Genomic DNA, 288,358 nt, shown 5'->3' on the forward strand with positions numbered 1-288,358 from the left:
ATTTATTTGGTTATGGTCTGAGAGGGGGGATTGCTGCCTGACAGTGAATGCGTTGATATCGCAGGGGTCCAGGTCAGTGATTGTATAATCCACCACACTAGACCCAAGAGTTGAGGAATATGTGAGTCTCCCTAAGGAGTCCCCTCTGAACCTACCGTTAACTATGTACAGGCCTAAGGCTCGGCAGAGTTGCACTACCTCCCTACCGCTTTTATTTATTTCACAATCGAGGTTGTTTCGGTTTGCGATGGCTGGTGTGACATATAGAGGGGTCTGGCCAAACACATGGTTGTTGCCCTGTGGGTCTATGAAGTCAGGTTCACATCCTGTCCTTGCATTTAGGTCCCCACATAGTAGCACCTTTCCTTGGGCCTGGAAATGGCTGATTTCCATGTGGAGAGTGTCAAATATCTCCTCTTCAAAATATGGCGATTCTATTGGAGGTATGTAGATCGCACATAAGTAAACATCGTTTTTTACTATTCCTATATTTTTATCTAATTTTAGCCATACGTGTGATTTTCCCTGTTTTATCGGTGAGATGTGTTTTGTTCAGTTCTCCTTTATACCACACCAGGATTCCCCCGGAGGTTCTGCCCTTGCGTGTCTTAATGTTCTTTACTGAAGGCACAATAATTTCATGGTACATTGGGGGACAGTGGGTCGGCATGTCCTTTTGGCACCATGTTTCTGTAACACAATTATATCAATGTCTTTTATAGCTTTTAGGAATTCAGGGTCTGTACTCTCATCCCAAAAGTTGAGGAGCGGAGGCCCTGGATATTCCAGCAGCTTATGTGGAAAGAACGCATTTATATAGTTCATTAAAACGAAACAAAATGGACCTATTTTGTGGGATGAGTGTGGAAACACTATTTTCTATAATGCTAAATGATGATTTAGTATAAATTTCATGAGGCATGCACATATATCTATCTAATAGTAGTAATAATACTGATAAGATAACAATAATGATAATGATAAATAACAATATTAATAATTTCTCCGGCTTTCTATCAGGCTGTTCAGCATCGTCATGATCTTTCTCAGTTCTTGGTCTACAGTCTGTGGTCTAGAGGGGGGTCTTGGGTTCTGTTGTTGGTTTTGTAAAGGGGGGTGGGGGGACAGTCTCTCTCTCTGTGTCTCCCAGTCTCTCTCTCTGTGTCTCCCAGTCTCTCTCTCTGTGTCTCCCAGTCTCTCTCTCTGTGTCTCCAGTCTCTCTCTGTCTCCCAGTCTCTCTCTGTCTCCCAGTCAGTTCAGTTCAGTTCAGTTCAAATGCTTTATTGGCATGAAAGTTTACAGAGAACCATATTGCCAAAGCTTACATAGCAAAAAGGTACCGTTTTCCAACATTCTGTAGGTGTCAATCGATTTGACATTTGTTGGGTATATACAATATTACTTTTAAACAATATTAATTTTAAACAGTCTTTCTACTTCATTTGGTACGTTCAATATTAATTTTAAACAGTCTTACTTTTTAAACAGTCCTCAGGTTGTGACATGTTGTTACATATTTAGCCCCCAAGGTATGGTCTGTGTCTCCCAGTCTCTCTCTCTGTGTCTCCCAGTCTCTCTCTCTGTGTCTCCAGTCTCTCTCTCTGTGTCTCCCAGTCTCTCTCTCTCTGTCTCCCAGTCTCTCTCTGTGTCTCCCAGTCTCTCTCTCTCTGTGTCTCCCAGTCCTCTCTCTCTGTGTCTCCCAGTCTCTCTCTCTGTGTCTCCCAGTCTCTCTCTCTGTGTCTCCCAGTCTCTCTCTCTGTGTCTCCCAGTCCTCTCTCTCTGTGTCTCCCAGTCTCTCTCTCTGTGTCTCCCAGTCTCTCTCTCTGTGTCTCCCAGTCTCTCTCTCTGTGTCTCCCAGTCTCTCTCTCTGTGTCTCCCAGTCTCTCTCTCTCTGTCTCCAGTCTCTCTCTCTCTGTCTCCCAGTCTCTCTCTCTCTGTCTCCCCAGTCTCTCTCTCTGTGTCTCCCAGTCTCTCTCTCTGTGTCTCCCAGTCTCTCTCTCTGTGTCTCCCAGTCTCTCTCTCTGTGTCTCCCAGTCTCTCTCTCTGTGTCTCCCAGTCTCTCTCTCTGTGTCTCCCAGTCTCTCTCTCTGTGTCTCCCAGTCTCTCTCTCTGTGTCTCCCAGTCTCTCTCTCTGTGTCTCCCAGTCTCTCTCTCTGTGTCTCCCAGTCTCTCTCTCTGTGTCTCCCAGTCTCTCTCTCTCTGTCTCCCAGTCTCTCTCTCTCTGTCTCCCAGTCCATTCCAATTCCAATTCAAATGCTTTATTGGCATGAAAGTTTACAGAGAACCATATTGCCAAAGCTTACATAGCAAAAAGGTACAGTTTCCAACATCTGTAGGTGTCAATCGATTTGACATTTGTTGGGTACATACAATATTACTTTTAAACAATATTAATTTTAAACAGTCTTTGTACTTCATTTGGTACGTTCAATATTAATTTTAAACAGCCTTAATTTTCTCTCTCTCTCTGACACTCTCTCTCTCTCCGACTCTCTCTCTCTCTGACTCTCTCTCTCTCTCTCTCTCTCTCTCTGTCTCTCTCTCTCTGTCTCCCAGTCTCTCTCTCTCTCTCTGTCTCCCAGTCTCTCTCTCTCTCTCTGTCTCCCAGTCTCTCTCTCTGTGTCTCCCAGTCTCTCTCTCTGTGTCTCCCAGTCTCTCTCTCTCTGTCTCCCAGTCTCTCTCTCTGTGTCTCCCAGTCTCTCTCCTCTGTGTCTCCCAGTCTCTCTCTCTGTGTCTCCCAGTCTCTCTCTCTGTGTCTCCCAGTCTCTCTCTCTGTGTCTCCCAGTCTCTCTCTCTGTGTCTCCCAGTCTCTCTCTCTGTGTCTCCCAGTCTCTCTCTCTGTGTCTCCCAGTCTCATCTCTCTGTGTCTCCCAGTCTCTCTCTCTGTGTCTCCCAGTCTCTCTCTCTGTGTCTCCCAGTCTCTCTCTCTGTGTCTCCCAGTCTCTCTGGGGGGGTCGTGCCCAGTCTCTCTCTCTGTGTCTCCCAGTCTCTCTCTCTGTGTCTCCCAGTCTCTCTCTCTGTGTCTCCCAGTCTCTCTCTCTGTGTCTCCAGTCTCTCTCTCTGTGTCTCCCAGTCTCTCTCTCTGTGTCTCCCAGTCTCTCTCTGTGTGTCTCCCAGTCTCTCTCTGTGTGTCTCCCAGTCTCTCTCTGTGTGTCTCCAGGTCTCTCTCTGTGTGTCTCCCAGTCTCTCTCTGTGTGTCTCCCAGTCTCTCTCTGTGTGTCTCCAGTCTCTCTGTGTCTCCCAGTCTCTCTGTGTCTCCCAGTCTTCTCTGTGTCTCCCAGTCTCTCTGTGTCTCCCAGTCTCTCTGTGTCTCCCAGTCTCTCTGTGTCTCCAGTCTCTCTGTGTCTCCCAGTCTCTCTGTGTCTCCCAGTCTCTCTGTGTCTCCCAGTCTCTCTGTGTCTCCCAGTCTCTCTGTGTCTCCCAGTCTCTCTGTGTCTCCCAGTCTCTCTGTGTCTCCCAGTCTCTCTCTCTCTGTCTCCCAGTCTCTCTCTCTCTGTCTCCCAGTCTCTCTCTCTCTGTCTCCCAGTCTCTCTCTCTCTGTCTCCCAGTCTCTCTCTCTCTGTCTCCCAGTCTCTCTCTCTCTGTCTCCCAGTCTCTCTCTCTCTGTCTCCCAGTCTCTCTCTCTCTGTCTCCCAGTCTCTCTCTCTCTGTCTCCCAGTCTCTCTCTCTCTGTCTCCCAGTCTCTCTCTCTCTGTCTCCCAGTCTCTCTCTCTCTGTCTCCCAGTCTCTCTCTCTCTGTCTCCCAGTCTCTCTCTCTCTGTCTCCCAGTCTCTCTCTCTGTGTGTCTCCCAGTCTCTCTCTGTCTCTCTCTCGGGCCCGGGTCTCTCTCTCTCTCTCTCTCGGGCCCGGGTCTCTCTCTCTCTCTCTCTCGGGCCCCGGGTCTCTCTCTCTCTCTCTCTCTCGGGCCCGGGTCTCTCTCTCTCGGGCCCGGGTCTCTCTCCTCTCGGGCCCGGGTCTCTCTCTCTCGGGCCCGGGTCTCTCTCTCTCGGGCCCGGGTCTCTCTCTCTCGGGCCCGGGTCTCTCTCTCTCGGGCCCGGGTCTCTCTCTCTCGGGCCCGGGTCTCTCTCTCTCTCTCGGGCCCGGGTCTCTCTCTCTCTCTCGGGCCCGGGTCTCTCTCTCTCTCTCTCTCGGGCCCGGGTCTCTCTCTCTCTCTCTCTCGGGCCCGGGTCTCTCTCTCTCTCTCTCTCGGCCCGGGTCTCTCTCTCTCTCTCTCTCGGGCCCGGGTCTCTCTCTCTCTCTCTCTCTCGGGCCCGGGTCTCTCTCTCTCTCGGGCCCGGGTCTCTCTCTCTCTCTCTCTCTCGGGCCCCGGGTCTCTCTCTCTCGGGCCCGGGTCTCTCTCTCTCGGGCCCGGGTCTCTCTCTCTCTCGGGCCCGGGTCTCTCTCTCTCTCGGGCCCGGGTCTCTCTCTCTCGGGCCCGGGTCTCTCTCTCTCGGGCCCGGGTCTCTCTCTCTCGGGCCCGGGTCTCTCTCTCTCGGGCCCGGGTCTCTCTCTCTCGGGCCCGGGTCTCTCTCTCTCGGGCCCGGGTCTCTCTCTCTCGGGCCCGGGTCTCTCTCTCTCTCTCGGGCCCGGGTCTCTCTCTCTCTCTCGGGCCCGGGTCTCTCTCTCTCTCTCGGGCCCGGGGTCCTCTCTCTCTCTCTCGGGCCCGGGTCTCTCTCTCTCTCTCGGGCCCGGGTCTCTCTCTCTCTCTCGGGCCCGGGTCTCTCTCTCTCTCTCGGGCCCGGGTCTCTCTCTCTCTCTCGGGCCCGGGTCTCTCTCTCTCTCTCGGGCCCGGGTCTCCTCTCTCTCTCTGGGCCCGGGTCTCTCTCGGGCCCGGGTCTCTCTCTCTCTCTCGGGCCCGGGTCTCTCTCTCTCTCTCGGGCCCGGCTCTCTCTCTCTCGGGGCCGGGTCTCTCTCTCTCGGGGCCTGGGTCTCTCTCTCTCTCTCTCTCTCTCTCTCTCTCTCTCGGGGCCGGGTCTCTCTCCAATTAATTCCAATTAAAATGCTTTATTGGCATGAAAGTTTACAGAGAACCATATTGCCAAAGCTTACATAGCAAAAAGGTACAGTTTCCAACATTCTGTAGGTGTCAATCGATTTGACATTTGTTGGGTACATACAATATTACTTTTAAACAATATTAATTAATCTCTCTCTCTCTCTCGGGGCCGGGTCTCTCTCTCTCTCTCTCTCTCTCTCTCTCTCTCTCTCTCTCGGGGGCCGGTCTCTCTCTCTCTCTCTCTCGGGGCCGGGTCTCTCTCTCTCTCTCTCTCGGGGTCGGGTCTCTCTCTCTCTCTCGGGGCCGGGTCTCTCTCTCTCTCTCTCTCTCTCTCGGGGCGGGTCTCTCTCTCTCTCTCTCTCTCTCGGGCCGGGTCTCTCTCTCTCTCTCTCGGGGCCGGTCTCTCTCTCTCTCTCTCTCTCTCTCTCTCTCTCTCTCGGGGCCGGGTCTCTCTCTCTCTCTCTCTCTCTCGGGGCCGGGTCTCTCTCTCTCTCTCTCTCTCTCTCGGGGCCGGGTCTCTCTCTCTCTCTCTCTCTCGGGGCCGGGTCTCTCTCTCTCTCGGGGCCGTGTCTCTCTCTCTCTCGGGCTGGGTCTCTCTCTCTCTCTCTCTCTCGGGGCTGGGTCTCTCTCTCTCGGGGCCGGGTCTCTCTCTCTCTCTGTCTCTCGGGGCCGGGTCTCTCACTCAATCTGCCTCTCTCCTCAGGATGGCGGACCCGAGCGGTGGCGAGCGCCGCACCTTCTCGGCCCCCTGGGCACAGCGCCAGCCTGCTCCTGGGGCTGTCGGGGCTGCGGGCCCGGCACCAGCTGCTGGACGTGGGGCTGCTGGTGAACGCGGTGGTTTTCCGGGTGCACCGGGCCGTGCTGGCTGCCTGCAGCGACTATTTCCGGTGAGTCCCCTCTCCATGCGCAGTTACTGTCTCCGTGTTCACCGGCGGCGCCAGCGGAGACGTCCCCGGAGCGGCTAACCTCTGGCCCGACCACCGCCCAGAGCGGCTCACTGAGCCCGACCGGTTTGATCTTGGAATGCACTGCCCCATCTTCTTAGGCACTCCCTCGGAGCCGAGGATGATTTGCTTCCACATTAAAAATGAGTTCTCAGGTGACTGATGAGTCCAATGCGGGACCTACAGTCTCTGTCACAGGTGGGGCAGACGGTGGTTGCAGGGGTGGGTGGGGTGCTTGGGGTGACGTGCGCTCCTTGCACTGCTTGCGCTTCGCTTCCGCTTGCTCCCGACAGAGACTCGGTGTTCGGTGCCTTCCCGGATGCTTCTCCTCCACTTTGCTGCGGGTCTTGGGCCAGGGATTCCCAGGTGTTGGTGGGGATGTTGCACTTTTCAAGGAGGCTTTGAGGGTGTCCTTGAAGCGTTTCTTCTGCCACCTGGGGGGTCTCTTGCCGTGCCGGAGCTCCGAGTAGTGCGCTTGTTTTGGGAGTCTCGTATCGGGCATGCGGACAATGTGACCTGTCCATCGGAGCTGATCGAGCGTGGTCAAAGCTTCGATGCTGGGGATATGGGCTGAGCAAGAACACTGACGTTGGTGCGCCTATCCTGCCAATGGATTTGCAGGATCTTGCGGAGACAGCGTTGGTGGTACCTCTCCAGTGATTTGAGGTGCCTGCTGTACATGGCCCATGTCTCTGAAGCATACAACAGGGCAGGTATCACTGCTGCTCTGTAGACATGAGCTTAGTGCCGGGTTTGAGGTCCTGGTCTTCAAACACACTCTTCCTCAGGCGACCAAAGGCTGCACTGGCACACTGAAGGCGGTGTTGTCCGATAGGGTGGTGGAAACATTCATTGGTAGCCTTCAAAAGAGGATTGGATAAATACTTGAAACACTTTTCCTCATGTCACTCTGGTTCTTTTGCCTGTCACCTTAAATCTGTGTCCTCTGGTTACCAACCTTTCTGCCATTGGAAACAGTTTCTCTCTATTTACTCTACCTAAACCCCTTTGATTTTAAGCACCTCTATCAAATCTCCTCTTGGCCTTCTCTGCTCCAAGAAGAACAACCCCAGCTTCTCTAATATAAAAACAGAAAATGCTGGAAATACTCAGCAGGTCAGGCAGCATCTGTGGCAAGAGAAACAGAGTTAACGTTTCGGGTTGATGACCTTTTGTCAGAACTGGGCAACACAATGTTCTCCTTAGAATCATAGAAACCCCAGCTTCTCTAATATACAGGAAACTCTCGTTAAAACGGCACCTAAATATCCGGAATTCTCTATTAACTGGCAAAATTCTCACTCCGAAAACACTCAATAACCGGAAATGTTGCAAGTCCAAGTCTCCCACGGTGGCGTTAGTCAGTGGGGTCGTTCTCCAAACTGCCACTACACGGCTTCTTGGTGCTGTCGGAAGTCCGAACACCTCAATAACAGGAGTCTGACTCTTTGTTTGTTAAAAATAGCTTCGGTAGATAACCCTCTCCATCATCCGGAGTTTTTAATCCACCGGCAGCATCCCGGTCCCGTCGGTGCCGGATACCAGGGAGTTTCCTGTAAAAACAGAAAATGCTGGAAATACTCAGCAGGTCAGGCAGCATCTGTGGCGAGAGAAAGAGTTAATGTTTCAGGTTGATGACCTTTCGTCAGAACTGGAAAAAGTTTGATGTCACAGGTTTTTAAGCAAGTGTAGGGGCTGGGAAAGGGGGGGGTGAGGAGAGGAAAGAACAAAGGGCAAGGTCTGTGATAGGGTGGAAGGCCGGAGAGGTTAAATGATAAAAGGTAAGATAGTACAAAGCACTGGGACAGGTAAAGAAACAAAAGATAGGTCTAGAAAAGGTGTAATGGGAATGGCAGAATCATCAACAGCTGCCATCTGGAAAAAATAGAGGCAGAGGGTATGGTCTGAAATTGTTGAACTTTATGTTGAGTTCAGAAGGCCGTAAAATGCCTAATTGAAAGATGAGGTGCTGTTCCTTGAGCTTGCACTGAGCTTCATTGGAACAGTGTAAGAGGCCGAGGACAGAGTGGGAGTGGAGCAGAGAATTAAAGTGACAGGCGACCGGAAGCTTGGGGTCACGCTTAGTGACTGAAAGGCAGTGTTCGCAAAGCGGTCACCCAATCTGCGTTTGGTCTCCCCAATGTAGAGGAGACCGCATCGTGAGCAGCGAGTAGTGTACAGGAAACTTTCGATTGACCGCACCTAAATAACCGGAAATGTCAGTTAACCGGCAAAATTCAGGAGTAGGTTCAGGCAACTTTTATTACTTGCCTTCCTCCATGTGTTGCTGTGCAAGGGTGTGGCTGCAGCTGTTGCTAAGCTACAGAGATGCTTACAACTTGTGGCCATTGTTTGAACCTGTTGCTAAGCAACAGGGTTTGTTGCTTTATACAGAGCTCTCGGCTCCATTTCTTTTACTATAGCGTTCGGTTATCTGGAATTTTTGATGAACCGGCATCACGTCGGTCCTGTCCGTGCGGATAAAAGAAAGTTTCCTGTACTAAATTGCTAGAAGTACAAGTAAATCGCTGTTTCACCTGGAAGGAGTGTTTGGGGCCCTGGACGGTGGGAAGGGAGGAGGTAAAAGGGCAGGTGTTGCATCTCCTGCGCTTGCACGGGAAGGTGCCGTGGGATGGGAGGGGGTGTTGGGGGTGATTGTATCCATGTAACTAATCCCTTATCCCTGGATACCATTCAGTAAATTTCTTCTGCACCCTCTCTAAAGCCTTCACGTCCTTCCTAAAGTGCGGTGCCCAGAATTGGACACAATACTCCAGCTGGGGCCTAACCAGCGTTTATAAAGGTTTAGCACAACTTCCTGGTTTTTGAACTCTCTGCCTCTATTTATAAAACCCAGGATTCCATATGCTTTATTAACTGCTTTAATCTGTCCTGCCACTTACAAAGATTTGTATACAAGCACCACCAGGTGTCTCAATGGCATTATCATCATTGAATTCCCCCACCATCAACATCCTGGCGGGTCACCATTGACCAGAAACTTAACTGGACCAGCCTCATAAATACTGTGACAACAAGAGCAGGTCAGAGGCTGGGTATTCTGCAGTGAGTGACTCACCTCCTGACTCCCAAAGCCTTTCCACCATCTACAAGGCACAAGTAAGGAGTGTGATGGAATACTCTCCACTTGCCTGGATGAGTGCAGCTCCAACAACACTCGAGAAGCTTGACACATCGAAGCTGCAGGTCACAAGACAGAAGCAGCCCGCTAATTGGCACCCCATCCACCACCTTAAACATTCACTCCCTCCAACCACCAGCGTACCGTGGCTGCAGTGTGTACCGTCTACAAGATGCACTGCAGCAACTCGCCCAAAGCTCTTCGCCAGCACCTCCCAAACCCGTGACCTCTTCCACCTAGAAGGACAAGGGCAGCAGGCGCAGGGGAACACCACCGCCTCCAAGTTCTCCTCCAAGCCCCACACCATCCTGACTTAGAAATATATCGCCATTCCTCCATCGTCGCAAAATCCTGGAACTCCTAACAGCACTGTGGGAGTACCTTCACATGGACTGCAGCGATTCAAGAAGGTGGCTCACCACCACCTTCTCGAGGACAATTAGGGATGGGCAATAAATGCGTGGCATTGCCAGTGACGCCCACATCCTGTGACTGAATTTAAAAAAAAATCATTTGGTCATTTTAAACATTTCCTTCATTTCACTGTAAATCTGTTCAAATAAAAAGATTCACATTTCTGAGTTTTTTTTGTTTTTCAATCACATTCCTGACTTGAGTCTTGTTGGTGGCGAGGCTTTGAATGGTCAGGTGGTGAGTCACTCATTTCCGAGAATCCAGCCCCTGTCCTCTTGTGGCCACGGTGTTGATATCGCTGGTCCAGTTCAGGTCCTGGTTAGTGGTGACTCAAGATGGTGATGGGGAGGGGCCAACAGCGGGGGAGGAGTGACTGCTTGCTGTCCAAGTTTGAGCGGGAGTGGGGAGGCGTACCCCGCTGTTTCTTTTGTTAACGGTCGCAGAGGCCCAAGGCCGACGGTGCAACGCATGCACACCCAGCACACACTCGCACGTAGTTCACACCCAGCACACACTGCACGACTCTGTACTCTGGAGCAGCGAGTTGCACTGTGGAGCCCGCTTGTCCTCCCCAAAATAGCCCTGCTTCAGAGGCTCAACTTCCGATCAGAGGGGAGGGAGGTCAGACTGTGGGGTGGGGCGGGTGTCTACCTGCGAGGGTGGGGGTATCTGTGACGGGGGCACAGTTTCAGAATAAGGGGTCGCCCTTTTAGAACTGAGATGGAGGACTTTCTTCTCAGAGGGTTGTAAATCTGTGGAATTCTCTGCCCAGAGAGCCGTGGAGGCTGGGTCATTAAATACATTTAAGATGGAGATACAGATTTTTGCAAGATAAGGGAGTGAAGGGTTATGGGGAGCGGGCAGGGAAGTGGCTTTGAGCCCAAAATCAGCCATGATCTTGAATGGCGGAGCGGGCTCGAGGAGCCAAGTGGCCTATTCCTGTTCCTATTTCTTATGTTGTAAGACAGGCCCTCAGCAATCGATTAGACAAGCTTTTGGCTGTTATTTTGGATTATTTTGTTGCCCCGCGCAACAGCAGACACACCACCCGAGCTTTCAACTGGAAATTGGAGATATCCCTGATGACTGACTTCTGTCATTTACACAACCTTTGAAAAGGCTGCCCGTATACAGAAGCACGTATTGTACCCACCTCGTGACTTCCAGCAGGGAATCTCGAAGGGTGGGAGTGAGCGGGGAGTCAGGAGATTGACTCCCACCATAAATTGCTGGATTAATGCTGGCTGCCCAGCAATATCGCCTGGTGTCTGTCCAAAGTGAAGTTATTTTGCTGCATCACTGGGTACAAGACGGAGCAGGTTAAACGTAACTCAGCCAATAAATAGTCCTGTAGATACAGCACTGGGACTGAGGTCAACGCCTGCTTTCTCTGAGTGTTTCACTTCACATTAAGTGTTTGCCATTCTCTCTGGAGTTAAACATTAATCTGCCATGTTGCTGGGACAATGAGTTCCCTCTGACATTTCTTGGGACATGAAATCACAGGCAGCATCAGAAATATCGCGGCTGCGCATCGATCAACCAGGGACCGTGTCTGATCTCCGTCACTGCCCATCGAGCCCGTGTCTGACCTCGCTGACCATCGAGCCCGTGTCTTATCTCACTGCCCATCGAGCCCGTGTCTGACCTCACTGCCCATCGAGCCCGTGTCTGACCTCACTGCCCATCGAGCCCGTGTCTGACCTCACTGCCCATCGAGCCCGTGTCTGATTTCACTGACCATCGAGCCCGTGTCTGACCTCACTGACCATCGGGCCCGTGTCTGACCTCACTGACCATCGGGCCCGTGTCTGACCTCACTGCCCATCGAGCCCGTGTCTGATTTCACTGCCCATCGAGCCCGTGTCTGACCTCACTGCCCATCGGGCCCGTGTCTGACCTCACTGACCATCAGGCCCGTGTCTGATCTCTCTGCCCATCGAGCCCGTGTCTGACCTCATTGACCATCAGGCCCGTGTCTGACCTCACTGACCATCGAGCCCGTGTCTGACCTCGCTGACCGTCGAGCCCGTGTCTGACCTCGCTGACCGTCGAGCCCGTGACTGACCATCGAGCCCGTGTCTGACCTCACTGACGATCGAGCCCGTGTCTGACCTCACTGACCATCAGGCCCGTGTCTGACCTCGCTGACCGTCGAGCCCGTGTCTGACCTTGCTGACCGTCGAGCCCGTGTCTGACCTCACTGACCATCAGGCCCGTGTCTGACCTCGCTGACCGTCGAGCCCGTGTCTGACCTCACTGACCATCAAGCCTGTGTCTGATCTCACCGACCATCGAGCCCGTGTCTGACCTCACTGTTAAGGAGCAGGGGAGAAATCGGTGTGTTTATTTTTATTATGGCGTAGTCTCTTTATTTAATATTTTGACAGGCGATCAACTTTGTGCAGTAAAAGGGATGACCGAGTTCTGAAAAACAAGTGGATTTCTGGTAACAGTTTGTTTGGAAGAGTTAGAGTAAGTTGTGATTTTTTATTGTTTTAGGAAGGGAACAAAGCGGAGAGGAATCGCAGGTCCGGTTCGACAGTGAGAGATTCGAGGGAGGGAATGCTGGAGGTGATTAGTACAGGCAGCGTGTACAGAGTGAGTTTAGTAGTACAGGTAGTATCGCAGCTTGTGCGTAACACCTCTAAATCGGGACCACAGGAGACACTGCTTCAGCTTCTCCTCGCGGCCAGAGATGGGCATTGACCGTCCGTGCTGCCCTGGGGCAGTGAGAAAGTGGGAGAAAAATTCAAAACACAGGAATGATGGGTGGCAGGTAGGGGCATTAAAAAGAATAGAAAGCAAGATCTAACGCCGTGGTGGGAAAACTAGAGACCATTGTCGAGCACAAAATGAATTCTCACTTGGAGAAGCATGGGTTAAAAGGGACAGCCAGCACGGATTTGTTAAAGGCAAATCGTGTCTGACTAACCTGATCGAGTTCTTTGATGAAGTAACAGAGGGTTGATGAGGGTAGTGCAGTAGATGTGTATATGGACTTTCAAAAGATATTTGATAAAGTACCACATAACAGACTTATTTGGGAATAGAAGCACATGGTTTTAAAGGGACGGTGGTAACTTGGATACGTAATTGGCTAAGGGATAGCAGGCAGAGAGTAGCGGTGTTTTTCTGACTGGAGAGAAGTATGCAATGGGGTCCCCAGGGGTTGGTATTAGGACCATTGCTTTTCTTATATATAAATGATGACTTGGGTATGGGGAGTACAATTTTGAAGTTTGCAGATGATACAAAACTTAGCAATGTAGTAAATAGTGAGCAGGATAGTAGCAGACTTCAGGAGGATATGGACAGACTGGTGAAGTGGGCAGGTGCAATTTAATGTGAAGTGATGCACTTTGGGAGGAACAACATGGAGAGGCAGTATAATCTAAATGGTCCTATTTCGAGGGGGTGCAAGAACAGAGGGACCTGGGGGTGCAGGTTCACAAATCCTTGAAGGTGGCAGGGCAAGTTGATAAGGCGGTTAAGAAAGCGTAAGGGATACTTGCCTTTGTAAATAGCGACATTGAATACAAAACCAGGAAGTCATGCTAAACATTTACAAATCACTGGTTCGGCCTCAGCTGGAGTATTGTGTACAATTCTGGGCACCACACTTTAGGAAGTATGTCAAGGCCCTGGAGAGGGTGCAGAGGAGGTTAACCAGAATGATAGCAGGGATTAAGGAGTTCAGTTATGTGGGGAGATTGGAGAAACTGGGGTTGTTTTCTTCAGAGCAGTGAAAGTAAAGGGGGCACCTAATAGAGGTGTTCAAAAGTGAGGGGTTTTGATAGAATAAGTAGGGAGAAACTGTTTCCTCTGGCAAGTGGGTCGTTAACCAGAGGTCATAGATTTAAAATAATTGGCAAAGAACTAGAGGGGAAATGAGAAATTTCTTCACACAGAGGGTTGTAAGATCTGAAAGGGCGGTGGAAGCAGATTCCTCAGGAACTTCCAAAAGGCAATTGGACATGTACTTGAGGACTGATTTGCAGGATTATGGGGAAAAACTGGGGTTGTGGGACTGATTGTAGAGTTCTCTCGCGGGCGGGCGGGCGGGGGCTCTCGGGGGCGGGCTCTCTCGCGGGAGGGCTCTCTCGGGCGGGGGCTCTCTCGGGCGGGCTCTCTCTCGGGCGGGCTCTCTCTCGGGCGGGCTCTCTCACGGAGTCAGCACAGGCACGATGGACCAAATGGCCTCCTTCTGTGCTGTAAGATTCTATTCTATGAGCTTGCATTTCTATATTGTCTTTCACAACCTCAGGACGTCCCAAAGCGTGTTAAAGTGAATTATTGTTGTAATGTAGGAAACGCGGCAGCCGTTATGCACACAGCAGGACCCCACATTGAGCAATGCGATAATGACCAGATCATCTGCTGCGTGTGTTTGGTTGATTTTTGGATGTATTTCTTTCTTCTTAGGGCAATGTTCACTGGGGGAATGCGGGAAGCGGGCCAGGATGTCATTGAGTTGAAGGGGGTGTCTGCCAAGGGCCTGAAACACATCATTGATTTTGCGTACAGTGCCGAGGTGACGCTGGACCTCGACTGTGTCCAGGATGTGCTGGGAGCTGCCGTCTTCCTGCAGATCGTGCCTGTGGTGGAATTGTGTGAGCAGTTTCTGAAGTCAGCCATGAGCGTGGAGACCTGCCTCAACATTGGGCAGATGGCTGCCACCTTCAGCCTCTCCTCTCTGAAAGAGTCGGTGGACATCTTCACCTTTGCTCATTTCCTGCAAATCGCGGAGGAGGAAGATTTCCTGCACCTTCCCCTCGAGCGACTTGTCTTCTTCCTGAAAAGCAACAAGCTTAAGAACTGCAGCGAGGTCGACCTGTTCCGCGCTGCCATCAGATGGTTGCAGCATGACGAGACTCGACGAGCTAGTGCCAGCCTGGTCCTCTGCCACATCCGCTTCCCCCTGATGAAATCCACTGAGCTGGTGGACAGTGTCCAGACGCAGCCCGTGATGGTGGAGGATGCCATGTGTCGTCACTACCTGCTGGAAGCCTTTAACTACCAGATCCTGCCATTCCGACAGCACGAGATGCAGTCTGCCCGCACCACAATCCGCTCAGACACCCTGTCCCTTGTCGCCTTTGGTGGCACTCCGTACACCGACAATGACCGGACAGTCAGCCGCAAAGTCTTTGTTCTTGCAGACGGGAATGTACGTCAGTTCACAGAAAGGACGGAGATGGAGGTTGGGTGCAGTCACGCCTGCGTCGCTGTCTTGGACAACTTTGTGTATGTGGTGGGAGGTCAGCACCTGCAGTACAGGAGCGGCGAAGGAGCAGTCAGCTGGTGTTTCCGTTACGACCCCCACCTCAATCACTGGCTGCGGATTCGGGCCATGCAGGAGGCTCGCATTCAGTTCCAGCTGGACGTGCTGCAGGGGATGCTGTTCGCCACCGGAGGCCGCAATCGGTCTGGGAGCCTCTCCACAGTCGAGTGTTACTCGCCGCGAAGGAATGAATGGACGAACGTGTGTTGCCTGAAACGCCGGACCTGGGGACACGCAGGCACATCCAGCGGGGGCAAGCTATACATCTCTGGAGGTTACGGCATCACCATCGAGGATAAGAAATCTCTTCACTGCTACAGTCCCGAAACCGACCTGTGGGAATTCAAAACTCCGATGAATGAGCCACGGGTCCTTCACTCGATGGTCGGGGCGAGCGGGAGGATTTACGCACTGGGTGGCCGTATGGACCATGTTGACCACTGCTTCGATGTCCTGGCCGTTGAATATTACATCCCTGAGACTGACCAATGGACCAGCGTCAGTCCAATGAGGACCGGTCAGTCCGAGGCTGGCTGCTGTGTGTTACAAAGAAAGATTTATGTGGTGGGAGGTTATAACTGGCACCTGAACAACGTGACCAGTATCGTGCAGGTTTATAACATTGGGACCGATGAGTGGGAGAGGGACCTGCATTACCCTGAATCCTTCGCAGGAATCGCCTGTGCTCCTCTCATTCTCCCACAGCTCTCGACACAGAGATAGCGGTGACACTGCCCACAGGACAGGGCAGAGGAGCAGTGACCCCCCTGCCCCACAGGACAGGGCAGAGGAGCAGTGACCCCCCCCCCTGCCCCACAGGACAGGGCAGAGGAGCAGTGACGACCCTGCCCCGCAGGACAGGGCGGAGGAGCAGTGACCCCCCGCCCCACAGGACAAGGCAGAGGAGCAGTGACCCCCCCCCCCCCCCGCCTCACAGGACAGGGCAGAGGAGCAGTGACCCCCCCTGCCCCACAGGACAGGGCAGAGGAGCAGTGACCTCTCTGCCCCACAGGACAGGACAGGGCAGAGGAGCAGTGACGACCCTGCCCCGCAGGACAGGGCAGAGGAGCAGTGACCCACCCCACCTGCCCCACAGGACAGGGCAGAGGAGCAGTGACCCCCCCCCCCCTGCCCCACAGGACAGGGCAGAGGAGCAGTGACCCCCCCTGCCCCACAGGACAGGGCAGAGGAGCAGTGACCCCCCTGCCCCACAGGACAGGGCAGAGGAGCAATGACCCCCGCCCCAAGGACAGGGCAGAGGACATAAGACGTAGGAGCAGGAGTCGGTCATTTGGCCCCTCGACCCTGCTCCGCCATGCAATAAGATCACGGCTGATCTGATCTTGGCCTCAACTCCACTTTCTTGCCTGCTCCCCATAACCCTCGACTTCCTCACCGTTCAAAAATCTGTCTTATCTCCACCTTAAATATATTCAATTGCCCAGCCTCCACAGCTCTCTGGGGAAGAGAATTCCAAAGATTCACGACCCTCTGAGAGAAGAAATTCCTCCTCATTTCCAATTAAAATGGGTGCCCCCTTATTCTGAAATTATGTCCTATGAGTATAGGCCCAACCTGCTCAACCTTTCCTAATAAGACAACCCCTTCATCTCCAAAATCAACCTCATGAACCTTCTCTAAACTGCCTCCAATGCAAGCATATCCTTCCTTAAATAAGGAGACCAAAACTGTACATAGTACTCCAGGTGTGGTCTCACTAACGCCCTGTACAGTTGTAACAGGACTTCCCTACTTTTATCACAGAAACCCCACAGTGCAGATAGATGCCATTTCGGCCCATCGAGCCTGCACCGACACACATCCCACTCGATCCCCGTAACCCCTACACCAACTCATATCCCACCCTATCCCCGTAACCCCACGTACTTAATCCCCCTAACACTAAGGGTCAATTTATCATAGCCAATCATCCTAACCCGCACATCTTTGGACTGTGGGAGGAAACCGGAGCACCCGGAGGAAACCCACGCAAACACGGGGAGAATGTGCAAACTCCACACAGACAGTCACCCGAGTTATACTCCATTCCATTTGCAATAAAGGCCAACATTCCATTTGCCTTCCTAATTACTTGCTGTACCTGCATGCTAACTTTTTGTGATTCATGTACAAGGACCCCCAGATCCCTCTGTTCCTCAGCATTTTGTAATCTCTCCCCATTTAAAAAAAAAAAAAAAATTTGCTTTTTTATTTTTCCTACCAAGTGGATAACCTCGCATTTTCCCACATTAAACTCCATCTGCCAGATTTGTGCCCGCTCACTTAGCCTATCTATACCCCTTTGGAGATTCTTTGCATTCTCCACACAATTTGCTTTCCCACCTATCTTTGTATCATCAGCAAATTTGGCTACATTACACTCGGTCCCTTCATCCAAGTTATTAATAAAGATTGTAAATAGTTGAGGCCCCAGCACTGATCCCTGCAGCACCCCACTAGTTACAGTTTGCCAACCTGAAAATGACCCATTTATCCCGACTCTGTTTTCTGTTAGTTAGCCAATCCTCTATCCATGCTAATATATTACCCCCAACACCGTGAGCTCTTATCTTGTGTAGTAACCTTTTATGTGGCACCTTATCGAATGCCTTCTGGAAACCCAAATACACGACATCTACTGGTTCCCCTTTATCCACCCTGCTCGTTACATCCTCAAAGAACTCCAGCAAATTTATCAAACATGATTTCCTTTTCATAAAACCATACTGACTCTGCTTGACTATATAATTTTCTAAATGTCCTGCTATCACTTCCTTAATGATGGACCCCAACAGTTTCCCAATGACAGATGTTAGGCTAACCGGTTGATAGTTGCCTGCTTTCTATCTCCCTCCTTTCTTAAATAGGGGCGTTACATTTGCGGTTTTCCAGTCCGCTGGGACCTCTCCAGAATCCAGGGAATTTTGGTACATTACAGCCAATGCATCCACTATCTCTGCAGCCACCTCTTTTAAGACTCTAGAATGCAGGCCATCGGGTCCAGGGGACTTGTCCACCTTTAGTCCCATTAGTTTGCCGAGTACTTTCTCTCTAGTGATAGTGATTGTTTTAAGTTCCCCCCCACCCCAATAGCCTCTTGATTATCCATTATTGGGATGCTTTTAGTGTCTTCTACCGTGAAGACCAATAGAAAATATTTGTTCAAAGTCTCCGCCATTTCCCTGTTTCCCATTATTAATTCCCCAGACTCATCCTCTCAGGGACCAACGTTTACTTTAGCTACTCTCTTCCTTTTTATATACCTGTAGAAGCTCTTACTGTAGAGCAGTGAGCAGTGACCGCCCCCCCCCCCCCCCCGGCATCTCTGCATCCACTCGTCTAACACAGTAAAGAGTCGGGATAAAGAGAGAGTTTTACCTAAAGAGTTTTACTCAGAGTGGTGTGGGAAGAAGGGGTTTCAATTCATGGGGAACTGGCACCAGTACTGGGGAAAGAGGGAGCTGTTCCATGGGGACGGGCTCCACTTAAGCCAGGCTGGGACAAATGTCCTGGCAAATCAAATAACTGGGGCTGTAGATGGGGCTTTAAACTAAAAAGGTGGGGGGAGGGAGCAGGTGAGGGGAAATTTAGTAATCTAAAGAGAAAGGTCCACGAAATAGAGCAGTGCAGTGAACTCGATAAAAATAAGCAGTGTGGGACAGGAAGGGACAGAGTTTAAAAGTAATAGTGCACCAGCTAATAAGGTCAAAGCAGGGAATACTGGTAAAAAGTTAAAATTAAAGGCCCTTTATCTGAATGCACGAAGCACCTGTAACAAGATAGACGAATTAGTGGCACAAATAAAGATAAATGGCTTTGATATAATAGCTATTACAGAGACATGGTTGCAAGGTGACCAAGGTTGGGAATTAAATATTCCAAGGTACTTGATGTTTCAAAAAGACAGGCAGGTTAGAACAGGGGAAAGCCCTGATAATTAAGGATGACTTTAGGACAGTAGCGAGAAAGGATCTTGGCTCAGAAGATCCGGATGTAGAATCAGTATGGGTGGAGATGAGAAATAACATGGGCAGAAAACTCTGGTGTGAGTAGTTTATAGGCCCCCTAACAGTAGCTATGCCGTAGGACAGAGTATTAAGCGAGAAATACTAGGAGCTTGTAACAAAGGTAATGCAATAATCATGGGGGACTTTAATCTTCCTATAGATTGGGTAAATCAAATTGACAAGGGTAGTCTGGAGGACAAGTTCATAGAATGCATTTGAGACAGTTTCCTAGAACAATATGTCATGAAACCAACCAGGGAACAGGCTATTTTAGCTCTAGTTTTGTGTAATGAGACAGGGGTAACTAGCAATCTCATAGTAAAGGATCCTCTAGGGAAGAGTGATCAAAATATGATAGAATTTCACATTATGTTTGAGAGTGACATTCTTAAGTCTGAAATTGGAGTCTTAAACTTATACTTACATAATTGGCTTTATATGAGGGGCGAATTGGCTAAGGTAGATTGGGAAACTATCTACCATCAAACCTTTTAATCTAATCAGTGGAAAACACTTAAAGAAATATTGCAATATTCTCAATGAATATACATTCGGGAAAAGTGATCCAACCATGGCTAAATAAAGAAGTTAAGGATAGCATTAGATTAAAAGAGGCTTATAATGTGTGAAGAATAATAGTAAGCCTGATGATTGGAAGAGCTTTAGAAACTAGCAAAGGATGACCAAAAAATTGATACGGGAGAAAATGGCATATGAGAGTAAATTAGCAAGAAATATAAGAACAGATTGTAAGAGCTTCTACAAGTATGTAAACAGGAAGACGGTAGGAAAAGGAAGTGTTGGTCCCTTAGAGGCTGAGACAGGAGAACTTATATTGGGGAACAAGGAAATGGCAGCAACCTTAAATAAATATGTTGTATCTGTCTTCACAGTAGAAGACACAAAATGTATACCAAAAGTAGTGGGGAACCAAGAGGCTAATGAGAGTGAGGAACTTAAAATAATTAATGTCAGTAAAGAAAAAGTACTTGGGAAACTAATAGGACTGAAAGCCGATATATCCCCTGGACTTGATGGACTACATCCTAGGGTTCTAAAAGAGATGGCTGCAGAGATGGTGGATGCATTGGTTGTGATCTTCCAAAATTTCCTAGATTCTGGAAAGGTCCCAGTGGATTGGAAGGTAGCTAATGTAACCGCTATTCAAGAAATAAGGGAGAGAGAAAACAGGGAATAGGGCCAGTTAGCCTGACATCAGTCATCAGGAAAATGCTGGAATCCATTGTTAAGGAAGTGGTAACAGGGCACTTAGAAAATCATAACATGATTAGGCAGAGTCAACATGGTTTTATGAAAAGGAAATTGTGTTTGAGAAATTTATTAGAGTTTTTTGAGGATGTAACTAGCAGGGTAGATAAAGGGGAACCAGTGGATGTAGTATATTTGGATTTCCAAAAGGCATTCGATAAGGTGCCACATAAAAAGTTGTTACATAAGATACGGGCTCGTGGGATTGGAGGTAATGTATCAGCATGGATAGAGGATTGGTTAATGGACAGAAAGCAGAGAGTTGGGATAAACGGGTCATTTTCAGATTGGCAGGCGCTAACTAGTGAGGTGCCGCAAGGATCAGTGTTGGGGCCTCAGCTATTTACAATCTATATTAATGACCTAGATGAAGGGGCCGAGTGTAATGTATCCAAGTTTGCTGCTGATACAAAGCTAGGTGGGAAAGTAAACTGTGAGGAGAACACAGAGTCTGCAAAGGGATATCGATAGACTAAGTGAGTGGGCAATAAGGTGGCAGATGGAGTATAATGTGGGAAAACGTGAGGTTATTCACTTTGGTAGGAAGAACAGAAAAACAATTTTTTTAAATGGTGAGAAATTATTAAATGTTGGTGTTTAGAGAGATTTAGGTGTGCTCATACAGGAAACACAGAGTTAGCATGCAAGTACAGCAATCGATTAGGAAGGCAAATGGTATATTGGTCTTTATTACTAGGGGGTTAGAGCACAAGAATAAGGAAGTCTTTCTACAATTGTACAGGGCTTTGGTGAGACCACACCTGGAGTACTGTGCACAGTTTTGGTCTCCTTATCTAAAGAAGGATATACTTGCCTTAGAGGCTGTTCAATGAAGGTTCACCAGACTAATCCCTGGGATGAGAGGTTGAGTAGGTTAGGCCTGTACTCTTTGGAATTTAGAAGAATGAGAAGCGATCTCATTGAAACATATAAGATTCTGAGGGTGATTGACAGGATAATCACTGAGAGATTGTTTCCCCTGACTGGAGAGTTTAGAACCAGGGGGCACAGTCTTATGATAAGGGGTCAGCCATTTAAGACTGAGATGAGGAGGAACTTCTTCACTCAGAGGGTTGTGAATCTTTGGAATTCTCTGCCCCAGAGGGCTGTGGATGCATAGAAACATAGAAGATAGGAGCAGGAGTAGGCCATTCGGCCCCTCGAGCCTGCTCCGCCATTCAATGAGATCATGGCTGATCATCCAAATTCAGTACCCTGTCCCTGCCTTCTCCCCATATCCCTTGATCCCTTTAGCCTTCAGAAATATATCTAACTCCTTCTTGAATATATTTAATGAATTGGCCTCAACTGCCTTCTGTGGTGGAGAATTCCACAGGTTCACCACTCTCTGGGTGAAGAAATTCCTCCTCATCTCTGTCCTAAATGGCCTACCCCTTATCCTTAGACTGTGACCCCTGGTTCTGGACTCCCCCGCCATCGGGAACATCCTGCATCTAGTCTGTCTAGTCCTGTTAGAATTCTATAAGTTTCAATGAGATCCCCTCTCATTCTTCTGAACTCCAGTGAGTATAAGCCTAATCGACCCAATCTCTCCTCATACGTCATTCCTGCCATCCCAGGTATCAGTCTGGTGAATCTTCGCTGCACTCCCTCCATGGCAAGAACATCCTTCCTCAGATAAGGCGACCAAAACTGCACACAATACTTAAGATGTGGTCTCACCAAGGCCCTGTACAACTGCAGCAAGACATCCTTGCTCCTGTACTCGAACCCTGTCGCTACGAAGGCCAACATACCATTTGCCTTCTTAACCGCCTGCTGCACCTGCATGCTTACCTTCAGCGACTAGTGCACAAGGACACCCAGGTCTCATTGCACTTCCCCTTCTCCCAATCTATTGTCGTTCAGATAATAATCTGCCTTCCTGTTTTTGCCACCAAAGTGGATAACCTCGCATTTATCCACATTGTACTGCATCTGCCATGCTTCTGCCCAATCACCCAACCTGTCCAAATCATACTGGAGTTTCTCTGCATCCTCCTCACAGCACACACGCCCATCCAGCTTTGTGTTGTCTGCAAACTTGAAGATATTACATCTAGTTCCCTCGTCTAGATCATTTATATATATATTGTGAATAGTTGGGATCCTAGGACCGATCCCTGCGGTACCCCACTAGTCACTGCCTGCCATTCGGAAAAAGACCCGTTTATTCCGACTCTTTGCTTCCTGTCTGCCAACCAGTTCTCTATCCAAGTCAGTACCTTGCCCCCAATCCCATGTGCCTTAACTTTACACGCTAATCTCTTATGCGGGACCTTATCGAAAGCCTTCTGAAAGTCCAAATACATCTCATCTACTGGTTCTCCCTTATCTATTAGAAACATAGAAGATAGGAGCAGGAGTAGGCCATTCGGCTCTTCGAGCCTGCTCCGCCATTCAATGAGATCATGGCTGATCATCCAAATTCAGTACCCTGTCCCTGCCTTCTCCCCATATCTCTTGATCCCTTTAGCCTTAAGAAATATATCCAACTCTTTCTTGAATATATTTAATGAACTGGCCTCCACCGCCCTCTGTGGCAGAGAATTTCACAGGTTCACCACTCTCTGGGTGAAGAAATTCCTCCTCATTTCAGTCCTAAATGGCTTACCCCTTATCCTTAGACTATGACCCCTGGTTCTGGACTCCCCGGCCATCAGAAACATCCTTCCTGCACCTAGTCTGTCCAGGCCTGACAATTTTATAGGTTTCGATGAGATCCCCTCTCAATCTTCTAAACTCCAGCGAGTACAAGCCCAATCGACCCAATCTCTCCTCATACGTCATTCCTGCCATCCCAGGTATCAGCCTGGTGAATCTTTGCTGCACTCCTTCCATGGCAAGAACGTCCTTCCTCAGGTAAGGCGACCAAAACTGCACACAATACTCAAGGTGCGGTCTCACCAAGGCCCTGTACAACTGTAGCAAGACATCCTTGTTCCTGTACTCGAACCCTCTTGCTACGAAGGCCAACATACCATTTGCCTTCTTAACCGCCTGCTGCACCTGCATGCTTACCTTCAGCGACTGGTGCACAAGAACACCCAGGTCTCTCTGCACTTCCCCTTCTCCCAATCTATTGCCATTCAAATAATCTGCCTTCCTGTTTTTGCCACCAAAGTGGATAACCTTGCATTTATCCACATTATAGTGTATTTGCCATGTTTCTGCCCAATCACCCAACCTGTCCAAATCGTACTGGAGTTTCACGACATCCTCCTCACAGCTTACCCTCCCACCCAGCTTTGTGTCGTCTGCAAATTTGGAGATATTACATCCAATTCCCTCGTCCAGATCATTAATATATATATTGTGAACAGCTGGGGTCCTAGGACCGATCCTTGCGGTACCCCACTAGTCACTGCCTGCCACTCGGAAAACGACCCATTTATTCCAACTCTTTGCTTTCTGTCCGCCAACCAGTTCTCTATCCAAGTCAATACCTTGCCCCCAATCCCATGTGTCTTAATTTTGCACGCTAATCTCTTATGTGGGACCTTATCGAAAGCCTTCTGAAAGTCCAAATACACCACATCCACTGGTTCTCCCTTATCTATTTTACTAGTTACATCCTCAAAAAATTCCAGTAGATTAGTCAAGCATGATTTACCTTTTGTAAATCCATGTTGACTGTCCGATCCTGTCACTGCTTTCCAAGTGCTCTGCTATTACATCTTTTACAATAGACTCTAGCATTTTCCCCACTACCGATGTCAGGCTTACTGGTCTATAATTCCCTGCTTTTTCTCCACCACCTTTTTTGAATAGTGGGGTAACATTATCTACCCTCCAATCCATGGGTACTGTTCCAGAGTCTGTTGAGGTCTGGAAAATGACCAGCAATGCATCTACTATTTCTAGGGCCACTTCCTTAAGTACCCTGTGATGTAGATTATCAGGCCCTGGGGATTTATCAGCCTTCAGTCCCATCAATTTTCCTAACACCATTTCCCTACAAATACTGATTTCTTTCAGTTCCACCCTTTCATCAGACCCTATGTTCCCCGGCATCTCTGGGAGGTTATTTATGTCCTCCTTTGTGAGGACAGAACCAAAGTATGAATTTAGTTGGTCTGCCATTTCTTTGTTTCCCATTATAAATTCCCCTGATTCTGACTGCAAGGGACCTATGCTTGACTTCACCAATCTTTTTCTCTTCACATATCTATAAAAGCTTTTACAGTCAGCTTTTATGTTCCCTGCTAGCTTACTCTCATATTCTATTTTCCCTTTCTTAATTAATCCCTTTGTCCTCCTTTGTTGAATCCTAAACTGCTCCCAATCCTCAGGATTATTGGTTTTTCTGGCCAATTTATATGTCGTCTCCTTGGATCTTATGCTATCCCTAATTTCCCTTGTTAGCCACGGTTGAGTCACCTTTTTTGTTTTATTTTTGTGCCAAACTGGGATGAACAAATTCTGTAGCTCATCCATTCGGTCTTTGAATGTTTGCCATTGCCTATCCACCAGTTACATCCTCAAAAAATTCCAGTAGATTAGTCAAGCATGATTTACCTTTTGGAAATCCATGTTGACTTTGTCCGATCCTGTCACTGTTTTCCAAGTGCTCTGCTATTACATCTTTTATAATAGACTCTTAGCATTTTCCCATGCTCAGCCATTGAGCATATTCAAGGTTGAGGTAGATAGATTTTTGGACTTTAGGGGAATCGAGGGATATGAGGATAGGGCAGGAAAGTGGTGTTGAGGTCGAAGATCAGCCATGATCTTATTGAATGGCGTAGCAGGCTCAAGGGGCCGAATGGCCAACTGCTCCTAATCCTTATGTACCCAGGAGCCCACACTGCTTGGCAACTGCAGCCAATCAGGACCCTTGATTGGTTGCAGGGAGGAGAAAGAGGACTGCCCGCTGTACGAGTGACCCTTCACTGCCCGCTCTACCAGTCTGACCCTTCACTGCCCGCTCTACCAGTCTGACCCTTCACTGCTCGCTCTACCAGTCTGACCCTTCCCTGCCCGCTCTACCGGTCTGACCCTTCCCTGCCCGCTCTACCGGTCTGACCCTTCCCTGCCCGCACTACCGGTCTGACCCTTCCCTGCCCGCACTACCGGTCTGACCCTTCCCTGCCCGCTCTACCGGTCTGACCCTTCACTGCCCGCTCTACCGGTCTGACCCTTCACTGCCCGCTCTACCGGTCTGACCCTTCACTGCCCGCTCTACCGGTCTGACCCTTCACTGCCCGCTCTACCGGTCTGACCCTTCACTGCCCGCTCTACCGGTCTGACACTTCACTGCCCGCTCTACCGGTCTGACACTTCACTGCCCGCTCTACCGGTCTGACACTTCACTGCCCGCTCTACCGGTCTGACACTTCACTGCCCGCTGTACCGGCCTGACCCTTCACTGCCCGCTGTACCGGCCTGACCCTTCACTGCCCGCTGTACCAGCCTGACCCTTCACTGCCCGCTGTACCAGCCTGACCCTTCACTGCCCGCTGTACCAGCCTGACCCTTCACTGCCCGCTGTACCAGCCTGACCCTTCACTGCCCGCTGTACCAGCCTGACCCTTCACTGCCCGCTGTACCAGCCTGACCCTTCACTGCCCGCTGTACCAGCCTGACCCTTCACTGCCCGCTGTACCAGCCTGACCCTTCACTGCCCGCTGTACCAGCCTGACCCTTCACTGCCCGCTGTACCAGCCTGACCCTTCACTGCCCGCTGTACCAGCCTGACCCTTCACTGCCCGCTGTACCAGCCTGACCCCTCACTGCCCGCTGTACCAGCCTGACCCCTCACTGCCCGCTGTACCAGCCTGACCCCTCACTGCCCGCTGTACCAGCCTGACCCTTCACTGACGTGTTTTATTTCCCCAATATTTAAGCTCAGCCATACCACCGTGCACCCAATCACCGTCATAAATTCCCATTTTGCTGCTTCTCAAATCACATCAGACCTGGCTAGTCCCGACGGCACTACACACGGCTAGCCCCGACTACACCTGGCTAGTCCCGACAGGGCTACACACAGCTAGCCTCCACTACAAACAAAGAATTAAAAGCAAAGTAAATCAGAATGTTTGCCCTGTGTGCAACCCGCTCCAGGCCGCGCTGTCCTGCGTGCAATCCACTCTAGGCCGCGCTGCCCTGCGTGTAGCCCGAGCCAGGCCACGCTGCCCTGCGTGTAGCCCGAGCCAGGCCGCGCTGCCCTGCGCGTAGCCCGCGCCAGGCCGCGCTGCCCTGCGCCCAGGCCGCGCTGCCCTGCGCGTAGCCCGCGCCAGGCCGCGCCGCCCTGCGCGTAGCCCGCGCCAGGCCGCGCCGCCCTGCGCGTAGCCCGCGCCAGGCCGCGCCGCCCTGCGCGTAGCCCGCGCCAGGCCGCGCCGCCCTGCGCGTAGCCCGCGCCAGGCCGCGCCGCCCTGCGCGTAGCCCGCGCCAGGCCGCGCCGCCCTGCGCGTAGCCCGCGCCAGGCCGCGCCGCCCTGCGCGTAGCCCGCGCCGCCCTGCGCGTAGCCCGCGCCGGGCCGCCCTGCCCTCGACACCGGTCCCTCCCCCCCGACACCGGTTCTCCATCCCCCCAGCCCGCCACCGACACTGGGACACCGATACCGGTGGCACTGGTCACCACTGCCATTGGTCCCCCCACCACCCGCACCGTTCCTCTCACCATTAAAATGATTGCAGTCATGATTCCTGTCTAAAAACCCAAACTCGTTGGCATTACACTGAAAAGATGGACCAATATCTGGGGCAGTTTAAACGCAAGTAATGATTGCCACAAGCTTTTTTCACAACTTAAAGGGGGGATCATTGATGCTGCAGCACCTCATTCTTAGCATTGTTGGGTGTGCAGCTGCCTCAACAACCATAAGAAGGAAGGACAAGGAGAAGGAGCACTTATTTACAAATCCTGATGGCAGATTGCCACCCCAGGGAGAGAGCCCCGGAGGTTTTCTGATAAAGCTTTGGAGGCATTGGTTTTAGCGGTGGAGAGAAGGCGGGCAGTCCTGTACCTGCCAACTGGCAGGAGGCCCTCACCACAAGTCTGCCGGACTATGTGGAGGGAGGTAGCGCAGCACGTCACCGGCAGCACTGTGGTCCCCAGGACCCACACCCAGTGCAGGAGAAAGTTTAATGAGCTCACACGGATGGTCAGGGCGAGTGAAGGCTTCAACAAATGCTACATATCACCATCTGTACCACGAGCTTCACACACTGCTCAATGCACCACACCCCCAGCACTCACCCACCAACAATTTCTACCTAGCAACACTTACAGCCACATCTCACACCTTGCACACAATGACAGCTATTCGACTGTGGCAGTGCAAGGATCTTTAGTTATTAGAATTCATGTGTTGTGTGATTATAGATAAATTTATTAATTGTGTTTGGAATATTTTGTGGTCTCTCATTTCACCTTTGCGCCCAGGAGGGTGCTGTGATATGGCGTGAGACAGGGATTGTATGATGGGGATGTCAAGGGGGCATAGTTTCACAATAAGGGGTCGTCCATTTAAGACGGAGATGAGGAGGAATTTCTTCTCTGAGGGTCGTGAATCTTTGGAATTCTCTTCCCCAGAGAGCTGTGGAGGCGGAGTCATTGAATATATTCAAGGTGGAGATAGACAGACATTTGAACTATAGGGAGTCAAGGGGTATGGGGAGAGAGCGGGAAAGTGATGTTGAGGCCAAGATTGGATCAGCCATGATCTTATTGAATGGTGGAACAGGCTCGAGGGGCCGATTGGCCGACTCCTGTTTCTTATGTGGTGAGCTATGGGGATCTGGGATTTCATTCATGCGAATCGCTAGTCTGATGATCCAGTCACGGACAGCCCGTCCGGAAGGCCGATTATCTCGCTGTCTCCGCTGTAGGTTCCTGGAGGGCAAGGTCCACTGCCAGTACAGCCCCCATGACGTTTAGCAATTGTTGTAGGTTAAAGCTTTTCAGAAATAATGAGGGAGTTTTGTATTTGCCAGAACACTCCCTGATACCAAAGAACCTTGAAATGAATAAAGAAAACTCAGTTGCAGGAAGTAGCACACAGCCACTCAAACTTCAAAAACCCTGTCGGCTCCGAGTGATTGGTGGTGATCCCTTTAAATAACGTTGCTGGAGCCGGCTTCCTGCTGCTGCCCGCCAGCTCAACCTGTCGTTGTTTTCTCCTGCCGGTAAGTTCATTGGCTGTAACGAAGTTGGGAGATCGGGCGTCCAGTGAGCATTGCACACTCACTGACGTCATGATCTCTGTGATGGTGAGCTGCCCGACGATCGTGTTGCACTACCGGCAACACCGATATGATGTGCGGCGCTGGAACCAGCATCAGTTGGCGTTAAAGCTCTTAACGGTGTTTTGGTGCAAACCACACAAATTTCTCCCCCATTTTCCTTTTACTTATTCCTTTTCATAAAACTGATTAATGGGCCAGTGGCTGAGTGTTTGATTCCATGCCTGTTAATCAGAGCTGGGATGAAATTTCAATTTTGATTTTGGTGGAACAGGGAGAGTGTTGTGTTTTATATCTTCTGTCTAAGACTCCATTGCGTGATGTTTCTCTTGGTATCACTCTTGTCTCTTGAGTCAGAAGATCGTCCCACTCCAGAGATTTGAGTGGATAATCCAGGCTTGCACACCAGTGCAGTACTGAGGGAGTGCTGCACTGTTCGAGAGGGAGTGCTGCACTGTTCGAGGGGCAGTACTGAGGGAGTGCTGCACTGTCGGAGGGGCAGAACGGAGGGAGCACTGCACTGTCGGAGGGGCAGTACTGAGGGAGTGCTGCACTGTCGGAGGGGCAGAACGGAGGGAGCGCTGCGCAGTTGGGGCGGTACTGAGGGAGCGCTGCACTGTCGGAGGTGCCGTCTTTCGAATGAGGCGTTAAACTGAGGCCCCGTCTGCCCTCTTGGGTGGATGTAAAAGATCGCATAACAATATTCGAAGAAGAGCAGGGGAGTTCTCCCTGGTGTCCTGGGATCAATATTTATCTCTCGATCAATATCACTAAAACATTATCTGGTTGCTATCACATCGCAGTTTGCTGTGCATATATTGGCTGACTAATTTCCTACAGTACAACAGTGACCACACTTCAAAATAATTTCTTGGCTGTGAAGACCTATCTCCTGTGCAAGTCATCTCCATTTCTCAAATCAGCACCGGAGAAAGGTACTGACCAGGTGCACTGGGGGAGAGTGGGGTGGGTGTGTAGGAGAGAGATATAGGGGAAAGGAGGGGTGGGTATGTAGAAGGGAGGGGGGTGTGAAATGGGATGGAGTGTGGAGGGGGGAGAGTGGTGGGGAATGGGGTGGAGTGTGGAGGGGAACGGGATGGAGTGTGGTGGAGGAGAGTGGTGGGGAATGGGATGGAGTGTGGAGGGGGAGTGTGGTGGGGAATGGGATGGAGTGTGGAGGGGGAGTGTGGTGGGGAATGGGATGGTGTGTGTGGAGGAGGAGAGTGGTGGGGAATGGGATGGAGTGTGGAGGGGAACGGGATGGAGTGGAGGGGAATGGGATGGAGTGGGGAGGGGGAGTGTGGTGGGGAATGGGATGATGTGTGGAGGGGGGGGTGGTGGGGAATGGGATGGAGTGGTGGGGAACGGGATGGAGTGTGTGGAGGAGGAGAGTGGTGGGGAATGGGATGGAGTGTGGGGAGGGGGAGTGTGGTGGGGAATGGGATGATGTGTGGAGGGGGAGTGGTGGGGAATGGGATGGAGTGTGGAGGGGGAGTGTGGTGTGAAATGGGATGGTGTGTTTGGGGAGGGGGGTTGGAATGCAGGGTGTGTGGGGAAGGGGTGGGTTTGGGGGAATGGCATGCAGTGTGGGGAATGTTGGAGGTAGGGGAATGGGTGGGTGTGAGGAGGGGGGGGTTTGGGTGGGGGGGGGGTGTATCCTGATATGTATACCCTCACATTTCTGGTATCATCCTTGTAAATCTTCTCTGCACCTTTTCCGGTGTCTCTATATCCTTTTTATAATATGGCGACCAGAACTGCACGCAGTGCTCCGAGTGTGGTCTAACTGAGGTTCGATACAAGTTTAGCATAACTTCCCTACTTTTCAATGCTGTCCCTCTAGAAATAAACCCTAGTGCTTGGTTTGCTTTTTTTATGGCCTTGCTAACCTGTGTCGCAACTTTGTGATTTGTGTATTTGTACTCCGAGATCCCTTTGCTCCTCTTCCCCACCTAGACTCGCACCCTCCAAGTAATAAGTGACCTCCCTATTCTTCCTACCAAAATGTAATACCTCACATTTACCTGTGTTGAACTTCATTTGCCAATTATATGCCCGTTCTGCAAGTTTATTAATGTCCTCCTGTAATTTGTTGCAGTCCTCCTCAGTATTGACTATCTCCCCAATTTGGTGTCATCCGCAAATTTAGAAATTGTGTTTTTGATTCCCAAGTCTAAATCATTAATGTAAATTGTGAACAGCAGTGGTCCCAGCGCTGATCCTTGTGGAACACCACCACCCACCTTCTGCCACTGTGAATAGCTACCCTTTACTCCCACTCTCTGCTTTCTGTCTTGAAGCCAGCTAGCAATCCATTCTGAAATAACAACAGAAAACGCTGGAAAAACTCAGCAAGCCAGGCAGCATCCGTGGAGAGAGAAACGGAGTTAACGTTTCCGGTCTGGGACCCTTCATCAAAACTGGAAAAAGCTGGAGATGTAACATATTAAGCAGGTGCAGAGACGGGGAGGGGATGAAGGAATATTCTGTGCTTTTGTAAGAGGCAGGAAAGATAAAATGTTGCAAATGGGAATGGCAAAATCATACAGCATGAAAAATGGGGGCAGGGGTTATAGTTTGAAATTGTTGAACTCGATGTTGAGGCCAGAAGGCTTTAAAGTGCCTAATCGTTGTTCCTCGAGCTTACGTTGAGCTACATTGGAACAATGTAATAGGCCGAGGACAGAGAGATCAGAGTGGGAGTGAAGCGGTGAATTAAAGTGACAGGCGAGGGGCGTGGGGTTGGGAATGGGAGGGTTGGGGTGTGTGGGGGGAGGAAGGTTGGGGAATGGGAGGGTTGGGGTGGGGGGTTTGGGGAATGGGAGGGTAGGGGTGGGGGGTTGGGGAATGGGAGGGTAGGGGTGGGGGGCTTGGGGAATGGGCGGGTAGGGGTGGGGGGTTGGGGAATGGGCGGGTAGGGGTGGGGGCTTGGGGAATGGGAGGGTAGGGGTGGGGGGTAGGGGAATGGGAGGGTAGGGGTGGGGGGTTGGGGAATGGGAGGGTAGGGGTGGGGGGTTGGGGAATGGGAGGGTAGGGGTGGGGGGTAGGGGAATGGGCGGGTAGGGGTGGGGGGTTGGGGAATGGGCGGGTAGGGGTGGGGGGTTGGGGAATGGGCGGGTAGGGGTGGGGGGTTGGGGAATGGGAGTGTAGGGGTGGGGGGTTGGGGAATGGGCGGGTAGGGGTGGGGGGTTGGGGAATGGGAGGGTAGGGGTGGGGGGTTGGGGAATGGGAGGGTAGGGGTGGGGGGTTGGGGAATGGGAGTGTAGGGGTGGGGGGTTGGGGAATGGGAGGGTGGGGGGTTGGGGAATGGGCGGGTAGGGGTGGGGGGTTGGGGAATGGGAGGGTAGGGGTGGGGGGTTGGGGAATGGGAGGGTAGGGGTGGGGGGTTGGGGAATGGGCGGGTAGGGGTGGGGGGTTGGGGAATGGGAGGGTAGGGGTGGGGGCTTGGGGAATGGGAGGGTAGGGGTGGGGGGTTGGGGAATGGGAGGGTAGGGGTGGGGGGTTGGGGAATGGGAGGGTAGGGGTGGGGGGTTGGGGAATGGGAGGGTAGGGGTGGGGGGTTGGGGAATGGGCGGGTAGGGGTGGGGGGTTGGGGAATGGGAGGGTAGGGGTGGGGGGTTGGGGAATGGGCGGGTAGGGGTGGGGGGTTGGGGAATGGGCGGGTAGGGGTGGGGGGTTGGGGAATGGGAGGGTAGGGGTGGGGGGTTGGGGAATGGGAGGGTAGGGGTGGGGGGTTTGGGGAATGGGAGGGTAGGGGTGGGGGGTTGGGGAATGGGAGGGTAGGGGTGGGGAATGGGAGGGTAGGGGTGGGGGTTGGGGAATGGGCGGGTAGGGGTGGGGGGTTGGGGAATGGGAGGGTAGGGGTGGGGGGTTTGGGGAATGGGAGGGTAGGGGTGGGGGGTTGGGGAATGGGAGGGTAGGGGTGGGGGGTTGGGGAATGGGAGGGTAGGGGTGGGGGGTTGGGGAATGGGAGGGTAGGGGTGGGGGGCTGGGGAATGGGCGGGTAGGGGTGGGGGGTTGGGGAATGGGAGGGTTGGGGTGGGGGGTTGGGGAATGGGAGGGTAGGGGTGGGGGGTTTGGGGAATGGGAGGGGTGGGGGGTTGGGGAATGGGCGGGTAGGGGTGGGGGGCTGGGGAATGGGCGGGTAGGGGTGGGGGGTTGGGGAATGGGAGGGTTGGGGTGGGGGGTTGGGGAATGGGAGGGTAGGGGTGGGGGGTTTGGGGAATGGGAGGGTAGGGGTGGGGGGTTGGGGAATGGGAGGGTAGGGGTGGGGGGTTGGGGAATGGGAGGGTAGGGGTGGGGGGTTGGGGAATGGGCGGGTAGGGGTGGGGGGTTGGGGAATGGGAGGGTAGGGGTGGGGGGTTTGGGGAATGGGAGGGTAGGGGTGGGGGGTTGGGGAATGGGAGGGTAGGGGTGGGGGGTTGGGGAATGGGAGGGTAGGGGTGGGGGGTTGGGGAATGGGAGGGTAGGGGTGGGGGTTTGGGGAATGGGAGGGTAGGGGTGGGGGGTTTGGGGAATGGGAGGGTAGGGGTGGGGGGTTTGGGGAATGGGAGGGTAGGGGTGGGGGGTTGGGGAATGGGCGGGTGGGGGGTTGGGGAATGGGAGGGTAGGGGTGGGGGGTTGGGGAATGGGAGGGTAGGGGTGGGGGGTTTGGGGAATGGGAGGGTAGGGGTGGGGGGTTGGGGAATGGGCGGGTAGGGGTGGGGGGTTTGGGGAATGGGAGGGTAGGGGTGGGGGGTTGGGGAATGGGAGGGTAGGGGTGGGGGGTTTGGGGAATGGGAGGGTAGGGGTGGGGGGTTTGGGGAATGGGAGGGTAGGGGTGGGGGGTTTGGGGAATGGGAGGGTAGGGGTGGGGGGTTTGGGGAATGGGAGGGTAGGGGTGGGGGGTTTGGGGAATGGGAGGGTAGGGGTGGGGGGTTGGGGAATGGGGGGGTAGGGGTGGGGGGTAGGGGAATGGGGGGGTTGGGGAATGGGAGGGTAGGGGTTGGGGAATGGGGGGGTGGGGAATGGGAGGGTAGGGGTTGGGGAATGGGGGGGTGGGGAATGGGAGGGTTGGGGAATGGGAGGGTAGGGGTTGGGGAATGGTTGGGGGAGGGGTGTGGGTTGGGGAATGGGAGGGGTGTGGTTGGTTTTGGGAATTTGGGGAATGGAGTGTGTTGGAGTGGTTTTGGGAAATGGGAGGATTGGGACCGGGTGGATTTCTGAGGAGTTTGGGGAATGGGGGAATTTCTTTGGGGGGTTGGGGAATGGGGGGGTTGGGATAAGTTTGGGGAATGTGCTTTTTGGGGGGGTTGGGGAGTGGTTTTTTTTGGGAATGTGACTTTTTGTGGGGTTGAAGTGAGTTTGGACAATGTGGTTTTTTGGGAGGGTTGGGAATGGGGTATTAAGGGGGTGGGGGTGCGGTGAATGGTTTTGTTGGGGTTTTGGGAATGGGGTTTTTAGGGGATGTTATAAATCTCATCATTATAAAGAAACTGCTCATGAAATAACGCTGGACGGCCAGCTGGTGGCACCATCCAAGGAGTATAAATACTCGGGCGTGGGCCCAGTTTGCCCAGGGACATTTTGTAAGACAGGAACTAGTGAAGCACAACTAGACCTCCATGTTCTGAAACAAGTTGATTAAAGCCTTGCTTTATACTCAAACCAAGTGCGTAGTGAGTTTTATTACGTCAATTTAATCAACTTGATATCGACTCCACGCTTTGGGTGATTTCGGGAACTGCCAGCTACGACTTGAACCGTAGAAGGGAACTCAGACAAGTAATCGATACATCATGGAGAAACTACTCAGACCCGCCCGTCTCGACCTGGACCTGAATTCACTTACAGCTGCTAAGGTATGGAAACACTGGTATCGTACCTTCAGCAACTTCCTCAGGGTGTGTGGTGAGAATGTTCCTAACAAGTTACTAATGGTTGCTAATTATGTATCCCCTCATGTGTTTGACTATATCGAAGACTGTGTAGACTATGACGCCGCTATGCAAATACTACAGCAGCTATATGTCAAGTCCCCAAATGAAATTTTTGCTCGGCATCTACTGGCCACAACTCGACAACAACCCGGGGAATCACTTGGCGAATTCCCTCAGAAACTTTGCAGGCTCAGCAAGGATTGTAATCTTAAAGCTGTTACAGCTGAGTAGTACCAAGAGGAGTTAATTCGTGATTCCTTTATTAATGGGACTGCGTCTCCCTTGATACGCCAGCGTCTGTTGGAGAATAAAACCCTCAAGTTACAGGCTGCATGTTCTCTGGACTTAGCAAAGAGGAATGCAGATACCTATCTTTCACCACGTGCACGGGCTGCTGCTATCACTTTTAGTGACTCCTTCGATAGGCCTCGGGCGGAAACCCTCACGGATGATGACTCCAACCTGGCTGATGACAACCCTACCTTAGAAGCCTTCACTGATGACGACCCTGCCCTAGCGGCATCTTGGCAATCTGGAAGGAAGTGTTTCTTCTGTGGAGGTGCGTTCCATTATAAGAAATTTTGTCCTGCTCGTAACGCAACCTGCAATTATTGCAGCAAGAAAGGTCACTTTTCTAAGGTATGCCAGTCAAGAGCCTCTGTTAGTAAGAAAGGCCATTCTTCTAAGGCATACCGGTCGAGAGCTCCTGTTAGTTTTGCAGCTACTATCTATAAAACTGCTCCTCCCCCAAGAACCACTACTAAGGTTACAGCTGTCAAGGGTAAAACTGCCCCTCCTCCCATCACAGCTGTTTTTCCCCAAAGTTTGTCCCATGCAGCCATGAAGGTTTCGATAAATGGACACATTTTGAGCGCACTAATCGACTCATGCAGCTCTGACAGCTTTATTAGTGAGTGGGCTGTCAGTAAGTTAAAACTGCGTATTTACCCCTTGGACAGGGAAATTGCAATGGCTCTGACGACACTGACCACCAACTCTTCTGGCTTTTGTCTTGTTGACCTTATTCTCAATGGCCGCACTTATTTCTCCACCCGGCTCGGGGTGCTCAAGAGCCTATGCAGTGATGTGCTCCTGGGACAGGATTTCCAGCAACAACACAAAAGACTCACTTTTGAGTTTGGAGGGTCAAAGCCAGAGCTTACTATTTCCAAAATACCGTTTTGGGCACTTTCGGTGGCTTTGCTCAACGAGCCCTCCTTGTTTGCCAATCTTTCCCCCCGATGTAAGCCCATAGTCACTAAATGAAGATGATTGATCCTTTATCGAGGCAGAAATCTCTTGGCTCAATGATACCGTCAGCTAGAAGACATGTTCATCTTCCTGGCGGGCTCAAGTCGTCGTTAAAAAATCCTCTGAAGCAACACAAGAAACGTCTTTGCATCGATTACTCGCAAACTATTAACCAGTATACCGACCTGGATGCCTACCCACTACCACGCATCGATGACGTGTTCAATAACCTTGCCAACTACAAGGTATTTTCAACTTTTGAATTAAAGAGCGCATATCATCAAGTACCGTTAAAGGACTCTGACAAAAAAATATATGGCCTTTGAGGCCAATGGTCGGCTTTATCAGTTTTGTCGCCTTCCATTTGGGGTCACCAATGGGGTGGCCGTCTTTCAACGGGCAATGGATAGCCTAGTCAAACAGGAGAACTTAACGGACACTTTTCCATATCTAGATGACATCACCATTGCTGGTCATTACCAGAAGGAGCGTGATGCCAATCTCCAGAAATTTTTTGACGTTCTCCGTCGTCGCAACTTAACCTTAAATGAGTCAAAATCTGTGAAATCAGTACCATCAGTCAACATCCTTGGCTACTGGGTGGGCAACGGTGTCATCAAACCGGATCCAGAGTGACTTCGTCCGCTTCAGGAGCTCCCTTTATGCTGGATAACCGGAAACGCACTAAGATCAAGAATAACAAAATACAACACTGGAGGATGGAACTGGCCGCCTTTGGATACACCATACATTATCGACCCGGCAAAGAGAATGTGGCCCCGGATACCCTCATGCGAGCATTCAGCTCTTCTATGTGATGCGCTATCAATTACTCATAAAAGACTGAGAGTTAAGAGAGTAACTAAAGGCTTTTATTAACAAAAGAATGAAGGTCTGCCTCGAGTGGTCGACCGGTCCAGAAATACAAAGGGCTGGGGAGCAGTCACCTTTATACTAGGACTTGTGGGAGGAGTCAGCCGAGGCATGTCCAGGCATGTACACAGTGGAATACAAAGTGGTTTACCACATTCACCCCTTGTTTAAAATTGAGTCCGGCGGGGTGAAGTGTATTAAAAGTTAGTGTATTGGAGTCTCTCCGGAGGTCTTGTCTGCCGCTGTGATCGGCGTGGCGATGGCAGGGGTAGTGGAGCTTCCGGCGTCGAGTCCTGCGTGGGCTGTGGCACAGGCGTGTCGTCCTCGTAGATGTCGAGCGGGTCGCGGGGCCCAGGCCTGCCGTCTGCTGGGGCTGGATATCGGATCGTGGGGGGGGGTGGTAGTGGGTTACTGCGGCCCCCGAGGGTGCAAGGTCTCTTATGGAGACTGTGTCCTCCCGCCCGTCCGGGTATGCAATGTAAGCATACTGGGGGTTGGCGTGGAGGAGGTCGACGCTCTCGACCAGGGGGTCCATTTTATGGGTCCTCACGTGCCTTCTCAGTAGGACCGGCCCTGGGGACGTCAGCCATGGCGGTAGCGATGTCCCCGATGTGGACTTCCTTGGGAAGACAAACATTTTCTCATGAGGGGTGGCGTTAGTGGCAGTGCAGAGCAGTGACCGAATAGAGTGGAGCGCATCGGGGAGCACATCCTGCCAGCGGGAGGTTGGAAGGCCCCTAGACTTTAAGGCTAGCAGGGCGGCCTTCCAAACTGTCGCATTTTCTCTTTCCACCTGTCCGTTCCCCCGGGGGTTGTAACTGGTGGTCCTGCTTTTGGCAATACCCCTAGTTAGCAGGTACTGACGGAGTTCGTCGCTCATAAACGATGAGCCCCGGTCGCTATGGATATAGCTGGGGAAACCGAACAGGGTGAAGAGGTCGTTCAGACATTTAATGACCGTGGCACTGGTCATGTCCGGGCAGGGGATGGCGAACGGGAAACGGGAGTACTCATCAATAATATTGAGGAAGTACACATTGCGGTCGGAGGAGGGGAGAGGCCCATTAAAATCAACGCTAAGGGGCGAGTGGCTTTTATCAGGTGGGCCCTGTCTGGTCTATAAAAGTGCGGTTTGCACTCAGCGCAGACTTGGCAGTTCCTGGTCATGGTCCTGACCTCCTCAATAGAGTAAGGCAGGTTGCGGGCCTTGATGAAGTGGAAGAACCTGGTGACCCCCGGGTGGCAGAGGTCATTGTGGAGGGCCCGCAGTCTATCGATCGCGCTGGCGCAGGTGCCACGCGATAGCGCATCCGGGGGTTCATTGAGCTTCCCGGGCCGGTACAAGATCTCGTAATTGTAGGTGGAAAGTTCGATTCTCCACCTCAAGATCTTGTCATTTTTGATTTTGCCCCTCTGCTTGTTGTTAAACATGAAAGCAACTGAACGCTGGTCAGTGAGCAGGGTAAATCGTTTTCCGGCCAGGTAGTGCCTCCAATGACGCACAGCCTCCACAATCGCCTGGGCCTCCTTCTCAACAGCGGAGTGTCTGGTCTCCGGGCCTTGGAGGGTTCGTGAAAAGAAGGCCACGGGTCTCCCCGCCTGATTGAGGGTAGCGGCCAGGGCAAAGTCGGACGCGTCGCTTTCCACCTGGAAGGGGATGGATTCGTCCACTGCGTGCATGGTGGCTTTGGCAATGTCTTCCTTGATACGGTGGAAGGCTAAGCGGGCCTCTGCCGTCAAGGGAAAAGAGGTGGACTTGATCAGCGGATGGGCCTTGTCCACATAGTAGGGGACCCACTGGGCATAATAGGAGAAAAACCCTCGGCACCTCTTCAGGGCCTTGAGGCAGTGGGAGTTCCATAAGGGGATGCATCCGGTCGGGGTCGGGGCCGATGACTCCATGTTCCACAACACAGCCAAGGATGGCGAGGCGGTTTGTGCAGAATATGCACTTCTCCTTGTTATATGTCAGGTTCAGGAGTTGGGCGGTGCGGAGGAATTTTTCGAGGTTTGCGTCATGGTCCTGCAAGTCACGGCCGCAGATGGTCACATTGTCCAGATATGGGAAAGTGGCCTGCAACGCATTTTGATCTACCATCCGGTCCATCTCCCTTTGGAAGACGGAGACCCCGTTGGTGACGCCAAAGGGAACCCTAAGGAAGTGGTAGAGGCGGCCGTTTGCCTCAAAGGCAGTATACTGGCGGTCCTCAGGGCGGATAGGGAGCTGGTGGTACGCTGATTTCAGGTCAATGGTCGAGAAGACGCGGTACTGCGCAATCTGGTTGACCATATCAGCTATGCGGGGGAGTGGGTAGGCGTCCAGCAGGGTGTAGCGATTTATTGTCTGGCTGTAGTCGATGACCAGGCGCTGCTTCTCGCCGGTCTTAACGACCACAACCTGGGCTCGCCAGGGGCTGGTGCTGCCCTCAATAATCCCTTCCTTCAGGAGCCGCTCCACTTCGGTTTTAGTGAAAACCCTGTCCCCGGCACTGTATCGCCTGCTCTTTGTGGCGATGGGCTTACAGTCGGGGGTGAGGTTAGCAAACAGTGGGGGGGGGGGTGACTCTGAGTGTGGAGAGGTTGCACCTGGTGCGCGGCGGGCAATTTGGGAGCTGCTGGCTGCGGACTGTGAGTGGGGGTAGGGGTCCACCGTACGCCATCGTAACACTTTTAAGGTGGCACTGAAAATCTAACCCCAGCAGGATGGCAGCGCAGAGGTCGGGCAGGACCAGAAGTTTAAAATGATCGTACACGGTCCCGTCTACTACGAGTGTCACTACGCAGTAGCCGCCGATGTCCGCCGACTGGGACTCGGAGGCCATAGAAATCCGCTGGTGCGCAGGCAGGACTGGGAGAGAGCAACGCCGCACCGTGTCGGGGTGGATGAAGCTCTCCGTGCTCCCAGAGTCAAAAAGGCAGATTGTATCGTGGCCATTTACCTTAATGTCCATTGTGGAACTGGCCAGCTGGTGCGGTCTCGCTTGGTCCAGTGTAACGGATGCCAGCGTAGGGGTCGGTGTGTCGCTGCGGGTATCAGATGAGGCGGTGTTGGGGGCCTGCTGCGTTCCGGCTGTCGTCCAAGATGGCGGCGTCCATGATCCCCATGTGGCTGGAGGCGTCCAAAATGGCTGCTGTACCGGTGGTTCGCACATGGCCGGGAAGGCCCAAGATGGCGGCCCGCATGGCCCACACGCGGCCCTGCTGGGGTTCGGGGTGGCTTTGGCCCTGCAGACGTTAGCGTAGTGTCCCTTCTTCCCGCAGCCCGAGCAGATCGCGTTTTTCGCCGGGCAGCGCGCTCTGGGGTGTTTTGCCTGGCCACAGAAGTAGCATTTCTGGCCTTGGGGCACTGCTGTCTGGCCTTGGGACACTGTTGCGGTAGTTGGGGTGTGGCTGGGGTGGCACGGCGCTATGAGGCGGTCCTACCGTGTCCCAGGCTGTCGTTCCCCGCGGCGTCCACGGTGCAGAGGAGTCGGCATCCATGCCCCCGGTAGGCTGCATCCAATGATAGTGCGAGTTCAGAGGCCTTGTTGAGGTCGAGGTCACTCTGCTCCAACAGTCGCTGTCGGGTGTAATTGGATCTGTGGCCCGCTACAAAAGCGTCCCGGATAAGTTCCTCTGTGTACACGGCGGCCTTTACATCCTTACAACCACAGGCCCGGCCAAGCACAGACAGTGCCTGAAGGTATTCCACGGTCGATTCCCCAGGTTGTTGTTTATGACTCCCCAGAAGGTGCCTGGCGTACACTTCGTTCACTGGGCGCGTGTACTGGTCCTTGAGGAGCTTGATAGCGTCCGCATACGAGGTCGCGTCTTGACCGAGTACACTCGGTGGTTCACTTTGGAGGTCAGGACATCCAGTTTGTCCTCGTCCGATTTGATTGCTGCGGAGGCGGTCAGGAATTTTTCGAAACACTTAAGCCAGTGAGTAAACTTGGTGGATGAGTCTGCCTCCTGATGATCTAAGTCCAGGCATGCTGGTGTGAGGATCTTCTCCATTATAAAAATTTTGTTAATAAAATTGATGCGCTATCAATTACTCATAAAAGACTGAGAGTTAAGAGAGTAACTAAAGGCTTTTATTAACAAAAGAATGAAGGTCTGCCTCGAGTGGTCGACCAGTCCAGAAATACAAAGGGCTGGGGAGCAGTCACCTTTATACTAGGACTTGTGGGAGGAGTCAGCCGAGGCATGTCCAGGCATGTACACAGTGGAATACAAACAGTGGTTTACCACACTGTCAACTTCAACTCTTGCAGATCTTCATACTGACTTATGCCATCCTGGCGTTACCTGTATGTTGCACTTTGTGCAATCTAAAAATCTCCCATTTTCTCCGGAAGATGTGAAAAGAACATGCTCCTCCTGTAGAATTTGTGCGGTATTAAAACCGCAATTCTTCCGTCCATCGGATGGCTCGCTCATACACGCTATGCAGTGACCCAGCATTGACTTTAAAGGGCCATTGCCTTCCTCAACGCGAAACACCTACTTACTTACTATGGTGGACGAATATTCACGCTTTCCCTTTGCTTTCCCCTGTCCCAATGTGCTTACTTCCACAGTGATCAAATGCCTTGATCAAGCCTTTTCCCTTTGCTGTACGGCCAATTTCATCCACTCTGATCGGGGTCTCTCCTTCATGTCAAGCGAACTCAAAAGTTATCTTTCCCAATGGGGAATCGCCACAAGTAAAATGACACTGTACCATCCCATCAGTAACGGACAGGTTGAGAGATACAACGCTATCATTTGGAACGCTGTTCGTCTTGCACTAAGGTCACGCAACCTACCAGACCAGCAGTGGGAAACTATGCTCCCTGACGTGTTGCATTCCATCAGGTCTCTTCTTTCTACGTCCACCAATGTCACGCCTGACGAGCGATTCTTCAGGTTCCAGCGTTGCTCCACTCATGGGACATCCCTACTGTCATGGCTGGCAGCTCCCGGCCCCGTGCTGCTCCGAAGATTCATCCGATCTTCTAAAAACGATCCCCTCGTCGACAAGGTGGAACTCACGGACGTTAATCCCATGTACGCGCACGTGCGGTATCCTGATGGCCGGGAGTCCACCGTTTTGCTCCGAGATCTGGCTCCCTGTCCAGCCGGTCCCACGGACCCAACTGATAGAGGGACCCACGGTAATGATGCCAACACTCTGCGCTCCTTTGAGGATGACACCCTACCTGGGACATCAAGAGATCTGCTGGCTACCCCACCGGATCCACTCGGGGAGCCGAGCGCTTTCCGTGGGATGGCCACCCGAAGCTGGGGATTGACCAGCATCCTGGCTATCAAACAAGATGAAGCCAGCTCTACGCCTGTGGGGACCCGCACCCGGAGTCATGATCTCCCCAGTCTCCCTCAGGACGATCAAGGCGACACGGGCCCTGTTGACATACCGGTACGAATCAAGCAGCCCAGGGACCAGGACACAGTCCGGGGAGACGTGCCTTCCAGCCATAAACAAAGATCTAAAAGACTGCGGCTATTTGTGGTCCGCCTAATCCATTAGGAGGAAGTCGTCGGACTTCCAAATCTTTCAGGCAGGAAGAATGTTATAAATCTCATCATCACCAAGAAACTATTCATGAAATAACACTGGACGGCCAGCTGGTGGCGCCGTCCAAGGAGTATAAATACTCGGGCGTGGACCCAGCTTACCAGGGACATTTTGTAAGACAAGGAACTAGTGAAATACAACTAGACCCCCATGTTTTGAAACAAGTTGATTAAAGCCTTGCTTTATGCTCAAACCAAGTGCGTAGTGAGTTTTATTACGTCAGGGAATGGTTTTTTGGGGGGTGGGGGGGGTTCAGGAATGTTTTGGGGAATTTTTGGGGGGGCTGAGGGGGTGGCTGGTTTTTTTTGTGGGGGGGCGGCGGCGGTTGGGGTGGTTTGGGTTTTGGTTTTTTTGGGGTGTTTTGTGGGGCGGTTGGGGTTTTTTGGGGAATGGGATTTTGGGGGTTTGATTTTTTGGTTTTTTTGATTTTTTGGGTTTTTTTCGGGGGGGGTTTGTGTTTTCGGGGACCGCGGAGTTTTCTCCTGTTATGACCATGCGTGGTGACGCTGCGTGCGCGGTGACGTAGGGTGAAGGAGGCGATTCAGGAAAATGGCGGCGTCGAACAACCCGCGGAAATTCAGCGAGAAGATCGCGCTCCACACCCAGAAACAGGCGGAGGAGACGGCGGCCTTCGAGGAGGTGATGAAGGACCTGAGTATCACCCGGGCGGCCAGGGTGAGTCGGGGTTGGGATGCGGCGGTGCCGCTGCCGGTACCGGTACCGGGCCCGGGCCCGGGCCCAGGCCGCGGATGGGCGGAGCGGCGGAGACCCGGCGCAGCGTCCGCGGGTGATGCTCGAAGGGCGGCGGTGGATTGGCGGCCTCTGCCCGCCTGAAGGTGCTGACCCGCCGGGGAGAATTTCAGGAAAACCCGTCACAGGCCCGGGACCTATTCAACTGTGGCGGGCATCACAGCACAGACACCCCCTGAACCCCCCCCCCCCGACCCCACACTGAACCCCCCCCCCCCGACCCCACACTGAACCCCCCCCCCGACCCCACACTGAACCCCCCCCCCCGACCCCACACTGAACCCCCCCCCGACCCCACACTGAACCCCCCCCCGACCCCACACTGAACCCCCCCCGACCCCACACTGAACCCCCCCCGACCCCACACTGAACCCCCCCCGACCCCACACTGAACCCCCCCCCCGACCCCACACTGAACCCCCCCCCGACCCCACACTGAACCCCCCCCGACCCCACACTGAACCCCCCCCCGACCCCACACTGAACCCCCCCCGACCCCACACTGAACCCCCCCCGACCCCACACTGAACCCCCCCCCCGACCCCACACTGAACCCCCCCCGACCCCACACTGAACACCCCCCCCGACCCCACACTGACCCCCCCCCGACCCCACACTGAACCCCCCCCGACCCCACACTGAACCCCCCCCGACCCCACACTGAACCCCCCCCGACCCCACACTGAACCCCCCCGACCCCACACTGAACCCCCCCGACCCCACACTGAACCCCCCCCGACCCCACACTGAACCCCCCCCCGACCCCACACTGAACCCCCCCCCGACCCCACACTGAACCCCCCCCGACCCCACACTGAACCCCCCCCGACCCCACACTGAACCCCCCCCGACCCCACACTGAACCCCCCCGACCCCACACTGAACCCCCCCGACCCCACACTGAACCCCCCCCGACCCCACACTGAACCCCCCCCGACCCCACACTGAACCCCCCCGACCCCACACTGAACCCCCCCGACCCCACACTGAACCCCCCCCGACCCCACACTGAACCCCCCCCGACCCCACACTGAACCCCCCCCGACCCCACACTGAACCCCCCCCGACCCCACACTGAACCCCCCCCGACCCCACACTGAACCCCCCCCGACCCCACACTGAACCCCCCCCGACCCCACACTGAACCCCCCCCGACCCCACACTGAACCCCCCCCGACCCCACACTGAACCCCCCCCGACCCCACACTGAACCCCCCCGACCCCACACTGAACCCCCCCGACCCCACACTGAACCCCCCCGACCCCACACTGAACCCCCCCGACCCCACACTGAACCCCCCCGACCCCACACTGAACCCCCCCGACCCCACACTGAACCCCCCCCGACCCCACACTGAACCCCCCCGACCCCACACTGAACCCCCCCCGACCCCACACTGAACCCCCCCCCGACCCCACACTGAACCCCCCCCGACCCCACACTGAACCCCCCCGACCCCACACTGAACCCCCCCGACCCCACACTGAACCCCCCCCGACGCCACACTGAACCCCCCCCGACCCCACACTGAACCCCCCCCGACCCCACACTGAACCCCCCCCCGACCCCACACTGAAAAGTCCCCCCGACCCCACACTGAAAAGTCCCCCCGACCCCACACTGAAAAGCCCCCCCGACCCCACACTGAACCCCCCCCGACCCCACACTGAAACCCCCCCCGACCCCACACTGAAAACCCCCCCCGACCCCACACTGAAACCCCCCCCCGACCCCACACTGAACCCCCCCGACCCCACACTGAACCCCCCCGACCCCACACTGAAACCCCCCCCCGACCCCACACTGAAAACCCCCCCCGACCCCACACTGAACCCCCCCCGACCCCACACTGGAAAAAAAAAACCCCGACCCCACACTGGAAAACCCCCCCCCCGACCCCACACTGAACCCCCCCGACCCCACACTGAACCCCCCCCGACCCCACACTGAACCCCCCCCGACCCCACACTGAACCCCCCCGACCCCACACTGAACCCCCCCGACCCCACACTGAACCCCCCCGACCCCACACTGAACCCCCCCGACCCCACACTGAACCCCCCGACCCCACACTGAACCCCCCCCCGACCCCACACTGAACCCCCCCGACCCCACACTGAACCCCCCCGACCCCACACTGAACCCCTCCGACCCCACACTGAACCCCCCCGACCCCACACCGAACCCCCCCGACCCCACACCGAACCCCCCCGACCACACACCGAACCCCCCCGACCCCACACCGAACCCCCCCGACCCCACACCGAACCCCCCCGACCCCACACCGAACCCCCCCGACCCCACACCGAACCCCCCCGACCCCACACCGAACCCCCCCGACCCCACACCGAACCCCCCCGACCCCACACCGAACCCCCCCGACCCCACACCGAACCCCCCCGACCCCACACCGAACCCCCCCGACCCCACACCGAACCCCCCCGACCCCACACCGAACCACCCCGACCCCACACCGAACCCCCCCGACCCCACACCGAACCCCCCCGACCCCACACCGAACCCCCCCCCGACCCCACACTGAACCCCCCCCGAAGGGGCAGCACGGTGGCATAGTGGTTAGCACTGTTGCCTCACAGCGCCAGAGACCCGGGTTCAAATCCGGCCTCGGGCGACTGTCTGTGTGGAGTTTGCACATTCTCCCCGTGTTTGCGTGGGTTTTCTCCGGGTGCTCCGGTTTCCTCCCACAGTCCAAAGATGTGTGGGTTAGGTTGATTGGCTATGATAAATTGACCCTTAGTAATAGGTGGGGTTACAGGGATAGGGTGGGATATGTGTTGGAGTTACGGGGATCGGGTGGGATATGTGTCGGTGCAGGCTCGATGGGCCAAAATGGCCTCTATCTGCACTGTGGGGTTTCTGTGATTCTGTGACCCCACACTGAACCCCCCCCGACCCCACACTGAACCCCCCCCGACCCCACACTGAACCCCCCCGACCCCACACTGAACCCCCCCGACCCCACACTGAACCCCCCCCGACCCCACACTGAACCCCCCCCGACCCCACACTGAACCCCCCCCGACCCCACACTGAACCCCCCCCGACCCCACACTGAACCCCCCCCGACCCCACACTGAACCCCCCCCCGACCCCACACTGAACCCCCCCGACCCCACACTGAACCCCCCCCGACCCCACACTGGACCTCCCCCCGACCCCACACTGGACCTCCCCGACCCCACACTGACCCCCCCGACCCCACACTGAACCCCCCCACCTCTTGTCCATCCCTGAGTATAATCGCTCCACCATTGGTGGCCGTGCCTTCAGCTGCCTGGGCCCTAACCTCTGGAATTCCCTCCCTAAACCTCTCCTCCTTTGGGACGCTCCTTAAAACCTCCCTCTTTGACCCACCTGTCCTAACATCCCCTTATGTGGCTCAATGTCAAATCTTTGTCCTGTGAAGCGCCTTGGGACGCTGTACTACGTTAAAGGCACTATATAAATATAAAAGTTGTTCCCCCCACCCGGTGCCAGCGACTCACTTTGTGCTGACAGCTATGTTCTTTTCAATTAAATTCTCAGGATTTTATATTGTAAGGCCATTGTACATTTAGCCGCACAGAGATTGCAATTGATGCATTTAGATTTGTTGGTGTAGTAATTTTCGATTGTTTTCAGTGTACTGAGTGAAACAGGCTGCTTCCTCTCTAGGTGGAGGAATGTAGTGAGATGTGTAAACAGATTCCCGGATCGAGTCATTGAAGGAGTCGGTAGAGTTTGTTGAGAGTGAAAGAGCTTGTGCTTTTTTCCTGCAAACCTGCCACTCAGTGAGTGAACAGCTTCTGTTTGTGTCAGGCATTAGTTGGACTTTTGGCTTGCATTTTGGGAAATTCAGCATTTATCAACAGAATGTTCTCTGTGTGAATGGCCACTTGTATTTCAGCAACAAACTAAAGTGTTCAAACAACAAAATTGATGCTTTTGAGTGTGCAGTGCCTCTGTCCCGACCACCCAGCACAGGTGTTTAACTTGAATGATGAGCAGCGATGGGATGTGGAGAGTGGACAGACAGTGGGTTTGAACCATATCCAATTAAAGGACAAACTGTTTCCATTGGCATGCAGGTTGGTAACCAGAGAATGCAGATTTAAGATAATTGGCAAAAGAACCAGAGGATCAGGAGGAGGCCATTCAGTCCCTTGAGCTTGTTCCGCCATTCAGTTAGATCATGGCTGATCTGTACCTTAGAATCATAGAATGGTTACAGCATGGAAGAAGGCCATTCGGCCCGTCAAGCCTGTGCTGGCTCTCTGCAAGAGCACCTCGGCTAGTCCCACTTCCCCGCCCTTTCCCCGGAGCCCTGCAAATTTCTTTCCTTCAGGTACTTATCCAACTCCCTTTTAAAAGCCGTGATTGAGTTTGCCTCCACCACCCTTTCAGGCAGTGCATTCCAGATCATAACCACTCACTGAGTAAAAAAGTTTTTCCTCATGTCGCCTTTGGTTCTTTTGCCAATCACCTTAAATCTGTGTCCTCTGGTTCTCGACCCTTCTGCCAATGGGAACAGTTTCCCTCTATCTACTCTGTCCAGATTTTGAATACTTCTATCAAATCTCCTCTTAATCCTCTCTGCTGTAAGGAGAACAACCCCAGCTTCTCCAGTCTATCACTAAGTCCAACACTGCCTTCAGTGTGCCAGTGCAACCTTCGGTCGCCTGAGGAAGAGAGTGTTTGAAGACCAGGGCCTCAAATCCGGCACTAAGCTCATGGTCTACAGAGCAATAGTGATTCCCGCCCTCCTGTATGCTTCAGAGACATGGACCATGTATAGCAGGCACCTCAGAAAGCACTGGAGAGGTACCACCAACGCTGCCTCCACAAGATCCTGCAAATCCATTGGCAGGATAGTCACACCAACGTCAGTGTTCTCGCTCAGGCCAACATCCCCAGCATCGAAGCTCTGACCACGCTCGATCAGCTCAGATGGTCAGGCCACATCGTCCGCATGCCCGATACGAGACTCCCAAAACAAGCGCTCTACTCGGAGCTCCGCCACTGCAAGAGAGCCCCAGGTGGGCAGAGGAAACGCTTCAAGGACACCCTCAAAGCCTCCTTGGAAAAAATGTAACATCCCCGACACCTGGGAATCCCTGGCCCAAGACCGCACAAAGTGGAGGAGAAGCATCCGGGAAGGCGGCGAACACCTCGAGTCTCTTCGCCGGGATCAAGCAGAAGCCAACGCAAACAGCGGAAGGAGCGCACGTCAACCCAGGCACCCCACCCACCCCTTCAACCACCGTCTGCCCCACCTGTGACAGAGACTGTAGGTCCCGCATTGGACTCATCAATCACCTGAGAACTCATTTTTAGTGTGGAAGCAAGTCATCCTCGGTTCCGAGGGACTGCCTAAGAAGAAGAACAACCCCAGCTTCTCTCGTCTATCCACGTATCTGAAGTCCTTCTTCCCTGGAATCATTCTCGTAAATCTTTTCTGCACCCTCTCTAAGGCCTTCACATCCTTCCTAAAGTGCGGCGCCCAGAATTGGACACAATACTCCAGTTGAGGCCGAAGCATTGTTTTATACAGGTTGATCATAATTTCCACACTTTTGTACTCTATACCTCTAGTCATGAAGCCCAGGATCCCATCAGCTTTTTTAACTGCTTTCTCAACCTGCCCTGCCACCTTCAACAATTTGTGCACATATACCCCTAGGTCTCTCTGCTCATGCACCCCTTTTAGGGTTGTACCCTTTAATTTATATTTCCTCACCTCATTCTTTTGGCCAAAATGTATCACTTCACACTTTTCTCCGTTAAATTACATCTGCCACATGTCCATCCATTCCACCATCCTGTCTATGTCCTCTTGAAGTCTATCACTATCCTCACTTTCCACTATACTTCCAAGTTATGTGTCATAGTCATAGAGTTATACAGCACAGAAAGAGGCCCTTCGGCCCATCGTGTCCGCGCCGGCCATCAAGCCCTCTCTATTCGAATCCCATTTTCCAGCACTTGGGCCGTAGCCTTGTATGCTATGGCGTTTCACGTGCTCATCCAAATGCTTCTTGAATGTTGTGAGGGTTCCTGCCTCTACCACCCTTTCAGGCAGTGAGTTCCAGATTCCAACCACCCTCTGGGTGAAAAGGTTTTTCCTCAAATCCCCTCTAAACCTCCTGCCCCTTACCTTGAAACTATGCCCCCTGGTTATTGACTCCTCCACTAAAGGGAAAAGTTCTTTTCTATCTACCTTATCTATGCCCCTCATAATTTTGTACACCTCAATCTGTATCTGCAAATTTTGAAATTGTGCCCTGTACATCCACATCCAAGTCATTAATATATATCAAGAAAAGCAGTGATCCTAGACCCGACCCCTGGGGAACGCCACTCTATACTGTAAGGAAAAAATTAATGGCACTTGGAGAGGTTTAAGCTAATTAAGGAGAGCCAACACGGATTTGTAAAAGGCAGACCGTGTTTGACTAATCTAATTGAATTTTTTGAAGAAGTAACAGAGAGGATTAATGAAGGGAATGCAATGGATGTTGTCTACATGGATTTTCCAAAGGCATTTGACAAAGTACCACATAGAAGGCTGGTTAACAAAATTGAGGCTCATGGAATAGGTGGGTCAGTGGCAGCTTGGATAAGGAATTGGCTTAAGGACAGAAAACAGCGAGTTGTGGTAAATGGCTGTTTTTCAGACTGGCGGATGGTAGACAGTGGTGTTCCCCAAGGGCCAGTGCTGGGGCCACTGCTTTTTTGATATATATAAATGACCTGGATATTGGAATACAGAGTAGAATTTCTAAATTTGCCCCAAGCTTGGGGGTGTGGCAAACAGTGATGATACCAATCGACTGCAGCAGGACATAGAAAGGCTAGCAGAATGGGCAGACAAGTGGCAGATGGAACTTAATACAGTTCAGAGAAGTGTGTGGTGATGCATTTTGGCAGAAGGAACAGGGAGAGGCAATATACACTTAATGGCACAGTTTTAAAGAGTGTGCAGGGACAGAGGGACCTGGGAGTTAATGTGCATAGGCCCCTGAAGGTGGCAGGACATGTTGAGAGAGTGGTTAACAAAACATATGGGATCTTGGGCTTCATAAATAGAGGTATTGAGTACAAAAGGTGAGAAGTTATGCTGAAACTTTATAAAGCACTGGTTTGGCCACAACTTGAGTATTGTGCCCAGTTCTGGTCACCACACTTTAGGAAGGATGTGAAGGCCCTTGAGAGGGTGCAGAGGAGATTTACCAGAATGGTTCCGGGGTTGGGGGATCTTAGCTACAAGGACAGGTTGGAGAAGCTGGATTTGTTTTCATTAGAGCAAAGCAGTTTGAGGGGTGATTTGATAGAGGTGTACAAGATTATGACGGGTTTGGATAGGCTAGACGGGGAAAGGCTGTTCCCACTAGTTGATGGTACAAGGACTAGGGGACACAGATTTAAGGTTTTGGGCAGGAGGGACGTGAGGAAAACTTTTTTACTCAGCGAGTGGTGAGGACCTGGAACTCGCTGACGGAAGTGGTGGAAGCGGAGACACTCAATGTTTTCAAGGGGAGACTGGATAGACACTTGAGGGAAATAAACTTGCAGGGCTACGGGGATAGAGCGGGGGAATGGGACTGACTGGATTGCTCTACAGAGAGCCGGCACGGACTCGGTGGGCTGAATGGCCTCCTCCAGTGCCGTTATGACTCTATGACCTTCCTCGAGTCCAAAAAACAACCGTTCACAACTACTCTCCGTTTCCTGTCACTTAGCCAATTTTGTATCCATGCTGTCACTGTCCCTTTTATTCCATGGACTTCAACTTTGCTTATAAGCCTATTGGGAATCAAGCCTATTAGTGGCACTTTGTCGAACACCTTTTGGAAATCCATGTACACCATGTCAACCGCATTGCCCTCATCAACCCTCTCTGTTACCTCATCAAAAAACTCGATCAAGTTGGTTAAACACGATTTACCTTTAACAAATCTGTGCTGGCTTTCCTTAATTAATCCACTCTTGTCCAAGTGACTGTTAATTTTCTCCCTGATTACTGTTTCTAAAAGCTTCCCCACTACCGAGGTTAAACTGATCGACCTGTAGTTGCTGGGTTTATCTTTTCACCCTTTTTTGAACAAGATTGTAACATTTGCAATTCTCCAGTCCTCTGGCACCACCCCTGTTTCCAAGGAGGATTGGACGATTATGGCCAGAACCTCCATGATTCCTTCGGCGTCCTAGGATGCATCCCATCTGGTCCTGGTGACTTATCTATTTTAAGTACAGCCAGCCTTTCTAGTACCTCATCTTTATCAATTCTTATCCCATCCAGTACCTCCTCTACCTCCTCCTTCACTGTCTATGGCAGCATCTTCCTTGGTAAAGACAGATGCAAGGTACTCATTTAGTACCTCAGCCATACCCTCTGCCTCCATGAGTAAGTCTCCTTTTTGGTCCCAAATCGGCCCCACCCCTCCTCTTACTACCCTTTTACTATTTGTGCCTATACAAAGGAAGATAGTTGTGGTCGTTGGAGGTCAATCATCACAGCCCCAGGACATCGCTGCAGGAGTTCCTCAGGGCAGTGTCCTAGGCCCAACCATCTTCAACTGCTTCATCAATGACCTTCCTTCCAACATAAGGTCAGAAATGGGGATGTTCGCTGATGACTGCAGTGTTCAGCGCCTATCACAACTCCTCAGATAATGAAGCAGTCCATGCCCACATGCAACAAGACCTGGATGTCGTTCAGGCTTGGGCTGATAAGTGGCAGGTAACATTCGCGCCACAGAACTGCCAGGCAATGACTATCTCCAACAAGCGAGAGTCCAACCACCTCCCTTTGAAATTCAACAGCATTACCATCGCCGAATCCCCCACCATCAACATCCTGGGGGTCACTATTGACCAGAAACTTAACTGGACCAGCCACATAAATACAGTGGCAACAAGAACAGGTCAGAGGCTGGGTATTCTGCAACGAGTGTCTCACCTCCTGACTCCCCAAAGCCTTTCCACCATCTACAAGGCACAAGTAAGGAGTGTGATGGAATACTCTCCACTTGCCTGGATGAGTGCAGTTCCAACAACACTCAAGAAGCTCGACACCATCCAGGACAAAGCAGCCCACTTGATTGGCACCCCATCCACCACCTTAAACATTCACTCCCTCCACCACCGGCGCACCGTGGCAGCAGTGTGTACCATCTACAAGATGCACTGCAGCAACTTGCCAAGGCTTCTTCGGCAGCACCTCCCAAACCCATGACCTCTTCCACTTAGAAGGACAAGGGCAGCAAGCGCATGGGAACACCACCACCTCCAAGTTACCCACCATCCTGACTTGGAAATATATCGCCGTTCCTTCATCGTCGCTGGGTCAAAATCCTGGAACTCCCTCCCTAACAGCACTGGGAGTACCTTCACCACACGGACTGCAGCGGTTCAAGAAGGCAGCTCACCACCACCTTCTCAAGGGGCAATTAGGGATGAGCAATAAATTCTGGCGTTGCCAGCGACACCCACATCCCATAAACGAATTTAAAAAAACTTTTGGGTTACCTTTTATGTTTGCTGCCATTCTATTCTCCTACCCTCTCTTTGCCCTCTTATTTTGTTTTTCACTTCTCCTCTGAACTTTCTATATTTAGCCTGATTCTCCGATGTATTCTCGACCTGACATCTGCCACACGTGCTCTTTTTCTGTTTCATCTTACTCTCAACCCTCTCGTCACCTAGGGAGCTCTGACTTTAGTTGCCTTACCTTTCCCCCTAGTGGGAATGTAGCTCGACTTTACCCGAACTATTTCGTCTTTAAAGGCAGTCCATTGTTCCACTACAGTTTTCCGTGCCAATCTTTGATTCCAATTTACCCGGGCCAGATCCGTTCTCATCCCACTGAAATTTGCCTTCCTCCAATTAAGTATTTTTACTCTAGATTGCTCCCTGTCCTTTTCCATAGCTAATCTAAACCTTATAAGAACATAAGAAATAAGAGCAGCCATACGGCCTCTTGAGCCTGCTCCGCCATTCAATAAGATCATGGCTGATCATCGACCTCAACTCCACTTTCCCACCCGATCTCCATATCCCTCGATTCCCCTGGAGTCCAAAAATCTAGTGATCTCAGCCTTGAATATACTCAACGACTCGGCATTCACAGCCTTCTGGGGTAGAGAATTCCAAAGATTCACAACCCTCTGAGTGAAGAAATTCCTCCTCATCTCAGTCTTAAATGGCCAACCCCTTATCCTGAGACTATGCCCCCTAGTTCTAGACACTCCAGCCAGGGGGAAACAACCTCTCAGCATCTACCCTGTCGACCCCCCTCAGAATCGTGTATCAATGAGATCACCTCTCATTCTTCTAAACTCCAGAGAGTATCGGCCCATTCTACACAATCTCTCCTCATAGGACAGCCCTCTCATCCCAGGAATCAATCTAGTGAACCTCCGTTGCACCGCCTCCAAGACAAGTATATCCTTCCTTGGATAAGGAGACCAAAACTGTGCACAGTACTCCAGGTGTGGTCTCACCAAGGCCCTGTACAATTGTAGCAAGACTTCCTCACTCTTATACTCCAACCCCCTTGCAATAAAGGCCTACATGCCATTTGCCTTCCTTACTGCTTGCTAGCTTTCTGTGTTTCTTGAACGAGGACACCCTAATCTCCCTGAACACCAACATTTGAAAGTTTCTCACCATTTAAAAAATATTCTGTTTTTCTATTCTTCCTACCAAAGTGAATAACCTCACATTTCCCTACATTATACTCCATCTGCCACCTTACTGCCCACTCACTCAGTCTACCTATATCCCTTTGCAGACTCTGTGTTCTCCTCACAGCTTACTGTCCCACCTAGCTTTGTATCATCAGCAAACTTGGGTACATTACACTCGGTCCCTTCATCTAGGTCATTAATATAGATTGTGAATAGCTGAGGCCCCAACACTGATCCTTGCGGCACCCCACTAGTTAGCGCCTGCCAACCTGAAAAAGATCCGTTTATCCCTACTCTCTGTTTTCTGTCCATTAACCAACCCTCTATCCATGCTGCTATATTACCCCCAACCCCATGATCCCTAATCTTGTGTAATAACCTTTTCTGTGGCACCTTATCGAATGCCTTATGCGTTATGATACTATGATCACTGTTCCCTAAATGTTCACCTACTTACACTTGCTCCACTTGACCTACCTCATTCCCCAGAACCAGATCCAGCAATGCCTCCTTCCTTGTTGGGTCGGAAACATACTGATCAAGAAAGTTCTCCTGAACACACTTCAGAAATTCTTCCCCCTCTCTGCCCTTTACGCTATTCCTATCCCAGTCTATATTAGACTAGTTGATGTCCCCCATTATCACTACTCTATAGTGCTTGCACCTCTCTGTAATTTCTCTGCAAATTTGCTCTTCCATATTTTCCCACTAGTTGGTGGCCTATAGAATACACCTAGTCGTGTAATGGCATCTCTAGCATTTCTTAACTCTAACCAAATAGATTCTGCCCTTGACTCCTCCAGGACATCCTCTCTCTCCAGCACAAAAATATTCTCCTTAACCAATACTGCCACACCACTTCCTATCTTTCCTTCCCTATCTCTCCTGAATACCCTATATCTAGGAATATTTAAAACCCAATTCTGCCCTTTTTTGAGCCAGGTCTCTCTCATCGCCACAACAACATATTCCCATGTGGCTCTTTGCGCCTGCAGCTCACCAATCTTGTTTATTGTGCTTCGTGCATTCACACACATGCACTGTAAACCTATCGTAGACCATCCTGTGTTCTCTCTTAGTCTGACCCCACCTAATACCTCACTATTTCTTACTTTAGTGCGATCCGTCTCTCCCAATCCTTTGTGCCCTTTGTTGCTCCTTTCTAATGCTACATCCTGGTGCCCATCCCCCTGCCAACTTAGTTTAAACCCTCCCCTTAACTCCATTTACCTGCTTTGTTTCCATAACTGTGAATACTCTTGCCCAACAAAAATCTGTCAATCACACTTCTGAAATTTGCAATTGACCCCCAGCCTCAACAGCTTTTTGGGGGAGAGAGTTCCAGATTTCCACTGCCCTTCATGTGAAGAAGTGCTTCCTGACATCACTCCTGAACGGCCTAGATCAAATTTTAAAGTTATGCCCCCTTGTTCTGGACTCCCCCCACCAGGGGAAATCCTTCAATCATCTTAAACACCTCAATTATATCACTCCTTAACCTTCTATAGCAGGAACAGGAGTAGACCATTCAGCCCCTCGAGCCTGTTCCATCATTCAGTGAGATAGAACCTTACAATGATACAGCACTGAAGGAGCCCATTCGGCCCTGTAAATTTTTGCCCTTTAAATATTTCTCCAATTCCCTTTTGAAAGTTACTATTGAATCTGCTCCCACCGCCCTTTCAGGCAGCACATTCCAGATCACAACAACTCGCTGTATAAAAAAAAAAGTTTCCTCATGTCGCCTCTGGTTCTTTTGCCAATTCCCTTAAATCTGTGTCCTCTGGTTACCAACCCTTCTGCCATTGGAAACAATTTCTCCTTATTTACTCCATCAAAACCCTTCATGATTTTGAACACCTCTATCAAATCTTCTCTTAACCTTCTCTGTTCTGAGGAGAACAATCCCAGCTTCTCCAGTCTCTCCACATAACTGAGGTCCCTCATCCCTGGAACCACTCTAGTAAATCTCCTCCGCACCCTCTCCAAGGCCTTGACATCCTTCCTAAAGTGCGGTGCCCAGAATTGAACACAATACTCCAGCTGGGGCCTAACCAGTGTTTTATAAAGATTTAGCATAACTTCCTTGCTTTTGCACTCTATGCCTCTATTAATAAAACCCAGGATCCCAGATGCTTTTTCAACAGCCTTCACAACTTGTCCTGCCACCTTCAGCGATGTGTATACACCCCCCCCCCCCCCCAGCTCTCTGTTCCTGCACCCACTTTAAAATTGTACCATGTAGTTTATATTGCCTCTCCTCATTGTTCCTACCAAAATGTATCACCTCACGCTTCTCTGCATTAAATTTCATCTGCTGCGTGTCCGCCCATTTCACCAGTCTGTCTATGTCCTCCTGAAGTCTGTTACTATCCTTCTCATTGTTTACTACATTTCCGAGTTTCGTGTCATCTGCAAACTTTGAAATTATTATGCCCTGTATACCCAAGTCCAGGACATTAATATATATCAAAAAGAGCAGTGGTCCCAACACTGACCCCTGGGGGACACCACTGTACACTTCCCTCCAGTCTGAAAAACAACTGTTCACCACTACTCTCTGCTTTCTGTCCATTAGCCAATTTTGTATTCATGCTGCCACTGTCCCTTTAATCCCATGGACTTTAATTTTGCAAACAAGTCTATTATGTGGTACTTTGTCAGACGGCTTTTGAAAGTCCATATACACATCATCAACCACACTACCCTCATCAACCTTCTTCGTTACTTCATCAAAGAACTCAATCAAGTTAGTCAAACACGATTTGCCTTTAACAAATCCATTGCTGAATTTCATTTATTAGCCCATCCCTTTCTAAATACCGATTAATTTTGCCCTGGATTATTGTGTCTCAAAATTTTCCTACCACTGACGTTAGGCTGACTGGCCTGTAGTTGCTGGGTTTATCTCTCTCCCCTTTTTTGAACAGGGGTGTAACATTTGCAATCCTCCCGTTCTCCGGCACCACCCCCATATCCGAAGATTGTAGCCAGAGCCTCCGCAATTTCCACCCTTAATTCCCTCAGTAACCTAGGATGCATCCCATCCGGACCAGGTGACTTTTCTATAGAACCATAGAAAGTTACAGCACTGAAGGAGGCCATTTCGGCGCATTGTGTCCGTGCCGGCCAACAAAGAGCTCTCCAGCCTAATCCCACTTCCCAGCTCTTGGTCCGTAGCCCTGCAGGTTAGAGCATCCCAAATGCGCATCCAAGTACTTTTTAAATGTGGTTAGAGTTCTTGCCTCTACCTCCCTTTCAGGTGAGTTCCAAACCCCCACAACCCTCTGGGTAAAGACATTTTTCCTCAAATCCCCTCTAAACCTTCCCCCAATTACTTTAAATCTGTGCCCCCTGGTTTTTGACCCCTCTGCTAAGAGAACTAGGTCCTTTCTATCCACTTTATCTATGCCCCTCAATTTTATACACCTCAATAAGGTCTCCCAACAGACCCAGCCTTTCCAGTCTTTCCTCATAGCTAAGATTCTCTACTCCCAGCAACATCCTTGTAAATCTCCTCTGTACCCTCTCTAGTGCAATCACATCTTTCCTGTAATGTGACCAGAACTGCACGCAGTACTCTAGCTGAGGCCTAACTAGTGTTTTATACAGTTGAAGCATAACCCCCCTGCTCTTGTATTCTATGCCACGGCTAATAAAGGCAAGCATTCCGGATGCCTTCTTAACCACCTTATCTACTTGGTCTGTTACCTTCAGGGATCTGTGGACATGCACTCCAAGGTCCCTTTGATCCTCTACACTACTCAGTGTCCTACCATTTAATGTGTATTCCCTTTCCTTGTTAGACTTCCCCAAATGCATTACCTCACACATCTCCGGATTGAATTCCATTTGCCACTGTTCTGCCCACCTGACCAATTTATTGCTATCTTCCTGCAGTCTACAGCTTCCTTCTTCAGTATCAACCACACAGCCGTTTTTAGTATCATCTGCAAACTTCTTAATCATAACCCCCTATATTCAAGTCTAGATCATTGAGATATACCACAAAAAGCAAGGGACCTAGTACTGAGCCCTGCGGAACCCCACTGGAAACAGCCTTCCAGTCACAAAAACACCCATCAACCATTACCCTCTGCTTCCTGTCTCCGAGCCAGTTTTGAATCCAACTTGACACTTTTGCCCTGGATCCCATGGGCTTTTAACTTCGTGACCAGTCTGCCCTGTGGAACCTTATCAAAAGCCTTGCTAAAGTCCATATACACTACATCAAACACACTACCCTCATCTTCCCTCCTTGTTACCTCCTCTAGCCCTTGATTCCTCTGTCCTTCCAATTTACTTTCTACGTTTTTGGTTTCCAATTCCAGTTTTTCTTCCCTATTGACTCTGTACTTAGGTTCCCACCCCCCTGCCAAGCTAGTTTAAACCCTCCCTAACTGCACTAGCAAACCCTCCCGCAAGGATATCGGTCCCATTCCCGTTGAGGTGCAACCCGTCTGGCTTGTAGAGGTCCCACCTCCCCCAGAAACCGTTCCAATTCCTCAGGAATCTAAAGCCCTCCCTCCTACACCATCTCTCCAGCCACACATTCATCTGCTCTATCTTCCTATTTCTGAACTCACTAGCACGTGGCACTGGTAGTAATCCGGAGATTACTATCTTTGAGGTCCTGCTTTTTAACCTCTTTCCTAGCTCCCTAAACTCTGCCTGCAGGACCTCATCCCTCTTCCTACCTATGTTGTTGATACCGATATGGACCATGACCTCTGGCTGTTCACCCTCCCCCCTCAGAATGCCCTGCAGCCGTTCAGTGACATCCTTAACCCTGGAACCAGGGAGGCAACATACCATCCTGGAGTCCCATCTGCGGCCCTAACTATTGAATCCCCTATCACTATTGCTCTCCCTCTCCTCTTTTCCCCCCCCCCCCCCCCCCAACCCACCCCCCCCTCCCGGCCTGTGTAGCTGAGCCACCTGTGGTGCTGTGGACTTGGCTCTGGCTGCACTCCCCAGAGGAACCATCGCCCTCACCAGTACTCAGCACCGAATACTGGTTGGTGAGCAAGATGGGCTCAGGGGACTCCTGCACTACCTGCCTGGTCCTCCTCTTCTGTCCGACGGTCACCCATTCCCTCTCTGCCTGCACACTCTTAAGCTGCGGGGTGACCACCTCCCGAAACGTGCTATCCACGTAGCTCTCGGCCTCGCGGATGCACAGCAGTGACTGCAACCGCCGCTCAAGCTGCGTAACCCAGTGCTCGAGCTGCTGTAGCTGGCGACACTTCCCGCACATGTGGTCGTCCAGGATTTCCCACATGGCACAGGATGTGCATTCCACGGGTGTGAGCTGCCCCACCAGCTCCCTCCCCTTGTGCCGACGTCACTTTTGAATTCTGACGTCACTCTTTGAAAATTCTGCCGGTGCTGAGTTGGTACCGCCGCCTCGCCGCTCCTCCCAGGTCCGCACTGCTGCCGTTGCTGCTGCTGCTGTGGGACCTACCTGCGCCTCAGGCTCTCTTTATACTGCCGCTGCCGCCTCGCCACTCCTCCCAGGTCCGCGCTGCTGCTGCTGTGGGACCTACCTGCGCCTCAGGTTCTCTTTATACTGCCGCTGCCGCCTCGCCACTCCTCCCAGGTCCGCGCTGCTGCTGCTGTGGGGCCTACCTGCGCCTCAGGCTCTCTTTATACCGTCGCTGCCACCTCGCCACTCCTCCCAGGTCCGCGCTGCTGCTCTGAGGACTGCCAACCTTTTAAGTACTTGCTCTTTATTTTTATCCTATCCAATGTCACTACTGCCTCCTCCTTTACTGCTACATTGGCAGCATCCTCTTTAGTGAAAACAGTTGCAAAATACTCATTTAGTACCTCAGCAATGCCCTCTGCCTCCGCAAGAAGATCTCCTTTTTGGTCCCCAATCAGCCCCACCCTTCCTTTGACTACCCTTTTACTATTTATGTACTTATAAAATAATTTTGGGTTCCCTTTTATGGTAGCTGCTAATCTATTCTCATGCACCTTCTTTGCCCCTCTTATTTCCTTTTTTAGATCTCCCGTGTACTTTATATATTCAGCTTGGTTCTGTACAGTATTAAGAACCTTATATTGGTCATAAGCCTCCTTTTTCTGTCTTATTTTAGCCTCTATATCTTTAGTCATCCAGGGAGCTCTAGCTTTGGATGCCCTTACATTCCCATGAGGGGGAAAGGGTCTACTCTGTACGCGAACCATCTCCTCTTTGAAGACCTCCCATTGTTCAATTGCCGACCAAATTTTAATTCCAATTCACCTGGGCCAGATCCTTTTTCAAATCACTGAAGTTAGCCCTCCTCCAGTTAAGTATTTTTACGCTTGTTCTTTTCCATAACTATTCTAAACGTGATGATATTATGATCACTGTTTCCCAAATGCTCGCCAACTGAAACATGCTCCACCTGCCTCCCTTCTTTCCCCAGCACTGGCTCAGGCACTGCTTTCTCTCTTGTGCACATTTCTGGAATTCCTGCCCCTCTTTGCCCTTTGCACTGTTACTAACCCATTCTATATTAGGATAATTAAAGTCTCCCATTATCACTACTCTGTACTTTCTGTAATTTGCTTGAAAATTTGCTCCTCTATCTCCTTCCCACTATTTGGTGGCCTACAGTATACACCCAGTAGCGTAATAGCCAATTATTTTCTTCCAAAATTCGATAGACTCTGGAACAGTTCCCATGGATTGGAGGGTAGCTAATGTTACCCCACTATTCAAAAAAGGTAGTAGAGAGAAAACGGGGAATTACAGACCGGTAAGCCTGACATCGGTAGTGGGGAAAATGCTAGAGTCCATTATAAAAGATGTAATAGCAGAGCACTTGGAAAACAGTGACAGGATCAGACAAAGTCAACATGGATTTATAAAAGGTAAATCGTGCTTGACTAATCTACTGGAATTTTTTGAGGATGTAACTGGTAGAATAGATAAGGGAGAACCAGTGAATGTGGTGTATTTGGACTTTCAGAAGGCTTTCGATAAGGTCCCGCATAAGAGATTAGCGTGTAAAGTTAAAGCACATTGGATTAGGGGCAAGGTATTGACTTGGATAGAGAACTGGCTGGCAGACAGGAAGCAAAGAGTTGGAATAAACGGCTCTTTTTCCGAGTGGCAGGCAGTGACTAGTGGGGTACCGCAGGGATTGGTGCTAGGACCCCAGCTATTCACAATATATATTAATGATCTAGACGAGGGAACTAGATGTAATATCTCCAAGTTTGCAGACGACACAAAGCTGGGTGGGCGTGTGTGCTGTGAGGAGGATGCAGAGAAACTCCAGTATGATTTGAACAGGTTGGGTGATTGGGCAGATGTATGGCAGACGCAGTATAATGTGGATAAATGCGAGGTTATCCACTTTGGTGGCAAAAACAGGAAGGCAGATTATTATCTGAACAATAGATTGGGAGAAGGGGAAGTGCAACGAGACCTGGGTGTCCTTGTGCACCAGTCGCTGAAGGTAAGCATGCAGGTGCAGCAGGCGGTTAAGAAGGCAAATGGTATGTTGGCCTTCATAGCGAGAGGATTCGAGTACAGGAACAAGGATGTCTTGCTGCAGTTGTACAGGGCCTTGGTGAGACCACACCTTGAGTATTGTGTGCAGTTTTGGTCGCCTTATCTGAGGAAGGATGTTCTTGCCACGGAGGGAGTGCAGCGAAGATTCACCAGACTGATACCTGGGATGGCAGGAATGACGTATGAAGAGAGATTGGGTCGATTGGCCTTATACTCGCTGGAGTTTAGAAGAATGAGAGGGGATCTCATTGAAACTTATAAAATTCTAACAGGACTAGACAGACTAGATGCAGGAAGGATGTTCCCGATGGCGGGGGAGTCCAGAACCAGGGGTCACAGTCTAAGGATAAGGAGTAAGCCATTTAGGACTGAGATGAGGAGGCATTTCTTCACCGAGAGTGGTGAACCTGTGGAATTCTCTACCACAGAAGGCAGTTGAGGCCAATTCATGAAATATATTCAAGAAGGAGTTAGATATATTTCTTAAGGCTAAAGGGATCAAGGGATATGGGGAGAAGGCAGGGACAGGGTACTGAATTTGAATGATCAGCCATGATCTCATTGAATGGTGGAGCAGGCTCGAGGGGCCAAATGGCCTACTCCTGCTCCTATCTTCTATGTTTCTATAGTTCTTATATTGTTCCTTAATTCTAAATAAATAGACTTTGTCCTTGGCACCTCAACTACATCAACCCTCTCCAGTTCTACAATACGGGATATGTGGAACACTCTTTGTTCCAGTCCTACTCAGGTCCCCTCCCTCACCTCTTTTTCCGATACATTGATGACTGTATCGCTGCCGTTTCCTGCTCTCGCCCTGAACTGGACAATTTCATTCACTTTGCCTCCAATTTCCACTCTTCCCTCACCTTCACATGGTCCATCTCTGACTCTTCCCTTCCCTTCCTCGACTTCTCCGTCTCCATCTCTGAGGATAGGTTATCGACCAATATTCACTACAAGCCCACTGACTCCCACAGCTACCTGGACTACACTTCCTCCCACCCCGCCTCCTGTAAGGACTCTATTCCATTCTCCCAGTTTCTCCGTCTCCGCCGTATCTGCTCCGACGATGCCACCTTCCACACCAGTGCTTCCGACATGTCTTCCTTTTTCCGCAACCGAGGATTCCCCTCTACCGTGGTTGACACGGCCCTCGACCGTGTCCGTTCTACCTCCCGCACTTCTGCCCTCACCCCTGCCCCTCCCTCCCGGAACCACGATAGGGTTCCCCTTGTCCTCACCTTTCACCCCACCAGCCTCCACATTCAACGGATCATCCTCCGCCATTTTGGCTACCTCCAAAGTGATCCCACCACCAAACGCATCTTCCCCTCCCCTCCCCTTTCAGCATTCCATAGGGACCGCTCTCTCCGAGACACCCTAGTCCACTCCTCTATCACCCCCAACAGCCCTTCCCCTTCGCCTGGCACCTTCCTGTGCAAGCGCAGGAGATATAACACCTGCCCCTATACCTCCCCCCTTCCCACTGTCCAGAGCCCCAAACACCCCTTCCAGGTGAAACAGCGATTTACTTGTACTTCTCGCAATCTAGTATACTGTATTCGCTGCTCACGATGTGGTCTCCTCTACATTGGGGAGACCAAACGCAGATTGGGTGACCGCTTTGCGGAACACCTCCGTTCAGTCCGTAAGGGTGACCCCGAGCTTCCAGTCGCCTGTCATTTTAATTCACCGCTCCATTCCCACTCGGACCTCACCGTCCTTGGCCTCTTGCATTGTTCCACGGAAGCTCAACGTAAACTCGAGGAACAGCACCTCATCTTCCGATTAGGCAGTCTGCAGCCTTCCGGACTCAATTTCGAGTTCAACAATTTCAGATCATAACCTCGGCCCCTATTACATTTTTACTTATATTTTTTTCCACCCCTTTGCTTTGGGTCTTTCCCCCCCCCCCCCCCCTTTTTTTTTCTCTCTCCCACCTGGCAGCTGTCTCTCATCCTGCCAATACGCTTCACACCTAATCTCAGCCGTCTTTTGTCCTATTAGCATCTCGTCTGGTTTTGAATACCTCTTAATGTCTCTTTTACTTTTTTTGTTCTATCGCAGCCCTGCCTTCGATCTATTTTATTTCCTTTCCAGTTTTGAAAAAGGGTTTCGACCCGAAACGTCGACTCTAATTTCTCTCCGTGGATGTTGCCTGGCCTGCTGAGTTTTTCCAGCATTTTCTGTTGTTATTCCAGTTCTATAATAGTTTCTTTGATCAATACTGCCACCGCGCCCCCCCCTTTTTCTTCCCTATCTTTTCTGAATACCCTGTAGCCAGGAATATTACATTCCCCATCCTCCCCTTTGAGCCAGGTCTATATTATTGCCACTATATCATAGTCCCATGTGGTGATTTATGCTTGCAGTTCACCAACCTTACTTACCATGCTTATTTTCCATTTACATCCATCTTAGACTGGTTCGCAGTAGTCTCCTGTCTGATCTGTCCTATTTCTGAACTATTCTGTACTCTAGTGCTATTTTCCTCTCTAAGTCCTCTGTGTATTGTACCTTGTTTCTCCTCTCCAATGTTTCATCCTGGTGCCCATTCCCCAGCCAAATTAGTTTAAACCCTCCCTCACAGCATTAGTTAACCTTCCCATGAGGTAATTAATCCCAGCTCTTATGAGGTGCAACCCGTCCAGTTTAAACAGGTCCCTCCTACCCCAGAAATCTGAAGCCCTCCCTCCTGCACTATTTCTGCAGCCATGCATTAACCTCTCTTATCTTACTGCTCCTATACTCACTAGCACGTGGCACTGGGAGTAATCCAGAGATTACTACCTTTGAGATCGTGCTTTTAACTTCCTCCCTAGCTCCTGAACCTCTGACGGCAGGACCACATGGACCACGACTTCTGGCTGTTCCCCATCCCGCATGGGTCCTAGCTGTGCCTGTCTTTTTGTGGAATATGTGGAACATTCTTTGTCCTGCTTGGGTCCTCTCCCTCACCTCTTTTTCCGGTACATTGATGACTGTATTGGTGCCGTTTCCTGCTGGCGCCCTGAACTAGAAAATGTCATTCACTTTGCTTCCAATTTCCATTCTTCCCTCGCCTTCACGTGGTCCATTTCCGACTCTTCCCTTCCTCGACTTCTCTGCCTCCATTTCTGGGGTTAGGCTGTCGACAAACATCCACTATAAGCCCACTGACTCCCACAGCTACCTGGACTACACTTCCTCCCACCCCGCTTCCAGTAAGGACTCTATTCCATTCTCCCAGTTTCTCCGTCTCCGCCACATCTGTTATGACGATGCCACCTTCCATATTCGTGCTTCCGTCATGTCTTCCTTTTTCCTCAGCCGAGGATTCCCCTCCACCGTGGTTGACACGGTCCTCGACCGTGTTCGTTCCATTTCCAGCACTTCTGCTTTCACCCCTTCTCCTCCCTCCCGGAACCACGATAGGGTTCCCCTTGTCCTCACCTTTTACCCCATCAGCCTCCACATTCAACGGATCATCCTCCGCCATTTCCACCACCTCCAGCATGATCCCACCACCAAACGCATCTCCCCCTCCCTCCCCCTCCCCTTTCAGCATTCCGAAGGGACCACTCCCTCCACTACTCCCTGGTCCACTCCTCAATCACCATCTCCCTTTCCCACGGCACCTTTCTGTGCAAGCGCAGGAGATGCAACACCTGCCCTTTTACCTCCTCCCTTCCTACTGTCCAGGGCCCCAAACACACCTTCCAGGTGAAACAGCGATTTACTTGTACTACTTGCAATCTAGTATACTGTATTCGCTGCTCACGATGCGGTCTCCTCTACATTGGGGAGACCAAACGCAGATTGGGTGACCGCTCTATGGAACACCTCCGTTCAGTCCGTAAGCGTGATCCTGAGCTTCTGGTCACGGGTCACTTTAATTCTCTGCTCCACTCCTTCTCTGTCCTCGGCCTTTTGCATTGTTCCATGGAAGCTCAGCGTAAGCTCGAGGAACAGCACCTCATCTTTCGATTAGATACTTTGCAGCCTTCTGGACTCAACATCGAGTTCAACAATTTCAGACCATAACCTCGGCCCCTATTTTTTCAGATGGCAGCTGTTGATGATTCTGCCATTCCCATTTACACCTTTTCTAGACCTATCTTTTGTTTCTTTACTTGTCCCATTACCATCTCCTTTCACCTTGCACCATCATCCCTTTTGTCATTTAATCTCTCCTGCCTTCCATCCAGTCACAGACCTTCCCTTTTGTTCTTTCCTCCCATTCCCTGCCTCTGCACTTTCTTAAAATCTGTTACATCTCTAAAACTTTTTCCAGTTCTGACGAAAGGTCATCAACCTGGAACATTAACTCTCTCCACAAATGCTGCCTGAACTGCTGAGTATTTTCTGCTTTTATATACTACATTTCACTGATCTGTGTACATGGACACCTCAATCTCTTTGGACCACCACTGTTCCTAGCTTTTCACCATTTAAATAATACTCGGATCTATCCTTTTTTGGTCCAAAATGGATGACCTCACACCTACCTGCATTGAAATCCATCTGCCACAGTTTTGCGCACTCACTTTATCAATGTCTCTTTGTAATTTTATGCTCTCATCTACACTACTTACTATACCACCAATACTGCAGGGAATACAAGCCTAGTCTATGCAACCTGCCTTCATAATTTAAGCCCTTTAGCCCAGTTATCTTCCCAGGATCCTGTTTTTATGCTGTGCAGTATTCCATGAGTTTTATTCAGTTTTAGTGCGAGCAGCAGCTGTCTGGGCAGTGCCTGCTGGTGTCATTGGTAGGTCCTGTCATATCGTTTCCAGAGAGGTTGCGGAAGGTTCCGTGGCCAGTGTCTCGGCTCCTGTTTGTTTGTAATGAGCCTGTTTTTCTTTGTTCTCAGTTACAGTTGCAGAAATCTCAGTATTTACAGCTGGGACAGGGCCGGGGTCAGTACTATGGAGGCTCCCTTCCCAACGTCAATCAGATTGGGAGCACCGCGATGGACCTCCCTTTCCAGGTAAGTTTATTTTTAGGTTTAACAAGAAAAAACACAAATACCGGAAATAAAACTGGGAAATACACAGCAGCTCCCTCGACATCGGAAAGAGAAAGGACAGAGGGCAGGGATAATGCGTCGCCGAGGCTGGTCCCAATCAGAAGCTCGTTCTGAGCTTACATGTGATTTGAATTCACAGAATGCATCCGCACGGAGCAAATGGTGAGGTAGAGATCAAATCAGAATTTAAAAACTTCTCAATTCAATATGGATGCAACTTCTTATAAAGAGCCCCATACAAAGTCCGCTTTTGTGTCTCACTCACTCGGTGCTAATACATGAAGGGCTAAAGACCACCGTTATCTCTTGATGGCCTCTACAGATCTGTGGCAGATACAATGTCCCTCAGCAAAATGAAAGTTGGGGGTTAGATTTCAGCTCCCAATATCCTGCATTGCCTGCAGCGTTTGTACTCCCCTCTGAGCCAGTGGGTCATGAGCATCAGCAGGTAATAGCTAGTCACTGTGCAGCCATTGCAAGGGGCTGCCCGATGTGAATCTCTGTTCACTTGTCAGTTGCGTACTATCTGGAGGTGGGAGCTTTTAGTCTGCACTAAGATTCACTCTTAGGGAGAAGAGAAGGGATTTTTATTAAGAATTAACAAAACAATTCACAGCAAGTGATTAAAGGGTAAAAAAAGGACTGAGGAACTGGCCCCATCCTGCGCTGGTCACTCGCTGTGTGTGTTGTCACTAACCCCTCTCCGGGTGAGGAACTGGCCCCATCCTGCGCTGGTCACTCGCTGTGTGTGTTGTCACTAACCCCTCTCCGGGTGAGGAACTGGCCCCATCCTGCGCTGGTCACTCGCTGTGTGTGTTGTCACTAACCCCTCTCCGGGTGAGGAACTGGCTCCATCCTGCGCTGGTCACTCGCTGTGTGTGTTGTCACTAACCCCTCTCCGGGTGAGGAACTGGCCCCATCCTGCGCTGGTCACTCGCTGTGTGTGTTGTCACTAACCCCTCTCCGGGTGAGGAACTGGCTCCATCTTGTGCTGGTCACTCGCTGTGTGTGTTGTCACTAACCCCTCTCCGGGTGAGGAACTGGCCCCATCCTGTGCTGGTCACACGATGTGTGTGTTGTCACTAACCCCTCTCCGGGTGAGGAACTGGCCCCATCCTGCGCTGGTCACTCGCTGTCTGTGTTGTCACTAACCCCTCTCCGGGTGAGGAACTGGCCCCATCCTGCGCTGGTCACTCGCTGTGTGTGTTGTCACTAACCCCTCTCCGGGTGAGGAACTGGCCCCATCCTGCGCTGGTCACTCGCTGTGTGTGTGTCACTAACCCCTCTCCGGGTGAGGAACTGGCCCCATCCTGCGCTGGTCACTCGCTGTGTGTGTTGTCACTAACCCCTCTCCGGGTGAGGAACTGGCCCCATCCTGCGCTGGTCACTCGCTGTGTGTGTGTCACTAACCCCTCTCCGGGTGAGGAACTGGCTCCATCCTGCGCTGGTCACTCGCTGTGTGTGTTGTCACTAACCCCTCTCCGGGTGAGGAACTGGCTCCATCCTGCGCTGGTCACTCGCTGTGTGTGTTGTCACTAACCCCTCTCCAGGTGAGGAACTGGCCCCATCCTGCGCTGGTCACTCGCTGTGTGTGTGTGTCACTAACCCCTCTCCGGGTGAGGAACTGGCCCCATCCTGCGCTGGTCACTCGCTGTGTGTGTTGTCACTAACCCCTCTCCGGGTGAGGAACTGGCCCCATCCTGCGCTGGTCACTCGCTGTGTGTGTTGTCACTAACCCCTCTCCGGGTGAGGAACTGGCTCCATCCTGCGCTGGTCACTCGCTGTGTGTGTTGTCACTAACCCCTCGCCGGGTGAGGAACTGGCCCCATCCTGCGCTGGTCACTCGCTGTGTGTGTTGTCACTAACCCCTCTCCGGGTGAGGAACTGGCTCCATCTTGTGCTGGTCACTCGCTGTGTGTGTTGTCACTAACCCCTCTCCGGGTGAGGAACTGGCCCCATCCTGTGCTGGTCACACGATGTGTGTGTTGTCACTAACCCCTCTCCGGGTGAGGAACTGGCCCCATCCTGCGCTGGTCACTCGCTGTCTGTGTTGTCACTAACCCCTCTCCGGGTGAGGAACTGGCCCCATCCTGCGCTGGTCACTCGCTGTGTGTGTTGTCACTAACCCCTCTCCGGGTGAGGAACTGGCCCCATCCTGCGCTGGTCACTCGCTGTGTGTGTGTCACTAACCCCTCTCCGGGTGAGGAACTGGCCCCATCCTGCGCTGGTCACTCGCTGTGTGTGTTGTCACTAACCCCTCTCCGGGTGAGGAACTGGCCCCATCCTGCGCTGGTCACTCGCTGTGTGTGTGTCACTAACCCCTCTCCGGGTGAGGAACTGGCTCCATCCTGCGCTGGTCACTCGCTGTGTGTGTTGTCACTAACCCCTCTCCGGGTGAGGAACTGGCTCCATCCTGCGCTGGTCACTCGCTGTGTGTGTTGTCACTAACCCCTCTCCAGGTGAGGAACTGGCCCCATCCTGCGCTGGTCACTCGCTGTGTGTGTGTGTCACTAACCCCTCTCCGGGTGAGGAACTGGCCCCATCCTGCGCTGGTCACTCGCTGTGTGTGTTGTCACTAACCCCTCTCCGGGTGAGGAACTGGCCCCATCCTGCGCTGGTCACTCGCTGTGTGTGTGTCACTAACCCCTCTCCGGGTGAGGAACTGGCTCCATCCTGCGCTGGTCACTCGCTGTGTGTGTTGTCACTAACCCCTCTCCGGGTGAGGAACTGGCTCCATCCTGCGCTGGTCACTCGCTGTGTGTGTTGTCACTAACCCCTCTCCGGGTGAGGAACTGGCCCCATCCTGTGCTGGTCACACGATGTGTGTGTGTCACTAACCCCTCTCCGGGTGAGGAACTGGCCCCATCCTGCGCTGGTCACTCGCTGTGTGTGTTGTCACTAACCCCTCTCCGGGTGAGGAACTGGCTCCATCCTGCGCTGGTCACTCGCTGTGTGTGTTGTCACTAACCCCTCTCTGGGTGAGGAACTGGCCCCATCCTGCGCTGGTCACTCGCTGTGTGTGTGTCACTAACCCCTCTCCGGGTGAGGAACTGGCCCCATCCTGCGCTGGTCACTCGCTGTGTGTGTGTCACTAACCCCTCTCCGGGTGAGGAACTGGCTCCATCTTGTGCTGGTCACTCGCTGTGTGTGTTGTCACTAACCCCTCTCCGGGTGAGGAACTGGCTCCATCTTGTGCTGGTCACTCGCTGTGTGTGTGTCACTAACCCCTCTCCAGGTGAGGAACTGGCCCCATCCTGCGCTGGTCACTCGCTGTGTGTGTTGTCACTAACACCTTTCCGGGGCAGCGGCAGAATATGAAGAAAGGGAGATAATTATTGTCCTCTTTTTAAAAACAAACGCTCCCCAAATTTTGTGTGTTTTCCACCAACACACCATCACCTTCCTGTGCCACCCTACTGCATTCCTGTAAACTGCACCCAGGTCAGTACAAATGCTGCTCTTGATCAAGTGCAGAGGAAGTGGAGTCGAGAGTCTCTGGATTCTCAGGCACTGATGAAATGGCTCCCGCTGACAGGGCTGGGTCTGGTCTCTGCTCAATGCCTGTCCTGGATTTGTGTTGTTGTGAAGCAGCAGAGCTGGATTACTGATCCACCAAGGAATAGTGCCGCATGTATTGAACTGATTGTTGTTGATGGATTCTGTACTCTGGTCACTGATCAGCTAAATCGGTGACTATTAAAATCACCTGACTACAAACTTCAGTTTTCAAACAGAATTTAAACTCAGAATGACCATCACACAAGTAGGGGAGAGGGCAGAGTGAAGTAGTATTGTGAGGGAGAGAGTGAATCTCCCCGTGTACAGATGCTGAGGTAAGCGAGTTGTTGCTTTGTACACAAGTAAACACTTTTGCCTCTCTTTTTCGACTTGTTTGCTTGGCTGCTCAGCGGCCAGTATCAGTGCAGGGAGTCAGCACCACCCCCAAGAGTTTGGGCTGGCCCATTATCCATGGTTGGAGTGAGAAAAGGGACACTTATTGTAGATTTAATCGGATCTCTTCAGTCACACTGTGGGGGATGCAACAACCCTGCCTCTTTGCCGGAGAGTGACTAGCGATGAGTCCACACACTGGAGTAAAGGCACAGTGTGGGAGGCCAGGAACAAAATGAAACGGCCCCCGCTTGTATCGAATTCCTGTTTGACAGTTGACTTGTAAACAAGTAAGTTGACTACAACAAAAGCGAAATACTGCGGATGCTGGAAATGTGAATTAAAAACAGAAAATGCTGGAAGTGCTCAGCAGGTCAGGCAGCATCTGTGGAGAGAGAAACGGAGTCAACGTTTCAGGTCGATGACCTTGACCACAGTTGAGATCTGGGTTTATATTGTAGATCCTTCAATATTCCTCCTCCAAAGTTATTCTCAATCTCTTTAGTCCCCCCTTCCATGCCAGTCATTGAAGCAGGCAGGGGGCCTCAATCCAATTCCATTCAGTGTCTGAACATTGGCAGTCTGCTCGATTGGCTTGGCCACACGTGCAGAGCATCCTCCTCCGCCTGCTGTTAGCGGGTCTCAGTGGCGCTGCTTCAATCGATTCCAGTGTCCCTGGGTTAAGGAGTGGGGAAAATAGCTAGTATTCCTGTTACTGATCACAATGCAGTGCTTGCTCCATGTGTTAACCTCCCCTGATGGACTTGTTTAAATGTGCACACTACAGGACCCAGCACTGGCTCCAGGTGTGCTGCAGCAATCTACCGGGTTTATAGTAAGCCTCCTGAGCTACACAGGTGGGCCCGCCATCAGGTGAAACCTAACACCAGGGGCAAAGTCTGAGCTAAGTATTGATGTATAAAAGTCGAAACCCTGCACTGTTAGTCCTGCTAACGAGGAGAAAAATAAAAGGCAATTAAGAATTAGTACCAGACGTGCAGATTGCAGCATGTCTGAAGCAGGTGTGCACAATACTGAAGGTCTCACCCTGTTTGTGTTACAGACTCCATTCCAGTCGTCTGCCTTGGACACGAGTAGATCGACCAGGCATCATGGTTTGGTCGACCGGGTCTACAGGGACAGAAACCGGCTGGGCTCGCCACACCGCCGTGCCATTCCTGTTGACAAACACGGGCGTCAGATATCCTTCCTCTGTCAGTATGGTGTGGATGCTGAAATGTGGTCCAGAGCATGAAGTATAGAGGATCTCTCACTGAGACTGCCAGGTAAAGCCTCACAAGCAGGGTTAGAAAAGTCACGTTGCTTTGATGTGTTGGGGTCTACTCCTGGAGATCCTTTTGACAGATGGTGTCCGGCCTCTGGTCCTGGTCTGAGAATCTCAGTCTTCCAGCAGGGAGCATTTTCAAGGGAAGGATTCTCTCTGTTTCCTGACCAACATTCTGCCCTCCAAAAGAAACATTAAGTGGCCGTGCACCTCAATATCAGCATGCACTCATTTCAATGTGTTTCGCTGTATGAAGCACTTGATACGTGATAAGAAGAAGAAGATGCGCTGTATAATTTTAAGGATTATTGGTGAAGTCTTGTATTATAAATGTACGGTATTGACTTATGCACACGAAATTGGTGTCATGACCTAATATAAATCTAATGATTATTGACTTGACAACAACCTGCATTTATGTAGCGCCTTTAACGTAGTAAAATATCCCAAGGTGCTTCACAGGACATTATCAAATAAAACTTGACACCAAGCCACATAAAAGAGGTATTAGGACAGGTGATCAAAAGCTTGGTCAAAGAAGTAGCTTTTAAGGGGCATTTTAAAGGATAGAGAGGCGAAGAGGTTTAGGGAGGGAATTCCAGAGCTTAGGGCCTCGGCAACAGAATGAGGAGAAACAATACAAGCTAAATGATTACAATTTTATAGGGGGTGTTTGTGCACAAGTCTTTGAAGGTAGCAGGACAGGTTAATAAAGCATATGGAATCCTGGGCTTTATAAATAGAGGCATAGAGTACAAAAGCTAGGAAGTTATACTAAACCTTTATAAAGCACTAGTTCGGCCCCAGCTGAAATATTGTGTCCAATTCTGGGCACCGCACTAGAGGAAGGACATGAAGGCTTTGGAGAGGATACAGAGGAGATTTACTAGAACGGTTCCAGGGATGAGGGATTACAGTGATGTGGAGAGACTGGAGAAGCTGGGGTTGTTCTCCTTAGAGCAGAGAAGGCTAAGAGGAGATTTGATAGAGGTGTTCAAAATCATAAAGGGTTAAGATAGAGAAAATAAAGAGAAACTGTTTCCAGTGGCTGAAGGGCCGATAACCAGAGGGCACAGATTTGAGGTGATTGGCAAAAGAACCAGTGGCGACATCAGGAAAACCTGTTTTACACGAGTTGTTAGGATGAACCTGCCTGATAGGGTGTTGGATACAGATTCAGTCGTAGCCCTCAAGGGAATTGAATAAATCATTGAAGGGGGAAAAAATTGCAGGGATGTGGGGAAAGAGCGGGGGAATGGGACTGACTGGACGGCTCTTCGAAGGAGCCGGTGCAGACTCGATGGGCCGAATGGCCTCCTGCACTGTATGATTCTAGAGGTAACAAAGGCATGGATGAGGGTTTCAGCAGCAGAAGAGCTGAGGTAGCGGCGGAGTCGGGCGATGTTACTGAGGTCGAAGTAGGCTGTCTTGGTGATGGAGAGGATATGGGGTCGGCAACTCAGTTCAGAGTCAAATGGTACACAAAGGTTTTAAGTTGGTTCTTACTGCAGTACATATTGCTCCACAGGATAGGAGCTCTGTGTAAAATATTTAATTTTTTGCACAGTTTAACAGTTTGTTGCAGAATCAGTTCTGTTCTCTGAAGTTTCCTTGACTCCGCAGCACGCAGACAGCTGTCCCTATGGTTCGATCTATCTGTCGCCCCCACCTGACACCAGCTGGAGAAGGTGAGGGACACTTTTCCTAAACGAAAGCTTCAATCTCGGTCAGTCTATCTGTCGATAACCGCTCATTGGTTGTAACAGCGAAAGGCTGATGTGATCTGAGTTAAGAATTCAAGACATCATTATGTTTAGACCTTGGTGGCAGGGCTCTGCTCCCGGTGGGGCAAGGGTGGTGGTGGTGGTGGGGGGAGGGGGTGGTCGGGGAGGTGGCGCATGGGGAGGTGGCAGGGCTCTGCTCCCGGTGGGGCAAGGGTGGTGGTGGGGTGGTCGGGGAGGTGGCGCATGGGGAGGTGGCAGTTTGGTGCGGCGGGTGGTTGGGTGGGGTGGGGGCGGTTGGGCGAGGGCAGGAGGGTGGGTGGGGCGCATGGGGAGGGGGCAGTTGGGTGGGAGCAAGGGAGGATGGGGAAAGGGCAGGTAGGGAGGGAACTGGCATGAATCTGCTCCTGAGTTGAAGTATTCTGTAGCCGTTTGATCTTATTTCTGGAGTGTGGGAGCAGTGTGCAAAAGCAGGCGAGGTTCATAAGACAAATGTATGTAAATGATCTGTTGACTTTCCGTGCACATAAATAATGTGGAATGTGTAATTATAATTTCTAACCTTTCTCGCCCACCTTTTTAATATGTTATTCACTTTGGTATGAAGAATAGAAAAACAGAATATTTTTTAAATAGTGAGAAACTATTAAATGTTGGTGTTCAGAGAAATTTAGGTGTGCTCGTACAGGAAACACTGAGTTAATATGCAGGAACAGCAAGCAATTAGGAAGGCAAATGACCTGTTGGCCTTTATTGCAAGGGGGTTGGAGTAAAAGAGTGAGGAAGTCTTGCTACAATTGTACAGGGCTTTGCTGAGACCACACCTGGAGTACTGGGCACAGTTTTGGTCTCCTAATCTAAGGAAGGATATTGCCTTGGAGGCGGTGCAACGAAGGTTCACTAGATTGATTCCTGGGATGTGAGGGCTGTCCTATGATGAGAGATTGTGTAGAATGGGACTATACTCTCTGGAGTTTAGAAGAATGAGAGGTGATCTCATTGAAACATACAAGATTCTGAGGGGGATTGACAGGGTAGGTGCCAAGAGGTTGCTTCCCCTGGCTGGAGAGTCTAGAACAAGGGGGCACAGTCTCAGGGTAAGGGGTCGGCCCTTTAAGACTGAGATGAGGAATTTCTTCACTGAGGGTTGTGAACCTTTGTAATTCTCTGCCCCAAAGGGCTGTGGATGCTGAGTCATTGAGTATATTCAAGGCTGAGAGCGATAGATTTATGGACACAAGGGGAATCAAGGGATAGGGGGATCGGGCGGGAAAGTGGAATTCAGGTAGAAGTTCAGCCATGATCTTATTGAATGGCGGAGCAGGCTCGAGGGGCCGTATGGCCGACTCCTGCTCTTAATTCTTAAGTCTAGTCAGCACTGGGCATTACACTGATCTGCATCCCACTTTCCAAAACAAGTACAAGGACTCCGTTCGCTGTGTGTCCGAAAATGATTGTTAGATGAAGTGGTAGCAGGACATTGTCCTGTAATACGCACACAGGGACTGTCACTGTCCTGTAATACACAGGGACTGTCACTGTCCTGTAATACACAGGGATTGTCACTGTCCTGTAATACACGGGGACTGTCACTGTCCTGTGATACACGGGGACTGTCACTGCCCTGTAATACACAGGGGCTGTCACTGCCCTGTAATACACGGGGACTGTCACTGCCCTGTAATACACGGGGACTGTCACCGCCCTGTAATACACAGGGCCTGTCACTGCCCTGTAATACACAGGGACTGTCACTGCCCTGTAACACACAGGGACTGTCACTGCCCTGTAATACACAGGGACTGTCACTGCCCTGTAATACACAGGGACTGTCACTGCCCTGTAATACACAGGGACTGTCACTGCCCTGTAATACACAGGGACTGTCACTGCCCTGTAATACACAGGGACTGTCACTGCCCTGTAATACACAGGGACTGTCACTGCCCTGTAATACACAGGGACTGTCACTGCCCTGTAATACACAGGGACTGTCACTGCCCTGTAATACACAGGGACTGTCACTGCCCTGTAATACACAGGGACTGTCACTGCCCTGTAATACACAGGGACTGTCACTGCCCTGTAATACACAGGGACTGTCACTGCCCTGTAATACACAGGGACTGTCACTGCCCTGTAATACACAGGGACTGTCACCGCCCTGTAATACACAGGGACTGTCGCCGCCCTGTAATACACAGGGACTGTCGCCGCCCTGTAATACACAGGGACTGTCGCCGCCCTGTAATACACAGGGACTGTCGCCGTCCTGTAATACACAGGGACTGTCGCCGTCCTGTAATACACAGGGACTGTCGCTGCCCTGTAATACACAGGGACTGTCACTGCCCTGTAACACACACGGACTGTCGCCGTCCTGTAATACACAGGGACTGTCGCCGTCCTGTAATACACAGGGACTGTCGCTGTCCTGTAATACACAGGGACTGTCACTGCCCTGTAACACACACGGACTGTTGCCGTCCTGTAATACACAGGGACTGTCGCCGTCCTGTAATACACAGGGACTGTCGCTGTCCTGTAATACACAGGGACTGTCACTGCCCTGTAACACACACGGACTGTTGCCGTCCTGTAATACACAGGGACTGTCGCCGTCCTGTAATACACAGGGACTGTCGCCGTCCTGTAATACACAGGGACTGTCGCTCTGCTGTAATACACAGGGACTGTCGCTGTCCCGTAGTACACGGGGACTGTCGCTGTCCCGTAATACATGGGGACTGTCGCTGCCCTGTAATGCACAGGGACTGTCCTGTAATACACAGGGACTGTCACTGTCCTGTTATACACAGGGACTGTCACTGTCCTGTAATACACACACATGGACTGTCACTGCCCTGTAATACACAGGGACTGTCACTGTCCTGTAATACACAGGGACTGTCACTGTCCTGTTATACACAGGGACTGTCACTGTCCTGTAATACACACACATGGACTGTCACTGCCCTGTAATACACAGGGACTGTCACTGTCCTGTAATACACAGGGACTGTCGCTGTCCTGTAATACACAGGGACTGTCGCTGTCCTGTAATACACAGGGACTGTCGCTGTCCTGTAATACACAGGAACTGTCGCTCTGCTGTAATACACAGGGACTGTCACTGTCCTGTAATACACAGGGACTGTCACTCTGCTGTAATACACAGGGACTGTCACTGTGTATTAATGATCTGGACGAGGGAATTGTATGTAATATCTCCAAATTTGCAGACGACACAAAGCTGGGTGGGAGGGTATGCTGTGAGGAGGATGTCATGAAACTCCAGTACGATTTGGACAGGTTAGGTGATTGGGCAGAAACATGGCAAATGCACTATAATGTGGATAAATGTGAGGTTATCCACTTTGGTGGCAAAAACAGGAAGGCAGATTATTATTTGAATGGCAATAGATTGGGAGAAGGGGAGGTGCAAAGAGACCTGGGTGTTCTTGTGCACCAGTCGCTGAAGGTAAGCATGCAGGTGCAGCAGGCGGTTAAGAAGGCAAATGGAATGTTGGCCTTCGTAGCGAGAGGGTTCGAGTACAGGAACAAGGATGTCTTGCTACAGTTGTACAGGGCCTTGGTGAGACCGCAGCTTGAGTATTGTGTGCAGTTTTGGTCGCCTTATCTGAGGAAGGACGTTCTTGCCATGGAAGGAGTGCAGCGAAGATTCACCAGGCTGATACCTGGGATGGCAGGAATGACGTATGAGGAGAGATTGTGTCGATTGGGCTTATACTCACTGGAGTTTAGAAGATTGAGAGGGGATCTCATCGAAACCTATAAAATTCTGTCAGGCCTGGACAGACTAGATGCTGGAAGGATGTTCCCGATGGTCGGGGAGTCCAGAACCAGGGGTCATAGTCTAAGGATAAGGGGTAGGACATTTAGGACTGAAATGAGGAGGAATTTCTTCACCCAGAGAGTGGTGAACCTGTGGAATTCTCTGCCACAGAGGGTGGTGGAGGCCAGTTCATTAAATATATTCAAGAAAGAGTTGGATTTATTTCTTAAGGCTAAAGGAATCAAGGGATATGGGGAGAAGGCAGGGACAGGGTACTGAATTTGGATGATCAGCCATGATCTCATTGAATGGCGGAGCAGGCTCGAAGGGCCGAATGGCCTACTCCTGCTCCTATCTTCTGTGTTTCTATGTTTCTGTCCTGTAATACACAGGGACTGTCGCTGTCCTGTAATACACAGGGACTGTCGCTGTCCTGTAATACACAGGGACTGTCGCTGTCCTGTAATACACAGGGACTGTCACTGTCCTGTAATACACAGGGACTGTCGCTGTCCTGCAATACACAGGGACTGTCGCTGTCCTGTAATACACAGGGACTGTCACTGTCCTGTAATACACAGGGACTGTCGCTGTCCTGCAATACACAGGGACTGTCGCTGTCCTGTAATACACAGGGACTGTCACTGCCCTGTAATACACAGGGACTGTCACTGTCCTGTAATACACAGGGACTGTCACTGTCCTGTAATACACGGGGACTGTCGCTGTCCTGTAATACACAGGGACTGTCGCTGTCCTGTAATACACGGGGACTGTCGCTGTCCTGTAATACACAGGGACTGTCGCTGCCCTGTAATACACGGGGACTGTCGCTGTCCTGTAATACACAGGGACTGTCGCTGTCCTGTAATACACAGGGACTGTCGCTGTCCTGTAATACACAGGGACTGTCACTGTCCTGTAATACACGGGGACTGTCGCTGTCCTGTAATACACAGGGACTGTCGCTGTCCTGTAATACACAGGGACTGTCGCTGTCCTGTAATACACAGGGACTGTCGCTGCCCTGTAATACACAGGGACTGTCACTGCCCTGTAATACACAGGGACTGTCACTGTCCTGTAATACACGGGGACTGTCGCTGTCCTGTAATACACAGGGACTGTCACTGTCCTGTAATACACAGGGACTGTCGCTGTCCTGTAATACACAGGGACTGTCGCTGTCCTGTAATACACGGGGACTGTCGCTGTCCTGTAATACACAGGGACTGTCACTGTCCTGTAATACACAGGGACTGTCGCTGTCCTGTAATACACAGGGACTGCCGCTGTCCTGTAATACACAGGGACTGTCGCTGTCCTGTAATACACAAGGACTGTCGCTGTCCTGTAATACACAGGGACTGTCGCTGTCCTGTAATACACGGGGACTGTCGCTGTCCTGTAATACACAGGGACTGTCGCTGTCCTGTAATACACAGGGACTGTCGCTGTCCTGTAATACACGGGGACTGTCGCTGTCCTGTAATACACAGGGACTGTCGCTGTCCTGTAATACACAGGGACTGTCGCTGTCCTGTAATACACAGGGACTGTCGCTGTCCTGTAATACACAGGGACTGTCGCTGTCCTATAATACACAGGGACTGTCGCTGTCCTGTAATACACAGGGACTGTCGCTGTCCTGTGATACGTACACTGGGTGTCTCGTCCTGTAATACACAAGGACTGTCGCTGCCCTGTAATACACAAGGACTGTCACTGCCCTGTAATACACAAGGACTGTCGCTGTCCTGTAATACACAAGGACTGTCACTGTCCTGTAATACACAAGGACTGTCGCTGCCCTGTAATACACAGGGACTGTCACTGCCCTGTAATACACAAGGACTGTCGCTGTCCTGTAATACACAAGGACTGTCGCTGTCCTGTAATACACAAGGACTGTCGCTGTCCTGTAATACACAGGGACTGTCGCTGTCCTGTAATACACAGGGACTGTCGCTGTCCTGTAATACACAGGGACTGTCGCTGCCCTGTAATACACAGGGACTGTCACTGTCCTGTAATACACAGGGACTGTCGCTGTCCTGTAATACAGAGGGACTGTCGCTGTCCTGTAATACACAGGGACTGTCGCTGTCCTGTAATACACAGGGACTGTCGCTGTCCTGTAATACACAGGGACTGTCACTGTCCTGTAATACACAGGGACTGTCACTGCCCTGTAATACACAGGGACTGTCGCTGTCCTGTAATACACAGGGACTGTCGCTGTCCTGTAATACACAGGGACTGTCGCTGTCCTGTAATACACAGGGACTGTCGCTGTCCTGTAATACACAGGGACTGTCGCTGTCCTGTAATACACAGGGACTGTCGCTGTCCTGTAATACACAGGGACTGTCGCTGTCCTGTAATACACAGGGACTGTCGCTGTCCTGTAATACACAAGGACTGTCGCTGTCCTGTAATACACAGGGACTGTCGCTGTCCTGTAATACAGAGGGACTGTCGCTGTCCTGTAATACACAGGGACTGTCGCTGTCCTGTAATACACAGGGACTGTCGCTGTCCTGTAATACACAGGGACTGTCGCTGTCCTGTAATACACAGGGACTGTCGCTGTCCTGTAATACACGGGGACTGTCGCTGTCCTGTAATACACGGGGACTGTCGCTGTCCTGTAATACACAGGGACTGTCGCTGTCCTGTGATACGTACACTGGGTGTCTCGTCCTGTAATACATGGATTGTACAGACATCTTTCTGAGTTTTAGGATTAAGCACTTTTAACCTTTTTTTTACTGATCTATTTTATTATCTATCTTGTTTTCTGTCAGTCTGTCACACTTGTGGCATAAAATATAATGGTGCTGATGATTATCACAAGTTTGAGTAAATGATGCATACATTTTGATTTCAGGACCAATTCAGACTCTGCTCTGCACCAGAGTACAATGAATCCCACCGCACAGGATCCATTCAATGGGAGTTCCCAAGATACACAAGAGCAGCAGAAGCGAGGTGAGGACAGTGATCAATTCGATGGGGGGGGTTCCCCCTCCTATCAGAATCATCCCGAGCTGAGACTCACTTGGACTGATCTCACAGGCCTGTCATGCCGAAAATTCATGCATTTAATCTTTCTAACAATTTGTCTCAGATACACACACTGACAGACACACAAACTATGAAGCTCTGCATTCAAAGCCACAGACCCACGAAGGCAGCAGTTCTGAGGGGGAGATGGCTGTGTCTGTATTACAACTACTATTGCTCTGCTCTTTGTGTATTCTTTAAAAGCATAGCAGCAGTCGCAGTGTTGGTACCGTCGTCATTGTTATACCAAGAAGGCAGCCCAAGGAGCACCTGCAGACTGACTCCATTCACAATTGGACTGAAGGAGCTTGCATTGTAGTGGGTGTTGTACATGAGCGGGTATTGATTAGGTGGGCGGGTTATACATGGAGCGGGTATTGATCAGGTGGGTGGGTTATACATGGAGAGGGTATTGATCAGGTGGGCGGGTTATACATGAGCGGGTATTGATCAGGTGGGCGGGTTATACATGGAGCGGGTATTGATCAGGTGGGTGGGTTATACATGAGCGGGTATTGATCAGGTGGGCGGGTTATACATGAGCGGGTATTGATCAGGTGGGCGGGTTATACATGAGCGGGTATTGATCAGGTGGGCGGGTTATACATGGAGAGGGTATTGATCAGGTGGGTGGGTTATACATGAGCGGGTATTGATCAGGTGGGTGGGTTATACATGGAGAGGGTATTGATCAGGTGGGCGGGTTATACATGAGCGGGTATTGATCAGATGGGCGGGTTATACATGGAGAGGGTATTGATCAGGTGGGCGGGTTATACATGAGCGGGTATTGATCAGGTGGGTGGGTTATACATGGAGAGGGTATTGATCAGGTGGGTGGGTTATACATGGAGAGGGTATTGATCAGGTGGGCGGGTTATACATGGAGAGGGTATTGATCAGGTGGGCGGGTTATACATGGAGAGGGTATTGATCAGATGGGTGGGTTATACATGGAGAGGGTATTGATCAGGTGGGCGGGTTATACATGAGCGGGTATTGATCAGGTGGGCGGGTTATACATGAGCGGGTATTGATCAGGTGGGTGGGTTATACATGGAGAGGGTATTGATCAGGTGGGCGGGTTATACATGAGCGGGTATTGATCAGGTGGGCGGGTTATACATGGAGCGGGTATTGATCAGGTGGGTGGGTTATACATGGAGAGGGTATTGATCAGGTGGGCGGGTTATACATGAGCGGGTATTGATCAGGTGGGCGGGTTATACATGAGCGGGTATTGATCAGGTGGGTGGGTTATACATGAGCGGGTATTGATCAGGTGGGCGGGTTATACATGGAGCGGGTATTGATCAGGTGGGTGGGTTATACATGGAGAGGGTATTGATCAGGTGGGCGGGTTATACATGGAGAGGGTATTGATCAGGTGGGTGGGTTATACATGAGCGGGTATTGATCAGGTGGGTGGGTTATACATGGAGAGGGTATTGATCAGGTGGGTGGGTTATACATGAGCAGGTATTGATCAGGTGGGCGGGTTATACATGGAGCGGGTATTGATCAGGTGGGTGGGTTATACATGAGCGGGTATTGATCAGGTGGGTGGGTTATACATGGAGAGGGTATTGATCAGGTGGGCGGGTTATACATGAGCGGGTATTGATCAGGTGGGCGGGTTATACATGGAGCGGGTATTGATCAGGTGGGCGGGTTATACCTGAGCGGGTATTGATCAGGTGGGCGGGTTATACATGGAGAGGGTATTGATCAGGTGGGCGGGTTATACATGGAGAGGGTATTGATCAGGTGGGCGGGTTATACATGGAGCGGGTATTGATCAGGTGGGCGGGTTATACCTGAGCGGGTATTGATCAGGTGGGCGGGTTATACATGGAGAGGGTATTGATCAGGTGGGCGGGTTATACATGGAGAGGGTATTGATCAGGTGGGCGGGTTATACATGGAGAGGGTATTGATCAGGTGGGCGGGTTATACATGGAGCGGGTATTGATCAGGTGGGTGGGTTATACATGGAGCGGGTATTGATCAGGTGGGTGGGTTATACATGGAGAGGGTATTGATCAGGTGGGCGGGTTATACATGGAGAGGGTATTGATCAGGTGGGCGGGTTATACATGGAGAGGGTATTGATCAGGTGGGTGGGTTATACATGGAGAGGGTATTGATCAGGTGGGTGGGTTATACATGAGCGGGTATTGATCAGGTGGGCGGGTTATACATGGAGAGGGTATTGATCAGGTGGGTGGGTTATACATGAGCGGGTATTGATCAGGTGGGCGGGTTATACATGGAGAGGGTATTGATCAGGTGGGTGGGTTATACATGAGCGGGTATTGATCAGGTGGGTGGGTTATACATGGAGAGGGTATTGATCAGGTGGGCGGGTTATACATGGAGAGGGTATTGATCAGGTGGGCGGGTTATACATGAGCGGGTATTGATCAGATGGGCGGGTTATACATGGAGAGGGTATTGATCAGGTGGGCGGGTTATACATGAGCGGGTATTGATCAGGTGGGCGGGTTATACATGAGCGGGTATTGATCAGGTGGGCGGGTTATACATGAGCGGGTATTGATCAGGTGGGCGGGTTATACATGAGCGGGTATTGATCAGGTGGGCGGGTTATACATGGAGAGGGTATTGATCAGGTGGGCGGGTTATACATGGAGCGGGTATTGATCAGGTGGGCGGGTTATACATGAGCGGGTATTGATCAGATGGGCGGGTTATACATGAGCGGGTATTGATCAGGTGGGCGGGTTATACATGGAGAGGGTATTGATCAGGTGGGCGGGTTATACATGAGCGGGTATTGATCAGGTGGGTGGGTTATACATGGAGCGGGTATTGATCAGGTGGGCGGGTTATACATGAGCGGGTATTGATCAGGTGGGCGGGTTATACATGAGCGGGTATTGATCAGGTGGGCGGGTTATACATGAGCGGGTATTGATCAGGTGGGCGGGTTATACATGGAGAGGGTATTGATCAGGTGGGTGGGTTATACATGGAGAGGGTATTGATCAGGTGGGCGGGTTATACATGGAGAGGGTATTGATCAGGTGGGCGGGTTATACATGGAGAGGGTATTGATCAGATGGGCGGGTTATACATGGAGAGGGTATTGATCAGGTGGGCGGGTTATACCTGAGCGGGTATTGATCAGGTGGGTGGGTTATACATGGAGAGGGTATTGATCAGGTGGGTGGGTTATACATGGAGAGGGTAGTGATCAGGTGGGCGGGTTATACCTGAGCGGGTATTGATTAGGTGGGCGGGTTATACCTGAGTGGGTATTGATCAGGTGGGCGGGTTATACATGGAGAGGGTATTGATCAGGTGGGCGGGTTATACATGAGCGGGTATTGATCAGGTGGGTGGGTTATACATGGAGAGGGTATTGATCAGGTGGGTGGGTTATACATGAGCGGGTATTGATCAGGTGGGCGGGTTATACCTGAGCGGGTATTGATCAGGTGGGCGGGTTATACCTGAGCGGGTATTGATCAGGTGGGCGGGTTATACATGAGCGGGTATTGATTAGGTGGGCGGGTTATACATGGAGCGGGTATTGATCAGGTGGGCGGGTTATACCTGAGCGGGTATTGATCAGGTGGGCGGGTTATACATGAGCGGGTATTGATCAGGTGGGCGGGTTATACCTGAGCGGGTATTGATCAGGTGGGCAACTTATACATGGGCAGGTATGCTTATAGATGGCCTTGATGCAGACCTGAATAATTCTGCAGGCTCGTCCCTCTGGGCCTCTGCCCCCTTTTAAAGAAGAGCCTGATGTTTAAGTTGTAGTGAAAGGGAAGAGTAAAAGTTAGAGTGGCTCGGGGTGAATGTGCTGTCTCTGGTCCATGCTGAGCTAGCTAATCCCACCCAGGGTCGCTGCGTTGGGGAGAGGCAAATTCAACCCTAGTCCCTGCTTCCGATCCCTACCCAGTCACCCTTGCTGGAAAGTGCACGTGAGGACAGGGTTGGGCTTGGCTGTGATTCGCCCTCACTGCCTGGACTGATGATATGAAGAATTTGACATGGCAATATTAGTTCCCAATGTGGTAGATCGAGATCCACCATCACATGGGGACTCTGGGCACCTCGGCTTGTGGGGAGTGTCTGGAGATCCACCATCACATGGGGACTCTGGACACCTCGGCTTGTGGGGAGTGTCTGGAGATCCACCATCACATGGGGACTCTGGGCACCTCGGCTTGTGGGGAGTGTCTGGAGATCCACCATCACATGGGGACTCTGGGCACCTCGGCTTGTGGGGAGTGTCTGGAGATCCACCATCACATGGGGACTCTGGACACCTCGGCTTGTGGGGAGTGTCTGGAGATCCACCATCACATGGGGACTCTGGGCATCTCGGCTTGTGGGGAGTGTCAGGAGATCCACCATCACATGGGGACTCTGGGCATCTCGGCTTGTGGGGAGTGTCAGGAGATCCACCATCACATGGGGACTCTGGACACCTCGGCTTGTGGGGAGTGTCTGGAGATCCACCATCACATGGGGACTCTGGACACCTCGGCTTGTGGGGAGTGTCTGGAGATCCACCATCACATGGGGACTCTGGACACCTCGGCTTGTGGGGAGTGTCTGGAGATCCACCATCACATGGGGACTCTGGGCATCTCGGCTTGTGGGGAGTGTCTGGAGATCCACCATCACATGGGGACTCTGGGCATCTCGGCTTGTGGGGAGTGTCAGGAGATCCACCATCACATGGGGACTCTGGGCATCTCGGCTTGTGGGGAGTGTCAGGAGATCCACCATCACATGGGGACTCTGGGCATCTCGGCTTGTGGGGTGTGTCAGGAGATCCACCATCACATGGGGACTCTGGACACCTCGGCTTGTGGGGAGTGTTTGGAGATCCACCATCACATGGGGACTCTGGGCATCTCGGCTTGTGGGGAGTGTCTGGAGATCCACCATCACATGGGGACTCTGGGCATCTCGGCTTGTGGGGAGTGTCAGGAGATCCACCATCACATGGGGACTCTGGACACCTCGGCTTGTGGGGAGTGTCAGGAGATCCACCATCACATGGGGACTCTGGGCACCTCGGCTTGTGGGGAGTGTCTGGAGATCCACCATCACATGGGGACTCTGGACATCTCGGCTTGTGGGGAGTGTCAGGAGATCCACCATCACATGGGGACTCTGGGCACCTCGGCTTGTGGGGAGTGTCTGGAGATCCACCATCACATGGGGACTCTGGGCATCTCGGCTTGTGGGGAGTGTCTGGAGATCCACCATCACATGGGGACTCTGGACACCTCGGCTTGTGGGGAGTGTCTGGAGATCCACCATCACATGGGGACTCTGGACACCTCGGCTTGTGGGGAGTGTCTGGAGATCCACCATCACATGGGGACTCTGGGCATCTCGGCTTGTGGGGAGTGTCTGGAGATCCACCATCACATGGGGACTCTGGACACCTCGGCTTGTGGGGAGTGTCTGGAGATCCACCATCACATGGGGACTCTGGGCACCTCGGCTTGTGGGGAGTGTCTGGAGATCCACCATCACATGGGGACTCTGGACACCTCGGCTTGTGGGGAGTGTCTGGAGATCCACCATCACATGGGGACTCTGGACACCTCGGCTTGTGGGGAGTGTCAGGAGATCCACCATCACATGGGGACTCTGGGCACCTCGGCTTGTGGGGAGTGTCAGGATTTTCAAGGCCTTCCTGTGGAGACAGCTCTAATTTGACGGTGAAAAACAAAATACAGATAGAAAGCAGCTGACACTGACAAAACGGAGATCCTTGGAGCTCTCTGAGGAGCAGAGATATTAAATGGAAGTGACATTAAACAAATACTTTGGGCTAGATTTTCGGGGATCCATCAGGCGGGGTTTCAGGTGTGTTGGGGGGGGGGGGGAAATCCCAAATTTGGGGGTCCCGACACCATCCTGCCCAAGTAAGTTTCAGGAGCGGCGGGTACCCGCCCCGCACTGGGACCTGCTGAAACCAGGCGGGAAGGGATTCGTGCCAATTAACTGCCTGTTAACAGGTAGTTAACAGGCAGTTTTTAGCCTAATCCTTATTTTGAGGGGTTTCGTGTGGGTTTCCCGACGGCTCCAAACCACGCCAGGTTGGAGCGGCGGGCCACCAGGTTGAAGGAGTTGGAGGGGTCGCGATGTCGGCGCTCAGGTGAGTGATTGGTGCATGAGTGCAAAGGTAAGTGTGTTTGGTGTGTCTAAAGTGTGTAAAGTACTTTTACTTACCTGTACTTACCTTAACAGCCTTTCTTCCTGTAGCTGTCGGGAGCCCATCAGTCAGCCGGAACTTAAAGCTGAACGGCTGCGATCTGTCAAAAGTGACAGCCTTCAGCTTTGCGTGCCGGTGACGGTCCTAACTGAGTCTGTGCAGAATGACTCATGTTAGAAATCAGAGTGCCAGTGTTTGACAGCTTCAAACAGCTGTAAAACTCTTGACAGATGAAATTGCAGTCTGTGACGTCACCTGTTGCCGGGTGGCCCTTAATTGGCGGGCTCAACAAGGTCAATCAAGGGAAAATCGAGCGGATTGGCCAGACGTCGAAGTAGGCGGGTCAAAAACCCGAAAGGGGAAGTCCCGCCTTCTTCCCGACAGGATCGCCAAAATCTACCCCTTTGTATCTGTCTTCACGGAAGAAGACACAAAAACATTCCGGAAATAGTGGGGAACCAAGGGTCTAGTGAGAATGATGAACTTAAAGAAATTAGTATTAGTAAAGAAATAGTACTGGAGAAATTAATGGGACTAAAATGGGACAGGCTCCACTTAAACCGGGCTGGGACCAGTGTCCTGGCAAATCGAATAACTAGGGCAGTAGATAGGGCTTTAAACTAATGAAAGGGGAGTGGGAGGATTCAGGAAAGAGTAAATTTTAAAACAGCAAGAGAAATGTCAAGGCTGTAGAGAAGAGTAGCGTTTGGGGTAAAAATAAGCAGAGTGGGTCAGGAAGGGACAGAGAGAGTAACAAAGGTAATAAGGCATCAATGACTAAGGTGACAAAGGGGAAAAATAGAATAAGTCAAAGCCAAAGGCACTATATCTGAATGCACGAAGCATTCGCAGCAAAATAGATGAATTAATAGCGCAGATAGAAATGAATAGGTTTGATCGAATAGTCATTATAGAGACATGGGGGGCGATCTTGCCAGCCCTGGGGAGGCGGGTATGGAGGCGGGACTGCCGGGAAAATGGCAAAATTTGGGGGCGGGTGTCCAACCCGCCTCCGTGCCATCTTGCCAGGAGGCGGGTAGCCGACCCGCGCTAGGTCCCATCTCCTTGGAGGCGGGAAGGAGATTAGTACCACTTATCTGCCTGTTAACAGGTAGTTAACAGGTAGTTAACAGGTAGTTAACAGGCAGATAAGAGGATTATCCCCATTTTACCCACACAAGTGCAGGCTTCCCGAAGGCGCCGAACCCCGCCAGGATCACTGAGGCAAGCAGTGGATCTGCGGGGGTCGGAGGGGTACAAAAGTGCGCTGCGAAGGTAAGTGATGGGTGCAAGTGTGGAGAGGTGAGTATGTGAGGTAAGTGGAAAGTGTTAGAAAAAGTTTACTTACCTTTGTTTCTTCCTTCAGGCTTCAAGAGTTGAGTATGCTGAGAGTCTCGCACCTCCGCGGCAGAGATGACAGATGGCCATTGCATTCTCCAATGCAACAGCCATCTAATTTCTGCAAAAGAAAGAGGTTCGATGAGGTTTTAAAATCAGGAACTCATCTAACTACAGAGAATGTCGGTGTTTGACAGCTTCACAGAGCTGTCAAACGATGACAATTCAGCTGTCAAAACTTTTTGACAGATGAAACGTCTTGCCTGCTCTGTAACCGGCTTTCCCTTAATTGGCCTGCTAAGCCCGCTGGGCGGGTTTAACAAGGTCAATCAAGGGAAAATAGTGTGGGTTGGCCAGAAGTTGATGGAGGCGGGACTGAAACCCGACACGTGGGAGGCGGGACTGAAACCCGACACGTGGGAGTCCCGCCTCCAAAAGCTCCCCATTGGCTAAATCCAGCCCGTGGTTGCAAAGTGACCAAGGTTGGGAAGTAAATATTCCAGGATACTTTGAGAAGAGATAGGCAAACTGGAAAAGGAGGAGGGGTAGCCCTGATAATAAAGGATGGGATAAAGACAGTAGAGAGAAAGGATCTTAGCTTTGGAAATCGAAGAGTAGAATCAGTCTGGGTGAAACTAAGAAACCTTGGCCACTTTGCAACCACGTCTCCGTTATGGCTATTCGATCAAACCTGTTAATTTCTATCTGCGCTATTAATTCATCTATTTTGCTGCAAATGCTTCGCGCATTCAGATATAGTGCCTTTAGCTTTGACTTATTTCTCTTTTTCCCTGATGTCACCTTAGTCACTGATGCCTTATTACCTTTGTTACTCTCTCTGTCCCTTCCTGACCCACTCTGCTTATTTTTACCCAAAACTCTGCTCTGCTCTAGAGCCTTGACATTTCTCTTGCTGCTTTTAAATTTACTCTTTCCTGAAACCTCCCACCCCCCTTCATTAGTTTAAAGCCCCATCTACTGCCCTAATTATTCGATTTGCCAGAACATTGGTCCCAGCCCGTTTTAAGTTGAGCCTGTCCCAATGGAACAGCTCCCTCTTTCCCCAGTATGGGTGCCAGTGCCCCATAAACTGAAACCTCTCTTCCCACACCACTCTTTGAGCCACGCATTTAAATCTCTAACCTGTTTGCCCCTATGCCAATTTGCGCGTGGCTCGCTCAGGTAACAATCCAGAGATTATTACCTTTGAGGTTCTGCTTTTTAATTTGGACCCTAGCTCTTCAAACTCCCTCAGCAGAACCTCATTCCTAGTTCTACCTATGTCGTTGGTCCCTACATGGACCACGACAACTGGATCCCCCCCCCCTCCCTCTCCAAGTTCTTCTCCAGCTGCGAGGAGATGTCTTTAACCCTGGCACCGAGCAGGCAACATAACCTTCGGAACTCTCGGTCGCGGCTGCAGAGAACAGTATCTATCCCCCTGACAATACTGTCCCCTACCACAACTACATTCCCTTTCACTCCTCCCACTTAAATGGCCTCCTGCACCATGGTGCCATGGTCATCCTGCTCATCCATCCTACAGGCTTTTCCCTCATCCACACAGGCAGCAAGAACCTCATACCTGTTGGACAAGGGCAAAGGCTGAGGCTCCTCCAGCACTGCACCTGGGGTCCACTTAGCTGCCTAAGTTGCAGTCACACCCTCCTGTCCCTGACCACTAACCAGACCTGTACCACTGCCTAACCTAAGGGGTCTGACTGCTTCCTGGATCAAAGTGTCCAGGTAACTCTTCCCCATCCCTGATGCCCCACAATGTCTGCACCTCAGACTCCAGCTCAAAAACTCTGAGTTGAAGTTCCTCAAGATGCAGGCACTTACTGTACATGTGGTTGTCTGGGATCACACTGCTCTCCACAAACTCCCACATGCTGCAGTTGCGACACACCACCTGCACTGCCATCCCGATATGACTTTGATTTATTTAATTAAATTTAACAGAGAGTAGGAATAAACGGGCCATTTTCGGATTGACAGGCTGTAACTAGTGGGGTACCGCAAGGATCAGTGCTTGGGCTTCAGCTATTCACAATCTATATCAATGACTTAGATGAGGGGACCAAATGTAGTTTGCTGACGATACAAAGCTGGGTGGGAATGTAAGTTGTGAGGAGGATGCAAAGGGATATAGACAGTTTAAGTGAGTGGGCAAGAAGATGGCAGATGGACTATAATGTGGAGAAATGTGAAGTTATCCACTTTGGTAGGAAAAATAGAAAAGTAGAATATTTTTTTAAATGGTGAGAGATTGGGAAATGTTGGTGTTCAGAGGGACCTGGGTGTCCTTGTACACAAATCACTGAAAGTTAACATGCAGGTACAGCAAGCAATTAGGAAAGCAAATGATATGTTGGCCTTTATGACAAAAGGATTGGAGTATAAGAGTAAAGAAGCCTTACTGCAATTATATTGGCCCTTGGTGAGACCACACCTGGAGTACTGTGTACAGTTTTAGTCTCCTTGCCTAAGGAAGGATAGAGTTGCCTTAGAGAGAGTGCAACGAAGGTTCACCAGACTGGTTCCTGGGATGGGGGGATTGTCCTATGAGGAGAGATTGAGTAGACTAGGCCTATATTGCCTAGAATTTAGAAGAATTAGAGGTGATCTTATTGAAACATAAAATTCTTACAGGGCTTGGCAGGGACAGGGTAGAAGCTGAAAGGCTGTTTCCCCTGGCTGGAGAGTCTAGAACCAGGGGTCACAGTCTCAGGATAAGGGGTCGGCCATTTAGGACTGAGATGAGAAATTTCTTCACTCAGAGGGTGGTGAATCTTTGGAATTCTCTACCCCAGAGGGCTGTGGATGCTCAGTCGCTGAGTATATTCAAGACAGAGATCGATAGATTTTTAGATATTAAGGGAATCGAGGGATATGGGGATAACATGGGAAGGTGGAGTGGAGGTAGAAGATCAGCCATGACCTTATTGAATGGCCTACTCCAGCTCCTAATTCTTATGTTCTTGTGAACAGTTTCTCATGATGGTAGAACTATGGAAAAGCCTTTGGGAGCCAAGTCTTTAGAGTTTTGCCTGAATAATGTGATGAGGGGGAGGATAGCTATGTGCAGCTTCTCAAGGTGCGCTTCAGATGTGATGTTTCTGTGTCCAGCTTGAACCTCTGAACCATCTGCTGCTTCACTACTGCAATGGATTGTACATCAGTCAGTGAGAGCTGCTCACAGCACAGCTGGCAAGAGGAGGAGACCGCGAAACACAAACACCATCACAGTACTTATCCTGTGTTTGTGTTTGTGTCACATTTCTCAGACTGCGGGATTGTCTTACTCTCTGCTGCACGTGACTCTGATGATGGGTTTGTTTTAAATTAGTGTGTACTTTGAGTTCTATCCGTTGTCTGTGGCTGGTGGTGTCTTTAGTCTGTATAAGTAGCTGCCCTCTACGCATTACATAGGGTGGTTTGATAATCTCCAGTAACATCTCTGTTGTTTTTTTGCAGGTTAGCGGTACACAGACCTAGTTTAGATTAAACCGACCTCTGCTATAATATGTCTGCCCTCCCCCAGGACTTGATGTTCTGGGTCTATTTCATATTGAAGGGGATACCCTGCAACATAAAGACAGTGGCATTGATCATGAGCTGTGTTCCATTTTAATTTATTTTGCGCCATTGGAAGATCAAGATGTAGAATCAGTTTAGGTGGAGATAAGAAATAGCATGGGAAAGAAGTCACTGGTGGGAGTCGTCTATGTTTTTTAAGGAGATATTTCAGGAGATATTTCATAACTCAACAGAAATATATTCCAGTGAGAGAGAAAGATTTTAAGAGAAGGGAGCACAATCCTAAAAAAAACTAAGGAAGGAAAAAAAAGTAAAAGGATGGTAGCAAATTGAAAACAAAGGCATACAATGTTGCCAAGATTGGTGGTAGGCCAGAGGATTGGGAAATTTTTAAAAACTAGCAATGAATGACTAAAAAAAAATAGAGAGAGATGAATTATGAGAGTAAACTGGCAAGAAATATTAAAACATATAGTAGGAGCTTTTACAGCTATATAAAAAGGAAGCGAGTAGCTAAAGTAAACGTTGGTCCCTTAGAGGATGAGAATGGGGAATTAATAATGGGGAACAGGGAAATGGCAGAGACTCTGAACAAATATTTTGTATCTGTCTTCACGGTAGAAGACACTAACAACATCCCAATAATGGATAATCAAGGGGCCACAGGGAGGGGGGAACTAAAGACAATCACTATCACTAAGGAAAAAGTACTTGGTAAAATAATGGGACTAAAAGACGACAGGTCCCCTGGACCAGATGGCCTGCATCCCAGGGTCTTAAAAGAAGTGGCTGCAGAGATAGTGGATGCATTAGTTGCAATATACCAAAATTCCCTGGACTCTGGAGAGGTCCCAGCAGATTGAAAAACTACAAATGTAACATCCCTATTTAAGAAAGGAGGGAGACAGAAAGCAGGAAACTATAGACCAGTTAGCCTAACATCTGTCATTGGGAAAATGCTGGAGTCCTTCATTAAGGAAGTGGTAGCAGGGCATTTGGAAAATCATAATGCAGTCAAGCAGAGTCAGCATGGTTTTATGAAAGGGAAATCATGTTTAACAAATTTGCTGGAGTTCTTTGAGGATGTAACGAGCAGGATAGATAAAGGTGGGCCAGTGGATGTGGTGTATTTGGATTTCCAGAAGGCATTCAGTAAGGTACCACATAAAAGGTTACTGCATAAGATAAGAGCCCACGGAGTTGGGGGTAATATATTAACATGGATAGAGAATTGGCTAACTAACAGAAAGCAGAGAGTCGGGATAAATGGGTCATTTTCCAGTTGGCAAATAGTAACTACTGGGGTGCCACAGGGATCGGTGCTGGGGCCTCAACTATTTACAATCTACATTAATGACTTGGATGAAGGGACCAACTGTAATGTAGCCAAGTTTGTGGATGATACAAAGATGGGTGGGAAAGCACGTTGTGCAGAGGACTCAAAGAATCTGCAAAGGGGTATAGACAGGCTAAGTGAGTGGGCAAACATTTGACAGATGGAGAATATTGTGGGAAAGTGCGAGGGCTGTGAAGGCTAATTCAATAAATATTTTCAAGAGAGAATTGGATATATTTCTGAAGGCTAAGGGGATTAAGGGTTACGGAGAAAAGGCGGGGACGGGGTACTGAACTGGTAAGATCAGCTAAGATCTCAGACGAAGATCAGCCATGATCTCATTGAATGGCGGAGCAGGCTCGAAGGGCCGAATGGCCTACTCCTGTTCCTATCTCTATGTTTCTATGTTTCTATGTTATCCACTTTGGCAGGAAAAATAAAAAAGCAAATTATTATTTAAATGGAGAGAGATTACAAAATGCTGCAGTTCAGAGGGACCTGGGGGTCCTTGTGCATGAAACACAAAAAGTTAGCATGCAGGTACAGCAAGTAATCAAAAAGGCAAATGGAATGTTGGCCTTTATTGCAAGGGGGTTGGAGTATAAAAGCAGGGAAGCCCTGCTACAACTGTACAGGGTATTGGTGAGACCACATCTTGAGTACTGCGTACAGTTTTGGTTTCCTTATTTAAGGAAGGATATACTTGCATTGGAGGCAGTTCAGAGACGATTCACTAGGTTAATTCCAAAGATGAAGGGGTTGACGTATGAAGAAAGGTTGAGCAGGTTGGGCCTATACTCATTGGAATTTAGAAGAATGAGAGGTGATCTTATTGAAACATATAAGATACTGACGGGGCTCGACAAGGTAGATGCAGAGAGGATGTTTCCCCTCGTGGGGAAATCTAGAACTCGGGGGCATAGTTTCAGAATAAAGGGTCGCCCTTTTAGAACTGAGATGAGAAATTTCTTCTCTCAGAGGGTCTTCTCTGTCCCAGAGAGCTGTGGAGGCTGGGTCAGTAAATACATTTAAGGTGGAGATAGACAGATTTTTGCAAGATAAGGGAGTGAAGGGTTATGGGGAGCGGGCAGGGAAGTGGCTTTGAGCCCAAGATCAGCCATGATCTTATTGAATGGCAGAGCAGGCTCGAGGGGCCAAGTGGCCTATTCCTGATCCTATTTCTTATGTTCTTATAGGCCCCCTAACAGTAGCTACACTGTAGGACAGAGTATAAATCAAGAAATAATGGGGGCTTGTAAGAAAGGCACTGCAATAATCATGGGTGATTTTAATCTTCATATAGTTTGGACAAGTCAAATTGGCAAAGGTAGCCTTGAGGACGAGTTTGTAGAGTGTATTCAGGACAGTTTCTTAGAACAATATGTTGTGGAACCAACAGGGGAACAGGCTATTTTAGATCTGGTAATGTGTAATGAGACAGGATTAATTAATGATCTCATAGTAAAGGATCCTCTAGGGAAGAGTGATCATAACATGATAGAATTTGACATTCCGCTTGAGGGTGAGAAACTTGGGTCTGAAACTAGTGTCTTAAACTTAAATAAAGGTAATTACAAGGGTATGAAGACAGAGTTGGCTAAAGTGGACTGGGAAATTAGATTAAAAGGTAAGATGGTAGATAAGCAGTGGCAGATATTTAAGGAGATATTTCATAACTCTCAACAAAGATATATTCCAGTGAGAGAGAAAGACTCTATGAGAAGGATGAACCATCCGTGGTTAACTAAGGAAGTTAAGGATGATATCAAATTGAAAGAAAAGGCATACAATGTTGCGAAGATTAGTGGTAGGCCAGAGGATTGGGAATTTTTTTTAATCCAGCAAAGGACGACTAAAAAAATAATAGAGGGAGAAAATAGATCGAGAGTAAACTAGCAAGAAATATAAAAACAGACAGTAAAAGCTTCTACAGGTATATAAAAAGGAAGAGAGTAGCTGAAGTAAACGTTGGTTCCTTAGAAGATGAGACTGGGGAATTAATAATGGGAAACAAGAAAATGGCAGAGACTTTGAACAAATATTTTGTATCTGTCTTCATGGTAGAAGACACTAAAAGCATCCCAATAATAGTATATAATCAAGAGAAAAAGTACTAAGCAAACTAATGGGACTAAAGGTTGACCAGTCCCCTGGACCCAATGGCCTGCATCCTAGGGTCTTAAAGGAAGTGGCTGCAGAGATAGTGGATGCATTGGTTGTAATCTTCCAAAATTCCCTAGATTCTGGAAAGGTCTCAGCGGATTGGAAAACCGCAAATGTAACTCCCCCATTCAAAAAAGGAGACAGAAAGCAGGAAACTATAGGCCAGTTAGCCTAACATCTGTCATTGGGAAAATGTTGGAATCCATTATTAAGGGAGTAGTGGCAGGACTACAGAATGCTGCGGTACAGAAGGACCTGGGTGTCCTTGTACATAAAACACAAAAAGTTAGCATGCAGGTACAGCAAGTAATTAGGAAGGCAAATGGAGTGTTAGCCTTTATTGCAAGGGGGATGGACTATAAAAGGGAAGTCTTGCTAGAACTATACAGGGCTTTGGTGAGACCACACCTGGAGTACTGCGTACAGTTTTGGTCTCCTTATTTAAGGAGGGATATACTTACATTGGAGGCAGTTCAGAGAAGGTTCACAAGGTTGATTCCTGAGATGAAGGGGTTGTCTTATGAGGAAAGGTTGAGTAGTTTGGGCCTATAATCATTGGAGTTTAGAAGAATGAGAGGTGATCTTACTAAACATATAAGATTCTGATGTGAAATAAATACAGAAAATGCTGGAAATACTCAGCAGGTCAGGCTGCATCAGTGGAGAGAGAAACAGCGTTAACATTTCAGGTTGATGACCCTTCGTCAGAACTGGGGTGGAAAGATTCTGATGTGGCTTGACAGGGTAGATGCTGAGAGGATGTTTCCCCTCGTGGGGGAATCTAGAATGAGGGGGTGTAGTTTCAGGATAAGGGGTCGCCCATTTAAAATGGAGATGAGGAGGAATTTCTTCTCTGAGGGTCGTGAATCTTTGGGATTCTCTACCCCGGAGAGCTGTGGAGGCGGAGTCATTGAATATACTCAAGGCGGAGAGACACAGATGTTTGGACTACAGGGGAGTCGAGGGTTATGGGGAACGGGTAGGAAAGAGGAGTTGAGGCCAAGATCAGATCAGCCATGATCTTATTGAATGGCGGAGCAGGCTCGAGGGACCGACTGGCCGACTCCTGCTCCTATTTCTTATGTTCTTATTTTTATGCCTGCGCTTTCAGATTGTTCTGCAGCCTGGACTGTGGATTCACCCTCTACTGCCACTTCAATGCCAGTCTTGAGACAGCCACTGGTGGCACTGAGGCTTCCGAGAGTTGTCCCGGTGGGGGGAGTTAGACCGGAGACTGGGGGGGAGCGTTAGACCGGAGACTGGGGGGGAGAGTTAGACCGGAGACTGGGGGGGGAGAGTTAACTGGAGACTGGGGGGGAGAGTTAGACCAGAGACTGGGGGGGAAGAGTTAGACCGGAGACTGGGGGGGGAGAGTTAGACCGGAGACTTGGGGGGGAAGAGATAGACCGGAGACTGGGGGGGAGAGTTAGACTGGAGACTGGGGGGGGAGAGTTAGACCAGAGACTGGGGGCGGGAAGAGATAGACCGGAGACTGGGGGGAAGAGTTAGACCAGAGACTGGGGGGGAGAGTTAGACCGGAGACTGGGGGGGGGGGGGAGAGTTAGACCAGAGACTGGGGGGGAGAGTTAGACCGGAGACTTGGGGGGAGAGTTAGACTGGAGACTTGGGGGGAGAGTTAGACCGGAGACTGGGGGGGAGAGTTAGACCGGAGACTGGGGGGGGGAAGAGTTAGACCGGAGACTGGGGGGGGAGAGTTAGACCGGAGACTGGGGGGGAGAGTTAGACCGGAGACTGGAGGGGAGAGTTAGACCGGAGACTGGGGGGGAGAGTTAGACCGGAGACTGGGGGGGAGAGTTAGACCGGAGACTGGGGGGGGGAGAAGAGTTAGACCGGAGACTGGGGGGGGAGAGTTAGACCGGAGACTGCGGGGGGAGAGTTAGACCGGAGACTGGGGGGGAGAGTTAGACCAGAGACTGGGAGGGGGGAGAGTTAGACCGGAGACTGGGGGGGAGAGTTATTGTGTTGGTCTTGTCAGGGGTCTAGTGCAGGATGTGGAGGGAACCGAAAGCCAAAGGGAGTGAACTAAATGGTTCACAAAATATATAAAGAAGGAAGAGCTCTAGGTGCGTGGCTGGTAGAATAACAGCATGTTGTGTTCTGTCGGTCCCAGGAGGTTTCTGGATTCAATCCTCTTCTGGTCACAGCACTCTGTTCTCTCAACTCCATTCTGATTTGAAACAAGAGACCTCAATTCCAGCTCCCACCTGCCAGTGCTGACTACTTGCTAGAATGTCGTTCATCGGGCGCTGACCAGCCCTCGCTCCGGCACCGACAGCCCTTCCCCCCCTCTCCCCCGCCCCCCTCTCCCCCGCCCCCCTCTCCCCGCCCCCCTCTCCCCCGCCCCCCCTCCCCCCTCTCCCTCGCCCCCCTCTCCCTCGCCCCCCTCTCCCTCGCCCCCTCTCCCTCGCCCCTCTCCCTCGCCCCCCTCTCCCTCGCCCCCATCTCCCTCGCCCCCCTCTCCCTCTCCCCGCCCCCCCTCTCCCCCCTCTTCCGCTCCACATTCCCCCTCCCCCTGGCCCTGCGCCGACAGCCCTCCCTCCCCCTGCCATCCAGCATCAATATCCCGCGCTCCAGCATGAGCAGCAAACGACAGGCAGGTCCCACAGAACCTCTGGCAGTGTTCAGCAGTCTAAACATGCTAGAGACACCTGGTGGTAGTGAGAACAGTGTAACTCTTCCCCGATTTTTTTGTCTTGTCTAGTCCCTTGAACCTCATGCCCATTTATTGTATGTGTGTGTCTCTCTTTCTCTCGCGCCTCTCAGTGTTACTGTTAACGGTTCCTGGGATGGAGGAGAATACGTCTGAAACCGATAAATCCCTATCCAAACAGCTGTGGGACAACAAAAAGGTACTGTAAGACATTTAATGTTTAATTTGTCTGAGGTTGGGTTTGGAATCGCATGAAATCGGTCCTGGCCGCTTGTCTCAAGTCACTTCTAGGTCCACAGGACATCGTACTTCTATTCAGAGGACATCGTACTTCTATTCAGGTACATCCTGTACCCTCTTCACCTTTAATTACAGTACCTGGCACCACTACTCTCCCCTTTTTAAGCCACTTTTTGTTTCTTTTCCTGTTACTGTTTTTGTCATGCGTCAATCTTTTTAACATTTTTGTGTCAATTTTAAATGAGAAATACTAATTTTCTCCCTCCTCACTGAAAGTGTTGTTTGCTGCACTGGGACCTGCTTCAGGAAGAAAACACTTTCTGTAGTGCCTTTCACAGCCTCAGGATGTCCCAAAACACTTCACAGCAATGTTCCCTCTAATTCTTTTTTCCGTGCGCAGTCCCTTTAAATTTGCTGCGTGTCTGCGGCAGCAGTTTGTAAGCGGCCTGCACGGGACCACCCGATTGGTGCGCGGCCACATGCCTGCGCACCTTGGGGAAAACCTTGCTTCACAGCCATTGAATTAATTTTTGAACTGTAGTCAGTGTTGTAATGTAGGGAAACGCAGCAGCCAATTTGCGCATAGAAAGATCCCTCGAACAGCAATGAGATAAATAATCAATTAAACTGTTTTAGTGATGTTGGTTGAGAGGGAAACTTTGGCCAGGACTCCGGGGGGGGGGGTGGGGGGTTTCTGAAAGATGGCACCTCCGGCAGTGCAGCACTCCCTCGGTACTGCACCAAAGTCTCAGCCTGGATTATGAGCTCAAGTCTCCGAAGGGAAGGTTGAAATCACGACCTTTTGACTGAGAGGGGAGAGTGAGAACACTGAGCCATGGCTGCCTGGCAGCAGTCACCCTCCAGTATCTCACCCTAGTGGCAGTGTATGAGCTTAGAGAGTGGGCTGTTCAATTATGGAAGCATCACAGCCCAGCCTAATCCTATCCTCACCCAACATCCACAGGCATCCTTCCAACAGGGGTCACTGGGTAATGATTAGGAGCAGGTAACTCTCCAACTCAGTAACCCCTCCCACTGCTCTTGGCACATACCGGGGATGGAACCTGCAAATGCCCAGGTTTATATGGTTCAGCGACTTCAGCTTTGACCCATCGGGCAGCCAGTTTCTTGGGATTTTTGTGCGGCTCTAGGAGAGGGTGTTATCGGTGGAGACTGAACATTTTCACTTTAGGCACCCAGTATGAAAATCAACCATTCCCAGGTCAGTTTGATACTCTGCCTGAACTACTAACCGCACGAGCACCCCTTACTGCACTAGGGTGATCACAGCACTTATCCCGAGTTAGTGTTGGGGTAGAGGCAGTTTTCTGCTGTGGGCGAGATTGAGACTGCACTCTCCAGCGGGCAGAGGCTTCCTGTGAGGGTCGTCTTATCTGAGGAAGGATGTTCTTGCCATGGAGGGAGTGCAGCAAAGATTCACCAGGCTGATACCTGGGATGGCAGGAATGACGTATGAGGAGAGATTGGGTCGATTGGGCTTATACTCGCTGGAGTTCAGAAGAATGAGAGGGGATCTCATTGAAACTTATAAAATTCTAACAGGACTAGACAGACTAGATGCAGGAAGGATGTTCCCAATGGCGGGGGGAGTCCAGAACCAGGGGTCACAGTCTAAGGATAAGGGGTAAGCCATTTAGGACAGAGATGAGGAGGAATTTCTTCACCCAGAGAGTGGTGAACCTGTGGAATTCTCTACCACAGAAGGCAGTTGAGGCCAATTCATTAAATATATTCAAGAAGGAGTTAGATATATTTCTTAAGGCTAAAGGGATCAAGGGATATGGGGAGAAAGCAGGGACAGGGTACTGAATTTGGATGATCAGCCATGATCGCATTGATTGACAGAGCAGGCTCGAGGGGCCGAATGGCCTACATCTCCTATCTTCTGTGTTTCTATGTGAGCAGCAGTGAGGAGGCAGCCATAGGCTAATTCAGCCTCTGGCCTTGGCATGTGGGCTGACTGAGAATGGGAACCTACCACATGGTGAGTTAATGGAGAGAGACCCACGTCCTGGAGGTCTAGAGGCAGCCACCGTTTCCAACATCAAGCCACCGTTTCCAAGACTCACTGACCTCATCTCCTCCTCCTCCTACCTCCACCTGGACCATGACCCCACTACCGAACATCAAGCCACCGTTCCCAAGACTGTCACTGATATCATCTCCTCTGGAGATCTTCCCCCCGCGGCCACCAACCTCATAGTTCCCCAATCCCGCACAGCCCGCTTCTACCTCCTTCCCAAGATCCACAAACAGGACAGCCCTGGTAGACCCATCGTTTCAGCCTGTTCTTGCCCCACAGAACTTATCTCTTCCTATCTTGACTTTTTTTTCTCCCCTTGTCCAGTCTCTTTCCACCTACATCCGCGACTCTACCGACGCCCTCCGCCACTTTAACAGTTTCCAGTTTCCTGGCCCCAACCGCCTACTTTTCACTATGAACGTACAATCCCTCTACACCTCCATCCCCCACCAGGATGGCCTGAGGGCACTCCGCTTCTTCCTTGAACAGAGGCCCGACCAGTCCCCATCCACCATCACCCTCCTCCGCCTGGCTGAACTTGTTCTCACATTGAACAACTTCTCCTTTAACTCCACTCATTTCCTCCAAATCAAAGGTGTTGCCATGGGTACCCGCATGGGTCCTAGCTATGCCTGCCTTTTCGTGGGATATGTGGAACACTCTTTGTCCCAGTCCTACTTGGTCCCCTCCCTCACCTTTTTCCGGTACATTGATGACTGTATCGGTGCCGTCTCCTGCTCTCGCCCTGAACTAGAAAATTTCATTCACTTTGCTTCCAATTTCCACCCTTCCCTCACCTTCACATGGTCCATCTCCGACTCTTCCCTTCCCTTCCTCGACTTCCCCGTCTCCATCTCTGGGGATAGGTTATTGACTAACATTCACTACAAGCCCACTGACTCCCACAGCTACCTGGACTACACTTCCTCCCACCCCGCCTCCTGTAAGGACTCTATTCCATTCTCCCAGTTTCTCCATCTCCGCCGCATCTGCTCTGATGATGACACCGTCCATACCAGTGCTTCCAACATGTCTTCCTTTTTCCTCAGCCGAGGATTCCCCTCTACTGTGGTTGACATGGCCCTCTACTGTGGTTGACACGGCCCTCGACCGTGTCCGTTCCATTTCCCGCACTTCTGCTCTCACCCCCGTCCCTCCCTCCTGGTACCATGATAGAGTCCCCCTTGTCCTCACCTTTCACCACACCAGCCTCCACATTCAACGGATCATCCTCCGCCATTTCTGCCACCTCCAGCGTGATCCCACCACCAAACGCATCTTCCCCTCACCTCCCCTTTCAGCATTCCGCAGGGACCGCTCCCTCCGCGATACCCTAGTCCACTCCTCTACCACCCCCAGCACCCCTTCCCCTTTGCCCGGCACCTTGCCGTGCAAGCGCAGGAGATGAAACACATGCCCCTATACCTCCCCCCTTCCCACTGTCCAGGGCCCCAAACACCCCTTCCAGGTGGAACAGCGATTTACTTGTACTTCCTGCAATTTAATGTACTGTATTCGCTGCTCACGATGTGGTCTCCTGTACATCGGGGAGACCAAACGTAGATTGGGTGACCGCTTTGCTGAACACCTGTGTTCAGTCCGTAAGGGTGACCCCGAGCTCCCGGTGGCCTGTCACTTTAATTCACCGCTCCATTCCCACTCAGACCTCACCGTCCTCGGCCTCTTGCATTGTTCCACGGAAGCTCAGCGTCATTCTGCCAGCGCAATTCACACTCCATCTAGAGCCATCCTTTGTTCCTTAACCTGTCCCATTACCACCTCCTTGCCTTGAATATCTCTCAATGTCTCTCAATCTCTCCTGCTTTCTATCCTATCACTGACCTTCCCCTTTGTTCTTTCATCCGCTCCCCCTTTTCCCAGCCCCTATCTTGCTTTTAAATCTATTCTACTTCCTGCTTTTTTCCAGTTCTGATGAAGGGTCTTCGACCTGAAACGTTAACTCTGTTTCTCTCTCCATGGATGCTGCCTGGCCTGCTGAGTTTTTCCAGCGTTTTCTGTTATTTCTAGAGGCAGCTGTTGGATCACTACTGACCTCTGCTGTTGGCCTACATTTGCTCCGCCGTTTTTGTGCTAACTTAGATATGATTGCCAGCACTTTATGGAGCCACCTTAGGATTATAAAGTAGTACAAAGTATTTACTGCACAGAAACAGGCCATTCAAGCCAACAGGTCTATGCCGGTGTTTATGCTCCACACGAGCCTCCTCCCGCCTCTCTTCATTCACCCCATCAACATATCCTTCTATTCCTTTCTCCCTCATGTGTTTATCCAGCTTCCCCTTAAATGCATCTCTGCTATTCACCTCAACCGCTCCCTGTGGCAGCCAGTTCCACATTCTAACCACTCTCTGGGTAAAGAAGTTTCTCCTGAATTCCTTATTGGATTTATTAGTGACTCTTATATTTATGGCCCCTAGTTCTGGTTTTGCCTGCAAGTGGAAACATTTTCTCTACATCTACCCTATTTGAACCCTTTCATAATCTTGACGACCTCTATCAGGTCACCACTCCCTCTTTTTTATAGAGAAGAAAGTCCCAGCTTGTTAAATCGTTCCTTTTTTTTATTCATTCCTGGGATGTGGGCGTCGCTGGCAAGGCCGACATTTATTGCCCATCCCTAGTTCCCCTTGAGAAGGTGGTGGTGAGCCGCCGCTGCAGTCCGTGTGGTTAGGGAGGGAGTTCCAGGATTTTGACCCAGTGACGATGAAGGAACGGCGATATACTTCCAAGTCAGGATGGTGTGTGACTTGGAGGTGGTGGTGTTCCCATGTGCCTGCTGCCCTTGTCCTTCTAGGTGGTAGAAGTCGCGGGTTTGGGAGGTGCTGCCAAAGAAGCCTTGGTGACAGTGCATTTTGTGGATGGTACGCTGGTGATGGAGGGCGTGAATGTTTAAGGTGGTCAATGGGGTGCCAATCAAGTGGGCTGCTTTGTCCTGGATGGTGTCGAGCTTCTTGAGTGTTGTTGGAGCTGCACTCATCCAGGCAAGTGGAGAGTATTCCATCACACTCCTTACTTGTGCCTTGTAGATGGTGGAAAGGTTTTAGGGAGTCAGGAGGTGAGACACTCACTGCAGATTACCTAGCCTTTGACCTGCTCTTGTTGCCACAGTTTTTATGTGGCTGGTCGAGTTAAATTTCTGGTCAATGGTGACCGCAGGATGATGTTGGTGGGGGATTCGGCGATGGTAATGCCATTGAATGTCAAGGGGCTGTGGTTCGACTCTGTTTGTTGGAGATGGTCATTGCCTGGCACTTGTTCCCTGCCGCTTATCAGCCCAAGCCTGAATGTTGTCCAGGTCTTGTTGCATGCGGGCATGGACTGCATCATTATCTGAGGAGTTGTGAATGGCGCTGAACACTGTGCAGTCATCAGCAAACATCCCCATTGCTGACCTTATGTTGGAGGGAAGGTCATTGATGAAGCAGCTGAAGATGGTTGGGCCTAGGACACTGCTCTGAGGAACTCCTGGGGCTGAGATGGTTGACCTCCAACCACCACAACCATCTTCCTTTGTGCTAGGTATGACTCCAGCCAGTGGACAGTTTTCCCCTTGATTCCCATTGACTTCAGTTTTACTAGAGCTCCTTGATGCCACACTCGGTCAAATGCTGCCTTGATGTCAAGGGCAGTCACTCTCACCTCACCTCTGGAATTCAACTCCTTTATCCATGTTTGGACCAAGGCTGTAATGAGGTCGGGAGCCGAGTGGTCCTGACAGAACCCAAATTGGGCATCAGTGAGCAGGTTATTGGTGAGTAAGTGCCGCTTGATAGCACTGTCGACGACACCTTCCATCACCTTGCTGATGATTGAGAGTAGACTGATGGGTCGGTATTTGGCCGGATTAGATTTATCCTGCTTTTTGTGGACAGGACATACCTGGGCAGTTTTCCACATTGTCGGATAGATGCCAGTGTTGTAGCTGTACTGGAACAGCTTGGCTAGAGGCGCGGCTAGTTCTGGAGCACAAGTCTTCAGCACGATAGCCGGGATGTTGACTGGGCCCATAGCCTTTGCTGTATCCAGTGCACTCAGCCGTTTCTTGATATCACGTGGAGTGAATCGAATTGGCTGAAGACTGGCTTCTGTGATGGTGGGGACCTTAGGAGGAGGTTGATATGGATCATCCACTCGGCACTTCTGGCTGAAGGTGGTTGCAAACGCTTCAGCCTTGTCTTTTGAACTTGTGCTGGACTCCACCATCCTTGAGGATGGGGATATTCATGGAGCCTCCTCCTCCTGTTAGTTATTTAATGGTCCACCACCATTCACGACTGGATGTGGCAGGACTGCAGGGCTTTGATCTGATCCGTTGATTGTGGGATCGCTTAGCCCTGTCTATAGCATGCTGCTTCCACTTTTTAGCATACATGTGTTGTAGCTTCCCCAGGTTGGCAACTAATTTTTAGGTATGCCTGGTGCTGCTCCTGGCATGCTCTTCTACACTCCTTATTGAATCAGGGTTGGCCCCCTGGCTTGATGGTAATGGTAGAGTGAGGGATATGCCAGGTCATGAGGTTACAGATTGTGGTGGAATACAATTCTGCTGCTGCTAATGGCCTACAGCGCCTCATGGATGCCCAGTTTTGAGCTGCTAGATCTGTTCTGAATCTGTCCCATTTAGCATGGTGGTAGTGCCACACAACACAACGGAGTGTGTCCTCAGTGTGAAGACGGGACTTCATCTCCACAAGGACTGTGTGGTGGTCACTGCTACCAATGCTGTCATGGACAGATGCATCCGCGAAAGGTAGGTTGGTGAGGACGAGGTCAAGTAGGTTTTTCGCTCGTGTTGGTTCTCACCACCTGTCGCAGGTCCAGACTGGCAGCTATGTCCTTCAGGACTCGGCCAGTTCAGTCAGTAGTGGTGCTACCGAGCCACTCTTGGTGATGGACATTGAAGTCCCCCACCCAGAGTACATCCCACCCTTGCTACTCTCAGTGCTTCTTCCAAATGGTGTTCAACATGGAGGAATACTGATTCATCAGCTGAGGGAGGGCGGTAGGTAATCAGCAAGAGGTTTCCTTGCCCATGCTTGACCTGAAGTCATGAGACTTCTTAGGGTCCGGAGTCAATGTTGAGGATTCCCAGTGCCACACCTTCCTGACTGTATACCACTGTGCCGCCACCCCTGGTGGGACAGGACATACCCAGGGATGGTGATAGAGGAGTTTGGGACATTGGCTGAAAGGTATGATTCTGTGAGTATGACTACGTCAGGCTGTTGCTTGACTGGTCTGGGACAGCACTCCCAATTTTGGCACAAGTCCCCAGATGTTGGTGAGGAGGACTTTGCAGGGTGGACTGGGCTGGGGCTGCCGTTGTCGTGTCCGTAGCCGGTGCCGAGGTCGATGCTGGGTTGTCCGTCCGGTTTTATTCTTATTGTTTCTTGTAGCGGTTTGTTATAACTGAGTGGCTCGCTAGGTCATTTCAGAGGGCAGTTAAGAGTCAACCACATTGCTGTGGGTCTGGAGTCACATATAGGCCAGACCAGGTAAGGGCGGTAGATTTCCTTCCCTAAAGGACATTAGTGAACCAGATGGGTTTTTACGACAATCCGATAGTTTCCATCAATCACCATTACTGATACTAGCTTTTTATTCCAGACTTATTTCATTAACTGAATTTAAATTCACCAGCTGCCGTGGTGGGATTTGAACCCATGTCTCTGGCTCATTAGTCCAGGCCTCTGGATTACTAGTCCAGTAACATACCACTGTGCTACTGTTCCCGACGGTCGCCACTTGGGCAAGGCCTACTGTCCTGATAAGTATATCCTCTCTGTTCTGGTATTCTAGTAAATCTTTTTTGCATCTTCTCCAGTTCCTCTATATCCTTTTTATAATATGGAGACCAGAATTGTTCACAGTGCTCCAAGTGTGGTCTCACCAAGGTTAATAAAACTTCTCTGCTTTTCAATTCTGTCCCTCTAGAAATGAACCCCAGTGCTTTGTTTGCTTTATTTATGGCATTATTAACCTGCGTTGCTACTTTTAGTGATTTGTGTATCTGTGCCCCAGATCCATTTGTTCCTGTGCCCTAGATCCATTTGTTCCTCTACCCCATTCAGACTCTTATTTTCCAAAGATTATGTTACCTCCTTTGTCTAAAATGTACTACCTCACACTTGTCTATATTAAAGTTCATTTGCCAATTACACACCCATTCTGCAAGTTTGTTAATGTCTTCCAGTATTTTGTCACATTCTTCCTCTGTATTAACTACACCGCCCAATATGGTGCCATCGCAAATTTTGAAATTGTACTTCCGATTCCCGAGTTCAAATCATTTATGTAAATTGTGAACAACAGTGGTCCCAGCCTTGATCCTTGTGGAACTCCGCTTCCCACCATTTGTCAGTCTGAGTAACTACCCTTAACCCCCCACTCAGTTTTCTGTTTTGTAGCCAGCTTGCTATACATTCTGCTACTTGTCCCATGACAAACATGTTCTGACTTTATTCACGAGTCTACTATGCGGTACCTTATCAAAGGCCTTTTGGAAACCCAAATATATTACGTTTACTGCATTACCCTTATCTACATTTTCTGTTCCTACATTACAACGGTGGTTGCACTTCAAACAGTACTTCATTGGCTGCAAAGCGCTTTGGGACATCCAGTGGTCATGAAAGGCACTATATAAGTGCAAGTCTGTCTTTCTTTCTAGTGATCACTTTGTTCCTTTGTAAAGGACGAACTTTAAAAAATAGTTACGACATTATTTTCTCTCCCCTCCCCTCCTGGCTCTTGCTGGAATGCAATCCCATGGGGCTGGATGTCATCTGATCCCTTGCGCAAGTGGCTCAACTTTGTGTGTCACCCTAGATGTTGAGTGTTGAGTGTTGGCAGGCTATTTGATTAATTGTGGGGGGCATCATATACAAACCCATTCTGTCGGCTCTCAACTTCCGCACACGCGCGCTCTCCAGAAGGGATTGATGACCAGTGACCTTGGTCCGGGGCAGTGGAGCTGATGACGCCCCACAACTGCTGTCTCACTGAGACCAGCGCAGGGACGGAACCTGTCTCCTTCCTGTCTGTGGTCCTCAGTATCCCACTGAGAACTGCCTGCACCCATTGGAGTTTAAAGATTTAAAAGATGTTTTTGTTCAGGCAATGTGGAAGCAGAGGAGGTGCTGGATGGGCCCCATAAGGATAAAGTGACAGATTCAGGTTCCATTCCAATGGAACTAACCGCTCCAAAGGATATAAAGTCACCAAATAAAACGCAATAAATTTGTTGACTAACGAACTCTCCATCCAATCCACACCGAGAGTAACGAACTCCCCATCCAGTCTGTGTATACTGAGAATAATCCAGACTGTGTCTAATTTCCCAGCAGTTTTCTTCATTCAGTGGGGGATCAGTGCGGATAATCTTTGAAAGGTATTGGAAAGAAAACCACGAGGGACACTCCGAATACAGGGAGTTTCAATACCGGGGGGTGAGCATTGATGGGGTGAATGGCTTTGCTCACGTCAGTTTTTTCTATAGTGACGTAATAAAACTCACTACGCACTTGGTTTGAGTATAAAGCAAGGCTTTAATCAACTTGTTTCAGAACATGGAGGTCTAGTTGTACTTCACTAGTTCCTTGTCTTACAAAATGTCCCTGGAAAGCTGGGCCCAAGCCCGAGTATTTATACTCCTTGGATGGCGCCACCAGCTGGCCGTCCAGTGTTATTTCATGAGCAGTTCTTTATAATGATGAGATTTATAACAACATCAAGCATGCACATTTAAATTCACTTCTCATCGTAACCATTTCTCTTCACAGTCTGTGTCATCACGACCTAAATCATGCGAAGTCCCAGGAATCAAGTGAGTAGACTTTCTGGATTATGTTGGCGATGTGTTAGAGAGAGGCGGTTCAGTGCCTGGACAGGCTGTGTGTACACATGTGCGGGGAGGGAGGGGGAGGGAGGAGGAGGAGTGGGAGGGGGCGGAGGAGGGAGGGGGTGGTGCGGGAGAGGAGGGGGGTGCGGGAGAGGAGGGGGGTGCGGGGAGAGGAGGGGGAGGGGGTGCGGGGAGAAGGGAGGGGGGAGGGGGTGCGGGAGGAGGGAGGGAGGGGGAGGGGGAGGGGGTGCGGGGAGAGGAGGGGGAGGGGGTGCGGGGGGAGGAGGGGGTGCGGGGGGAGGAGGGAGGGGGGTGCGGGGGAGGAGGAGGGAGGGGGGTGCGGGGGAGGAGGGAGGGAGGGGGGTGCGGGGGAGGAGGAGGGAGGGGGGTGCGGGGAGAGGAGGGAGGGGGGTGCGGGGAGAGGAGGGGGCGGGGGGAGAGGAGGGAAGGGGGGGTGAGGGGGAGGGGGGTGCGGGGAGGGAGGGGGTACGGGGAGGGGGGTGCGGGGAGAGGAGGGGGAGGAGGGTGCGGGTGAGAGGAGGGGGAGGGGGTGCGGGGAGAGGAGGGGAGGGGGAGCGGGGGGAATGGTAGGGGGTGCGGGGAGAGGAGGGAGGGGGGAGGGGGGGGTTCGGAAGGAGGAGGGAGGGGGTGCGGGGGAGGAGGGGGTGTGGGGGGAGGGGGTGCGGGGGAGGAGGGGGTGCGGAGGGGGAGGGGGTGCGGGGAGAGGGGTGTGGGGAGGGGAGGGAGGGGGTGGGGTGGGTGGGGGGTGGGGAGGAGAGGAGGGGGCTGGGGGAGGAGAGGAGGGGTGGGGGGGGAGAGGAGGGGGTGAGGGGATGGGAGAGGAGGGGGGATGGGGGGAGGAGGAGGGGGTGCGGGGGATGGGGGAGAGGAGGGAGGGAGGGGGGCACGGGGCGGGGTGGGGGGTGTGTTTGGGAGAGGCGGGTCAGCTGATCTCCAGGTCCCAGCCAGCTATTTATGTGAAAGAGTGATGGAGTTGGGAGGTGGGGTTTTGCGAACTGGCTCTTTCTGTATAATTCAACTCCAAATTTAAATTTTTTTTACAGTATTTTCCCATCTGCAGACCAGGAAAGTACCACATCGCTGATCCCCGCCGCCCATAAACACTGGCGGATCCCTGCCGGACCTGACAAATATCCACTTCCCACCGCCCCTCCCCACCCCACTAGATCCAGAGGAGTCGACATTCCCGACCCTGGGCAGTGCAAACAGCACTGGGAACCTGGCAGCAAACATGAACCATCTGGGCCTCAGCACCAGCAGCCAGGGTACGTGAGGGGGCATTAACACAGAGCTAGGGTACATGGGGGCGGTATGAGTACAGTTATGTGCAGAATCCTGCCTCGGCGAATAAGTTGCGCGACAGGTTTTCTGGCAGAGCACCAGAGGAAGTTTTGCAGGGATGTGACCTGCTTTGCGCCCCCTCACTCACTGAGGAGCCGCTGAAGGATGGCCAGCGACTTCTCTCTGAGCACGTGGTTGGTACATGAGCAGACTCTTCACTCTGAGCAGTGCATCTGGACATGGGAAGATGCTTCTGTTTGAGCAGGGGGTGGGGACATGGGCAGAACCCCTACAAAATGATACTGATCGCTCTGTCAGGTTTCCAGTCTCAGTGGCGTCTTGCATTGTTTGCAGGCCTGACGTCATCACAGGGGTCACTCCAGAGCCGACAACCTACAGTGACCCCCCTCACCTTACCAGCCAGCACGGACTCGCGAAGACAGCAGCAACAACTTCAACTATCACCAGCTCTCTCCCCACTCTCTCCAATCACACAGGTACTGTCTGCAAGCAATAGGATATTACACCTGAAATATAACATGCTTTTAATAAGTGATATGTTAGTCATCGAGTCATAGAGTTCTACAGCACAGAAAGAGGCCCTTTGGCCCATCGTGTCCACGCCGGCCATCAAGCCCTGTCTGTTCTAATCCCATTTTCCAGCACTTGGTCTGTAGCCTTGTATGCTGTGGCGTTTCAAGTGCTCATCTAAATGCTTCTTGAATGTTGAGGGTTCCTGCCTCTACCACCCTTTCAGGCAGAGAGTTCCAGATTCCAACCACCCTCTGGGTGAAAAGGTTTTTCCTCAAATCCCCTCTAAACCTCCTGCCCCTTACCTTGAAACTATGCCCCCTGGTTATTGACTCCTTCCCACTCGCCCCCTCCCCCCTTCGCCCTCCCCCCTTCGCCCTCCCCCCTTCGCCCTCCCCACTCGCCCTCCCCCTCCCCCCTCGCCCTCCCCCTACCTCTTCCCCCTCCCCCTTGCCCTCCTCCTCCCTCTCCCCCCTCCCTCCCTCCACGCTCACCTCCCTCCAGCCCCATACCCCTCGCCCTCCTTATCTCTGTAACCTCCTCCAGGAAGTCTCTTATTTTAAGTTCTTGTGCCTCCCTTTGCTCCCCATTGGTGGCCTTGAGGCGCCCTTCCCAATATCTCCTTGTGCCTGTGCAGCATTTGGGATGGGATTTCTGTGCAAGTTCTTGTATCGAATCCCAGTGGTCAAACCCATCCCATTTACTGCCATGATATATCGCTGGCACAAAAACATACCCAAACTAAGATTAAATCCTTTATAAAATGAAACTCTACAGATTAGTACTGCCTACTTTTCTGGTCACCACATTACAGGAAAGATGTGATTGCACTAAAGAAGGTACAGGGGAGATTTACGAGGATGTTGCCAGGACTAGAGAATTTTAGCTATGAGGATCGGCTGGGTTTATTTTCTTTGGAACAGAGGAGGTCCCGGGGAGTCTTGATTGAGGTGTATAAAATTATGAGGGATATAGATAGAGTGCATAGGTAGGGCCTATTTCCCTTAGCAGAGCGTTCAATAACCAGGGGGCAGAGATTTAAAGTAATTTGTAGAAGGATTAGAGGGGAGTTGAAGAAACTTTTTTCACCCAGAGGCTGCTGGGGGGTCTGAAGCTCACGGCCTGAAAGGGTGGTCGAGGCAGAAACGCTCATCACATTTACAAAGTACTTGGATATGCACTTGAAGTGCCGGAACCTACAGGGCTACGCACCAAGAGCTGGAATGTGGGATTAGGCGGGATCGCTCTTTGTCGGCCGGCACAGACACGATGGGCTGAATGGCCTCCTTCTCTGCTGTAACTTTCTATGATTAGGAGTGATAACATTCTATTTTGCATTGACCCATACCAAGATAAGCTACCTTTGTCCAAGTATTTCTCCAATTCCCTTTTGAAAGCTACTATTGAATCTGCTTCCACTGCCCTTTCAGGCAGCGCATTCCAGATCAGCATAACTTGCTGCGTAAAAAAAATTCTCCTCATCTTCCCCTCTGGTTCTTTTGCCAATCACCTTAAATCTGTGTCCTTTGGTTACCGACCCTCCTGCCACTGGAAACAGTTTCTCCTTATTTACTCTATCAAAACCCTTCATGATTTTGAACACCTGTATTAAATCTCTTAACCTTCTCTGCTCTAAGGAGAACAACCCCAGCTTCTCCAGATTCTCCACATAAGTGAAGTCCTTCATCCCTGGTACCATTCTGGTATATCTCTGCTGCACCCTCTCCAAGGCCTTGACATCCTTCCTAAAGTGTGGTGCCCGGAATTGGACACAATACTCCAGCTCGCCTGATATCTGCAGGTGTACCTCCCAGCAGCAGTCTCTTCATTGGTTTCATCTCAGGAGCAGGAATCCTGTCTGATTTTCCATCTGTAGCCAGAGGCCCAAGGCCGATAGTCAGCTCCCCATCCACTGCCTAGTGCGATCAGCTCCCCATCCACTGCCCGGTGCGATCAGCTCCCCATCCACTGCCCAGTGCGACCAGCTCCCCATCCACTGCCCAGTGCGATCAGCTCCCCATCCACTGCCTGGTGTGATCAGCTCCCCATCCACTGCCCGGTGTGATCAGCTCCCCATCCACTGCCCAGTGCGACCAGCTCCCCATCCACTGCCCAGTGTGATCAGCTCCCCATTCACTGCCCGGTGCGACCAGCTCCCCATCCACTGCCCGGTGCGATCAGCTCCCCATCCACTGCCCAGTGCGACCAGCTCCCCATCCACTGCCCGGTGCGACCAGCTCCCCATCCACTGCCCAGTGCGACCAGCTCCCCATCCACTGCCCGGTGCGATCAGCTCCCCATCCACTGCCCAGTGCGATCAGCTCCCCATTCACTGCCCAGTGCGACCAGCTCCCCATTCACTGCCCAGTGCGATCAGCTCCCCATCCACTGCCCAGTGCGATCAGCTCCCCATTCACTGCCCAGTGCGATCAGCTCCCCATCCACTGCCCAGTGCGATCAGCTCCCCATCCACTGCCCAGTGCGATCAGCTCCCCATCCACTGACCAGTGCGATCAGCTCCCCATCCACTGCCCGGTGCGATCAGCTCCCCATTCACTGCCCGGTGCGATCAGCTCCCCATCCACTGCCCAGTGCGATCAGCTCCCCATCCACTGCCCAGTGCGACTAGCTCACCATCCACTGCCCGGTGCGATCAGCTCCCCATTCACTGCCCAGTGCGATCAGCTCCCCATTCACTGCCCGGTGCGATCAGCTCCCCATTCACTGCCCGGTGTGATCAGCTCCCCATCCACTGCCCGGTGCGATCAGCTCCCCATCCACTGCCCAGTGCGATCAGCTCCCCATCCACTGCCCAGTGCAATCAGCTAACTCAGCACAGAGCTGGTGAGTGACTCAGTACCATACCAGCCAGGGCATTCACTCTCTGAGCTACCTTGTGATGGCTGCTCTTTGTGTTGTATTGTGTGTAGTGTGGCAGGTTAACGGGGGCATTGTTTTATTGTAGGCTGTTGCTATGGACGCATTGGCATTGGAGCAGCATCTTCCCGCGTATCCATTTTTCACGCAGCAGACCACACAGCCACAGTCCCAGAGCTCCAGCAACCTGGCTCAGGGCTCACAGGTACAGCAGAGCAGTGGGCAGCAGACAGCCACAATGCCACAATCCCCTCCAATGAACCAAACCCAGGCGCCGATAGGAATGGATATCAGCACGGTAAGTGTGCGAGGGATATGGCAGAGCCGGTAAAATCATCATTTCTAAACCTTTGACCAATTATTTTTAATATATAAAGAGAAAAGTGCTTCTGCAAGGGTGAGAGACTTATAAAAAGTTCAGTCAAAAGCTGCATTTAATTGTTAGAACGTTTTGCATGTTATTGCACTTTTGATACCTCATGAACTGAATAAAAACCCACTGCTGTGCTGGGTCTCAGCTGGAGTAATGCACGGACACAGTGGGTCCTGTCTCACTGCAGAGGCAGCACTTCAGGGGTTAATAGTGGAGAGATGAGAGAAGATCAATATTCTGGAGTCTTGCTCCATTACCTTTGGGGATCAGGCAGTATATATTCATGTAAAGACTCTCCTTCCGGAGGTACAAGGCGTGGGGTAGAGTCCATGACCTGCCTTCTGTTGTGTGAGTGCCTTCATGGGACTCCGAGCTGCTTGACTTGCACCTCGTGGGTCTGGAGTGAAGAGAAAGCCTCATAAAGGCTGTCAGCACAGAGTAAGTTCAGCTCTAAGTCCTATTGTAACATTTTCTTCCTGTGGCTCTGTGTGCTTGGCCAGTTTGAGATACAGTTCTAGTCTCTAGTTACGGTTATTTCTGTGTTGTGGTTTGGCGGGGGATGTACTCCTTTTGATCTGTGAGGCTGCTGAGAGAGTGCGCCTCATTACTGCTTCACTCTGCTCAGTGAGTGCGCCTCATTACTGCTTCACTCCGCTCAGTGAGTGCGCCTCATTACTGTTTCACTCCGCTCAGTGAGTGCGCCTCATTACTGCTTCACTCCGCTCAGTGAGTGCGCCTCATTACTGTTTCACTCCACTCAGTGAGTGCGCCTCATTACTGCTTCACTCCGCTCAGTGAGTGCGTCTCATTACTGTTTCACTCCGCTCAGTGAGTGCGTCTCATTACTGCTTCACTCTGCTCAGTGAGTGCGTCTCATTACTGCTTCACTCTGCTCAGTGAGTGCGTCTCATTACTGCTTCACTCCGCTCAGTGAGTGCGCCTCATTACTGCTTCACTCCGCTCAGTGAGTGCGCCTCATTACTGCTTCACTCCGCTCAGTGAGTGCGTCTCATTACTGCTTCACTATGCTCAGTGAGTGCGCCTCATTACTGCTTCACTCCGCTCAGTGAGTGCGCCTCATTACTGTTTCACTCCGCTCAGTGAGTGCGCCTCATTACTGCTTCACTCCGCTCAGTGAGTGCGCCTCATTACTGCTTCACTCCGCTCAGTGAGTGCGCCTCATTACTGTTTCACTCCGCTCAGTGAGTGCGCCTCATTACTGCTTCACTCCGCTCAGTGAGTGCGCCTCATTACTGCTTCACTCCGCTCAGTGAGTGCGCCTCATTACTGCTTCACTCCGCTCAGTGAGTGCGCCTCATTACTGCTTCACTCCGCTCAGTGAGTGCGCCTCATTACTGCTTCACTCCGCTCAGTGAGTGCGTCTCATTACTACTTCACTCCGCTCAGTGAGTGCGTCTCATTACTGCTTCACTCCGCTCAGTGAGTGCGCCTCATTACTGCTTCACTCAGCTCAGTGAGTGCGCCTCATTACTGCTTCACTCCGCTCAGTGAGTGCGTCTCATTACTGCTTCACTCTGCTCAGTGAGTGTTCCTCATTACTGCTTCACTCCGCTCAGTGAGTGCGCCTCATTACTGCTTCACTCCGCTCAGTGAGTGTTCCTCATTACTGCTTCACTCCGCTCAGTGAGTGCGCCTCATTACTGCTTCACTCCGCTCAGTGAGTGCGCCTCATTACTGCTTCACTCCGCTCAGTGAGTGCGCCTCATTACTGCTTCACTCTGCTCAGTGAGTGCGCCTCATTACTGCTTCACTCCGCTCAGTGAGTGCGCCTCATTACTGCTTCACTCCGCTCAGTGAGTGCGCCTCATTATTGCTTCACTCCGCTCAGTGAGTGCGCCTCATTACTGCTTCACTCCGCTCTGAGTGCTCCTCATTACTGCTTCACTCCGCTCAGTGAGTGCGCCTCATTACTGCTTCACTCCGCTCTGAGTGCGTCTCATTACTGCTTCACTCCGCTCAGTGAGTGCGCCTCATTACTGCTTCACTCCGCTCTGAGTGCGTCTCATTACTGCGTCTCATTACTGCTTCACTCCGCTAGTTGCTCCATGATTAAGTGAGGCTACATCAGAATGTAAGCAAGAAAAGAATTGTCATCTTCCCAGATCTGTTACTTACAACACACCAACTTTACGAATTTTTATTTTCTCACTAACTTTATAGGAAGAAGCTGTGATTTCACTGCAGGAGTGTTTTATTCAGAGGAAATTCTCTTCTTTTTGAGGGAAGGTTTTAGCTTGGGCCAATGAGGAAGAGGAGCTACCCTGGGGACAGCAAGGGAACTCTGCCTGTGACTGAGATATCAAATCGCTCGAATTTTACAGCACAGCAGGCCATTCAGCCCATCACTCCTGTGCTGACTCTCTGAAAGGATTCTGCCCTCAGTCCCATTCCCCTCCTCTTTCCCCATATGCTATTAACTTTGTCTTTTTCACATATTCAGTTCCCTTTTAAAACCAATTATTTTAAAAAGGACATAGGGGCACTGGAGAGGGTGCAAAACAGATTTACTAGAATGACACCAGAACTGAGAGGTTATACCGATCAGGAAAGGCTGAACAGGCTGGGGCTTTTCTCTAGAAAAGAGAAGACGAGCGGTGACCTGATCGAGGTCTTTAAAATAATGAAAGGGTTCGATAGGGTAGACGTAGAGATGATGTTTCCACTTGTGGGGGAGACCAGAACTAGGGGCCATCAATATAAGATAGTCACTAATAAATCCAATGGGGAATTCAGGAGAAACTCCAGAGAGTGGTGAGAATGTGGAACTTGCTACTACAGGGAGTGGTTGAGGTGAATAGCATAGAAACTAAATAAACACATGAGGGAGAAAGGAATAGAAGGTTATACTGAGAGGGTGAGATGAAGAAGGGTGGGAGGAGGCTGGTGTGGAGCATAAACACCAGCAGAGACCAGTTGGGCCGAATGGCCTGTTTCTGTGTTGTAAATACTTTGTAATTCTAGTCTCCCTTCATAACTAAAACCTCTCATCCCAGGTATCACCTGTATATTCTATATGTTGTCTAGATCTGGACACAATGTTCTCACTGCAGCCTAACCAATGATTTGTAAAGGTTTATTATGCCCTCTTTCCTTTGTAATTTATGCCTTTGTTTATAAAACCTGGGATCTTGTGTTTTTTTATTGCTTGATTAATTTGTCCTCCCACTTTGTTGTGTCTCAAGGGGTTTTATACCCTTACCTATATAACAATTATAAGAAGGACTCCGGGGTGGAGAGTTTAGTTAACGGCCATTTTATTTACAATGTACTTCTTCACTCAATGCACTACATTTCCCATAGTGCATTGCAAATCACCACTACGGTATCCCATGTGGGACAATTCTAATACACATTCAAAATACACAACACACTTTTAAAGATTTGTGTATCTATCTCCCTAAGTCTCCTACCATTTAGTGTATTTGTCCTCTCTTATTCTTCCTCACATTCTCTGCATTAAGTTTCATCTGCCATCTATCTGCCCTGTCTTATGCCCTTCTGAAGTTTCTTACAGCCCTTTGCACAGTTAACCACATTCCCTATTTTTGTGTCATCTATAAATTTTGATATTGTGCTCCCTTTACCCAAGTCCAGATTAATTATATTTATTTAAAATATCTCGAAGAGTAATGGTCCCTGGGGGACACCATTATTTACATCCCTCCAGCCCGAAAAATATCCATCAACCACTACTATCAGTTTTTTGTCCTTTAACCAACTTCCTATCCATACTGCCACACACCCTTTAATTCTATTTTTATCAAGCCTCCTGTGTGACACCTTATCAAATACCCCTTGAAAATCCATGTGCACAACGTCCACTACATTTCCTTTACCAACATGCTCAGTTATTTCCGCAAAGAACTCGATCAAATTTGTCTTGCCTTTTACAAATCCGTGCTGGCTGTTCTTAATTATCCTGTGTCTTTCTAGGTGAGTGTTCATTTTATTCCATGTTATGGCTTCTAGAAACTTTGCTGCCACTGATGTTAGGTTTATTAGTCAACGGTTACCTGGTTTATCCCTTTCTTCTATTTTGAACAGAGATGCCACAGTCAGTCTTGAGCAGTGAGAGACCAGTGGAGTACAAAAGGCCAGAAGTATGGAGTTTAGCCTCAGCAGGAGTTCAGCATTGAGGTGTGCAGTTGGCCTAAAATTACATGTGAGGTGTTAAATTTCTACGTGTAATGTACCATATTTGAGCAGTGTGGGAGCTGGCGTGTGCTTTGTGAATCTGGGGTGACCACTGTGTAACTAGGTTTAAGGCTAATGGAATGTTAGTCTTTATCTCGAGGGGGCTGAAAGGGGCGGAAGTTATTTAGTTATATAAAGCTCTGGTTAGACCCCATCTGGAGTAACTGTGTTCAGTTCTGGGTCCCGCACCTCAGGAGAATAGATTGGCCTTGGAGGGGGTGCAGCGCAGATTCACCAGAATGATACTGGGACTAAAAGGGTTAAATTACGCGGACTAAGCTTGTATTCCCTTGAGTATTGAAGATTAAGGAGTGATCTAATTGAGGTGTTTAAGATGATTAAAGGAATTGATAGGGTCGATAGAAACAATTTCCTCTGGTGGGGGGAATCCGGAACAAAGGGACATAATCTTAAAATTAGAGCTAGGCTGTTCGGGGGTGATGTCAAGAAGCACTTCTTCACACAAAGGGTAGTGGAAATCTGGAACACTCTCCCTGTAAAAGCTGTTAAGGCTAGGGGTCAATTACAAAAATTGAGATGAATAGGTTTTTGTCAGGTAAGAGTATTAAGGGTTATGGAACCAAGGCGAGTGGAGGTACAGAACAGCCATGAACAAATTGAATGGCGGCACCGACTCAAGGGGCTGAATGGCCTCCTCCTGTTCCTAACTATAGCCTAGATAGCCTAACGCCAGTTGTGGGCAAACTTTTAGAATCTGTAATACGGGATCAAATAAGTGAACATTTAGAGATGCATGGGATAATCAGGGATAGCCAGCATGAATTTGTTAAAGGCAAGTTGTGTTCGACTATGTTTTTTTGAAGAGGTGATTGATGTAGTAGGTGTGGTGTATGTGGATCCACAGAGGGTTTCGGGAGGCTTGTTACCAAGATCCAGGCGTACTGTGTAAGAGGAAATGTAGCAGCCTGTAGCAGAAAGCTGCTTGCCCAGCCGGCAACCGGAGATTGGGTTAATGAGTGTTGCTCAGTGTACGGAAGGTTGGAAGTGGGGGGGGAGTGGGGGTCATTGCTGTGCTGGGGGGGGGGGGGGGACAGTACACGGGTGGGCAGTGTTTCAGGGGAGCATTGCCTGCAGGGCAGTGCCTCGGGGGGAGGGGGGGTGCGGTTGTGAGGCAGCGGGCCAGCGCCTGGGGCTGGCAGAGCCTCGGGGGTGGGGGGGGGTGCGGTTGTGAGGCAGCAGGTCAGCGCCTGGGGCTGGCAGTGCCTCGGGGGGAGGGGGGGGCGGTTGTGAGGCAGCGGGTCAGCGCCTGGGGCTGGCAGTGCCTCGGGGGGAGGGGGGGGGGGCGGTTGTGAGGCGGCGGGTCAGCGCCTGGGGCTGGCAGTGCCTTGGGGGGAGGGGGGCAGTTGTGAGGCGGCGGGTCAGCGCCTGGGGCTGGCAGTGCCGTTGGGGGGGGGGGTTGTGAGGCAGCGGGTCAGCGCCCGGGGCTGGCAGAGCCTCGGGGGGAGGGGGTGCGGTTGTGAGGCAGCGGGTCAGCGCCTGGGGCTGGCAGTGCCTCGGGGGTGGGGGGGGGTTGCGGTTGTGAGGCAGCGGGTCAGCGCCTGGGGCTGGCAGTGCCTTGGGGGTGGGGGGGGGGGCGGTTGTGAGGCGGCGGGTCAGCGCCTGGGGCTGGCAGTGCCTCGGGGGGAGGGGGGATAGCGCCCTGGGGTGGCAGTGCCTCAGGGGTGGGGGGGGGCGGTTGTGAGGCGGCGGGTCAGCGCCTGGGGCTGGCAGTGCCTCGGGGGGAGGGGGTTAGCGCCCTGGGGTGGCAGTGCCTCGGGGGTGGGGGGGGGGGGCGGTTGTGAGGTAGCGGGTCAGCGCCCTGGGGTGGCAGTGCCTCGGGGGTGGGGGCAGAGCCAAGTCCACGTCTGCCCTCAGTAGATATGGATGATTGGACATTGGAAGCACAATCTCGAGACTACTGAAGACATAAAAGCAGTGGATTTGGCGAATCGTGAAGGGAGCGGTGAAAGGCACAGGCAGGTTCGCGGAATGGGAGGACAGACCACGGCTGGTGCTGCACCTTGGGAGGAAAGACAAAGAATAGGACATAAGCCCAGAGGGTGTGGAGCAACTGAGATGTCGGGTGCAACTGCATCTTTCCTGAGGTAGTTAAACATAAAATAAAATCAGGAGCATTTTGGTTTTATAATCGGGAGCATAGAGTACAAGAGTAAATGGATTCCGTCCCTAAACCCCTCGACCTCTCTCCTTTAAAACACTCCTTAAAACCTCCCTCTTTGACCGGTCACCGTCCTAATATCTCTTTGTGTGGCTCGGTGTCAAATTTTGTTTGATAATCGCACCTGTGAAGCGCTCTGGGACGTTTTACTACATTAAAGGCGCTATAGAAATACAAGGCTGTTCGGGGTAAAGAGATAATAAATTTGTACACAGCAGTGGTTAGACCACAGTAAGATTCCGTGTTCTGGACAGCCCGTTCTGGAAAGGACATTAAAACCACGGAGAGCAGACAGCGTAGATTCACCAGGGCGTTGCCAGGGATGGAAACTCTAGTTATGAGGAGAGACTGGAGACACTGGGACTGTTCCCACTGGAGCAGAGAAGATCAAGAGGAGATTTAAGAACATAAGAAAATAAGAAATAGGAGCAGGAGTAGGCCATTCGGCCCTTCGAGCTTGCTCCGCCATTCAATGAGATCATGGCTGATCTTCTGCCTCATGGAGCGATCATAATATGATAGAATTCTTCATTAAGATGGAGAGTGAAGTAGTTGACTCAGAGACTAGGGTCTTGAATTAAAATAAAGGAAACTACGATGGTATGAGGCGCGAGTTGGCTAGGATGGATTGGGGAACGTTATTTAAAGGGTGGATAGGCAATGGGAAACATTTAAAGATCGCATGGATGAACTGCAGAATTTGTTCATCCCTGTTTGGCATAAAAATAAAACAAAAATGGTGACTCAACCATGGCTAACAAGGGAAATTAGGGATAGCATAAGATCCAAGGAGAGGACATATAAATTGGCCAGAAAAAGCAGCAAACCTGAGGATTGGGAGCAGTTTAGGATTCAGCAAAGGAGGACAAAGGGATTAATTAAGAGGGGGAAAATAGAATATGAGAGTAAGCTTTCAGGGAACATAAAAACTGACTGTAAAAGCTTCTATAGATATGTGAAGAGAAAAAGATTGGTGAAGTCAAGCATAGGTCCCTTTCAGTCAGAATCAGGGGAATTTATAATGGGGAACAAAGAAATGGCAGCCCAATTAAATACATACTTTGGTTCTGTCTTCACAAAGGAGGACACAAATAACCTTCCAGAGATGTCGGGGAACATTGGGTCTAATGAGAGGGAGGAATTGAATGAAATCAGTATTTGTAGGGAAATGGTGTTAGGGAAATTGACGGGATTGAAGGCCGATAAATCCCCAGGGCCTAATGATCTACATCCTAGAGTACTTAAGGAAGTGGCCCTAGAAATAGTAGATGCATTGCTGGTCATCTTCCAAAATTCTATAGACTCTAGCACAGTTCCCATGGATTGGAGGGTAGCTAATGTAACCCCACTATTTAAAAAAGGTGGTAGAGAGAAAACGGGGAATTATAGACCGGTAAGCCTGACATCGGTAGTGGGGAAAATGCTAGAGTCCATTATAAAAGATGTAACAGCAGAGCACTTGGAAAACAGTGACAGGATCGGACAAAGTCAACATGGATTTACAAAAGGTAAGTCATGCTTGACTAACCTACTGGAATTTTTTGAGGATGTAACTGGTAGAATAGATAAGGAAGAACCAGTGGATGTGGTGTATTTGGACTTTCAGAAGGCTTTCGATAAGGTCCCGCATAAGAGATTGGCGTGCAAAGTTAAAGCACATGGGATTGGGGGTAAGGTACTGACTTGGATAGAGAACTGATTGGCAGACAGGAAGCAAAGAGTTGGAATAAACGGTTCTTTTTCCGAGTGGCAGGCAGTGACTAGTGGGGTACCGCAGGGATCGGTGCTAGGACCCCAGCTATTCACAATATATATTAATGATCTAGACGAGGGAACTAGATGTAATATCTCCAAGTTTGCAGACGACACAAAGCTGGGTGGGCGTGTGTGCTGTGAGGAGGATGCTGAGAAACTCCAGTATGATTTGGACAGGTTGGGTGATTGGGCAGATGCATGGCAGATGCAGTATAATATGGATAAATGCGAGGTTATCCACTTTGGTGGCAAAAACAGGAAGACAGATTATTATCTGAACGGCAATAGATTGGGAAAAGGGGAAGTGCAACGAGACCTGGGTGTCCTTGTGCACCAGTCGCTGAAGGTAAGCATGCAGGTGCAGCAGGCGGTTAAGAAAGCAAATGGTATGTTGGCCTTCATAGCGAGAGGATTCGAGTACAGGGCCTTGGTGAGACCGCACCTTGAGTATTGTGTGCAGTTTTGGGTCGCCTTATCTGAGTAAGGATGTTCTTGCCATGGAGGGAGTGCAGCGAAGATTCACCAGACTGATACCTGGGATGGCAGGAATGACGTATGAAGAGAGATTGGGTCGATTAGGCTTATATTCGCTAGAGTTTAGAAGAATGAGAGAGGATCTCATTGAAACTTATAAAATTCTAACAGGACTAGACAGACTAGATGCAGGAAGGATGTTCCTGATGGCGGGGGAGTCTGGAACCAGGGGTCACAGTCTAAGGATAAGGGGTAAGCCATTTAGGACTGAGATGAGGAGGAATTTCTTCACCCAGAGAGTGGTGAACCTGTGGAATTCTCTACCACAGAAGGCAGTTGAGGCCAACTTATTAAATATATTCAAGAAGGAGTTAGATATATTTCTTTAGGCTAAAGGGGATCAAGGGATATGGGGAGAAAGCAGGGACAGGGTACTGAATTTGGATGATCAGCCATGATCTCATTAAATGGCGGAACAGGCTCGAGGGGCCGAATGGCCGACTCCTGCTCCCATCTTCTATGTTTCTATAGAGTCATAGAGTTTTACAGCACAGAAAGAGGCCCTTCGGCCCATCGTGTCTGCGCCGCCCATCCATCCCTGTCCAGTCTAATCCCATTTTCCAGCATTTGGTCCATAGCCTTGTATGCAATGGCATTTCAAGTGCTCATCCAAATGCTTCTTGAATGTTGTGAGGGTTCCTGCCTCCACCACCCTTTCAGGCATTGAGTTCCACATTCCAACCACCCTCTGGGTGAAAAAGTTCCTCCTCAAATCCCCTCTAAATCTCCTGCCCCTTACCCTGAATCTATGCCCCCTTGTTATTGACCCCCCCACTAAGGGGAAAAGTTCCTCTTTATCTACCCTATCTATGCCCCTCATTATTTTGTACACCTCAATCAGGTCCCCCCTCAGCCTTCTCTGCTCCAAGGAAAACAACTCCAGCCTGTCCAGCCTCTCTTCATAGCTGAGGCGCTCCATCCCAGGTAACATCCTGGTGAATCTTCTCTGCACCCTCTCCAAAGCAATCACATCCTTCCTATAGTGAGGCGACCAGAACTGCACACAGTACTCCAGCTGTGGCCTCACCAGCGTTTTGTACAGCTCCATCATAACCTCCCTGCTCTTATATTCTATGCCTCGGCTAATGAAGGCAAGTATCCCATATGCCTTTTTAACCACCTTATCTACCTGCTCCGCTGCCTTCAGGGATCTATGTACATGTACACCAAGGTCCCTCTGACCCTCTGTACTTCCTAGGGTCCTACCACTCATTGTGTATGCCCTTGCCTTATTTGTCCGTCCAAAATGCATCACCTCGCACTTTTCAGGGTTAAATTCCATTTGCCACTTTTCCGCCCATCTGACCAACCCGTTAATATCGTCTATGTTTCTCAACTCCATTCACCGGCCCTATCGCCATATCCCTTGATGCCCTTACTAGTCAGAAATCTATCGACTTCTGTTTTGAATATACCCAATGACTGAGCCTCCACAGTCCTCTAGGATAGAGAATTCCAAAGATTCACCACCCTCTGTGTGAAGAAATTCCTTCTCATCTCAGTCCTGAATGGCCTACCCTTTATCCTGAGGCTGTGGCCCCTGGTTCTAGACTCCCCAGCCAAGGGAAACATTCTCCCAGCATCCACCCTATCAAGCCCTATATTAATGTTGTATGCTTCAATGAGATCTCCTCTCATTCTTCTGAATTCAAGAGAATACAAGCCTAGTTTACTCAATCTCTTCTCATACGACAGTCCCGCCATCCCAGTAATCAGTCTCGTGAACCTTCGTTGCACTCCCTCTATGGCAAGTATATCGTTCCTTAGGTAAGGAGACCAAAATTGTACACAATACTCCAGGTGTGGTCTCACAAGGTCCTATATAATTGGAGTAAGATTTCTTTATTCCTGCACTCAAAGCCTCTTGTAATGAAGGCCAGCATACCATTTGCCTTCCTAATGGCTTGCTGCACCTGCACATTCACTTGCAGTGACTCGTGTACAAGGACACCCAGGTCCCTTTGAGCATCTGCATTCCCCAATCTTTCACCATTTAGGAAATACTCTGCCTTTCTGTTTTTTCTACCAAAGTGGATAACTTCACATTTATCCACATTATATTCCATCTGCCATGTTCTCGCCCACTCACTGAGCCTGTCGAGATCCCCCTGAAGACTCTTCACATCCTCTTCACAACTGACACTGCCACCTAGCTTTGTATCATCAACAAATTTGGAAATGTTACATTTAGTCCCCTCATCCAAATCATTGATATAGATTGTGAATAGCTGGGGCCCAAGCACCGATCCTTGCGGTACCCCACTAGTCACAGCCTGCCATCCTGAAAAAGACCCGTTTATCCCTACTCTTTGTTTTCTGTCTGTTAACCAATTCTCAATCCATGCTAGTACATTACCCCCAATTCCATGTGCCCTAACTTTGTTCACCAACCTCTTGTGTGGGACCTTTTCGAAGGCCTTCAGAAAATCGAAATACACCACATCCACTGGTTCCCCTTTGTCTACTCCACTAGTTACATCCTCAAAGAACTCCAATAGGTTTGTTAAACAGGATTTCCCTTTCATAAATCCGTGTTGACTCTGGCCAATCTTACTATTAGTTTCTAAGTCCCCAGTTATTGCATCCTTTATAATAGATTCCAGCATTTTCCCAACTACTGATGTGAGGCTAACAGCTCTGTAGTTCCCCATTTTCTCTCTCCCTCTCTTAAATAGCGGGGTTACATTTGCTATCCTCCAATCTGCAGGAACCGTTCCAGAATCTATAGATTCTGGAAGATGACAAGATGACAACCGATGCGGCCACTATTCCAATGGCCACCTCTTTCAAAACCCTGTGATGTATTCATCCGGTCCTTGGGATTTATCGACTTTCAGTCCCATTAATTTTACTAGTACTGGTTTTTTACTAATAATAATTTTTAAGTTCCTCATTCTCGCCACACCCTTGGTTTTCTCGTATTTCTGGGAGTTTTTTGTGTCTTCCTCCATGAAGACAGAAACAAAGTATTTATTTAATTTCTCTGCTATTTCTTCATTCCCCATTATAAATTCTCCCGTCTCTGACTATAAGTTTAGTAGGGTTTTTGAAATTATGGAGGGTTCTGATAGCAAATATGGAAAGATAATTTGCTCTGGTTTGGGGAGCCTGCAATGAGTTGGGTGACTAGCAAAAGTTGACATATATGATGCAATTAATGGCGGCCTTCTGTGCTGTAAACTTCGATTGTGCTGTATCTTTGTATATTCCTCTCTCTGCCTGTCTCTCTCTCTCTCTCTCTGTCTCTCTCTCTGCCTGTCTCTCTCTCTCTCTGCCTGTCTCTCTCTCTCTCTGCCTGTCTCTCTCTCTCTCTGCCTGTCTCTCTCTCTCTGCCTGTCTCTCTCTCTCTGCCTGTCTCTCTCTCTCTCTCTCTGCCTGTCTCTCTCTCTCTCTGCCTGTCTCTCTCTCTCTCTGCCTGTCTCTCTCTCTCTGCCTGTCTCTCTCTCTCTGCCTGTCTCTCTCTCTCTGCCTGTCTCTCTCTCTCTCTCTGCCTGTCTCTCTCTCTCTCTGCCTGTCTCTCTCTCTCTCTGCCTGTCTCTCTCTCTCTCTGCCTGTCTCTCTCTCTCTCTGCCTGTCTCTCTCTCTCTCTGCCTGTCTCTCTCTCTCTGCCTCTCTCTCTCTCTCTGCCTGTCTCTCTCTCTCTCTGCCTGTCTCTCTCTCTCTCTCTCTGCCTGTCTCTCTCTCTCTCTCTCTGCCTGTCACTCTCTCTCTCTCTCTCTGCCTGTCTCTCTCTCTCTCTCTCTCTCTCTCTCTGCCTGTCTCTCTCTCTCTCTGCCTGTCAGTTCAGTTCAGTTCAGTTCAGTTCAAATGCTTTATTGCTTTATTGACATTTGTTGGGTATATACAATATTACTTTTAAACAATGTTAATTTTAAACAGTCTTTCTACTTCATTTGGTACGTTCAATATTAATTTTAAACAGTCTTTTAAACAGTCCTCAGGTTGTGACATGTTGTTACATATTTAGCCCCAAGGTATGGTCTGTCTCCTTCTCCTAGGACTAATCTCAATTTTGACAGATCATCCAATTCCTTGAAATCTGGGGTTGTTTGGCTTAGCTTGTTGAATAATATGTTTCTTGATGTGTTGAATTTTTCGCATTTTAGGAGGAAATGCATTTCTGTTTCAACCTCGCCAGCCAGACTCTCTCTCTCTCTGCCTCTCTCTCTCTCTCTCTCTGCCTGTCTCTCTCTCTCTGCCTGTCTCTCTCTCTGCCTGTCTCTCTCTCTCTGTCTCTCCAATTCCAATTCCAATTCCAATTCAAATGCTTTATTGGCATGAAAGTTTACAGAGAACCATATTGCCAAAGCTTACATAGCAAAAAGGTACAGTTTTCCAACATTCTGTAGGTGTCAATCGATTTGACATTTGTTGGTTACATACAATATTACTTTTAAACAATATTAATTTTAAACAGTCTTTGTACTTCATTTGGTACGTTCAATATTAATTTTAAACAGTCTTAATTTTAAACAGTCCTCAGGTTGTGACATGTTGTTACATATTTGGCCCCAAGGTATGGTCTGTCTCCTTCTCCTAGGACTAATCTCAATTTTGACAGGTCATCCAATTCCTTGAAATCTGGGGTTGTTTGGCTTAGCTTGTTGAATAATATGTTTCTTGATGTGTTGAATTTTTCGCATTTTAGGAGGAAATGCATCTCTGTTTCAACCTCTCTCTCTCTGCCTGTCTCTCTCTCCCTCTCTGCCTGTCTCTCTCTCTCTCTGCCTGTCTCTCAATTTTCAATTCAATTCAATTCAAATGCTTTATTGGCATGAAAGTTTACAGGGAACCATATTGCCAAAGCTTACATAACAAAAAGTACAGTTTTCCAACATTCTGTAGGTGTCAAACAATTTTGACCTTCGTTGGGTACATACCATATTAATTTAAACAATATTAATTTAAACAGTCGTTGAACATCGTTGGGTACATTCAGTATTAATTTTAAACAGTCCTCAGGTTGTGACATGTTGTTACATATTTGGCACCAAGGTATGGTCTGTCTCTTTCTCCCAGGACTAATCTTAATTTTGACAGATCATCCAATTCTTTGAAATCTGGGGTTGTTTGGCTGAGCTTGTCAAATAATATGTTTCTTTTGTTGAATTTTTCGCATTTCAGGAGGAAGTGCATCTCTGTCTCAACCTCGCCGGCCAGACATTGATCACATATTCTATTCTCTCTAGGCTGCCAGGATTTCTTGTATCTTCCTTTTTCAATTGCCAGTTGGTGGTCGCTTAGTCTGTACCTGGTGAGGGTCTGTCTCTGTTTTGTGTCTCTGATGGTCGAGAGATAGTCTGCCAGTTTATATTCTCTTTTTAGGGCCCGGTAACATTCTAATCTGCTTTGGCTTTTGGTTATTTTGTTCCAATGTTCCAGGTAGGTTTCTTTGCATTGTTTAATGATTTGGTTCACTCGGATTGGTGTTTGGACGGCAGTGTTGGTCTGGGACTGGTCAGGGTCCGGCTGAGTAGGAGTACTCAGTTTCAGTAGCAGCTGACTCAGGGGACTCTTTTCTGGGTTTAGCTCTTGGGTCTGGAAGGCTTTAAAATGAAGGGTGTCTGGGGAGCTAGATTTGAGGTGATTTAGGAAGTTTAGTGCTCGTTTTTGGATGTTTATTATCAGTGGGTATCTGCCTAGTTCGGCTCTGCATGCATTTGTTGGTGTTTTCCTTTGGGTGCGAAGAATGCTTTGGCAAAATTCTGCATGTAGGGCTTCTATTGTGTGTTTTTCCCATTTAGTGTAGCTATGGTGATTGAGCGGGCCCCATACTTCACTACCGTACAGCGCAATGGGCAGGATTATGCTGTCAAATATTTTGAGCCAGATTTTGATTGGGATTTGGATGTTGTAGAATTTTCTTTTTATTGCATATAGGGCTCTTCGGGCTTTTTCTTTTAGTGCATTCACTGCTATGCTGAAGCTCCCTGATGCTGTAATGGTTAGACCAAGGTAAGTGTAGCTCATAGTGTGTCCTATGATGGTATCACTGAGAGTAAACTGGTATTTGTTTTCCTGACACCTGGGCCTTTTTTGAAAAATCATGATGTTGGTTTTCTTTAGATTTACTGTTAGGGCCCAATTTTGGCAGTATTTGTCGAGTAGGTCTAATTGTTGCTGTAATCCCTGTTCTGTGGGAGACAGCAGAACCAGGTCGTCCGCATAGAACAGGGATTTCACTTCTCCATCCAGGAGACAGAGACCCGGTGACTCGCTTTGCTCCAGCATGTCTGCTAATTCATTTATGTATATGTTGAACAGGGTCGGGCTCAAATTGCAGCCCTGCCGGACGCCTCTTCTCTGGGTGAAGAAACCGGTGCGTTTGTCTCCAATTTTGACACCGCATTTATTTTTCAGATACATCGATTTAATAAGGTCATAGACTTTGCCCCCTATTCCACACTGAAGAAGTTTATAATAGAGCCCTTCGTGCCAGATAGAGTCAAAGGCTTTCTTGAAGTCGAAGAAACAAGCGAATATTTTCCCATTTTTTGTTTGGTGTATATGTTTTTCAATGAGAGTGTGAAGGGTATAGATATGGTCGGTGGTGCGGTGTTTTGGAAGAAAGCCTATTTGATTTTTTCTAAGGATATTATGTTTGTTAAGAAAATCCAGTAATCTACTATTTAGAATACTGCAGAATAACTTCCCTAGACAACTGTTGACACAGATGCCGCGGTAGTTATTTGGGTCTGATTTGTTTCCACTTTTATATATGGGAGAGATGAGTCCTTGGCACCAGATATCGGGAAAACAGCCTGAACGTAATATGATGTTGAATAACTTGAGTACAGCACCCTGCATCTCCATATTGCTGAACTTGAGCATTTCATTTTTGATGTTGTCTGGACCACAGGCTTTCTTTAGGTGGAGAGATTTTGTTTTTGTGGCCAGTTCTTTCCATGTGATTGGGGAGTCTAGAGGGTTTTGGTTGTCTTTAATTGTTGCTTCTAATGTGTGGAGTTTTTCTGTGACATGATGTTGACTTGGGTTTGTTTCGTTTATTGGGATGTCTTTGTAGAGGTTTTCAAAATGTGTTCTCCAGATGTCGCCATCTTGGATTGGTAATGCTTGCAATTGTGTTGTACTCAGGTTATTCTACATATCTCAGAATTGATTTGCATTAATGGAGTTTTCAATTTCTTCGAGTATTTTGTGGGTATAATTTTGTGTTTTGTTCCTAATGGTGTGTTTATATCTTTTGAGGGTCTCATTGTATCTAATACGTAGGTCTGGATTGTTTGGTTGGCGATGCTTTTGGTTTGATATTTTTCTCAGGTCTTTTCTGGCATTTTTGCATTCGTGGTCAAACCATTTCTCATTTTTATTTTGTCTTTTGTAACATTTCCTCTTCTGTTTCACAAGGTCGGCTTTTACAGCTGCCTCATGGAAGATCATATTTATATCATCTATGGCCATGTTTACACCATCTCTGGTGATCTCATATAGATTTTCTTTAAATTTTGATATTTTACTTGTGAGATCAGGTGAATTTAGTGCTGTGATGAATTTATCTCCACTGTCTGGGGCCCATCTGTATGTCTGGTTTATTTTATGGCGCTTACTGGGTTCCTTTTTTGTGTCTGTAGTTTGGGCAGAAAGTTTAAGGTACACATTTATTTGGTTATGGTCTGAGAGGGGGGATTGCTGCCTGACAGTGAATGCGTTGATATCGCAGGGGTCCAGGTCAGTGATTGTATAATCCACCACACTAGACCCAAGAGTTGAGGAATATGTGAGTCTCCCTAAGGAGTCCCCTCTGAACCTACCGTTAACTATGTACAGGCCTAAGGCTCGGCAGAGTTGCACTACCTCCCTACCGCTTTTATTTATTTCTCTCTCTCTCTCTCTCTCTCTGCCTGTCTCTCTCTCTCTCTCTCTGCCTGTCTCTCTCTCTCTCTGCCTGTCTCTCTCTCTCTCTCTCTGCCTCTCCCTCTCTCTCTCTCTCTGCCTCTCTCTCTCTCTCTCTGCCTCTCTCTCTCTCTGTCTCTCTCTCTCTCTGCCTCTCTCTCTCTCTCTCTGTCTCTCTCTCTCTGTCTCTCTCTCTCTGTCTCTCTCTCTGTCTCTCTCTCTCTCTGCCTCTCTCTCTGCCTCTCTCTCTCTCTGCCTCTCCCTCTCTCTCTCTCTCTGCCTCTCTCTGCCATTCAATTCAATTCAAATTGCTTTATTGGCATGACAAGGTACATCTTATGTTGCCAAAGCACCGAAAAAACATTTATGGTTGAACACACAAATGCAGATCTATCCATACAGTGTATAAACAGATATATCCCTGTGTGTATAAATATACACTCATATAATATGCATATACTCTTCTCTTAGGTTTAATGGTTGTCCCTCTGCTTATGGCAAGCTGTAACATAGTGTGCCGCTAAAGTTACGCAATTTCTCTGTTCCCCTAGTAGGTATGGGAGTTTTTGGTCGTCATTCAAATTTTTGAATTCAGGGCATATTTTTATGAATTTTGGGTAGAAATTCTCCCTGATGCCCTGATAGTTTCCACAAGCTGTGAGGAAGTGCATCTCTGTCTCCACCACTCCCTGACTGCAGTGAGAGCATATCCTGTCCTCTCTTGGCAGCCAGGTCTGTCTGTGTCTGCCTTTTTCGATGGCCAGGCTATGCTCACTAAGTCTGTACCTAGTCAAGGTTTTTCTCAATTTGCCATCTTTTACCGTGGTCAGGTATTCAGCCATGGTGTATTGTCTGTTTAGGGCCAAGTAGCAATCGAGTTTGTTTTGGGTTTTTGTTGTTTCTGTCCAATAGATCAGATATTTTTCCTTTTGTTTAGTGACAATTATGTTGGGTCGAATTCTCTGTGCTGTGATGTCACTGTCCTGGAGCTGGTTATTATTACAGGTAGACTACCTTTTATCCGAACTTCCGAAAACCGAAACCCTCTAAAAACTGAAGGTTTTTTCGTTCAGCGTAAGTCGTGCGCACGACATGACCAGAGTGGCACATGACTCCGACCCCCGCCGCCGACCCCCCGCGGACCCCCGCCCCCCCCCCCCCCCGCCGACCCCGACTCCCGCCGACCCCCCCGCGGGCCGACCCCCCCGCCGACCCCCCGCGGACCCCCGCCAACCCACCCCCGACAAATTTCCCAGTCTTATAAAATACCTTCCGAAATTTTCCGAAAACCAAAACACGGCTGGTCCCGAGGTTTTCGGATAAAGGATAGTCTACCTGTAGTAGTGTTAGTAGTTTCTTCACTGAGTCCCAGGACTAGTTGACTGAGGGGACTCTTCTTTATGATCCTCTCTTGGCATTTCAGGGCTTTGTAATGATAGCAGTGGGGGTTGCTCATTTTTAGGTGCTTCCAAAATTTGGTGGCTCTTTTTTGGATATTAATTAGTAGTGGATATTGGCCTAGTTCTGCCCTGCATGCCTCGCTCTCTCTCTCTCTCTGCCTCTCTCTCCCTCTCTGTGCCTCTCTCTCTCTATGCCTCTCTTTCTCTCTCTGCCTCTCTCTCTCTGTCTCTCTCTCTCTCTATGCCTCTCTCTCTCTCTATGCCTCTCTTTCTCTCTCTGCCTCTCTCTCTCTGTCTCTCTCTCTACCTCTCTCTCTGATGTGGAGATGCCGGTGTTGGACTGGGGTGGACAAATGCAGGAAGTCACACAACACCTGGTTATAGTCCAACAGCTTTATTTGAAATCACAAGCTTTCGGAGCGCTGCTCCTTCGTCAGGTGAAGTGAAGAGACGCATACAGGCACAGCATATATAGTCAGAGAAAACTGCCAGATGATTACAGGTAATCTTTCTAACTGCCCTTTATCACACATCGGCAGAGAGATAATCACAGTAATCAAAGGTGTGAATGGTGTCCAAACAGGTCAGTCAGGAAAACATTACATCAAAGAACAATGAGGTGGGGTCACAAGGGGTCAAATGTTGCAGATGCTGGGGTCTGTATGAAAAACAGAAAAAAAACAAAAAACTTTGCTGGAAATCACAGCAGGTCCGGCCGCATCTGTGCAGCGAGAACAAGCCAACGACGACTCGAGTCTGGATGACCCTGCATCAGGTGGGGTTACATGTAGCGTGACATGAACCCAAGATCCCGGTTGAGGCCGTCCTCATGAGTCCGGAACTTGGCTATCAGTTTCTGCTCGACGATTTTGCATTGTCGTGTGTCTCGAAGGCCGCCTTGGAGAATGCTTACCCGAAGATCGGAGGCTGAATGTCCTTGACTGCTGAAGTGTTCCCCGACTGGGAGGGAACACTCCTGCCTGGCGATTGTTGTGCGGTGTCCGTTCATCCGTTGTCGCAGTGTCTGCATGGTCTCGCCGATGTACCATGCTCCGGGGCATCCTTTCCTGCAACGTATGAGGTAGACAATGTTGGCCGAGTCACATGAGTATGTACCATGTACCTGGTGGGTGGTGTCCTCACGTGTGATGATGGTATCTGTGTTGATGATCTGGCATGTCTTGCAGAGGTTGCCATGGCAGGGTTGTGTGGTGGCATGGTCGCTGTTCTCCTGAAAGCTGGGTAATTTGCTGCGAACGATGGTCTGTTTGAGGTTAGGCGGCTGTTTGAAGGCGAGTAGTGGAGGCGTGGGGATGGCCTTAGCGAGGTGTTCGTCGTCGTCGATGACATGTTGAAGGCTGCGGAGAACATGGCGTAGTTTCACATGGCTGTGATTTCCAGCAAAGTTTTTTTTTTCTGTTTTTCATACAGACCCCAGCATCTGCAACATTTGCCCCCTTGTGACCCCACCTCATTGTTCTTTGATGTAATGTTTTCCTGACTGACCTGTTTTGACACCATTCATACCTTTGATTGCTGTGATTATCTCTCTGCCGAGGTGTGATAAAGGGCAGTTAGAAAGATTACCTGTAATCATCTGGCAGTTTTCTCTGACTATATATGCTGTGCCTGTATGCTTCTCTTCACTTCACCTGACGAAGGAGCAGCGCTCCGAAAGCTTGTGATTTCAAATAAAGCTGTTGGACTATAACCTGGTGTTGTGTGACTTCCTGCATTTACCTCTCTCTCGCTCTCTCTTTGCCTGCCTCTCTCTCTCTCTCTCTCTCTCTCTCTCTCTGTCTCTCTCTCTTCCTGTCTCTCCCTCTCTCTGCCTGTCTCTCACTCTCTCTGCCTGTCTCTTTCTGTCTCTGCCTCTCTCTCAATTCAATTCAATTCAATTCAAATGCTTTATTGGCATGAAAGTTTACAGAGAACCATATTGCCAAAGCTTACATAGCAAAAAGGTACATTTTCAAACATTCTGTAGGTGTCAATCGATTTGACATTTGTTGGGTACATACAATATTACTTTTAAACAATATTAATTTTAAACAGTCTTTGTACTTCATTTGGTACGTTCAATATTAATTTTAAACAGTCTTAATTTTAAACAGTCCTCAGGTTGTGACATGTTGTTACATATTTGGCCCCAAGGTATGGTCTGTCTCCTTCTCCCAGGACTAATCTCAATTTTGACAGGTCATCCAATTCCTTGAAATCTGGGGTTGTTTGGCTTAGCTTGTTGAATAATATGTTTCTTGATGTGTTGAATTTTTCGCATTTTAGGAGGAAATGCATTTCTGTTTCAACCTCGCCGGCCAGACATTGATCGCATATTCTATTCTCTCTAGGCTGCCAGGATTTCTTGTATCTGCCTTTTTCAATTTCCAGTTGGTGGTCGCTTAGTCTGTACCTGGTGAGGGTCTGTCTCTGTTTTGTGTCTCTGATGGTCGTGAGGTAGTCTGCCAGTTTATATTCTCTTTTTAGGGCCCGGTAACATTCTAATCTGCTTTGGCTTTCGGTTATTTTGTTCCAATGTTCCAGGTAGGTTTCTTTGCATTGTTTAATGATTTGGTTCACTCGGATTGGTGTTTGGACGGCTGTGTTGGTCTGGGGCTGGTCAGGGTCCGGCTGAGTACTTAGTTTCAGTAGCAGCTGACTCAGGGGACTCTTTTCTGGGTTTAGCTCTTGGGTCTGAAAGGCTTTGAAATGAAGGGTGTCTGGGGAGCTAGATTTGAGGTGATTTAGGAAGTTTAGTGCTCGTTTTTGGATGTTTATTATCAGTGGGTATCTGCCTAGTTCGGCTCTGCATGCATTTGTTGGCGTTTTTCTTTGGATGCGAAGGATGCTTCGGCAGAATTCTGCATGTAGGGCTTCTATTGTGTGTTTTTCCCATTTAGTGTAGCTTTGGTGATTTAGCGGGCCCCATACTTCACTACCGTACAGTGCAATGGGCAGGATTATGCTGTCAAATATTTTGAGCCAGATTTTGATTGGGATTTGGATGTTGTAGAATTTTCTTTTTATTGCATATAGGGCTCTTCGGGCTTTTTCTTTTAGTGCATTCACTGCTATGCTGAAGCTCCCTGATGCTGTAATAGTTAGACCAAGGTAGGTGTAGCTCATAGTGTGTCCTATAGTGGTATCACTGAGGGTAAACTGGTATTTGTTTTCCTGACATCTGGGCCTTTTTTGAAAAATCATGATGTTGGTTTTTTTTAGATTTACTGTTAGAGCCCAATTTTGGCAGTATTTGTCGAGTAGGTCTAGTTGTTGCTGTAATCCCTGTTCTGTGGGAGATAGCAGAACCAGGTCGTCCGCATAGAACAGGGATTTCACTTCTCCATCCAGGAGACGGAGACCTGGTGACTCGCTTTGCTCCAGCATGTCTGCTAATTCATTTATGTATATGTTGAACAGGGTCGGGCTCAAATTGCAGCCCTGCCGGACGCCTCTTCTCTGGGTGAAGAAATCGGTGCGTTTGTCTCCAATTTTGACCCCGCATTTGTTTTTCAGATACATTGATTTAATAAGGTCATAGACTTTGCCCCCTATTCCACACTGAAGAAGTTTATAATAGAGCCCTTCGTGCCATATAGAGTCAAAGGCTTTCTTGAAGTCGAAGAAACAGGCGAATATTTTCCCATTTTTTGTTTGGTGTATATGTTTTTCAATGAGGGTGTGAAGGGTATAGATATGGTCAGCGGTGCGGTGTTTTGGAAGAAAGCCTATTTGGTTTTTTCTGAGGATATTATGTTTGTTAAGAAAATCAAGTAATCTACTATTTAGAATACTGCAGAATAACTTCCCTAGACAACTGTTGACACAGATGCCGCGGTAGTTATTTGGGTCTGATTTGTTTCCACTTTTATATATGGGGGAGATTAGTCCTTGGCACCAGATATCGGGAAAACAGCCTGAACGTAATATGATGTTGAATAATTTGAGTACCGCACCCTGCATCTCCATATTGCTGAACTTGAGCATTTCATTTTTGATGTTGTCTGGGCCACAGGCTTTCTTTAGGTGGAGAGATTTTGTTTTTGTGGCCAGTTCTTTCCATGTGATTGGGGAGTCTAGAGGGTTTTGGTTGTCTTTAATTGTTGCTTCTAATGTGTGGAGTTTTTCTGTGACCTGATGTTGACTTGGGTTTGTTTCGTTTATTGGGATGTCTTTGTAGAGGTTTTCAAAATGTGTTCTCCAGATGTCGCCATCTTGGATTGGTAATGCTTGCAATTGTGTTGTACTCAGGTTATTCCACATTTCCCAGAATTGTTTTGGATTGGTGGAGTTTTCAATTTCTTCGAGTATTTTGTGGGTATAGTTTTGTGTTTTGTTCCTAATGGTGTGTTTATATCTTTTGAGGGTTTCATTGTATCTAGTACGTAGGTCCGGATTGTTTGGTTGGCGATGCTTTTGGTTTGATATTTTTCTCAGGTCTTTTCTGGCATTTTTGCATTCGTGGTCAAACCATTTCTTATTTTTATTTTGTCTTTTGTGACGCTTCCTCTTCTGTTTCACAAGGTCGGCTTTTACAGCTGCCTCATGGAAGATCATATTTATATCCTCTATGGCCATGTTTACACCATCTCTGGTGATCTCGTATGGGTTTTCTTTAAATTTTGATATTTTACTTGTGAGATCAGGTGACTTTAGTGCTGTGATGAATTTTTCTCCACTGTCTGGGGCCCATCTGTATGTCTGGTTTATTTTATGGAGCTTACTGGGTTCCTTTTTTGTGTCTGTAGTTTGGGCAGAAAGTTTAAGGTACATATTTATTTGGTTATGGTCTGAGAGGGGGGATTGCTGCCTGACAGTGAATGAGTTGATATCGCAGGGGTCCAGGTCAGTGATTGTATAGTCCACCACACTAGACCCAAGAGTTGAGGAGTATGTGAGTCTCCCTAGGGAGTCCCCTCTGAACCTACCGTTAACTATGTACAGGCCTAAGGCTCGGCAGAGTTGCACTACCTCCCTACCGCTTTTATTTATTTCACGATCAAGGTTGTTCCGATTTGCGATGGCTGGTGTGACATCTAAAGGGGTCTGGCCAAACACATGGTTGTTTCCCTGTGGGTCTATGAAGTCAGGTTCACAACCGGTCCTTGCATTTAGGTCCCCACATATTATCACCTTTCCTTGGGCCTGGAAATGGCTGATTTCCATGTGGAGAGTATCAAATAACTCCTCTTCGAAATATGGCGATTCTATTGGAGGTATGTAGATCGCACATAAGTAAACATCTTTTTTTGCTGTTCCTATATTTTTATCTAGTTTTAGCCATACGTGTGATTTTCCCTGTTTTACCGGTGAGATGTGTTTGTCCAGTTCTCCCTTATACCACACCAATATTCCCCCGGAGGTTCTGCCCTTGCGTGTTTTAGTGTTCTTTACTGAGGGCACAATGATTTCATGGTACATTGGAGGACAGTGGGTCGGCACGTCCTTTTGGCACCATGTTTCTGTTAACATAATTATATCAATGTCTTTTATAGCTTTTAGGAATTCAGGGTCTGTACTCTTCATCCCAAAAGTTGAGGAGCGGAGGCCCTGGATATTCCAGCAGCTTATGTGGAAAGAACGCATTTATATAGTGTGGTAAACCACTGTTGTTAGTATTGTTGTACTTGTCTGTGCATGCCTCAGCTGACTCCGCCCCTGGCTCCACCCTCATGGCTGGGTATAAAGGTCGCTGCTCAGAAGCCTCCGGCCCTTTTGGATACCAGGCAACCACAAGAGGCATGCTCTGTTCTTTGGTAATAAAAGCCTGTTTATTACTTTCTCAATCTCCAGTCTTTTGTAGCAATTGATAGTGCATCATATAGTTCAAAAAAACGAAATAAAATGGACCTATTTTGTGGGATGAGTGTGGAAACACTATTTTCTATAATGCTAAATGATGATTTAGTATAAATTTCATGAGGCATGCACATATAGCTATCTAATAATAGTAATAATACTGATAAGATAACAATAATGATAATGATAAATAACAATATTAATAATTTAGTGCATTCCTCTCCGGCTTTCTATCAGGCTGTTCATCATCGTCATGATCTTTCTCAGTTCTTGGTCTACAGTCTGTGGTCTAGAGGGGGGTCTTGGGTCAGGTATAAAAGCACGGTTCTGTTGTTGGTTTTGTATAGGGGGGTGGGGTGCATTGGTGGTCCTGTTTGGGTTAGGGCTCCCAATGGTAGAGGGGGTGGGACGGCTGCGTCTTTTGGCAGTGTTTATGAGGTTTTTTGCGAAGACCCACATCCGCTGTTTGAGTAGATGTATTTCGTCATAGAGGTCCCTTGTGTTGATGTTTGGATGATGGGCCAGGTAGACGTTGGGGAGGACAGAACATCTCTTGTCGATTTCCCTGTTGGCGTTGTGGATTATATGGGCTGGGGTGTCCTTTCTGGGCAGTAGTGTGGAGATCACGATCTGTGTCTCGGGGAATTCCCTGCTGGCCTTTTCCGCCATCTTGCTCATTGCCCTAGCAGTGTCTCCCCGTAGTGTGCGTAGGTCGTTCGTGCCTGTGTGGATCACAATCCATTTGGGGCTACCAAGGGATTCTTTGTTCAGGATCTTCATTGCTTGGTCTGTGTTGCTGCACCATTTTTTCAGGACTTGATGGCCTGGGAACAGCCTCTGGGGGTCCAGAAACTTTCCGTTGGAGTCGGTCAGCAGGACTGCCTGAGGGGCTGGTTTTTCAGACTGGGTAACAGTAGTCTTGGCAAGACTCGACTGATGGCTGGTTGTTGGCTGGGTTTCTGGGATATGTTGTGTGGCAGGAGCAGGGTTTGAGGCTTTCGGTGTGTCCTCGTTTGGGGGGGTATCTGATGGTTTTTGTGTTCCTGTGTGTGAGGACTGGGTAGCCGTAGTCTTGGCATGGCTCGACTGAGGGCTGGTTGTTGGCTGGGTTTCTGGGATAGACTGTGTGGCAAGAGCGGGGTTTGGGGCTTTTGATGTGTTCCCGTGTGGGGTTGCATCCGACGGGTTCTGTGTCCTTGTGTGTGTTGTTTTTGTGTCATCAGGTTTTTGGACCTTAGGAGTTTTGTGTTGCCTGCTGAGCCTTTCTACGGCCTCCATAGTTTTGTTTAGCTGAGTATGGAGTTCTTTGATCTCATTTCTTTGTTCCTCTACGGTCTTTCTCAGCTTGTGGATGGTGGACTCGTTTTCCGTTTTCAGCTGTTTGAGTTCCTCCTTCAGATTCTTGGCCTGTGTTTCTCTGTATTCGTTGAAATCGAGTTCTAGTTTGGACAGACTCTCCTTCAGCATTGTGTTTGCGTTGAGAGGTGTGTGGGGGTGGAGATGGGCAGGGAGGTGATTGCCTCTGCTGGTCTCTCTTCTTCCTCCGCTTGGCTCTCCTCATCCTCTGTTCGAATCTCTATTGCCTCCTGTCCATTGGTCCTCTTTGTGGCTGCATTAGTTTTCAACTGGGGGAAATCTTTTTCGAAGGAGTTCAGATTTTCTGCATTCCCCTGTATCATGATCTTTCCTGTTTTGATGTAGTAGCTTATGGTTAACAGGGGGTCATCTTTATCTAGATTTCCATCTTTACATATTTTCAGTCTGCCTCCACTGCCAATACCTTCACTGAAGACGTACGCGTAGTGTTTTTTTAAAGTCTCCTTCCATGAGGGAGTGGAGTCGGTGTAGAATATGAGGTTGTTCTTCGTCTTAATCCCTCTGTGTGTGGTATAGTCAACATAGAGGACCTCTGGGTTACTTTTTAGTGTTATGTCCTTGTATTTTTCCTTTGTTTTATTTTTGTGTAATGCTCAGGATATGTCATTTCCCTGCTCATTGTAGTCGTTTGTTTTTGTCTCAGATATATAACTTTTTTTCTTTTTTTTTTTTTTTTTTCGTGTTCCACTTTATCCCACTTTTAGGTCCAAAATTGAAAGTTTTTCAGGGGTTCATCTTTGATATAGTTGCTCTTAAAAGTTTCTCTTTCTCTTTCTTTCACAGGCTCTTGGTTCGGGTAGTTTATCTATTCTCTCGGGTTTCTATTCCTTTTTCTCGCGGGTTTGCTGTTCTTTTTTCAGGTTTTTTCTTTTTTTCGAAATAAATTTAGATAAGATTAAACTTTTTTTCGAACTAAATTTGAATAAAATGAAACTTAGGTAGAATTATGTAAAACTTTTTTCTCCGGTGTTTTCCTCTTCCAACTCTCTCACTCGCTCTCCGGGTCTCGGACTCGCTCTCTCTCTCCTTGCTCCAAAATCGTCCACTCTCCGTTCCTCGGACTCGTTTGCTCTCCGCGTTCCGGGCGGATCTCCTCACGTCGTCGTGTCGGTCTCAGGCCCCCGGGTTTTTTGACTCACCAGGCTGTTTTCTGCCCTGGTCTCCCGGTCTCCGATCCCGCTGTCTCTGGGCCTCGTGGTCTCGGGTTCACCCTCCCCAGGCCTCTTATTCACTGTCCTGGTTCGGGCCGCTCCTCCCGTTCTCCGACCTCGCGGTCTCTGGGCCTCGTGGTCTCGGGTTCACCCTCCCCAGGTCTCTTACTCGCTTTCCCGGTTCGGGCCGCTCCTCCCGGTCTCCGATCCCGCGGTCTCTGGGCCTCGCGTTCGCCCTCCCCAGGCCTCTTACTTGCTGTCCCGGTTCGGGCCGCTCCTCCCGGTCTCCGATCCCACGGTCTCTGGGTCTCGCGTTCTCGGGTTCGCCCTCCCCAGGCCTCTTACTTGCTGTCCCGGTTCGGGCCGCTCCTCCCGGTCTCCGATCCCGCGGTCTCTGGGTCTCGCGTTCTCGGGTTCGCCCTCCCCAGGCCTCTTACTTGCTGTCCCGGTTCGGGCCGCTCCTCCCGATCTCCGATCCCGCGGTCTCTGGGCCTCGCGTTCTCAGGTTCGCCCTCCCCAGGCCTCTTACTTGTTGTCCCGGTTCGGGCCGCTCCTCCCGGTCTCCGTTCTCGCGGTTCAGGCTCCGTGCTGCGGCTGCTGCTCGGGCTCTGTTTCGGTGCCTCGCTAATCCGGGTTTATCTCGCTGGCTTTTCTTTTTTTTCTTTTTTCCGGGGTTTTTTTTTTTCCTTTGGCGCTCTAGTACTTAATCTAAACTTAACTTAACTTAAACTAAACTAAACTAAACTGAACTCTCTCACATTCTCTCTTTGACTAAAGTTAACTTTAGCTTTTAGAAGTAGTTTTTTCTACACTTAAAAGATAAAAACCTTAAGAAAATTCAGCAGCCCATCTTCAGCGTGTCTCTCTCTCTCTCTGCCTCTCTCTCTCTCTCTCTGCCTCTCTCTCTCTCTGCCTCTCTCTCTCTCTCTCTCTCTCTCTGCCTGTCTCTCTCGCTCTCTCTGCCTGTCTCTTTCTCTCTGCCTGTCTCTTTCTCTCTCTCTGTCTGTCTCTTTCTCTCTCTCTGCCTGTCTCTTTCTCTCTCTCTGCCTGTCTCTCTCTCTCTCTCTGCCTGTCTCTTTCTCTCTCTCTGCCTGTCTCTCTCTCTCTGCCTGCCTGCCTCTCTCGCTCTCTCTGCCTGTCTCTCTCGCTCTCCCTGTCTCTTTCTCTCTCTCTGTCTCTGTCTCTTTCTCTCTGCTTGTCTGTCTCTTTCTCTCTCTCTGCTTGTCTGTCTCTTTCTCTCTCTCTGCCTGTCTCTCTCTCTCTCTCTCTCTCTCTGCCTGTCTGTCTCTCTCTCTCTCTGCCTGTCTGTCTCTCTCTCTCTCTCTCTCTGTCTGTCTGTCTCTTTCTCTCTCTCTGCCTGTCTGTCTCTCTCTGTCATGTTTGCTCCCCCTCAGTGCCTAATGTAGCACTCAAACATTTTCCTTTCTTGTAGATTTTTTTTTTTGAACATTACCAATGATATAAATTTGATGAAGTGTAGGTATTGCTGTATCATAAAGCAGCTGGTGGTGGCACTGTGGGAACAGTCACCTGTAATAAACGGCAGCGGGAGCTCTGTGGTAGGTCTGTTGGAATTTGTGAAATATAATCCCCAAGTGTTTGTCCCTTTGCCGATTACTGGGCTTTAAAGCATCCCTTACTGTGCAGGTGGCATATTTAGAGAGTGACTTAAACTGCTGGTGCATGGTGAAAATAGGCTAGTGATGTGGCTGTAAGAGTTGGACGTGGCAAATGTGACACCATTGTTCAAGAAAGGGTGTACGGACAATCCAAGTAACTACAGGCCGGCCAGTTTAACATCGGTGGTGGGTAAAGTTTTAGAAACAATAATCAAAGAAAAAATTAACGGGCACTTGGAGAGGTGTAAGCTAATTAAGGAGAGCTAACACGGATTCGTAAAAGGCAGACCGTGTTTGACTAATCTAATTGAATTTTTTGATGAAGTAACGGGGAGGATTGATGAAGGGAATGCAATGGATGTTGTCTACACGGATTTTCAGAAGACGTTTGACAAAGTACAACATAGAAGGCTATTTAACAAAATTGAGGCTCATGGAAGAGGTGGGTCAGTGGCAGCTTGGATAAGAAATTGGCTTAAGGACAGAAAACAGCGAGTTGTGGTAAATGGCTGTTTTTCAGACTGGAGGATGGTAGTCAGTGGTGTTCCCCAAGGGTCCGTGCTGGGGCCACTGCTTTTTTTGATCTATATAAATGACCTGGATATTGGAATACAGAGTAGAATTTCTAAATTTGCCGATGGCACCAAACTTGGGAGTGTGGCAAACATTGATGATGATATCATTCGACTGCAACAGGACATAGAAAGGCTAGCAGAATGGGCAGACAAGTGGCAGATGGAATTTAATACCGAGAAGTGTGAGGTGATGCATTTTGGCAGAAGGAACAGAGAGAGGCAATATACACTTAATGGCACAGTTTTAAAGAGTGTGCAGGGACAGAGGGACCTGGGAGTTAATGTGCATAGGTCCCTGAAGGTGGCAGGACATGTTGAGAGAGTGGTTAACAAAGCATATGGGATCTTGGGCTTCATAAATAGAGGTATTGAGTACAAAAGTAGAGAAGTTATGCTGAACCTTTATGAAGCGCTGGTTAGGCCACAACTGGAGTATTGTGCCCAGTTCTGGCCACCACACTTTAGGAAGGATGTGAAGGCTCTTGAGAGGGTGCAGAGGAGATTTACCAGAATGGTTCCGGGGTTGGGGGATCTTAGCTACAAGGACAGTTTGGAGAAGCTGGATTTGTTTTCATTAGAGCAAAGCAGTTTGAGGGGTGATTTGATAGAGGTGTACAAGATTATAACAGGTTAAGATAGGCTAGATGGGGAAAGGCTGTTCCCACTAGTTGATGGTACAAGGACTAGGGGACACAGATTTAAGGTTTTGGGCAAGAGATACAGGGGGGATGTGAGGAAAAACTTTTTTACACAGCGAGTGGTGAGGACCTGGAACTCGCTGCCGACGGAAGTGGTGGAAGCGGAGACACTCAGGCCTAGAAATTGAGTTTTGGCGCAGCCAGGGCTTTAGCGCCGGAAGTTAGTGCCGGCGCTAAGTCCCCCTGCGCGCGCCAAAAATTCAGTAGCGCCGCGCCCAAACGGCTGCCGACGCTACTGGAGGGTTTCAGCGCCTCCCAATGGGCGCTAACTGCCCCATTGCGGCGCTGTTCCGGCGCTGCGGCACCCGATGTGGTGCGGCAGGCTGGGGACGTGCAGGCCTCCTCCTCCCGTTAAGGAGGAGCTGCCTGCACCCGGCCGCGGCCCGCGCAAATCAGCTTAAAAATGAGCCCGGCACCTCGGACAAGTGCCGGGCTTGCATCTGTTCCGGGGGGGGTGGGGGGGAAGTCCGGGGAGGGAGCTGCGGGCAGGCGGCCGGCGGGAAAGTGGCCGGCCGCCGCGGGGCCTTTAATGCGCCGGCGCAAACTGGAGTAAGGCACCTCTGACAGAACGTTGCTTGCGGCTGCCACGGGCAAGGCGGCCGCAACTCAATTTCGGAGTTCGGGCGGGTTACCACGGCAACCGGGACGCTGCGCACACCGATGACGTCATCGGTGCCGGCGCAGCGCTACCGGTGCAACGCCGATTTAGGGCCCCAGGGAATTTTTAAACTGGCCATAACTCTGGCGCTAGTCCCTCTAGCGCCTCAAAAGCGGCGCTAAGGCAACTGAATTTCTAGGCCAGGGTGTTTTCAAGGGGAGACTGGATAGGCACTTGAGGGAAATAAACTTGCAGGGCTACGGGGATAGAGCGGGGAATGGGACTGACTGGATTGCTCTACAGAGAGCCGGCACGGACTCGATGGGCCGAATGGCCGCCTCCTGTGCCGTTATGACTCTGACATCCATTGTAGTAACCGTCGGGTGCTGCACTTCCTCATCGATATTCTGAGGCTTCCTGAATTCTCACCAGTAAAACTTAGAGTTCCACGCGGCTGACTCGCGCTTGGCAAGCTTGTTTATAAAATCTTGTTGTAAAGAGCACAGTTAATCTGCAATCACAGTTCCTGGATGGGAACAAGGGCTTTCCGAAGAGCTGAAATCTGCCTACCTGCTGCTTGCGCTGCAGGCTGATGCGCTGAGCAGTGCCAACAACTGGGACAGCTTGCAGGTTCTTCACTCGGCCTGGATACCATTAAAGAACTTGCATTTCTATAGCACCTTTCACCACCTCAGGACATCACAAAGCGCTTTACAGCCAATGAAGTACTTTTGAAGTGCAGTCACTGTTGCAATGTAGGAAATGCGGCACCCAATTTGCGCACAGCAAGATCCCACAAACAGCAATGTGATAATGATCAGATCATCTGTTTTAGTGATGTTGGTTGAAGGACAAATATTGGCCCTGGGACACAGGGGAGAACTCCCCTGCACTTCTTGGAATAGTGCCATGGAAGTGAGAGAAAGCTGTACAAAGGAGAGAGTGAGTGAGTGAGCAGGAGCCCCGTGGGGGAAAGACCGTGAACGGGGGAGAGTGTGTGTGAGCAGGCCAGATCCCCGAGAGAGGGGGGGGGGCGCGAGCGGGAAAGTGAGGGCTTTTGGGAGAGAGCAGGTGAGGGAAGGAGAGTGGGGGGAAGAGAGCAAGGGGGAGGGAAGGAGAGCTGGGGGATGGGGGGGAGTGACCAGGTGAGGGAAGGAGAGTGGGGGGAAGAGAGCAAGGGGGAGGGAAGGGGGGGTGGGGGGGAGTGACCAGGTGAGGGAAGGAGAGTGGGGGGAAGAGAGCAAGGGGGAGGGAAGGAGAGCTGGGGGATGGGGGGGAGTGACCAGGTGAGGGAAGGAGAGCGGGGGGGGCAGTGAGTGAGGGGGAGGGAAAGAGAGCAGGGGGGAGAGCGAGGGGGAGGGAAGGAGAGTGGGGGTGGAGAGAGAGCTCAGTACTATTGCACCAGTTTGTTCTCTAGCTCACTGCTACCGCACTAGAACTCTTGGAATCCAACCTCGGACACCTTCAAAAAGAAAGCACTTGGAATCAGAAGTATCTCCTAGTTTCAGCACCGTGGATCTGGCAATGGTCTCGGGTAACCATGAACTGATTTATGTGGAAACCGGAGATTGAAATAGTTAAACCTGCATCCTTACCTCACAGGTGTGTTCCTCTCGGGGCCTCACAGGTTGCTATGCTCTGCCTACATCAGTAGTGGCTCTTAACTCTGTGTTGTTCTGTAGGCTTCCCTCCAGCAGTACCGCAGTAAAGCTGGCTCTCCAGCCAACCAGTCTCCCACCTCTCCTGTCTCCAATCAAGGCTTCTCTCCAGGCAGCTCCCCTCAAGTAAGGGAACCTTTGCTTCCAGTGCTTGGCTTGCTGTTGTGACTGATTCATCACAGTGTCCCTCTCCCAGCCTTGCCCCATGTCACGCTTTGCTTTGTCTTTTGTCACCTTTCAGCACCATGTGCTTCTCTGTTTAACCAATAACTGTTTGAGTCTTTGAAATGCTTCCATCACCACCGTGTGAAGGTGTGAGCGCGTGTCTACTGTGTGTGTGCATGCGTGTATCTCTGCATGTCTGCCTGCGTACATGTATCAGTACGTGTGTACGTGACTGCACACATCTGCATGTTTGTGTGTGTGCGCATGTTTCTGTGCACGTTTCAGAGAGATTTGATCACACTCTGTGTTTCAATGATTGCTGCCTCCAGTTTATGGAAAATATCCCAATTTCTTCGGATCGGGAGATGGATTAGGCATCATGTTACAAACTGTGAGCCTGGAACTTCTTGCAAGTTTATCTGCTTCATTTCTGAAGGAAGCACTCCCTGGGGAGAGAGTGTGATTGGGAGTGAGCAGGAAGCACTCCCTGGGGAGAGAGTGTGATTGGGAGTGAGTAGGAAGCACTCCCTGGGGAGAGAGTGTGAGTGGGAGTGAGTAGGAAGCACTCCCTGGGGAGAGAGTGTGAGTGGGAGTGAGTAGGAAGCACTCCCTGGGGAGAGAGTGTGATTGGGAGTGAGTAGGAAGCACTCCCTGGGGAGAGAGTGTGATTGGGAGTGAGTAGGAAGCACTCCCTGGGGAGAGAGTGTGATTGGGAGTGAGTAGGAAGCACTCCCTGGGGAGAGAGTGTGATTGGGAGTGAGTAGGAAGCACTCCCTGGGGAGAGAGTGTGATTGGGAGTGAGCAGGAAGCATTCCCTGGGGAGAGAGTGTGATTGGGAGTGAGTAGGAAGCACTCCCTGGGGAGAGAGTGTGATTGGGAGTGAGTAGGAAGCATTCCCTGGGGAGTGTGTGTGAGTGGGAGTGAGCAGGAAGCACTCCCTGGGGAGAGAGTGTGATTGGGAGTGAGTAGGAAGCACTCCCTGGGGAGAGAGTGTGATTGGGAGTGAGTAGGAAGCATTCCCTGGGGAGTGTGTGTGAGTGGGAGTGAGCAGGAAGCACTCCCTGGGGACAGAGAGTGAGCAGGAAGCACTCCCTGGGGGGAGAGAGTGAGCGGGAGTGAGGAGGAAACATTCCCTGGGGAGAGAGTGTGATTGGGAGTGAGCAGGAAGCATTCCCTGGGGAGTGTGTGTGAGTGGGAGTGAGCAGGAAGCACTCCCTGGGGACAGAGAGTGAGCAGGAAGCACTCCCTGGGGAGAGAGTGAGCGGGAGTGAGCAGGAAGCACTCCCTGGGGTGAGAGTGAGCGGGAGTGAGCAGGAAGCACTCGCTGGGGTGAGCGTGTGAGCGGGAGTGAGCAGGAAGCACTCCCTGGGGTGAGAGTGAGCGGGAGTGAGCAGGAAGCACTCCTTGGGGAGAGAGTGAGCGGGAAGCTGAGAACCTCTGTCTGGCTGCTTGTATGTTGCCTGGTCCCAGCGATTTTTTTTTCCCCCCCATCGTGCAGGAACAGCACCTGTTCCCTGTACCCAGTGAGAGTAATAATGAGGATCAGCACTGACGGTCATTCTGTACATCGAAGGAATGAATCACAAATTCCGCAGTTTTTGCTGTGAAGTAGTATTTCACCCTGGAAGATGGCAACCTTGCAAACACTGCTAAGTGAGGCCGGGGTGGGGGGTTGGCGGGGGTGGAGACTGGGCCCGGGATGGGGGGTGGGTGGAGACTGGGCCGGGGGGGAGTGAGTAGAGGGGGGGCCCCAGGGTGGGGGGTGGAGAGTGGGCCCGGGATGGGGGGTGGGTGGAGACTGGGCCGGGGGGGAGTGGGTAGAGGGGGGGCCCCAGGGTGGGGGGTGGAGGGGGTGCCAGGGAGGGAGGGGGGGGGCGGTGAGTGGACCCCGGCGGGGATAGGGGCGGTAGAGAGGGGGCCCCATGGGGGCGGTAGAGAGGGGGCCCCATGGGGGCGGTAGAGAGGGGGCTCCATGGGGGGTGGTAGAGAGGGGGCCCCATGGGGGGTGGCGAGTGGGATCCGGGGTGGGGAGGGTCGGGCCATGATGCTGGAGCTGAATCCAGTGCTTGCTGTGATGGACCCAGTCTAGTTAGGCCACTGCACGTTGGAGGTGCTGTTGCTGTTGTTGTGCCCTGCTTTCCTGCAGCTAATGTGTGGCGTGTTTTCCTTGTGAATCCTGACGAAGCTTTTCCCAAAGTTGGATTGTCAAGTTCGCTAAGCTGCAGCCGGTTTGCCACAGGATGACTCGCCACTCGCTCAGTCGCTGCATCGTACAAACACACAGGAGTTACAACATGGAAACAGGCCATTCGGCACAAACAGTCCGAGCTGGCATTTACCTTCCACGAGAAACTAGTCCTCATCACATTTACCCACCTATCCAATCCCATCCAGCGTTTAGGAGTGGAGGATGTGACATCCAGGGAGGGGCAACATAAGTCTCCCTTCATGGCCAGCTCGCTGGACTGTCCAGTGGCCAAGTACAGAGTGGATGAGGCCAGGGACTGGGTGCAGATGAGATAGGCCTGGCCTGTGGGCCACAGTGTGGTGTGACGAGGAGGTCTGGTGTCCACCGCAGTACGACTTGTTACCTGGGATTGCATTCTAGACTAACATGACTGAATGAAGCAGTCTGGGAAGCCTGGGGGAGGAGGCATGTGTGCGCGCGTCAGTCACAGGATGATCAGTGTACGATAAATGTCTCATCTCTGAACAATAAACTCTCTGCCCTCTTTCCAACAGACGTCCATACTTGGGAGTGTTTTTGGAGATTATTACGATCAGCAGCTGACAAACAGGCAGGCCAACTCCCTGTCACACCAGGTAAGGGCCCAGGCCAACTCCCTGTCACACCAGGTAAGGGCCCAGGCCAACTCCCTGTCACACCAGGTAAGGGCCCAGGCCAACTCCCTGTCACACCAGGTAAGATCCCAGGCCAACTCCCTGTCACACCAGGTAAGGGCCCAGGCCAACTCCCTGTCACACTGGGTGGGCCCAGGCCAACTCCCTGTCACACCAGGTAAGATCCCAGGCCAACTCCCTGTCACACCAGGTAAGATCCCAGGCCAACTCCCTGTCACACCAGGTAAGGGCCCAGGCCAACTCCCTGTCACACCGGGTAAGGGCCCAGGCCAACTCCCTGTCACACCGGGTAAGGGCCCAGGCCAACTCCCTGTCACACCGGGTAAGGGCCCAGGCCAACTCCCTGTCACACCAGGTAAGGGCCCAGGCCAACTCCCTGTCACACTGGGTGGGCCCAGGCCAACTCCCTGTCACACCAGGTAAGGGCCCAGGCCAACTCCCTGTCACACTGGGTGGGCCCAGGCCAACTCCCTGTCACACCAGGTAAGGGCCCAGGCCAACTCCCTGTCACACTGGGTGGGCCCAGGCCAACTCCCTGTCACACCAGGTAAGGGCCCAGGCCAACTCCCTGTCACACTGGGTGGGCCCAGGCCAACTCCCTGTCACACCAGGTACGATCCCAGGCCAACTCCCTGTCACACCAGGTAAGGGCCCAGGCCAACTCCCTGTCACACCAGGTAAGGGCCCAGGCCAACTCCCTGTCACACCAGGTAAGATCCCAGGCCAACTCCCTGTCACACCAGGTAAGGGCCCAGGCCAACTCCCTGTCACACTGGGTGGGCCCAGGCCAACTCCCTGTCACACTGGGTGGGCCCAGGCCAACTCCCTGTCACACCAGGTACGATCCCAGGCCAACTCCCTGTCACACCAGGTACGATCCCAGGCCAACTCCCTGTCACACTGGGTGGGCCCAGGCCAACTCCCTGTCACACTGGGTGGGCCCAGGCCAACTCCCTGTCACACCAGGTACGATCCCAGGCCAACTCCCTGTCACACCAGGTACGATCCCAGGCCAACTCCCTGTCACACTGGGTGAGCCCAGGCCAACTCCCTGTCACACTGGGTGGGCCCAGGCCAACTCCCTGTCACACCAGGTAAGGGCCCAGGCCAACTCCCTGTCACACCAGGTACGATCCCAGGCCAACTCCCTGTCACACCAGGTAAGGGCCCAGGCCAACTCCCTGTCACACTGGGTGGGCCCAGGCCAACTCCCTGTCACACTGGGTGAGCCCAGGCCAACTCCCTGTCACACTGGGTGAGCCCAGGCCAACTCCCTGTCACACTGGGTGGGCCCAGGCCAACTCCCTGTCACACTGGGTGGGCCCAGGCCAACTCCCTGTCACACTGGGTGAGCAACTTGACAAATCGCAAAGTGTTAAAACTGACCCAATTTTGGAAACTTCGATCTTCTGCTTTTATCCTTCAGTTTTGTCCTGTATTTGACATTTATTTAATTTAATGTTCGGATTATTTACCACCGGGCTAGAGGTGTGATGTGGGGATATCTGTTGCTGGCTGGAATACTTCCAGGTTTTTTGGGTGCTGCAAGATTCGTCCGGGGTCCCGGGATGGGTCGGGGGTAAGACTCTAACTATTGCGTTCTTTATTTTAGCTTGAACAGTTTAATATGATCGAGAGCCCGAGCAGCACCAACAGCCTGTACAACCAGATCTCAACTCTGAACTACTCGCAGGCGGCCATGATGGGACTGACAGGGAGCCACGGGAGTCTGCAGGACTCGCAGCTCAGTTATACCAACCACGGGAACATCCCCAACATCATCCTGACCGGTGAGCATCTCCCAGCGCCATTGTAGCAAACTTTCTCCCCTCACACTGGCCGTCCCATCAATTCAGCACACCACCCAGTACAGTGTAAACACAGGGTATCATTGGGGTACGAACCACAGCAACATCTGTGCAAACAGAGCACAGGCCGAATGGCCGCCTGTGCTGTATCATTCTATGATTCGCTGCTACTCTGCCCATCTCATTCAGACAATAACTGGTGTAGGGAATGGAATGTCACACTGAAGCAGTCTGGGCTATTTGGAGTTGGGATACAATGCTAGGGCAGCATGGAGGGAACACGGGAAGGATCCCAGTACTGCCATCTCACCATGTTAACCCCTGCAATCCTCCCACAATCACTCCCTGATGCTGCCCCCACATTATAAGATGCTGTACCTGCCCTGGGAGTGTTTGATGGGACAGTGTAGAGGGAGCTTTACTCTGTATCTAACCCGTGCTGTATCTGCCCTGGGAGTGTTTGATGGGACAGTGTAGAGGGAGCTTGTCTCTGTATCTAACCCGTGCTGTACCTGCCCTGGGAGTGTTTGACGGGACAGTGTAGAGGGAGCTTTACTCTGTATCTGACCCGTGCTGTACCTGCCCTGGGAGTGTTTGATGGGACAGTGTAGAGGGAGCTTTACTCTGTATCTAACCCGTGCTGTACCTGCCCTGGGAGCTTTTTTAAATTTGTTTATGCGATGTGGGCGTCGCTGGCAAGGCCAGCATTTGTTGCCCATCCCTAGTTGCCCTTGAGAAGGTGGCGGTGAGCTGCTGCCTTGAACCGCTGCAGTCCGTGTGGTGAAGGTACTCCCACAGTGCTGTTAGGTAGGCAGTTCCAGGACTTTGACCCAGCGACGATGAAGGATCGGCGATATACTTCTAAGTCAGCTATGCGTGTGACTTGGAGGGGAACTTGGAGGTGGTGGTGTTCCCATGTGCCTGCTGCCCTTGTCCTTCTAGGTGGTAGAGCTCGTGGGTTTGGGAGGTGCTGCTGAAGAAGCCTTGGCGAGTTGCTGCAGTGCATCTTGTAGATGGTATACACTGCAGCCATGGTACGCCGGTGGTGGAGGGAGTGAATGTTTCAGGTGGTGGATGGGTTGCCAATCAAGCGGGCTGCTTTGCCCTGGATGGTGTCGAGCTTCTTGAGTGTTGTTGGAGCTACACTCATCCAGGCAAGTGGAGAGTATTCCATCACACTCCTGACTTGTGTCTTGTAGATGGTGGAAAGGCTTTGGGGAGTCAGGAGGTGAGACACTCGCCACAGAATACCCAGCCTCTGACCTGCTCTTGTTGCCACAGTATTTATGTGGCTGGTCCAGTTAAGTTTCTGGTCAATGGTGACCCCCAGGATGTTGATGGTGGGGAATTTGGCGATGGTAATGCCATTGAATGTCAAGGGGCGGTGGTTAGACTCTCGTTTGTTGGAGATGGTCACTGCCTGGCACTTCTGTGGCGCGAATGTTCCCTGCCACTTATCAGCCCAAGCCTGAACGTTGTCCAGGTCTTGTTGCATTTGGGCATGGACTGCTTCATTATCTGAGGAGTTGTGAATGGCGCTGAACACTGTGCAGTCATCAGTGAACATCCCCATTTCTGACCTTATGTTGGAGGGAAGATCATTGATGAAGCAGCTGAAGATGGTTGGGCCTAGGACACTGCCCTGAGGACCTCCTGCAGCGATGTCCCGGGGCTGTGATGATTGACCTTCAATCACCACAACCAGTGGTTTGATGGGACAGTGTAGAGGGAATTTTACTCTGTATCTAACCCGTGCTGTACCTGCCCTGGGAGTGTTTGATGGGACAGTGTAGTGGGAGCTTTACTCTGTATCTAACCTGTGCTGTACCTGCCCTGGGAGTGTTTGATGGGACAGTGTAGAGGGAGCTTTACTCTGTATCTAACCCGTGCTGTACCTGCCCTGGGAGTGTTTGATGGAACAGTGTAGAGGGAGCTTTACTCTGTAACTAACCCATACTGTACTTGTCCTGAGACTCTAATCTAAAAGAAATGTCATATAATATCCTCTCCCTCGGTTGCATGGATCGACTCGCCACTGTAGTTTGTCACAGTTACTGCACCTTCCGACAGGAGTCCAAATGGTTTACCCAGGAAGATAAAGAGGTGGCAGGGGCCTACAACTAGCATCAGTGTCCATGGGCGAGGGCATGGGTGCAGGGGGATGGGGGCAGATCATCCATTGGCACCTTCTGCAAAGTGCATGTTTGTGGACAAGATCAGGCCTAACTGTGATGGCACTACGGGTGAATATCGTGCCACCTGTCACGCTTACAGGGGAAAACTGGTCCTTCCTTCCCTGGGCCTGACCCCAGACTGCTGCAGGGAAACTCAAAATGTTATCAATTCCCTAATGGCAAGACGTTGTTCTGTGTGGGAGGGCTGCCCAGCAGGCTGCTGGGAGAAGTCTCATCACTACTGATCTCTGCCAGAGGGCTGCAGTGCCCCGATTCCCAGCACTTCCTGCCGCTGTTTGTTATCTCACCAGCCACCTTCTCCGCTCCAAGCCTTGTGACACTCTACTCCCTGTTGAATGCATTGCCTAAACCTGCATTCACACTGAATCAGGGCAGTGCCCTAGGCCCAATCATCTTCAGCTGCTCCATCAATGACCTCCAGCACACCCCCCCCCCCATCATAAGGTCAGAAGTGGGGATGTTCACTGATGATTGCACAGAGTTCGGCTCCATTCACAACTCCTCAGACAATGAAGCAGTCCATGCCCACATGCAGCAAGACCTGGACAACATTTAGGCTTGGGCTGATAAGTGGCAGGTAACATTCGCGCCACACATGTGCCAGGCAATTATTTTCTCCAACAAGCGAGAGTCTAACCACCGCCCTTGACATAAAATGGCATTACCATCGCCGAATCCCCCACCATCAACATCCTGGGGGGTCACTATTGACCAGAAACTTAACTGGACCAGCCACATAAATACTGTGGCTACAAGAGCAGGTCAGAGGCTGGGTATTCTGCAGCGAGTATCTCACCTCCTGACGCCCCAAAGCCTTTCCACCATCTACAAGACACAAGTCAGGAGTGTGATGGAATACTCTCCACTTGCCTGGATGAGTGCAGCTCCAACAACACTCAAGAAGCTCGACACCATCCAGGGCAAAGCAGCCCGCTTGATTGGCACCCCATCCACCACCTGAAACATTCACTCCCTCCACCACCGGCGTACCGTGGCTGCAGTGTGCACCATCTACAAGATGCACTGCAGCAACTCGCCAAGGCTTCTTCAGCAGCATTTCCCAAACACGCGACCTCTACCACCTAGAAGGACAAGGGCAGCAGGCGCATGGGAACACCACCACCTCCAAGTTCCTCTCCAAGTCACACACCATCCTGACTTGGAAATATATCGCCGATCCTTCATCGTCGCTGGGTCAAAATCCTGGAACTCTCTCCCTACCAGCACTGTGGGAGCACCTTCACCACACGGACTGCAGCGGTTCAAGAAGGCGGCTCACCACCACCTTCTCGAGGACGACTAGGGATGGGCAATAAATGTCGGCCTTGTTGGCGACGCCCACAACCCAGGAATGAATATTTTTTTAATCAGTGGCCTTACCTTGACTCTACCCCAGGAGTGAGTTTAGCAAGACATCGTATCGACTACAACCCTTCGGGGTGTCAGAAAAAACTCAAAGCAGCGCAAATCACTCACTAAGAAATTCAACATTTTTAAAAATAAACTTGGTTGGGCAAACCTGGGGGGGTGGGGGGGTCGGGTGAGGCCAGGGGGTTGGAGGTTCCTGGGGGTCGGGGGTTGCCTGGGGTTGGAGGTTCCTGGGGGTCGGGGGTTGCCTGGGGTTGGAGGTTCCTGGGGGTCGGGGGTTGCCTGGGGTTGGTGGTTCCTGGGGGTCGGGGGTTGCCTGGGGTCGGGGGTTCCTGGGGGTCGGGGTTGCCTGGGGTTGGAGGTTCCTGGGGGTCGGGTGAGGCCAGGGGGTTGGAGGTTCCTGGGGGTCGGGTGAGGCCAGGGGGTTGGAGGTTCCTGGGGGTCGGGGGTTGCCTGGGGTTGGGGGTTCCTGGGGGTCGGGGGTTGGAGGTTCCTGGGGGTCGGGGGTTGCCTGGGGTTGGGGGTTCACTACTGATAGCTGTGTGTAGCTGCTGTGTTGTGCTAACCCGACCTGTCTCGCTGTCTTTCCCACCCAGTGACGGGAGAGTCTCCCCCAAGTCTGTCGAAGGAGCTGACCAATTCACTCGCGGGCGTTGGAGATGTGACCTTTGACACCGACTCCCAGTTTCCTCTCGATGAACTGAAAATTGACCCCTTAACGCTGGACGGTCTGCACATGCTGAATGACCCGGACATGGTGCTGACAGACCCTGCTACAGAGGATACTTTCCGCATGGATCGCCTGTAGAATGGGACACTCGGACCCTGGACAGACCGGCGACGCAGGCCAAAAACCCGCCAGGGAGCGGAAACTGAGCGACCGAGTGCGACTGGTGGAATGATGTTAGCGTGAGAGCCTAAGGTGCAATGAATTGCGCTTCTTGATGCGAGCTTGCAACACCGCGACCCTGAATGAACCAAGTATAGCGCTTGCAGCTGTGTGGCGTGCTCCTCCATTGCAGCCTTTCATTGACTCCATTTCATCCCCGGTCCTCTTGATTTATTTTCCGTTACCCATTTCTATTGTCCTCTTGGCCACGGTGGGCTGTCAGTGCGTCATTATCATCGGCAGGTTTATGAGTAGTGAGGAATCTACCTGTGAGCTAACAACTGACAGCAACACACGGCAGCTGCAGCCCTACAGGGTGGTGACATTATCATTAACCTGAAGTCACCAGTCCGAGGATCCCCTCGGTCGCTGTTGCCATTGTATCTCCCGTGCTGCTCGATTCTTATTTATATTTTTATATTTGTCTGTGGTTTCTCTCTCCTGCCCCGTTCCCCTCACTGCGCTTGTGTTCAGCAAAAGCCACTGCCTTGTTGTATGTTGCTGAGAAAGTGAGCGAGAGAATGATCTGACACGAGAGCTAAGTGCATGGACTGAAATTGTATTACAGCCAGTGTTTACCAGGGGCGCACTCTTGCTCCCGTTTGTGTCCCTTTCATTAATTTTTTTCCAGCAGCTTTTAAAAAAGAATCTTGACATTTTGTACCAGTTGGAGATCAGTGTTTGCTGCCAACTGCCTCCGTGAGAAACGGAACATTCTCGCCCTCCCTCAGTGAGAAACCGATCATTGTCGCCCTCCCTCAGTGAGAAACCGATCATTCTCGCCCTCAGTGAGAAACCGATCATTCTCGCCCTCCCTCAGTGAGAAACCGATCATTCTCGCCCTCCCTCCGTGAGAAACCGATCATTCTCGCCCTCCCTCAGTGAGAAACCGATCATTCTCGCCCTCCCTCCGTGAGAAACCGATCATTCTCGCCCTCCCTCAGTGAGAAACCGATCATTGTCGCCCTCCCTCAGTGAGAAACCGATCATTCTCGCCCTCCCTCAGTGAGAAACCGATCATTCTCACCCTCCCTCAGTGAGAAACCGATCATTGTCGCCCTCCCTCCGTGAGAAACCGATCATTGTCGCCCTCCCTCAGTGAGAAACCGATCATTGTCGCCCTCCCTCAGTGAGAAACCGATCATTCTCGCCCTCCCTCAGTGAGAAACGGAACATTGTCGCCCTCCCTCAGTGAGAAACCGATCATTCTCGCCCTCCCTCAGTGAGAAACCGATCATTCTTGCCCTCCCTCAGTGAGAAACCGATCATTCTCGCCCTCCCTCAGTGAGAAACGGAACATTCTCGCCCTCCCTCAGTGAGAAACCGATCATTCTCGCCCTCCCTCAGTGAGAAACCGATCATTCTCGCCCTCCCTCAGTGAGAAACCGATCATTCTCGCCCTCCCTCAGTGAGAAACCGATCATTCTCGCCCTCCCTCCGTGAGAAACCGATCATTCTCGCCCTCCCTCAGTGAGAAACCGATCATTCTCGCCCTCCCTCCGTGAGAAACCGATCATTCTCGCCCTCCCTCAGTGGGAAACCGATCATTGTCGCCCTCCCTCAGTGAGAAACCGATCATTCTCGCCCTCCCTCTGAGAAACCGATCATTCTCGCCCTCCCTCAGTGAGAAACCGATCATTGTCGCCCTCCCTCAGTGAGAAACCGATCATTCTCGCCCTCCCTCAGTGAGAAACCGATCATTCTCACCCTCAGTGAGAAACCGATCATTGTCGCCCTCCCTCAGTGAGAAACCGATCATTGTCGCCCTCCCTCAGTGAGAAACGGAACATTGTCGCCCTCCCTCAGTGAGAAACGGAACATTGTCGCCCTCCCTCAGTGAGAAACCGATCATTCTCGCCCTCCCTCAGTGAGAAACCGATCATTCTTGCCCTCCCTCAGTGAGAAACCGATCATTCTCGCCCTCCCTCAGTGAGAAACGGAACATTCTCGCCCTCCCTCAGTGAGAAACCGATCATTCTCGCCCTCCCTCAGTGGGAAACCGATCATTCTCGCCCTCCCTCTGAGAAACCGATCATTCTCGCCCTCCCTCAGTGAGAAACCGATCATTCTCGCCCTCCCTCAGTGAGAAACCGATCATTCTCGCCCTCCCTCCGTGAGAAACCGATCATTCTCGCCCTCCCTCAGTGAGAAACCGATCATTCTCGCCCTCCCTCAGTGAGAAACCGATCATTCTCGCCCTCCCTCAGTGGAAACCGATCATTCTCGCCCTCCCTCAGTGAGAAACCGATCATTCTCGCCCTCCCTCAGTGAGAAACCGATCATTCTCGCCCTCCCTCTGAGAAACCGATCATTCTCGCCCTCCCTCTGAGAAACCGATCATTCTCGCCCTCCCTCAGTGAGAAACCGATCATTCTCGCCCTCCCTCAGTGAGAAACCGATCATTCTCGCCCTCCCTCAGTGAGAAACGGAACAGACTCGCCCTCCCTCAGTGAGAAACCGATCATTCTCGCCCTCCCTCAGTGAGAAACCGATCATTCTCGCCCTCCCTCAGTGAGAAACCGATCATTCTCGCCCTCCCTCAGTGAGAAACCGATCATTCTCGCCCTCCCTCTGAGAAACCGATCATTCTCGCCCTCCCTCAGTGAGAAACCGATCATTCTCGCCCTCCCTCTGAGAAACCGATCATTCTCGCCCTCCCTCAGTGAGAAACCGATCATTCTCGCCCTCAGTGAGAAACCGATCATTCTCGCCCTCCCTCAGTGAGAAACCGATCATTCTCGCCCTCCCTCAGTGAGAAACCGATCATTCTCGCCCTCCCTCTGAGAAACCGATCATTCTCGCCCTCCCTCAGTGAGAAACCGATCATTCTCGCCCTCCCTCAGTGAGAAACCGATCATTCTCGCCCTCCCTCAGTGAGAAACCGATCATTCTCGCCCTCCCTCAGTGAGAAACCGATCATTCTCGCCCTCCCTCAGTGAGAAACCGATCATTCTCGCCCTCCCTCAGTGAGAAACCGATCATTCTCGCCCTCCCTCAGTGAGAAACCGATCATTCTCGCCCTCCCTCAGTGAGAAACCGATCATTCTCGCCCTCCCTCTGAGAAACCGATCATTCTCGCCCTCCCTCAGTGAGAAACCGATCATTCTCGCCCTCCCTCAGTGAGAAACGGAACATTCTCGCCCTCCCTCAGTGAGAAACGGAACATTCTCGCCCTCCCTCAGTGAGAAACCGATCATTCTCGCCCTCCCTCAGTGAGAAACGGAACATTCTCGCCCTCCCTCAGTGAGAAACCGATCATTCTCGCCCTCCCTCAGTGAGAAACCGATCATTCTCGCCCTCCTTCAGTGAGAAACCGATCATTCTCGCCCTCCCTCCGTGAGAAACGGAACATTCTCGCCCTCCCTCTGAGAAACCGATCATTCTCGCCCTCCCTCTGAGAAACCGATCATTCTCGCCCTCCCTCTGAGAAACCGATCATTCTCGCCCTCCCTCAGTGAGAAACCGATCATTCTCGCCCTCAGTGAGAAACCGATCATTGTCGCCCTCCCTCAGTGAGAAACCGATCATTCTCGCCCTCCCTCAGTGAGAAACCGACCATTCTCGCCCTCCCTCAGTGAGAAACCGATCATTCTCGCCCTCCCTCAGTGAGAAACCGATCATTCTCGCCCTCCCTCAGTGAGAAACCGATCATTCTCGCCCTCCCTCAGTGAGAAACCGATCATTCTCGCCCTCCCTCAGTGGGAAACCGATCATTCTCGCCCTCCCTCAGTGAGAAACCGATCATTCTCGCCCTCCCTCTGAGAAACCGATCATTCTCGCCCTCCCTCAGTGAGAAACCGATCATTCTCGCCCTCCCTCAGTGAGAAACCGATCATTCTCGCCCTCCCTCAGTGAGAAACCAATCATTCTCGCCCTCCCTCAGTGAGAAACGGAACATTCTCGCCCTCCCTCAGTGAGAAACCGATCATTCTCGCCCTCCCTCAGTGAGAAACCGACCATTCTCGCCCTCCCTCAGTGAGAAACCGATCATTCTCGCCCTCCCTCAGTGAGAAACCGATCATTCTCGCCCTCCCTCTGAGAAACCGATCATTCTCGCCCTCCCTCAGTGAGAAACCGATCATTCTCGCCCTCCCTCTGAGAAACCGATCATTCTCGCCCTCCCTCAGTGAGAAACCGATCATTCTCGCCCTCCCTCTGAGAAACCGAACATTCTCGCCCTCCCTCAGTGAGAAACCGATCATTCTCGCCCTCCCTCTGAGAAACCGATCAGACTTGCCCTCCCTCAGTGAGAAACCGATCATTCTCGCCCTCCCTCAGTGAGAAACCGATCATTCTCGCCCTCCCTCTGAGAAACCGAACATTCTCGCCCTCCCTCAGTGAGAAACCGATCATTCTCGCCCTCCCTCAGTGAGAAACCGATCATTCTCGCCCTCCCTCTGAGAAACCGATCATTCTCGCCCTCCCTCAGTGAGAAACCGATCATTCTCGCCCTCCCTCAGTGAGAAACCGATCATTCTCGCCCTCCCTCAGTGAGAAACCGATCATTCTCGCCCTCCCTCAGTGAGAAACCGATCATTCTCGCCCTCCCTCAGTGAGAAACCGATCATTCTCGCCCTCCCTCAGTGAGAAACCGATCATTCTCGCCCTCCCTCAGTGAGAAACCGATCATTCTCGCCCTCCCTCAGTGGGAAACCGATCATTCTCGCCCTCCCTCAGTGAGAAACCGATCATTCTCGCCCTCCCTCAGTGAGAAACCGATCATTCTCGCCCTCCCTCAGTGAGAAACCGATCATTCTCGCCCTCCCTCAGTGAGAAACCGATCATTCTCGCCCTCCCTCTGAGAAACCGATCATTCTCGCCCTCCCTCAGTGAGAAACCGATCATTCTCGCCCTCCCTCAGTGAGAAACCGATCATTCTCGCCCTCCCTCTGAGAAACCGATCATTCTCGCCCTCCCTCTGAGAAACCGATCATTCTCGCCCTCCCTCAGTGAGAAACCGATCATTCTCGCCCTCCCTCTGAGAAACGGAACATTCTCGCCCTCCCTCAGTGAGAAACCGATCATTCTCGCCCTCCCTCAGTGAGAAACCGATCATTCTCGCCCTCCCTCAGTGAGAAACGGAACATTCTCGCCCTCCCTCAGTGAGAAACCGATCATTCTCGCCCTCCCTCTGAGAAACCGAACATTCTCGCCCTCCCTCAGTGAGAAACCGATCATTCTCGCCCTCCCTCTGAGAAACCGATCAGACTTGCCCTCCCTCAGTGAGAAACCGATCATTCTCGCCCTCCCTCAGTGAGAAACCGATCATTCTCGCCCTCCCTCTGAGAAACCGAACATTCTCGCCCTCCCTCAGTGAGAAACCGATCATTCTCGCCCTCCCTCAGTGAGAAACGGATCATTCTCGCCCTCCCTCAGTGAGAAACCGATCATTCTCGCCCTCCCTCTGAGAAACCGATCATTCTCGCCCTCCCTCAGTGAGAAACCGATCATTCTCGCCCTCCCTCAGTGAGAAACCGATCATTCTCGCCCTCCCTCAGTGAGAAACCGATCATTCTCGCCCTCCCTCAGTGAGAAACCGATCATTCTCGCCCTCCCTCAGTGAGAAACCGATCATTCTCGCCCTCCCTCAGTGAGAAACCGATCATTCTCGCCCTCCCTCAGTGAGAAACCGATCATTCTCGCCCTCCCTCAGTGGGAAACCGATCATTCTCGCCCTCCCTCAGTGAGAAACCGATCATTCTCGCCCTCCCTCAGTGAGAAACCGATCATTCTCGCCCTCCCTCAGTGAGAAACCGATCATTCTCGCCCTCCCTCAGTGAGAAACCGATCATTCTCGCCCTCCCTCTGAGAAACCGATCATTCTCGCCCTCCCTCAGTGAGAAACCGATCATTCTCGCCCTCCCTCAGTGAGAAACGGAACATTCTCGCCCTCCCTCCGTGAGAAACCGATCATTCTCGCCCTCCCTCAGTGAGAAACCGATCATTCTCGCCCTCCCTCAGTGAGAAACCGATCATTCTCGCCCTCCCTCAGTGAGAAACCGATCATTCTCGCCCTCCCTCAGTGAGAAACGGAACATTCTCGCCCTCCCTCAGTGAGAAACCGATCATTCTCGCCCTCCCTCAGTGAGAAACCGATCATTCTCGCCCTCCCTCTGAGAAACCGATCATTCTCGCCCTCCCTCAGTGAGAAACGGAACATTCTCGCCCTCCCTCAGTGAGAAACCGATCATTCTCGCCCTCCCTCAGTGAGAAACCGATCATTCTCGCCCTCCTTCAGTGAGAAACCGATCATTCTCGCCCTCCCTCTGAGAAACCGATCATTCTCGCCCTCCCTCCGTGAGAAACGGAACATTCTCGCCCTCCCTCTGAGAAACCGATCATTCTCGCCCTCCCTCTGAGAAACCGATCATTCTCGCCCTCCCTCTGAGAAACCGATCATTCTCGCCCTCCCTCTGAGAAACCGATCATTCTCGCCCTCCCTCAGTGAGAAACCGATCATTCTCGCCCTCAGTGAGAAACCGATCATTGTCGCCCTCCCTCAGTGAGAAACCGATCATTCTCGCCCTCCCTCAGTGAGAAACCGATCATTCTCGCCCTCCCTCAGTGAGAAACCGACCATTCTCGCCCTCCCTCAGTGAGAAACCGATCATTCTCACCCTCCCTCAGTGAGAAACCGATCATTCTCGCCCTCCCTCAGTGAGAAACCGATCATTCTCGCCCTCCCTCAGTGAGAAACCGATCATTCTCGCCCTCCCTCCGTGAGAAACCGAACATTCTCGCCCTCCCTCAGTGAGAAACCGATCATTCTCGCCCTCCCTCAGTGAGAAACCGATCATTCTCGCCCTCCCTCAGTGAGAAACCGATCATTCTCGCCCTCCCTCAGTGAGAAACCGATCATTCTCGCCCTCCCTCCGTGAGAAACCGATCATTCTCGCCCTCCCTCAGTGAGAAACCGATCATTCTCGCCCTCCTTCAGTGAGAAACCGATCATTCTCGCCCTCCCTCTGAGAAACCGATCATTCTCGCCCTCCCTCTGAGAAACCGATCATTCTCGCCCTCCCTCAGTGAGAAACTGATCATTCTCGCCCTCCCTCAGTGAGAAACCGATCATTCTCGCCCTCCCTCCGTGAGAAACCGATCATTCTCGCCCTCCCTCTGAGAAACCGATCATTCTCGCCCTCCCTCAGTGAGAAACCGATCATTCTCGCCCTCCCTCAGTGAGAAACCGATCATTCTCACCCTCCCTCAGTGAGAAACCGATCATTCTCGCCCTCCCTCAGTGAGAAACCGATCATTCTCGCCCTCCCTCAGTGAGAAACGGAACAGACTCGCCCTCCCTCAGTGAGAAACCGATCATTCTCGCCCTCCCTCAGTGAGAAACCGATCATTCTCGCCCTCCCTCAGTGAGAAACCGATCATTCTCGCCCTCCCTCAGTGAGAAACCGATCATTCTCGCCCTCCCTCAGTGAGAAACCGATCATTCTCGCCCTCCCTCAGTGAGAAACCGATCATTCTCGCCCTCCCTCAGTGAGAAACCGATCATTCTCGCCCTCCCTCTGAGAAACCGATCATTCTCGCCCTCCCTCAGTGGGAAACCGATCATTCTCACCCTCCCTCAGTGAGAAACCGATCATTCTCGCCCTCCCTCAGTGAGAAACCGATCATTCTCGCCCTCCCTCCGTGAGAAACCGATCATTCTCGCCCTCCCTCAGTGAGAAACCGATCATTCTCGCCCTCCCTCAGTGAGAAACCGATCATTCTCGCCCTCCCTCAGTGAGAAACCGATCATTCTCGCCCTCCCTCAGTGAGAAACCGATCATTCTCGCCCTCCCTCAGTGAGAAACCGATCATTCTCGCCCTCCCTCAGTGAGAAACCGATCATTCTCACCCTCCCTCAGTGAGAAACCGATCATTCTCGCCCTCCCTCAGTGAGAAACCGATCATTCTCGCCCTCCCTCAGTGAGAAACGGAACAGACTCGCCCTCCCTCTGAGAAACCGATCATTCTCGCCCTCCCTCAGTGAGAAACCGATCATTCTCGCCCTCCCTCAGTGAGAAACCGATCATTCTCGCCCTCCCTCAGTGAGAAACCGATCATTCTCGCCCTCCCTCTGAGAAACCGATCATTCTCGCCCTCCCTCAGTGAGAAACCGATCATTCTCGCCCTCCCTCAGTGAGAAACCGATCATTCTCGCCCTCCCTCAGTGGGAAACCGATCATTCTCGCCCTCCCTCAGTGAGAAACCGATCATTCTCGCCCTCCCTCAGTGGGAAACCGATCATTCTCGCCCTCCCTCAGTGAGAAACCGATCATTCTCGCCCTCCCTCTGAGAAACCGATCATTCTCGCCCTCCCTCAGTGAGAAACCGATCATTCTCGCCCTCCCTCTGAGAAACCGATCATTCTCGCCCTCCCTCCGTGAGAAACCGATCATTCTCGCCCTCCCTCAGTGAGAAACCGATCATTCTCGCCCTCCCTCAGTGAGAAACCGATCATTCTCGCCCTCCCTCAGTGAGAAACCGATCATTCTCACCCTCCCTCAGTGAGAAACCGATCATTCTCGCCCTCCCTCAGTGAGAAACCGATCATTCTCGCCCTCCCTCAGTGAGAAACCGATCATTCTCGCCCTCCCTCAGTGAGAAACCGATCATTCTCGCCCTCCCTCTGAGAAACCGATCATTCTCGCCCTCCCTCAGTGAGAAACCGATCATTCTCGCCCTCAGTGAGAAACCGATCATTCTCGCCCTCCCTCAGTGAGAAACGGAACATTCTTGCCCTCCCTCAGTGGGAAACCGATCATTGTCGCCCTCCCTCAGTGAGAAACCGATCATTCTCGCCCTCCCTCAGTGAGAAACCGATCATTCTCGCCCTCCCTCTGAGAAACCGATCATTCTCGCCCTCCCTCTGAGAAACCGATCATTCTCGCCCTCCCTCAGTGGGAAACCGATCATTCTCGCCCTCCCTCTGAGAAACGGAACATTCTCGCCCTCCCTCAGTGAGAAACCGATCATTCTCGCCCTCCCTCAGTGGGAAACCGATCATTGTCGCCCTCCCTCAGTGAGAAACCGATCATTCTCGCCCTCCCTCAGTGAGAAACCGATCATTCTCGCCCTCCCTCTGAGAAACCGATCATTGTCGCCCTCCCTCAGTGAGAAACCGATCATTCTCGCCCTCCCTCAGTGAGAAACCGATCATTCTCGCCCTCCCTCAGTGAGAAACCGATCATTCTCGCCCTCCCTCAGTGGGAAACCGATCATTCTCGCCCTCCCTCAGTGAGAAACCGATCATTCTCGCCCTCCCTCAGTGAGAAACCGATCATTCTCGCCCTCCCTCTGAGAAACCGAACATTCTCGCCCTCCCTCAGTGAGAAACCGATCATTCTCGCCCTCCCTCAGTGAGAAACCGATCATTCTCGCCCTCAGTGAGAAACCGATCATTGTCGCCCTCCCTCCGTGAGAAACCGATCATTCTCGTCCTCCCTCAGTGAGAAACCGATCATTCTCGCCCTCCCTCAGTGAGAAACCGATCATTCTCGCCCTCCCTCTGAGAAACCGATCATTCTCGCCCTCCCTCAGTGAGAAACCGATCATTCTCGCCCTCCCTCAGTGAGAAACCGATCATTCTCGCCCTCCCTCAGTGAGAAACCGATCATTCTCGCCCTCCCTCTGAGAAACCGATCATTCTCGCCCTCCCTCAGTGAGAAACCGATCATTCTCGCCCTCCCTCAGTGAGAAACGGAACAGACTCGCCCTCCCTCTGAGAAACCGATCATTCTCACCCTCCCTCAGTGAGAAACGGAACAGACTCGCCCTCCCTCAGTGAGAAACCGATCATTCTCGCCCTCCCTCAGTGAGAAACCGATCATTCTCGCCCTCCCTCAGTGAGAAACCGATCATTCTCGCCCTCCCTCTGAGAAACCGATCATTCTCGCCCTCCCTCAGTGAGAAACCGATCATTCTCGCCCTCCCTCAGTGAGAAACCGATCATTCTCGCCCTCCCTCAGTGGGAAACCGATCATTCTCGCCCTCCCTCAGTGAGAAACCGATCATTCTCGCCCTCCCTCAGTGGGAAACCGATCATTCTCGCCCTCCCTCAGTGAGAAACCGATCATTCTCGCCCTCCCTCTGAGAAACCGATCATTCTCGCCCTCCCTCAGTGAGAAACCGATCATTCTCGCCCTCCCTCTGAGAAACCGATCATTCTCGCCCTCCCTCCGTGAGAAACCGATCATTCTCGCCCTCCCTCAGTGAGAAACCGATCATTCTCGCCCTCCCTCAGTGAGAAACCGATCATTCTCGCCCTCCCTCAGTGAGAAACCGATCATTCTCGCCCTCCCTCAGTGAGAAACCGATCATTCTCGCCCTCCCTCAGTGAGAAACCGATCATTCTCACCCTCCCTCAGTGAGAAACCGATCATTCTCGCCCTCCCTCAGTGGGAAACCGATCATTGTCGCCCTCCCTCAGTGAGAAACCGATCATTCTCGCCCTCCCTCAGTGAGAAACCGATCATTCTCGCCCTCCCTCAGTGAGAAACCGATCATTCTCGCCCTCCCTCTGAGAAACGGAACATTCTCGCCCTCCCTCAGTGAGAAACCGATCATTCTCGCCCTCCCTCAGTGGGAAACCGATCATTGTCGCCCTCCCTCAGTGAGAAACCGATCATTCTCGCCCTCCCTCAGTGAGAAACCGATCATTCTCGCCCTCCCTCTGAGAAACCGATCATTGTCGCCCTCCCTCAGTGAGAAACCGATCATTCTCGCCCTCCCTCAGTGAGAAACCGATCATTCTCGCCCTCCCTCAGTGAGAAACCGATCATTCTCGCCCTCCCTCAGTGGGAAGCCGATCATTGTCGCCCTCCCTCAGTGAGAAACCGATCATTCTCGCCCTCCCTCAGTGAGAAACCGATCATTCTCGCCCTCCCTCTGAGAAACCGAACATTCTCGCCCTCCCTCAGTGAGAAACCGATCATTCTCGCCCTCCCTCTGAGAAACCGATCAGACTTGCCCTCCCTCAGTGAGAAACCGATCATTCTCGCCCTCCCTCAGTGAGAAACCGATCATTCTCGCCCTCCCTCTGAGAAACCGATCATTCTCGCCCTCCCTCAGTGAGAAACCGATCATTCTCGCCCTCCCTCAGTGAGAAACCGATCATTCTCGCCCTCCCTCAGTGAGAAACCGATCATTCTCGCCCTCCCTCAGTGAGAAACCGATCATTCTCGCCCTCCCTCAGTGAGAAACCGATCATTCTCGCCCTCCCTCAGTGAGAAACCGATCATTCTCGCCCTCCCTCAGTGAGAAACCGATCATTCTCGCCCTCCCTCAGTGGGAAACCGATCATTCTCGCCCTCCCTCAGTGAGAAACCGATCATTCTCGCCCTCCCTCAGTGAGAAACGGATCATTCTCGCCCTCCCTCAGTGAGAAACCGATCATTCTCGCCCTCCCTCAGTGAGAAACCGATCATTCTCGCCCTCCCTCAGTGAGAAACCGATCATTCTCGCCCTCCCTCAGTGAGAAACCGATCATTCTCGCCCTCCCTCAGTGAGAAACCGATCATTCTCGCCCTCCCTCAGTGAGAAACCGATCATTCTCGCCCTCCCTCAGTGAGAAACCGATCATTCTCGCCCTCCCTCAGTGAGAAACCGATCATTCTCGCCCTCCCTCAGTGAGAAACCGATCATTCTCGCCCTCCCTCAGTGAGAAACCGATCATTCTCGCCCTCCCTCAGTGAGAAACCGATCATTCTCGCCCTCCCTCAGTGAGAAACCGATCATTCTCGCCCTCCCTCAGTGAGAAACCGATCATTCTCGCCCTCCCTCAGTGGGAAACCGATCATTGTCGCCCTCCCTCAGTGAGAAACCGATCATTCTCGCCCTCCCTCAGTGAGAAACCGATCATTCTCGCCCTCCCTCTGAGAAACCGATCAGACTTGCCCTCCCTCAGTGAGAAACCGATCATTCTCGCCCTCCCTCAGTGAGAAACCGATCATTCTCGCCCTCCCTCAGTGAGAAACCGATCATTCTCGCCCTCCCTCAGTGAGAAACCGATCATTCTCGCCCTCCCTCAGTGAGAAACCGATCATTCTCGCCCTCCCTCAGTGAGAAACCGATCATTCTCGCCCTCCCTCAGTGAGAAACCGATCATTCTCGCCCTCCCTCAGTGAGAAACCGATCATTCTCGCCCTCCCTCAGTGAGAAACCGATCAGACTTGCCCTCCCTCAGTGAGAAACCGATCGTTCTCGCCCTCGGTGAGAAACCAAATATTCTTATCTCTGAGAAACGGAACAGACTCGCCCTCCCTCCCTGCAACAAAGTCTAACTTTTGGTGACTCTGTAATCACTCCCTCCCAACAGGTGACTCTGTAATCACTCCCTCCCAACAGGTGACTCTGTAATCACTCCCTCCCAACAGGTGACTCTGTAATTACTCCCTCCCAACAGGTGACTCTGTAATCACTCCCTCCCAACAGGTGACTCTGTAATTACTCCCTCCCAACAGGTGACTCTGTAATTACTCCCTCCCAACAGGTGACTCTGTAATTACTCCCTCCCAACAGGTGACTCTGTAATCACTCCCTCCCAACAGGTGACTCTGTAATCACTCCCTCCCAACAGGTGACTCTGTAATCACTCCCTCCCAACAGGTGACTCTGTAATCACTCCCTCCCAACAGGTGACTCTGTAATTACTCCCTCCCAACAGGTGACTCTGTAATTACTCCCTCCCAACAGGTGACTCTGTAATCACTCCCTCCCAACAGGTGACTCTGTAATTACTCCCTCCCAACAGGTGACTCTGTAATTACTCCCTCCCAACAGGTGACTCTGTAATCACTCCCTCCCAACAGGTGACTCTGTAATTACTCCCTCCCAACAGGTGACTCTGTAATTACTCCCTCCCAACAGGTGACTCTGTAATCACTCCCTCCCAACAGGTGACTCTATAATCACTCCCTCCCAACAGGTGACTCTGTAATCACTCCCTCCCAACAGGTGACTCTGTAATTACTCCCTCCCAACAGGTGACTCTATAATCACTCCCTCCCAACAGGTGACTCTGTAATCACTCCCTCCCAACAGGTGACTCTGTAATCACTCCCTCCCAACAGGTGACTCTGTAATTACTCCCTCCCAACAGGTGACTCTGTAATTACTCCCTCCCAACAGGTGACTCTGTAATCACTCCCTCCCAACAGGTGACTCTGTAATTACTCCCTCCCAACAGGTGACTCTGTAATCACTCCCTCCCAACAGGTGACTCTGTAATCACTCCCTCCCAACAGGTGACTCTGTAATTACTCCCTCCCAACAGGTGACTCTGTAATCACTCCCTCCCAACAGGTGACTCTGTAATCACTCCCTCCCAACAGGTGACTCTGTAATTACTCCCTCCCCAACAGACACGCACCCTTCTCTCCAGTGCTTGTGAAGTATTTGTGCTCGAGCTGCTTAGATGCCTCTCACTTCGCCTCGATCTTTCTCCGGCCCCGCGGCCAGTCATTGCTGTCACCAGCAGCATTCGCTACATTTTCTAACTTGTCACGGGCCATCGAAATGAGAGAGAAGGCAGGAATAATTTGCTGTTCCTTAGGAGGGAGAGGCTGAAGGGAGGGATGTGCGGTAACGGTGCTGCCTATGTCAAGGGGGACTTGTTCGCCTGTGTAACTTTTCAGAATGTTTGCTGCGGTTTTCAGTCCTGCGTGTGTGGGCAGGGAGGGCTGTGCACCAACACTACACGCTGCTGGGGCCCTGCTCCCAACACTCCCACTACAAGTTAGAATTCTTTGTCAAACTTTATCTGCACAAATGAGTTATCTTTCACAACAGAATCACAAATATTAGTTCCAGACACTAAGCTGGTGCTGGTCTGTCTAGTCACTTGTCACTTCTGGCATATCTGACCCCCCCCCGCTAATGTCTCTTAGAACACTAAATCCTCACTATCTGCCAGCACTAAAATACAGACTTTATATAAAGCCCAGAGACTGTTTTATCAGCAGTTATTGGGCAGTTTAATGCTGTAGCAAGTTTCTGTCAGTACTAAAGACACATTGTGCGAGACCTCATGAAGCAAATGCAGAAATATCAGATCCTCTCTAACCCGTGAGTTAATCCTCTCACACACTGTCTGACCCATGTGTTAATCCTCTGTCACACACTGTCTGACCCGTGTGTTAATTCTCTGTCACACACTGTCTGACCCGTGAGTTAATCCTCATCACACACTGACTGACCCGTGAGTTAATCCTCGTCACACACTGTCTGACCCATGTGTTAATCCTCTGTCACACACTGTCTGACCCGTGTGTTAATCCTCTGTCACACACTGTCTGACCCGTGTGTTAATCCTCTGTCACACACTGTCTGACCCGTGTGTTAATCCTCTGTCACACACTGTCTGACCCGTGAGTTAATCCTCTGTCACACACTGACTGACCCGTGTGTTAATCCTCTGTCACACACTGTCTGACCGTGAGTTAATCCTCTGTCACACACTGACTGACCGTGAGTTAATCCTCTGTCACACACTGTCTGACCCGTGAGTTAATCCTCTGTCACACCCCACTCTGTGGCTGCAATGCTCCAGAAAACATTCATTCTAAATGACAGACATTGTCCTTCAATAGCTTTTATTCTATAAATCTCCCTTGAGATGTTTTCTGGGGCCTCAACTTTTCACCATATTTATTAATGACCTGTTTGAAGGGACAGTCTGATGCCATCAAGTTAGGTGGTACAGTAAATAGTGTAGATTGAAGCAGAAAGTTACAAAGGGACATTGAGTAATCAAAAAGTCTAATGGACTGATTTACAGGTCCAAGTACAGAAATCACTAAAAGCTAGTGGACAGGTATAAAAAATAATGAAAAAGATTAATGGAATGTTGGCCTTTATCTCGAGGGGGCTGGAATACAGTGGGGAGGAAGTGAAGCTTCTGTTGTACCGAGCTCTGGTCAGACCCCCTCTGGACACTGGGGTCAGTTCTGGGCCCCGCCCTCGGGAGGATATATTGGCCTCGGAGGGGGAGCAGCGCAGATTCACCAGAATGATACCGGGGCTAAAAGGGTTAAATTATGTGGACAGGTTGCCCAGACTGGGCTTGTATTCCCTCGAGTTTAGAAGATTAAGGGGTGATCTAATCGAGGTGTTTAAAATGTTTAAAGGATTTAATAAGATGGATAGAGAGAAACTATTTTCTCTGATGGAGGAGTCTAAAACAAGAGGGCAGAACCTTAAAATTAGAGCTGAGGCGTTCAGGGGTGATGTCGGGGAGCACTTTCTCACACCCAGGGTACTCTCCCCCCGAAAAGGCTGTGTGTTATTTGGAGCTTTCGAGACTGAGGTCAATAGATGTTTGTTGGGTAAGGGTATCGAGGGATGTGGAGGAAAAGCGGGTCAATGGAGCCGAGGTACAGACCAGCCACAATCTAATTGAATGGCAGAACAGGCTCGAGGGACTGAATGGCCTCCTTCTGTTCCTATATTAGCAATAAGGCAGGTTTTTTTTAAAGATTCAGCTACTATTTGTGTGTCTGGTGAATAATCTGGTCAGAACCACACGAGCAGCAGCTCGACTCCCGAGTGTTGGGGCCCAGTGACTTCTTGTGTAAATTGTACATAAACCTTGGCACGTTGAATGTTTCTGCCCTGCCGCAATATCAGCAAACAAGCACTGAGAACTGAGCCCAACAGTGTGCCACTTTATTCCAGCTGGGGCAGTCTCCCCACCTGGGTATCGGGCTGCCCAGGCCTCTTCTGATACCTGCCCTAAAATCCCACACAACACTCCAGCCAGTGTTACAGGAGATGTAGCATGTGCTGCTGCATGTTGCCCAGTGTTGGGGCCATGCCCGAGAGGCTGAGTGAAGTTTATAAATCACGCCAGTTTTTTTTATCTATTAGGCTCTTGCTATTGGCCTCATTTGATATCAATCAAGTGTCAGTTCACTGCCAATTCCTTTTGTGTCAATTCCCTGACCCACGCCCCATAGAAAAGGGAAAGGGAGCATGTTACAGCTTAGCTGACAATTCTAAACCTATTGTTTGAATCTCTGGTGTGATGTGACCAGGATTGCCCAGGATCTCCGTGTTCTTTGCTGCAGATTTCGAGAGACTTGTGCTGCTTGACCAGGGCCTCGCACTGTGCTGCATTACTGCAGTGTTGCCATGTGCTGTGCCTCACACTCTGCTGCATTACTGCAGTGTTGCCATGTGCTGTGCCTCACACTGTGCTGCATTACTGCAGTGTTGCCATGTGCTGCGCCTCACATGTGCTGCAATACTACTAAATGGAAAATTAGGAGTGGAGAGGCATGGGTTAGGGAAAATATGAAAGCTCGTTAGATCAGATTCTGAAACAGCCTAAGCGTGGCTGTGTCAGACCCCACACAGGTCCTCCTTAAAACCAGGACCACAGACTAATGTACTACCAACCTTCCAACCCCTCAAATAATATACAGACACGCGAGTAAAACTTAAACAATGTGTTTCACATTACCTCTCGCACATTTTACATCGTGTACATTCTCATGCTAAACTGTGTCTGTTCATCTGCCCCAGGATTTCCCACTGGACTTCCTCACTATGAGGAGTCTGAATCAATTAATGTGTTGAGGATAAAGTTGCTGTTTAATTCAGTTCTTTGAAGCCAGATGTTCCCTGGTAACATTTGAATCATAGAATCATAGAAATTTACAGCACAGAAGGAGGCCATTCGACCCATCTTGTCCATGCCGGCCGACAAAGAGCTCTCCACCATAATCCCACTTTCCAGCACTTGGTCCGTAGCCCTGTAGGTTACGGCACTTCAAGTGTACATCCAAGTACTTTTTAAATGTGATGAGGGTTTCTGCCTCGACCACCCTTTCAGGCAGTGAGTTCCAGACCCCCACCACCCTCTGGGTGAAAAATGTTCTCCTCAACCTCCGACCAATTACTTTAAATCTGTGCCCCCCTGATTATTGACCCTTCTGCTAAGGGAAATAGGTCCTTCCTATCCACTCTCTCTAGGCTCCTCATAATTTTATACACCTCAATTAGGTCTCCCCTCAGCCTCCTCTGTTCCGAGGAAAACAACCCCAGCCTATCCAATCTTTCCACATAGCCAAAATTCCCCAGCCCAGGCAACATCCTTGTAAATCTCCTCTGTACCCTCTCTAGCGCAGTCACATCCTTCCTGTAATGTGGTGACCAGAACTGCACGCAGTATTCTAGCTGTGGCCTAACTAGTGTTTTATACAGTTCGAACATAACCCCCCTGCTCTTATATTCTATGCCACGGCTAATAAAGGCAAGCATTCCGTATGCCTTCTTAACCACCTTATCTACCTGGCCTGCTACCTTCAGGGATCTGTGGACATGCACTCCAAGGACCCTTTGTTCCTCTACACAACTCAGTGTCCTACCATTTATTGTGTATTCCCTTGCCTTGTTAGCCCCCCCCAAATGCATTACCTCACACTTCACTGCTGTTCTGTCCACCTGACCAGTCCATTGATATCTTCCTGCAGTCTACAGCTTCCTTCTTCATTATCAACCACACGGCCAATTTTTGTATCATCTGCAAACTTCTTAATCATACTTCCTACATTCAAGTCCAAATCATTGATATATACCACAAAAAGCAAAGGACCCAGTACTGAGCCCTGTGGAACCCCACTGGAAACATCTTTCCAGCCACAAAAACACCCGTCAACCATTACCCTTTGTTTCCTGTCTCTGAGCCAATTTTCCCACGGGCTTTTACTTTCGTGACCAGTCTGCCATGCGGGACCTTATCAAAAGTCTTGCTAAAATCTAACAGCACTGTGGGAGTACCTTCACCACACGGATACCACATCCACTGGTTCCCCCTTATCTATTCTGCTAGTTACAACCTCAAAATCTCCAACAGATTTGTCAAACACGATTTCCCTTTCACTGTGCCCAATCCTATTATTATTTTCTAAGTGCCCTCTTACCACACCCTTAATAATAGATTCTAGCATTTTCCCTACTACTGATGTCAGGCTAATTGGTCTGTAGTTCCCCATTTTCTCTCTCCCTCCTTTCTTAAATAGTGGGGTTACATTTGCTACCTTCCAATCCGCGGGTACCGTTCTAGAATCTATGGAATTTTGGAAATCTAGAGTTCTCTGGATGTCAAGGGACATACAGGGTCTTCGCCTCCACACACAGGTTACCTTTATGGTCCCTAATCATCAACGCTCTTCTCAATCTTCCTTGCTGCAATGCTCCATCTCGCCTTCAGTAAGCTCCCCGCTGGAGTGGAGCTAATCTACAGAACAAACTGGAAACTGTTCAACCTCCGTCGCCTCCAGTCCAGATCCAAGGTCGCCCCATCCTCTGTCATCGAATTACAGTATGCAGACGACGCTTGCGTCTGTGCACACTCGAAGGTCGAACTCCAAACCATCGTCAACACCTTCATCAAAGCGTATGAGAGCATAGGCCTTACACTAAACATCCGTAAGACAAAGGTCCTCTTACAACCTGCCCCCGCCACACAGTTCTGCTCCCCGATTATCAAAATCCACGATGAGGCCGTGGACCACTTTCTATACCTCGGGAGCCTACTGTCAACAAGAGCAGACGTTGATGGTGAAGTCCAACACTGCCTTCAGTGTGCCAGTGCAGCTTTCGGTCGCCTGAGGAAGAGAGTGTTTGAAGACCAGGACCACAAACCCAGCAACAAGCTCATGGTCTACAGAGCAGCAGTGATATCCGACCTCCTGTATGCCTCAGAGACATGGACCATGTACAGCAGGCACCTCAAAGCACTGGAGAGGTACCACCAACGCTGCCTCCGCAAGATCCTGCAAATCCATTGGCAGGATAGGCGCACCAACGTCAGTGTTCTTGCTCAGGCCAACATCCCCAGCATCGAAGCGCTGACCACGCTCAATCAGCTCCGATGGACGGACCACATCATCCGCATGCCTGATACGAGGTTCCCAAAACAAGCGCTCTACTCGGAGCTCTGACACAGCAGTGGAGCCCCAGGTGGGCAGAGGAAACACTTCAAGGACACCCTCAAAGCCTCCTTGAAAAAGTGCAACATCTCCTCCAACACCTGGGAATCCCTGGCCCAAGACCGCCCAAAGTGGAGGAGAAGCAGCCGGGAAGGCGCTAAACACCTCGAGTCTCTTCGACAGGAGCAAGCGGAAGCCAAGCGAAAACAGCGGAAGGAGCGCACGTCAACCCAAGCACCCCACCCACCCGCCCCTTCAGCCACCGTCTGCCCCACCTGTGACAGGGACTGTAGGTCCTGCATTGGACTCATCAGTCACCTGAGAACTCATTTTTAGCATGGAAGCAAGTCATCCTCGGTTCCGAGGGACTGCCTAAGAAGAATAGGCCCTACTCTTACTTTAGTCATCCTCTTGCTCTTAATGTATTTATAAAGCATCTTTGGGTTTTCCTTGATTTTACTTGCCAATATTTGTTCATGCCCTCTCTTTGCTTTCCTAACTTCCTTTTTTAATTTCACCCCTGCACTTTCTATACTCTTCTAGGGTTTCTGCAGTATTGAGTCCTCGGTATCTGTCATAAGCTTCCCTTTTTTTCTTTATCCTACCCTGTATGCCCCTTGACATCCAGGGAGCTCTAGATTTGTTAGTCCCACCCTTTGTCTTTAAGGGGACATACTTGCTCTGAACCCTCACTATCTCCTCTTTGAATGCCTCCCACTGCTCTGACACTGATTTACCTTCAGGTTTCTGTCTCCAGTCCACTTTGGCTAAATCACCTCTCAGCTTAGTAAAATTAGCTTTTCCCCAATTGGGAACTTTTATTTCTGGTCTATCCTTGTCCTTTCCCTAACTACCTTAAATCTAACTGAATTATGATCACTACCACCAATATGCTCTCCCACTGATACCCTTTCCACCTGCCCAGCTTCATTCCCTAAAACTAGGTCCAGAACCGCCCCCTCTCTTGTTGGGCTTGCTACGTGCTGGCTAAAAAAGCTCTCCTGAATGCATTTTAAGAATTCTGCTCCCTCTATATCTTTCACACTAATTTTATCCCTGTTAATATTAGGGAAGTTGAAATCCCCTACTATTACTGCCCTATTTTTGCACATCTCAGAAATGTGCCTACATATTTGCTCTTCTATCTCCCTCTGACTGTTTGGGGGCCTATCGTACACTCCCAGCAGTGTGACTGCCCCTTTTTTTTTCAGTTCAACCCATAGGGCCTCATTTGATCTTTCTAAGATACCATCCCTCCTCACTGCTGTAATTTTTTCTTTAATCAATATTGCGACCCCCCTCCTTTTTTATCCCCCTCTCTCTCTCTCTTGTCTGAAAATCCTGTAACCAGGAATGTTGAGCTGCCATTCCTGCCCTTCTTTCAGCCATGTCTCAGTAATAGTTATAATATCACACTCCCACGTGTCTATCTGTGCCCTCAGCTCATCTGCTTTATTCCCTAGACTCCTTGTGTTGAAGTATATACCATTTAGCACGGCCAAACTCCCTTGTTGTCTATTTTCTAGCCTTTGTTTCCTCTGCCTTCCAAACTCGCTTACTAATTTTCTGCCTTCCATTTCCAGCTTTGCTTCTCTCCCTTCTGAGTCCTCTCTCAGGTTCCCATCCTCCTGCCAAGCTAGTTTAAACCCTCCCCAACAGCACTAGCAAACCCCGCCGTGAGGATATTGGTCCCGGTCCTGTTGAGGTGCCACCCATCCGGCTTGTACAGGTCCCACCTCCCCCAGAAATGGTCCCAATGCCTCAGGAATCTAAAGCCCTCCCTCCTGCACAGTCTACGCATTCATCTGCTCTGTCCTTCTGTTTCTGTACTCACTAGCACGTGGCACCAGGAGTAATCTGGAGATTACTACCTTTGAGGTCCTGCTTTTTAATCTCTTTCCTAGCTCCCTAAAATCTGCCTGCAAGACCTCATCCCTCTTTCTAACTATGTCGTTGGTACCGATCTAGACCATGACCTCTGGCTGTTCACCCTCCCCCCTCAATGTCCTGCAGCCGCTCAGTGACATCCTTGACCCTGGCACCAGGGAGGCAACATACCATCCTAGAGTCACGTCTGCAGCCGCAGAAACGCCTGTCTGCTCCCCTATCGAATCCCCTATCACTATTGCTCTTCCACTCTTCCTCCTCCCCCCCCTGTGCAGCTGAGCCACCCGTGGTGTCATGGACTTGGCTCTGGCTGCACTCCCCAGAGGAACCATTGTCCCCATCAGTATTCAGAACTGAAAGCCGGTTAGCGAGCGAGATGCACTCAATTGATTCCTGCCCTACCTGCCTGGTCCTCTTCTTCTGTCTGGCGGTCACCCATTCCCTCTCTGCCCACACACTCTTAAGCTGTGGGGTGACCACCTCCTGAAACGTGCTATCCATGAAGTTCTCCGCCTCGCGGATGCATTGCAGTGACTCCAGCTGCCACTCAAGCTCCGAAACCCGGAGCTCGAGCTGCTGTAGCTGGCGACACTTCCCGCACATGTGGTCATCCAGGACTTCCCACATGGCACAGGATGTGCATTCCACGGGTGTGAGCTGCTCTGCCATGTCTTTACTTTGTAGACTATTAACTAGAAACTAGAAACACTTACCAGCTACTCACCAATCAGCTCTTTCCCTGGTTGTGACGTCACTATAGCTGTTTTGCAGTAGGTGCCTTTGAAGATGAGATAATGCCCAGGACAGGAGTACAGTCATTAACCCAGGCCCCTGTGAGGGCACTGCATTAACCCAGGCCCCTGTGAGGGCACTGCATTAACCCAGGCCCCTGTGAGGGAGTTGCATTAACCCAGGCCCCTGTGAGGGCACTGCATTAACCCAGGCCCCTGTGAGGGAGCTGCATTAACCCAGGCCCCTGTGAGGGCACTGCATTAACCCAGGCCCCTGTGAGGGCACTGCATTAACCCAGGCCCCTGTGAGGGAGCTGCATTAACCCAGGCCCCTGTGAGGGCACTGCATTAACCCAGGCCCCTGTGAGGGCACTGCATTAACCCAGGCCCCTGTGAGGGCACTGCATTAACCCAGGCCCCTGTGAGGGCACTGCATTAACCCAGGCCCCTGTGAGGGCACTGCATTAACCCAGGCCCCTGTGAGGGAGCTGCATTAACCCAGGCCCCTGTGAGGGCACTGCATTAACCCAGGCCCCTGTGAGGGCACTGCATTAACCCAGGCCCCTGTGAGGGAGCTGCATTAACCCAGGCCCCTGTGAGGGCACTGCATTAACCCAGGCCCCTGTGAGGGCACTGCATTAACCCAGGCCTCTGTGAGGGAGTTGCATTAACCCAGGCCCCTGTGAGGGAGCTGCATTAACCCAGGCCCCTGTGAGGGAGCTGCATTAACCCAGGCCCCTGTGAGGGCACTGCATTAACCCAGGCCCCTGTGAGGGAGTTGCATTAACCCAGGCCCCTGTGAGGGAGCTGCATTAACCCAGGCCCCTGTGAGGGAGCTGCATTAACCCAGGCCCCTGTGAGGGAGCTGCATTAACCCAGGCCCCTGTGAGGGCACTGCATTAACCCAGGCCCCTGTGAGGGAGCTGCATTAACCCAGGCCCCTGTGAGGGAGCTGCATTAACCCAGGCCCCTGTGAGGGAGCTGCATTAACCCAGGCCCCTGTGAGGGAGCTGCATTAACCCAGGCCCCTGTGAGGGCACTGCATTAACCCAGGCCCCTGTGAGGGAGTTGCATTAACCCAGGCCCCTGTGAGGGCACTGCATTAACCCAGGCCCCTGTGAGGGCACTGCATTAACCCAGGCCTCTGTGAGGGAGTTGCATTAACCCAGGCCCCTGTGAGGGAGCTGCATTAACCCAGGCCCCTGTGAGGGAGCTGCATTAACCCAGGCCCCTGTGAGGGCACTGCATTAACCCAGGCCCCTGTGAGGGAGTTGCATTAACCCAGGCCCCTGTGAGGGAGCTGCATTAACCCAGGCCCCTGTGAGGGAGTTGCATTAACCCAGGCCCCTGTGAGGGCACTGCATTAACCCAGGCCCCTGTGAGGGAGCTGCATTAACCCAGGCCCCTGTGAGGGAGCTGCATTAACCCAGGCCCCTGTGAGGGAGCTGCATTAACCCAGGCCCCTGTGAGGGAGCTGCATTAACCCAGGCCCCTGTGAGGAGTCATTGAGTTTACATTCAGTATATTTTTGGATGCTTGTAGTCGCCACGGCAATTGTGAGAGGGTTAACCCAGAGCCATTAAGGTTTCTGATGGTCTTATGAGAGCGATGCCGGTTTGTGCTGATTGCTGCTGTGGTCACTTGGGCTGTGGTCACTTGGGCTGTGGTCACTTGGGCTCTTGTTCCCCGGTTTCTGTTCTCACTCGTCCTGGAGATGAGCAGGATGGAGGAAGAATTCCAGCCCACTCTGCTCGCAGTATAGCTGAGTTCTGCAGGTTGTCCCTGGGGGGGTAGTATTGATGCTGCGCAGGATGAATGTTAAATAACAACAGAAAGCGCTGGAAAAACTCAGCAGGCCAGGCAACATCCGTGGAGAGAGAAACAGAGTTAACGTTTCAGGTCGAAGACCCTTCGTCAGAACTGAATGTTGCTCACGTAGAGAGGTTAGTTTGGTCTCCACATCCCTTGCGGCTGCCTGGACCTGAGAGGGATCTTCAGAGAGCTGCAGGCCTCCTTAGTGAGTAAAAATAAACCACAAACGGTTCATAAAATCAGAGCCCATGGGACTGACTGGGTTATTGTCTGACATATAGTTCACTCCGGCAGTGCTGCTTACAGTGAGGGCATGAGTCTTACTGGGACCCTGTGTAACTATAAATTGTTGTATCATTCTAAATAACTTTGGTTTCTTGAGTAAAATCTGATCTTTGGTGTTTGTGGAGGAGCTGAGATCGTGATGAGGAGAGTGGTGATTGTGGTATGGGCTCGTAGATGTACAGTATACTGTCTAATCTTATATGGGGGGGGGGAATCAGCAAAGGGCTAAACTCCCAGCTATAATCAGGAGCCAAGGGGTTAAACCCCACGGGAATATTGGGAGCTGTGTGTATAATCGAGGGGAATATTTTACTGGGACCAAACTAACATGCACAAAAGCCTTGACATTAATATCGACATTGTGCAAGAAGAATGTCATCCTACAAACACTCATTTAAAAAGGCAAGTCCGAGGGAGAGTCCTGGCACAGTGTTGGCCAAATGCACTGCACGGGGAAGTGAAGAAGCAAAGAACTTGCAATTAAATAGTGACTTAACATGACCTCAGGACGCCCCAAAATGCTTCACAGTCGATGGATTCCTTTTAAATTGCAGTTGCTGCTCTAGGTATTGGGGAGTGGAATGGATCTTGTCTGGTATCGGGAGTGGGGAATGTTCGGGGGAGCTTAAACTCACAGGATTTTTGGACTGTTGCTCTTCCTTGGATATGGGAGTGGTGCCAGAGGATTGCAAATGTTACACCCCTGTTCAAAAAAGAGGAGAGGGATAAACCCGGCAATTACAGGCCAGTCAGTGGTGGGGGAACTTTTAGAGAATAATCCGGGACAAAGTTAATTGGCACTTGGAAAAGTATGGGCTAATAAATGCAAGTCAGCACAGATTTGTTAAAGGCAAATCGTGTTTCAGTAACTTGATTGAGTTCTTTGAAGTAACAGAGAGGGTTGATGAGGATCGTGCGGTTGATGTTGTGTATATGGACTTTCAAAAGGTGTTTGACAAAGTACCACATAATAGACTTGTTTGCAAAATTAAAGCCCATGGGATTAATGGGACAGTGGCAGTGTGGATACAAAATTGGCTAACGGACAGACAGCAGAGAGTAGTGGTGAACGGTTGTTTTTCAGACTGGAGGGAAGTGTACAGTGGTGTCCCCCAGGGATCGGTGTTGGACCACTGCACTTTTTTGATATATATTAATGACCTGGACTTGGGTATACAGGGCATAATTTCAAAGTTTGCAGATGACACGAAACTCAGAAATGTAATAAACAATGAGGAGGATAGTAATAGACTTCAGGTGGACATAGACAGACTGGTGAAATGGGCAGACATGTGGCAGATGAAATTTAACGCTGAGAAATGTGAATTGATACATTTTGGTAGGAAGAATGAGGAGAGGACATATAAACTAAATGGTACAATTTTAAAGGGGGTGCAGGAACAGAGAGACCTGGGGGTGTACGTACACAAATCTTTGAAGGTGGCAGGACAAGTTGAGAAAGCTGTTAAAAAAGCATATGGGATCCTTGGCTTTATTAATAAAGGCATAGAGTACATAACATAAAATAAGATATAGGAGCAGGAGTAGGCCATTTGGCCCTTCGAGCCTGCTCCGCCATTCAATAAGATCATGGCTGATCTTCGACCTCATCTCCACTTTCCTGCCCGATCCCCATATCCCTTGATTCCCTTAACGACTGAGCCTCCACAGCCCTCTGGGGTAGAGAATTTCAAAGATTCTGAGTGAAGAAATTTCTCCTCATCTCAGTCCTAAATGGCCGACCCCTTATTCTGAGACTGTGACCCCTGGTTCCAGACTCCCCAGCCAGGGGGAACATCCTCCCTGCATCGACCCTGTCAAGCCCTGTAAAAATGTTGTACGTTTCAATGAGATCACCTCTCATTCTTCTAAACTCCAGAGAATATAGACCCAGTCTACTCAATCTCTCCTCATAGGACAATCCCCCCATCCCAGGAATCAGTCTGGTGAACCTTCATTGCACTCCCTCTACGGCAAGTATATCCTTCCTTAGGTAAGGAGACCAAAACTACACACACTACTCCAGGTGTGGTCTCGCCAGGGCCCTATATAATTGCAGTAAGACATCTTTACTCTTATACTCAAATCCTCTTGTAATAAAGGCCAACATACCATTTGCTTTCTTAGTTGCTTGCTGTACCTGCATGTTAACTTTCAGTGATTCGTGTACAAGGACACCCAGGTCCCTCTGAACACCAACATTTCCCAAACTCTCACCATTTAAAAAATACTCTGCTTTTCTATTTTTCCTACCAAAGTAGATAACTTCACATTTCTCCACATTATATTTCATTTGCCATGTTCTTGCTCACTCACTTAGCCTCTTTGCATCCTCCTCACAACTTACATTCCCACCTAGCTTTGTATCATCAGCAAACTTGGATATACAGGTCCACAATCCCTTATCCGAAACCCTTGGGGCCAGATGTGTTTCGGAATTCGGAATTTTTCGGATTTCAGAACGGTACTGTTGTTGTTGAACGGTAGCGGTGAGCTGGGCGAACGGTAGCGGTGAGCTGGGGGAACGAAAAAACTTTCGGTTTTCAGAGCTTTTCGAATTTCAGAATTGCGGATAAGGGATAGTTGACCTGTATTACATTTGGCCCCCTCTTCCAAATCATTGATATAGATTGTGAATAGCTGAGGCCCATGCACTGATCCTTGCGGTACCCCACTAGTTACAGCCTGCCAACCCAAAAATGACCCATTTATTCCTACCCTCTGTTTTCTGTCCGTTAACCAATCCTCAATCCATGCTAATATATTACCCCCAATCCCATGAGCCCTAATTTTGTTTAATAACCTCTTGTGTGGCACCTTATCGAATGCCTTCTGAAAATCCAAATACACCACATCTACTGGTTCCCCCTTGTCTATTCTGCTAGTTACAACCTCAAAGAACTAACAGATTCGTCAAACACGATTTCCCTTTCATAAATCCGTGTTGACTCTGCCCAATCCTATTATTATTTTCTAAGTGCCTTGTTACCACGTCCTTAATAATAGATTCTAGCATTTTTCCTACTACTGATGTCAGGCTAACTGGTCTGTAGTTCCCCATTTTCTCTGCCTCCTTTCTTAAATAGTGGGATTACATTTGCTAATTCCAACCGTTCTAGAATCAATGGAATTTTGGAAGGAGACAACCAATGCAGAGGAGATTTACCAGAATGGTACCAGGGATGAGGGACTTCAGTTATATGGAGAAGCTGGGGTTGTTCTCCTTAGAGCAGAGAAGGTTAAAAGGAGATTTGATAGAAGTGCTCAAAATCATGAATGGTTTTGATAGAGTAAATAATGAGAAAGTGTTTCCAGTGGCAGGAGGGTTGGTAACCAGAGGACACAGATTTCAGGCAAAAGAACCAGAGGCGACACAAGGAAACATTTTTTTACACAGCGAGTTCAAAAGGGAATTTGGATAAATACTTGAAGGGAAAAAAATTACAGGGCCATGAGAAAAGAGCAAGAGAGTGGGATTATTTGGAGAGCTCTACCAAGGAGCCGGCACAGGCACGATAGGCCGAATGGCCTCCTGTGCTGTATCAGTCTATGGTTCTACAATGCAATGGTTGCTGATTACAGAATTAGCGGACTGCTTATTAATGTGCTCCTTGTAATTGGCTCCAACTCTCCCCACCTCATCCAGTCGATACCAGCACCTGTCATAGCAGAGGCCGGCAGATTGAAGTGTCAGACACAGGCTTTCCCCTCCCTCACTCCACACTCACCCGGTTACAGCTTGCTGTATAACACTGCATCGCAAGGACTGTGTTCAATATAACACTGCCTCCCCGGGACTGTGTTCAATATAACACTGCCTCCCCGGGACTGTGTTCAATATAACACTGCCTCCCCGGGACGGTGTTCAATATAACACTGCCTCCCCGGGACTGTGTTCAATATAACACTGCCTCCCCGGGACTGTGTTCAATATAACACTGCCTCCCCGGGACGGTGTTCAATATAACACTGCCTCCCCGGGACTGTGTTCAATATAACACTGCCTCCCAGGGACTGTGTTCAATATAACACTGCCTCCCCGGGACGGTGTTCAATATAACACTGCCTCCCCGGGACGGTGTTCAATATAACACTGCCTCCCCGGGACGGTGTTCAATATAACACTGCCTCCCAGGGACTGTGTTCAATATAACACTGCCTCCCAGGGACTGTGTTCAATATAACACTGCCTCCCCGGGACTGTTCAATATAACACTGCCTCCCCGGGACGGTGTTCAATATAACACTGCCTCCCCGGGACTGTGTTCAATATAACACTGCCTCCCCGGGACTGTGTTCAATATAACACTGCCTCCCCGGGACGGTGTTCAATATAACACTGCCTCCCCGGGACTGTGTTCAATATAACACTGCCTCCCCGGGACTGTGTTCAATATAACACTGCCTCCCCGGGACTGTGTTCAATATAACACTGCCTCCCCGGGACTGTGTTCAATATAACACTGCCTCCCCGGGACGGTGTTCAATATAACACTGCCTCCCAGGGACTGTGTTCAATATAACACTGCCTCCCCGGGACTGTGTTCAATATAACACTGCCTCCCCGGGACTGTGTTCAATATAACACTGCCTCCCCGGGACGGTGTTCAATATAACACTGCCTCCCAGGGACTGTGTTCAATATAACACTGCATCCCAAGGACTAGGGTTGCAAAATTCCAGGAATTTTTAAAAAAGAGGAAACTTTCCATGGGAATTTTCGGGAATTTAGAAGTTTTTTGCACACTGATGGGTTTTTTTTCTGGCCCTTATATTATCTTTGTCATCAAAGTAGACATACTGTTCCATACAAATAAAAACAGGCTTTCAAAACTTTATTTAGGTTATAATTTTTAACTTTATTGAACCCCCACAAGAAAGACCCATCTAAAATAAAATAAAAAGAACGTCAGCTTATTTAGCCTGTAATTTGTCCTTATTTTGTCCCTTTGAGTCTCATGAGTCTTCTACTCATCATTGCTCCTCCTGATTCTCTGACTCTGGCTCTGACGTGTCCATTTCCTCCTCTATGTTACTGTCTAGCTGTGTGGTGTACACTTCTGTATCTGGCTCAGTAAGTTGTAGGTTCGCCCGGATAGCCACCAGTTTCTCCACTCTCTTGTTAGTCAGCCTGTTGCGCACCTTTGTATGCATATTCCCAAAAAGTGACCAGTTTGAATGGAAGCAGAGGAACTCTGGGCTGACTGCTGTGAGCTTTGAGTGAAGTTGTTGCATTTGGATAAATGCTGCTGCATCTTTGTGGCATTCTTTACATATGGCTTTTTGTACAGTGTTTGCACATGTACACAGTCTTTCCATCTATGAGAAGAGATTGTGTCAATTGGGCTTATACTCACTGGAGTTTAGAAGATTGAGAGGGGATCTCATCGAAACCTATAAAATTCTGTCAGGCCTGGACAGACTAGATGCAGGAAGGATGTTTCTGATGGCCGGGGAGTCCAGAACCAGGGGTCATAGTCTAAGGATAAGGGTTAAGCCATTTAGGACTGAAATGAGGAGGAATTTCTTCACCCAGAGAGTGGTGAACCTGTGGAATTCTCTGCCACAGAGGGCGGTGGAGGCCAGTTCATTAAATATATTCAAGAAGGAGTTGGATATATTTCTTAAGGCTAAAGGGATCAAGGGATATGGGGAGAAGGCAGGGACAGGGTAATGAATTTGGATGATCAGCCATGATCAAATTGAATGGCGGAGCAGGCTCGAAGGGCCGAATGGCCTACTCCTACTCCAATTTTCTATGTATCTTTAATGCCTGGGGTAAAATGTTTCCACACATCCGATGGTAAACGTGGCATTGTTCTATGCAGAGAAATAAAGGGCATTCGTCTCTGTGTCGAACTGCGGTGGATCAGCATGATTGCAACAGGGTGAGTAAATTTTTCCTGATACTCCCATGTGATGGAAGCATGACCTGTGCACGCACGACGCTACATCACCAATAGAGGGAGCTAATTGCTCATCCACTCATCCAACCAATCAGGACACATTTGTTCACAGTCACACACAGAACTTGTAATTATTAAAACAATCCAAGTGAGAAGATAAACATATATTGATTAAGAAATTCCTTAATAATTAAGATTCCATCTCTGTTAGTAATTTTGAGAGGACCAGTGGAAAAAAAATGAAAGAAATACAAAAAAAAACAATATTATGCTAGCATGTGCTTTTTTGGGCAAAATTCCCAAGCTAAACTTCCCGTGGAAAATTTCCGGAAATTTGCTGGAAACTTTCCACCCCTTCACAGCTCTACCAAGGACTGTGTTCAATATAACGCTACCTCCCCGGGACTGTGTTCAATATAACACTGCATCCCAAGGACAGTGTTCAATATAACACTGCCTTTCAGGGACTGTGTTTAATATAACGTTGCCTCCCAGGGACTGTGTTCAATATAACACTGCCTCCCCGGGACTGTGTTTAATATAACACTGCCTCCCAGGGACTGTGTTTAATATAACACTGCCTCCCAGGGACTGTGTTTAATATAACGCTACCTCCCGGGGACTGTGTTCAATATAACACTGCCTCCCCGGGACTGTGTTCAATATAACGCTACCTCCCGGGGACTGTGTTTAATATAACACTGCATCCCAGGGACTGTGTTTAATATAACGCTACCTCCCCGGGACTGTGTTCAATATAACACTGCCTCCCTGGGACTGTGTTCAATATAACGCTACCTCCCGGGGACTGTGTTTAATATAACACTGCCTCCCTGGGACTGTGTTCAATATAACGCTACCTCCCTGGGACTGTGTTCAATATAACACTGCCTCCCTGGGACTGTGTTCAATATAATGCTGCATCCCTGGGACTGTGTTCTTTAGTGACTGACTGGTGCAGTCAGACATCAGCTGGACTTCTGTTGTCACATCGATGCTATATCACCTGCGAGGGTTTGTTGTAGGGACACTCACCCTGTAGTTTATCTGGAAGATATTTCACCTCCAGGGTGATACTGTGCTCTGTATATTACCCTGCAATTGTTGGGAGTGCTGAGAATTGAAAAGGTTTCTGTTGTGCTGATATTTATCTGAACTGTTTACAGGGGGTATTTTTAAAAATGCTCAAAGGATTCAATACAGGAATCATGAGGCAACATTGAATCGAAGGTTTAAGACCAATTGGTGATTTTTAATCCGGATTGTGGGTAGCCATGAGGATATTTACAGATAGCCTAGAATTGAAGGATTTAAACCATTTCACCTTATCTCCGTCTCATGTAAAAAAAAAAAACAGCATTTGTACCAAACTTCCTGTCACCAGAACTTGTGATCTTTGTGAAAGGATGTTTATAAAAATGGACCAAAAACAGTTCAAACCTCATACAGATGTTCAGGTAACAGCAGAAAGTGACTCATTAATCTCCAGTTTCCTCCCCTTAAGTCTGGTTGTGTTCCTTAATTTAACCTTTTTGAACCATCTGTACTTTCAGAATTTAGTCAAGTCACTTTTATCCTAAGAAATCTCAAGAAAAGAGTCTTAATAATAAACGCTAATCGATTGGCATTTTACAATCATATCACCTTGAAATAATTCCCCGAGCTGGGAGAGGCCTGCTTGACTCGGAGCAAACCCGAGATCGCCCTCTCCTCTCGCTCCTTGCAGAGAAACCAATGTGTGTGCCAGACCCTGAGCGCTTCACAACTCCCTCCCACTACAGACTCCAAACATTCATTGGCAGCAAATCCTTTTCCTTTCCCTGGAGATGCAGAAAAGCAGCTTCCTCCCCCCACCCCCCCAGATTCTGTCCTCAAACTCATCAACACTTATTTATTTTTCTGATGTCTTGGTTTTTATAAATAAACTTGGAAATTTTGAAGTGGTTTCGGGTGTAATGCAAACCAATAACTTGTATTGACCAACTGTCAAAGGATCTTCATTTTAAAATGTAAATGTTTTTTAAAGTTTATGTTTGTGTGGAGGCTTCTGTCTTTGTAAATGAAATGTAATAAAAGTTCAACGGTTTTTTGCTCGCAGGACTTTGCACCTTATATTCTCACTTCCTTCCTCCTGAGCCGGAGCCGGATCCTGTCCTGCCCTGGGAGTGTCTGATTCTGACACTGGACAAAGTCTAACATGTCCAATTCTGCATTAATAAGTAGCTTCATATTGATCAGCGTATTCACCAGAAATTAGAAAATGAGACTGACAGGTCAGACTATTCCTGATAAATCCTATTTGTTTTGTAAATTTCCTGTTGTTTGTTAATCCTTCTGTGGATCAACCGCTGGGAGCTCACAGCAACTTTCGATCACAATGACCAGCCGAGTAAGGACTCAGTAACCTGGCAGGCGGGCAACTGGTCTGTGATAGCAACTCCTGAGTTTAGTGCTGGTTTACTCATTCTAAACACCAAGTCAATGCAGGGAAAGGATGAGACCAGTGGCCTCCTACAGGAATAAGAACATAAGAACATAAGAAATAGGAGCAGGAGTAGGCCAATTGGCCCCTCGAGCCTGCTCCGCCATTCAATAAGATCATGGCTGATCTGATCCTAACCGCCAATCCACTATGACAGGACTATCTCCTGAATCTAACAGAATTAGACACACGAAAACAGGAGCAGGATCAAGCTACACGGCCCCTGGGCCCGCTCCGCTACCCACAGGGCCATGACCTATCCGAACCTAGACTCATGTCCAAATTCCTGCCCGCTCCCCGTAACCCTTAATTCCCTTTTCTACTAGGAAACTGTCTATTTCTGTTTTAAATTTATGTAATGATGTAGCTTCGACAGCTTTTTGGGGCAGCATATTCCATGGACCTACCACCCTCTGAGTGAAGTAGTTCCTCCTCATCTCAGTTTTGAAAGAGCAGCCCCTTATTCTAAGACTATGCCCCCTAGTTCTAGTTTCACCCATCATCTGGAACATCCTCCCTGCATCCACCCGATCCAACCCCTTCATAATCTTACATGTTTCAATACGATCGCCTCTCATTCTTCTGAACTCCAATGAGTAGAGTCCCAATCTACTCAACCTCTCCTCATATGTCCATCCCCTCATCCCCGGGATTAATCGAGTGAACCTTCTTTGTACTGACTCGAGAGCAAGTATGTCCTTTCTTAAGTATGGACACCAAAACTGTATGCAGTATTCCAGGTGCGGTCTCACCAATACCTTGTACAACTGAAGCAATACCTCCCTATTTTTATATTCTATCCCCCTAGCAATGAAAGCCAACATTCCATTGGCCTTCTTAATCACTTGCTGCACCTGCATACTAACCTTTTGAGTTTCGTGCACCAGGACCCCCAGATCCCTTTGTACTTCAGTACTTTCAAGTTTCTTGCCATTAAGATAATAACTTGCTCTACGATTTTTCCTGCCAAAGTGCATAACCTCACACTTTCCAGTATTGTATTCCATCTGCCAAATCTCTACCCACTTACTTAGCCTGTCTATGTCCCCTTGCAGGTTTTTTATGTCCTCCTCACTCACTACTTTCCCTCCCATCTTAGTATCATCTGCAAACTTTGACGTGTTACACTCGGTCCCCTCCTCCAAATCGTTAATATAGATTGTAAAGAGTTGGGGACCCAGCACTGACCCCTGCGGAACACCACTGGTTACTGATTGCCAGTCTGAATATGAACCATTTATCCCAACTCTCTGCCTTCTGTTAGATAGCCAATCCTCTATCCATGCCAGAATATTACCCCCAATCCCGTGATTTTTTATCTTAAGCAATAATCTTTTGTGTGGCACCTTGTCAAATGCCTTTTGGAAGTCTAAATACACTACGTCCACTGGTTCACCTTTATCCACCCTATATGTTACTTCCTCAAAGAACTCCAGCAAATTTGTCAAACATGACTTCCCCTTCATAAAACCATGCTGACTTTGTCTTATTAAATTATGATTATCCAAATGTCCTGTTACTGTCTCCTTAATAATGGACTCCAAAATTTTACCTACCACAGATGTTAGGCTAACCGGTCTATAGTTTCCAGCCTTCTGTCTACTGCCCTTTTTAAATAAGGGTGTTACATTAGCAGTTTTCCAGTCTGCCGGGACCTTTGCTGAGTCCAGGGAGTTTTGGAAGATTATTACCAATGCATCCGCAATCCCTACCGCCACTTCCCTCAAAACCCTGGGATGTAAGCCATCAGGTCCAGGTGATTTATCCGCCTTGAGTCCCATTATTTTACCAAGTACTACTTCCTTAGTGATTTTAATCGTATTTAGCTCCTCCCCCCCGATAGCCCCCTGCTTGTCAAGTGTTGGGATATTCTTGGTGTCCTCTACTGTAAAGACTGATACAAAATATTCATTCAGTGTTTTTGCCATCTCCATATTTCCCACCATTAATTTCCCGGTCTCATCCTCTAAGGGACCAACATTTACTTTAGCCACCCTTTTTCTTTTTATATAACTATAAAAACTCTTACTATCTGTCTTTATATTTTTTGCTAATTTACTTTCATAATGTATCTTCCCTTTCTTAATCAATCTTTTTGTTATTTTTTGCTGTCTTTTAAAGTTTTCCCAATCCTCTATCCTCCCACTAGATTTGGCTACCTTATATGCCCTTGTTTTTAGTCGAATACTATCCTTAATTTCTTTACTTAGCCACGGATGGCTGTCTTTTCTTTTACACCCTTTTTTTCTCAGTGGAATATACTTTTTTTGGAATTTGTAAAATAACTCCTTAAATGTACACCACTGATCATGTATCGTCTTATCCTTTAACCTATTTTCCCAATCCACTTTACTCAATTCCGCTCTCATACCTTCATAGTCTCCTTTATTCAAGCTTAGCACGCTTGTTTGAGATACAGCCTCCTCACCCTCTAACTGAATATGGAATTCAACCATGTTATGGTCACTCATTCCAAGGGGATCCTTTACTAGGACATTTTTAATTAATCCTGTCTCGTTACACAGGACCAGATCTAAGGTTGCTTGCCCCCTGGTTGGTTCAGTTTGTAATCTCAGCTTCTTATAATGGTTGAGAGTGGGGCGATGCAGGCCGGGGGAGGTCCTTCAGCTCAGATAATTACCCCCCCCCCATATGTTAATTTAGTTTCAACACCCATGAGTGTAACTGGATTGGGAGGCTGTATAATAATGAGATCAATGTCTTGTATTCTGCTTGAGTTATTGTCCCGATTGTCACCCACAAGTTATTCTTTAAATTGTACCTATGAGAGGTACAGGTTGGAATCTAATCGAGGGGCTTATATATAGAATAACAGATACCCGGGAGTGAGTTACAGACTGGAATCTAATCGAGGGGTTTATATATAGAATAACAGATACCCGGGAGTGAGTTACAGACTGGAATCTATTCGAGGGGTTCGTGTATATTGGGTAGTGGTACCTGTTTGGTAAATTATAGAATTGCTGTACAGTTTAAGCAGTGATTGGAGTTTTAAGTGCAGTCGAGGCAGGAGTTACTGAGGTCTGTGCATCTGATTTGAATGTAACTGGAACAAATGTCAACAGAAAATGGATTTGAAGATTGAATTTCTTTTGCTTGATTAATATAGCGGGACACCAGAATTGTAAGTGTTCCTGTGCGAGTTCAGTGATTATTTTTCAATACAACACAGTGGACGCTTAAGTGAATTAACTTAGCAGGATTAGTGGCTTCATATAATGATGAGTGGGAGAAGCAGGGATGCGTTTTCTGTGTTAGCTTAAACGCTTTAACCTGAGCTGCTGTATGTCAATGTGTGTGTGTCAGAGTGAGTGTATGAATGTGTCAGAGTGAGAGTGTGTGTCAGTATGCGTGTGGCGAGTGTGTGTCCGTGTGGCGAGTGTGTGTCCGTGTGGCGAGTGTGTGTCCGTGTGGAGAGTGTGTGTCCGTGTGTGGAGAGTGTGTCCGTGTGAGAGTGTGTGTGTCAGTATGTGTGTGTGGAGAGTGTGTCCGTGTGAGTGTGTGTGTGGAGAGTGTGTCCGTGTGGAGAGTGTGTCCGTGTGGAGAGTGTGTCCGTGTGGAGAGTGTGTCCGTGTGGAGAGTGTGTCCGTGTGGAGAGTGTGTCCGTGTGGAGAGTGTGTCCGTGTGGAGAGAGTGTGTCCGTGTGAGAGAGTGTGTCCGTGTGAGAGAGTGTGTCAGTATGTGTGTGGAGAGTGTGTCCGTGTGAGAGTATGTGTGTGGAGAGTGTGTCCGTGTGAGAGTGTGTGTGGAGAGAGTGTCCGTGTGAGAGTGTGTATGTCAGTATGCGTGTGGAGTGTGTGTCCGTGTGGAGAGTGACCGTCCGTGTGGAGAGTGTCCGTCCGTGTGAGAGTGTGTCAGTATGTCCGTGTGAGAGTGTGTCCGTGTGGAGAGTGTGTCCGTGTGGAGAGTGTGTCCGTGTGAGAGAGTGTGTGGAGAGTGTGTCCGTGTGAGAGAGTGTGTGTCAGTATGTGTGTGGAGAGTGTGTGTGGAGAGTGTGTCCGTGTGAGAGAGTGTGTCAGTATGTGTGTGTGTGGAGTGTGTCCGTGTGAGTGTGTGTGTGGAGAGAGTGTCCGTGTGAGAGTGTGTATGTCAGTATGTGTGGAGAGTGTGTCCATGTGAGAGTGTGTGTGTCAGTATGTGTGTGGAGAGTGTGTCCGTGTGGAGAGTGTGTCCGTGTGGAGAGAGTGTGTCCGTGTGAGAGAGTGTCAGTATGTGTGTGGAGAGTGTGTCCGTGTGAGAGTGTGTGTGTCAGTATGTGTGTGGAGAGTGTGTCCGTGTGAGAGTGTGTGTGTCAGTATGTGTGTGGAGAGTGTGTCCGTGTGGAGAGTGTGTCCGTGTGGAGAGTGTGTCCGTGTGGAGAGTGTGTCCGTGTGGAGAGTGTGTCCGTGTGGAGAGCGTGTGTCCGTGTGAGAGAGTGTGTCAGTATGTGTGTGGAGAGTGTGTCCGTGTGAGAGTATGTGTGTGGAGAGTGTCCGTGTGAGAGTGTGTGTATCAGTATGTGTGTGGAGAGTGTGTCCGTGTGGAGTGTGTGTCCATGTGGAGAGTGTGTGTCCGTGTGGAGAGCGTCCGTGTGGAGAGTGTCCGTCCGTGTGAGAGTGTGTCAGTATGTCCGTGTGAGAGTGTGTGTGGAGAGTGTGTCCGTGTGAGTGTGTGTGTGTCAGTATGTGTGTGGAGAGTGTGTCCGTGTGGAGAGTGTGTCCGTGTGAGAGAGTGTGTGGAGAGTGTGTCCGTGTGAGAGAGTGTGTGTCAGTATGTGTGTGGAGAGTGTGTCCGTGTGAGAGAGTGTGTCAGTATGTGTGTGTGTGGAGTGTGTCCGTGTGAGAGTGTGTGTGGAGAGAGTGTCCGTGTGAGAGTGTGTATGTCAGTATGTGTGTGGAGAGTGTGTCCGTGTGGAGTGTGTGTCCGTGTGGAGAGTGTCCGTCCGTGTGGAGAGTGTCCGTCCGTGTGAGTGTGTCAGTATGTCCGTGTGAGAGTGTGTGTGGAGAGTGTGTCCGTGTGAGTGTGTGTGTGTCAGTATGTGTGTGGAGAGTGTGTCCGTGTGGAGAGTGTGTCCGTGTGAGAGAGTGTGTGGAGAGTGTGTCCGTGTGAGAGAGTGTGTGTCAGTATGTGTGTGGAGAGTGTGTGTGGAGAGTGTGTCCGTGTGAGAGAGTGTGTATCAGTATGTGTGTGGAGAGTGTGTCCGTGTGGAGAGCGTCCGTGTGGAGAGTGTCCGTCCGTGTGAGAGTGTGTCAGTATGTCCGTGTGAGAGTGTGTGTGGAGAGTGTGTCCGTGTGAGTGTGTGTGTGTCAGTATGTGTGTGGAGAGTGTGTCCGTGTGGAGAGTGTGTCCGTGTGAGAGAGTGTGTGGAGAGTGTGTCCGTGTGAGAGAGTGTGTCAGTATGTGTGTGGAGAGTGTGTCCGTGTGAGAGAGTGTGTCAGTATGTGTGTGTGTGGAGTGTGTCCGTGTGAGAGTGTGTGTGGAGAGAGTGTCCGTGTGAGAGTGTGTATGTCAGTATGTGTGTGGAGAGTGTGTCCGTGTGGAGTGTGTGTCCGTGTGGAGAGTGTCCGTCCGTGTGGAGAGTGTCCGTCCGTGTGAGAGTGTGTCAGTATGTCCGTGTGAGAGTGTGTGTGGAGAGTGTGTCCGTGTGAGTGTGTGTGTGTCAGTATGTGTGTGGAGAGTGTGTCCGTGTGGAGAGTGTGTCCGTGTGAGAGAGTGTGTGGAGAGTGTGTCCGTGTGAGAGAGTGTGTGTCAGTATGTGTGTGGAGAGTGTGTGTGGAGAGTGTGTCCGTGTGAGAGAGTGTGTCAGTATGTGTGTGTGTGGAGTGTGTCCGTGTGAGAGTGTGTGTGGAGAGAGTGTCCGTGTGAGAGTGTGTATGTCAGTATGTGTGGAGAGTGTGTCCATGTGAGAGTGTGTGTGTCAGTATGTGTGTGGAGAGTGTGTCCGTGTGGAGAGTGTGTCCGTGTGGAGAGAGTGTGTCCGTGTGAGAGAGTGTCAGTACGTGTGTGGAGAGTGTGTCCGTGTGAGAGTGTGTGTGTCAGTATGTGTGTGGAGAGTGTGTCCGTGTGAGAGTGTGTGTGTCAGTATGTGTGTGGAGAGTGTGTCCGTGTGGAGAGTGTGTCCGTGTGGAGAGTGTGTCCGTGTGGAGAGTGTGTCCGTGTGGAGAGTGTGTGTGTCCGTGTGGCGTGTGTGTGTGTCCGTGTGGAGTGTGTGTGTCCGTGTGGAGAGTGTGTGTGTCCGTGTGGAGAGTGTGTGTGTCCGTGTGGAGAGTGTGTGTGTCCGTGTGGAGAGTGTATGTGTCCGTGTGGAGAGTGTGTGTGTCCGTGTGGAGAGTGTGTGTGTCCGTGTGGAGAGTGTGTGTGTCCGTGTGGAGAGTGTGTGTCCCCGTGTGAGAGTGTGTGTGGAGAGTGTGTCCGTGTGGAGAGTGTGTCCGTGTGAGAGAGTGTGTGGAGAGTGTGTCCGTGTGAGAGAGTGTGTGTCAGTATGTGTGTGGAGAATGTGTGTGGAGAGTGTGTCCGTGTGAGAGAGTGTGTCAGTATGTGTGTGTGTGGAGTGTGTCCGTGTGAGAGTGTGTGTGGAGAGAGTGTCCGTGTGAGAGTGTGTATGTCAGTATGTGTGGAGAGTGTGTCCATGTGAGAGTGTGTGTGTCAGTATGTGTGTGGAGAGTGTGTCCGTGTGGAGAGTGTGTCCGTGTGGAGAGAGTGTGTCCGTGTGAGAGAGTGTCAGTACGTGTGTGGAGAGTGTGTCCGTGTGAGAGTGTGTGTGTCAGTACGTGTGTGGAGAGTGTGTCCGTGTGAGAGTGTGTGTGTCAGTATGTGTGTGGAGAGTGTGTCCGTGTGAGAGTGTGTGTGGAGAGTGTGTCCGTGTGGAGAGTGTGTCCGTGTGGAGAGTGTGTCCGTGTGGAGAGTGTGTCCGTGTGGAGAGTGTGTCCGTGTGGAGAGTGTGTCCGTGTGGAGAGTGTGTCCGTGTGGAGAGTGTGTCCGTGTGGAGAGTGTGTGTGTCCGTGTGGCGTGTGTGTGTGTCCGTGTGGAGTGTGTGTGTCCGTGTGGAGAGTGTGTGTGTCCGTGTGGAGAGTGTGTGTGTCCGTGTGGAGAGTGTGTGTGTCCGTGTGGAGAGTGTGTGTGTCCGTGTGGAGAGTGTGTGTGTCCGTGTGGAGAGTGTGTGTGTCCGTGTGGAGAGTGTGTGTGTCCGTGTGGAGAGTGTGTGTGTCCGTGTGGAGAGTGTGTGTGTCCGTGTGGAGAGTGTGTGTGTCCGTGTGGAGAGTGTGTGTGTCCGTGTGGAGAGTGTGTGTGTCCGTGTGGAGAGTGTGTCCCCCCGTGTGGAGAGTGTGTGTCCCCGTGTGGAGAGTGTGTGTCGGTGTGGAGAGTGTGTGTGTCCGTGTGGAGAGTGTGTGTGTCCGTGTGCAGAGTGTGTGTCCGTGTGGAGAGTGTGTGTGTCCGTGTGGAGAGTGTGTGTGTCCGTGTGGAGAGTGTGTGTGTCCGTGTGGAGAGTGTGTGTGTCCGTGTGGAGAGTGTGTGTGTCCGTGTGGAGAGTGTGTGTGTCCGTGTGGAGAGTGTGTGTTCCCGTGTGGAGAGTGTGTGTGTCCGTGTGGAGAGTGTGTGTGTCCGTGTGGAGAGTGTGTGTGTCCGTGTGGAGAGTGTGTGTCCCCGTGTGGAGAGTGTGTGTGTCCGTGTGGAGAGTGTGTGTGCCCGTGTGGAGAGTGTGTGTCCGTGTGGAGAGTGTGTGTGTCCGTGTGGAGAGTGTGTGTGTCCGTGTGGAGAGTGTGTGTCCCCGTGTGGAGAGTGTGTGTCCCCGTGTGGAGAGTGTGTGTGTCCCCGTGTGGAGAGTGTCCGTGTAACTGGGTGGTGGGGTACAAACAACAGAGAATGCTGGAAACACTCAGCAGGTCAGGCAGCATTGAGGAGAGAGAAACAGAGTCAATGTTCTGAGTCGGGGACCCTTCGTCAGATTTCCAGCATCCGCAGTATTTTGCTGTTGTACAAATAACAATCTGTGTTTAGCTTGTCCAGTGCCCTCCGGAGGGCGTGTTGCATTGCCAGAAGTGCAGTCCTTTAGGTGCAACGTGAAGCCAAGAGAGGCCCCTGTTCGGGTGGATGTTGAAGACCCTGTGACAATATTTGAACGAGCAGGAAATCCAGCGCAACTTTCCTCTCAATCAATGCTACCAAATACAAATTAACTGGAACGATAGCAAAATACTGCAGATGTTGGAAATCCGAAATAACAACAGAAAATGCTGGAAAAACTCAGCAGGTCAGGCAACATCCGTGGAGAGAAATTTGAGTTGACGTTTCGGGTTTGACCCTTCTTCAAAACTGGAGAGAAAAGGAACTAGATCGAAGGCAGGGCTGCGATCGGACAAAAGAATAAAAGAACCAAAAGAAGTAAAAGAGATTAGAAGCTAGACGAGATGGTAATAGGCTGGGATTAGGTGTAAAGTGTACTGGCAGGGCAAAAGATAGCTGCCAGGTGTGAGAGAGAAACAAAAGGAAAGGGGGGGGGGGGAGGAAAGGAGTGGAAAAATATAAGTAAAAATGAAATAGGGGCCGAGGTTATGAGCCTGCCTTTTCGTGGGCTATGTGGAACACTCTTTGTTCCAGTCCTACTCGGGTCCCCTCCCTCACCTCTTTTTCCGATACATTGATGACTGTATCGGTGCCGTTTCCTGCTCTCGCCCCGAACTTGACAATTTCATTCACTTTGCCTCCAATTTCCACCCTTCCCTCACCTTCACATGGTCCATCTCTGACTCTTCCCTTCCCTTCCTCGACTTCTCCGTCTCCATCTCTGGGGATAGGTTATCGACCAATATTTACTACAAGCCCACTGACTCCCACAGCTACCTGGACTACACTTCCTCCCACCCCGCTTCCTGTAAGGACTCTATTCCATTCTCCCAGTTTCTCCGCCGTATCTGCTCCGACGATGCCACCTTCCACACCAGTGCTTCAGACATGTCTTCCTTTTTCCGCAACCGAGGATTCCCCTCTACCGTGGTTGACACTGCCCTCGACCGTGTCAGTTCTATCTCCCGCACCTCTGCCCTCACCCCTGCCCCTCCCTCCCGGAACCACGATAGGGTTCCCCTTGTCCTCACCTTTCACCCCACCAGCCTCCACATTCAACGGATCATCCTCCGGCATTTCCGCTACCTCCAAAGTGATCCCACCACCAAACGTATCTTCCCCTCCCCTCCCCTTTCAGCATTCCGCAGGGACCGCTCTCTCCGAGACACCCTAGTCCACTCCTCTATCACCCCAAACAGCCCTTCCCCTTCGCCCGGCACCTTCCCGTGCAAGCGGAGGAGATGTAACACCTGCCCCTATACCTCCCCCCTCCCCACTGTCCAGGGCCCCAAACACCCCTTCCAGGTGAAACAGCGATTTACTTGTACTTCTCGCAATCTAGTATACTGTATTCGCTGCTCACGATGCGGTCTCCTCTACATTGGGGAGACCAAACGCAGATTGGGTGACCGCTTTGCGGAACACCTCCGTTCAGTCCGTAAGGGTGACCCCGAGCTTCCGGTCGCCTGTCATTTCAATTCACCGCTCCATTCCCACTCGGACCTCACCGTCCTTGGCCTCTTGTACTGTTCCACGGAAGCTCAACGTAAACTCGAGGAACAGCACCTCATCTTCCGATTAGGCACTCTGCAGCCTTCCGGACTCAATATCGAGTTCAACAATTTCAGATCATAACCTCGGCCCCTATTTCATTTTTACTTATATTTTTCCACTCCTTTCCTCCCCCCCCCCCCCCCCTTTCCTTTTGTTTCTCTCTCACACCTGGCAGCTATCTTTTGCCCTGCCAGTACACTTTACACCTAATCACAGCCTATTACCATCTCGTCTAGCTTCTAATCTCTTTTACTTCTTTTGGTTCTTTTATTCTTTTGTCCGATCGCAGCCCTGCCTTCGATCTAGTTCCTTTTCTCTCCAGTTTTGAAGAAGGGTCAAACCCGAAACGTCAACTCAAATTTCTCTCCACGGATGTTGCCTGACCTGCTGAGTTTTTCCAGCATTTTCTGTTGTTATTACAAATTAACTGGATGTTGCTGGTTAGAATCTGTCAGGTCTGTCCCCATAACAACAGTAACTGCACTTCAATAATGAATGGAATGTGCCACACGTCGAGATGTTTGAGTTGTGAAAATGTGCTATATAAATACATCAGTCTCTCTCTCCTAGAATCATACAGAAGGCCATTCTGCCCATCATGCCAGCTCCTGTACCAAACACCTATGAACAAGAAACAATCTTTGCGCAGTGCCAGGAGTATTTATTTAGTTTTTTTATACATGCAGGTGACATTATATTCAGAAAATCTTTGCAGTGAATTAAAATGCTGCATATTATGGGTTATATCTGGGTCACCTTTGATTTAGTAAATTCCATGTCAATAAAGTCCATATAAAATCAACAATGTACAAAAATAAGCGAAGCCAATTCGAGAAGATGCATGTTACAGTCTGTTACTCTTGTTTGTCGACACTTTCTGTCTGTCACTGAGTAACGAGTCTATTAATAGTTCCTTCCCAGTGATGCAGAAGTTTAGAATCTGGGGTCAGCATGGTGGGGGGTTGGGGGGGTGGGAGGGGGAGTTGAAAGTCACAAACCAGTGTGTCAACCACAGTTTGCTGGAGTTCAACTGTGACGTGACATTTCAATTGGATGTGGTGATACCAGGAGTGAAAGAATGAAACATGATGTGAGGAGCAGTACATGAAACGCCACAAAACAGCCAGTGACCCTGACCCCCCGGTCCCCAGACCCTGACCCCCCGGTCCCCAGACCCTGACCCCGACCCAGACCCCCAGCCCCTGACCCCCCGGTCCCCAGCCCCTGACCCCCCAGTCCCCAGCCCCTGACCCCCGACCCAGCCCCTGACCCCCCCGGTCCCCAGCCCCTGACCCCCCGGTCCCCAGCCCCTGACCCCCCGGTCCCCAGCCCCTGACCCCCCAGTCCCCAGCCCCTGACCCCCGACCCAGCCCCTGACCCCCCGGTCCCCAGACCCTGACCCCCGACCCAGACCCGGCCGATGCCAAGTCCAACAACTGGGGCAGGATTGGCAATTGGGGTTTGGTAAGATTGGGCAGGTGAGTATCTCGAGACCTTTAATCTGGGCCCCACACTTCAGGAAAGAGGTAAAGGCCTTCGAACGGGTAGAGAGGAGGGTTACCAGGGACGGGGGACTTCAGTTATGGGGAGAGGTTGGAAAAGTTCGGACTGTTCCCCTTGGAACAGAGCAGGTTAAGAGGTGACCGAATCGAGGTTTTCAGATGATGAGAGGTTTGGATCGAGTAGATCGAGAAAAACAACTCCCTCTGGAGAGTGGGTCAATAACCAGAGGTCACAGATTTAAATCACTGGTGAAAGATCGAGGGGAGATGAGAAATGTTTTCACTCAGGAAGTTGTCGGGATCTGGAACACTCGACCTGAAAAGGTGACGGAAGCTGATTCAATCAATAATTTAAACTGGAGTTGGACGGGTTCTCGAGGATGTGGAGCTCACAGGGTTACGGACAAGAAGCAGGGGTGGGGTGGGGACTGAGCACGACGGCTCTTTCACAAACCCAGCATAGGCACGATGGGCCGAATGGCCTCCTGTGCTGTAAGTTTCCAGGATTCTACAATTCTATCTTACTCATTGAGCACAGCTCTGACCAAACCCAGTCTCCACTTCACTCAGTCCTGTGCCTTTGCACCAACGCCTGCTAAACATCCAATCAGACGGTGCTGTTATAACATATACTAAACTTTCCCAAGCATCAAAGAGGTGACTCGATGGTGATGAGAAATAAAGTGAAATCCAGAAACTGGTCGATCGATCGATCGCCCTTCTCACGAGTAACGAGGACCCAGTCGATCGATTGATCTTCTCGCGAGTGACAAGGACCCAGTCGATCGATCGATCTTCTCGTGAGTAGCAAGGACCCAGTCGATCGATCGATCGCGAGTGCTGAGGACCCAGTCGATCGATCGATTGCGAGTGACAAGGACCCAGTCGATCGATCAATCTTCTCGCGAGCAGCGAGGACCCAGTCGATTGGTCGATTGCGAGTGACGAGGACCCAGTCAATCGATCAATTGATCGATCTTCTCGTGAGTAGCGAGGACCTAGTCGATCAATCGACTGCGAGTTACAAGGACCCAGTCAATCCATCGATCTTTTCGCGAGTGACGAGGACCCAAATCGATCATTGACATTCTCGCGAGTGACGAGGACCCAGTCGATCGATCGATTTTCTCGCGAGCAGCGAGGACCCGATCGATTGCGAGTGACAAGGACCCAGTTGATCGATCGACCTTCTTGCGAGTGACGAGGACCCAGTCGATCGATTGATCTTCTCGTGAGTAGCGAGGACCCAGTCGATCAATCGACTGCGAGTGACAAGGACCCAGTCGATCCATCGATCTTCTCGCGAGTGACGAGGACCCAAATCGATCATTGACATTCTCGCGAGTGACGAGGACCCAGTCGATCGATCGATCTTCTCGCGAGCAGCGAGGACCCGATCGATTGCGAGTGACAAGGACCCAATTGATCGATCGACCTTCTCGCAAGTGACGAGGACCCAGTCGATCGATTGATCGGCCTCGCTGAAGATCCATTTCTCACCATTTTGGGAGGTTCCAATTGTTGAAGTCGTCGGTTTCACAGTAAAACTGCGGGGAAGGTTCCGAAATGTTGATTGAAAGTTTGATGAGAGGCCGTCACTTGTCAGGGTTTAAAAGGTCTGATGGTTTCGGGGGTTCAGGATCCACCCTTCAAGACTTGAACTGAAGTTCTGCTGGACGGAAATCTTCTGGAATTGTGTCTGAAGAAGAGAAAACCAGAGCGATTAAAGGAGGCCGGAATCTATGGGGCAGGGAGGGGGTAGAGGGTGTTAGGGTGCACAGAGGGGAGCAGAGGGGGGAGTTTGAACAACTCATTCCCAGACAGCGACTGAATTTAGGAGTTTAGAAGAATGAGAGGGGATCTCATTGAAACTTATAAAATTCTGACAGGACTGGACAGACTAGATGCAGGAAGGATGTTCCTGATGGTCGGGGAGTCCAGAACCAGGGGTCACAGTCTAAGGATAAGGGGTAAGCCATTTAGGACAGAGATGAGGAGGTATTTCTTCACCCAGAGAGTGGTGAACCTGTGGAATTCTCTACCACACAAGGCAGTTGAGGCCAATTCATTAAATATATTCAAGAAGGAGTTGGATATATTTCTTAAGGCTAAAGGGATCAAGGGATATGGGGAGAAGGCAGGGACAGGGTACTGAATTTGGATGATCAGCCATGATCTCATTCAATGGCGGAGCAGGCTCGAGGGGCCGAATGGCCTACTTCTGCTCCTAGCTTCTATGAATTGCACTGGGCCATTACACTGTGGCAGTGAGCGGCTTCGCGAGGGAAATGAGGAGAGAAAACGGGCAAAAGTCGCCTCTCCTTGGGCTCCATGTTTGTCTTGGTAGAAGCAGCCTATCCCTCAGATCAGGAGTGTGTGTGAGGACAGTACAGACAGTGGGTGGGACACGGGGGCTGTAGCAGCACCACACATCCTCAGGGCCTAGTGCTGTCGACTGATATTCCCAGCGGTGGGGGGAGGGGGGAGGAGATCAGATACGTCACGTCAACAGTGGTCCTCCTCATCCCCTCCCACCCTCACTCACCCCAGCCCCCACAAACTGCGTCAGCGAGAACACGACTGAAGGAACAGGAGGAGGCCATTTAGCCTATTCCACCATTCAGTTAGATCATGGCTGATCTGTTCCTCAACTCCATCCACTCGTGACCCTTAATACCCTTTGACATGAATCAGTCATTCATGAAAAAAAGACTTATGAAATAATACTGAGCGGCCTGCGGGTGGCGCTGTCCAGGGAGAGTATAAATACTCGGGCACGGGCCCAGCTTGCGCAGGACATTCTTAACAGGAACTAGTGAAGGACACAACTAGACCTCCATGTTGTAAAACAGTTGCTTAAAGCTTTGTTTAACGCTTAGACCAAGTGCCTCGTAGTTTTCTTATGTCACCCTTACCCAACAAAAATCCATCAATCTGTTTTGAAAGATTTCAGTTGACCCCCAGCCTCAACAGCTTTTTGGGGGGAGAGAGTTCCAGATTTCCACCCCCCTTTATGTGAAGAAGTGCTTCCTGACATCACCCCTGAACAGCCTGGCTCTAATTTTAAGGTTCTGCCCCCTTGTTCTGGACTCCCCCCACCAGAGGAAATAGTTTCTCTCTATCTACCCGATCAACTCCTTTAATCATCTTAAACACCTCGATTAAATCAGTGGTTCTCAAACTAGAGATCCGTAAAGCATTTCCAGGGGGTTTGCAAAATAATGTGAAAGTGCTTATTGAACAGAAACGCAGCATGTGTTTATTGTAAACGTTCCTTGCAGGAGCAGAGCGGACAGACAGAAGCTATGAACCCCATCGGTAAGCTCATAGCAATGGCGAAAGGTTACTGTCCCATGGATCCATCCGTCATAAGACAATGTCAATGGAAAATCGATTCCCGACACTCCTTAATTGCTGCAACACAAACGTTGCAAACACTCAGCCGGTTGGCGTGCATCTGCGGCAGAACAAACGAGTCGTTTCGGGTAATGGCCCTTCCTCAGCCTGTTGATACATGTTGCTTCTCTCCACAGATGCTGCCTGACACGCTAAGTGTTTCTAATTTCAGATTCCAGCATCGACAGCATTCTGCTTTTTGTTCACTTTATTTGCTGCACAGGATTTGCTTTTGAGTTCCATTGACCATCTGCTCTCGTTATACACATTGATGGTGTGTGAAGAAATTGCTTTATACTATTTGCATGTGTTAATGTACCAGGTTTAGAATTCAACAAGTGCCCAGTCTGCAGCTTTTATCTCCATTAAAAACCTTGTGTTAGATGTGGACTTCCTGCCCACGAACCTTGTTCTTATGGTTTTTGGCAGTGGGCTTGTGTCAGGTTTGTTCTGGCAATTGTCACGGGGTAGTTGCGGGCTGTTGCTAGTATGTGGGTCTGTGGCACGAGTCTCTCTCCACACTGACCACAACTTACTGAGAATTTTAACTGGTGCATGAGAACTGATTGCAAAGTAATGGATGACCGTACAGCAGCCCTGAAGCACAGTGGGGTATTAAACCATGTTACCTGTCTACACAATCACTGAGCATGGGTTGGCTAAAATTACCTGCCATTAGGTGAGTTTTATGCAGAAAAAGAGGAGAAACCTTGGAGGAGAGCACACACGGTGGAGCGCTGAGAGCGGCACGAAGATCGCCAGACTGACCCGCAGTTCCACTGGTTGGGGATTCTAGGACTAGGGGCAGAGTCTAAAAATTAGAGCCAGACCGTTCAGGAGTGAAATTAGGAAACACTTCTACACACAAAGGGTGGTCGAAGTTTGAAACTCTCTTCCATAAACGGCAATTGATGCTGGATCAGTTGTTAATTTTAAATCTGAGATTGGTAGCTTTTTGTTAACCAAAGGTAATAAGGGATATGGGCCAAAGGCGGGTGGATGGAGTTAGGTCGCAGATGAGCCATGATCTCATTGAATGGCAGAACAGGCTCGAGGGGCTGAATGGCCTCCTCCTGTTCCCATGTTCCTTTGTTCCCTCGAGCCCGCTTCGCCATTCAATAAGATCATGGCTGATCATCAACCTCAACTCCACTCTCCCGCCCGATCCCCATATCCCTTGATTCCCCCAGAGTCCAAACATTCCATTAGCCTTCTAAATTATTTTTGTACCTGTCCACCAGCTTTTAGCGATTTCTGCACTTGGACCACTAAATCTCTAAGATAATCCACAGATTATAATCTAACTTCATCATTGCAACACCCGGTGAATGACCCACAGTCCCTGTGTCAGTCCGGGATAATGACACATATTGCTCACCCCTCGCCCCCTTCACCCCTCGCCCCTTCACCCCTCGCCCCTTCAACCCTCGCCCCTTCAACTATCGCCCCTTCAACTATCGCCCCTTCAACCCTCGCCCTCTTCACCCCCCTTGCCCCCTTCACCCCTCGCCCCTTCACCCCTCGCCCCTTCAACCATCGCCCCTTCAACCCTCGCCCCTTCAACTATCGCCCCTTCACCCCTCGCCCTCTTCACCCCCCTTGCCCCCTTCACCCCTCGCCCCTTCAACCATCGCCCCTTCACCCCTCGCCCCTTCAACCATCGCCCCTTCACCCTTCGCCCCCTTCAGCCCTCGCCCCTTCACTCTTCACCCCTCGACATTCACCCCTCGCCTCAAGCCCCCACTCACTCTGTGCCTCTCTCGCCCGCTCCCTTCCAACCCCATCTCTCAGAGCCCCCCTTTCCCCTCACCCCCCTCTTCTCCCCTCGACCTCCTCTGCCCTCGCCACCCCTCACAACCCTCTTCCTGAGCCGTCCCTTTGTCCCCCACCCCTCTTGCACTCACCATTCCCCCACCCCTCACCCCCATTCCCCTACCCCTCACCCTTTCACCCCCATTCCCCTACCCCTCGCCCCTTCACCCCCATTCCCCTACCCCTTCACCCCCTCACCCCCATTCCCCTACCCCTCACCCCCCATTCCCCTACCCCTCACCCCATTCCCCTACCCCTCGCCCCTTCACCCCCATTCCCCTACCCCTCACCCCTTCACCCTCACCCCCCTTTCCCCCACCCCTCACCCCCCTTTCCCCCACCCCTCACCCCTTCACCTCCCGCCCCTCTCGCACCCCCCATCCCCTCGCCCCATTCCCCCGCCCCTCGCCCTCACCGTTGCAGCGGTAGCGCAGATTTGCCCAGATGATATTTTCCTGTGAGAAGCAGAAGACGCCGAGTCTCCCTCCGCGCATCGTGGTATCAATGATTGTTCGGGAATCCGCCACGATCACCGGTCCCCGCGTACAGCCGCACCCTGCAGGAAGAAAACCACAGGCTCAGATGTGGGGGCGGGGAGGGGGTTGGATGGAGGGGTTGGATGGAGGGGTGAAGGGCGAGGTGCCCAAGAATGTCATCCACTTTCTGCACACCTCCCACCCCAGTGAGAATGATGGGCGGCGACTGGTACAACCCCGCCCGCCCCCCCCCCCCCCCGCAGGTCGCAGTCTGTGTGGAGGAGGTGATGAGGAAACAGGGTCGGGCTGGGAGTTTCCCCACCTCCGGGGAGACTGCGACCCCCCTTGAACTCCGGGGACACTTCGACCCCCCTGACCTCCGGGGAGACTGCGACCCCCCCGACCTCCGGGGAGACTGCGACCCCCCCTGAACTCCGGGGAGACTGCGACCCCCCCCCCCCCGACCCCCGGGGAGACTGCAACCCCCCCTGAACTCCGGGGAGACTGCAACCCCCCCCCGACCTCCAGGGAGACTGCGACCTCCCCTGACCCCCGGGGAGACTGCGACCCCCCTGACCCCCGGGGAGACTGCGACCCCCCCGACCCCCGTGGAGCCTGCGACCCCCCCTGACCCCCGTGGAGACTGCGACCCCCCCGGGAAGACCGCAACCCCCCCTGACCCCCGGGGAGACTGTGCCCACCTGATGTATCCGACCTGTGGCCGGTGCTCAAGGAACCAGCGATACGAAGTCTTATCTTTCCACCCAATGTTCTTGGGGTCTTTCCACAGGAGCCGGACCTGATCATTGGTGTCTCCGGTGTGCCAGAGGGCATTCCGCAGGTGTTCCCCTGGGCCAGTCTGAGATTTCACCGCCTGTTTACAGCAGAGTGAGATATTCCGTCAGTACAGAAATCTGTTGGGTTTATAGTGAATTATCACATTTCCTTTACGTCGATTACAAGTCTGAGGGCTGGGAAACATTGAAACTTTATTAAATGAAGTCAATGATATAGTAACACACAACCCCTTACACACAGTGCACAGGAGATCAGTATCGATTATAGCTCAGCTGCAAAGGATTCTTCATCCGCAGATCGAAAGCGTGTCGCCTTGACACTGTGCCAACTCTTTACCCAAGCCACCCCTCTCCCCGAGCCACGCCTCTCCCCGAGCCACGCCTCTCCCCGAGCCACCCCTCTCCCCGAGCCACCCCTCTCCCCGAGCCACCCCTCTCCCCGAGCCACTCCTCTCCCCGAGCCACCCCTCTCCCCGAGCCACCCCTCTCCCCGAGCCACCCCTCTCCCCGAGTCTCCCCGAGCCACGCCTCTCCCCGAGCCACCCCTCTCCCCGAGCAACCCCTCTCCCCGAGCCACGCCTCTCCCCGAGCCACCCCTCTCCCCGAGTCTCCCTGAGCCACGCCTCTCCCCAAGCCACCCCTCTCCCCGAGCCACCCCTCTCCCCGAGTCACGCCTCTCCCCGAGCAACCCCTCTCCCCGAGCCACCCCTCTCCCCGAGTCTCCCCGAGCCACGCCTCTCCCCGAGCCACGCCTCTCCCCGAGCCACGCCTCTCCCCGAGCCACCCCTCTCCCCGAGCCACCCCTCTCCCCGAGCCACCCCTCTCCCCGAGCAACCCCTCTCCCCGAGCCACCCCTCTCCCCGAGCCACCCCTCTCCCCGAGCCACCCCTCTCCCCGAGCAACCCCTCTCCCCGAGCCACCCCTCTCCCCGAGCCACCCCTCTCCCCGAGCCACCCCTCTCCCCGAGCAACCCCTCTCCCCGAGCCACCCCTCTCCCCGAGCCACCCCTCTCCCCGAGCCACCCCTCTCCCCGAGCCACCCCTCTCCCCGAGCAACCCCTCTCCCCGAGCCACCCCTCTCCCCGAGCCACCCCTCTCCCCGAGCCACCCCTCTCCCCGAGCCACCCCTCTCCCCGAGCCACCCCTCTCCCCGAGCCACCCCTCTCCCCGAGCCACCCCTCTCCCCGAGCAACCCCTCTCCCCGAGCCACCCCTCTCCCCGAGCCACCCCTCTCCCCGAGCCACCCCTCTCCCCGAGCCACCCCTCTCCCCGAGCCACCCCTCTCCCCGAGTCTCCCCGAGCCACGCCTCTCCCCGAGCCACCCCTCTCCCCGAGCCACCCCTCTCCCCGAGCCACCCCTCTCCCCGAGCCACCCCTCTCCCCGAGCCACTCCTCTCCCCGAGCCACCCCTCTCCCCGAGCCACGTCTATCCCCGAGCCACCCCTCTCCCCGAGCCACTCCTCTCCCCGAGCCACGTCGATCCCCGAGCCACCCCTCTCCCCGAGCCACTCCTCTCCCCGAGCCACGCCTCTCCCCGAGCCACTCCTCTCCCCGAGCCACGCCTCTCCCCGAGCCACTCCTCTCCCCGAGCCACCCCTCTCCCCGAGCCACCCCTCTCCCCGAGCCACCCCTCTCCCCGAGCCACTCCTCTCCCCGAGCCACGCCTCTCCCCGAGCCACCCCTCTCCCCGAGCCACCCCTCTCCCCGAGCCACCCCTCTCCCCGAGCCACCCCTCTCCCCGAGCCACCCCTCTCCCCGAGCCACGCCTCTCCCCGAGCCACTCCTCTCCCCGAGCCACGCCTCTCCCCGAGCCACCCCTCTCCCCGAGCCACCCCTCTCCCCGAGTCACGCCTCTTCCCGAGCCACCCCTCTCCCCGAGCCACCCCTCTCCCCGAGCCACCCCTCTCCCCGAGCCACGCCTCTCCCCGAGCCACCCCTCTCCCCGAGCCACCCCTCTCCCCGAGCCACCCCTCTCCCCGAGTCACGCCTCTTCCCGAGCCACCCCTCTCCCCGAGCCACCCCTCTCCCCGAGCCACCCCTCTCCCCGAGTCACGCCTCTTCCCGAGCCACCCCTCTCCCCGAGCCACCCCTCTCCCCGAGCCACGCCTCTCCCCGAGCCACCCCTCTCCCCGAGCCACCCCTCTCCCCGAGCCACCCCTCTCCCCGAGCCACTCCTCTCCCCGAGCCACGCCTCTCCCCGAGCCACCCCTCTCCCCGAGCCACCCCTCTTCCCGAGCCACTCCTCTCCCCGAGCCACCCCTCTCCCCGAGCCACGCCTCTCCCCGAGCCACCCCTCTCCCCGAGCCACCCCTCTCCCCGAGCCACGTCTATCCCCGAGCCACCCCTCTCCCCGAGCCACCCCTCTCCCCGAGTCACGCCTCTTCCCGAGCCACCCCTCTCCCCGAGCCACCCCTCTCCCCGAGCCACCCCTCTCCCCGAGCCACGCCTCTCCCCGAGCCACCCCTCTCCCCGAGCCACCCCTCTCCCCGAGCCACCCCTCTCCCCGAGCCACGCCTCTCCCCGAGCCACCCCTCTCCCCGAGCCACGCCTCTCCCCGAGCCACCCCTCTCCCCGAGCCACCCCTCTCCCAGAGTCTCCCCGAGCCACGCCTCTCCCCGAGCCACTCCTCTCCCCGAGCCACCCCTCTCCCCGAGCCACCCCTCTCCCCGAGCCACGCCTCTCCCCGAGCCACCCCTCTCCCCGAGCCACCCCTCTCCCCGAGCCACCCCTCTCCCCGAGCCACGCCTCTCCCCGAGCCACCCCTCTCCCCGAGCCACGCCTCTCCCCGAGCCACCCCTCTCCCCGAGCCACCCCTCTCCCCGAGCCACGCCTCTCCCCGAGCCACGCCTCTCCCCGAGCCACCCCTCTCCCCGAGCCACGCCTCTCCCCGAGCCACCCCTCTCCCCGAGCCACGTCTATCCCCGAGCCACCCCTCTCCCCGAGCCACCCCTCTCCCCGAGCCACGCCTCTCCCCGAGCCACTCCTCTCCCCGAGCCACGCCTCTCCCCGAGCCACGCCTCTCCCCGAGCCACGCCTCTCCCCGAGCCACTCCTCTCCCCGAGCCACCCCTCTCCCCGAGCCACGCCTCTCCCCGAGCCACGCCTCTCCCCGAGCCACGCCTCTCCCCGAGCCACCCCTCTCCCCGAGCCACGTCTATCCCCGAGCCACGCCTCTCCCCGAGCCACCCCTCTCCCCGAGCCACCCCTCTCCCGGTGCCTCCCGCCCAGCAAGACTAGATCACAAGGAGCTCCAGTGTGTTTCTTTTATATGTTTAATGACGTCCTCCTAACAGAATGCCATTACGTTACCATGTTCTAACGGTGTCTGGTTAATCTCTCTTTGAGTTTGCGCAATAACATCTGTCTACTCACGAGTGAGACACCGTGGCGATCAGTTATGACCTTCCCATAACAAGCCTGTTCATCCCACATCACTCCTGACAGTCACTCGACTCGTTTATGATATACCTACTATATTTCTTCATCTCTTCTCATGGACGGTTAGTGAGATAATGACTCCACTGCCCCAGGCCTGACCTGTCTAGCCATTACAGAACGAGTAACATAGAAACATAGAAGATCGGAGGCCCCTCGAGCCTGTTCCGCCATTCAATGAGATCATGGCTGATCATCCAAATTCAGTACCCTGTCCCTGCTTTCTCCCCATATCCCTTGATCCCTTTAGCCTTAAGAAATATATCCAACTCCTTCTTGAATATATTTAATGAATTGGCCTCAACTGCCTTGTGTGGTAGAGAATTCCACAGGTTCACCACTCTCTGGGTGAAGAAATTCCTCCTCATCTCAGTCCTAAATGGCTTACCCCTTATCCTTAGACTGTGAACCCTGGTTCTGGACTCTCCCGCCATCGGGAACATCCTTCCTGTATCTAGTCTGTCTAGTCCTGTTAGAATTTTATAAGTTTCAATGAGATCCCCTCTCATTCTTCTAAACTCTGGAGAATATAAGCTTAATCGACCAATCTCTCCTCATACGTCATTCCTGCCATCCCAGGTATCAGTCTGGTGAATCTTCGCTGCACTCCCTCCGTGGCAAGAACATCCTTCCTCAGATAAGGCGACCAAAACTGCACACAATACTCAAAGTGTGGTCTCACCAAGGCCCTGTACAACTGCAGCAAGACATCCTTGTTCCTGTACTCGAATCCTCTCGCTATAAAGGCCAACATACCAGTTACCTTCTTTACCGCCTGCTGCACCTGCATGCTTACCTTCAGCGACTGGTGCACAAGGACACCCAGGTCTCGTTGCACTTCCCCTTTTCCCAATCTATTGCCATTCAGATAATAATCTGTCTTCCTGTTTTTGCCACCGAAGTGGATAACCTCGCATTTATCCACATTATACTGCATTTGCCATGCATCTGCCCAATCACCCAACCTGTCCAAATCGTACTGGAGTTTCTCGGCATCCTCCTCACAGCACACACGCCCACCCAGCTTTGTGTCGTCTGCAAACTTGGAGATATTACATCTAGTTCCCTCGTCTAAATCATTTATATATATTGTGAATAGCTGAGGTCCTAGCACCGATCCCTGCCGTACCCCACTAGTCACTGCCTTCCACTCGGAAAAAGACCCGTTTATTCCAACTCTTTGCTTCCTGTCTGCCAACTAGTTCTCTATCCAAGTCAGAACCTTACCCCCAATCCCGTATGCTTTAACTTTGCACGCCAATCTCTTATGCGAGACCTTATCGAAAGCCTTCTGAAAGTCCAAATACACCACATCCACTGGTTCTCCCTTATCTATTCTACCAGTTACATCCTCAAAAAATTCCAGTAGATTAGTCAAGCATGATTTACCTTTTGTAAATCCATGCTGACTTTGTCCGATCCTGTCATTGTTTTCCAAGTGCTCTGCTATTACATCTTTTATAATGGACGCTAACATTTTCCCCACTACCGATGTCAGGCTTACCAGTCTATAATTCCCCGTTTTCTCTCTACCACCTTTTTTGAATAGTGGGGTTAAATTAGCTACCCTCCAATCCACGGGAACTGTTCCAGATTCTATAGAATTTGGGGTATTAATATATTGGATCTATATTTTCAAAGCTTTCTATGGATAGTCTACCTGATACACTCACAGCCATCCCCATTGCCTACTTCATCAGCTGACAACTAAAACAGACGTCATATTCCCGGCAAACTCACACTGTGCGTAAAAACGAAACCCTAGAATCCTACAGCACAGAAGGAGGCCATTCGGCCCATCGTGCCTGAGCCAGCTCTTTGACAGAGCTCTCCAATTAGTCCCACTCCCTGCTCTTTCCCCACAGTCCTGCAAATTTCTCCTTTTGAAATATAAATCCAAGGGTGTAAATGGGGAAGAGGAGCCGCGATCTGGGAATACAGATACATAAATCACTAAAGGTAGAAACACACATTGAAAAGGCCACAAAGAGCGCAAACAAAATACTGGGGTATATTTCTACAGGAGCAGAATACAAAAGCAGGGAGGCAATGTTAAATTTAACCCGGGGCAAGGGGGGGAGTGGGGAGGGGGCTCCTGCCCTGCAGGCTGGGCCCAGTGAAGTACAGATTGTGGATGGAGGCGCTCGCCTACCTTGAGCTGGATTCCAGGGTCGGCCACAGCGCGGAAGGGATTGGCTTGCCAGTACGTTTGCTCCGTCTGTTTCCACATCACCACATAGAAGCTGGAGCTGTCCTGATAGCCGAAGATAAAGCCAGCATAGTCATCATCAGTCTCCGTGTTCACGTGAAACGTTCCTTCAAAATCCACACCGTTAAAGGCCGTGTAACCTGTGGAGAAGCAGCAGGTCACTCAGAATAAAGATTCAACAATGTGGGGGGTCACAGCCACTCACTCTCAGTAACTGAGAGTCGGGGGAAGGGTCAGGGGGGAAGGGTCAAGGGAAAGGGTCAGGGTGAAAAGTCAGGCCATGCATCGTCTCTGTTCTCGACACCACAGCTGTAAAGTGGAGGAGGAACAATGTCTGAGGGAGAAGCCAGTACACCCGAGATCTATGGAGGCCTGGCAGCAACTCCTTCATCACACAGCACGGGTTAGATACAGAGTAAAACTCCCTCTACACTGTCCCATCAAACACTCCCAGGGCAGGTACAGCACGGGTTAGATACAGAGTAAAGCTCCCTCTACACTGTCCCATCAACACTCCCAGGGCAGGTACAGCACGGGTTAGATACAGAGTAAAGCTCCCTCGACACTGTCCCATCAAACACTCCCAGGGTAGCTACAGCACAGGTTAGATACAGAGTAAAGCTCCCTCGACACTGTCCCATCAAACACTCCCAGGGTAGCTACAGCACAGGTTAGATACAGAGTAAAGCTCCCTCGACACTGTCCCATCAAACACTCCCAGGGCAGGTACATCACGGGTTAGATACAGAGTAAAGCTCCCTCTACACTGTCCCATCAAACACTCCCAGGGCAGGTACAGCACGGGTTAGATACAGAGTAAAGCTCCCTCTACACTGTCCCATCAAACACTCCCAGGGCACGTACAGCATGGGTTAGATACAGAGTAAAGCTCCCTCTACACTGTCCCCATCAAACACTCCCGGGGCAGGTACAGCACGGGTTAGATACAGAGTAAAGCTCCCTCTACACTGTCCCATCAAACACTCCCGGGGCAGGTACGGCACGGGTTAGATACAGAGTAAAGCTCCCTCTACACTGTCCCATCAAACACTCCCAGGGCAGGTACAGCACGGGTTAGATACAGAGTAAAGCTCCTTCTACACTGTCCCATCAAACACTCCCAGGGCAGGTACAGCACGGGGTTAGATACAGAGTAAAGCTCCCTCTACACTGTCCCATCAAACACTCCCGGGGCAGGTACGGCACGGGTTACATACAGAGTAAAGCTCCCTCTACACTGTCCCATCAAACACTCCCAGGGCAGGTACAGCACGGGTTAGATACAGAGTAATTCTCCCTCTACACTGTCCCATCAAACACTCCCGGGGCAGGTACGGCACGGGTTACATACAGAGTAATTCTCCCTCTACTTTTGTTCGTTTCACATTTACTGTTATTGTTTAAAATCTAAATTTCCCAGCTTTAAGCAGGGCTATACAGAGATATACAAGGCCTACAATTCAGAGCAGCTGAAGGCAGTTAATTAGGGAAACTAGATGAAACTGGTTTTCCTGTAGCAGGGCTCAGCCAGCTCCTTTGTTTCAGGGCCTATAAAAACAGGCATCACAGTGTGGTTTGAACAGAGTGCTGTGAGTGAGGGAGTTAGTTGAGGAGTGAAAGGAGGAGCGAAAGGAGGAGCTCCCTTGCTTCACCTTTGCTTTTCCTAACTTTTCACCCTGTAGGAATTGGTTCTTACTTTACACCAAGGAAAGAGTCCAAGAACAGAACTAGGAAGGTAGTGCAGGAGTCCCCTGGGTCCATCTCCCTCTCCAACAGATTTTCCGTTTTGGATACTGCTGGGGGAGATGGTTTCTCAGGGGAATGCAGCAAGAGCCAAGTCCGTGGCACTACGAGTGGCTCAGCTGCACAGGACGGGGGGGGAAACAGCAGGAGAGCAATAGTGATAGGGGATTCTATCGTAAGGGGAACATTTAGACGTTTCTGTGGCCGCAGACGTGACTCCAGGATGGTATGTTGCCTCCCTGGTGCCAGGGTCAAGGATGTCACTGAGCGGCTGCAGGACATTGAGGGGGGAGGGTGAACAGCCAGAGGTCGTGGTCCATATCGGTACCAACAACATAGGTAGAAAAAGGGATGAGGTCCTGCACGCAGTATATAGGGAGCTAGGAAATAAATTAAAAAGCAGGACCTCAAAGGTAGTAATCTCAGGATTACTCCCAGTGCCACGTGCTAGCGAGAGCAGAAATAGGAGAATAGACCAGATGAATGCGTGGCTGGAGAGATGGCGTAGGAGGGAGGGATTTAAATTCCTGAGGCACTGGGACCGATTCTGGGGAAGGTGGGACCTGTACAAGCTGGACGGATTACACCTTGGCAGAACTGGGATCAATATTCTCGCAGGGGGGTTTGCTAGTGCTGTTGGGAAGGATTTAAACTAGTTTGTCAGGGGGCTGGGAACCTAAGTCCAGAAACAAAGCTGGAAGTGCAAGTTAGAAAAGGAGTCAGCAAAACTAGTCGGGAGCAGAAACAAAGGCCAACAGTAAAGAGGGGCAAAGTGCAAAAAATATTAAACAGGCAAAGTTGAAGGCACTTTAGCTAAATGTACGTAGCATTCGCAACAAGGTGATGAATTAATGGCACTAATAGAAGTAAATGGGTATGATGTACAGAGACATGGTTGCAGGGTAACCAAAGCTGGGAACTGAATGTTCCAGGGTACTCAACATTTAGGAAGAACAGACAAAAAGGAAAAGGAGGTGGCGTAGCGCTGTTAATAAGGGATGAGATCGGTACGGTAGAGATAAAAGATCTTGGCTCGGCAGATCAGATGTAGAACTGGAATCAGTTTGGGTGGAGCTAAGAAACAGCAAAGGATGTAAAACATTGGTGGGAGTTGTGTATAGGCCACCAAACAGTAGTGGTAATGTAGGGCACAGTATCAATCAAGAAATTAGAAGTGCATGTAACAAGGGCAATACGGTAATCATGGGGGACTTTAATCTACATATTGACTGGGCAAATCAAATTACCACTAATGGTGTGGAGGACAAATTCTTGGAATGCATGCGAGATGGTTTCCTGGATCAGTATGTGGAGGAACCAACCAGGGAACAGGCTATTCTGGAGCTGGTACTGTGTAATGAGAAAGGGCTAATCAATAATCTTGTGGTAAAGAGGCCTTTAGGGACAAGTGACCATAATATGATTGAATTTTACATTAAGTTTGAGAGTGATGTAATCCAATCTGAAACTAAGGTCTTTAATCTAAACAGAGGAAACTACAAGGGTATGAGGGACAAGTTGGCCATGGTAGATTGGGAGACTACACTAAAAGATATTAAGGGTGACATACAATGGCTAACATTCAAGGAAGTTATGCATAATTTGCAACAAACATATATTTCTCTAGGGCATAGAAACCCAAAAGGAAAAGCGATCCAACCATGGCTAACAAAAGAAATTAAAGCTAGTATTAAGTCAAAGGAGGAAGCTTATAAAGTTGCCAGAAAAAGCGGTCAGCCTGAGGATTGGGATCTTTTTAGAAATCAGCAAAGGGGGACCAAGAAATTGATAAAGAAAGGGAAAATGGAATATGAGCACAAACTAGCAAAAAATATAAAAACGGATTGTAAAAGCTTCTATAGGTATGTGAAAAGAAAAAGACTGGCGAAGGTAAATGTAGGTCCTTTACAGTCAGAGATGGGAGAATTTATAATGGGGAATGAGGAAATGGCAGAGAAATTAAATAAATACTTTGTTTCTGTCTTCACGGAGGAAGACACAAAAAACCTCCCAGAAATACGAGAAAACCAATGGTGTGGTGAGAATGAGGAACTTAAAAAAATTATTATTAGTAAATAAACAGTACTAGCAAAATTAATGGGACTAAAAGTCGATAAATCCCAAGGACCGGATGACCTACATCCTAGGGTTTTGAAAGAGGTGGCCATTGGGATAGTGGACGCATTGGTTGTCATCTTCCAAAATTCTATAGATTCTGGAACGGTTCCTGCAGATTGGAGGATAGCAAATGTAACCCCGCTATTTAAGAAAGGAGGGAGAGAGAAAACGGGGAACTACAGAACTGTTAGCCTCACATCAATAGTTGGGAAAATGCTGGAATCTATTATAAAGGATGCAATAACTGGGCACTTAGAAACTAATAGTAAGATTGGGCAAAGTCAACATGGATTTATGAAAGGGAAATCCTGTTTAACAAACCTATTGGAGTTCTTTGAGGATGTAACTAGTGGAGTAGACAAAGCGGAACCGGTAGATGTGGTGTATTTGGATTTTCTGAAGGCCTTCGATAAGATCCCACACAAGAGGTTGGTGAACAAAATGGAATTGGAGGTAATATACTAGCATGGACTGAGAATTGGTTAACAGACAGAAAACAAAGAGTAGGGATAAACGGGTCTTTTTCAGGATGGCAGGCTGTGACTAGTGGGGTACCGCAAGGATCGGTGCTTGGGCCCCAGCTATTCACAATCTATATCAATAATTTGGATGAGGGGACTAAATGTAACATTTCCAAATTTGTTGATGATACAAAGCTAGGTGGCAGTGTTAGTTGTGAAGAGGATGTGAAGAGTCTTCAGGGGGATCTCGACAGGCTCAGTGAGTGGGCGAGAACATGGCAGATGGATTATAATGTGGATAAATGTGAAGTTATCCACTTTGGTAGAAAAAACAGAAAGGCAGAGTATTTCCTAAATGGTGAAAGATTGGGGAATGCAGATGCTCAAAGGGACCTGGGTGTCCTTGTACCTGAGTCACTGAAAGTGAATGTGCAGGTGCAGCAAGCCATTAGGAAGGCAGATGGTATGCTGGCATTCATTACAAGAGGATTTGAGTACAGGAGTAAAGAAGTCTTACTCCAATTATATAGGGCCTTGGTGAGACCACACCTGGAGTACTGTGTTTTGGTCTCCTTACCTAAGGAAGGATATACTTGCCATAGAGGGAGTGCAACGAAGGTTCACAAGATTGATTCCTGGGATGGCGGGACTATCGTATGAGAAGAAATTGAGTAAACTAGGCCTGTATTCTCTTGAATTCAGAAGAATGAGAGGGGATCTCATTGAATTATTATAGGGCTTGATAGGGTGGATGCTGGGAAAATGTTTCCCTTGGCTGGGAAGTCTAGAACCGGGGCCACAGCCTCAGGATAAAGGGTAGGCCATTCAGGACTGAGATGAGAAGAAATTTCTTCACACAGAGGGTGGTGAATCTTTGGAATTCTCTATCCTAAAGGGCTGTGGAGCCTCAGTCATTGGGTATATTCAAAACAGAAGTCGATAGATTTCTGACTAGTGAGGGCATCAAGGGATATGACGATAGGGCCGGTGAATGGAGTTGAGGCAGAAGATCAGCCATGATCTCATTGAATGGCGGAGCAGGCTCGAAGGGCCGAATGGCCTACTCCTGCTCCTATTTCTTATGTTCTTAGGCTCTCTACGCTGACCCATCAAACACTCCTGGGGCAGGTACAGCACGGATTAGATACAGAGTAAAGCCCCCTCTACACTGTCCCGTCAATTACTCCCAGGGTAGGTACAGCACGGGTTAGATACAGAGTAAAGCTCCCTCTACACTGCCCCATCAAACACTCCCAGGGCAGGTACAGCACGGGTTAGATACAGAGTAAAGCCCCCTCTACACTGTCCCATCAAACACTCCCAGGGCAGGTACAGCACGGGTTAGATACAGAGTAAAGCTCCCTCTACACTGTCCCATCAAACACTCCCAGGGCAGGTACAGCACGGGTTAGATACAGAGTAAAGCTCCCTCTACACTGTCCCATCAAACACTCCCAGGGCAAGGTACAGCACGGGTTAGATACAGAGTAAAGCTCCCTCTACACTGTCCCAACAAACACTCCCAGGGCAGGTACAGCACGGGTTAGATACAGAGTAAAGCTCCCTCTACACTGTCCCATCAAACACTCCCAGGGCAGGTACAGCACGGGTTAGATACAGAGTAAAGTTCCCTCTACACTGTCCCATCAAACACTGCCAGGGCAGGTACAGCACGGGTTAGATACAGAGTAAAGCTCCCTCTACACTGTCCCATCAAACACTCCCAGGGTAGGTACAGCACGGGTTAGATACAGAGTAAAGCTCCCTCTACACTGTCCCATCAAACACTCCCAGGGCAGGTACAGCACGGGTTAGATACAGAGTAAAGTTCCCTCTACACTGTCCCATCAAACACTCCCAGGGCAAGTACAGCACGGGTTAGATACAGAGTAAAGCTCCTTGTACACTGTCCCAACAAACACTCCCGGGGCAGTGTGGTATTGATTCAACCTCTGAGCAATCTGTCCTTTGGTTAAAAATATTGAAAGATAGAAAGTGACAGCTCTTACCCACAGCGAGACCTGGATCACTGTTCATTGTCTGTACAATCTCCATCCCCTGCAATATCACATTAACCATGAGTGATACAACACTTCAAGACACCTTGAAAATAACTCAAACCTTTTCAAATCAAACTCGTTACACATCCGGAATGCTTATGTCACGGTCACAGCTGCACAGGTCTTAAAGGGTACTTATGTGATGGAAGAGACTTGTAAAGATTGTAAGAGCAGGTTGATATTTTACCCTTACCATATCATGAGCTGTCTCAACACAAATCTCCGTGTCAGTCAGCTGGAAACAGTCACTGTAAACTACAAACTCTATCATAAATAATCTTTCAAATTAACAGCATCAACCTAAATCTGTCAGATAGACGTGGCTGAATAGGACATCGTGGAGTGTCAGGGTTATCATTACAGATTAACTGAAGTTGATGGGCTTGAGTTTGACTGTGCTTATTTCAGCGGTAAGGTATTTGTACGTGAGGCAGTTTGAAACATTTCTCAGCCACGTGATCATGCTCTTTATATAAACACAAGTCGGAATCCCTCTCCCACGAGCGGAGAAGTCTGTTTGGTAATAAAACCAGCCCGATCTCAGGGTGGGTCTTATACTGACAGGTGAGATTCTCAGGGTGGGCCTTATACTGACCAGTGACGTTCTCAGGGTGGGTCTTATACTGACCAGTGACGTTCTCAGGGTGGGTCTTATACTGACTGGTGACGTTCTCAGAGTGGGTCTTATACTGACCGGTGACGTTCTCAGGGTGGGTCTTATACTGACCGGTGACGTTCTCAGGGTGGGTCTTATACTGACCGGTGACGTTCTCAGGGTGGGTCTTATGCTGATCGGTGAAGTACCTGGTTTAGGACGACCCAGTTTGGGTCGATCTGTGCATCTCCCTCAGGGTCCAGGACCACCGTCTGATAGGCTCGGAAATCAGTGAGTGTAATCTGGGCATTCTCGGGACAAACATCGATGACATCAATCACCTTATCGTCATCGAAATCTCCCTCGCAGATATCTCCCAACCCATCACCTGTTAGATATTCCACACAAAAAGTTTCTCTCAGTGATCTCGCATTAACTCAGTGGTTCAAACCATCTCATAGTTATTCCTAACCACGTCCTTCAAATGACCCATCATGTCTGTGTCGGCACGGTGCTGCATTAATCCCAAACTAATGCCACTGCCCCACTCTCTCCCCAATGCCCTGTATCAATCCCAAACTAATCCCACTGCCTCGCTCTCTCCCCATAGCCCTGTATCAATCCCAAACTAATCCCACTGCCTCGCTCTCTCCCCATAGCCCTGTATCAATCCCAAACTAATCCCACTGCCCCACTCTCTCCCCATAGCCCTGTATCAATCCCAAACTAATCCCACTGCCCTGCTCTCTCCCCATAGCCCTGTATCAATCCCAAACTAATCCCACTGCCCTGCTCTCTCCCATAGACCTGAGCTGAACTTCAAACATCCCATCCTAACATTAAGATTTCCTATTCCTAGCTCACTCCCACTGTTGCTCAACCTCTCATCGAAGCTTTTTGTCACCTCCAAACATGACTCCTCGCTGCATCACCTGGCATACACTGCAAGCCCCCATGCCCTGTTCCCCACACCCCCACGCCCTGTCCCTCTCCCCCAATCCAATCCCCCGAATGCCCAACACATCAACCTCAAAATGCTTATCCTCAACCCCAACTACCTCTTGACCGGAACCTCCTTTAGGCTCAGATGCCACTGTGAGCACCCAGCTCTTCGACCTTTGCATCGACCCCGATTCCCACTCCCTCTCTGCCCCACTCTCTCACACTGTGCCCCTCTCTCTCTTGCCCCAGCGTGCTGCCCGTCTCCAGTGTGAGTGTGTGTGTGAGAGAGAGAGAGACAGAGAGAGGGAGGCAGAGAGACAGAGAGAGAGAGACAGAGAAAGTGAGACAGAGAAAGTGAGACAGAGAGTGAGACAGACAGATAACGAGAGAGAGAGAGAGACAGACAGACAGAGAGTGAGACAGAGAGACAGTGAGTGAGACAGAGAGACAGAGAGAGGGAGGCACAGAGAGAGAGACAGAGAGATAGCGAGACACAGAGAGGGAGACAGAAAGAGAGATAGCGAGAGAGAGAGAGACAGAGAGTGAGACAGAGAGAGTGAGAGAGAGAGAGACAAAGAGACACACAGAGAGTGAGACAGAGACAGAGACAGGCCACTCACCATCATGATCTTCTTGTGTTGGATTAGCTATTAGCCGGCAATTGTCTGGCCCAGGGAAGAGAGTGTCAGGAATTCCATCGTTATCATCATCATCATCACACTCATCGCCCAGTCCATCCCCGTCTGTGTCTAGCTGGGCGCTGTTAATGATCAACGGGCAATTGTCTCTGGTGTCCTGGTGCCCATCACCATCACTGAGAGTGGAGAGAGAGAAACATAGAAACATAGAAGATAGGAGCAGGAGTAGGCCATTCGGCCCCTCAAGCCTGCTCCGCCATTCAATGCGATCATGGCTGATCATCCAAATTCAGTACCCGGTCCCTGCTTTCTCCCCATATCCCTTGATCCCTTTAGCCTTGAGAAATATATCCAACTCCTTCTTGAATATATTTAATGAATTGGCCTCTACTGCCTTCTGTTGTAGAGAATTCCACAGGTTCACCACTCTCTGGGTGAAGAAATTCTTCCTCATTTCTGTCCTAAATGGCTTACCCCTTATCCTTAGACTATGACTCCTGGTTCTGGACTCCCTGACCATCGGGAACATCCTTCCAGCATCTAGTCTGTCTAGTCCTGTTAGAATTTTATAAGTTTCGATGAGATCCCCTCTCATTCTTCTAAACTCCAGCGAGTACAAGCCCAATCGATCCAATCTCTCCTCATACGTCATTCCTGCCATACCAGGTATCAGCCTGGTGAATCTTCGCTGAACTCCTTCCATGGCAAGAACATCCTTCCTCAGATAAGGCGACCAAAACTGCACACAATACTCAAGATGTGGTCTCACCAAGGCCCTGTACAACTGCAGCAAGACATCCTTGTTCCTGTACTCAAACCCTCTCGCTACGAAGGCCAACATACCATTTGCCTTCTTAACCGCCTGCTGCACCTGCATGCTTACCTTCAGCGACTGGTGCACAAGGACACCCAGGTCTTGTTGCACTTCCCCTTCTCCCAATCTATTGCCATTCAGATAATAATCTGCCTTCCTGTTTTTGCTACCAAAGTGGATAACCTCACATTTATCCACGTTATATTGCATCTGCCATGCTTCTGCCCAATCACCCAACCTGTCCAAATCATCCTGGAGTTTCTCAGCATGCTCCTCACAGCACACACGCCCACCCAGCTTTGTGTCGTCTGCAAACTTGGAGATATTACATCTAGTTCCCTCGTCTAGATCATTAATAGATAACATCCCAACCGTTCACTGTTACACTCACACTCTCACTCTCACACTCACACTCACACTCTCACACTCACACTCACACTCACACTCACACTCACACTCTCACTCTCACACTCTCACTCTCACACTCTCACTCTCACACTCTCACTCTCACTCTCACACTCACACACTCACTCACACTCTCACTCTCACACTCACTCACTCTCACACTCACTCACACTCTCACTCTCACACTCACACTCTCACACTCACACTCTCACTCACACTCACACACTCTCTCTCACACTCTCACACTCACACTCACACACTCACTCACACTCTCTCACACTCACACTCACACACTCACTCACACTCTCACTCTCACACTCACACTCTCACTCTCACACTCACACTCACACACTCACTCACACTCTCACTCTCACACTCACACACTCACTCACACTCTCACTCTCACACTCACACTCACACTCACACACTCTCACTCACACTCTCACACTCTCACTCTCACACTCTCACTCTCACACTCACACACTCACTCACACTCTCTCACACTCACACTCACACACTCACTCACACTCTCACACTCACACTCACACTCACACACTCTCACACTCTCACACTCACACTCACTCACTCACACTCACTCACACTCTCACTCTCACACTCACACTCTCACACTCTCACTCTCACACCACTCACACTCACACACTCACTCACACCACTCACACTCTCACTCTCACACTCACACTCTCACACTCACACTCACACACTCACTCACACTCTCACTCTCACACTCACACTCACTCTCACACTCACACTCACTCACACTCTCACTCTCACTCTCACACCCACTCACACTCTCACTCTCACACTCACACACTCACTCACACTCTCACACTCACACTCACACTCACACACTCTCACTCACACTCTCACACTCTCACTCTCACACTCTCACTCTCACACTCACACACTCACTCACACTCTCTCACACTCACACACTCACTCACACTCTCACACTCACACTCACACACTCTCACACTCTCACACTCACACTCACTCACACTCACTCACACTCTCACTCTCACACTCTCACTCTCACACCACTCACACTCACACACTCACTCACACCACTCACACTCTCACTCTCACACTCACACTCTCACACTCACACTCACACACTCACTCACACTCTCACTCTCACACTCACACTCACACTCACTCACACTCTCACTCTCACACCCACTCACACTCTCACTCTCACACTCACACTCACACTCACACCACTCACACTCACACTCTCACTCTCACTCTCACTCTCACACACTTACTCACACCACTCACACTCTCACTCTCACACTCACACTCACACTCTCACTCACACTCACTCACACTCTCACTCTCACTCTCACACTCACTCACACTCTCACTCTCACACACTCACTCACACCACTCACACTCACACTCACACTCTCACTCTCACTCTCACACACTTACTCACACCACTCACACTCTCACTCTCACACTCACACTCACACTCTCACTCACTCACACTCTCACTCTCACTCTCACACTCACTCACACTCTCACTCTCACACTCACACTCACACACTCACTCACACCACTCACACTCACACTCTCACTCTCACTCTCACACACTTACTCACACCACTCACACTCTCACTCTCACACTCACACTCTCACTCTCACACTCACACACTCACTCACACCACTCTCACACTCACACTCACTCACACTCTCACTCTCACTCTCACACTCACACCACTCACACTCTCACTCTCACACTCACACTCTCACTCTCACTCTCACTCTCACACTCACACTCACACTCACACTCTCACTCTCTCACTCACACCACTCACACTCTCACACTCACACACTCACACACTCACACACTCACACTCACACACTCACACTCACACTCTCACTCTCACACTCACACTCACACTCACACTCACACTCACACTCTCACTCTCACACTCACACTCCAGCGTAGTGGTTATGTCACTGGACTAATAATCCAATGGCCTGGACATGGGTTCAAATCCCACCACGGCAGCTGGGGAATTTAAATTCAGTTAATGAAATAAATCTGGAAATCTAGTATCAGTAATGGTAACCATGAAACTACCAGGTTGTCGTAAAAACCTATCTGGTTCACTAATGTCCTTTAGGGAAGGAAATCTGCCGTCCTTGCCTGACTCTTAACTGCCCTCTGAATTGGCCCAGCAAAGAAGTGCACTCCTTCACCATATGGCTCACCACCACCTTCTCCAGGGCAAATAGGGATGGGCAATAAATACTGGCCTTGCCAACGACACCCATTTCCTGAAAATGAATTTTAAGAAACCTCACATTCACACTCCCTCTCCTCCTGATCCTCCAGCTCCAGTCTGGTGAGTGGCTGTGTGGAAGGCTTGGAGTGGGGATTGTTGTAAGCGAGCTGGGAATAGCTTCACTGCGCCTGCTCCTGTCTTAGTTCCCTGTCGTACACACTGCTCCCCCCGCAATCGGAAGCCCGCACTCCTCCCTGGAGTTGCCCCCTCACCTGTCCTTGTTGGTGTCACAGGAATCACCCACTAGGTCATCATCACCGTCCAACTGAGAAATCAAATCAAAATCAACATCAAATCAGGACCATTAAATCCCACCAGTCCCAGCTCAGTGGGGACTGTAACCCCAGAGAGACAGAGAGACCCCAGAGGGACCCCCAGAGAGACAGAGGGACATGGGCAGAGAGCGAGGGTCTGGGGTGGGAGAGCGAGGGTCCCAGGTGTGAGGGCAAGGTGTCCCAGGCAGAGAGTGAGGGTCTGAGGTGGGAGAGCGAGGGTCCCAGGTGTGAGGGCAAGGTGTCCCAGGCAGAGAACGAGGGTCTGGGGTGGGAGAGCGAGGGTCCCAGGTGTGAGGGCAAGGTGTCCCAGGCAGAGAACGAGGGTCTGGGGTGGGAGAGCGAGGGTCCCAGGTGTGAGGGCAAGGTGTCCCAGGCAGAGAGCGAGGGTCTGGGGTGGGAGAGCGAGGGTCCCAGGTGTGAGGGCAAGGTGTCCCAGGCAGAGAGCGAGGGTCCCGGGCACCTGTCATTTACCTGATCTGGGTTACTGATGTTTGGGCAGCTGTCACAGGCGTCTCCAACCCCATCGCTGTCCCGGTCCAGCTGATCCCGGTTTGGAACTCGCTCACAGTTATCCAAATTGTTCCTGATTCCTGGAAAAAGTAGCGAATGATTGAAATCCACAGCACATCAAATTAGGGTCAAGGAATGACCCTCAGCTCCTGACCCCCAGCCACCCCCAACCTCCGGCCTTCAGATCCTGTCCACCCCAATCTCTGCATGTTTACAGACCCTGGTCCATCTCCCTGATCTCTGCCCAGCTCGTACCTCAATCCGACTGATACCTTCTCCTCGGCACTAGTACACGCCCGAGACCGAGGGCACTGAGGCTAACTCTTGCCACAAACTAGCAATGGGTGGCAGGGTTTCATAGGACCCCTTGGTTTTGTGCCTCCTTTCTCTTGCTGTGGGGCTCAGTGAGTGAGGACCCTCCATCTGACCCGCTCCCCGACTGTCCCGAGTTAACGTCCCTGGTACGGAATAACTCAGGGTAATCAGCTGCGAACGTTTCTCATTCCCCAGAAGACTGCACCTTCCATTTCATGCCCTTACCATCTCCATCCATGTCGTGATCACATGCATCTCCTTTCCCATCACCATCGATGTCCTGCTGATCGTTGTTATCGAGCAGTCTGCAGTTATCACACAAATCTCCAAAATTATCCTGGTCTGTGTTTCTCTGGTTGACATTTGGAATCAGAATGCAGTTATCCTGTGAAAATGAGATTAGATGGGGTAATGTCACCAAGTTTAGTTCGGCAGCACCTCCCAAACTCACGACCTCTACCACCTAGAAGGACAAGGGCAGCAGGCGCCTGGGAACACCACCACCTCCAAGTTCCCCTCCAAGTCACACACCATCCTGACTTGGAAATATATCGCTGTTCCTTCATCGTCGCTGGGTCAAAATCCTGGAACTCCCTCCCTAACAGCACTGTGGGAGCACCTTCACCACACGGACTGGAGCGGTTCAAGGCGGCTCACCGCCACCTTCTCGAGGGCAACTAGGGATGGGCAATAAATGCTGGCCTTTGCAGCGACGCCCAGATCCAAAATACAAATATTTAAAAAGTGCCGAGTATCAAAAGGGAACTGGTCCCAGAGACTGATCGCTGATCCCAGGGAATAATCCCAGGGACTGATCCCAGAGACTGATCGCTGATCCCAGGGAATAATCCCAGGGACTGATCCCAGAGACTGATCTCAGGGACTGATCCCAGGAGCTGATCGCGGATCCCAGGGGCTGATCGCTCAGTCTGTCCGAGCTTCTCGCAAATTTAAAAAAATTATTTGACAAAATTAATTTTTTTTAAAAGAAAACCTGAAATAACTTCCATTTTTATAGGGTCCTTCACGACCTCAGGATGTCCCTAAGCACATTACAGCCAAAGAAGTACTTCTGAAGTGTAGTCACTGTTGTAATGTAGAAAATGCAGCCAATTTGCACACAGCAAGCTCCCACAAACAGCAATGTGATAATGACCAGATAATCTGTTTTAGTGATGATGGTTGAGGGATAAATATTGGCCCAGGACACCGGGGAGAACTCCCCTGCTCTTCTTTGAAATAGTGGCTTTTACGTCCACCTGAGACGATAGACGGGGCTTCGGTTTAACGTCTCATCCGAATGACAGCATCTCCGACAGTACTGCCCCTCCGACAGTGCAGCGCTCCCTCAGTACTGCCCCTCTGACAGTGCAGCGCTCCCTCAGTACTGCCCCTCCGACAGTGCGGCACTCCCTCAGTACTGTCCCTCCGACAGTGCGGCACTCCCTCAGTACTGCCCCTCTGACAGTGCAGTGCTCCCTCAGTACTGCCCCTCCGATAGTGCGGCACTCCCTCAGTACTGCCCCTCTGACAGTGCAGTGCTCCCTCAGTACTGCCCCTCCGACAGTGCGGCGCTCCCTCAGTACTGCCCCTCCGACAGTGCGGCACTCCCTCAGTACTGTCCCTCCGACAGTGCGGCACTCCCTCAGTACTGCCCCTCTGACAGTGCAGTGCTCCCTCAGTACTGCCCCTCCGATAGTGCGGCACTCCCTCAGTACTGCCCCTCTGACAGTGCAGTGCTCCCTCAGTACTGTCCCTCCGACAGTGCGGCACTCCCTCAGTACTGCCCCTTTGACAGTGCAGTGCTCCCTCAGTACTGCCCCTCCGATAGTGCGGCACTCCCTCAGTACTGCCCCTCCTCCAGTGCAGCACTCCCTCAATACTGCCCCTCCGACATTGCGGCGCTCCCTCAGTACTGCATGTCCGACAGTGCAGCGCTCCCTCAGTACTGCCCCTCTGACAGTGCAGCGCTCCCTCAGTACTGCCCCTCTGACAGTGCAGCGCTCCCTCAGTACTGCCCCTCTGACAGTGCAGCATTCCCTCAGTACTGCCCCTCTGACAGTGCAGCACTCCCTCAGTACTGCCCCAGTGACAGTGCAGCACTCACTCAGTACTGCCCCTCCGACAGTGCAGCGCTCCCTTCGTACTAATAATCTATTTAATCAAACACCAACCTGAACGTTAAGAACTCCATCTCCATCTGCATCGTCATCACAGGCATCTCCACTCCCATTTCCATCTGCATCTTCCTGCCCCGAGTTTGGCACTGTCACACAGTTATCCTAGTACAGGAGCACAGCACATCAATCAACAAACATTCACTTACTCTTCTTTAGAAACATAGAAAAATAGGAGCAGGAGCAGGCCATTCGGCCCTTCGAGCCTGCTCCGCCATTCAATATGATCATGGCTGATCCTCTATCTCAATACCATATTCCTGCCCTCTCCCCATACCCCTTGATGCCTTTTGTGTCTAGAAATCTATCTATCTCCTTCTTAAATATATTCAGTGACTTGGCCTCCACAGCCCTCTGGGGTAGAGAATTCCAAAGATTCACCACCCTCTGAGTGAAGAAATTTCTCCTCATCTCATGTCCTACCCCGTATCCTGAGACTGTGACCCTCTTGTTCTAGACCCCCACAGCCAGGGGAAACATCCTCCCTGCATCCAGTCTGCCTAGCCCTGTCAGAATTTTAGACGTTTCAATGAGATCCCCTCTAATTCTTCTAAACTCTAGTGAATACAGGCCTAGTCGACCCAATCTCTCCTCATACGACAGTCCTGCCATCCCAGGAATCAGTCTGGTGAACCTTTGCTGCACTCCCTCTTTGGCAAGTATATCCTTTCTTAGGTAAGGAGAAAAAAACTGCACACAGTACTCCAGGTCACCAAGGCCCTGTATAACTGTAGGAAGACATCCTTGCTCCTGTACTCAAATCCTCTTGCAATGAAGGCCAACATAGAATTTGCCTTCCTAACTGCTTGCTGCACCTGCAGGTTTGCTTTCAGTGACTGGTGTACAAGGACACCCAGGTCCCTCTGTACATCAGGTGCTTTCCATCACTTTCTTCTTCATTTTTCTTAGTCCTACCTTCCTCACTCTATCTCTCCATCTTTCTCTCATTACATTCCATCTGTACCTGGCGGCAGTTTCTTTCAGGACATTGGAGTGTCACATCTGGAAACCCATCGATATCTGTGTCCTTTCCACATCTGTAGCCGTTTCCAGCCCAGCCGATTCTGCACTGCGGCAATTAGAAAAATAAAGACCATCTTAATTAATATCATGATCAGACATGAAGAGGACGCTAACTGATATGGTGCCCCGAGGTTTGCGGATATTGGACACATGCCCTTAAACCATCAAACCTCCAAAAGCATCTGCAGCACACCTGGCTTTGTGTTGCTGCCTCTCACTGTTTACACTTGGTAAACAAATCAATTAACAGCCCTCAACCTCTCTCAGAATATCCTCTCCTGCATTTTCTCACTGATTGAGCACGTGTCCTGTTTTTATTTCCAGTGTCCTTTATTCATCACTGATTTGAGTTTGCGTGTCTGTGTACAGATTTCTGTGTAACATATACTTGAGTGTATATCGATTTGTACAAGTGTGTGTTTGAGTCTGTATGGGGGGAAAATTGAGTCGCGCCCCCTTTGGAGCGCTAACTTCGGCGGGTAGCAGAAATTCACCGGTAGCGCCCCGCCTCCCTCTTGGGGCGCTGTGAAGGAATATCGCGGCGCTACGTGCCGCAGCGCCACGGTACTGCAGGCCTTCCTCCCCTTCTTAAAGGGGAGGGGCCTTGCTCAGCGCGACCCGGGGCCCAGCTGGGCCACCAGTGATCGGAGTGCTGGCAAAAGAACCCGGCACTCAAGAGAAGCGCCGGGCTCACGGAGCGCAGCCGGCAATCCGCGGGGGGGGGGGGGGGTGCTGCAGAGGAGGCTGGGGACGGCAACGGGGGCAGGTGCAGGCAGGCGGCCAGCAACAAACATGGCCGCCCGGCACCTTGACTTTAATTAGCGCCGCCCGGCGGCAGGTAGGCCCCCCAGACCCTAATGGACATAGTATCCGGCGGTAAGTCAGGGGTCGCTACCGAAGATCGCGGCCGGGGCGTGAGCAGGGGGCTGCATGCGGCGATGTCATCGCCAGCGGCGCAGCGCCATTGACTGTTACTGCCGCTGCTAACCTCCCGTTGAATTTCGCGGGAGGCTTTGGCGGCGCCGCGCCCGGGCGCTAGTTGCTTTGCGCCCCGTTAGTGCCCTCATAGGCCGCTAATGGGAGGTGCAAAGCAACTGAATTTTTTCCCCTATAGTCTATATTTGTGTACTGCAGTCCCAGGAATGGCAACTTTTCCCCCGTCCCCCCGTCTCTCTCTCCCTCTCTCCCCCCTCCTCGCTCTCTCCCCCTCACTCTCTCTCTCCCCATCCCTCTGTCTTCCCCATCCCTCTCTCTCCCCCGTCCCCCTCTCTCCCCCGTCCCTCTCTCTCACCCCTCTCTCTCTTCCCCCCTCTCTCTTCCCCCCGTCCCTCTCTTCCCCCTCTCCCCCGTCCCTCTCGCCCCGTCCCTCTCTCTCTCTCCCCACCGTCCCTCTCACTCTTCCCCCCGTCCCTCTCTCTCCCCCCCCACCCCGTCACTCTCTCTCCCCCCCACCCCGTCACTCTCTCTCTCCCCCGTCCCTCTCTCTCTCTCCCCCCCACCCCCGTCACTCTCTCTCTCCCCCACCCCCGTCACTCTCTCTCTCCCCCCCACCCCCGTCACTCTCTCTCTCCCCCACCCCCGTCACTCTCTCTCTCCCCCACCCCCGTCACTCTCTCTCTCCCCCCCACCCCGTCACTCTCTCTCTCCCCCCGTCCCTCTCTCTCTCTCCCCCCCCACCCCGTCACTCTCTCTCCCCCCCACCCCGTCACTCTCTCTCCCCCCTCGTCACTCTCTCTCCCCACCCACCCCGTCACTCTCTCTCCCCACCCACCCCGTCACTCTCTCTCTCTCCCCCCACCCCCGTCACTCTCTCTCTCCCCCCCACCCTGTCACTCTCTCCCCACCCCCACCCCGTCACTCTCTCTCTCCCCCCCACCCCCGTCACTCTCTCTCCCCACCCCCACCCCGTCACTCTCTCCCCACCCCCACCCCGTCACTCTCTCTCTCTCCCCCCACCCCGTCACTCTCTCTCCCCACCCCCGTCACTCTCTCTCTCCCCCGTCCCTCTCTCTCCCCCCCCACCCCGTCACTCTCTCTCCCCACCCCCACCCCGTCACTCTCTCTCTCCCCCCCACCCCGTCACTCTCTCTCTCCCCCCACCCCCATCACTCTCTCTCTCTCCCCCCACCCCGTCATTCTCTCTCTCCCCCCACCCCCGTCACTCTCTCTCTCCCCCCCCACCCCCGTCACTCTCTCTCCCCCCCACCCCCGTCACTCTCTCTCCCCCCCCACCCCCCGTCACTCTCTCTCTCTCTCCCCCCGTCCCTCTCTCTCCCCCCCCGTCCCCTTCTCTCTGTCCCCTCCATCCCCTCTCTCCCCCGCATCCCATCCCTCTTTTTTCCGCACCGCCCCCCCCTGTCCCTCCCTCTCTCCCATGTGCCTGTCCCGCGGGAATGACAGAATAAATTATATTTCCTTACTACACAAGTGAGCTGGTCATTTAGTGCCACGATGCACTGTGCGTCACGGTGACACGGGTTGGGGGCTCCGTTCACACAGCTCCTCTCCGGTCGACAGCCCTGGCTCTGGTCACCAACGTACCCGGGCTTGCAGGTGCCGCATCGAAATGATCCCTGTGGAAATAGAAGGGAGTTTGTCAGCAACAATGGGAATATGAACGGGAGGATCACTGCTCGCTCACGGGTTTAAGTTAGTTGAAGCTGCCGGAGGTCAAGGTTCTAAGGACAGTTTGACACTTTCTCATTTGGCTTCAAATCACAAAATGGAAGTTTGGATCTTCCAGCTCCAGCCCCTATCCCAGCTCCTGCCCTATCCCAGCTCCTGCTCCAGCCGCTATCCCAGCTCCTGCCCCTATCCCAGCTCCTGCTCCAGCCCCTATCCCAGCTCCTGCTCCAGCCCCTATCCCAGCTCCTGCCCCTATCCCAGCTCCCGCTCCAGCCCCTATCCCAGCTCCTGCTCCAGCCCCTATCCCAGCTCCTGCTCCAGCCCCTATCCCAGCTCCTGCTCCAGCCCCTATCCCAGCTCCTGCTCCAGCCCCTATCCCAGCTCCTGCCCCTATCCCAGCTCCTGCTCCAGCCCCTATCCCAGCTCCTGCTCCAGCCCCTATCCCAGCTCCTGCTCCAGCCCCTGCCCCTATCCCAGCTCCTGCTCCAGCCCCTATCCCAGCTCCTGCTCCAGCCCCTATCCCAGCTCCTGCCCCTATCCCAGCTCCTGCTCCAGCCCCTATCCCAGCTCCTGATCCAGCCCCTATCCCAACTCCTGCTCCAGCCCCTATCCCAGCTCCTGCTCCAGCCCCTATCCCTGCTCCTGCTCCAGCCTCTATCCCTGCTCTAAAATCCCTGCTCCCTGGGATAAAATTAGTGTGAAGGGTATAGAAGGTGCAGAATTCCTAAAATGCATCCAGGAGAACTTTTTTAGCCAGTATGTAGCAAGCCCAACAAGGGAGGGGGCGGTTCTGGACTTAGTTTTAGGGAATGAAGCTGGGCAGGTACAGGCGTATCAGTGGGGGAGCATTTTGGTGCTAGTGACCATAATTCAGTTAGATTTGTTATGGAAAAGGACAAGGATAGACCAGGAATAAAAATTCTAAATTGGGGAAAAGCAAATTTTGCTAAGTTCAGAGGGGATTTAGCCATAGTGGACTGGAAACAGCTACTTGAAGGTAAATCAGTGTCAGAGCAGTGGGAGGCATTCAAGGAGGAGATCCGGAGGGTTCAGACCAAACATGTGCCCTTAAAGAAAAAAGGTGGGACTAACAAATCTAGAGTCCCCTGAATGTCTAGGGACATACAGGGTAGAATAAAGAAAAAAAGGGAGGCGTATGACAGATACCGAGGGCTAAATATTCCAGAATCTTTAGAGGAGTACAGAAAGTGCAGGGGCGTAATTAAAAAGATATTAGGAAAGCAAAGAGAGAGCATGAAAAATTCTTGGCAAGTAAAATCAAGAAAAACCCAAAGATGTTTTATAAATATATTAAGAGTAAGAGGATAACTAAAGAAAGGGTAGGGCCTATTAGAGATCATGAGGGTAATCTGTGTGTGGAGGTGGGGGACGTCGGTCGGGTTCTTAATGAATACTTTGTGTCTGTTTTCACAAAGGAGAGGGGCGAAGCAGACATTGCTATCGGGGGAGGAGTGTGAAATATTAGATGAAATAAACATAGTGAGAGAGGAAGTATTAAGGGGTTTAACAGCTTTAAAAGTGGATAAATCCCCAGGCCTGGATGAAATGTATCCCAGGCTGTTAAGCGAAGCAAAAGAGGAAATAGCAGAGGCCCCGACCATCATTTTCCAATCCTCTCTGGCTTCAGGTGTGGTGCTGGAGGACTGCTAATGTGGTACCCTTGTTTAAAAAGGGAGAAAAGGATAGGCTGAGTAATTATGGCCAGTCAGCCTAACCTTGGTGGTGGGAAAACTATTGGAAAGAATTCTGAAGGACAGGATAAATCTTCATTTAGAAAGACACGGATTAATCAAGGATAGTCAGCACGGATTTGTTAAGGGAAGGTCGTGTCTGACAAACTTGATTGAATTTTTTGAGGAGGTAACAAGGAGGGTAGATGAGGGTGGTATGTTTGATGTAGTGTATATGGACTTTAGCAAGGCTTTTGATAAGGTTCCACAGGGCAGACTGGTCACGAAGTTAAAAGCCCATGGGATCCAGGGCAAAGTGTCAAGTTGGATTCAAAACTGGCTCGGAGACAGGAAGCAGAGGGTAATGGTTGATGGGTGTTTTTGTGACTGGAAGGCTGTTTCCAGTGGGGTTCCACAGGGCTCAGTACTAGGTCCCTTGCTTTTTGTGGTATATTTCAATGATCTAGACTTGAATATAGGGGGTATGATTAAGAAGTTTGCAGATGATATTAAAATCAGCTGTGTGGTTGATACTGAAGAAGGAAGCTGTAAACTGCAGGAAGATATCAATAAATTGGTCAGGTGGGCAGAACAGTGGCAAATGGAATTCAATCCGGAGAAGTGTGAGGTAATGCATTTGGGGAGGGCTAACCAGAAAAGGGAATACACATTAAATGGTAGGACACTGAGTAGTGTAGAGGAACAAAGGGACCTTGGAGTGCATGTCCACAGATCCCTGAAGGTAGCAGGCCAGGTAGATAAGGTGGTTAAGAAGGCACACGGGATACTTGCCTTTATTAGCCGTGGCATAGAATACAAGAGCAGGGGGGTTATGCTTCAACTGTATACAACACTAGTTAGGCCGCAGCTAGAGTACTGCGTGCAGTTCTGGTCACCACATTACAGGAAAGATGTGATTGCACTAGAGAGGGTACAGAGGAGATTTACAAGGATGTTGCTGGGAGTAGAGAATCTTAGCTATGAGGAAAGATTGGATAGGCTGGGTCTGTTTTCCTTGGAACAGAGGAGGCTGAGGGGAGACCTGATTGAGGTGTATAAAATTATGAGGGGCCTAGATAAAGTGGATAGAAAGGACCTATTTCCCTTAGCAGAGGGGTCAAAAACCAGGGGGCACAGGTTTAAAGTAATTGGTGGAAAGTTTAGAGGGGATTTGAGGGGAATGTCCTCATCCAGAGGGTGGTGGGGGTCTGGAACTCACTGCCTGAAAGGGAGGTAGAGGCAGGAACCCTAACCACATTTAAAAAGTACTTGGATGTGCACTTGGGATGCTGTAACCTGCAGGGCCACGGACCAAGAGCTGGGAAGTGGGATTAGGCTGGAGAGCTCTTTGTTGGCCGGCGCGGACACGATGGGCCGAAATGGCCTCCTTCCGTGCTGTAACTTTCTATGATTCTATGATTCTGCCCCTGTCCCTGCTCCTGTCCCTGCAGCGATCGCCCAGCTCTTCCGTTACAAAATCTTTGACATTTTATATGTCTCTCGGATGCATTCTTTTTGCCCTCAGCACTCCGCTCTCCTCTCCTGCTGTTCCACTGCGGCCAGACCCCTGCATAAGCTTTGCTCAAGTGACCATTCGTCAGGCGTGAGCCCAGACTGTGACAGGATAGTCAGCCATGGGTGCATTGCAGCCTAGTTTGTTGTCCTCAACCGACAGCCAGTCGCCAGCTGGTGTCACTGAGCAGGAGTGGGGACCCCAGCTCATTGCCCCTCCTTAACTTGGGTTACTGAGGCCAGGTCTCACACCCAGCGTGCCTCCCATGGGCTCTCTCTCTCTTTTCCCTCTCAGTGATTCCCAGCCGTTTTGCCCTGCGCAGCCCGATCCCATTTCCAAGCGAGACGGGCGGTGAGGTCAGTGCCGTTTCTCACCGGTGTGTTGGTGCAGTCAGAGTTCGGGTCACAGCCACCGTTAAACCCATTCGCACACTCATCAACATCGTTACAAATCTGAAAAATAGAGAGAGTGAATGAGGCTCCATCACAGGTTAAAACATCGCAATATCGCACCGTCACACCCGCTCACACTCACCGTCACACCCGCTCACACTGACCGTCACACCAGCTCACACTGATCGTCACACCCGCTCACACTCACCGTCACACCAGCTCAAACTCACCGTCACACCCGCTCACACTGACCCGTCACACCCGCTCACACTCACCGTCACACCCGCTCATACTGACCGTCACACCCGCTCACACTGACCGTCACACCAGCTCAAACTCACCGTCACACCAGCTCACACTGACTGTCACACCAGCTCACACTCACCGTCACACCCGCTCACACTCACCGTCACACCCACTCACACTCACTGTCACACCATCTCACACTTACCATCACACCCGCTCACACTCACCATCACACCCGTTCACACTCACCGTCACACCCACTCACACTCACTGTCACACCATTTCACACTCACCATCACACCCGCTCACACTCACTGTCACACCAGCTCACTCAACATCACACCCGCTCACACTCACCGTCACACCCGCTCACACCCACCGTCGCACCCGCTCACACTCACCATCACACCCGCTCACATTCACCGTCACACCCGCTCATGCTCACCGTCACACCCGCTCACACTCATCGTCACACCCGCCCACACTCACTGTCACTATCACACCCGCTCACACTCACCGTCGCACCCGCTCACCGTCACACCCGCTCACACTCACGTCACCCGCTCACACTCACTGTCACACCAGCTCACACTGACCGTCACACCAGCTCACACTCACCGTCACACGCGCTCACACTCACCGTCACACGCGCTCACACTCACGTCACACCTGCTCACACTCACAGTCACACCCGCTCACACTCACCGTCACACCTGCTCACACTCACCATCACATCCGCTCACACTCACCGTCACACTCGCTCACACCCGCTCACTGTCACACCCGCTCACACTCACCGTCACACCCGCTCACACTCACCGTCACACCCGCTCACACTCACCGTCACACTCGCTCACACTCACCATCATACCCGCTCACACTCACTCACACCTGCTCACCATCACACCCACTCACACGCTCACACTCACCGTCACACCAGCTCATACTCACCGTCACACTCGCTCACACTCACCGTCACACCCGCTCACTGACCGTCACACCAGCTCACACTGATCGTCACACCCGCTCACACTCACCGTCACACCAGCTCAAACTCACCGTCACACCCGCTCACACTGACCCGTCACACCCGCTCACACTCGCCGTCACACCCGCTCATACTGACAGTCACACCAGCTCAAACTCACCGTCACACCAGCTCACACTCACCGTCACACCCACTCACACTCACCGTCACATCCGTTCACACTCACCGTCACACCCACTCACACTCACTGTCACACCATCACACACTTACCATCACACCCGCTCACACCCACCATCACACCAGCTCACACTCACCATCACAACCGCTCACACTCACTGTCACACCAGCTCACTCAACTTCACACCCGCTCACACTCACCGTCACACCCGCTCACACTCACCGTCGCACCCGCTAACACTCACCATCACACCCGCTCACATTCACCGTCACACCCGCTCATGCTCACCGTCACACCCGCTCACGCTCACCGTCACACCCGCTCACACTCACTGTCACTATCACACCCGCTCACACTCACCGTCGCACCCGCTCACACTCACCGTCACACCAGCTCACACTCACCGTCACACCCGCTCACACTCACCATCACACTGACCGTCACACCAGCTCACACTGACCGTCACACCCGCTCACACTCACCGTCACACCCGCTCACACTGACCGTCACACCCGCTCACACTGACCGTCACACCAGCTCACACTCACCGTCACACCAGCTCACACTCACCGTCACACCCGCTCACACTCACCGTCACACCCGTTCACACTCACCGTCACACCCACTCACACTCACTGTCACACCATCTCACACTTACCATCACACCCGCTCACACCCACCGTCACACCAGCTCACACTCACCAACACACCCGCTCACACTCACTGTCACACCAGCTCACTCAACATCACACCCGCTCACACTCACCGTCACACCCGCTCACACTCACCGTCGCACCCACTCACACTCACCATCACACCCGCTCACATTCACCGTCACACCCGCTCAAGCTCACCGTCACACCCACTCACACTCACCGTCACACCCGCTCACACTCACTGTCACTATCACACCCGCTCACACTCACCGTCGCACCCGCTCACACTCACCGTCACACCCGCTCACACTCACCATCACCCGCTCACACTCACCGTCACACCAGCTCACACTCGCCGTCACACCAGCTCACACTCACCGTCAGATGCGCTCACACTCACGTCACACCTGCTCACACTCACCGTCACACCCGCTCACACTCACCGTCACACCTGCTCACACTCACCGTCACACCCGCTCACACTCGCTCACACTCACCGTCACACTCGCTCACACCCGCTCACTGTTACACCCGCTCACATTCACCGTCACACCCGCTCACAGTCACCGTCACACCCGCTCACACTCACCGTCACACCCGCTCACACTCACCGTCACACTCGCTCACACTCACCATCATACCCGCTCACACTCACTCACACCCGCTCACCATCACACCCACTCACATGCTCACACTCACCGTCACACCCGCTCACACTCACCGTCACTCTCGCTCACACTCACCGTCACAACCGCTCACACTCACCATCACACCCGCTCACATTCGCCATCACACCCGCTCACAATCACCATCACACCAGCTCACACTCACCGTCACACCCGCTCACACTCACCGTCACATCCGTTCACACTCACCGTCACACCCACTCACACTCACTGTCACACCATCACACACTTACCATCACACCCGCTCACACCCACCATCACACCAGCTCACACTCACCATCACAACCGCTCACACTCACTGTCACACCAGCTCACTCAACTTCACACCCGCTCACACTCACCGTCACACCCGCTCACACTCACCGTCGCACCCGCTAACACTCACCATCACACCCGCTCACATTCACCGTCACACCCGCTCATGCTCACCGTCACACCCGCTCACGCTCACCGTCACACCCGCTCACACTCACTGTCACTATCACACCCGCTCACACTCACCGTCGCACCCGCTCACACTCACCGTCACACCAGCTCACACTCACCGTCACACCCGCTCACACTCACCATCACACTGACCGTCACACCAGCTCACACTGACCGTCACACCCGCTCACACTCACCGTCACACCCGCTCACACTGACCGTCACACCCGCTCACACTGACCGTCACACCAGCTCACACTCACCGTCACACCAGCTCACACTCACCGTCACACCCGCTCACACTCACCGTCACACCCGTTCACACTCACCGTCACACCCACTCACACTCACTGACACACCATCTCACACTTACCATCACACCCGCTCACACCCACCGTCACACCAGCTCACACTCACCAACACACCCGCTCACACTCACTGTCACACCAGCTCACTCAACATCACACCCGCTCACACTCACCGTCACACCCGCTCACACTCACCGTCGCACCCACTCACACTCACCAACACACCCGCTCACATTCACCGTCACACCCGCTCAAGCTCACCGTCACACCCACTCACACTCACCGTCACACCCGCTCACACTCACTGTCACTATCACACCCGCTCACACTCACCGTCGCACCCGCTCACACTCACCGTCACACCCGCTCACACTCACCATCACCCGCTCACACTCACCGTCACACCAGCTCACACTCGCCGTCACACCAGCTCACACTCACCGTCAGATGCGCTCACACTCACGTCACACCTGCTCACACTCACCGTCACACCCGCTCACACTCACCGTCACACCTGCTCACACTCACCGTCACACCCGCTCACACTCGCTCACACTCACCGTCACACTCGCTCACACCCGCTCACTGTTACACCCGCTCACATTCACCGTCACACCCGCTCACAGTCACCGTCACACCCGCTCACACTCACCGTCACACCCGCTCACACTCACCGTCACACTCGCTCACACTCACCATCATACCCGCTCACACTCACTCACACCCGCTCACCATCACACCCACTCACATGCTCACACTCACCGTCACACCCGCTCACACTCACCGTCACTCTCGCTCACACTCACCGTCACAACCGCTCACATTCACCATCACACCCGCTCACATTCGCCATCACACCCGCTCACAATCACCATCACACCCGCTCACACACACCGTCACACCCGCTCACACTCACCGTCACACTCGCTCACACTCACCGTCACACCCGCTCACACTCACCTTCACACCCGCTCACATTCGCCATCACACCCGCTCACAATCACCATCACACCCGCTCACACTCACCGTCACACCCGCTCACACGCACCGTCACACCCGCTCACACTCGCCATCACACCCGTTCACACCCACTGTCACACCCGCTCACACTCACCGTCACACCCGCTCACACTCATCGTCGCACCCGCTCACACTCACCATCACACCCGCTCACACTCACCGTCACACCCGCTCATGCTCACCGTCACACCCGCTCACACTCACCGTCACACCCGCTTACACTCACTGTCACTATCACACCCGCTCACACTCACCGTCGCACCTGCTCACACTCACCGTCACACCCGCTCACACTCACCATCACACCCGCTCACACTGACCGTCACACCAGCTCAAACTCACCGTCACACCAGCTCACACTCACCGTCACACCCGCTCACACTCACCGTCACACCCGTTCACACTCACCGTCACACCCACTCACACTCACTGTCACACCATCTCACACTTACCATCACACCCGCTCACACCCACCGTCACACCAGCTCACACTCACCATCACACCCGCTCACACTCACTGTCACACCAGCTCACTCAACTTCACACCCGCTCACACTCACCGTCACACCCGCTCACACTCACCGTCGCACCCGCTAACACTCACCATCACACCCGCTCACATTCACCGTCACACCCGCTCATGCTCACCGTCACACCCGCTCACGCTCACCGTCACACCTGCTCACACTCACTGTCACTATCACACCCGCTCACACTCACCGTCGCACCCGCTCACACTCACCGTCACACCAGCTCACACTCACCGTCACACCCGCTCACACTCACCATCACACTGACCGTCACACCAGCTCACACTGACCGTCACACCCGCTCACACTCACCGTCACACCCGCTCACACTGACCGTCACACCCGCTCACACTGACCGTCACACCAGCTCAAACTCACCGTCACACCAGCTCACACTCACCGTCACACCCGCTCACACTCACCGTCACACCCGTTCACACTCACCGTCACACCCACTCACACTCACTGTCACACCATCTCACACTTACCATCACACCCGCTCACACCCACCGTCACACCAGCTCACACTCACCAACACACCCGCTCACACTCACTGTCACACCAGCTCACTCAACATCACACCCGCTCACACTCACCGTCACACCCGCTCACACTCACCGTCGCACCCGCTCACACTCACCATCACACCCACTCACATTCACCGTCACACCCGCTCAAGCTCACCGTCACACCCACTCACACTCACCGTCACACCCGCTCACACTCACTGTCACTATCACACCCGCTCACACTCACCGTCGCACCCGCTCACACTCACCGTCACACCAGCTCACACTCACCGTCACACCCGCTCACACTCACCGTCAGACGCGCTCACACTCACGTCACACCTGCTCACACTCACCGTCACACCCGGTCACACTCACCGTCACACCCGCTCACACTCGCTCACACTCACTGTCACACTCGCTCACACCCGCTCACTGTTACACCCGCTCACATTCACCGTCACACCCGCTCACAGTCACCGTCACACCCGCTCACACTCACCGTCACACCCGCTCACACTCACCGTCACACTCGCTCACACTCACCATCATACCCGCTCACACTCACTCACACCCGCTCACCATCACACCCACTCCCATGCTCACACTCACCGTCACACCCGCTCACACTCACCGTCACACTCGCTCACACTCACCGTCACAACCGCTCACACTCACCATCACACCCGCTCACATTCGCCATCACACCCGCTCACAATCACCATCACACCCGCTCACACTCACCGTCACACCCGCTCACACTCACCGTCACACCCGCTCACACTCACCATCACACTCGCTCACGCTCACCGTCACACCCGCTCACACTCACCGTCACACCCGCTCACATTCGCCATCACACCCGCTCACAATCACCATCACACCCGCTCACACTCACCGTCACACCCGCTCACACGCACCGTCACACCCGCTCACACTCGCCATCACACCCGTTCACACCCACTGTCACACCCGCTCACACTCACCGTCACACCCGCTCACACTCATCGCACCCGCTCACACTCACCATCACACCCGCTCACACTCACCGTCACACCCGCTCATGCTCACCGTCACACCCGCTCACACTCACCGTCACACCCGCTTACACTCACTGTCACTATCACACCCGCTCACACTCACCGTCGCACCTGCTCACACTCACCGTCACACCAGCTCACCCTCACACCCGCTCACACTCCCCGTCACACCCGCTCACACTCACCGTCACCCGCTCACACTCACCGTCACACCAGCTCACAATGACCGTCACACCAGCTCACACTCACCATCACACCCGCTCACACTCACGTCACACCTGCTCCCACTCACCGCCACACACGCTCACACTCACCGTCACACCTGCTCCCACTCACCGTCACACCCGCTCACACTCACCGTCACACTCACTCACACCCGCTCACACTCACCGTCACACCTGCTCACACTCACCATCACACTCGCTCACACTCACCGTCACACCCGCTCACACTCACTGTCACACCCGCTCACACTCACCGTCACACTCGCTCACACTCACCATCATACCTGCTCACACTCACTCACACCCGCTCACAATCACACCCACTCACACGTTCACACTCACCATCACACCCGCTCATACTCACTGTCACACTCGCTCACACTCACCATCACACCCGCTCACACTCACCGTCACAACTGCTCACACTCACTGTCACACCCGCTCATACTCACTGTCACACTCGCTCACACTCACCATCACACCCGCTCACACTCACCGTCACACCCGCTCACACTCACTGTCACACCAGCTCACACTCACCATCACATCTGCTCACACTCACCGTCACACCCGCTCACACTCACCATCACACCCGCTCACACCCACTGTCACACCAGCTCACACTCACCATCACACCCGCTCACACTCACCGTCACACCAGCTCACACTCACCGTCACACCCGCTCACACTCACCATCACACCAGCTCACACTGACCATCACACCCGCTCACACTCACCGTCACACCCGCTCACACTGACCGTCACACCCGCTCACACTGACCGTCACACCAGCTCAAACTCACCGTCACACCAGCTCACACTCACCGTCACACCCGCTCACACTCACCGTCACACCCGTTCACACTCACCATCACACCCACTCACACTCACTGTCACACCATCTCACACTTACCATCACACCCGCTCACACCCACTGTCACACCAGCTCACACTCACCAACACACCCGCTCACACTCACTGTCACACCAGCTCACTCAACATCACACCCGCTCACACTCACCGTCACACCCGCTCACACTCACCGTCGCACCCGCTCACACTCACCATCACACCCGCTCACATTCACCGTCACACCCGCTCAAGCTCACCGTCACACCCGCTCACACTCACCATCACACCCGCTCACACTCACTGTCGCTATCACACCCGCTCACACTCACCGTCGCACCCGCTCACACTCACCGTCACACCAGCTTACACTCACCGTCACACCCGCTCACACTCACCGTCACCCGCTCACACTCACCGTCACACCAGCTCACACTGACCGTCACACCAGCTCACATTCACCGTCACACCCGCTCACACTCACCGTCACACCTGCTCACACTCACCGTCACACACGCTCACACTCGCTCACACTCACCGTCACACTCGCTCACACCCGCTCACTGTTACACCCGCTCACATTCACCGTCACACCCGCTCACAGTCACCGTCACACCCGCTCACACTCACCGTCACACCCGCTCACACTCACCGTCACACTCGCTCACACTCACCATCATACCCGCTCACACTCACTCACATCCGCTCACCATCACACCCACTCACATGCTCACACTCACCGTCACACCCGCTCACACTCACCGTCACACTCGCTCACACTCACCGTCACACCCGCTCACACTCACCATCACACCCGCTCACATTCGCCATCACACCCGCTCACAATCACCATCACACCCGCTCACACTCACCGTCACACCCGCTCACACTCACCGTCACACCCGCTCACACTCACCATCACACTCGCTCACACTCACGTCACACCCGCTCACACTCACCGTCACACCCGCTCACAATCACCATCACACCCGCTCACACTCACCGTCACACCCGCTCACACGCACCGTCACACCCGCTCACACTCGCCATCACACCCGTTCACACCCACTGTCACACCCGCTCACACTCACCGTCACACCCGCTCAAACTCATCGTCGCACCCGCTCACACTCACCATCACACCCGCTCACACTCACCGTCACACCCGCTCACACTCACCGTCACACCCGCTCATGCTCACCGTCACACCCGCTCACACTCACCGTCACACCCGCTTACACTCACTGTCACTATCACACCCGCTCACACTCACCGTCGCACCTGCTCACACTCACCGTCACACCAGCTCACCCTCACCGTCACACCCGCTCACACTCCCCGTCACACCCGCTCACACTCACCGTCACCCGCTCACACTCACGTCACACCTGCTCACACTCACCGCCAAACACGCTCACACTCACCGTCACACCTGCTCCCACTCACTGTCACACCCGCTCACACTCACCGTCACACTCACTCACACCCGCTCACACTCACCGTCACACCTGCTCACACTCACCATCACACTCGCTCACACTCACCATCACACTCGCTCACACTCACCGTCACACCCGCTCACACTCACTGTCACACCTGCTCACACTCACCATCACACTCGCTCACACTCACCGTCACACCCGCTCACACTCACTGTCACACCCGCTCACACTCACCGTCACACTCACTCACACCCGCTCACACTCACCGTCACACCTGCTCACACTCACCATCACACTCGCTCACACTCACCGTCACACCCGCTCACACTCACTGTCACACCCGCTCACACTCACCGTCACACTCGCTCACACTCACCATCATACCTGCTCACACTCACTCACACCGGCTCACCATCACACCCACTCACACGTTCACACTCACCATCACACCCGCTCATACTCACTGTCACACTCGCTCACACTCACCGTCACACCCGCTCACACTCACCGTCACAACTGCTCACACTCACTGTCACACCCGCTCACACTCACCGTCACACTCGCTCACACTCACCATCTCACCCGCTCACACTCACCGTCACTCCCGCTCACCGTCACACCCGCTCACACTCACCGTCACTCCCGCTCACACTCACCATCACACTCGCTCACACTCACCGTCACACCCGCTCACACTCACCGTCACACCAGCTCAAACTCACCGTCACACCAGCTCACACTCACCGTCACACCCGCTCACACTCACCGTCACACCCGTTCACACTCACCATCACACCCACTCACACTCACTGTCACACCATCTCACACTTACCATCACACCCGCTCACACCCACTGTCACACCAGCTCACACTCACCAACACACCCGCTCACACTCACTGTCACACCAGCTCACTCAACATCACACCCGCTCACACTCACCGTCACACCCGCTCACACTCACCGTCGCACCCGCTCACACTCACCATCACACCCGCTCACATTCACCGTCACACCCGCTCAAGCTCACCGTCACACCCGCTCACACTCACCATCACACCCGCTCACACTCACTGTCGCTATCACACCCGCTCACACTCACCGTCGCACCCGCTCACACTCACCGTCACACCAGCTTACACTCACCGTCACACACGCTCACACTCACCGTCACCCGCTCACACTCACCGTCACACCAGCTCACACTGACCGTCACACCAGCTCACATTCACCGTCACACCCGCTCACACTCACCGTCACACCTGCTCACACTCACCGTCACACACGCTCACACTCGCTCACACTCACCGTCACACTCGCTCACACCCGCTCACTGTTACACCCGCTCACATTCACCGTCACACCCGCTCACAGTCACCGTCACACCCGCTCACACTCACCGTCACACCCGCTCACACTCACCGTCACACTCGCTCACACTCACCATCATACCCGCTCACACTCACTCACATCCGCTCACCATCACACCCACTCACATGCTCACACTCACCGTCACACCCGCTCACACTCACCGTCACACTCGCTCACACTCACCGTCACACCCGCTCACACTCACCATCACACCCGCTCACATTCGCCATCACACCCGCTCACAATCACCATCACACCCGCTCACACTCACCGTCACACCCGCTCACACTCACCGTCACACCCGCTCACACTCACCATCACACTCGCTCACACTCACCGTCACACCCGCTCACACTCACCGTCACACCCGCTCACAATCACCATCACACCCGCTCACACTCACCGTCACACCCGCTCACACGCACCGTCACACCCGCTCACACTCGCCATCACACCCGTTCACACCCACTGTCACACCCGCTCACACTCACCGTCACACCCGCTCAAACTCATCGTCGCACCCGCTCACACTCACCATCACACCCGCTCACACTCACCGTCACACCCGCTCACACTCACCGTCACACCCGCTCATGCTCACCGTCACACCCGCTCACACTCACCGTCACACCCGCTTACACTCACTGTCACTATCACACCCGCTCACACTCACCGTCGCACCTGCTCACACTCACCGTCACACCAGCTCACCCTCACCGTCACACCCGCTCACACTCCCCGTCACACCCGCTCACACTCACCGTCACCCGCTCACACTCACGTCACACCTGCTCACACTCACCGCCAAACACGCTCACACTCACCGTCACACCTGCTCCCACTCACTGTCACACCCGCTCACACTCACCGTCACACTCACTCACACCCGCTCACACTCACCGTCACACCTGCTCACACTCACCATCACACTCGCTCACACTCACCGTCACACCCGCTCACACTCACTGTCACACCCGCTCACACTCACCGTCACACTCGCTCACACTCACCATCATACCTGCTCACACTCACTCACACCGGCTCACCATCACACCCACTCACACGTTCACACTCACCATCACACCCGCTCATACTCACTGTCACACTCGCTCACACTCACCGTCACACCCGCTCACACTCACCGTCACAACTGCTCACACTCACTGTCACACCCGCTCACACTCACCGTCACACTCGCTCACACTCACCATCTCACCCGCTCACACTCACCGTCACTCCCGCTCACCGTCACACCCGCTCACACTCACCGTCACTCCCGCTCACACTCACCATCACACTCGCTCACACTCACCGTCACACCCGCTCACACTCACCGTCACACCAGCTCACACTCGCCATCACACCCGCTCACAATCTCCATCACACCCGCTCACACTCACGGTCACACCCGCTCACACTCACCGTCACACCCGCTCACACTCACTGTCACACCAGCTCACACTCACCATCACACCTGCTCACACTCACCGTCACACCCGCTCACACTCACCATCACACCCGCTCACACCCACTGTCACACCAGCTCACACTCACAATCACACCCACTCACACTCACTGTCACACCAGCTCACACTCAACATCACATCCGCGCACACTCACCGTCACACCCGCTCACACTCACCGTCACACCCGCTCACACTCATCAGCACACCTGCTCACGCTCACCATCACACCCGCTCACACTCACCATCACATCCGCTCACACTCACTGTCACTCCAGCTCACACTCACCGTCACACCCACTCACACTCACTATCACAGCTGCTCACACTCACCGTCATACCCGCTCACACTCACCGTCACACCCGCTCACACTCACTATCACACCCGCTCACACTCACCATCACACCTGCTCACACTCACCGTCACACCTGCTCCCTCTCACCGTCACACCCGCTCAGTCACTGTCACACTCGCTCACACTCACTGTCACACCAGCTCACACTCACTGTCACCATCACACCCGCTCACACTCACCGTCACACCCGCTCACACTCACCGTCACACCCGCTCACACTCACTGTCACACCCGCTCTCACTCACCGTCACACTCGCTCACACTCACCATCTCACCCGCTCACACTCACCGTCACACCCGCTCACCGTCACACCCGCTCACACTCACCGTCACACCCGCTCACACTCACCATCACACTCGCTCACACTCACCGTCACACCCGCTTACACTCACCATCACACCTGCTCACACTCACCGTCACACCTGCTCACTCTCACCGTCACACCCGCTCAGTAACTGTCACACTCGCTCACACTCACTGTCACACCAGCTCACACTCACTGTCACCATCACACCCGCTCACACTCACCGTCACACCCGCTCACACTCACCGTCACACCCGCTCACACTCACTGGCACACCCACTCACACCAGCTCACACTCACCAGCACACCCCGCTCACACTCACCTTCACACCCGCTCACACTCACCGTCACACCCGCTCACCATCACACCCGCTCACTCACCGTCACACCCGCTCACACTCACCATCACACCCGCTCACACTCACCGTCACACCAGCTCACACTCACCGTCACACCCGCTCACACTCACCATCACACCCGCTCACACTCACCGTCACACCCGCTCACACTCACCGTCACACCCGCTCACACTGACCGTCACACCCGCTCACACTCACCGTCACACCCGCTCACACTCACTGTCACACCCGCTCACACCATAGAGTCTAGAGTCATGGGGGGAAACTGGGGTCGTGCCCCCTTTGGGGCACTAACTTCGCCAGGGCGCTACTTTTAGTGCCCCAAAAAAATTAGCGCCCCTGCGCCCGAAATTCACTGATAGTGCCCCAAGAGGGAGGCGGGGCACTACTGGAAGCGCCCCACCTCCCTCTTGGGGTGTTGCGAGTGAATATCACGGCGCTACGTGGCGCTGCGATACGTCGCACCGCAGTACTGCAGGCCTTACTCCCCTTATTAAAGGGAAGGGGCCTAGCGCAGCATCACCCGGGGCCCAAATGGGCCCTCGGGGATCGGAGTGCCGGCAAAAGAGCCCGGCACTCAAGGGGCGTGCCGGGCTCACGGAGCGCAGCTGGCACCCCGCGGGGCGGGAGGGCTGCACAGGAGGCCGGGGACAGCAACGGGGGCAGGTGCTGGCAAGCGGCCAGCAACAAAAATGGCCGCCCGGCACCTCCCCTTTAATTTGCGTCGCCCCGGCCGCAGGCAGGCCCTCCTGACCCTGTCGGACATAGTGTTCAGTGGTAAGTCAGGGGACGCTACTGAAGATCGCGGCCAGGGCACGAGCGGGGCGCTGGCGGTGCCGCGCCCAGGTGCTAGTTGCTTTAGGGCGCTAACGGGAGGCGCAGATCAACCGAATTTTCCCCCCATAATGGCACAGAAGGCCATTCGGCCCACCGAGTCCGTGCCGGCTCTCTGTAGAGCAATCCAGTCAGTCCCATTCCCCCGCTCTATCCCCGTAGCCCTGCAAGTTTATTTCCCTCAAGTGCCTATCCAGTCTCCCCTTGAGTGTCTCCGCTTCCACCACTTCCGTCGGCAGCGAGTTCCAGGTCCTCATCCCTCGCTGCGTAAAAAAGTTTCTCCTCACATCCCCCCTGTATCTCTTGCCCAAAACCTTAAATCTGTGTCCCCTAGTCCTTGCATCATCAACTAGTGGGAACAGCCTTTCCCAGTCTACCCTATCCAAACCCGTCATAATCATGTACACCTCTATCAAATCACCATCACACCTGCTCACACTCACCGTCACACCCGCTCACACTCACCACCACACTCACCCTCAGTGAGAGCAGAGTCCAGGACACCACCCCACTATCGGACTAGAACCTCAACCCACTGGCAGGGTCAGGATCACGGTCAGGGAAAGGGTCAGGGCCTCCCCATCATGACACCTGAGTCCAGCATCGTCCACTGTTAGATTCGGAGCAGGTCCCACAGCACTGGGGGCATCAGACCAGCCCAGTCACACTGTGAGTCCTGAGCTCAGTGCAGCCCAGTGTGAGTGGGTGGGACTGACACACGATTCCAGTGATGGTCAAGGGGTTACAGAATGTTTGGCCCAGTTCTGTTGTTGGCTCCTCACCTGCCTGTGTGTTCTGGCAAACATCTCTCCCACTCCCTGGATTCTTGGGCCGCTGTAGCCGGTTGGGCAAGGCTTACATTGAAAACCGGGCGACGAGTTAATACACCGGACCCTCGGGAAGCAGGGATGTGTCCGGCACTGGGGGAAGAAAGGAAGATTGACTCATCAGCCTGGTGCCCTCTGGTCTAACAATATAGCAGTGAGATCAAGCACAGTAACGGTGCTAAAGGCTGTACATCCTTCACCCTCACTGGGCCGGGAACGCCATTTTACTTTAGAACTAGTTCCTCCCGGAGTAATTAACAACAGCTTTCTGCCAATCAGATCCCGCTTTTATCCTTGACTGTGCTCTGTTGATTGGTTAATGTAATAACCAATCTAACATCAGTTTGAAACAATTTTGACCTGGAGACGAGGCTCAGAGTCACCCCTGCCCTCCGACCCCCGCACTCATAAACCCCCCACCCTTTGACCCGCCACTCTCTGACACCCCCGTCCTCTGAACCCGCCCTCCGAACACCCCCGTCCTCCGAACGCCCCTGCCCTCCGAACGCCCCCGCCCTCCGAACGCCCCCGTCCTCCGAACACCCCCGTCCTCCGAACCTGCCCTCTGAACACTCCCGCCCTCCGAACACACCCCGTCCTCCGAACACCCCCGCCCTCCGAACACCCCCGTCCTCTGAACCCGCCCCACGCTCTGACCCCCGCCTTTCTTCCTCAGCCCACCCCTTGCCCTTCCGCCGTACTCACCTCGTCTATATCAATACAGTGTGTTCCATTCCCGGTGAAGCCACTGGGACAGGCCCCACAGTGGAATCCGTCTGCTGTCTCTGAGCACAGCACCCCGGGGAAGCACGGATTGGGAACACACTTTCCAAATGGATAGACTGTGATTGGCAGCTGGTTCCCTTCACTCTGGATACCTGGAGGTGGGAGTGAGAAATGGAGCCTGTCAACAGGACCAGAAACATTGAACGTACCAAAGCCTTTACCCCAGAAACACAGCCACAGCAGAGTCAGGCACAGGGTTCCGGCCCAGGGAGAGGGTCCCGGCCCAGGGAGAGGGTCCCGGCCCTGGGAGAGGGTCCCGGCCCAGGGAAAGAGTTCCGGCCCAGGGAAAGGGTCCCGGCCCAAGGAAAGGGTCCCGGCCCTGGGAGAGGGTCCCGGCCCAGGGAGAGGGTCCCGGCCCAGGAAGAGGGTCCCGGCCCAGGGAAAGGGTCCCGGCCCTGGGAGACGGTTCCGGCCCAGGGAAAGGGTTCCGGCCCAGGGAAAGGGTCCCGGCCCAGGGAGACGGCTCCGGCCCAGGGAAAGGGTCCTGGCCCTGGGAGAGGGTCCCGGCCCAGGGAGAGGGTCCCGGCCCAGGGAGACGGTTCCGGCCCTGGGAAAGGGTCCCGGCCCAGGGAGAGTGTCCCGGCCCAGGGAAAGGGTTCCGGCCCAGGGAAAGGGTCCCGGCCCAGGAGACGGTTCCGGCCCAGGGAAAGGGTTCCGGCCCAGGGAAAGGGTTCCGGCCCAGGGAGACGGTTCCGGCCCAGGGAAAGGGTCCTGGCCCTGGGAGAGGGTCCCGGCCCAGGGAGAGGGTCCCGGCCCAGGAGACGGTTCCGGCCCAGGGAAAGGGTTCCGGCCCAGGGAAAGGGTTCCGGCCCAGGGAGACGGTTCCGGCCCAGGGAAAGGGTCCTGGCCCTGGGAGAGGGTTCCGGCCCAGGGAAAGGGTCCCGGCCCAGGGAAAGGGTTCCGGCCCAGGGAGAGGGTCCCGGCCCAGGGAGAGGGTCCCGGCCGAGGGAAAGGGTCCCGGCCCAGGGAGAGGGTCCCGGCCGAGGGAAAGGGTTCCGGCCCAGGGAAAGGGTTCCGGCCCAGGGAGAGGGTCCCGGCCCTGGGAGAGGGTCCCGGCCCTGGGAAGGGGTTCCGGCCCTGGGAGAGGGTCCCGGCCCTGGGAAGGGGTTCCGGCCCAGCCATCACCGGATCGAGATATCACATGCTCAGGCTCAGAGTGAGATCCCACCCTTTCGAAGCACCGTCCACAGTGCCCGTGTTTGCGGGGTTCCTGCAGATTCTCAATTGGTTTACTCACCACAGATATCACACTCAGCCACTGTGTTCTTCAGAAAGATGATCTCCTTTATCTGTGAGCAATTGCAGCAAAGTTAGTAAAAGGAAAGAAACACATTTATGTAGTGCCTTTAGCAACCTCAGCATGGGACAGTGTAGAGGGAGCTTTACTCTGTATCTAACCTGTGCTGTACCTGCCCTGGGAGAGTTTGATGGGACAGTGTATGAGGGAGCTTTACTCTGTATCTAACCTGTGCTGTACCTGCCCTGGGAGTGTTTGATGGGAGTGTGTAGAGGGAGCTTTACTCTGTATCTAACCCGTGCTGTACCTGCCCTGGGAGTGTTTGATGGGAGTGTGTAGAGGGAGCTTTACTCTGTATCTAACCCGTGCTGTACCTGCCCTGGGAGTGTTTGATGGGAGTGTGTAGAGGGAGCTTTACTCTGTATCTAACCCGTGCTGTACCTGCCCTGGGAGTGTTTGATGGGACAGTGTAGAGGGAGCTTTACTCTGTATCTAACCTGTGCTGTACCTGCCCTGGGAGTGTTTGATGGGAGTGTGTAGAGGGAGCTTTACTCTGTATCTAACCCGTGCTGTACCTGCCCTGGGAGTGTTTGATGGGACAGTGTAGAGGGAGCTTTACTCTGTATCTAACCCATGCTGTACCTGCCCTGGGAGTGTTTGATGGGACAGTGTAGAGGGAGCTTTACTCTGTATCTAACCCATGCTGTACCTGCCCTGGGAGAGTTTGATGGGACAGTGTAGAGGGAGCTTTACTCTGTATATAACCCGTGCTGTACCTGCCCTGGGAGTGTTTGATGGGACAGTGTAGAGGAAGCTTTACTCTGTATCTAACCCGTGCTGTACCTGCCCTGGGAGTGTTTGATGGGACAGTGTAGAGGAAGCTTTACTCTGTATCTAACCCGTGCTGTACCTGTCCTGGGAGTGTTTGATGGGACAGTGTAGAGGGAGCTGTACTCTATATCTAACCCGTGCTGTACCTGCCCTAGGAGCATTTGATGAGACAGTGTAGAGGGAGCTTTACTCTGTATCTTTTTTTCATACACAAAACATGAAGCATGAAACTCAGTGAAGGAAATTTCACCTCTCCCTTGCTGTCATATGATATCATTATAACGTTCCCATGACCGTTCGAAAAATCTGCCGAGCACGGACTCCACAATTCAAACATAATCGTCCACGGGCAATAAGTAATAAAAAGGCTTCTTGGGGCCTCGGATGGAGATTGGCTGGGTGCTGGGCGGGGTCAGGTGCAGGGTGGGCTGGGAGGAGTCAATGTCGGTGGGCAGGGGGCAGGATTGGGTGGTCAGGGTCAGGGTCGGGAGGGTCAGGGTGGGGCGGGCGGCGTCAGGGTTGGGGTGGTCGGGGTCCATGGACGGGGTCAAGGAGGGTAGGTTCGGGGTCAGGGCGGGGTCAGGGTGGGGGAGGGCAGGGTCAGGGTGGGGGAGGGCGGGGTCAGGGTGGGGGAGGGTGGGGTCAGGGTGGGGGAGGGCGGGGTCAGGGCAGGGTCAGGGTGGGGGAGGGCGGAGTCAGGGTGGGGGAGGGCGGGGCCAGGGTTGGGGAGGGCGGGGTCAGGGCAGGGTCAGGGTGGGGGGGCTGTCTCACGCTCACGATCTGGGTTATAAGGCCTGTTCGGTACCAGAGACTGCCAGTTACGGGTAGGGTTGTACATCAGCACCTTCAGGAGAGTAGGGCAGAGGGAGATGACGAATTACAGGCATGTTACGGCCTCATTTACCTGCTGTTTCAGGAGCTCTTTGATCTCTGCCAGTTCCCGGTTCGTTTCCATCATCTGAGAAAGCATCTGACGCCCAACATCTCTGTCTATACACAGAGAATAAAGACAGCAGCATCAGTCATACCCAGCAAAGGCATACAAATGCCAGGCGCCCGATGTTAATCCAGCTCCCTCACACTGTCACTCAGTAACCCCACTCCCCCCAGCGCCCTGTGTTACTGACTGTATCTCTACTGATGTTAATCCAGCTCCCTCACACTGTCACTCAGTAACCCCTCTCCCCCAGCACTGTGTTACTGACTGTATCTCTACTGATGTGAAGCCAGACAGACTCAGTACCTCGTCAGCATTCACTGTTCACACAAAAATAGTTTGAAAAGTGAAATTAACTAATGTAGAAGTTTCATTGCAAATACACTTCACCTCAATTCCTAAATGTTTGATTGTAACTGGATCCTCGTGCACTCTGTACAGGAGTGACAGAGCCGGAATAACAGAGCAACGGATCTGGGAGTGACAGAGCCGGGAGTAAGGGAGCGATGGATCCAGGAGTGACAGCAGGGAGTCAGTGAATGATGGCCCGGGGGTGTCAGTGTGATTGGATGGGTCTTTGTATTATGGGCTGGGGTCTCCCTATGGGAAGGGGTTCAGGGGCTGGAATCTTCATATCGGGGGGTATAAAAGCATAATTTAAGGAATGTTACATTAGAAGCTGCAACACCATCACACAGAAACACTCCATGACTATTTGTGATGCACCATTTTACTTGCTTTTTGTCACAGAGAAAGTTTTAAATGAAGAGGTAGTGATTGGAGAAAGTCTGTGCACCGTTGTGAACAGATGTAGTCGATGATTCCCCGTTAAATGATTGGGCGCTGGACAGTCTGCTCTTAGAACAGCTCACGGCCACAGTCCCAGGGTTCGGCAAATAAACCCAGAGAAATTCTGCACAAATATGAAGAAAACGAGTAAAATGGAACAAGATTCTTACCTCTGGTAATGGCAGCCAATCGCTGACAGGAGCTGAACTGACACAAAAGGTGCAAAATCAAAATGACGACATTCAGAATCATTTTGTATCGGAGGATTCCGGTTGGTGTGATCTCTCGCAATCTGACCCGGCTCTCAGCTCACTGCTAAATCCAGAAAGCAACTATTGCCCGCTCTCCTGCTCTCTCTCTAAGCCTGCTCCTGCTCTCTCTCTCTCTCTCTAAGCTGGCTCCTGTTCTCTCTCTCTAAGCTGGCTCCTGCTCTCTCTCTCTCTAAGCTGGCTCCTGCTCTCTCTCTCTCTAAGCTGGCTCCTGCTCTCTCTCTCTCTAAGCCTGCTCCTGCTCTCTCTCTCTCTAAGCTGGCTCCTGCTCTCTCTCTCTCTCTCTAAGCTGGCTCCTGTTCTCTCTCTCTAAGCTGGCTCCTGCTCTCTCTCTCTCTAAGCTGGCTCCTGCTCTCTCTCTCTCTAAGCCTGCTCCTGCTCTCTCTCTCTCTAAGCTGGCTCCTGCTCTCTCTCTCTAAGCCTGCTCCTGCTCTCTCTCTCTCTCTCTAAGCTGGCTCCTGTTCTCTCTCTCTAAGCTGGCTCCTGTTCTCTCTCTCTAAGCCTGCTCCTGCTCTCTCCCTAAACCTGTTCCACCTCTCTGTCTAAGCCTTTGCTCCAAGTGGTTGCTGCTACTCACTCTCTGTGTTTTAAATCATCGATGATTTCTGTCGAGTGACATCATGTGTTGGCATTCTGTCCCAAGCAGCTTTCCCAAAACAAAAACAAAAGCACTTTGAAAGTCTCTGCCCTCTCCTCCCTTTCATTAAAGGTACACTCCCTGCTGTTTGCTCGGAATGTGACTCTCGGTCCCTGATTCGCTGCTTCTTTTTCCTTCATCCTCTAGAAACAGTAATAATTTTGGAATGTTTGTAGTTTCCATTCTGTAAATAATTCCGTATTGTTCAATCCATCTCTCCCTCGCTCTGTCTCTGCCTCTCTGTCTGTCTCTCTCCCTCCCAGTCCCTTTCTCACAGCTTGGACTTTGTTAGCTGATACCTACGGGAGCTGTACCTGTCACTTGAGTCTAGGGACAGTCCATGTTTTAATTCCACTTCCCTGTCTCATTGCTGCTGGTGGAATTGCTGAGAGTTGATGATGCTCAGAGTGACCAGGTCTTATCTCCCGGTAACCGCAGGAAGATACACTGGCAGTAATCTCCTGGAAGAGAGCTTCTAAAACGTTATAGGCAAACATGACAAAATGTTCCTTTTCAAGTATTTATCCAATATAGTTTTGAAAGTTACTATTGAATCTGCTTCCACCGCCCTTTCAGGCAGCGCGTTCCAGATCACAACAACTCGCTGTGAAAAAAACATTCTCATCTCCAACATTCCCTCTAATTTTTCTTTCCCTTTAACTGGCTGCACGGCCCATTCAGATTTTCGAGCATGCACGGTTTCGAGCGGCCTGTACGAGAGCGCCAGACTGCTGCGCGGCTGTGCAGCTTAGCGGCAACGTTGCTCCTCTCCCCTCTGGCTCTTTCGCCAATCACTTTCAATCTGTGTCCTCTGGTTACCAACCCTCCTGCCACTGCAAACACTTTCTCCTTATTTACTCCATCAAAACCATTCAAGATTTTGAACACCTCTATTAAATCTCCTCTCAGCCTTGTCTGCTCTAAGGAGAACAATCCCAGCTTCTCCAGTCTCTCCACAATCCACATAACTGAGGTCCCTCATCCCTGGAACCATTCTAGTAAATCTCCTCTGCACCCTCTCCAAGGCCTTGACATCCTTCCTAAAGTGAGGTGCCCAGAATTGAACACAATACTCCAGCTGAGGCCGAACCAGTGTTTTATAAAGGTTTAGCATAACTTCCTTGCTTTTGCACTCTATGCCTCTATTAATAAAGCCTTTTTAACAGCCTTCACAACTTGTCCTGCCACCTTCAAAGACACCCCCAGGTCTCTCTGTTCCTGCACCCCCTTTAAAATGATACCCTTTAGTTTATATTGCCTCTCCTCATTCTTCCTACCAAAATGAATCACTTCACACTTCTCTGTGTTAAATTTCATCTGCCGTGTGTTTGCCCATTTCACCAGAGCTGGTTTCATTGATGAGTTAACAGAAATGGTGATGTGGGATTCTGGATTATTCACAGCCAGAGAGGCGCCTGGAACAGAAAGGTGGAAAAAAGAATAAACATCGATCGACAGCAAGAAAAACAGAAAACGCTGGAAATACTCAGCACACCAATCAGCGGGTCTGGAGAGAGACAGAGTGTGCCATTCTCAGCAATACTCCGTCTCTCGCTCTGTCTCCCGCGCTCCACGTCTCCTCTCTCCAGACACTGAATGCACTGCTGTGTATTTCCAGCGGTTTCTCTTTTTAATTCAGATTTCCGGTGGTTGCAGTTTTGTCTTTTTGTTTGACTCCTGATTAACTGTAGCAAATTTACAAATCCACGCACTCCCACTGAATAACGCCCCCCACCCCCCCACATGCTGGGGGGCAATGGCAGTTCCCTGACCTGTTCCCATGGGGCAGTCAATCCACCACTGGAATTGCCATCGTAGACTTGCAGGAAATGCGTCTGTCTGACTTCACCAGACGGTGCCCCAGACTGCGCCCCAGACTGTGCCCTGGCCAGACTGTGCCCCAGACTGAGCCCCAGACTGCGCCCTGGCCAGACTGTGCCCCAGACTGCGCCCTGGCCAGACTGAGCCCCAGACTGTGCCCCAGACTGTGCCCCAGACTGTGCCCTGCCCAGACTGTGCCCCAGACTGTGCCCTGCCCAGACTGAGCCCCAGACTGTGCCCCAGACTGAGCCCCAGACTGAGCCCCAGACTGAGCCCCAGACTGTGCCCCAGACTGAGCCCCAGACTGTGCCCCAGACTGAGCCCCAGACTGTGCCCCAGACTGAGCCCCAGACTGAGCCCCAGACTGTGCCCCAGACTGAGCCCCAGACTGTGCCCCAGACTGAGCCCCAGACTGAGCCCCAGACTGTGCCCCAGACTGAGCCCCAGACTGTGCCCCAGACTGAGCCCCAGACTGTGCCCCAGACTGAGCCCCAGACTGAGCCCCAGACTGTGCCCCAGACTGAGCCCCAGACTGTGCCCCAAACTGAGCCCCAGACTGTGCCCCAGACTGAGCCCCAGACTGAGCCCCAGACTGAGCCCCAGACTGTGCCCCAGACTGTGCCCCAGACTGAGCCCCAGACTGTGCCCCAGACTGTGCCCCAGACTGAGCCCCAGACTGAGTCCCAGACTGTGCCCCAGACTGAGCCCCAGACTGAGTCCCAGACTGTGCCCCAGACTGAGCCCCAGACTGAGTCCCAGACTGTGCCCCAGACTGTGCCCCAGACTGAGCCCCAGACTGAGCCCCAGGCTGTGCCCCAGACTGAGTCCCAGACTGTGCCCTGGCCAGACTGAGTCCCAGACTGTGCCCCAGACTGAGCCCCAGACTGAGCCCCAGACTGTGCCCCAGACTGTGCCCCAGACTGAGCCCCAGACTGAGCCCCAGACTGAGTCCCAGACTGAGTCCCAGACTGAGCCCCAGACTGCGCCCTGCCCAGACTGAGCCCCAGACTGTGCCCTGGCCAGACTGAGTCCCAGACTGTGCCCCAGACTGAGCCCCAGACTGTGCCCCAGACTGTGCCCCAGACTGAGTCCCAGACTGTGCCCTGGTCAGACTGAGTCCCAGACTGTGCCCCAGACTGAGCCCCAGACTGAGTCCCAGACTGAGTCCCAGACTGTGCCCCAGACTGAGCCCCAGACTGCGCCCTGCCCAGACTGAGTCCCAGACTGTGCCCTGCCCAGACTGTGCCCCAGACTGAGCCCCAGACTGCGCCCTGGCCAGACTGTGGCCCAGGCTGTGCCCCAGACTGAGTCCCAGACTGTGCCCTGGCCAGACTGTGCCCCAGACTGAGTCCCAGACTGTGCCCTGGCCAGACTGTGGCCCAGACTGTGCCCCAGACTGAGTCCCAGACTGTGCCCTGGCCAGACTGTGCCCCAGACTGAGCCCTGGCCAGACTGAGTCCAGACTGTGCCCTGGCCAGACTGAGCCCCAGGCTGAGCCCCAGACGGTGCCCCAGACTGAGTCCCAGACTGTGCCCCAGACTGAGCCCCAGACTGAGTCCCAGACTGTGCCCCAGACTGAGCCCCAGACTGAGCCCCAGACTGAGCCCCAGACTGAGTCCCAGACTGTGCCCCAGACTGTGCCCCAGACTGAGCCCCAGACTGAGCCCCAGACTGAGCCCCAGACTGAGTCCCAGACTGTGCCCCAGACTGAGCCCCAGACTGAGTCCCAGACTGTGCCCCAGACTGAGCCCCAGACTGAGTCCCAGACTGTGCCCCAGACTGTGCCCCAGGCTGTGCCCCAGACTGAGCCCCAGACTGAGTCCCAGACTGTGCCCTGGCCAGACTGAGTCCCAGACTGTGCCCCAGACTGAGCCCCAGACTGCGCCCTGCCCAGACTGAGTCCCAGACTGTGCCCTGCCCAGACTGTGCCCCAGACTGTGCCCCAGACTGAGCCCCAGACTGAGCCCCAGACTGCGCCCTGGCCAGACTGTGGCCCAGACTGTGCCCCAGACTGAGTCCCAGACTGTGCCCTGGCCAGACTGTGCCCCAGACTGAGTCCCAGACTGTGCCCTGGCCAGACTGTGCCCCAGACTGAGTCCCAGACTGTGCCCTGGCCAGACTGAGTCCAGACTGTGCCCTGGCCAGACTGAGCCCCAGGCTGAGCCCCAGACGATGCCCCAGACTGAGTCCCAGACTGTGCCCTGACCAGACTGTGCGGAGTGAGGTGATCACAGCCAGGTAGACGCTGCAGACTTTACGGGACAGGGACAATAATCCAGGGTCTCTGCTCCTGATCACCAGCTATGCAAAGGAAGTGTTTGTTGGGTAAAGACTGATCCGGCTGACTCTGATGCCCACCACAGCCAAATAGCCGGCTGTCCTAATCTGATGGACAGCGATCAGTGGGGAGACTCCTGACTGACTTTCTGCATCTGAGTCCCAAGCTGCTGAAGACAGTTGTAGTGTGGGCTGAGCTCAGCGATCACAGCATACACCAGGGACTGAGCCCTGGCTCTGTGTGGCTCAGCAACAGAACAGCTCCCGCGAGCAAGGCTCAATCAACAGGAGACTAGAATCAGAGACCAAAGGACATAGAAGGGAAAGTAAATCTGGAGCAGGTTGCAGAGGGTGGGCAGAGCGACATGAGGAAGCCAGCCTAAGTCAGCGAGTGATGGGCGGGAGTCAGTGACGGAGGGGGTGATGGGCGGTCAGTGAGGGAGGGGGTGATGGGCGGTCAGTGAGGGAGGGGGTGATGGGCGGAGGTCAGTGAGGGAGGGGGTGATGGGCGGAGGTCAGTGAGGGAGGGGGTGATGGGCAGGGGTCAGTGAGGGAGGGGGTGATGGGCGGAGGTCAGTGAGGGAGGGGGTGATGGGCGGAGGTCAGTGAGGGAGGGGGTGATGGGCAGGGGCGATGGGCAGGGGCGATGGGCGGGGGTGATGGGAGGGGGTGATGGGCGGGGGTGATGGGCAGGGGCGATGGGTGGGGGTGATGGGCAGGGGCGATGGGCAGGGGCGATGGGTGGGGGTGATGGGAGGGGGTGATGGGCGGGGGCGATGGGCGGGGGTGATGGGCGGGGGCGATGGGCGGCGGCGATGGGCGGGGGTGATGGGCAGGGGCGATGGGAGGGGGTGATGGGCGGGGGCGATGGGCGGCGGCGATGGGCGGGGGTGATGGGCAGGGGTTAGTGAGGGAGGGGGTGATGGGCGGAGGTCAGTGAGGGAGGGGGTGATGGGCAGGGGTCAGTGAGGGAGGGGGTGATGGGAGGGGGTGATGGGCGGGGGCGATGGGCAGGGGCGATGGGAGGGGGTGATGGGCAGGGGCGATGGGTGGGGGTGATGGGCAGGGGCGATGGGTGGGGGTGATGGGCAGGGGCGATGGGCAGGGGCGATGGGAGGGGGCGATGGGAGGGGGTGATGGGCGGGGGTGATGGGCGGCGGCGATGGGCGGGGGTGATGGGCAGGGGCGATGGGCAGGGGCGATGGGAGGGGGCGATGGGAGGGGGTGATGGGCGGGGGTGATGGGCAGGGGCGATGGGAGGGGGTGATGGGCAGGGGCGATGGGCGGCGGCGATGGGCGGGGGCGATGGGCGGCGGCGATGGGCGGGGGTGATGGGCGGGGGTGATGGGCGGGGGTGATGGGCAGGGGCGATGGGAGGGGGTGATCGGCGGGGGTGATGGGCAGGGGCGATGGGAGGGGGTGATGGGCAGGGGCGATGGGCAGGGGCGATGGGAGGGGGTGATGGGCGGGGGTGATGGGCAGGGGCGATGGGCGGGGGTGATGGGCAGGGGCGATGGGCAGGGGCGATGGGCGGCGGCGATGGGCGGGGGTGATGGGCGGGGGCGATGGGCGGCGGCGATGGGCGGGGGTGATGGGCAGGGGCGATGGGCGGCGGCGATGGGTGGGGGCGATGGGCAGGGGCGATGGGCAGGGGCGATGGGCGGGGGTGATGGGCGGGGGTGATGGGCAGGGGCGATGGGCGGCGGCGATGGGCGGGGGTGATGGGCAGGGGCGATGGGCAGGGGCGATGGGAGGGGGTGATGGGCGGGGGCGATGGGTGGGGGTGATGGGCAGGGGCGATGGGCAGGGGCGATGGGCGGCGGCGATGGGCGGGGGTGATGGGCAGGGGCGATGGGCGGGGGTGATGGGCGGGGGTGATGGGCAGGGGCGATGGGCAGGGGCGATGGGCGGGGGTGATGGGCAGGGGCGATGGGCAGGGGCGATGGGAGGGGGTGATGGGCGGGGGTGATGGGCGGGGGCGATGGGCAGGGGCGATGGGCGGCGGCGATGGGCGGGGGCGATGGGCGGCGGCGATGGGCGGGGGTGATGGGCAGGGGTGATGGGCAGGGGCGATGGGAGGGGGCGATGGGCGGGGGTGATGGGCAGGGGCGATGGGCAGGGGCGATGGGAGGGGGTGATGGGCGGGGGTGATGGGCGGGGGCGATGGGCGGGGCGATGGGCGGCGGCGATGGGCGGGGGTGATGGGCAGGGGCGATGGGCGGCGGCGATGGGCGGGGGTGATGGGCAGGGGCGATGGGCGGGGGTGATGGGCGGGGGTGATGGGCAGGGGCGATGGGCGGCGGCGATGGGCGGGGGTGATGGGCAGGGGCGATGGGCAGGGGCGATGGGAGGGGGTGATGGGCGGGGGCGATGGGTGGGGGTGATGGGCAGGGGCGATGGGCAGGGGCGATGGGCGGCGGCGATGGGCGGGGGTGATGGGCAGGGGCGATGGGCGGCGGCGATGGGCGGGGGTGATGGGCAGGGGCGATGGGCAGGGGCGATGGGCGGGGGTGATGGGCAGGGGCGATGGGCAGGGGCGATGGGAGGGGGTGATGGGCGGGGGTGATGGGCGGGGGCGATGGGCAGGGGCGATGGGCGGCGGCGATGGGCGGGGGCGATGGGCGGCGGCGATGGGCAGGGGTGATGGGCAGGGGTGATGGGCAGGGGCGATGGGAGGGGGCGATGGGCGGGGGTGATGGGCAGGGGCGATGGGCAGGGGCGATGGGAGGGGGTGATGGGCGGGGGTGATGGGCGGGGGCGATGGGCAGGGGCGATGGGCGGCGGCGATGGGCGGGGGCGATGGGCGGCGGCGATGGGCGGCGGCGATGGGCGGGGGTGATGGGCGGGGGCGATGGGCAGGGGCGATGGGCGGGGGTGATGGGCGGGGGCGATGGGCGGGGGCGATGGGAGGGGGCGATGGGCGGGGGCGATGGGCAGGGGCGATGGGCGGGGGTGATGGGCAGGGGTCAGTGAGGGAGGGGGTGATGGGCGGGGGCGATGGGTGGGGGCGATGGGAGGGGGCGATGGGTAGGGGCGATGGGCGGGGGTGATGGGCAGGGGCGATGGGCAGGGGCGATGGGCGGGGGCGATGGGCGGGGGCGATGGGCAGGGGCGATGGGCGGGGGCGATGGGCGGGGGCGATGGGCGGGGGCGATGGGCAGGGGCGATGGGAGGGGGTGATGGGAGGGGGTGATGGGCGGGGGCGATGGGAGGGGGCGATGGGCGGGGGCGATGGGCGGGGGTGATGGGCGGGGGTGATGGGCGGGGGTGATGGGCGGGGGCGATGGGTGGGGGTGATGGGTGGGGGTGATGGGCAGGGGTGATGGGCGGCGGCGATGGGCGGGGGTGATGGGCAGGGGTCAGTGAGGGAGGGGGTGATGGGCGGGGGCGATGGGTGGGGGCGATGGGAGGGGGCGATGGGCAGGGGCGATGGGCGGGGGTGATGGGCAGGGGCGATGGGCAGGGGCGATGGGCGGGGGCGATGGGCAGGGGTGATGGGCAGGGGTGATGGGCGGGGGCGATGGGAGGGGGCGATGGGCAGGGGTGATGGGCAGGGGTGATGGGCGGCGGCGATGGGCAGGGGCGATGGGTGGGGGTGATGGGCAGGGGCGATGGGCGGCGGTGATGGGCAGGGGTGATGGGCAGGGGCGATGGGCGGGGGCGATGGGCGGGGGCGATGGGCGGCGGTGATGGGCAGGGGTGATGGGCAGGGGCGATGGGCGGGGGCGATGGGAGGGGGCGATGGGCAGGGGTGATGGGCAGGGGTGATGGGCGGCGGCGATGGGCAGGGGCGATGGGTGGGGGTGATGGGCAGGGGCGATGGGCGGCGGTGATGGGCAGGGGTGATGGGCAGGGGCGATGGGCGGGGGCGATGGGCGGGGGCGATGGGCAGGGGTGATGGGCAGGGGTGATGGGCGGCGGCGATGGGCAGGGGCGATGGGTGGGGGTGATGGGCAGGGGCGATGGGCGGGGGCGATGGGCGGGGGCGATGGGCAGGGGTGATGGGCAGGGGCGATGGGCGGGGGTGATGGGCAGGGGTGATGGGCGGGGGCGATGGGCGGGGGCGATGGGCAGGGGCGATGGGCGGGGGCGATGGGCAGGGGTGATGGGCAGGGGCGATGGGCGGGGGCGATGGGCAGGGGTGATGGGCAGGGGCGATGGGCGGGGGTGATGGGCAGGGGCGATGGGCAGGGGCGATGGGCGGGGGCGATGGGCAGGGGTGATGGGCGGGGGCGATGGGCGGGGGCGATGGGCGGGGGTGATGGGCAGGGGCGATGGGCGGGGGCGATGGGCAGGGGTGATGGGCAGGGGCGATGGGCGGGGGCGATGGGCAGGGGTGATGGGCAGGGGCGATGGGCGGGGGTGATGGGCAGGGGCGATGGGCAGGGGCGATGGGCGGGGGTGATGGGCAGGGGCGATGGGCGGGGGCGATGGGCAGGGGTGATGGGCAGGGGCGATGGGCGGGGGCGATGGGCAGGGGTGATGGGCGGCGGCGATGGGCGGGGGCGATGGGCGGCGGTGATGGGCAGGGGCGATGGGCAGGGGCGATGGGCGGGGGCGATGGGCGGGGGCGATGGGCGGCGGTGATGGGCAGGGGTGATGGGCAGGGGCGATGGGCGGGGGCGATGGGCGGGGGCGATGGGCGGCGGTGATGGGCAGGGGTGATGGGCAGGGGTGATGGGCAGGGGTCAGTGAGGGTGGGGGTGATGGGAGGGGGCGATGGGTGGGGGTGATGGGCGGGGGCGATGGGCGGGGGTGATGGGCAGGGGCAATGGGCACTGGCTATGTTCAGAGAGGTAAAGAACACTGGGGCTGGACAATGGAGGAGAGGCAGCAGAGGAGGACAGCATGACTGATCATGTGAGTGCTGCAGAAAGTTCAAGGGGATCAGCGAGGGACAGCATACAATGGTCAATCCCACAGAGAATATCATTCAGGACGTTGGTTAGAGTGAACTCAGCAGATGCCAGAGCAGAGGGTGTAGAGCTGGGAACTGCTGACACAAGACACAGTCTTAGAGAGGAAAGGGAGGGTACACTTGGTCAAGGTTCGGTTTTATGAATGGGGGTGATGTCCACAGTTTGCAAGGGGAGAGGGACGGTGCCAATGTCGGCATGCAGGTCAGGAGTGGTAGCTGGGGAGGGGATCAAGAGGATAGAAGTTGGGTCTGATGGAAGACATGAATTTGGAGAGGGCAAATGAAGAGATTAGAGATAAGAGATTAGCGTGTAATGTTAAGGCACATGGGATTGGGGGCAAGGTATTTGTAGTGTATGTACTTTGCAGAAGGAACTATATTCTGCAGCCCCTGTATACTGCAGTAGCAGTAGTGACCACCCCTGTATATAAGCCTGTGTAGTAACTTTGCATAGTTAGTTTCCCGGTTGTCTCCACTCAGTAAAGACCTGTTATAACCAACTCCTGCAGTCCGTGTCTCAAGTACACACGGACATAATACTGGCGACGAGCAGATCCGAACTTACCTACAGTCTGCACCACCTCATGGGGATCCATCCCTGAAGCGAAGTTGTCAGAGGTCGAGGCCAGAAGGAAGAAAGAAAAAAAAAACAAACAGAAGAAACGGGCGTCGACCGTGGGCAACCGCCTCTGATTCATCGGAGTTGAAGATTTGCAGGAGAGGCTGTCGAGAGCGGGGCTTGGTTATCTTGTCGATGGTGTTCCAGCTAATTGGGCTGGGCTGCGGCGGGCTAGAGCTCGATCGGGTGGCTTTTCAACGGGGCCAAGCAGCGTTGTCGGGAAGAGGAGAGAGAGAGAGAGGGTGGAGCACACAGGGCGCGGCCGGTACTACGAAGCCGGGCAGCGTACTGACCCGAGAAGAGGGAGGAAAGTGTCCCGCAGGGTTGCTCCGACGACGGGGAAATAAAAGAAATTAGAAGCGCAGAATGCCGCGAGGAGCTGCAGTTTGCCACGGGAACCACGGAGAATGGCATTAGCAGCAGCGCGGGGGGAAGTGTGCGAAGACCATAGGGCATCGCCATCAAGGCATAAAACGCCAGCAACAGCGCTAGCAGCAGCGGGGAAGACGGAAAGTGCAGGAGTCGCCATTTTGTTAAATCGGGGAAGAAGGCAAAGCGCAGGAGGCGCCATCTTAGATTTCCAAGATGCCGAAGACTGGCAATATCACTGCCTTCGATAATGCAATAGAAGACTGGACCACGTATGTGGAAAGAGTCGAAGTATATTGCGAGGCAAACGAAGTAGCCGATGAGAAAAAGGCATCGGTACTACTAAACTTAATGGGCGCAAGAACGTACGGCCTATTGCGGAACCTGATTACTCCAGCCAAACCGATGGCGAAGAGTTTTAACGAAATTGTTGATATCCTACAGAAACACCTAAATCCTACACCGCTGCTGATAGCAGAAAGATTTAAATTCCACAGGAGAAATCAGCATAAAGATGAGAGCAATGCTGATTACCTTACGGAACTACGCAAGCTATCAAAGCACTGCCAGTTCGGAGCAGGACTGGCAGATACCCTACGGGACAAATTTGTCTGTGGACTCTTGAGTGAAGGAACCCAGAAGAGGTTACTCTCAGAGAAAGAGCTGACGCTAGATAAGGCTTTCAGCGTGGCAGTATCGTACGAAGCAGCAGCAAGGGGAGCTGCAGAAATACAGCAAAAGCCACAGGAATACGGCACCCACGAAATGACACGGGTCTGGGAAGAAGACCAACGACAACAAAAAGGCTACTAAGGAACCGTACAGGAAAGTACAAAAGATGACGGACAGTAGTTCCGAAGACCAGATGAGCGATAGTGAATCCGGGAACAAGAGACTAAGCTGTCTCAAACTTCACAACGTAATTGCAAAAGAGGATCACCGAACCATTTGGGTCACCCTCACGATAGCAGGGTCCCAAGTCAAAATGGAATTGGATACAGGATCAGCCCTGACCGTCATGAATCGACGAGACTACGAGCGGCTATTCTCACACATACCCTTGAGAGAGACATCCATTGTCTTGAAGACGTATACGGGGCAAAAAGTATACCCCAGAGGGAAAATAAGGGTGCCTGTCGAATACAACGGCAAGGAAATACAGAAATTGTATCTGTACATACTGCAAGATGGTGGACCACCGTTATTGGGACGTGAATGGATCAGAAAGATAAGTTTAGACTGGCACTCCATTCAGGCACTGACGGTGGCTGGTAAAAAGGATGACGACGTCACACCTGGACGATTGTCAAAAATCTTAGCTAACGCCAAAGAGGTATTTCAACAAGAACTGGGAACTCTTAAAGGCGTAACCGCCTCGATAAAAATAGAAGAGAATGCAATTCCCAAGTTTTTCAAAGCAAGACCGGTACCAAATGCAATTCGCCCAGCCATCGAGGCAGAGCTGGAGAATCTGGAGAATGCAGGCGTGTTATCTAAGGTAGACTGGAGCGAGTGGGCGACACCCATCGTTCCTGTCATGAAGAAAACATTAAACAATAAGTCTGAGGAGCCAAGGAAGGTTCGCATCTGTGGGGACTTCAAGGTGACGGTGAACCCAGTCCTTCACACAGTACAATATCCTCTCCCGAGGATAGAAGATATTTTCGCCTCACTATCTGGAGGGAAGCGTTTTACAAAAATTGACCTAGCACAAGCATATTTGCAGATGGAGGTTGAAGAATCCTCTAGGAAGTATCTCACGATAAACACTCACAAAGGTCTTTACCAGTATAATCGACTGGTATTCGGAGTACCATCAGCTCCGGCGATATGGCAAAGAGCGATGGAACAAGTCCTGCAAGGGATTCCGGGGACTCAGTGTTACTTGGACGACATCCTAGTGACAGGTGAAGATGACAGTGAACACCTTGCCAACCTAGAGCAGGTGCTCACTAGACTAAGAGAACATGGGCTACGAGCCAATCGCCCCAAGTGCGAGTTTTTTAAGAAACAGATATCGTATTGTGGCCACGTGATTGATGAAGAGGGGTTACATAAGTCCCCTGACAAAATTGAAGCGGTAGTTAAGGCTCCAGCGCCTGAAAATGTGTCGCAACTGAGGTCATTCCTCGGATTGGTGAATTACTACCATAAGTTTTTGCCGAATTTGTCCACAATTCTGCACCCACTGAATGCCCTACTACAAACTGGAGTAGCATGGAAATGGAGCGATGAATGTAAGCGGGCCTTTCAGAAGAGTAAAGACCTAATCACTTCAAGAGAAGTATTGGCTCACTACAACCCATCACTACCGATAAGACTGGCGTGTGATGCGTCTCCCTACGGCATTGGAGCGGTACTGTCACATAAATTCCTTGATGGTTCAGAGAGGCCGATAGCTTTTGCGTCACGTTCGTTAACTTCAGCCGAGCGTAACTACGCCCAGATTGACAGAGAGGCCCTCAGCCTGGTGTGGGGGGTGAAGAAGTTCAATCACTACCTGCACGGTCAGAAATTTACTCTACTAACTGATCATCAACCTCTTGTCTCCATTTTCAACTCTCAGAAGGGCATCCCGATAATGACAGCACAACGGCTACAGAGGTGGTCCCTTTTCCTAGGGGCACACCAATATGACATCGAGTACAAAGGAACTAAACAGCATGGGAATGCTGATGGATTGTCGCGCCTACCGTTGCCGACGGTGGAAGAAGCACCTGCAGTGGATCCAGTGGAGATATTCCACTCGACCATAGTCGAATGTCTCCCTGTGACGAATGCAAACATAGAAAAGGAAACACGAAATGACCTGACACTCTCCTGGGTCTATGATTTAACGGTGAAGGGATGGCCAGCACATGGCGAACCACTGTTGCCAGCATTCTCGCCGAGAAGAGAACAGCTGTCAGTGTGCAGAGGAACCTTGATGTGTGGATCCAGAGTAGTAATTCCACCCAAATTGAAGGATAGAGTGCTCAATGAGCTTCATGAGGGTCATCTGGGAGGGGTAAAAATGAAGAACTTAGCCAGAGCGTTTGTGTGGTGGCCGGGAATCGATAGAGAAATCGAAGAGATGACCAAGAGCTGTACAGGATGCCAGAAGGTCCAAAACGCCCCACCACAAGCCCCTCTACATCCATGGGAGTGGCCCTCATCTCCATGGCAAAGGGTGCACATTGATTTTGCTGGTCCATTTATGGACTCGATGTTTTTAATTGCGGTGGATGCACATTCAAAGTGGCCAGAGGTAATAAAAATGTCCTCAACCACCACAGAAAAAACTATCACAGTCTTACGAACCATATTCGCCAGAAATGGGCTGCCTGAACAGATTTGCTCCGACAATGGACCACAGTTTGTGTCTGAAGAGTTCCGGAGGTTCTTAAAGAACAATGGTGTTAAGCATTACACATCCGCCCCATATCATCCAGCCACCAATGGATTGGCTGAGAGGTTCGTTCAAACATTCAAGAAGGCTATCAAGGCAATGTGTAATGAAGACATACCCCTACAACACAAGGTGGATAACTTCTTGTTTGCCTACCGGAATGCAACACATGCGGTTACCAACCAAACTCCAGCCATGATGTTCTTCAATCGAAGACTACGATGCCGCTTGGATTTGGTTAAGCCAAACATCAGAAGAGATGTGGAGAACAGGCAGTTTCAGAATATGAATGAAAGGCCGACCAGGAGTTTTAAGATAGGTCAACCAGTTTTGGCTCGGGACTACCGCACAGAGAAATGGCAGCCAGGAACGATCTGTACACGGCAAGGACCTCTAATGTATACTGTGGACGTTGGAGAAAGCATTGTAAGACGCCATGCAGACCAGATTCTAGAGTCACTGGAAAACGTCAATTCCACACCACGATCCGATACACCTGGTGATGAAACCGAAGTACCAATTGCATCTACCTCAGAATCGGTGATATTGGAAGCAGACGAACCAAACAACGATGTTGATCCCAAATCAACTTTGCCAGAAGAACCTGATACCCCAAAGAGGCGTTATCCAGACTGATGCGCTATCAACAATACCAAAGACTACGAGATGGACTTAAATGAAGTAGGCTTTTATTGACTAAGAACTAGAGCATGCCTCTGCTAGTGAATCCATCCTAAGAGCTCCCGGGGGAAGGGTGGTGAGTCACCTTTATACCCGGGCTTAGGGGTGGAGCCAGGGGCTGAGACATGCCTGGACTTGTACAGGGTTAACAGTGGTTTACCACACAGGCATATACAGGTTAACAGTGTGTGGTAAACCACTTTTATCGTTCACTATCGTTACACTATGGTTATCACTGTTATATCGTTACACTATGGTTATCACTGTTTACACTGTTGTATCACTACACGAGGTCGCCTCTTGTCACGCTGTTATACCTGGGCTGACCACTGCTGACTCCGCCCATGGCTCCACCTACTTGCCCAGGTATAAAGGTGGTCGACTGGCTGGTATTCCTCCTTGTTGGATCCGATCACCCACGAGGGTGGGCTCTGTTATTTAGCCAATAAAAACCTATAGTTACTGTCTTAACTCGTCGCTTTTCATTGGATGAATTGATAGGTATATCAATTTTATTGGCTAAATTTTGAAATGTCTTTAACGGAGCAGCCAAACGACCAGTCAGACGCCCAGCTACAACAGCCACAGCAGCCGGCCTGGCTGCGAGCCCTCCGACCGCCGTACCTGGATCTAAACCCACAGGCAGCAAACTCAGCCCTCGACTTCAAACACTGGCTGAGCTGTTTTGAATCCTACCTGGGAGAATCCGGCGTGCCTCAGAGATCCAAACTAAGAGTTCTGACCGCCCAAGTGAGCCCTAAAGTATTTGCACTCATCCAGGACCTTACTACATACGAGGCCGCCCTCAACCTGCTGAAAGAGCAGTACCGGAGCCCGGTAAATTCTATGTATGCCAGACATCTCCTAAGATCCCGCCCGCAACAGCCAGGAGAGTCTGTAGATGAATTTTTACGGGCGCTACAAACACTCGGCAGGGACTGTGACTTTAAAGCTGTAACAGCTGCAGAAAATACTGAAGAGAATATCCGCGATGCCTTCGTGAAAGGCCTTCGGTCCGACTACTCACGGCAAAGACTGCTCGAATCAAAGGACCTCGACCTGAACACAGCTGCAGCCCTCGCTCGCTCTCTGGAAGTGGCCCATCGGGACCTCGAGGCGTATTCCAGGTACTGTGCTGCGCGACCCTGGGACTCGGGCCCGACCCCGACTGCAATACCCCTCGCACCGCCGCCTCTGGGACCTACCTCAGCGTCGGCGTCCCGGACCCGATCGGGACCGCCACCCCTGGTACCGGCTGCGACATCGGAGCCCCACGATCGGGCCGCCGGCTGCTTTTTCTGTGGCCAGGCGAAACACCCGAGGGCGCGCTGCCCTGCAAGAAACGCGACCTGCTCCGACTGCCACAAGAAAGGCCACTTCGCGAAGGCCTGCAGGGGGAAAGCCACAGACGCCAGCAGTGCCTCATGCGAGTTGTGGGGGCGGCCATCTTTCATCAAGGCCACAGATGCCAGTATCCCCTCGTGTGAGTCGTGGGGCGGCCATCTTTGATCAAGGCCACCGACACCGGCAGTGCCTCATGTGAGTTGTGGGGGCGGCCATCTTCTCCGCCATTTTATGCAACGTCGTGGGCACCGCCATTTTGTTCACCACACTCGACCGCCACCTTGTCTCCAGACCCGACTGCAGCCTCACCCGCAGACTACAGCAGCTTGCTCAGCCATACACTAGCCTCCGTCACACTGGACCAAGCTCGCCCGCATCACCTGTCCAAGTCCATGATGGACATCAAAGTAAACGGCCACGCCACGACCTGCCTGTTCGACAGCGGAAGCACGGAGAGTTTCATCCATCCAGACACGGTGAGCCACTACTCCCTCACTGTCCAGCCAACGCGCAACCGGATCTCGATGGCGTCGAGGTCCCATTCAACAGACATCAGCGGATACTGTGTTGTGACCCTGTCGGTTAGGGGCACGGAGTATAAAAATTTTAAACTTCTCGTCCTGCCCCAACTCTGCGCTGCCGTCCTACTAGGGCTGGATTTCCAATCCCACCTTCAAAGTGTCACTTTGGCATACGGTGGACCCCTCCCCCCACTCAAAGTCGACAACCAACAGCCTTTAAACCGCCCACCGCGTACCACCTGCGGCCTATCCACCCTCAGGGTTCCGCCCCCCTCCCTGTTCGCCAACCTCACCCGCGACTGTAAACCCGTCGCTACCAAGAGCAGGCGGTACAGCGCCGGGGACAGAGCTTTTATTAGCTCTGAGGTGCAGCGTCTCCTGAAAGAGGGCATCATCGAGAGGAGCAACAGCCCCTGGCGTGCCCAGGTCGTAGTCGTTAAGACCGGCGATAAAAACCGCCTAGTCATCGACTACAGCCAAACCATAAACCGGTACACCCAGCTGGACGCATACCCCCTTCCCCGCATATCTGATATGGTCAACCAGATTGCACAGTGCCGAATATTCTCTACCATCGACCTTAAGTCGGCCTACCACCAACTCCCTATCCGCCCTGAGGACCGCCAGTATACCGCCTTCGAGGCGAATGGCCGCCTCTACCACTTCCTTAGGGTTCCCTTCGGCGTCACCAACGGGGTTTCGGTCTTCCAAAGGGAGATGGACCGGATGGTTAAGAACATAAGAACATAAGAACATAAGAAATAGGAGCAGGAGTAGGCCAATCGGCCCCTCGAGCCTGCTCCACCATTCAATAAGATCATGGCTGATCTGATCCTAACCTCAAATCTTCTATCACTCTGCATCCACCCGAACCCATGTGATCTCCCGGGAGAGGCGAAAAACCAGATAAAGACCCAATGGCCAATTTGGGAGAAAAAAATCTGGGAAATTCCTCTCCGACCCATCTAGGCGATCGAAATTCTTCCAGGAGATCACTCTGTCCCTATATTTTCTACAGTACTTACCTTCTGTAAAGGCGATCTCCACCCCAGCCAGGAACAGGAATAAAACCATCTCCTGAAATCTAACAGAATTAGAACACAGTAGGAGCAGAACAAGGCTACACGGCCCCTGGGCCCGCTCCACTACCCACAGGGCCATGACCATTCCGAACCCAGACTCATTTTCAATTTCCTGCCCGCTCCCCGTAACCCTTTATTCCCTTTACTTCTAGGAAACTATCTATTTCTGTTTTAAATTTATTTAATGATGTAGCTTCCACAGCTTTCTGGGGCAGCAAATTCCACAAACCTACCACCCTCTGAGTGAAGAAGTTTCTCCTCATCTCAGTTTTGAATGAGCAGCCCCTTATTTTAAGATTATGCCCCCTAGTTCTAGTTTCACCCATCATTGGGAACATCCTCACCGCATCCACCCGATCAAGCCCCTTCACAATCTTATATGTTTCAATAAGATCGCCTCTCATTCTTCTGAACTCCAATGAGTAGAGTCCCAATCTACTCAACCTCTCCTCATATGACCACCCCCTCATCCCCGGGATTAACCGAGTGAACCTTCTTTGTACTGACTCGAGAGCAAGTATGTCTTTTCTTAAGTATGGACACCAAAACTGTATGCAGTATTCCAGGTGCGGCCTCACCAATACCTTGTACAACTGCAGCAATACCTCCCTGTTTTTATATTCCAAACCCCTAGCAATAAAAGCCAACATTCCATTGGCCTTCTTAATCACTTGCTGCACCTGCATACTAACTTTTTGAGTTTCGTGCACCAGGACCCCCAGATCCCTTTGTACTACAGTACTTTCCAGTTTCTTGCCATTAAGATAATAACTTGCTCTATGATTTTTCCTGCCAAAGTGCATAACCTCACACTTTCCAGTATTGTATTCCATCTGCCAAATCTCTGCCCACTTACTTAGCCTGTCTATGTCCCTTTGCAGGTTTTTTATGTCCTCCTCACTCACTACTTTCCCTCCCATCTTTGTATCATCTGCAAACTTTGATATGTTACACTCGGTCCCCTCCTCCAAATCGTTAATATAGATTGTAAAGAGTTGGGGACCCAGCACTGACCCCTGCGGAACACCACTAGTTACTGGTTGCCAATCTGAGAACGAACCATTTATCCCAACTCTCTGCTTTCTGTTAGAGAGCCAATCCTCCACCCACGCCAGAATATTACCCCCAATCCCGTGATTTTTTATCTTGAGCAATAATCTTTTGTGTGGCACCTTGTCAAATGCCTTTTGGAAGTCTAAATACACTACGTCCACTGGTTCCCCTTTATCCACCCTGTATGTTACTTCCTCAAAAAACTCAAGCAAATTTGTTAAACATGACTTCCCCTTCATGAAACCATGCTGAGTTTGCCCTATTAAATTATGTTTATCCAAATGTCCCGTTACTGTCTCCTTAATAATGGACTCTAACATTTTACCAACCACAGATGTTAGGCTAACAGGTCTATAGTTTCCAGCCTTCTGCCTACTACCCTTTTTAAATAAGGGTGTTACATTAGCAGTTTTCCAATCTGCCGGGACCTTTGCTGAGTCCAGTGAGTTTTGGAAAATTATTACCAATGCATCCACAATCCCTCCCGCTACTTCCCTCAAGACCCTGGGATGCAAGCCATCAGGTCCAGGGGATTTATCCGCCTTGAGTCCCATTATTTTACCAAGTACCACTTCCTTAGTGATTTTAATCGTATTTAGTTCCTCCCCCCCTAGAGCCCCCTGTTTGTCCAGTGTTGGGATATTCTTAGTGTCCTCTACTGTAAAGACTGATACAAAATAATTGTTCAGTGTTTTTGCCATCTCCATGTTTCCCACCATTAATTTCCCGGTCTCATCCTCTAAGGGACCAACATTTACTTTAGCCACCCTTTTTCTTTTTATATAACTATAGAAACTTTTACTGTCTGTTTTTATATTTTTTGCTAATTTACTTTCATAATCTATCTTCCCTTTCTTAATCAATCTTTTTGTTATTTTTTGCTGTCTTTTAAAGACTTCCCAATCTTCCATCCTCCCACTAGATTTGGCTACCTTATATGCCCTTGTTTTTAGTCGGATACTATCCTTAATTACTTTACTTAGCCACGGATGGCTATCTTTTCTTTTACACCCTTTTTTCCTCAGTGGAATATATTTTTTTTGGAAGTTGTAAAATAACTCCTTAAATGTACACCACTGGTCATGTACCGTCTTACCCTTTAATCTATTTTCCCAGTCCACTCTAATTAATTCCGCTCTCATACCTTCATAGTCTCCTTTATTCAAGCTCAGCACGCTTGTTTGAGATCCAACCTTCTCACCCTCTAATTGAATATGGAACTCAACCATGTTATGGTCACTCATTCCAAGGGGATCCTTTACTAGGACATTTTTAATTAATCCTGTCTCATTACACAGGACCAAATCTAAGGTTGCTTGCCCCCTGGTCGGTTCAGTTACATACTGCTCAAGAAACCCATCCCTAATACACTCAATGAACTCTTCCTCAAGGCTGCTCTGCCCAATTTGATTTGTCCAGTTAATATGATAATTAAAATCCCCCATAATTATAGCTGTTCCCTTATTACAAGCCTCAACTATTTCCTGATTAATACTCCGTCCAACAGAGTTGCAACTGTTCGGAGGCCTATAGACTACACCCACTAGTGTTTTTTTCCCCTTATTATTCCTTACCTCCACCCAAACTGTTTCACTATCCTGCTCCTTTGACCCAATATCATTTCTCTGTATTATAGTGATTCCTTCCTTTATTAACATAGCCACCCCACCTCCTCTCCCTTCCTGCCTGTCCTTCCTGATTGTTAAATAACCTGGTATGTTTAATTCCCAGTCATGGTCACCCTGCAGCCATGTTTCTGTAATGGCCACAAGATCATACCCATATGTCATTATTTGTGCCGTTAACTCATTCATTTTGTTACGAATGCTACGTGCATTCAGATAAAGAACTTTCAAATATGTTTTGTAACACTTAGTTCCTGTTTTTTCCCTTTTTAGTACTTTACTTTTTACTCCATACCTTCTGTCCCTTCCTGACACATTCTGTTTTTTAATTCCCCCACTGCTACCTAAGTCTATGACCTTCTCTGTTGTCATTTCTATTATTTGCTCTCCAGAAACCTCCCCCCCACTAATTAGTTTAAAGCCCTCTCTACAGCCCTAGTTATATGATTCGCCAGGACTCTAGTCCCAGCACTGGCCAAGTGGAGTCCGTCCCAACAGAACAGCTCCCTCCTGTCCCAGTACTGGTGCCAGTGTCCCAAGAAGCAAAACCCATTTCTCCCACACCAGTCTTTGAGCCACGCATTTAACTCTTTAATTTTATTTATCCTAGCCAAATTCGCTCGTCACCATCTGCGGCCGCGACCGGCAGGACCATGATGTTAATCTGGAGAGATTCCTCCGTACGGCCCAACGGCTGAACCTCACCTACAATAAGGAGAAATGTGTGTTTAACACCTCGCGCCTTGCCATCCTCGGCTGCGTAGTAGAGAACGGAGTTATCGGCCCCGACCCCGAAAGAATGCGCCCCCTCATGGAGCTTCCCCTCCCCCACTGTCCAAAGGCGCTGAAGAGGACCCTGGGGCTCTTTGCCTACTATGCCCAATGGGTGCCGAATTATGCGGACAAAGCCAGACCCCTCATGAAGTCCGCCTCCTTCCCCGACGGCAGAAGCGTGCGCAGCCTTCTCCCTCATTAAGGGAGACATTGCTAAGGCCACAATGCACGCGGTGGATGAGTCTATCCCTTTCCAAGTGGAGAGCGATGCATCCGACTTCGCCCTAGCCGCAACCCTTAACCAGGAGGGGAGACCGGTGGCCTTCTTCTCAAGGACCCTCCAGGGCCCTGAGATCCGACACTCCTCGGTCGAGAAGGAGGCCCAGGCGATTGTGGAGGCTGTACGACGCTGGAGGCATTACCTGGCAGGCAAACGATTTACCCTCCTCACCGACCAGCGTTCGGTCGCTTTTATGTTTAATAACAAGCTGAGGGGCAAAATCAAGAACGACAAGATCTTGAGGTGGAGAATCGAGCTCTCCACCTATGGTTATGAGATCTTGTACCGGCCTGGTAAACTGAACGAACCCCCAGATGCTCTATCACGAAGTACATGCGCCAACGCGCAAATTGATAGACTGCAGACCCTCCACAACGACCTCTGCCACCCCGGAGTCACCAGACTTTACCACTTCATTAAGGCCCGCAACCTGCCCTACTCCATCGAGGAGGTCAGGACCATGACCAGGAACTGCCAAACCTGTGCCGAATGCAAACCGCATTTCTTTAGGCCGGACAGAGCAAGCCTGATCAAGGCCACCCGCCCCTTCGAGCGCTTGAGCATCGATTTTAAGGGGCCCCTCCCGTCCTCTGACCGTAATGTGTACTTCCTCAACATCATTGACGAGTACTCCCGTTTCCCCTTTGCCTTCCCCTGCCCAGACATGACCAGTACCACGGTCATCAAATGCCTGAACGACCTCTTCGCCGTGTTCGGGTTCCCGAACTATATACATAGCGACCAGGGCTCCTCCTTCATGAGCGAGGAACTTCGCCAGTTCCTACTAGCGAGAGGTATTGCTGCAAGCAGGACCACCAGCTACAACCCCCGAGGGAACGGCCAGGTGGAAAGAGAGAACGCGACTGTCTGGAAGGCCGTTCTCTTAGCCTTAAAGTCCAAGGGCCTCCCAACCTCTCGCTGGCAGGAAGTCCTCCCGGCAGCACTGCATTCCATCCGGTCACTGCTTTGCACTGCCATTAACGCCACCCCCCATGAACGAATGTTTGTTTTCCCCAGGAAGTCGACTACGGGAACCACGCTACCAACTTGGCTGACCTCTCCGGGGCCCGTCTTGCTGCGAAAGCACGCGAGGGCCCATAAAACGGACCCCCTGGTCGAGAGGGTGGACCTCCTGCACGCCAACCCCCAGTATGCCTATGTGGCATACCCAGACGGGCGGGAGGACACAGTCTCCTTACGAGACCTCGCACCCTCGGGCATCCCTGAGACACCACCGTTACCCCCCACCACCCCCCCAAATCCAGCCCAGGTAGACGGCATGCCGGAACCCCACGAGCCTTCGCCGACCACGCAGACACCAGCATTAACATCGGATACTGCATCACCGCCGCCGCTGCTGCGACGATCGGAAAGGCTTACGAAGCCTCCGGACAGACTGACATACCCGAACTGGTAGTACACTTCACCCCGCCGGACTCAAATCTAAACAAGGGGTGAATGTGGTAAACCACTTTTATCGTTCACTATCGTTACACTATGGTTATCACTGTTATATCGTTACACTATGGTTATCACTGTTTACACTGTTGTATCACTACACGAGGTCGCCTCTTGTCACGCTGTTATACCTGGGCTGACCACTGCTGACTCCGCCCATGGCTCCACCTACTTGCCCAGGTATAAAGGTGGTCGACTGGCTGGTATTCCTCCTTGTTGGATCCGATCACCCACGAGGGTGGGCTCTGTTATTTAGCCAATAAAAACCTATAGTTACTGTCTTAACTCGTCGCTTTTCATTGGATGAATTGATAGGTATATCACAGTGGTTTACCACATTCACCCCTCGTTTAAAAAAGAGTCCGGCGGGGTGAAGTGTTTCAAAAGTTCGTATACGAATGTCTCTCTGGGGGTCTTGTCTGCCGTAATGATCTTCGTGGTGCCGGTTACGGCGGTTCTTTGCCCGCGGCCGCTTCTCGCGTGGGACGGAGCACTGCCGTGTCGTCCTCTCGGGGTAGGGATGGCACCGGCATGTCGTCAGTTCGTGGTAGACACCCCGGTGGTGCGTCGTGGGTAGTGGTGGTGGGTGGAGGTAGTGGATGGTGATCGATGGTGTTTCGGGTGGTACCTGAGGGTGCGAGGTCTCGAATTGAGACTGTGTCCTCCCGCCCGTCAGGATACGCCACGTAGGCGTACTGTGGGTTGGCGTGGAGGAGGTGAACCTTTTCGACCAGGGGGTCCGTCTTATGGCTCCTCACGTGTTTCCTGAGCAGGACGGGTTCCGGAGACGTCAGCCATGGCGGTAGTGATGTCCCCGAGGTGGATTTCCTGGGGAAGACGAACATCTTCTCGTGAGGGGTGGCGTTTGTGGCAGTACAGAGCAGTGATCGTATGGAGTGGAGCGCATCGGGGAGGACATCTTGCCAGCGGGAGATTGGGAGGCCCTTGGATTTTAGGGCGAGCATGGTGGTCTTCCACACCGTTGCGTTCTCCCTCTCTACCTGTCCGTTACCCCGGGGGTTGTAGCTGGTAGTCCTGCTCGTGGCTATGCCCTTCTCGAGCAGGTACTGGCGCAGCTCGTCGCTCATGAACGACGAGCCCCTGTCGCTGTGGATGTAATTGGGGAAGCCAAATATGGCGAACAGGTCGTGGAGGCACCTGATGACTGTGGCACTGGTCATGTCCGGGCAGGGGATGGCGAAGGGGAAACGGGAGTACTCGTCAATAATATTGAGGAAGTACGTGTTGCAGTCAGAGGAGGGAAGGGGCCCCTTGAAATCGACGCTGAGACGTTCGAAGGGGCGGGTGGCTTTAATCAGGTGTGCCCTGTCTGGCCTATAAAAATGCGGTTTGCATTCGGCGCAGACCTGGCAGTTCCTGGTCATGGTCCTGACCTCCTCGATGGAGTAAGGCAGGTTGCGAGCTTTAATAAAGTGGAAGAACCTGGTGAGCCCCGGGTGGCAGAGATCATTGTGGAGGGTCCGTAGCCTATCGACTTGTGCGTTGGCACATGTCCCACGGGATAGGGCGTCTGGGGGCTCATTAAGTTTCCCAGGCCGGTATAAGATAGCGTAGTTGTAGGTGGATAACTCGATCCTCCACCGCAATATCTTATCATTTTTGATTTTCCCCCTTTGTCTGTTGTTAAACATAAATGCTACTGACCGTTGGTCAGTGAGCAGGGTGAAACGTTTACCGGCCAGGTAATGTCTCCAGTGCCGTACAGCCTCCACTATCGCCTGGGCCTCCTTCTCGACTGAGGAGTGTCGAATTTCGGGGCCCTGGAGGGTCCGTGAAAAGAAGGCCACGGGTCTCCCCGCCTGGTTAAGGGTTGCGGCTAGGGCGAAGTCGGATGCATCGCTCTCCACTTGGAAAGGGATGGACTCATCCACTGCGTGCATTGTGGCCTTCGCAATGTCCTCTTTTATGAGGGTGAAGGCCGCACGGGCCTCTGCCGTCAGGGGGAAGGAGTTTGACTTGATGAGGGGCCGGGCTTTGTCCGCATAGTTGGGCACCCACTGGGCGTAGTAAGAGAAGAACCCTAGGCATCTCTTCAGGGCTTTTAGGCAGTGGGGGGGGGGGGGGGTAGTTCCAGGAGGGGCGCATTCGGTCGGGGTCGGGGCCGATGACTCCGTTTTCCACTACGCAGCCAAGAATAGCGAGGCGCGCGGTGCGGAACATACATTTTTCTCTGTTGTATGTCAGATTCAGCCGTTGGACCGTACGGAGGAATTTTTCTAGGTTGGCGTCGTGGTCCTGCCGGTCATGGCCGCAGATGGTGACGTTGTCTAAATAGGGGAAGGTGGCCTGCAGCGTGTTCTGGTCAACCATCCGGTCCATCTCCCTTTGGAAGACCGAGACCCCGTTGGTGACGCCGAAGGGGACTCGGAGGAAGTGGTAGAGGTGACCGTCAGCCTCGAAGGCCGTGTACTGGCGGTCCTCAGGCCTGATGGGGAGCTGGTGGTATGCCGACTTCAGATCAATCGTCGAGAATACCCGGTATTGTGCTATCTGGTTGACCATGTCAGATATGCGGGGAAGTGGGTATGCGTCTAATTGCGTGTATCGATTGATCGTCTGGCTGTAATCAATAACCAGGCGCTGTTTTTCGCCGGTCTTTACTACCACCACTTGGGCTCGCCATGGGCTGGTGCTGCCCTCGATAATCCCTTCCCTCAGGAGTCTTTGTACTTCTGATTTAATAAAGCTCCTATCCCCGGCACTGTACCGCCTGCTTTTAGTAGCAATTGGCTTGCAGTCTTTGGCGAGGTTAGCGAACAACGGGGGGGGTTTGACCTTCAGGGTGGACAGGCTGCATACTTTGCGCGGCGCCGTGTTTAAATTCTGCTGGCTGCAGACTGTAAGTGGGGGCAGGGGCCCGCCATATGCCATCGTGACGCTCTCCAGATGGCACTGGAAGTCTAATCCTAGCAGTACGGGAGCACAGAGCTGTGGCAGGACGAGGAATTTAAACTCTCTGTACTCCACACCGTTCACTGTCAGAGTCGCTACACAGTAGCCGCCGACGTCCGCCGTATGGGACTTTGAGGCCATAAAGACCTGGTGGCGTGTGCGCATAACCGATAGGGAGTAGCGTTGCACCGTGTCGGGGTGGATGAAGCTCTCCGTGCTTCCGCAGTCGAAAAGGCAATTTGTGGCATGGCCATTTACCTTTACGTTCATCATGGACCTGGCTAGTTGATGGGGCCTAGATTGGTCCAGGGTGATGGAGGCCATCGTCGAGGTCGGTGGGTCGCTGTAGTATTCGCCCGCGCCGAGGGCCTGGTCCCGAGATGGTGTCCAAGATGGCGGCTCCCCCTTGGCTGGTGGTGTCCAAAATGGCGGCCCGCACGGCTCACACGTGGTTGGTGGGGTCCAAAATGGCGGCCTGTACGGTTCACACGTGGCGCTGCTGGAATTGGGGGTCGATTTCGCCTTGCACACTCTCGCGTAGTGGCCTTTCTTGCCGCATTTGGAGCAGGTCGCGTCCTTTGCTGGGCATTGCTGTCTGGGGTGCTTGGCCTGGCCGCAGAAGTAGCATTTCTGGCCTCTGGTCATTGCAGCTGTAGTTAGGCTGCTGGCGGCTTGTGGCCTTACCGGGTCCCAAGATGGCTGCTCCCGTGGCATCCACGTGGCCATCCGGTCAGGGGGGTAGGCGTCCATGTTCTGGAGGGCCACGTCTAACGAGTTAGCGAGGGCCACCGTCTTCTGCAGGTCGAGCCCCCTCTGTTCCAGCAGCCTCTGCCGAGTATAGTTGGACCTGATGCCGGCTACGTAGGCGTCTCGGATCAGGTCTTCTGTGCATTCCTTGGCCGTCACCGCTTTGCAATTACAGTCCCGGCCGAGGACTCTCAGTGCCAGTAAATATTCAGCGCCCGATTCCCCGGGGCGCTGTTTTCGGGTAGCCAGGAGGTGTCTGGCGTAGACCTCGTTAACAGGCCTCACGTATTGTTCCTTTAGCGTCGCGATGGCGGCCGCATAAGTAGTGGCGTCTCGGATGATCGAGTAGACTCGGTGGCTCACCCGTGAGTTCAAGACAAGCCGTTTCGCGTCATCTGTAGTGACAGTAGTGCTGGAGGCCTCCAGGAAGGCTTCGAAACAGCTCAGCCAGTGTTCAAAGTTATTGGCTGCATCTGCTGCTTGAGGATCCAGGTCTAAACGTTCCGGCTTCAAGATTTGCTCCATGTTGAAAATTAGTCAATAAAATTGATGCGCTATCAACAATACCAAAGACTACGAGATGGACTTAAATGAAATAGGCTTTTATTGACTAAGAACTAGAGCATGCCTCTGCTAGTGAATCCATCCTAAGAGCTCCCGGGGGAAGGGTGGTGAGTCACCTTTATACCCGGGCTTAGGGGTGGAGCCAGGGGCTGAGACATGCCTGGACTTGTACAGGGTTAACAGTGGTTTACCACGCAGGCATGTACAGGTTAACAGTGGTTTACCACACAGACAGAATCAGGAAGCCTCCTCAAAGACTGAACTTATAATTGCTTAACTTCAGCTAATGTATCTAGCAACTGTAATTGTAAATATGTTATTTAATTATTAATCGAATGTTATGTACTGTTTAGCTAAAAGGGGAGGAATTGTAGTGTATGTACTTTGCAGAAGGAACTATATTCTGCAGCCCCTGTATACTGCAGTACCAGTAGTAACCACCCCTGTATATAAGCCTGTGTAGTAACTTTTGCATAGTAGTTCCAGTTTGTCTCCACTCAGTAAAGACCTGTTATAACCAACTCCTGCAGTCCGTGTCTCAATTACACACGGACATGATAGTATTGACTTGGATAGAAAACTGGTTGGCAGACAGAAAGCAAAGAGTTGGAATAAACGGGTCTTTTTCCGAGTGGCAGGCAGTGACGAGTGGGGTACTGCAGGGATCGGTCCTAGGACCCCAGCTATTCACAATATATATTAATGAACTAGACAAGGGAACTAGATGTAATATCTCCAAATTTGCAGACGACACAAAGCTGGGTGGGCGTGTGTGCTGTGAGGTGGATGCCGAGAAACTCCAGGATGATTTGGACAGGTTGGGTGATTGGGCAGAAGCATGGCAGATGCAGTAAAACGTGGATAAATGTGAGGTTATCCACTTTAGTGGCAAAAACAGGAAGGCAGATTATTATCTGAATGGCAATAGATTGGGAGAAGGGGAAGTGCAACGAGACCTGGGTGTCCTTGTGCACCAGTCGCTGAAGGTAAGCATGCAGGTGCAGCAGGTGGTTAAGAAGGCAAATGGTATGTTGGCCTTCGTAGCGAGAGGGTTTGAGTACAGGAACAAGGATGTCTTGCTGCAGTTGTACAGGGCCTTGGTGAGACCACATCTTGAGTATTGTGTGCAGTTTTGGTCGCCTTATCTGAGGAAGGATGTTCTTGCCATGGAAGGAGTTCAGCGAAGATTCACCAGGCTGATACCTGGGATGGCAGGAATGACGTATGAGAAGAGAGTGGGTCGATTGGGAAATAACAACAGAAAATGCTGGAAAAACTCAGCAGGTCAGGCAACATCCGTGGAGAGAAATTTGAGTTGACGTTTCAGGTCGAACCCTTCTTCAAAACTGGAAAGAAAAGAAAATAGATCGAAGGCAGGGCTGCGATCGGACAAAAGAAGTGAAAGAGACAAAAGAAGTAGAGGAGACAATAAAAGGTATTCGAAGCTAGACGAGATGGTAATAGGCTGAGATTAGGTGTGAAGTGTACTGGCAGGGCAAGAGATAGCTGCCAGGTGGGAGAGAGAAACAAAAGGAAAAGGGGGGGGGAAGGAGTGGAAAAATTACAAGTAAAAAAGTAATAGGGGCTGAGGTTATGATCTGAAATTGTTGAACTCGATATTGAGTCCGGAAGGCTGCAGAGTGCCTAATCGGAAGATGAGGTGCTGTTCCTCGAGTTTACGTTGAGCTTCCGTGGAACAATGCAAGAGGCCGCAGATGGTGAGGTCTGAGTGGGAGTGGAGCGGTGAATTAAAGTGACAGGCGACCGGAAGCTCGGGGTCACCCTTACGGACTGAATGGAGGTGTTCCGCAAAGCGGTCACCCAATCTGCGTTTGGTCTCCCCAATGTAGAGGAGACCGCATCGTGAGCATCGAATACAGTATACTAGATTGCGAGAAGTACAAGTAAATCGCTGTTTCACCTGGAAGGGGTGTTTGGGGCCCTGGACAGTGGGAAGGGGGGAGGTATAGGGGCAGGTGTTACATCTCCTCCGCTTGCACGGGAAGGTGCCAGGCGAAGGGGAAGGGCTGTTTGGGGTGATAGAGGAGTGGACTAGGGTGTCTCGGAGGAAGCGGTCCCTACGGAATGCTGAAAGGGGAGAGGAGGGGAAGATACGTTTGGTGGTGGGATCACTTTGGAGGTAGCGGAAATGCCGGAGGATGATCCGTTGAATGTGGAGGCTGGTGGGGTGAAAGGTGAGGACAAGGGGAACCCTATCGTGGTTCCGGGAGGGAGGGGCAGGAGTGAGGGCAGAAGTGCGGGAGATAGAACTGACATGGTCGAGGGCAGTGTCAACCACTGTAGAGGGGAATCCTTGGTTGTGGAAAAAGGAAGACATGTCTGAAGCACTGGTGTGGAAGGTGGCATCGTCGGAGCAGATACGGCGGAGACGGAGAAACTGTGAGAATGGAATAGAGTCCTTACAGGAGGCGGGGTGGGAGGAAGTGTAGTCCAGGTAGCTGTGGGAGTCATTGCCTCCAATTTCCACCCTTCCCTCACCTTCACATGGTCCATCTCTGACTCTTCCCTTCCCTTCCTCGACTTCTCCGTCTCCATCTCTGGGGATAGGTTATCGACCAATATTCACTACAAGCCCACTCGTCTGGCTTCGAATACCTTCAGACATGTCTTCCTTTTTCCACAACCGAGAATTCCCCTCTACCGTGGTTGACACTGCCCTCGACCGTGTCAGTTCTGTCTCCTGCACTTCTGCCCTCACCCCTGCCCCTCCCTCCCGGAACTACGATAGGGTTCCCCTTGTCCTCACCTTTCACCCCACCAGCCTCCACATTCAACGGATCATCCTCCGGCATTTCCGCTACCTCCAAAGTGATCCCACCACCAAACGTATCTTCCCCTCCCCTCCCCTTTCAGCATTCTGTAGGGACCGCTCCCTCCGAGACACCCTAGGCCACTCCTCTATCACCCCAAACAGCCCTTCCCCTTCGCCTGGCACCTTCCCGTGCAAGCGGAGGAGATGTAACACCTGCCCCTATACCTCCCCCCTTCCCACTGTCCAGGGCCCCAAACACCCCTTCCAGGTGAAACAGCGATTTACTTGTACTTCTCGCAATCTAGTATACTCTATTCGCTGCTCACGATGCGGTCTCCTCTACATTGGGGAGACCAAACGCAGATTGGGTGACCGCTTTGCGGAACACCTCCGTTCAGTCCGTAAGGGTGGCCCCGAGCTTCCGGTCACCTGTCATTTTAATTCACCGCTCCATTCCCACTCGGACCTCACCATCCTTGGCCTCTTGTATTGTTCCACGGAAGCTCAACGTAAACTCGAGGAACAGCACCTCATCTTCCGATTAGGCACTCTGCAGCCTTCCGGACTCAATATCGAGTTCAACAATTTCAGATCATAACCTCGGCCCCTATTACTTTTTTACTTATAACTTTTCCACTCCTTCCCCCCCCCCCTTTCCTTTTGTTTCTCTCTCACACCTGGCAGCTATCTCTTGCCCTGCCAGTACACTTTACACCTAATCTCAGCCTATTACCATCTCGTCTGGCTTCGAATACCTTTTATTGTCTCTTCTACTTCTTCTGTTTCTTTCACTTCGTTTGTCCGATCACAGCCCTGCCTTCGATCTATTTTCTTTTCTTTCCAGTTTTGAAGAAGGGTTCGACCCGAAACGTCAACTCAAATTTCTCTCCACGGATGTTGCCTGACCTGCTGAGTTTTTCCAGCATTTTCTGTTGTTATTTTGGGTCGATTGGGCTTGTACTCGCTGGAGTTTAGAAGAATGAGAGGGGATCTCATTGAAACTTATAAAATTCTGACAGGACTAGACAGACTAGATGCAGGAAGGATGTTCCCGATGGCCGGGAGTCCAGAACCAGGGGTCACAGTCTAAGGATAAGGGGTAAGCCATTTAGGACAGAAATGAGGAGGAATTTCTTCACCCAGAGAGTGGTGAACCTGTGGAATTCTCTACCACAGAAGGCAGTAGAGGCCAATTCATTAAATATATTCAAGAAGGAGTTGGATATATTTCTTAAGGCTAAAGGGATCAAGGGATATGGAGAGAAGGCAGGGACAGGGTACTGAATTTGGATGATCAGCCATGATCGCATTGAATGGTGGAGCAGGCTCGAGGGGCCAAATGGCCTACTCCTGCTCCTATCTTCTGTGTTTCTATGAGATGGTTGAGAAACTGCTAAGTGAAGAGGGGTGGGGGAAAGAATGGTTGGCAGACTGGGGGGCTGATGGTGAGAGGAGAGGGTGTAAGAGTAAAGGCAATGCTATGGGTGGTCGTGATCTTAGGGACATTTCACGAGGTCCTCTAGTACTGGAGATGAGGGTGGAGCAAGCAGAAGGGGCTTTGATTGATCATGGAGCAGAGGACCCTCGGACTGTACTTCCCCTCGGGGTGACTCTGGAATAGAGGGAGTCTGGCAGGGGGGCCAGGCAAGGTCTGGCTCTAAATGGTCAAACCTGGTTAGACCATGGAGGATGAGACTGGTCGTGTGTCCTTCTGATTTTCGGAAGCAGGGATGGGGATGGGGTGTACAGGGGGAGCAACAGAATGAATGAGGTATTAAAAGTAGAGGGGAGGGAACAGTTTAGGGAACGGGAGTTATGGCAGGTGGAGGGTGAAAAGGAGAGTGAGAGGAACAAGTGACAAGGGAGCTGCCGGAAGCTTTGCCCATGGGTGGCGGGTGAGGGTAGTGGGGTTGGGGGAGGGGAGGGAGATTTTGTTATCTGTGATTAAAACCTCGGATGTGGAAAGATTGCAAGAGATGGTGAGGGCGTGGAGGGTGAAGAGAGATGTGAAGTTTGGGAGAATTTGCCACTTCCATTGCATCTGTAAAACCTTGCTGAAATCTATTCTGCTGCAGTCCGTGCCTGAGATTCCTGAATGTTTAGTTGTGAGCTTGGCTCCCAAATAAATGCCTCTTGGCCACTGCAGAGTGCGTGCCTCACTCAGTTAATGAAGTTTCCAGACACCTGAAGAATTTTCTGGAAGGAGATTGCGGCGAGCGCTTGAGGATCCAGAGTGGCCACTTCACGTGTGCATCACAATCTGCGACATGCCCCGGAGACGGATAAATCCCAGGGCATGAAAAGCCAGACATTCCGCGTCCGCACTGCCAGTGCCAGGAGCTGGGCTAAAACAACAAGCAGCCAATCCCCGAAATAAACACAGCGTCTGGTGGCGGAGCCGGTTAACCCCATCACTGCTGGAGCACGGTTAACTTCGGCAGTGCCGGAGCCGGTTAACCCCATCATTGCCGGAGCCGGTTAACCCTCTCATTGTTGGAGCCGGTTAACCCCATCACTGCTGGAGCACGGTTAACCTTGGCAGTGCCGGAGCCAGTTAACCCCATCATTGCTGGAGCACGGTTAACTTCGGCAGTGCCGGAGCCGGTTAACCCCATCATTGCCGGAGCCGGTTAACCCTCTCATTGCCGGAGCCGGTTAACCCCATCACTGCTGGAGCACGGTTAACCTTGGCAGTGCCGGAGCCAGTTAACCCCATCATTGCTGGAGCACGGTTAACTTCAGCAGTGCCGGAGCCGGTAACCCCATCATTGCCAGAGCCAGTTAACCCTCTCATTGCCGGAGCTGGTTAACCCCATCATTGCTGGAGCACGGTTAACCTTGGCAGTGCCGGAGTCAGTTAACCCCATCATTGCTGGAGCACGGTTAACTTCGGCAGTGCCGGAGCCGGTAACCCCATCATTGCCAGAGCCAGTTAACCCTCTCATTGCCGGAGCCGGTTAACCCCATCATTGCTGGAGCACGGTAAACCTTGGCAGTGCCGGAGCCAGTTAACCCCATCATTGCCGGAGCTGGTTAACCCCATCATTGCTGGAGCACGGTTAACTTCGGCAGTGCCGGAGCCAGTTAACCCCATCATTGCTGGAGCCAGTTAACCTGGTCGGTGCCGGAGCCGGTTAACCCCGTTGGTGCTGCAGTCGGTTTACCCTGGCAATGCCGGCACATGGTTAACCCTATCAGCGCTGGAGCCGGTTAACCCCGGCATTTCCAAAGCCCGGTCCGGTTAACCCAGGCATTGCCAGAGCCCGGTCCGGTTGACCTCGGCATTGCCGGAGCACGGTTAACCCCGTCGGTGCCGGAGCACAGTTGACCCCGTCAGAGCCGAAGACCAGTCTGGTTAAGATAGCAAAATACTGCAGATGTTGGAAATCCGAAATAACAACAGAAAATGCTGGAAAAACTCAGAATCAAAGGTGTTGCCATGGGTACCCGCATGGGTCCTAGCTATGCCTGCCTTTTCGTGGGCTATGTGGAACACTCTTTGTTCCAGTCCTACTCAGGTCCCCTCCCTCACCTCTTTTTCCGATACATTGATGACTGTATCGGTGCCGTTTCCTGCTCTCGCCCTGAACTTGACAATTTCATTCACTTTGCCTCCAATTTCCACCCTTCCCTCACCTTCACATGGTCCATCTCTGACTCTTCCCTTCCCTTCCTCGACTTCTCCGTCTCCATCTCTGGGGATAGGTTATCGACCAATATTTACTACAAGCCCACTGACTCCCACAGCTACCTGGACTACACTTCCTCCCACCCCGCTTCCTGTAAGGACTCTATTCCATTCTCCCAGTTTCTCCGCCTCCGCCGTATCTGCTCCGACGATGCCACCTTCCACACCAGTGCTTCAGACATGTCTTCCTTTTTCCGCAACCGAGGATTCCCCTCTACCGTGGTTGACACTGCCCTCGACCGTGTCAGTTCTATCTCCCGCACCTCTGCCCTCACCCCTGCCCCTCCCTCCCGGAACCACGATAGGGTTCCCCTTGTCCTCACCTTTCACCCCACCAGCCTCCACATTCAACGGATCATCCTCCGGCATTTCCGCTACCTCCAAAGTGATCCCACCACCAAACGTATCTTCCCCTCCCCTCCCCTTTCAGCATTCCGCAGGGACCGCTCTCTCCGAGACACCCTAGTCCACTCCTCTATCACCCCAAACAGCCCTTCCCCTTCGCCTGGCACCTTCCCATGCAAGCGGAGGAGATGTAACACCTGCCCCTATACCTCCCCCCTCCCCACTGTCCAGGGCCCCAAACACCCCTTCCAGGTGAAACAGCGATTTACTTGTACTTCTCGCAATCTAGTATACTGTATTCGCTGCTCACGATGCGGTCTCCTCTACATTGGGGAGACCAAACGCAGATTGGGTGACCGCTTTGCGGAACACCTCCGTTCAGTCCGTAAGGGTGACCCCGAGCTTCCGGTCGCCTGTCATTTCAATTCACCGCTCCATTCCCACTCGGACCTCACCGTCCTTGGCCTCTTGTACTGTTCCACGGAAGCTCAACGTAAACTCGAGGAACAGCACCTCATCTTCCGATTAGGCACTCTGCAGCCTTCCGGTCTCAATATCGAGTTCAACAATTTCAGATCATAACCTCGGCCCCTATTTCATTTTCACTTATATTTTTCCACTCCTTTCCTTTCCCCCGCCCCCCCCTTTCCTTTTGTTTCTCTCTCACACCTGGCAGCTATCTTTTGCCCTGCCAGTACACTTTACACCTAATCACATCCTATTACCATCTCGTCTAGCTTCTAATCTCTTTTACTTCTTTTGGTTCTTTTATTCTTTTGTCCGATCGCAGCCCTGCCTTCGATCTAGTTCCTTTTCTCTCCAGTTTTGAAGAAGGGTCAAACCCGAAACGTCAACTCAAATTTCTCTCCACGGATGTTGCCTGACTTGCTGAGTTTTTCCAGCATTTTCTGTTGTTATTACCAGTCTGGTTAACCCCGGCATTGCTGGAGCCGGTTAACTCCATTGGTGCCAGAGCCAGTTAACCCTGTCGGTGTCAGAACTGGTTTACCCCAGCATTAGCGGAGCCTAGTCCGGTTAACCCCGGCATTGCCGGAGATGGCTAACCCCGACATTGCTGGAGCCCAGTCCTGTTAACACTGTCAGTGCCGGAGTCCAGGGTCAGGGAGGGGTTCGGGGGTCAGGGAGGGGACCAGGGGTCAGGGGGTCAGAGAGGGGTCTGGGTGTCAGGGCGGTGTCTGGGGATCAGGGCGGTGTCTGGGGGACACGGAGGGGTCCGGGGAACAGGCAGGGGTCCAGGGGATAGGGAGGGGTCCAGGTGTCATGGAACGGTCCGGGGGTCAGGGAAGAGTCCGGGATCAGGGAAGGGTCCGGGGGTCATGGACGGAAGAGAGGAAAACATATTTGCAATGGGACAAGGAGGATTTTTTAACAAGCTGAAAGATCCACAGGAGCAGCCACGGACCGAGAGCTGGCTCACTTGCTGCCTCTGCCACAGACAGCTTTCTCCTCAATTCAGTTCAGGATATTTTCAGTTAAAACACTGCAACTTAATCTGATTCGAATGCCCTCTCCTCTATAGGGCACCCACACCCATAAAAACATTATAACATTTCTACAGCTTGCACACATTTCAAAGTGACACACTCAACTTTCTGTATACTGGACCCAGAGTGTCAGCAGCCTCGTTAAGTGACAAACTCACCCAGTGTTCAATTATCAGTAATTACCCTTCCTCAAAGGGTCACACACCCAAAGTTTCACAGAATCCATTATGTTTCACTGTATAACGCTACTACATAAGAACATAAGAAATAGGAGCAGGAGTCGGCCATTCGGCCCCTCGAGCCTGCTCCACCATTCAATAAGACCATGGCTGATCTTCTACCGCATCTCCACTTTCCTGCACTATCCCCATATCCCTTGATTCCCTTAATATTCAACAATCTATCGATCTCTGTCTTGAATATACTCAACGACTGAGCCTCCACAGCCCTCTGGGGTAGAGAATTCCAAAGATTCACCACCCTCTGAGTGAAGAAATTTCTCCTAATCTCAGTCCTAAATGGCCGACCCCTTATTCTGAGACTGTGACCTCTGGTTCTAGACTCCCCAGCCAGGGGAAACATCCTCCCTGTGTCTACCCTGTCAAGCCCTGTAAGAATTTTTTATGTTTCAATGAGATCACCTCTCATTCTTCTAAACTCTAGAGAATATAGGCCTAGTCTACTCAATCTCTCCTCATAGGACAATCCCCCCACCCCAGGAATCAGTCTGGTGAACCTTCGTTGCACTCCCTCTATGGCAAGTATATCCTTCCTTAGGTAAGGAGACCAAAACTGTACACAGTACTCCAGGTGTGGTCTCACCAGGACCCTATATAATTGTAGTAAGACCTCTTTATTACAGGAGGACTTGAGTATAAGAATAAAGGCCAACATACCATTTGCTTTCCTAATTTGTTAACTTTCAGTGATTCGTGTACAAGGACACCCAGGTCCCTCTGAACACCAACATTTCCCAATCACTCACCATTTAACAAATACTCTGCTTTTCTATTTTTCCTACCAAAGTGAATAACTTCACATTTCTCCACCTTATATTCCATTTGCCATGTTCTTGCCCACTCACTTAGCCTGTCTATATCCCCTTGAAGCCTCTTTGCATCCTCCTCACAACTTACATTCCCACCTAGCTTTGTATCATCAGCAAACTTGGATATATTACATTTGGTCCCGTCATCTAAATCGATATAGGCTGTGAATAGCTGAGGCCCAAGCACTGACCCTTGCGGTACCCCACTAGTTACAGCCTGCCAACCCGAATATGACCCGTTTATTCCTACTCTCTGTTTTCTGCCCGTTAACCAATCCTCAATCCATGCTAGTATATTACCCCCAATCCCAGGAGCTCTCATTTTGTTTAGAAACATAGTAAAATAGGAGCAGGAGTGGGCCATTCGGCCCTTCGAGCCTGCTCCGCCATTCAGTATGATCATGGCTGATCCTCCATCTCAATACCATATTCCCGCTCTCTCCCCATACCCCTTGATGCCTTGATGTGTCTAGAAATCTATCTATCTCCTTCTTAAATATATTCAGTTATTTGGCCTCCACAGCCTTCTGCGGTAGAGAATTCCACAGGTTCACCACCCTCTGAGTGAAGAAATTTCTCCTCATCTCAGTCCTAAATGTCCTACCCCGTATCCTCAGACTGTGACCCCTCGTTCTAGACCCCCACAGCCAGGGGAAACAGCCTTCCTGCATCCAGTCTGTCTAGCCCTGTCAGAATCTTATACGTTTCAATGAGATCCCTTCTCATTCTTCTAAACTCTAGTGAATACAGGCCTAGTCAACCCAATCTCTCCTCATACGACAGTCCTGCCATCCCAGGAATCAGTCTGGTGAACCTTCGCTGCACTCCCTCTAGGGCAAGTATATCCTTTCTTAGGTAAGGAGACCAAAACTGCACACAGTACTCCAGGTGTGGTCTCACCAAGGCCCTGTATAACTGTAGTAAGACATCCTTGCTCCTGTACTCAAATCCTCTTGCAATGAAGGCCAACATACCATTTGCCTTCCTAACTGCTTGCTGCATCTGCATGTTTGCTTTCAGTGACTGGTGTACAAGGACACCCAGGTCCCTTTGTACATCAGCATTTCCCAATCTATCACCATTTAAATAATACTCTGCCTTTCTGTTTTTCCAACTGAAGTGGAAAACTTCACATTTAGCCACGTTATACTGCATCTGCCATGTATTTGCCCAGTCACTCAACTTGTCTAAATTGCCTTGAAGCCTCTTTGCATCCTCCTCACAACTCACAATCCCACCAAGTTTTGTGTCATCAGCAATCTTGGAAATATTACATTTGGTTCCCTCATCCAAATCATTGATATATATTGTGAATAGCTGGGGCCCAAGCACTGATCCCTGCGGTACCCCACTAGTCACCGCCTGCCACCCTGAAAAAGACCCATTTATTCCTACTCTCTGTTTCCTGTCTGTTAACCAATTTTCAATCCATGCCAGTATATTACCTCCAATCCCATGTGTTATAAATCTCATCATCATCAAGAAACTACTCGTGAAATAATGCTGGACGGCCAGCTGGTGGCGCCGTCCAAGGAGTATAAATACTCGGGCGTGGGCCCAGCTTTCCAGGGACATTTTGTAAGACAAGGAACTAGTGAAATACAACTAGACCCCCATGTTCTGAAACAAGTTGCTTTATACTCAAACCAAGTGCGTAGTGAGTTTTATGACGTCGCCATGTACTTTTATTTTGCACACTAGCCTCTTATGTGGGACTTTATCAAAGGCCTTCTGAAAATCCAAATACACCACATCCACTGGTTCTCCCTTATCTATTCTACCAGTTACATCCTCAAAAAACTCCAGTAGGTTTGTCAAACACAATTTCCCTTTCATAAACCCATGTTG

The 288,358-nt window shown here is 51.8% G+C and overlaps 3 protein-coding genes across 4 annotated transcripts; 2 read left to right on the forward strand and 1 right to left on the reverse strand.

Moving 5' to 3' along the window:
* The first annotated feature begins 5,589 nt into the window (after positions 1-5,589).
* On the forward strand, positions 5,590-27,382 carry klhl26 (kelch-like family member 26). Of its 2 annotated transcripts, none has more exons than XM_086004308.1 (2): positions 5,590-5,862; positions 13,901-27,382. In XM_086004308.1, the coding sequence occupies exon 2, from the start codon at positions 13,905-13,907 to the stop codon at positions 15,480-15,482; it is 1,578 nt and encodes a 525-aa protein (XP_085860434.1). In that variant the 5' UTR covers positions 5,590-5,862; positions 13,901-13,904; the 3' UTR covers positions 15,483-27,382. The 2 variants fall into 2 exon arrangements, with proteins under 2 accessions (XP_085860434.1, XP_085860435.1); XM_086004309.1 differs by lacking the exon at positions 5,590-5,862 and adding an exon at positions 11,679-12,076.
* Positions 27,383-42,322: 14,940 nt separating this feature from the next.
* On the forward strand, positions 42,323-155,570 carry LOC147107940 (CREB-regulated transcription coactivator 1-like). Its single transcript, XM_086004310.1, is given in 15 exon segments — positions 42,323-42,501; positions 65,634-65,750; positions 70,744-70,881; positions 72,592-72,653; positions 79,373-79,473; positions 96,924-97,009; positions 106,897-106,940; positions 108,020-108,074; positions 108,076-108,241; positions 108,612-108,754; positions 111,754-111,963; positions 143,475-143,576; positions 146,358-146,438; positions 148,090-148,267; positions 152,445-155,570. Coding segments are annotated over 15 exon segments (1,821 nt in total). The 5' UTR covers positions 42,323-42,375; the 3' UTR covers positions 152,657-155,570.
* Positions 155,571-195,757: 40,187 nt separating this feature from the next.
* On the reverse strand, positions 195,758-250,759 carry comp (cartilage oligomeric matrix protein). Its single transcript, XM_086004311.1, is given in 20 exon segments — positions 195,758-197,585; positions 201,510-201,636; positions 201,638-201,650; positions 202,272-202,444; positions 207,953-208,149; positions 214,341-214,389; positions 215,196-215,374; positions 216,549-216,742; positions 220,307-220,359; positions 220,841-220,959; positions 221,420-221,579; positions 223,369-223,476; positions 224,336-224,440; positions 226,815-226,967; positions 230,598-230,675; positions 245,187-245,324; positions 245,937-246,109; positions 247,255-247,306; positions 248,990-249,075; positions 249,982-250,759. Coding segments are annotated over 20 exon segments (2,289 nt in total). The 5' UTR covers positions 250,064-250,759; the 3' UTR covers positions 195,758-197,535.
* Between the last annotated feature and the right edge of the window lie 37,599 nt (positions 250,760-288,358).

Source organism: Somniosus microcephalus, chromosome 13 (genome assembly GCF_052327205.1).
Source record: "Somniosus microcephalus isolate GS21.2 chromosome 13, FLI_Smic_1.0, whole genome shotgun sequence".
NCBI classification, from domain to species: domain Eukaryota; kingdom Metazoa; phylum Chordata; class Chondrichthyes; order Squaliformes; family Somniosidae; genus Somniosus; species Somniosus microcephalus.

Excerpts from the sequence above, each read along its gene's own strand:
- klhl26 (XM_086004308.1), top strand. The coding sequence starts at position 13,905 with ATGTTCACTGGGGGAATGCGGGAAGCGGGCCAGGATGTCATTGAGTTG.